This window comes from Gavia stellata, chromosome 6, assembly GCF_030936135.1.
Source record: "Gavia stellata isolate bGavSte3 chromosome 6, bGavSte3.hap2, whole genome shotgun sequence".
Lineage (NCBI taxonomy): Eukaryota > Metazoa > Chordata > Aves > Gaviiformes > Gaviidae > Gavia > Gavia stellata.
In genome coordinates this window covers 39,371,543-39,659,900 of record NC_082599.1, presented here as the reverse complement: position 1 = coordinate 39,659,900, position 288,358 = coordinate 39,371,543, and the positions used below count along the sequence as shown (strand labels likewise).

General features: G+C 40.0%; 5 protein-coding genes across 10 annotated transcripts; 3 read left to right on the top strand and 2 right to left on the bottom strand.

Annotated features, from left to right (window-relative positions):
* The first annotated feature begins 32,677 nt into the window (after positions 1–32,677).
* DAZL (deleted in azoospermia like) lies at positions 32,678–49,583 on the top strand. Its single transcript, XM_059818845.1, has 11 exons — positions 32,678–33,169; positions 37,169–37,303; positions 37,557–37,648; positions 39,026–39,077; positions 42,557–42,623; positions 42,946–43,079; positions 44,485–44,562; positions 45,437–45,487; positions 47,806–47,910; positions 48,660–48,758; positions 49,530–49,583. The coding sequence occupies exons 1-11, from the start codon at positions 32,678–32,680 to the stop codon at positions 49,581–49,583; spliced, it is 1,359 nt and encodes a 452-aa protein (XP_059674828.1).
* A 21,566-nt stretch (positions 49,584–71,149) lies between these two features.
* RFTN1 (raftlin, lipid raft linker 1) lies at positions 71,150–168,457 on the top strand. The gene is made up of 10 exons (XM_059818858.1): positions 71,150–71,204; positions 81,542–81,697; positions 110,336–110,522; positions 123,477–123,585; positions 137,538–137,961; positions 142,051–142,254; positions 150,705–150,820; positions 161,198–161,301; positions 162,726–162,807; positions 166,076–168,457. Exons 2-10 carry the CDS (start codon positions 81,553–81,555, stop codon positions 166,511–166,513), a joined length of 1,809 nt encoding a protein of 602 aa, XP_059674841.1. The 5' UTR covers positions 71,150–71,204; positions 81,542–81,552; the 3' UTR covers positions 166,514–168,457.
* OXNAD1 (oxidoreductase NAD binding domain containing 1) lies at positions 158,743–193,588 on the bottom strand. Of its 3 annotated transcripts, none has more exons than XM_059818860.1 (8): positions 192,742–192,809; positions 189,138–189,300; positions 188,808–188,871; positions 185,320–185,426; positions 181,037–181,178; positions 177,539–177,781; positions 175,190–175,298; positions 158,743–158,775 (listed from the first exon to the last, which is right to left on the bottom strand). In XM_059818860.1, the coding sequence occupies exons 2-8, from the start codon at positions 189,266–189,268 to the stop codon at positions 158,762–158,764; spliced, it is 810 nt and encodes a 269-aa protein (XP_059674843.1). In that variant the 5' UTR covers positions 189,269–189,300; positions 192,742–192,809; the 3' UTR covers positions 158,743–158,761. The 3 variants fall into 3 exon arrangements, with proteins under 3 accessions (XP_059674843.1, XP_059674844.1, XP_059674842.1); XM_059818861.1 differs by lacking the exons at positions 158,743–158,775; positions 192,742–192,809 and adding exons at positions 174,142–174,518; positions 193,570–193,588; XM_059818859.1 differs by lacking the exon at positions 158,743–158,775 and adding an exon at positions 174,142–174,518.
* A 74-nt stretch (positions 193,589–193,662) lies between these two features.
* Positions 193,663–196,032, top strand: DPH3 (diphthamide biosynthesis 3). 2 transcript variants are annotated; one of them, XM_059818916.1, is made up of 3 exons: positions 193,663–193,810; positions 193,926–194,000; positions 194,490–196,032. In XM_059818916.1, the coding sequence occupies exons 1-3, from the start codon at positions 193,703–193,705 to the stop codon at positions 194,553–194,555; spliced, it is 249 nt and encodes an 82-aa protein (XP_059674899.1). In that variant the 5' UTR covers positions 193,663–193,702; the 3' UTR covers positions 194,556–196,032. The 2 variants fall into 2 exon arrangements, with proteins under 2 accessions (XP_059674899.1, XP_059674901.1); XM_059818918.1 differs by lacking the exon at positions 193,926–194,000.
* Positions 196,033–210,420: 14,388 nt separating this feature from the next.
* GALNT15 (polypeptide N-acetylgalactosaminyltransferase 15) lies at positions 210,421–239,325 on the bottom strand. 3 transcript variants are annotated; one of them, XM_059818856.1, is made up of 11 exons: positions 238,306–239,325; positions 232,441–232,607; positions 231,526–231,730; positions 222,955–223,122; positions 222,235–222,352; positions 221,253–221,447; positions 217,416–217,547; positions 216,231–216,332; positions 215,797–215,799; positions 215,244–215,384; positions 210,421–214,298 (listed from the first exon to the last, which is right to left on the bottom strand). In XM_059818856.1, exons 1-11 carry the CDS (start codon positions 238,848–238,850, stop codon positions 214,149–214,151), a joined length of 1,926 nt encoding a protein of 641 aa, XP_059674839.1. In that variant the 5' UTR covers positions 238,851–239,325; the 3' UTR covers positions 210,421–214,148. The 3 variants fall into 3 exon arrangements, with proteins under 3 accessions (XP_059674839.1, XP_059674838.1, XP_059674837.1); XM_059818855.1 differs by lacking the exon at positions 215,797–215,799 and having other exon boundaries at positions 238,306–238,851; positions 239,056–239,325; XM_059818854.1 differs by lacking the exon at positions 215,797–215,799.
* Between the last annotated feature and the right edge of the window lie 49,033 nt (positions 239,326–288,358).

Genomic DNA, 288,358 nt, shown 5'->3' with positions numbered 1-288,358 from the left:
AGGAACCAGAGCAGAGATTCCCCTGCAGCCCGTGGTGAAGACCATGGTGAAGCAGGTTGTCCCCCTGCAGCCCATGGAGGTCCACGGTGGAGCAGATATCCACCTGCAGCCCGTGGAGGACCCCACGCTGGAGCAGGTGGATGCCTGAAGGAGGCTGTGATCCTGTGGGAAGCCCATGCTGGAGCAGGCTCCTGGCAGGACCTGTGGAGCTGTGGAGAGAGGAGCCCACGCTGGAGCAGGTTTGCTGGCAGGACTTGCGATCCCGCGGGGGACCCACGCTGGAGCAGTCTGTTCCTGAAGGACTGCACCCCGTGGAACGGACCCATGCTGGAGCAGTTCGTGAAGAACTGCAGCCCGTGGGAAGAACCCACGTTGGAGAAGTTCGTGGAGAACTGTCTCCTGTGGGAGGGACTCCACGCTGGAGCAGGGGAAGAGTGTGAGGAGGAAGGAGCGGCAGAAACAACGTGTGATGAACTGACCGCAACCCCCATTCCCCGTCCCCCTGCGCCGCTCGGTGGGGGAAGAGGTTCAGGAGTGAAGTTGAGCCCGGGAAGAAGGGAGGGGTGGGGGGAAGGTGTTGTTTTTTTAAGATTTGGTTTTACTTCTCATTAGCCTACTCTGATGTTGATTGGTAATAAATTAAACTAATTTCCCCAAGTCAAGTCTATTTTGCCCATGATGGTAGTTGGTGAGTGATCTCCCTATATCCTTATCTCGACCTACGAGCCTTTTCTTCATATTTTCTCTCTCCTGTCCAGCTGAGGAAGGGGAGTGAGTGAGCAGCTGTGTGGTGATTAGTCCGGCTGGGCTTAAACCACGACATGTGTCCAGGCGAGTTTTGAATATCTCCAGAGAAGGAGACTCCACAACCTCTCTGGGCAGCTTGTTCCAGTGCTCTGCCACCCTCAAAGTAAAGAAGTTCCTCCTCATGCTTAGATGGAACTTCCTATGACCAAGTTTGTGCCCGTTTCCTCTCGTCCTGTCACTGGGCACCACTGAAAAAAGACTGGCCCCATCCTCCTGGCACCCACCCCTTAAGAATTTAGAAGCATTAATAAGATCCCCCCTCAGTCTTCTCTTCTCCGGACTAAAAAGACACAAGTCCCTCAGCCTTTCCTCATAAGAAAGGTGTTCCAGTCCCCTAATCATCTTCGTAGCCCTTTGCTGTACCCTCTCCAGCAGTTCCCTGTCCTTCTTGAACCAGGCAGCCCAGAACTGGACACACTACTCCAGATGCGGCCTCACCAGGGCACAGTAGAGGGGGAGGATAACCTCCCTCGACCTGCTTGCCACACTCTTCTTGATGCACCCCAGGATGCCATTGGCCTTCTTGGCCACAAGGGCACATTGCTGGCTCATGGTCATCCTGTTGTGCACCAGGACCCCCAGGTCCCTTTCCACAGAGCTGCTCTCCAGCAGGTCAGCCCCTAACCTGTACTGATGCATGGGGTTATTCTGCCCCAGGTGCGGTACCCTACACTTGCCTTTGTTGAATTTCATAAGGTTCCTCTCTGCCCAACTCTCCAGCCTGTCCGGGTCACACAGCCTTTCGGTGTGTCCGCCACTCCTCCCAGTTTTGTGTGATCAGCAAACTTGCTGAGGGCACACTCTATCCCTTCATCCAGGTCATTGATGAATATATTGAACAGGACTGGACCCAGTACTGACCCCTGGGGAACACCACTTCTTACTGACCTCCAACTAGACTCTGTGCCGCTAAGCACAATCCTCTGAGCTCTATCTATCAGCCAGTTTTCAATCCACCCCACTGTCCGTTCATCTAACCCACACTTCCTAAGTTTGCCTATGAGGATGATGTGGGAGACAGTGTTGAAAGCCTTGCTGAAGTCAAGGTAGACAACATCTACTGCCCTCCCCTCACCTATCCCTCCAGTCATGCCATCGTAGAAGGCTATCAGATTGGTCTATGTCTTTCTTGTACTCGAGGCCCCAGCACTGGACACAGTACTCCAGATGTGGCCTCAGCAGTGCTGAGTAGATGGCAAGAATCACCTCTCTTGACCTGCTGGCAATACTCCTCCTAATGCAGTCGAGGATACTGTTGGCCTCCTTTGCCACAAGGGCACATTGCTGGCTCATGTTCAACTTGATCTCCACCAGGACCCCCAGGTCTTTTTCTGTCAAGTTGCTTTTCAGCCAGCCAGCCCCAGCACATATTGGGTGTGCCTGGGGTTGTTCCTCCCCAGGTGCAGCACTTTGCAGTTCCCCTTGTTGAACTTCATGAGGCTCCTGTCAGGCCATTTCTCCAGCCATATAAATCTCCAAATTATAATTCCTGGAATTGTGATAATTGTAACCTGCCAAACGCTGTTGAACAGCTGAGTGCATACCTAATCTTAATTATGAGTTTACTTCACTTTCTAATGGATTTGAAAGAATAAAGAATGGTTATAGAAAATGTAAAAAATGAGATCACTGTAGAAAAATGTTTAGAAAAATTCTTATTCAAATCCATACAAACAAGAATTAATCCTCAAAAAGTAGCTATGAATCATTGTTTCACAAAGGATGAAATTCAGAGCATAGAGAACATGGTCAGGACAAAAAGGCAACCATACTGAAGGTACAAACATAGAATCTGCTAAATTTCAACCCTATGTTTATTCATCTAGAGCCATTTATTCCTTCATGCTGCGAATAATCACTTTTATGCACAACTAATGTTTACTATAAACTTCAGAATAAAAATACAGTACAAAATAAAACTGAGAAGTAAATGTTACATTTTGATAAACATTTCAGGTCAAATCCTGGTCTCAGTGAAGTCAGTATTAAAACTCACACAGATTTCAACTAAATCAGGGTTCCATGTTTCAAACAGTTGCAATGGACAAACTAGCTTTTACAATCATGTAATCTTGGTGAAAACAGGAAAGTTACAAAAGTACAATATGCAAAGTACATTTGACAAACAGAAGATAAACTTTCAAAGATTATTTCACAGAAATGTAGGGCTAGATGAGGCCTTGGGAAACCATCCAGACTGAACCTATAATTTCTGTTGATCTCTTCTGCACCTCCTATAGTTTGTCTACACCTTTTTAGAGTGTGGTGCAAAAACCAGACACAGCATTCCAGCTGAGGTCTCACCAGTGCTGAGTATACCAGAATAATTTGCTTCATTATCTCATTCATGACCTTCCTGCAAACATCTCCCCAAAACTACATTATTTCACTCTTTTGTGACACTACTGTATCTTATACTTACCTTATCTCTTATATTTATCTTGCTATCCAGAATAAGCTCTGGATTCCTTCTGCTGTATAACCGACAGATGGTCATTCTTCATTTTGTTTCTGTGTATCTGATTTCTGCTTTGTAAGTGTTGATTTTCCAGATCTATTTAAGTGAATTTATCCTCCAAATTGTGGACCATGATTCCAATTTGTTAAGACAGTTCTGCCCTTCACAGTATTTGCCCTCTCCTCCAGCTTGCTCTTACTCATAAATTTTGTAAGCACATTCTCCTCTCCAAATGCTTAATTATAATATTAAATAGAAATGACCTTAGGACAGACTCTGCTGGAACCTAACTTAAAATTCCCTCTCAGTTTGAAGCAAAACACTGGGAACTCATCTTTGAGAGTGATTTTTCATTCTGCCTCTAGACTCTATTTTGTTGTTTGCTTGCAATATGGAACAATGTCAAATCCATTTCTAACAGCAAGATATATCATATCTCCCACAACCCCTTTGGCCATGAAGCCAATTAGTTCCTTACAGTGTAGCTGTTGATGCCTCTTTTATTCTCATCTCTTAATAAAAGAATATCCTGTAGGTTCACAGTCTGAGAACAGGAAGGCAGTGCTGTGCCTCTAACTCTTTTTCACCCATCACTAAGGCCCTCAGAACTGCTTTTCTCCTCAGACAGTAGTAAAGCATGCCCAGAGAGCAAGGAGGAGAAACCCTGCTATATAACCCTACCAGTTCTGCCTCTCCCTCATTCCCCATTGCCCAGATCTGCAGCACCTTGTGTCTAGAGAAGACAGAAGGCATTGCAGAGGGGAAGTTGCAAAAACTGCCTATAATGGTTGGGGGCTGTTGGTCTAGAGTAAATTTGATCATATTCTCCAAGTTTGAACATCTCTCGTTCTAAATACCCTTTAACCTGTTTTGCCTCTCTTCAGGTTAAATTTTAAAAAGCAGGTGGAAATGAAAGCAACTAGATCAGTTTTTTAAATCTGTTTTTAAAATCTAGACTTTCATATCAAAATGACATAGTTTAGTCCCTAAAATGCAATATAATTTGTTTACAAATAAATTAATAATGCATTGTGGGAAGATGTTAACAGTTTAGTATTAATCTCAATAGCAAGAGAAATCAAGTGACCCAGTGATATCTACCACCCATTTTTCTCCCTTTTAGATGAACACAAAGCAAGGAACAAGTAGCAGAGATGAGGAAAAGCAATAACCTACAGTATCAAGGTTTGATCAGTCACTTGCTTTTCAAGATATTAAAAGTCCTGTTTTAACTCTCCTTCTCCTTTACTTCCTTGCTGCTAAGTTATATGGTGGATTTTGAGCATATACAAAAGTTTGCTATTTAAAGGCATTCCAGAAAAAAAAAGTTTCGTTTTTCTGGATTGGAGCAGGTAAGAAGCCATGAGGTCACTGTGATAAAGTGCTAGAGGTAAAAGGGGGAGATCTGCATAACAACTGCTTATATCAATGCTGAGATCAGCTAGTGCTCTCAAATCTATAAGTGTTAAAAATAATTCGGGCCCATTGATGTGAACAGTACTTTTTAATCAAAGATTCTGATGTCTGAATCACTATATTAAAGGTGATGTGCAAGCAACACAAAAGTAGAGTTTCCTAAAAAACCCAAAGCCACACACTACACAACTATGAAACACATCTTTTAGGTGAATGGAATGTCCACTTTTAAAACCAGCCTTACCGTCTTAAAAAAATAACAAAAAAGAACAGAGAAAAGTCTATAATCTTTTCCTTCAGGAATTTCTTAGTCATTCTTTTACTCAGGGCCAGATGAAAAGTGTTCTGCATACTCCTACCTCCTATGAAAAAAGTATTTTCTGTAACTCCTAGGCTCCAAAGAATTTCTCAAAGATACAAGACAAAGAACATGCGTCTCACCCATATTTTCTTTCCAGTGTACAGAAGGAAATACTAAAATATTCAAACCCCTGAAACCCACCAATGCTGTTCTATGTATTGGTATGAGCATATTATATAGGTTAAAATCCCTTGTGAAACCACAGAATGACAGGGGTTGGAAGGGACCTCTGAAGACCATCTAGTCCAACCCCCCACCAGAGCAGGTTCACCTAGAGCAGATTGCACAGGAATGTGTCCAAGCAAGTTTTGAATATCTCCAGAGAAGGAGACTCCACAACCTCTCTGGGCAGCTTGTTCCAGTGCTCTGCCACCCTCAAAGTAAAGAAGTTCCTCCTCATGCTTAGATGGAACTTCCTATGATCAAGTTTGTGCCCGTTGCCTCTCGTCCTGTCACTGGGCACCACTGAAAAAAGACTGGCCCCATCCTCCTGGCACCCACCCCTTAAGAATTTAGAAGCATTAACAAGATTCCCCCTCAGTCTTCTCTTCTCCGGACTAAAAAGACACAAGTCCCTCAGCCTTTCCTCATAAGAAAGGTGTTCCAGTCCCCTAATCATCTTCGTAGCCCTTTGCTGTACCCTCTCCAGCAGTTCCCTGTCCTTCTTGAACCAGGCAGCCCAGAACTGGACGCACTACTCCAGATGCGGCCTCACCAGGGCAGAGTAGAGGGGGAGGATAACCTCCCTCGACCTGCTTGCCACACTCTTCTTGATGCACCCCAGGATGCCATTGGCCTTCTTGGCCACAAGGGCACATTGCTGGCTCATGGTCATCCTGTTGTGCACCAGGACCCCCAGGTCCCTTTCCACAGAGCTGCTCTCCAGCAGGTCAGCCCCTAACCTGTACTGATGCATGGGGTTATTCTGCCCCAGGTGCGGTACCCTACACTTGCCTTTGTTGAATTTCATAAGGTTCCTCTCTGCCCAACTCTCCAGCCTGTCCGGGTCACGCTGAATGGCAGCGCAGCCTTTCAGTGTGTCCGCCACTCCTCCCAGTTTTGTGTGATCAGCAAACTTGCTGACGGCACACTCTATCCCTTCATCCAGGTCATTGATGAATATATTGAACAGGACTGGACCCAGTACTGACCCCTGGGGAACACCACTTGTTACCGACCTCCAACTAGACTCTGCCACTAAGCACAATCCTCTGAGCTCTATCTATCAGCCAGTTTTCAATCCACCCCACTGTCCGTTCATCTAACCCACACTTCCTAAGCTTGCCTATGAGGATGATGTGGGAGACAGTGTTGAAAGCCTTGCTGAAGTCAAGGTAGACAACATCTACTGCCCTCCCCTCATCTATCCATCCAGTCATGCCATTGTAGAAGGCTCTCAGATTGGTCAGACATGACTTCCCCTTGGTGAATCCACGTTGACTACTTCTGAAATCAGTGAAATGAGTTGAAGTTTACCGTTACATATATGCATGTATATGGTATGAGCTTGTGTGAAATTTTCTTTTTTAAAGCGAACGTTTAAATATAACAGATGTTCACTTTGTTTGCCTTTATAGTGCTGGGTAAAAACACTAAAGTTGTTCCAATATATGGTCATAATATTTTCTCTTTTTTTTTGGCAGCCATCAGATTGCTTTAACTTCATTCAAACTCAAATCAGCAGTGATATAGTAGCAGTGAAAGTTTAATCTCATATTGTATCTGATGTGATGTAAATGTAGGTTTCTAGGACAGAAGTTGTCCTGTCTTGTGTTACCATTCTCTCCCCCAACCCTTGCTCTTAGCCTCGGGAAAGGATCTCCCACCATCCTGTCAGATTTAGTAATTAGGAGCACAAGAAATGCCCTTCTGGGTCCAGCCACTGGTTCGTGTTATCTCTGAACTCTGTCTCTGACAATTGCAGTAGCAGATTCTACAGAGGAAGAATAATCTCTGCTCAGTATAAATTTTGACAGAAATTTTAACAACAGAGAACAAGATCCAGGACAATGCCAGATACACATTGCTTTTGAAAATTATCAATTTTATGCTACTTTTTAGAAAAGAAAACTATTTGAATATTCTCTCAAAACAGACATATTCTATCAACTCTTAATAGGGACAAAGAGAAGATACCTCTCCTGTTTGCTCCACTGCTTTACATTACCTTTTTGCTTTTTAGTAACATGTCCCTGTTTTTGTGACCTTTCCTGTTGAAAATACTTGGACATACATTAACTATTATAACTCCATTCAGCTTCTCTAATTTGAAAGATGCAATTCCAGATGTGGCCCAGTGTTTACCTCCCGAGCACAGTCTCTTCATTTCCAGAATCTTGGTAGGCATCCTGTTATTTTTCATAGCTTGATCTTTTTTATTCATTGCATTCACTAAGACATAGCTCTCTTTCCTTCTCTCGGTAGCACCAATATAGGATATATGTGTGGATTTAACATTCATGGACTTGGCTTGCTGTTAAGACTTAGACATTGAGATATGTAGTCACTTACAAGAATTGCTGTATAGCATAATAATTATTTTGCAGAGATGGTATTTCCAGACTAAGGTCTTTCTTTAAAACTGATGTATTCAACTGTCTGCTATTACAACTGAAAAAACAAGAAATAGAATTAATGATTACAGCATCTCACTGGCATGGTAAATGTCACTTGTTTACTCTTCAACACTTCCTCTAAATATTTTCTTCTCTGTGTCATTTTTTCTTTATATGCTGCTACCTAAGATTGCATATACCTCGTCCTTAAGCCAACTTGAAAATTTCAAGAACGGTTACAGTTTATTACACTATTATGAAATCACAAAGCACCATTTATGTTTTTATTACTATTTTTGATCCTTTCCTTGTATTCTTGACAGCCATACAGCTGCATTCACTACCTCAATGACAACATCCCTGGCCCACCACAAAACTGAATCACCGACTAGACTTTGGAATAACTTTTTTACTTTTTTTCATCCCCCATCATAAAATAATCAAAGATTATTTGCTACTTCAGGCACAGTCATCCACACAGATTGCCAGTTTTCATTCATATGACTCCAGATTTGCTAAAGATTGTGTTTTTTAGAGCATTTGCTGCCAGCGTTTAAACCATAGGGCTGCTCAAAAACATTCTGTATCAGTGGAGTTTGAGTGGGTGGACTGCCTTCAAGTACTTTGTTATGGGCAAACAACACTAAATTTTGGCATCATTGGCACAGTCACAGCAATAAGAAATTAATTGTTCAGTTTCTGCAAGATTTTTCAACAATCAAAACAGGTGGATGGGTTATTACATTTAGTTCTATATCTATTACTTGCTCCATTTCTCAGATACTTGTCTAACTCTGTAAGCCCACAGATAGTTCAGCCGTTATGATTTGTCAACTATTGTGCATCATAGTAGTAAATTATTTGTCAGAGCTTTCAGATATACAAGGGACAACTGCAACTGCATCTTTTGCAAACGGTCTTGCAACACGATGATTACAGAGCGTGTAAATCATGAAGTCATTAAGCCATTAAGTCATTACTTTTGCGGATAGTAGTAGCATTTGCAAATATACATACACTTTTACACTGGAAAATGTAACACTGATCTCTGTGAATGAAGGTTGAGAAGGTTCTTCTTAAAAAGGCTGAGAGAAGTCCAGGAAATATGCTTTGATGTTGCCCACCTGACATTCTGAATGACTGAAATGTCATAGTTGTTCTGAAAATAAATGATAAGGCATCTCTGACTTGGACTATTGGAACAGTCTGGAAGAAACTTTAAAGAATTTATGCACATAACATTAGGTTTTAATCTCTTGGGGAGCTGAGGGGAAGTGAAATATAGTAAAATAAAATGAAATCTTGCAATGATTTGTCAGTATGTTCAGGATTACAAATTTGTGTCTGCTCTATACATTTTCACAGGCCTCAGGTTTGCAAAGATACCACCTTAAATATTGTAGCATTGAAAATACGCTACTTCATAGTTGGAAAATGTCTAAAACTACTGCATTTGATGAATATTTTAATATTTTCTACAATGACACTTTGATATTTACTTCATGTACTGGTTAGCTCTTGATTTGCAAGGCACTTTGAAAATATTTTTCTATGGTGACTTTTAAAAATCAGGTATGCCAAATGTTACAGTGAGGCAGCAGGAAGAAGAACCAGACTGACTGTTACAAGGATTGGGGTTAGTGAGGTAAACTATTAAATTCTTACTATTGTGATAAGTTCTTAACTGGGCCCCTACAGTCCCTATTTTTACCATGCAGGAATCATATTCAGGAAGATTGTTGACTCACATCCACTTAACATAACCATGTCAAGTTGGACCCGACAAAAGCAACCCAACTGTAGCTGTAAGCACACAAAGCTATTATTCGCAATTAAGACAAATGGAATTCAAAAATATTTATCAGTTGTGGTGTCTCCTGCAAGGTTAATCATTTGAGCATTCTCAATACTAGGCAGTTGTGCTGGTTTTGGCTGGGATAGAGTTAATTTTTTTCATAGTAGCTAGCATGGGGCTGTGTTTTGGATTTGTGCTGAAAACAGTGTTGATACACAGCAATGTTTTAGTTACTGCTGAGCAGTGCTTACACAGAGTCAAGGCTTTTTCTGCTTCTCACACCACCCCACCAGCGAGTAGGCTGGAGGTGCATAAGAAGCTGGCAGGGGACACAGCCGGGACAGCTGACCCCAACTGACCAAAGGGATATTCCATACCATATAATGTCATGCTCAGTATATAGACTAGGGGGAAAGCTGGCCGCTGCTTGGGCTGGACATCGGTTGGAGGGTGGTGAGCAATTGTTTTCATTTGCATCACTTGCCTATCTTGTTTGTTGTTGTTGCTGTTATTTTCGTTTTCATTACAATTTTTATTATTATTAGCATTATTATTTTATTTTCTTTAATTTCACTTATTAAACTGTTCTTATCTCAACCCACGAGCTTTCTCACTTTTACTTTTCCAATTCTCTACCCCATCCCGCTGGGACCGGGTGGGAGTGAGCGAGCAGCTGTGTGGTGCTTAGTTGCCAGCTGGGCTTAAACCATGACAGTCCTTTTTGGCGCCCAACGTGGGGCTTGAAGGGTTTGAGATAATGACAGATTCAACAGAGCATATTAGAAGGGATTTCTGTCTGTTAAAAGTTACAGGTCACAATATTGATTCATATGTTCTCGACATTAGTTTATTTGATCTGCACCATGCTCTTTTTTTTGCTGTACCTGTTAAAGATTGGTGTTGGCTTTTTCAGTTTGCTGTGCTCTGTAGTGATTAGTGATGTATTGCCTGGGAAATTCGTTTTTAAAACACTGACCTTGAGCTTAATCTGGTATTTGGTCTTTGTACTGAAGCCATTACTGTACTTTGGGTACCATCTCATGGAGGCAATTAACAATGATACTTCTTCCTCTGAGAGGTTTTTTTTGGAAGAAAACTTCTCACCTCCAATGGTCTGGAACTTCAGTCCTGAACAACTACAGGATCCTGATGAAGTTGTAGAATGTTTGAAAAAAAAAACGCCGTGGCTACTCCAAAGAGGCACAACTTACTGCACTGTGCTGGGCCCTGGCCAGTATCTACCAAACACTGCTCGATATCATGCAGCACCCTCAGGGAGAACAGAGGGAAAACAAACCAACAGACACTGTGGCTAAACCAGACACTGTATCAGTCACCCCTATAACTAAAAAGAAACAGTGGAAGCGGAAGTCAGCTCGTTTAGTAAGGGATGAAGCAGCTTCTCCTAAGAGGGAGCAGGAGAAAGAATCAGAAGAGGCAGTCTGTTCTGCGGCAGAGCAGTCACAAGAACAGGAAGAGGAAGAGACTGAGATAATCAATGAGACAGAAAACACCCGATTCTTATCCCTAAGTGAGCTGCAAGATATGCGAAAAGATGTTAGCTGTCAACCAGGTGAGCTAATTCTCAGCTGGCTACATCGATGCTGGGATATTGGGGCCAGTAGTCAGGAATTAGAGGGTAAGGAAGCCCAGCAGCTGGGGTCCCTTGCTAAGGATAAGGCCATTGATAAAGGGATTGGAAGAAAGGCAGGAGTCCTCAGTCTTTGGTGGCAACTCCTGTCAAGTCTGAAACACAGGTATCCCTTCAAGGAAGAACTTTGCAAATTCTCGAAGGAAATGGACCAACATTGAGGGGGGCATCCAGTATCTGAGGGAATTAGCGGTGTTGGAAGTGATCTATAATGACCAGGCATCCAAAGACCTGGATGAAATCCGATGCACATGGTACATGCGGTGAAAGTTTGTATGAAATGTAGTGATGTCATACACCCACACCCTGGCAATAATGAGCCGGACAGGCACTGAGGCACCAACTATAGATGAACTGGTCAGACAGCTCTGAGAATACAAAGATAATCTTTCTCCTTCCATGTATGCTTGTGTCTCAGCTGTGGACAGACACAGACTGACCGAAAAAATGCTCGAGCAAGCTGAGAAAGGTAGGTTTTCCTCATGCACTCCAACCAAGGCCTCAGCTATTAAGAGTCAGCCTTATCCTGTTCAAGGGAAAGGGTACCAGTGGCACACACCACGTGCAACCCTGTGGTTCTTCCTGCGTGACCAGGAGGAGGACATGAGGAAGTGGGGTGGTGAACCTACCTGGAGACTAGAAGCTCGGGTGCAGGAACTGCAAGGAAAAACAACAGCCAAAAAGCATCCATCCAGGAAAATTACTGCTCCAGTGTCTGTTGGGCAGAATAGAAGGGCTGACTGTACTTTTGATCTTGATGAAGGGACTTCTGTTTTGCACTTACAAAAATCAAGTAATGAAGACTCAGACCAGGCATAGAGGGGCCCTGCCTTCGGTCAGGTGGAGGAAAGGGACAATCGGGTTTAATGGACTGTGTGGCTTCAATGGCCTGGCACATCAGCCCCACGTTGGGCGCCAAAAAGGACTGTCGTGGTTTAAGCCCAGCTGGCAACTAAGCACCACACAGCTGCTCGCTCACTCCCACCCGGTCCCAGCAGGATGGGGTAGAGAATTGGAAAAGTAAAAGTGAGAAAGCTCGTGGGTTGAGATAAGAACAGTTTAATAAGTGAAATTAAAGAAAATAAAATAATAATAATAATAATGCTAATAATAATAAAAATTGTAATGAAAAGGAAAATAACAGCAACAACAACAAACAAGATAGGCAAGTGATGCAAATGAAAACAATTGCTCACCACCCTCCAACCAATGTCCAGCCCAAGCAGTGGTCCCCGGGCCAGCTTTCCCCCTAGTCTATATACTGAGCATGACATTATATGGTATGGAATATCCCTTTGGTCAGTTGGGGTCAGCTGTCCCGGCTGTGTCCCCTCCCAGCTTCTTATGCACCCCCAGCCTACTCGCTGGTGGGGTGGTGTGAGAAGCAGAAAAAGCCTTGACTCTGTGTAAGCACTGCTCAGCAGTAACTAAAACATTGCTGTGTATCAACACTGTTTTCAGCACAAATCCAAAACACAGCCCCATGCTAGCTACTATGAAAAAAATTAACTCTATCCCAGCCAAAACCAGCACAGCAGTCAACTGAAGACAAGATTGTAAGGCTGAGTGCTTATTTCAGGTCCATGATTTATTAATCCTTTGGAATTCAGATAAACTTTTTTCCCTGAGAAAAGCCCTTGGCTTTTAACAAGTTGTCATATGGAAAGTCTTACTGGTCTCCAAGTCATCCGCTAGCAGAAGTGATGGCTTATGATAAAGATGTGGGCAGCTCCTCAATAAGCAAGGAATCACAATTAGATGGTTCTTTTCCTTTTAAAAGCATTTCATACCCTTACTACTGGCCTGTCATAAGGTCCTGGCTGAGATCACAGCATAATGTCTCGGTTCAGAATTCCCTTGATGATCTCTAGCAAAAGCCTGAAAATACTATTGTTGAAATATTTCATCACCAGAACTTTCTGAATCTTTTCATAATTCCTGAGTGGGTAGGGTTATTGCAGTGTAAAGCCATTGGCATCAACACGAATAAAACTCTCCTGTGTAGGCAAGGTCCCACATAAAACTATCCAGTGACTTCGAGTCATTTGAATTTTATGAGACAGAACAAGGAAGATAAATTAGCTAAAGCACACTTTGATTCCAAATGAAAATACAACTTAACACTGTAACAGTTGAAAGAACATAAAAATTGTGTAAGTTGTGCAACGGATTAAAAGTCTTCATCTCTCCCATGAGGTATACATATGAGATAGAAAACTATAAATGTTTTAATAATTATACTGCATAATACTTCTCTACCCACCCCTTCATGTTCAAGTAATACATTAGAAAACTAAAGGAAGACAAAAAGGAGGATTTCTTATTCAACATTCTTTTGTTTTGATTCCTGTAGTATCACACGGTAGAAAACATGCAGATACTGACCCTTTTCTCAGCTACGCTATTACTGGCCAATGTAACATACTTTCACTGAAGTCAGTGAAACTGTAATGTTTTAAGTCTTGAATTACTGACAGATGGAGTAACTCCAGTATCCAGTTGTGTAACTTCTAACTCAGGGAACTCTCCCATTAAATTCAGTGAAAAAATAACCTGGCTAAAGCGTAGAAAATCAGGCTCATAATCATGACACCAGAGAAAAGGTGGAAGTTCAGATTTTGTGCTATCAAGCAATTTTACGTGAAGGATAAAGGCTTTAATACCACCATCAGAGATGTCTTTGGACAGCGCAGGGCTCTTGTGGGGGCGCTGCAACAATGCTGCCATTTCTCCCTCCCTGAGGATGTTGAAGAAATGAAGGGCAAGATCAGACTACACTGGTCTGTCCATTCCTTGGCACAGCTAAGAATGGGCACCAAGGCTGCTTTTGCTCCCTTTCCTGATTTTTGCTCTAGCACAGAAATACAACAGTAAAAATCTTGGCTGGAAGACTATAAAACATAGTGCTTGTGTAGTTTTTCTGTAGTTTTTTTGAGCAGTCTACTCTGCAAGCTAATTTAGCTGTAGACAGAGTTGTTCGTACTTTCACTCACACACACTCTCATTCCTGTGTTCTTAGCAGACACTACATGGTAAATAAACAAGCCCTGAGCTTGCCTTCCATATGCGAAATGGAACTACCTTAAAATTACACCTTGACAATCAATTTTCTTCTTCTTGAATAGTTTCAGAAAATAGTATTCTTCTGCTTCTGATTTGAGTACCACTCATTTGTCACTGATTTGATTTACAGAAGAGTTTATTTCACATAGTTATGAAAGTAGCTTATATACAGGGTTACAGCAGTGAATGGCTTTCAGTCAGCTGGAAATGTGTGGAAAGACAGGAAATGTGGGGAAAGACAGTTTCAATACTTTTGGAAAAGCTAACAAAGACTACAATTAAACAAATAAACCATGTCTGAAAACACTAAGATAAAACCACTGTCACTGATTTTTTTTTCCTCCTTAACTATGGATAATAAAAAACAGTCATGGCATCTGTGCAACAGGGGATTGTTGCGGTCCAACTCAGATTCTATATGTAACGTTCTAGTTTCACAGAACCCACCAGGGAAAATACCCAGCAAAGCTGAATATACAATTGAGACAAAAATCCATTTCCTCTTATTTGAGTAAGGATGTGATTACTCAGTAACCATAGTATCAGTGTAAGAACTATTAGTATCATGTATAGATTTTTAACAAGCCTCAATTTAAAGTAAAAAACACAAATGCTGGTTAAAGTCAACATGAAGTTTTGTAATTAGCACCATTTTTCTGCTGTTTTAATAGGTGTTGATTTAGGTAAACCATTTATGTTGCTGATTTGAATATTTCCGTTTCAAATAAAGTGGAATAATATGGGTTTAGGTGCAAATGGAAGGCTCACATGGCATCTGTCTTTTCCCCACATTCTTTAATTAATTTGGCTAAGAGCTAGCCTGTACTAGAAGAATCTTAACTGTCACACTAAGTTGGCACAGATGCACTCCTTGTGACAATGCAGGACACTACCACTTTCTGGACACAACCAGACCACGCACGTAAACAACACTAACAAAGTATCATCGGAGTTATTTTTTGTGCTGGCATAACTGTATATTTAGGGGTTACCAAAACATTATGCCAGTAAGCCTTAGTAGTATAGAACTGGCATGGTAGTTAAGATGAACTCAAGTTCTACTGAAGACACAAAATTCACTTTTCTCATATGAACTAGCAAAGCAGAGACTAGACTCCCTGATGGTTTTCAACTTGTTAGCCATGTAGACTGGAGTTCTGAAAAATAATTCATCCTCTAGATCACACAGGTTAAAAACATGCTTTTCAAGATAAACAAATTTACTCAGCTTTTAGGGTTTAAATACGAACGATTCTAGACAGGAAATTAATTCAAAGTGGAATAACCATTCTATCTACAGTTCATCGGTATTAGAGTATCTCAATGAAATCAAAGCACTTCTAGCATTGACACACTGGATTTGTACCACTGCAGTAAAACTGTCATTCCTGGAAGGAATGTAATAGTAAGAACACAGCTTTGACTAAATGAGACATAAATGTTACTAGAGAAACCTCGAGTGTAGACACCTCTTATAAAAATGAGGTGCTACAGATTAATCATTTTAAAAACAGTGGTGTGCTAGTTTTGGCTGGGATAGAATTAATTTTCTTCATAGTAGCTAGTATGAGGCTATGTTTTGGATTTGTGCTGAAAACAGTGTTGATAATACAGGGATGTTTTCGTTATTGCTGAGCAGTGCTCACAAAGAGTCAAGGCTTTTTCTGCTTCTCACACCACCCCACCAGTGAGCAGGCTGGGGGTGCACAAGAAGTTGGGAGGGGACACAGCCGGGACAGCTGACCCCAACTGACCAAAGGGATATTCCACACCATGTGACGTCATGCTCAGCATATAAAGCTGGGGGAAGAAGAAGGAAGGAGGGGACGTTCAGAGTGATGGCATTTGTCTTCCCAAGTAACCATTATGTGTGATGGAGCCCTGCTTTCCTGGAGATGGCTGAACACCTGCCTGCCCATGGGAAGTAGTGAATGAATTCCTTGTGTTGCTTTGCTTGTGTGCGCGGCTTTTGCTTTACCTATTAAACTGTCTTCATCTCAACCTGCGAGTTTTCTCACTTTTATCCTTCTGATTCTCTCCCCCATCCTGCCATGGGAGGAGTGAACGAGCGACTGTGTGGTGCTTAGTTGCTGGCTGGGGTTAAACCACGACAAGTGATAAAACACATCTAGTAGTTTAAAGTCAGCTCAGTATGTCTAAACAATAACAAGTAGGAACAAAAATTAATTCTGTTTAAGTAAATTGTAAATAGTGAGAAGTTCCTGACTACTGTAAATGAAATTCTGGTAGTTCTACTTGAATTAAGGCTGAAGAAACTTAATTTTTCAATGGACTACTTAGCATGGGTTATAAACAAACACTCCATAGTGTGTATAAATACTTGTAGTTTGTGAAGCAATGTAGTAGCATGACAATCCTGTTATTGAAACAGGCCATTCACTAATTTCTTATGTGATAAAAACATTTTTAGAAACAAACTTACAAAAAAACTTAAAAAGCACCTATCTCAATTCGAAATTCATAGGCCATTTATGGATGAGATTAAAAAAAAAGATGACAAACATAGAAGCCCTCCAGTTCTCTAAACAAACAAATTAAATAACACAGTTAAAATTTATTCCCATCTCTTCTATTCATCTTATGCAAATATATTCCAGGACTTGTACAGTGTATGTACTGCAGTGTTTACTGGAGGGAGGAATGGTTAACTTTGCACAGCTACTCTGGAGGGATTAAGTCTCATTAACTCAGAATGACTTTGCTTATGTCAGACTCTCCAACATTATTTTCTCATTATTGTTCAGTACAACAGTGTACGGGTTGTCTTTCAATTCAAAATCCAGTTTTGAACTCAAACTCGTATCTTTGCTACCCAAATCGAAGCAACTCTTTTGAGTGTCATTAAAAACAGACAAATCAGCCCTCCCCCACACATTTTCTAAATGCTGGAAACCGTACGGCTACTTTTTAACATGACAACTATAGAAGTTAAATACATGCATTTTAATGCTTTCTTCATGCCTTCAAATAATTTGCTCATTTGTTTTTTCCTAGGAACTCAACTAGCTGTGTCTAATATCATGGGAGACAGAGTATTTTTCATGAAGTGGCCCAAGTTATCAGCAGCAACATTTTGAATTAGATATTCATTAAAGCTCAACCATCAATTAGGCATGTGATTAAGACTGGCTTTTCACAGGGGTTGTCATACAAAATGTCCGGTCTTTAGAAGAGAACTGTGCTTTTTTCAATAATCTAGCTGCTAGCATTACAGAGCTCAAAATCAAGATGATACTTTTTGTCTTCAGTTGAAAACTGACCCACAGTTTATGGGGAAGGGATGCTTGTTGGTCTTCATACTGCAGTAGGGTCTGTGACCTCCTGTGTGTCATGTTTACTAGCTATAGTCTATACAAACAGAATTTTTTAAAAAGCAGATATGACCACAAAAAAAAGTACTGTAAATACCATCACTAGAAGGGCTTTAGCAGCTTCATTATGGACATTTGAAGAATTTTAAGTTGAACTGCAAGGTAAAAGTAACAAAAATGTAAATGTATAAGACTATCTTATTTACCCGTTACAATAAAGATTTGGTATTCAAAACTGCATCAGTTCTCCCTGGATGAAGAACATACTCCAAGACTTCTCTGTTTTCTCATTTTCTTGGGGTTTTTTTCCCCTCTTCAAAGCTGATGCAGAATGTTTCTTATTTACTGTCTTGCATTTTTTAACATTCTCCACAGCTGCTGGAGGCAACGTTGTTTGAATCCTTCACAATATTGGTATCAAAACATAAAATCACATTGCTAAGTATGATATTCAAATGTTTTAACAAGGACTAGATATAAGGGTCTCTCTCTCTCTCATTTGTTCCTCATCAATGTGATCTTGATGGAGTCAGGACCTGCCTGGGAGGGCAGGACCTGCCTGCCATCATCCTAGGATGGAGGCTGAAGCATGCTGGTGCTGGAATCCCACTGATGTCTTCCTTGACATGTTTTTTTTTTCAAAAGCACCACTTTATTTACCTACTTCCCTGCTGGCACCACAGCTCTTTCTTTGAAATTCATTTGTCTGACACAGATGTTCTGTCTACTATACAAAAGGAAAGCCCTATCAGTTGAGAAGCAAGGGGCAGCATAGCCCAACTTTTGTCTCTCCACCTTCTCACTGGCAGAGTGAAGAGGCCAGCCAGCTACCCGTCCTAATCTTTAGGAGGCAGACTTGGGAGGAAGATGGCAAAGACTGAGCCGCAACTGCCCAAACATGCTGTGCAGATCAGGGCATCCCTTTACAATCAGTGTCACATCATAGAACTACCACAGTACCAATGCTTACAATCTATTGCACTATAAATGGAGGAAGATTGAGATAATGTTATAGCTTTCCATTTCAAGTTTTTTTCAGACAAATGCATATTACTTTTTTTTTTTGTAAATAGAAATAAAGAATACATTAGGTAACAAGCTAGCTTTCTATTGTTTCCCTGCATAAGGACTGTAATTTAGAATACCTAATATGGAATATGAAACTTTTCCATAATCATGCTCCATTTGTAGTCCCACTCCACAACACTACAATGAAAGGGGTAAATGCCACGTGAAATGTGCAAACGGACCTGCTGTACTGCCTAAGAACTAACAAGCTGACACACCAAGAGCACTGCAAGAGACCATGTTTCAATGTGTGTCACATAAGCCTGCCTGAGACTCTAGTTACTCATATGGATACTTGAATCACACTACAATACCTTCAGAAAAACTTATTTTTTACTTAAGTACCCACTTTGACCTACAGAGAAATTTGGCAAGGGTCTTGGCAGAATTTAGATACAGAATTTGCCAGACACCCACCAAACTCCGTACGTATTTCAAACACTACGTTTTCACAAATCCATTTTTTGAAGACACCTGAATTTCTGTTTCCGCATGGTGACCTGAAACTTGTCAGTGCTAGGCATGTGGAGCTAAGGCCCACTGCAATGCAAGTACTCCCATACAAATAATGGAATTTTTATAATTAAGAAAATACAGGCTTATAATGAATGGGAAATGCAGAACAATAGTCATGTTAACTGAACCACTGAAGTAAATTATTTCTTTTTTTAGGCAAAAGTCCATCAGTAACTGCCTGAGTAGCATCACTTCCACTGGTGTTATTTCAACGTTATGGTCAAGGATCTCATCTCATTTTAGTGCTGGACTGCGAGTGTGGCAAGCTATCTATCTAAGGTCAGTGCCTAATGAAATTATTACAGAAATGTTAGCTCTCTCAGTGAATAGCTCATACCGACTTAGGGCTGAAAACACTCGAGAGCGGCTAGTTTTGAGATCATTTTCCAACACTGTTATGTGTGGACTACAGAAGGTCAAAGTAAAATGTCACATGGGTCAACAATATTTAGTACTGAGCATCTGCCAGCTCTTCCTTTGCTTTCTGGACATGAACATTAAATTCAAGTGTAACTGTTTATATCTTTATTTTAGGCACCTCTAGAACATTCATCATCATAGTAAGTATAATAGTTAGATGTAGCTAGATCTTAATTTCTGCAACAGAAATAGTATTTTAACATACATAAAGGACATCATTCACTTTGCAAACCTTATTTTTATTCTCTGAAACTAATTTCATCTCACTAGGGTTTCATATGGGCATTTTCACATCCCCTTGCTCTACTGCAAAGTTCATAAGCCAGATATTAAGTAGATGATCAAGACAATGAAGTAAAATAAGTAACAGATGCAGTTTTTATTACAAGTGTTACATTTATTGTTCTTCAAACTAAGAGAACCATATGAATGCTAAATTTCTCAATTAAAAAAACCCACACATCTTTCCAGTCTGATTATTAGCCATTTAGGCTCCAAAAATATAAAGTACATGCACAGCAAAAGCTTGACACCCACTCAGAAATCTATACCAAAGTATTTTCATAAAATTTCATACTTCTAAAATAAATTCTTTTTGGAGGCCTAATATATTATTTTGAACACTTGGTTCTGGCAGAAAACTTTTCTAATTTTTGGTTGCTAAAAGAAGGTTGAAAATGCAAATCCAAAGCACTGGAAGACAAGAAAGCAGACAAAAAGAACCAGAAAAGTGTGTCTTTCTCAAGCTTCTAATTTTTAAGCCACATAATGATTACTTGTGACCTAAATCATAATTTCTGAATGCTTTAGATGTCAATATTATAAAAACATGAGACAGGATTCCTAGTAAGATATCAAGATTTGCTTCCAAGGCCCAGTCATATGCAAGGATCAGAGTGACAGAACTATCCATATGACAAGAAGTCAGTATCCAGCACTAAATGTATGTGACATCTATCAGGATACTTACTGCAGATCCTATACTATGACAGAAGTGACCAAGCTAACTCTAAGCAGCTTGGCTTGGAGCTAGAGGCAGTTTAGCTACAGCAACAAGTAACTATTTATGTGTGTGGAAACAGTATGTATGGAGAAATGTTTACTGCGGCTGTCAGAGCAATAACTGCTGTGTAGGATGCACCGAATGTCAGAGTCCTCACTTCTACAGGCTCGTGTACAGCCTTGTAAGGCAGCGGGAAATACCAGAGGGCTTTTAATACTGCCAAATCACAAAACTGTATCCTCTTCTAAAAGAACTTGAGTTTTATAGGGTTCAGCCTTCTTTGAACAGTCTCCCTCCTACTGCAAATTGGAGTCCCTACTTCACCATTTGTGTCTTCCAGGTACAGCAGTAATTATTCAAAGCTCTGCACCAACTTGGTTAGATAATTTCTGCTCTTGCAAATTACATGATTTGAGCTAACTCAGCTATTTCTACACAACACTACACTGTGTCACATAGTCATGCAAAGTGAAACTAAGCTGGATCCAATATTCAAAGAACATTCAACAGAAGGGCCAGACACTGCCTTTAGGACTGTTACAAGTGCCATGGTTTAATCCCAGCTGGCAACTAAGCACCACACAGCTGCTCGCTCACTCTCCGCCAGTGGGATGGGGGAGAGAATCGGAAGAGTAAAAGTAAGAAAACTCATGGGTTGAGATAAAGACAGTTTAATAGGTAAAGCAAAAGCCATGCACGCAAGCAAAGCAAAATAAGGAATTCACTCACCACTTCCCATGGGCAGGCAGGCATTCAGCCATCTCCAGCAAAGCAAGGCTCCATCACACGTAACAGTTACTTGGTGTGAGAAGCAGAAAAGGCCTTGACTCTGTGTAAGCACTGCTCAACAATAACGAAAACATCCCTGTGTATCAACATTGTTTTCAGCACAAATCCAAAACACAGCCTCATACTAGCTACTATGAAGAAAATTAACTCTATCCCAGCCAAAACCAGCACAAGTTTCTACAAAAATAGCCGTAGAAGAGTAATTCAAAACTGACAGAACTAATATTCCAAAATGATTAAGTGAATGAAAAGGGGAAATATAAAGCAAACCTCTTGAAATCTTGTTTCCAAATTGAACCGTTACATATAACTTCCTTTCCTATCTTTCTTTAACCAAGACTGATAAACCACTTCATTCATAAGAAAGTTGAAACATGTCAGAATCTGTTTTCAAACAGATAAACAGAAAGTTTGGGAGGATGGACAACAGCATGTGTGGGCAATCGAGGGAAGATTCCAGTGATGTTAACAATAACACAGTACACAATTTATTTTCTCTCAGAGTAGATAATTTTCTCATTACTCTGCTGAAGAGTGAATCTGGAGTAATCTACATGCATAGCAGTAAATACCTGAAGCTAAGATTAAGATCTGTAAATAACTTTTTTCAGCAACTGCCATTGTAAGTCAATTCTGAAAGTCTACAATTCAGGTATGTAAAGAACTGGACTTTTCCAAAGGCTGATGAGGCGATTATATTGCCCAAATTCACATGCTTCTACCTATCAGCTCTACAGCATACAATGCTAAGTTAAATGCCAGTTAAAATTTCATTGTTTTCCTCCTTCCACAGGTAAGGAAGGCATACAGGTGACAACTCCACCTGTATTGAGTTCTTCTTTAAATCCCTCTCCCACCCCCCACCCCCTTTTTTTTTTTAAATTTCATGGTGAGTTTTAACACAGAGTATTTTCTTGACCAAATCATTATTCAGAAAAGTTTCTAAGACATCTCAGGGCTACATGATGTTTTGTAGATAGCCCTGAGTAAAATTCCAACATTCTTACTCGATTTAATGCCAAATCCCTGATTTGGTGGCTTTCCAGCACCTTTTGGGTTGGAATGTGCGTTATTCTCACAGCCTTGGACAGAGTTTCCAAAGTATGTTTTTGTAGCTCAATCTTCATTTTATGTGGGGCTCTAATGCTACAAGAAACTATTAACAAAAAGGTCTCAAACACAGTACATCCTGTTTAATTACACTGAATGAGTGGCATCAGGCCTAAACACTTGAGTTAGCTTAGCCTGGTACCACCATCCCAGTATGCAAGTCCACTGTCCAATGCCTTGTGATTTCTGAGCACCTCCGCCATCTGTGGCTATGCTCACCTCCACTTACTTTGTTCTGTATAACTCTTTTCCAGTCTATTGTGGCAACTGTGCAGGGTATCCACGTTCTGAAAAACTGTTGGCACAACAAAGTTATGAACACTCAGATTCTTACAAAAAGTTCCTAATTTCAAGCAGATACCTCACATAATTCTGATTAAAAAGTCAAGGAATGCCTGTGCAATGAAGGACACAAAAGAAACAGTGTAAACTTTAATTCAGACAATTCAGTGAAGCAAGGGTTTTCTGAGCAGGTAACTGATGCTTCCACTAAATAAGGAAATAAACAGTTCATTTTGGAAAAAAGACTTTGAGGGCTTTGCTTCTTTTTTCCCCTGACAAAAAGCATTTCTTAACTTTTCTTAAGTCAAGTGCCACACCAACAGGGGACACCAGTCATGTGGCTTGATATAAGTATCCTTGACATCAGTCCTATTCAGGAAGGAAAGAAAATATTAAAAGCAGAGAATAAAATGGAGACTTCTTTCTTCAGACAAAAATAATTAATGAAGTTGTGGATACATTTATATAAAAAAGCACTCAGAAGTACTGGAATCTGCTTTGTTCTCCAACACTCCATCCTCTCTTATTATATACAAGTCATCATAATAAATCAGAGCTCACTAGTGGTTTTCTAGACACCATTAAAAGAACTATGTTTCTAATGAGAAAATTATCTGTACATACAAAATGATGATTTTACTGAATACAAAGAAATGTCTATCAACACAAAACTAACACTAAAATCCAGCCAGACTGCGAAAAACAGGTTAATATCCAAGGAAAATAGAAAAAGAGAAAAGATTAATGGAAATTCTCAAAGATCTAGCTAAATTACTGCTAGTGAATACTCAAAAGAAACAATTAAAAGATAAAAAAATATTTTTTGCTCTTAAAAATCCTTCTTTATTCTGTAATTGGTATTGTTTCACTGGTAGAAGTAATGTTCACACCTACAACAGTGGGATTTGCTATGCAATTATATCAAAATGTATGGACTGTACTGTATTTCAAACTGAAGAGACTTTAATTACCAGTATAAACCAAAACATCAGAGTATGATGTAATCTTTTTGTCCTAAATCAAAGAGCTCAGGAAGGATACCAAATGTCTCTACCAACATAAACATCTATTAACACACCTATAAATTTACCTCAGTAAAGAAATTTCCAATCATTCTGGCAATGACAGTGTGAAAGTTTACTCCAAAACATTCAATATTACTTAGAGTAATTTTGGTAATTAAAGCATGTAAGAGGTTTGTGCTATTTATTTTTTGAGTAAAATCAAGAACCTAAACTTAAAAAAGGGAAAGTGCTATTCATGTAATGTAAAATCAGAAAGCATAACATACTGACTAAAAACTTAAAAAGATTCTTGTTGTAATTTTATTTTCCCACCAATATATAATAAGATTTTTGAAAGGAAAAAAAAAATTCATCATTAAGACTTCTGGCAAAAACTCTAAACCAAAGATTTAGTGCCCGATTTGCAAGTAGTTCAGTATCCTATATATATATCTCTCTAGATCCAAATATACATTCCAGCAAAGACACTGCAAATGAAACTCATTCAAAAGTTAATTAAGGCTTTTCTACACATGGAACTGTTCCTGATTAATTCCATATGGGGCCATTCTTATTACAGAAGTGCCTCATTCCATTTCATTTAAAACAAACTGGTTTGTTCAGGAATGAGAGTTGCCCGTACATGAAATTAATCAGAATCATTTGTAGACTATTTTAATTACTTATGACCAAATAGCATTTAAAAAAAAAAAAATCAGTAGGCTTTAATTCACAAGAAGTTTTGTGCTGGCCTAGAGGTCTATCTGTAGGGTTCTCCTTGTAAGAGCATCTTAAATTAAATATCTGATAAAAAATATTAATTAGTAATGAATAATATTTTGACCTTTTTCAATAGCTATAGGAAAAAAAAAAAGTAAATACACCGCAGTGAAAAGACACACAAGTCTTAAGTTTCTGAAGAATGGCTTTTAGGTTTCAGGCCTTGTAGTTTTTCTCTCTCCTCTCACTTCATAAACAATCTGATCTTATTTAAGGGTCAGGACTGTTTCATAGTGCACAATAACTGCATACATCAGAAGATGGTAGACAGGACTAGAACGTCTCTCTTTTCCTCTGTCTTGTGCAATAAAGGAGCTTGTATGCCAGAGCAACAGCCCCACCCGACTGTTTGTCATACATGTATATCACCTTGGCATTGTCCTGACACAAAGGATGGAATGAGGTGCCTCAGCACATTGATGTTGAAGTGGAAGGGGAAAGCAAGAAGATGAAAATGCCCATATAGAAATTTTCCAGGAAGGGTTTCAGAGAGGTCAGGCCACAAGACTAGTAGTGCAGATAACACGATAGCATCACCACCTAATATTTTTGGCATAACGTATGTCTAGACTGATAATACATTTCTAAGACTTGTACATAGCCTGTTCTCAGTACTTGCCATTCCTCTTTTTTGTTTCCTTTGATTCAAATGTTTTTGAATGCTTGAAAAGTAATGATCTTGGCTGCCTGTTGAGATGACCAATCACCAAATGATATTGTGATCCTGTGGAGAAAAAAAAAAGGAATTTAAAGTGCACTTTGGTTTTTATAACCCTACACACATCAGCTTTGTGAGAGATACACCACAATAATAATCCTTATGTAGTCAATACCTTATATATTTCTTATTCATGATCTGAATATATGATTTTCACCTGGTAGATAGAAGATTGTGAAGGATTTGGAAAATTGTATCTCTCTAAAATCAAGTGCACTTCACAGGCAGTTAATGACTTCTGGCTAAGTGAGTACCAACACTGCAACAGACAAAAAGTGGGATAATACCAGAAATTATGTAAACATATTGTTGGCTCCCTTTGGCAAAAGCATGTTTAGGAAGCTATTGTCCTTCCTAAAGAATTCTAGCTGCTTTAGCAAACAGGCTGAAGTATGAAGTTTGCAAAAGATTTTGTAGGATTTACTCACACACAAGAATTTTTGGCATAATACACTTGCTATACAGACTGAATGCAACTTTTTTTTTTTTTTTGGCAGTATATACATCTCAGCTATGAGTTCTACCGCAAATAGAGTTATACAAAACAAGTAACTTGGATAATACATGTTATTTCTCCTCTAGTGGAACACAGCCGAGTTCAGCAAATGGGCCTTTCTACCCATTTGTCATGTAGACATGAATTGTGTTTACACCAGTAGACTTCGTTGATATGAGCAGCAGAAGGGCAGCTTTACCAGCCAACCTGTCAATTGTAGACAGTCATATGCAAATAATCCTCAACTACTCAGTACTGCGTCTGTAAAAGGTCTGTAGTTAGTGGTCTAATAGCTGTTAAAGTGCTCACTCAATCTGCTATTAACTCTCAAATAACCAACGACAACTAAAATATCCTACTGTTGACTGTTAACTCTTTGCGTAAGAAAGGAGAACGCAAGTCAGAAATGTAGTGTTTACTGTAAATATTTCATTCTGATACTGAGCTCAGCAGGCGATAAATATCATTCATTGTCCTCTTCCTCCTCGCTTCAGTCAGGAAGATGTCAGCCTAACGGCATCCATAAATAAACTCAAGCAGCCTCATACCATACCAATGCTGCAGTTTGGTGACTAGGGAAAGGTTTGGGGTAACTCATTACGTGACAGGTGGGACATCTTCCTAAGTGAGAAAGAAGCTTTAAACCCTGTTCCAGCAGGGAATGTCCTGTAGCAAGCTGATGGGGCAGCAGAAAGAGTTCAAACCAGTGTTATAAGCCCTGTTACCGTAAGTACGGATGAGCTATTTTGCTTCCAAAAAACAGTGTCAGTTCTCACTTGCTGTCTGCAAATGTGGCAGTCAGCATTGATGTGAGGAACTCAGCGCTAAGTATTTGTATCAAGAAAGTAGCTTTCCTTACAGGAGGAAAAAAGGCAAAGATCCACTGCTGGTTTTCCATCTTCTTCGTAGTGTCAGCACATAGGATATAAACTTTTGGGGAAGGCAGAATGCAGTTTGCTTGAATTTAAGAGAATAATAAACTCAACAGGCAGAGTTCAGTGCAACAGGAAGTCAAAACCTTCAGCTAGAAATCAGGATCAAGAAATCTAAGAGAACACAAGATACAGAAGCCTCTGGACTTTAAGCCAGAGATGAAAACAGCCCAAAATCAGAAAGATTTGTCCAACATTCAAAATACAAGCAGACATCTGCAGACTCAATGTACTAAGTTTTCTTTTTAGGGTTCCCCAATTCTATACACTAGTGTACAAGGGTCTGGATAGGTATATAAGATTGCAGCCCACTACTTCTATTATGTCAAATGGCTATGTGATTTTTAATCTGTGGTCAGATATAATCTTAAGAAGCTCAGAGCATTTATAACATATACTGTAAATAGCATTTTGAAATAGGGTTTTGTGTAAGAGAAGGTTTAAAAGTACTGTTACCCCCTTTCAGTTCTATCCTTTTCAGTAGATAATCGTTATAAAAATGAAAAATCATAAAAAACTTGTTGTTGGGTTTATTTCATCAACTATAAAATGCAGACTGTGTGGAAGTCATTGCTTTGCTGCAGTCTTTCTTGGTTGAAATTTAAGCAGTAAAGAATAGGTCCAAATGGTATAAGCAAAAAGCTATCTTTGGACTCAGAGGCATAAGATGATAAACATTTTAGTTCTCAATATTACTGAACTGCAGGGGGATTTTTAGTGTTTCTCCACAAAGAACTATCCACAGTATGTACTGTACCATGTGAGCACCCATTAAACTCAGAAGCAGACGGAAATCTTTCAGAGGCCGACAGCTGGGCAAAAGATGTGTTATATTAGGGCCAAGGCAGACAGCTGAGAAGGTTCTCTGAGCAGTGGGGGTATGTCTTCATAAAGGCTGGCATCCCACTCTAGAGTATATAGAAAAGCATTAAAGGATGCTGCTTTTCCTCCTCCTCTTTCTTCTATAGCAGATGGAAGGGTGATGCTCTGCAAGGAAGTGACAAGATGACATTAGTAATGCCATCATACACTGAAACCTGTGTGACAGACAGTATTTGTTCTATTTGTTTGTTCTAGCTTCTACATTCTGTTCTTTTAACACAAGAGGCACTAATGTGAAACTCCCTGACAGAAGGGACACAGCTCCTGTCATTGCAAGCAACTCGCACTCCTTACCATGCTCAGGGAAGAAAAGTTTCCAGAGTCTGTAGGGTTACAGAAAAGGTAGAAGAACCTGCAGCACACCCAAGAAACTAATGAGAAAAGCAGACAGATATCCAAACTCCCCTTGCAATGAAAAAGCTTAGAAACTATAGGAGATGTGTACAATTTGTTACAATTCAGAGCAGCCCTGGCCTAGCCACTCAGTTTCAGTCAGCTCAGTGGTTTCTCACCTCTTAACAAAGTCCATTTATGGAAGGATAGGATGGCAAGGGGAGATTGTTTATAAACGATTTCTATTTCTATTCTGACTTATTTAGTGTTTTTTTCTTTCAGGGGGAAAAAAAAAAAAATCCCTTGTCCTTTTTAACTACCAGTTCAAATAAAGCCAGTCTTTCAGTGTTGAAGCCTTTTTCACCTTTGGGGAACTCATTTTAAAGAAAAGACCTAGAGATACCCACTTCCAAGCTCCAGCTGACTCAGTGGTCTCATCACACGTAGGCAACAGTATTCTGGATTTCTGTTTGGAGTGCAGCACACCACCTTGGGGCTGAAATGGCTGGGAAGCTCTGTGCTGACTGTGGCCTGCTGCAGCTGAGGCCTTGCTCTAGCACCTAAGTTAGCGACACACAGGGGGGCAAATCAGTTTAAAGAAATGTAGGAGCTGCGTGCCCGGTGAGAGGCTGAGCAAGCCAAGGCAGCTGGCCACTCACCCATTCTGAAAGCTATTGACCTGAGGAGGAAAGGGAAGAGGGAACACAGTTAAGACTCTTCAGTCTGAAAGCTAATACAACTGAAAGGTAGCTATGACAAAGGCCATGAAATAATGAATGGCATCAAAATGTGACAAAAGAACAACCGTTGCTGTTAAGAGATGAATGAGATGGCTCTAATTGCACTATCAGGAGAAAAGCTTAAGCAAACAAGTTCTTTTTCCAAACAATGCCTATTTGCCTCGCAGCACTCAGTGCCAAACTCTGTTGTGCAGGCCTAAGCGTAAATCGAATTCAAAAAGTGACCAGAGAAATTTACAGGAAAAATCATCAAGTATTATCAAACACCGTAATGAAGGGGCCTCAAGAAATGCTTTTGAGGTTGCAAGAACAAGGAGAAAATAGAAGCAAGAAAAAAATCACTCTACATCTGTCCCCTCTTCACATCCTTTCCCTAAGCATTCCTGCTGTCTATCATGAACAAAGACACTGAACTGAAGGGACTTTTGATCTGAACCATGCATAGCCATTTTTATATGTTCCCAAGTACTTATATAGTTCATTCTTGTAAAATGTTTGGATGAAGAATATTACATATCTGTACAATATATTAAAATTTTTCAGTCACGTCACATCACATGCCATAGTACACACTAAAGCATGTATCAGCTTTCCTATAGTGGTAAAGTTATTCAGGTTAAAATTTAATGAACTAGTCAGAATTTAAATGCCTAAAGGCTAATCACAATGAATTAGTAGCGTTAAATACTACCTTAACCACAGAAAAATCTCATACAATGATTTCAGCATTGTCCTGGCTTAGATAATGGGTATCTCAAGTATGTACGGTTTAGGTATTAAGTTTTCACTGAATTATTGCCTGTGTATTCTATTGAGTTAAATTTATTATCAGACTAATTAAAGTGTTCTAAAATAATGCAGCTTCTAGAAAAAAAAGCTCCCAAAGGAATTCCACTACTGAAAATTAAGTCAATTGATTAATGTTCAAAATAATATTCTGGTTTTCATCCAAGCCAAGGAAAAAAAAAGTAATTTTCTTGGAATTTTATACATGCAGAAATTCACTGTGTCTTTTTAAAATAAATTATTTGCGTTCCCTTGCTTCTTACGGAGTTAGAGGGGGGGGGGGGGGGGAAATCAGTCAGCAAACGATCCACTACATTTCAAAGGATTTTACCAGGCTGATAAGAACATAGACTCTGTTTTGCTTACTGAAGCCAATGGAAACTCTACTAGCAATTTCAATGCGAATTATAACAGCATGTAATTTTTTTTTTTTTAATACAGATATTCATTACAACATTATGGTATATTCCCTTAAATAGCTACCCCGATGCAAACAGCAGTAAAGGAAATGTCCAAAATTTAACTAGATACAGCATGATCCTTTAAAGCTGACTGCTGTGAAATGCATGTGGCATTCTCTCTTCACTACAAAATAGCAAACTCAGAAAACAGACATTCAAATCCTATTTGGTAACTTAGCATCTTTTCCTTAAGCAAGCTTGCCTAGCTATCTAAAAATCAGAACCTTATTTTATTGTTCTTAAGCTAATAGCTTGAATATCTCTTTTATGTCCTTCTTTTCATGTTCACATTATTTCCTAAGAGCAGTTAGTTGCTTTAGTTTTACAGAAAGACTTAACATGATTCTCAAGAAAAGGTCCCAAAATGGCAGAAGAGTTCCAAGAAATGCTATTAAAATTCAAATGGTGTATGATACTCTTGCTATCCAGTTTTAGTTCTACATCTAGGAAGACTAAATCTAACCTAATCTTTAACGCATCTACTTCTGACGATTAAATTGTAAGATGTAACCACTACCATCTGTAATCAGATTTATAATTTTTCATCAGATTTTTTTGTAGAATCCTCATCCTCTGCAGCCTATCGGATCCCAAACCAGAGACACTCCCTGAATTATTTCGATTTACCAGTAACTCTAATTTAAGGGGAAAAAAAAAAAGCAAACCACCTAAAGACAGAAAGCTTAGCCCCGATTCATCTTTATGGTAGCATTGAGACAATCATAATAACTGTTCATAGCTCCTAGATTACTTAAAATCATAAGATTCCAGGAGAACACAATTTGGCTAAGATACCCAGTTTTTTATTTTAAATGTGTATTAAAGTGAAAAGTACTGTATGGTATAGCAAAATATAAAATCTGTTTCTTCTGCTGCTACTTAGTGCATTTAACAAATAAAGCTGTTGAGCAATAACCCTTCTAGTAGCATTATTAATAAAACAAACCAAGACAATAATTTCCTACTCTACTCCCTACACCTCTTTTGAGGTTTGTGTTTTGGCAGCAGAAAATCAATGACTCTCTCCTTTGTTTTAAGCCACAGATGTTCTCCAATCTTAAAAGCTAATACTGAGTTAAGGAAAAACAGGACGCAATCTTGACCCAAACCCAGTTCACAGACGCTCAGCAGGATAGCCTTACAAAATTACAATCTATAATGCCTTGGTAAGGGTTGCTTTTTTAAGCAACTACACTACTCTACTTTTACATTGGAATCATACTGGTTTTGCTAGAAGAGGACAGTACTCACCATTTTCATGATAAAAGGTAAAGAACCCCACTAGCTTTAACAAAATCCCTCCTATTATAATATACATCTATAACATAAATACATCTTCTGTGATCAGGGTTTTGTTATTGCTATTACCTAAACCAACTCTGGGTCCAGGTATATCTAGTGCAGCAGTCTACTTTTGATTATTAATATCAGCATCTGAAAAAGGTGAACACTTGGTACATTGTTAAAAAAAAATCTATGCATTAGAAGAAATAAAATCTCATAGGGAAAACCAGCTTGTTATATATACTTGAGTTTATCAGTTTAGCTTTGTACTTCCATTTTTCATCCTAAACAAGTATCATTTTTATGACTTTGCTATTAAAAAAAACCCACATAAAACAAAAAACTTACTCAACTAGCCCAGTCAGGGGTTGGGTTTATTTTGGTGAGGTATTAAGTTTCCCCTCTCCCTGAAACTTTCTGAAACCTGTTATCTTTTCTGAATATGTGACGCCAGTGCCAAATAACTATTTAAAACTAATTTCCAAGAGCCAGCAGAAGCATCTTATTACTGTAGAACCAGAAGGACTTCCAGAGAGGTTTCCTTCTAGAAAGGTCTTGGGCAACTGGTGAACACACAGTGGGTTGGTTTTCAGTATAGGCAGTAAGATATGATGGGAACAGCTTGCTCTAGAACAGCTATGTAACATTGGTTCATGAAAACACTGATGAAGAAGCTTCAGCTTTTCTCTCAAAGTGAGTGCAAGCCTCTTCTACAATACACCACTCCCAAACCTCAACAAACCAAGCAAGTGCTAGCTCTTGTCACAGTGACAAGAGCGTGCTGCTACCTCATGCACTCAACAGCAACGTCCCGCTCAGCAACAAGGCCACAAGTAATAGTCCCACCTAATCTCCTAACAAAGAGAAAAGCTATGGTACCCTTCACCCTTTGTCTACAGACACTCTGCTAAAACACAGGCAACACAGGAGTTGACCCGTGGAAGGCGGGAGGGGGCGAGTGCCCAGCGAGCCCCTTAGACGCCACCGGTGCCGGCTGTGAGAGAGCGGCGAGGGCGGATGTGGTCTTTCCCCGCCCCTTCGCCCTTGGGGCTACTTAAGGAGAAGAGCGGTAACCAAGAGGAGCTGCCTTTCTCCACCTTTAAGGAAAAAAAAAAAAAAAAAAGAAAAAAAAAAAAGGACTGTCTGGTGTTTGTTTTCTCAGAAAAGTTCGTGTTGTTTTTGTTTTAAAGGCCTCGTTTATTTTTAAGTGTGTGGGCGCTACCTCAGCTTCGGTGGATGATGGTGAGTGGAGGGCGAGGAGGGAGGAAAGGGGAGCCCCGGTCGGCATGGTGGGAAGTGGGGTGAAGGGGGTGCGCTTGAACGCTGAGCCGTGGGGCGGCTGGTTGCTGGGGGCTGTAGCGGCTTGTTCAGGTCCTCCCGCGGGGAGTGGAGGTGGGAGTTGGGCGTTCAGGTTTTTTGCTTGCTCTTAAGGTGAGGAATGGGGATCCCCATAGCCGCGGTAGTGTCGCCTTGTAACGTAGTGAGGGGTGCGCAGCTGCCTGGGCTGAACCCTTGAGGGTTACTGTCATTTTTAATACCTTGAAGGTTTTAAAGTCTTAAGAGGACGTGAGGGATTAAGGTCAGGAACGGAGTACTGCAAGCAAAAAGCCCGGGGCTTGTGTAGGGGAAAGCGTCATGGCTCGCAGCCGTTGGCGCCATGCTCTGCTGAGAACTTCGCGACAAGAGGCGCTTCACACCATGAGCGGCCATTTTGTGGCGGCCCTCCTGCATGGCGCCGTGCGGGGTTACCGGGCTCTTACTGCTCTGCGCGTGGCCCGACCGAGCGCTCCTCCACCTGCCCCGCAGGCCGATGCAGGCGCCGCGGTTGGGCGCGGGCGGCGCCGGTCGGCTCCGTCTGCAACTTGCATACCTACCCGCCGCTTGTCGTTAGGGCCAGGCTGGACCCCTTGCCCCGGGCGTCGAGGGCTTTCAAACAGTTTCCATTGTCCTCAGAGGGGCGCCTCCCCTTTTGCCATCCCCTCGCCCCCAGATCTCTTGAGGAGAGTGACACCCTCTTCCCCAGCGCCTCGTCTGGTAATGACGTCACTGGGCAGGCGAGGTGCGAAGCCCGCGGGACGTGAGGCCGTTAAATGGCTGCGTAGCGGCGGCGGCGGCCCCGCCGGCTCCGTAACGCGCTGGCCTGAGGTTCCCTGTTATTTTTTTTTCTTTTACCTGCCAGAAAAAGAGGCTTCGCGTAGTGCGTTGTGTGGGCTCCATGTGGTCAGTGGGAGTTACTGCCGGCGCTCCTTCACCATGCAAGTTGCTGTTTCTTCTTCAGGAAATTTTATTTGAAAAATGGAATTTGCGACTGTAACCCAGAGACTTAAACAAGAACATAAAAATAGGATATTTTAAAAAAAACTTAAGCCTTATAAGTGGCAGGCGTTAGCGTGCGAGCGTATTACAGCACTTGGCTGATAGCTCCACCTGCTGCCTAGTGGGAAGACGGCGTTATCTCTGTAGCGGGAGCCATGTTCTTTCTCCAGGTAGGGTACTGTCATGGTAACCGATTCCTGTGCACAGAAAGTCTGCACAGCAGGACATGTATCAGGAGTTTTAGATGTTTAAATTAAAAAATTAAATGTTTAAACAAAGTATGTGTGAGGTCAAGGAAAGACAGGGAGAAGCCTGAGAAATCAGGGACTAGTACTTCTGTGGCCAAAAGAAAAGCGAAGGTTTTCCTCTCCCAGATGTGCTTAAGACTGAGTGATGTTTGTAATCCACTTGAGTTGCTAGGTATTGCCACCACCTGGCCCTAACGGTAGTCCTTTTCCACCTTTTTTTTTGCCAAAAGTCTAACTAGCCTCATGACTGACTACTGTAATCAAGAGGATAGTCCAGTTTCCTGGCATCAACTTAAACTTGATGCTTGCTGGAATATGCAAAGATCAAACTGATGAAATTTACATTGTGATGAGAGAAGGGAAAAAACCCTTTTAGTTTCAGTAAGCTGAAAAACTTTGAATAAGCCTTAAGTTTACTGACATCTAGAAATTTGATTTCAAAGGTACTACATGAGATGGATAGACAAATCAACCCCACTTTGGTATTTTCGAAGGGTTGGGTCACTTCAGCTGATGCTGTAATTTCAGGGTAGCCAATTCTTCAACTTCAGGATTTTCCAGATTTTGAAAACTTTAGATGGCTTAGGCTTTGGACACTGATTCAGCAGCAGCGCGAGTTCTTTGCCCATACTGTAGGCAGAAGTATGATCGTTTACATAATGCTACATTGGGTAGTAAAATAACAATTGCATATTGCGCTGGTAAAATAACTTGGTTTTAGATAGAGCAATACTTTGTTTGAATTGGCAAAAGTTTTGCATTGTTGTACTGAAGACTTGAAAAGTAACTTTGAAAGGAGGAGACTGTTTCCTGTCTTTGTAGTATAAGACTTTTCCACTGCATATTTCAATAACCACTCCTTTTCAAGTTATAAATACGTGTATTAACAGATCTTAAAGCTTGTTTTTGATGCTGACTAATTCGTCAGAATGCTCAAGTAGCCTGTTTACTCTTTCTTTTAGATATTTAATGTGTAGAAGCATTAAGTAAGTATTTTCATCGAAAATTGGGTTCTGCGTCATTAGCGTAAGAAAAAAATGCTGCACTTCCATGGCAGCCAAGGCCATCTATGGCTTCCATATCAGCAGTATCTGTATGCCTGCCCACTTTCTTGTGCTGGTTCTGGCACTTGCTGGGTGCCTCTGCTGTGAGCTGTTTCCTGTTTGAGGTTGCCAGAGAATTTGCACAGCAAAGTGAATACTTCTCCTTTTATCTTGGTTCACTGAAATAGATCCAGAAAGAAGTAGAAGCCAACAGTTAGGGCAGCTTAAGGTTGCTGTGGCATTGCAGTCTCAGATTTCAGTTCAAATGCCCTTTAGCTGGGGGTGCCGCCAAAAAAGTGGTCTCCTGCTTAACTCTTGCTTCATTTTTGCCCTTGTTATGTTCTTATGCTAGCACAAGTGTTTACATAGCTGCAGAATGAGTTTGGATCAGAAGTGGATGTGTCTGAAAAGTGCTACAACATTTTTCTCCTGTGAAAATGTTGGTTTGGTTGGATTGGTTTCTTTGTGCAGTGATGTCTTGGTACAGTAGAAGGGAAGGGGGAGAACTACCCTTTTTCTGTTTGCAGCAGAAATGTTCTATTACATGATCTTTACTGCTGTGGAACAGTGGAAGTTGCAGTCTCCAACTTCACTGGAGGGTAGAGGGAGTTCTTTGAGGATAAAGGGAAAGGAATGACTTGTAACTTCTATTGAGAATTTGCAACAGGAAGCATAGTTGGTGAGTAAATTGAGCATAGGCAACAGTATCTGGTGTGTTGGAACCAGATTCTGTCTAAGGTATAGCTTTGTGAAATGGTATTGAACTGAATTGATGACTTAGTGCTTCTCTGAAGAGGCTAAGCCTCCTCCATTTCCTTTTCTGCAACCACTGATCCTGAGGTGGATCTGGTGCTTGTCTGATAGCATATTAAGCTGATTCGGTTCTGTACAATAGCAGAATACTAATTAGGTGAAAAACTGCTCACTTTTATGTTAATCTTACTGCTAAATTGAGTTGAGCTAGCTTAATTTGAACTGACGAGGGTTAGAACTTACGCGGAGGAGGTGCCGGAAAAGAAATGAGGTAAACCCTCTCTGGCTTTTAGTAATGGTGTGTTGTTAATTTGGTTCAGTCACTGAAATTATATTTGGAGGGCTGAATTCTAGTTTTGGCTTTGTTTAATTGCTGACAAATCATGTGCCACATGTATAGTTTGGTTCTTGTAAATTTCTTACTGCCTTACTGGGTGTCCAGTTTGAATGAGTACACTCATCAGTCACAGCTGCAGTTTAAATGCGCATTGGAGATGAAAACGGTTACACTAAAAAATTGGATGCTACCTATTGCAAATTATTAAATTACAAAATACCAGATAACTTCGACTAAATCAAAGTTTGGAATATCTGAAGTAGGGATAATGCCACACCAGATGAATTGTAAGGAAAAGCTTATTAATGTTTTGAAGTGCATTAATATAGAGGGATGAATAACACTGAACTGGCTGGTAGGAACTACTTGGACCAGGCAAAGCATGGCACATAGCTAGAACCATTCATTCAGGAGAGTAGAAGGCCAGGAGGGCTAGAGTTTGTGATGTCCATGGTGTTTATATTGTGTTTTAATTCTTGTAAATACCTTTGTAAAATGCACTTCAAGCCTTACGCAGAGTACGGAACACCTCTTCGCTAGGATTAGTAACAAGAAATTGAATTGCATGTGGTATGTTCATCTGAACAAAATATTGAATTAGTTTGTTTAGGGAACATCCTGTCTTCATCTGCATTAAATGAATCTGTAACTTCTACGTTGTGACAGTCCTTTAGGACCAAAAGGGTTCATCTGAAGGCTGGATGTGCAAAGCACATCATGACTGTAGTTGCTCTATAATCTTAACAGTCTTTGCAGTTCTTCTGTACATGCAGTGCACGCTTAAGATCCTGCTTTGGTGCAGACAACTCAGAAACAAGTTTGTAGTCATTCATATTCCTGTTGTAGTTAAATTGACAAAATATTTTCTTAGAAAATGAATAGCATGAATATTCCATCAAGGTCTGATTTCCCTTCTTATAGCTAACTTGTAGTATAACCCTGTTACCTGTGCTCTAAGGCTGTTTGTAAGCTTACTTGCATCTCCAGTATTAAAAATTTTTGACCAGGAAGATGATGGAATTTGTTCTGTTGGATAATCAATTTACAGTAAATTGTATCTTTAAAGAATATAATTTCTTCTTAAATCTGAAAGGAATTTGCTAAAGTTTTGAAATTAATTATTTTGGCATTCTCACTGTGTGTCTGATAGTAGCAACAGTGGTCATGAAGCTTCATATAAACAGGGCTAGATTTAAAGTAGCCTAGGTTAGGTCTAGATTTAAATTTCTAAAGCTTCTTAGAATAATTACTTGAACTATTTTCCGGTGAATGGTCTATTTGCAGCAAGTACTTCCTTTAAGTAATTGGAAAGGTGCTATTGAAATTCATTGTCCCATGTGATACCTATAGGAAGATGCAGGCATTCTAGTATCTTAAAGTGTACTGTAATAATTTGACTGAAATATGTATTTCTGTTTAAATTTTTCAGTCTGCGAATGTGGAGGCCCAGTGTGCAGGTGTCTTGGAGGATAATACCCGTTTGTCAACAACCAGTCAAGGATATGTTTTACCAGAAGGAAAAATCATGCCAAACACAGTCTTTGTTGGTGGAATTGATATAAGGGTATTTTATATACTTTTAATTGTTTAAGATAAATATAGGGCACTTTAGTGGGAAGGAAATGGGAATTTAACTTCTGGGTTTTTAATGTGTGTTTCTTAAGGTATTGCAGTGTCATGAGAGAATTTTGGAACAGGAGAGTAACTTCAGTTCTTATGGTAGTAGAAGATGCATTTAAAAAACAGTGCTGACTGCTTTAAATCAGTTCTAAACAGTTGAGTGTGTTTGAAGAAGTTTAAGACTTTGTTTCTTTTAGATGAATGAAGCAGAAATTCGGAGTTTCTTTGAACGATATGGTACTGTGAAAGAGGTGAAAATAATCACTGACAGAACTGGCGTTTCCAAAGGGTGAGTAGAAAATGAATAGTTTTTGTAAGTTGCTGCTTACTGGATGTAATTCTGTCATAGATGATATGAGCAGCTACTTAGCAACACACTTCACATGCTTATGCCTTAACACTAGCTGCAGTGTTCTGTTGTGGTGAATTAACACTATGAAACCTGTAAATCTAGATTGCCCCTAAATCTGTATAATCTTATAAAGAATAGCCTGACTTTTCTGACTTCAGTCTATCTGTTCACGGAAAAGAGGGTTGTTGTCACTTAACCAGTGGAAAGAAAGCTTGAAAGTTGTGTGATGCTTATGCAGACAGTTATTTTGTAGGACTCTTCTGACAGCTAGAGTAGTTAACAACAATCTGGAGAGAGTTAGGGATGGTTAAGAGAAGGGGTAGATAGTTTATTCAGGGCAGTGGCACTGCACTCTTCGGACACTCAGGGATAAGTTATAGAGGAAAACAACCAAACTTCTTCGTGTGAAGAGTGAACCTAAGTAAGTGAACAAAGTTGAAGCAAGGGAAATTCCTGTTGGATGTATAGGAAAATTCTGAATTGTCTGTGCTGAAACACTTAAATAAGGATGTGTAGGACCCTAGATTGTTGAGTTCTGGGGAAGCTTTCCCAGTTTTGAAGTTATCCCTGCTTTGAGAAGGAGGCTTCGCCCTCTGGAGGTTCCTTCCAGCCCAGTTTTGTCTAAGATTCTATGACCAGATCCTCAAAAGTCACATTTTTTTCTTAGGCTATTGTAGTAATGCATGAGCTGGAAATCTGTTTTATTTCTTCATATCCCTTGCTAGTCTTCATGGTGAATTCTGATGTGCAATTAGCCAGTGTATGTTTGAGTATTGATAATGAATTGGCAAACTCCATTGATTGACACAACTGTTCTATAATGCTCTGAAATTATCTTCATTTTATAGACTAGGTGACTAGGGGGGGTGCTGAAATAAATTGAAAAAACCTCCTCAAGGATCACCTCCCCCACTGGTGTCACTGTTCCTGTAATCCTGCCTTTATCCAAACCTCTGTAGTAAATAAAAAAATTTGGTAACTCAGATCTTAAGGTTTTTTTTACTTTCTCAGGTAGTAATATCAACAGTAGTGCTCATCTTGAGTAGCTGAAATGAAAGAATAGCCCTTACATCTATTTCATACTATTTTAGAATCTAGCATTGAAATCCTTTCATCTGGTCCAGTAGTATATGCTGCTAGTTAGCAGTAAATACATTTTTCATGCTGAATTATGAAACTGCTGTCCTACTTTATAGTTTTGGAATGCAATATAACATACCTGGCATATATGCTGTTAACTGGTCTTGTTCAAAATAATTCAGCTAACAAACAAATCAAAATCTGGTTATTGAATAACCTGTTTTTTCTTTTCAGGTATGGATTTGTATCTTTCCTAGACAACGTGGATGTTCAAAAAATAGTAGAAGTAAGCTCTTTGTCTAAATTATCTGAAAAAGTTGATATATGAAGGCTGGAGACATGTTCAAGGGAAACCTAGTTGTGTACCCTGTAAAGTAAACTAGGACAAGGAAAGTCTAGAGCTGCCCAAAAGTAAACTTGGTAAAATCTCTACTGGTGGTAGAATTTTTGTATATTTACTTAGAGTAAGTAAGAAACAAAATTAGATTTAGCCTTGGTGTGCTTGAATGTCTCATGCCATTGTATTTCTGGTTGCTCTCACTCATTTATGTGCTTGAAAGCCTCACATATGTTTTTGGCTGCTTGCTTTCTGTATTGGATGATTGTCATAGAACCCTTGTGCTTATGGCATATACATAGACCTGACAGTATTATTGTTGGGAATAACAGTAGCATAAAAAACTAATGCCGTTAATGCCTCCTTGATTATAAGATGCAACTGTTCACATGTCATACCGTTTTCCTGTAGTTCACACAGGAGATAAAGGGGTATAGAACTGTTACAGCCCTTCTGCTCTTAGAGTTCAGTATCAGAGAAATTTTAAATCTCAACACTTATAGCCAAATTTGTTACTTGTTTTTGATAGACTTCAGCAGGTCACAAATCACCAACAATGCTTTTTGGTTTTTCTCCTTTCTCCCAAAACTGAGTGCAATAACTGTGAAAGTAATGTATATTGAAATATTTCCCTCGCTGAAGTCTTTGCCTCAGAAAACTCCTATGTCTCTGGAGGGTGAACAGTCTCTCATTTGTGTCTGAAGCTCTCAGATAGGGAAGTAGATCTGAAAGACAAATACAGATAAACGTGCCAGACACAAATTTAGTGTTCTGTGATATGTTAGATGTGTTTGGCTGTCCAGCTCCTTAAGGGGGATGAGAACATGCTTAAACAAAGTGGAGAGCAGTGAAACTCCAGCAGGAAATTCTTGATTCTCAGCAAAAGACTTCAAAAGCTTGCTGTTCTTTAACTCTTGTGGTCTGCTGACAAAAATACTGCTGTATTGAGCAGCAGACTTTATTTGAGAATGCTTTTTTCACCATGGGTTACATTTATTGTACTACATCAGTGTGGAATGCTTGCTCTGAGGCAACAGTCTCTGTAGAGACCTCTTGAGTAGCACTGTCATTTGAGCCATCTACATTGCTGATCTTCTATGCGCGTTTCTTCAAAACTGAAAGCCCTCAGTGTATCTCTATTAACATAGTACTCACTGATGTGACTTTGTATGCCAGAGGTCTTGGAAGACTCGGAGGTATACGGTGTGTTTTCTTTTCAGTGCAAATTTCAGGTGTACAGGCAGTACAAATTACTGCCTTGTCGGGAAGAATCATGTCCAGATAGAAATCATCTTACAAAGATGTTTGCTTCTGGAGGGGATGGAAAAAGGGAAAGAAAATATTTGCATTTTGGAGCTCAAGTAATAAGCAGAGATCACCTCACCTCAGTAAACCATTTCAGGCATTATCTGCACTCAGTGGTTACAGTGTTTTATGTAAATGAACAAGATAAAGGCTCTCCATGGTTAGAATCATGCTTGATGCCTGTGTTTATCAGCCTAGCTTTGTGCAGCCTGAAAATATTTTTCTTCTGATTTAGGTCTGATGCCATTTGTAACTGCACTCTAGTCTAGAGGGAACCTGTTTGCAGTTCAGAACAGAAAGCTGCCTTCTGCTTTGAAGGGGAAGCTTATCTTCCAAGAGCTCTCGTTGCTCAGGTGGAAAAGGTGGTTGCATATTTCTGGACACAACAGGATTGCAGGATCAATTAAAAAAAAACCACCTGTGAAATACCCTGACCAGTTTGACCTTTTTTCTACCCATGCTTTACTTTATTCTGTCTTTATCAGTATAAGATCATAAAATAAGACGTTTTTTATATCACTAGTCTGCTTATTTTGCTTATTTTTACAATCAACAATAAAGTTGCTGTTATCTGTTGAAAGCACTTTCTTTAGCAGAAATGGGAGGAAAAACTTAGCGAGGTGTCTTAAAATTGCAAACTACATATTTTTCTCCCGAAGTAGGGAAGTTCTTAGTGTTGCATGAGAGAGAGAATCTAGATCGACTATGCATCTGCATCTAATACTGATTTTAATACTTGGTCTTAAATTTGTGTTAATTGGGGTAAACCAAAAATCTTTCACTGCTGATGTGTAAAGCATTTGTAAACCTCAATGTAGCCCTCTGAACTGTAACAGAGTACCTATTTTAGGTAGTGTCATATGTGCTGTGCACACCTTCATAGGTAGGTAAATGTGTTTCTTGACACCATCTTGGCAGAGAATGTGAGATCAGACTTAAAGGTGAATTCTCTTTTGGGAGTTTTGTGTGGAGAAGTTTCTGAGTACCTCAATAAACATTAATCTGCTTAAATCCATGTATTAAAGCAACTTTATCTATACTCGAGACTTAAACTGCGGAGAACAACTTAAATCTTGTGGAGAACAAAATCTTACAGGCCCTTACAGGCCTTACAGACCATTAAGTATAAGGATGCTGTGGTGCCATTTCAGCCTACATTCCATCGGTGAATGTTCTAGTTTTCAAACTAAGCAGTAGTGCTGAAGAACACAGAATTCAACTTATGCAGGGAGGGGAGGTGCTTGAAGTTCTTCCTGTGCTTTTGTTATGGCCCTGGATACTGTGCTGGCAAAGCAGTACTCGGTCATTGAAAGTCTGAAATCCTGCCTTCTGTGTGAACTAGCATTTGGGCAGAACTTGCAGAATGAGAAGTTAGATGTCTTGGGCATTTGCTGATTACTGAGGAGTGTTTCCAGCCCTGTTTTACCAGTCTTTCAGATGCTCGTATTCCTGGGTTTGGGTATTTGAGGAACACGTGAACCATATCTCAGTTTCTCTCTTGATTAGCCTGTGTGCTGCATTGATGCTTTGGCCAAAAACAGTTGTGAAGTAACAGCATGTTTGTTGGATGTTCTGAAGGAACACATGTGGAAAGTTCTCTAGAGAGAACACAGTAACACGCAGGCAAATGGTAGTGCTTAGACAGCCTTCCATTTCCTTTAATATTAGGTGGACAGCTTCTAACATGTTACGTGAACCCTGTTAGGAAGTTTGTGGGAAGGAAGGTAAGTGGCAATGTAAATAGCGTTTCAAGGGAACCTAGATTATGGTCACTCTACATTAATATCCTTACTGATGCAAGAATAGTTTGAATCTGCGTGTATAAACTGAGAAGGCTGACAGTCACCGAGTATGTAGTTGCAAACTACTAGTAGTGCATTTTGCTATTGAGGCAAGTGATACAATAGGTTTGGAGAGTCAGTGTGTAGGCAAATGGATGTGCTGAGAGCATTGCAGGAAATAAAAAGTAAAAAGGCATAAGGAGGTGGGAAAGGAGAATGGAGGCTGTTGAGCCTGTATGCGAGTTCATGATGCTGTGGTGTAGAAGCAGAGTACAGTCTTTAAAATCAAACAAACCACTCACATTACTGCTTCCCCAGCTTACAGAATAACCTGTCTTTCAGTCACAAATCAACTTCCATGGCAAAAAGCTGAAACTGGGGCCAGCAATTAGAAAGCAACAAAACTTGTGTAAGTATATATAAAGAAATTTGTTCATATTACAAATTTGTTTTTGTCTTAATTATAGATTAACATCCTTGCAAATCTTTTTTTATCTGATGTAATATGTACATTACAGTTAAACTTCAGTTCTGAATTTTATGATCTTGCTACTTGTGTGATGTTGTACAGTTTTGATAATAAAATGCAGGTTGGTAGCACAATACAATACAGTTAATGTTAAATTTAAGAGTCAAAACACTTAAGGCTTTTTTGCAGCTTGAATTTGGATTACTAATTAAATGCATGTGAAAATGTCGTAATACTTGATTTTTCTTTGCTTTAAAACAAGGTTCTTATGTGCATCCTAGACCATTAGTCTTCAATCCTCCTGCACCGCAGTTCCATAGTGTATGGGGTAATCAAAATACAGAGACGTACATGCAGCCTCCAGCTGTAATGAGCCCAGTAACACAGTATGTTCAGGTAAGGATGCTCATGCCACTGATTTTGAATTGTAATTAAGTATTTTTGATAGTGCAGGCACATACAACTTAAGGAATATGTATTGAGATTCCTATCTTGCCTTACCCACTTGTTTTCATACTACCTTCCCCAATAAGAAGCACCCAACTTCAAACCACTTTAAAAGAATGCCAACAACCTTGAAAAATTTAATCAATGATGTGATCTCTTTATAAAACAAAAGACAGGGAGATCACTTTTTATTTTGAGAATGAAAAAACTGTTGGAAGATGGAGCTAAGATTTAATTATATAACCATTCTTAAGTGATCTTAATACTTTCACAGATGTATTTCACAAATCAAATGCATCTGGATATTTTATGTACTGCTGCCCTGCCTCAGAATAAACCATGACCTTTAAAATGTATTTATTTAAACAAGTGTGGAACCAGACATTGGCTGTGGTACTTCTGGGTTTTTTCCTCCTAGCCAAACAAATTCTTGTTTCTGAACCTCTGTTGTGTCTTTGTCAGAACACTGTGTTATTACATCTGCTGTTAACAGCTGTGACCAGTACAGTATGCCTACAGGACATCACTTGGTAATTCAGATAACTATTCTTGCTGAGGTGTAGGCAGACTACTTCTGGCCTTGTTATGAATCCTGTACTGTGAATAGAAGGATTTCCAGATTCTGGTCTCTTCCTGTATTAACCCTTTATGGTATGAGAGTACAACAGGGCAATATTAATTGCAAACTGATTCTGTTTTGTATATTTTCTTAAGCAAAAGAAGATGAGCAAACTGCAGTGACTCGCAGAAATATTTTTTCCTAAGGCAGAGTTTGATAGTAGTATTCTTGCTGATTCTCTTAAGTTTGTTGGGAGAGAAATAGTGTAGGAGGAACTAATCCTCTGAAATGCTGGAATGTGCCTTTAGCTATTTTCAGAAGAAGCTAAGAAGGTTCCAGGTTAACATTGTGTTAAAATACTAGCGGTGAAGAAATGCTGGGAAGCTGTCTGAATTGTAATGCTTAGCTTGTCTTTGGCTCCAAGAAACTGATCGTCAGGCTGTAGGCCATTATTTGATGGCGGTTGGTCTGTTGCAGGTCTACTTTAGAAAGTTTACGGGATGAGTTGTACTTCTGAAATGACTTGAAAGATCAGCTGCAAGCAGATGTGGTGTTTTTAGATACGTAATACACTTCAGAATCCCACTTCCTTGAGATTTTCAGTGCCTGAAGTGCTGAAGCCCCGTGGGACATCTGTAAGGGTTGCTTTTAAATAATGAAGTTAGTCTGAAACAGGAACTGAAGTATCAATATGACTACATATTTCTAAAAATGTGGTCCTTACTTTATAAATACCATTACAAATACACTTTTATCTAGCTTCAAACTTGTATTTTAAAAAGCTTTATTTTGCAGACATATCCATACAGTTCACCAGCTTTATTGATACAGCAGCAAGTTCCTGTAGGATATCAGCCAGCCTACAACTACCAGGTATGTAATTCTTCAGTAGCTGCAGAAAGGCTGTTTGATACCTGACAGAACTTGAATGGATTGAACAGTGTTAACTGCGAGTCTGATCTTTCTGTGTTTCTCTTTCTGTGAATTCTATTTCCCTTCAGCTCCTGCTTCACAGAAATAAAAAGTAAAAATAAATTTAGTGATACTTTAATACTAATGCAATGACAACTGTTGAATAACTTAGCATATTCTTTTAAGTTTTTTTTAAATATGCAATGATAAAACAACTTCCAAATTAGCAAAAAGTGCATGGATCAGTAGTACTTTTTTTTGTGGGAAGGAGCTTTGCATTTGTACACTGTATAGTGTGGGTAGTTCATGTTAGTTACTTAAAGCAGAATCACTGAGTCTTGACTATATAAATATGGGATGTATATAGAGAGGGGATGTGCTCTTCAGTTCTAAAAATGTCTTGGAAGGCACTTAGCTGATAGTGATCTTGGAAGTCATAAATGAAATGTGTAGGTAAGTCTTAGTTACTGAAGCTGTACTAGAAGTAGTTTAGTAACTGGAAATAAATAGAGGTTTAAGATATTTTCAGCGTGGCTGCTGTGATTCCTCTTATTTTCCTAATCTTTAGAAATCTTACTTTCCAAGTTTTAAAAAAATTTTTAATGAGAAGAGGAAGGAAGGAGGTAGTTGAATTTGTGGTAAGGATGACCTTGTGCTAAACGCTACATGAGGTACACGCGAAAAAGCTATCTTGCTGGACGGAAGACTGTAAAACTACTGTTTAATGAAAAATCCAGACATGAAATGTTATAAATGGTGGCTCTTAAAGAGCAGTTACTTGCCTGTGTTGGAAATGAATGAATAAAAGCTGGTTCTTGTCCAATTCTTGTTTAAGGTTCAACCACAATGGCTTGCTGGGGAGCAAAGAAATTATGTTATGCCTCCGGTAAGTCTACAAAGTTAAACTTCTGGAACTTTGTCTTCTCAAGCACACTGTTTTCACAGCATGATACTTTAAAAAAAAAAAAAGAGACACAGTTGTTTGTTGACTGGATCTGTATGTAATCTGGTCTATACAAATCTGTAGCTGCTGATAGTAGGGAACTGTTTAGGATTTCCTACTGACATGCAGTTTTTTTAGGAGCTGCCTGGTGGAACAGAACTACCTCTTTTATGGCATTTCTCCATATGTCTGGTCACAGAATTATGGAATTTTAACATGAACAGAATTGGTTTTTCACGAGAAGTTGATGGAAAAAATAAGTGGTGACCTAATGCACAATCCTGACTTACAAGATCTGTATAATATTACTGCTTATTGTTCCCAATTTTTTTAAAATGTAAAAAGCCTCAAAATATTCTGCTTTGCAAATACTGATATTTTTTTAGCTGCTTTCAACAGCTTTTTGAAATTACTTGCCAGGCTGCTACAGACTGTAGATGGTACTGATGGCTTCTATAGAAATTGCTTGCTTTCTGTGACTTTACACAAGTGACATCCACAAGCAAGGAAAAAACCCTGTGTATTTCTTTAACAGTGTTGGAACTTAAACTTGCATCTTAGGAGGCATTTTTGTGTTCTTTAGGTATAATCTTGGATTTATTGAGTACAGTTTCTATTAAGTGTTTAAAAGCTGTGATACTTGACTTCTTTCTGAACAGTATTCTTTTAAGCTAGTTCCCAACAGATGTCTGTAGAATGTGTGGAAGGTAAATGGAGGGGGAAATAAAGAAAATGGAACTTTGTGCATATATATTGCTGCCTACATGTGTTTGACAATTCTGTCTCTGATCATATTGGAAGAATACTTTATTCCTGCTCAGTTCCAATCATGTGTACTAAGCTTTACTTTCAGCTTCTCTGGAGAGAGGCAGCCTTTTTTTATGGAAAGTCAGTATTTCTGTTAGTGAGAATTACCCTTGCTTTAATGGGGGAAGAAACATACTCAAAAGAGTTCAGAAGTCACTGAAATACTGATGACCTTGTTGGCTTGAAATAACTTTCATTGAATAACATCCATGAACATGATACAGCCGCAGTATACCACTTTACAATTAAATGGTAGCCAAAGAGGTTTTTAGAGTGGGTGTGCATGGTGGTTTTCATTAGACATTTTAAGCTTGATTATATGAGCAGATGACTTTTCTATAACTGTATCGGTTAAGCAGCTTTAAGCATCATTCTTTAGACTCAAGAGGATGGTCGCATAAGGAGATAGGAAACTTCATCCTTCAGTCTACTGCTTTATACCTACGTATTTGGTGGATAATAACAATTTCCATTCATAAATGGAACACCCCAGTTGTGATGAGGTCAGATATGATACACCTTTTGATGGTTAGGTATGGTGCTCAGAAAGGAATAGTCTGCTAGCATTGTAGGCTTTTGTATCTCCCAATATCATCAGCTTGAAATTACAGTTACGGTGTTGAAGGGCTTTTGGGAGTGTCAAGTGGTACACCTTGTGGTTGCTGTGTATAATCACAAGTAACATCCTTAAGAATGATATTGCAAGAAACTGAAAAACTACTGTCAAGTCTGGGTAAATCTGAATGCTTTGGGGGGTGGGGGGAGGAAGCGTTTTGCCCTGAAAAGTGAGAACACTTAACCCTGTTATTGATATCCTTGTAAAATTGGCTTCTTTGGAAGCATCTGGAAGGATGTTTCCACGAAGAGTAACTGCTTTATCAGCCTCTTTGCTATTGTAATTAAACTCTGCAGTGGGTTGCCGGTTGCAACACTGCACTGTAAGTCGAGGGAGGTGGGGAGAGTTTTACAAAAGTTGTAAAATGGCTTCTGCTTTTCTAGACGTTTTTACATCTTAAAACTTAGTATATTAGCATGAAGGAAGCTTCAAACAAGAAAGGAACTGTATAGAGAAAAGCAACTTCTTGGAAGGGTGGTGGTAGTAGATGTTTTGCTTCCCCTATCATTTGATTTTAGTGCTTAATCTCTTGAAGTTATCTGCTGGTTGTCTCATTCTTAGTGAATGCCTTCATTGCTCAATACACTTGATGGCAAAACCCATACATGGAGGAAGTAGGCTGAGGAGCTAACTCAAGAGTGATCACAGTGGAAGGGAGTAGAACTGTCCTAATAAAACAGATGAGGATACAGTATTTTCCCCACTTGTGAAACGCTTATCAAAAGTGTGAAGATAAGTTGGGATAGCTAATGGATAAGTGAGGACCAATGACAACACAACTGCATGTTTTCCCAGTGTTACTGAAACACTGCAATATTTAAAAAAAAAAACTTTACAGGTTTATACTTCAGTAAGCTATCACTGCACTGAGGATCCAGAATTTATACAGACAGAATGTGCTGTTCCAGAGCCCACGCAGGCATCTACTAACAGTCCACAAAAGGTAAGTGCTTCCTCAAAACTTCAATGTTTTTTGTCATAAATCCCATTCCCAGAAATTTTCACAGGAGGATTATGTGGCCTGGTGAAGAGATTCTGACCAGTATCTTAGAAATTAATGTTACAATTGCCGCTTTAGCCAGTTCCTCAATCCACTGTGTCCGATTTCTGTGTACAACTTCAGAAGCCTCATATGTTTCCTTGAAACTACCAGTGCTTGTCTGTAGTACTGAGGGCTGTTTAAAATATGTGTTCTACTTCATAAAGTACAAGAGTGTTTCTAAGTGACAAGGCTTTACTTAATCTGCTGAGAATTACAAGGGAAATTGTAGGTACTAAAAAGCAGGTTATGTAGCACTGCCTGCTATCTTAACGCAGATTTATTTTAAGTTTCAAACATCTGAATTGGTAACGTTTTACTCCCTTCTTCACTTCCTTTTGTGGAAGGTGACCCCAGTTTGGCCAACAGTTGACTCTGAATTCAGTTTTCTGAAGGAATTTCAGTTGTCAGCCTATTCCACAACTGAACTAGCATGTCACTGGTCAGAACTGTTATGTTGTAACATCTAAGGGTGATAATGAGTTACCAAGATTTAAGATACATTAAAAAAAATAGGCAAAGAGCTCAGGAAATGTAAGGCAGTTGAGAGGAATCCTGAATACAAAGTAAACCCTGTGACACACTCATATTGCTAGTAGTGGGCTAACTAAGAAAATTAGTATTGTTATAGATGCACCTTAACTGTCTTTCAGAAGTCTGTGGACAGGAGCATACAAACAGTAGTATCCTGTCTGTTTAATCCTGAGAACCGTCTGAGGAACACCTTTGTATCACAAGAAGACTACTTTAAGGTATGTAGTGAAAGCAAAATTGAATCCTTAAAACACAGCTGACCTTCAATTTGTTCACTTACAGGATAGCGTAAAGATGAAGGGATTAATATCTGGAATGCCATTTGAATTTTTTTCTTGTACATGCTCTGAGATGTATGGGTTTGGTTCGCTCTCAGTTACTTAATGCTGGAAACAAGTGCTGAAATTGGATTCAGTGGATTTGATACAAGACTGCATAAAAAATTCTGTACAGTCAACTAACTCGTGGACATTTAGAGCCAAAGACTGGCTAATCATTTCTCAGTGACAAATTGCTGAAGGGGCAGTGGGTTACTCCCTAGTTTGGATAGAGGATGTTGACTTTGGTTCTTGATAGCCTTTATACCAGTTAAGAGCCACCATTCACAGTGGGTACTTGATACTTTGTGTAAAATGTCTATGCTTTAACCAGTAAACTGTAGTCCAAGTTGGTAGCTGGTCATCATATTTTGCTGTATGTGTTCAGTCTTTGTAGAGTTGCAGTTTCTGATTACATTCCAAGTGGTGGTTAATTTCTGTGGTTTATTAATCTTATATTTAAGACTGCTTCCTTTTTTTAAAAGGACAGACATGTGAACTAGGCACATGTACTCTGAAGTAAGAATAGAGAAGCTGTATTTATCACTTTTGGAGGGGGGTGGGTAGAGTACAGAATGTTTTGAGATACTTTTCATGAAACTTCAGTTTGCTTTATTCTGATTACTATATAGAAAATTTTTTTCTTCTCTTTTTTCTTCTATCCCATTTCAGGAGAGAAAGGCGCATCACTTCAGAAAAGGAAGAGCAGTACTCAAAAGTGTTTGATCAACAAAGACTTCAAAGTATCTAAATTCATTAACCTGATGTTACTACGGTTCAGTTTAGTGATATATGCAGTATAACCTTTTTCAAAAAGTTGCTTCAAGTTGAAGTTTGTGTTCCTGTTCTACCTGTTCCAATACAGTTGGTTTTGCTTGAGTAGTTTGAAGTTTAAAGTTGTAAGAGTTGACAAACTTCCAGGTTTTGTTAATTGTTTGCATGCTTCCCCTGATAACTAACTAGAATGTTAAAGAGTTTATATGGGAAAAACACTCTTGGTCTGTTTGGTGCATGTGGATTTTCTTCTGAGTTTTAAGGTACAGTTTGCATGTTACACTTAGTTTGTCTTAAACCACAATTCAAGTGACTAATACTGACCAGTTATCTCTTGCAGTTTAAAAATGGAAGCAGTTATTTGCCCAAGAGGTTGTATTTTAAAACTGAGCTCTTAATCAGTGGAACAGAAGATGTCAAGTTGTAACTCAGCTGAAGCCCTTTAAGTCCTGTTTGTCTTTAGACTATGTAATCAATGTGGTTATGTTCATTAATAACAGTTTATGTACCTGCAGTCTTGAGCATCACTATTGGTTTTGGGAAAGTAATGAAGAGAATCCTAAAATTCCTATCTGTAACTTAAGATGCAAGAATGTAATTAGCTGTATTGGCTACTCAGTAGAGTATGCTGTTTTACCTGAAAAAATTTTAGCAATACCTGTATGTTAAAATTGTGAGAAAACGCTGCATTTAAAATACGCCTTTGTTATGTGATGCAAACTATTAATCAAAGACTATCTGTAAGCCTATTTTAATAATTATGTAGATTTTAGTCGTGTGTTTTGAAACAATTAAAATAAATTTTTATTTTGCCTTGGCTTCCCAAACTTCTAGTGACATGCTAATATAATACTAGAATTAATTTTAAGCTACCTTGAGAAAGGCATACAGCATAATAAAGATGTGTTGAAGCTAGTGAAAATTTATTACCCAATATGAGAATTCCAGTTACTACAAATTTGTAGTAATGAACTTCATTTTGTTGTAGTTATTAGCTGCAGTTTTGAAAGAGTAGAACTGAGAACTGCATTCGGTCTTGTATATATGTTGGGTCCTAGTCTCCTTTTCTCCTCCTACTCCAACACCTCAATCTCTCCAGACTAACAAGGAAATTACACCTCTCTTGTTGAGGATGTATACATGAGTTTGACTAGGATCACATGTCCTGCTTTGAATTTCCAGAAGATTTAGAAGTAGTAATGGCTAGGAAAAGACTTCACCCAGAAGTAGATGTTAGTGAAATGTATAATGACAAGGGAACTGAGTTGCTACAGTCCTGGACATTTAAGGGAATATGGCTGCAGCATGAAAAATGTCCAAGAACTGCTTCTCAGGAGTGCTCTAGATGGAATTTTGTTAACTGGCAGGTGGGGGTGGGGAAATAGAAATTATTATAGGTTTTTGGAGCCACTTTATGCAGAATTGTACCAATGTTCTGATAGCATAAACTGACCTAAAAAAGCAAAGCTGTTAATCTCTTCTCTGCTCGGACTGTTCCGTGTCACTAAAGATACTGTGTTAACTGTTCCCATAATACAGTTTACCATGGTTTTTCTCAGACTACTGTTTTAAAGATAGTAGTTTGATTATACTTCAATTCTGTGTTACCAGCTTCTTTATAAGTTTTTTTTAATCTTATGCAGTTAAAACTCAATTATTTTTCTAAAAAAGAATAAATTTGGAGTTTTCTGAATATCAGTACCCTTTCCTTTGCAACTTTAAGTACCTAAACAGCCTACGGGGGTTGTTAAAGCTGTGATGTCAGTTTGCTGGTAAAGGTAATTGTTTCTTTGCAAATGCAGATTTCATTTTGGCTTAATGTTCTAGTTGGCTTGATTACCCTGGGATGTGTTTGAGGCTTTATGCTGTAGCTATAAGAAAACACAAAGTGCCTATGTGTAGCTGTCATTGAAGAGTCTCAACACCAAAAGAAGAGATAAACCAGAAGATACCTACATAGAGTGCATATTTTATGTTTATTTGACCAAGTGTTACCCATAGGACCATCTGGTGAGCAAGTTGATTTTTCAGTATGTTTGAAATAGTGGTGCTAGGTATGAACTATTCTTACAAGCATGCTGGGAAGGCTTTCACAGTGAAATGCACAGCCCAGGCCTTATGAGTGCCATTTATTTTCTCTTCCATTAGATCATGTTGTACTGGTTCTGTTAGCGATTTCTCACCCGTAGGAAACTAATTTTTTTATTCCCATCTGGGAATTGTACGTTTTGTGGCATATACCAGTAAAAGTAACAAGTTATAACTAAGAACATGCATTTTTAATGTTCTTTTGAAGTAGCCTATAAACATAACACAAAAACAGCAGGTAAATCTTGTGTTGCATTCACAAAGTTGAAACATCTGTTTAATATGGCTGTAGCTGAAGGCATTTCCAAAATAGGTGTACAATTGGAGCTTCTTGCAAATTTGTACCTCTTGTATTATCAAATCAAGTGGACTGTGTTAATTGTGAACTAGAAGGCAGATCCACAAAAATTCACTACTACCTATTCTTGCACATTCTGTGTGGGACCCAAAAGCATGCAAGTTTCCTTTTAAATAGTAAGACAGCTTTTTGTCAAAAGTAACAGTTGTTTAGACAAGATAGAAAAATACAATACTTGCATTTACTTGGTATTATAGAGCTATGACACTTGTTTTAGGGTTCTTGCCCGAAGTGCCCCAGGGAGCTGCTTGGATATGTGGCCTTTTCATACTTTTTACAAGCTTTGCCACCTGACAGAATTATTCTTGGAATGAGACAGCCAGATGGTATTGTAGGATCTCCATTAGAATGATCATCTGGCACAGACACTAATTCCCTGTCAAAATGGAAATATTTTTTTTTCCTTCTAGGTATTTGTGTGCTAAACCAGGATGCTAAATTCTGTCTTACAGGAAGGTGATCTGGTCCTTGAATGTGACAAAGAAACAAAAGGATTTACCCTTAATTGTATTTCACAGGGTTTTCTTTTGCATGCCTCAATGAAACAGATTTTTTTAAGTCCTCTAACAGGTATACAGTCTATATTCCTTGCAGCAATGACCTGGTAGACCAGTATTTTAGGATAGATATTGTATAATTTAAAAGCTTTAATGTCTGCCACTTTCAATGTAGCTGGGAAGGTTTTTTAAAAAAAAATATGATCCAGGCTATAAAGAGTAAGTATCACAGCTTCTTCAGATGAAATGTGCATCTCAAGAAAAAGCTTAAGTAGCTTTACAACCTAGATGGATTCTTCATACTTTTTTATTCCTACTCTAAAGCTTGGGGTGAACTTCACTTAAACTTTCTTGGGAGGGGGAAAACCACACTTTCACTGTAACTTCTCAGGATGAAGGCACCAGCTGAGTTTACAGAGGCCTTTCTATTGTACCAGTGACTGTTCTGGCTTTAGCTACTGTGAATAAATTCAATGTTTTTACATAGTGTGAACTTCTGTGTGCTTGGTGCTCAAGACAAACATGAAAAAGGGTTGGGAGGCCCTAGTGTAAGTATAGTAATGAGGAGGACAGGTTTTACATCTAAAAATATCTTACTGTAAACTATGATGTTAGAGCTGAAAATAAGGAAGTACCTTTATCCATACAGTAACTGTTCTAGGACTAGCAGCATAATTAAAATCACAAAAACTCTCAAAACCTCTGGATATGTAGTGCAGTGAAGATGCATGCTGTGATCAGTCAATGTATTTCTGATACAGTGGAATATTAGAGGTACTGCTTGTAAGACAGTACTCTACCTATAGGTCTGCAACAATCCTCTACTCTTGGGGTGTGTGTTTGTAATCATGCCCTTTAAGCTTCTAGCTGTTAACCTGTTCCTATTAGTACTTAAGTCAGGTGTTCAAATTTCAATTTATTGTTTGAACTGTCAAGCTGCTTTCATTTTTCCCTTCTGCCATTCAAGATACATCTGGCTTTATCCTCTGTCTTTAAATTTAGAGGAATAACATTTTGCCAAGTGGTGCCTCTTTTTGGCTAGAATAAACTTAACCAAATATTTTTCCCCTTTATTTGGTGCTGGTTACTTTAGTACACTATGGCTGAGTGTTCAAGGAATTTTTAAATGTCTTGTAGTCTTCCTTGAACAATTTAGGACTAGAAACACCAGTTAATAGAGGTAGTTCACTTGTTTCCCTGGGAAAAATTGGTGCTCAGAACTGTAAAATCATAGAATAGTTTGAGTTGGAAGGGACCTTTTAAAGGTCATCTAGTCCAACCCCCCTGCAATGAGCAGGGGCATCTTCAATTAGATGAGGTTGCTCAGAGCCCCGTCCAACCTGACCTTGAATGTTTCCAGGGATGAGGCATCTACTGCCATCACCACCCTCACTGTAAAAAAATTTCTTCCTTGTATCTAGTCTGAATCTACCCTCTTTTAGTTTAAAACCATTACCCTTTGTCCCATTGCTACAGGCCTTGCTAAAAAGTTTGTCCCCATCTTTCCTACAAGCCCCCTTTAAGTACTGAAAAGCCACAATAAGGTCTCCCCAGAGCCTTCTCTTCCCCAGGCTGAACAACCCCAACTCTCTCAGCCGTTCTTCATAGGAGAGGTGTTCCATCCCTCTGATCGTTTTTGTGGCCCTCCTCTGGACCTCCTACGCTCGAGCAGATCAACACTCCCACCTGACTTGGTGTCTGCAAACTTGCTGAGGGTGCACTTGATCCCCTTGTCCAGACCATTGATAAAGATGTTTGTTGTGGTTTAAGCCCAGCTGGCAACTAAGCACCACACAGCTGCTCACTTACTCCCCCCACCCCCACCCCCCCCCGGTGGGATGGGGGAGAGAATCGGAAAAGTAAAAGTGAGAAAACTCGCCGGCTGAGATAAAGACAGTTTAATAGGTAGAGCAAAAAAAAACGTGTGGAGAAGCAAAGCAAAAGAAGGAATTAATTCACCACTTCCCATCGGCAGGCAGGTGTTCAGCTATCTGCAGGGAAGCAGGGCTCTATCATGCGTAATGGTTGCTCGGGAAGACAAATGCCATTACTCCAAATGTCCCCCCCTTCCTTCTTCCTCCCCCAGCTTTATATACTGAGCATGATGTTATATGGTATGGAATATCCCTTTGGTCAGTTGGGGTCAGCTGTCCCGGCTGTGTCCCCTCCCAACTTCTTGTGCACCCCCAGCCTGCTCACTGGTGGGGTGGTGTGAGAAGCAGAAAAGGCCTTGACTCTGTGTGAGCACTGCTCAGCAGTAACTAAAACATCCCTGCTTTATCAACACTGTTTCCATCCCAAATCCAAAACACAGCCCCATACTAGCTGCTATGAAGAAAGTTTAACCCTATCCCAGCCAGAACCAGCACAATGTTAAACAGAACCGGCCCCAGTACTGAGCCCTGGGGAACACCACTTGTGATGGGCCACCAACTGGATTTAACTCCATTCACCACAACCCTTTGGGCCCGGCCATCCAGCCAGTTTTTTACCCAGTGAAGAGTGTGCCCGTCCAAGCCATGAGCAGCCAGTTTCTCCAGGAGAATGCTGTGGGAAACGGTGTCAAAGGCTTTACTAAAGTCCAGGTAGACAACATCCACAGCCTTTCCCTTGTCCACTAAGTGGGTCACCTGGTCATAGGAGGTGATCAGGTTATTCAGGCAGGACCTGCCTTTCATGAACCCGTGCTGAATGGGCCAGATCACCTGGTTGTTCTGTGTATGCTGCGTGATGGCACTCAAGATGACCTGCTCCATAATCTTCCCCAGCACCGAGGTCAGGCTGACAGACCTGTAGTTCCCCAGGTCCTCCTTCCGGCCCTTCTTGTAGACAGGCGTCCCATTTGCTAACCTCCAGTCAACTGGGACCTCCCCGGTTATCCAGGGCTGCTGGTAGATGATGGAAAGAGGCTTGGTGAGCACTTACGCCAGCTCCCTCAGTCCCCTTGGGTGGATCCCATCTGGCCCCATAGACTTGCGTGTGTCTACGTGGTGTAGCTGGTCGCTAACCATTTCCCCGTGGATTGTGGGGACTTCATTCTGTTCCCCATCCCTGTCTTCCAGCTCAGGGCTCTGGGTACCCAGAGAACAACTGGTCTTACTATTAAAGACTGAGGCAAAGAAGGCATTAAGTACCTCAGCTTTTTTCTCATCCCTTGTCACTATGTTTCGCCCCACGTCCAAGGGAGATTGTCCTTAGACCTCCTTTTGTTGTTAATGTATTTATAGAAACATTTTTTGATGCCTTTTTTGGCAGTAGCCAGATTAAGTTCTCATTGGGCTTTGGCCCTTCTAATTTTCTCCCTGCAAAGCTTTGCGACATACCCTTGAAGTATCTTCCTTTCTCTTACACACCTACTAGGGTGGAAATCTCTGAAAGTAGTAGCTTTAATTACTGGGAGGAAATCCTCTTCGGACTTGTCAGGATTCAGAGGACCATACCCCATGGCACTGAGCAGCTGCCCTGTGATTTGCAGGTAGGTTTCAAGTCTGCTGCAGATGATGTTTTCATTATAGCCATTAGAGGGCTCACATGTTCAGTACAACATAAAAAGATCATACTGCAGGAAAGAGATGTCAAACAGCAATTAAGCTGAAAACATCACTGGTGAAGGTATGTATACATAGCATATAGACAAAACCTTACATTGTGAATAAGATTTCCCTTACTGTCCCTTAAGACTGTTAATTACCTTTATTTTGAGCAAACATGCAGAATTGATTCACTTACAATAGCAGAGTAAAATTTTTTTTTAAAAAGGAAAAAACAGTAGGTCTTTTCCTTTTTTTAGATGTTTCACTTGTGCAGATAAAAGTTACCAATACAGCATTAAATGTTAGGAATGCTAATTGAGGTTGCTTTCTTAGTGCTCCTCATTCTACTTTCACTAGAATAGAGATCTTTATACACAGTTAAACAACTTATTTGTTGAATCTCTTCTAAGGAAAAAATGTTGCACCAACAGATCTTTACTGATAAGACACTTCCTGTAAATGCTGGACTTCATCTATTTTTGACAGGGAAATAAGTCTGTGTGGTCTTTCTATTTGAATGTTACAATAGCTTTCATAAAACTTAACTTGTCAGTTGTGCTTGTCTCTCTGTTGCAGTGGTTATTCCCTGACTTAGGAGACAGCCAGACACAGAAATATTTGTTTGCTTAGGTGGTCTGTGGTAGTTTCATTAATGAAAAGTGCAATTCTGTTTTAAAAATGGATTTTTCAAAGTAAGATAAAAAGGATCAATAGTAATGGAGTTTCAGAAATGGTATTTTAGTGCTGTGTTGCCCATTAGTAAATTGTGAAGTCTGGGCTGATTAGCTTTGTTTTGCCATGGTTTCTGGGGACTTGGTAAGGTGCACAGCACCTAAGAATGCTAGGCTACTAGAAGATGAGGACCTGCTGTGCTGTGTGACAGTTCACACCAAAGCATGCTTTCTAACACTGGGACAGTACTAAACATGTCTACAGCGGCGAATGAAGCCTTAATATGGATTTTTGACTTCTCTTGCTACATGTAACTTGATTATATTTGTTCAGCTTTTAATAACAGTCTTTTAGGCAGTTGATTGCATGTGGGAATATCTGCAAGAGATTAAGGAGGCTTGAGCTGGGCAGTCAGTGAATTGAAATAGAAGATAATCCTGGAGTTGGCACCTTGGCAAATCCTTGTATGTCCAGGGAATGAACATTTTCTAGGTTCCTGCGTAAATTCAGGGCCACTGCAGGAACGTTTCCTGTCTCGGCATATCTGAGCAAGTGTCTACTGACTCCGTTTCCCTGAGCTTAGAGGGATGGACATGTCAGGCAGGCACATCTGCTTCTGAAGAGTCCTTTATTCATGCTTTTTCAAACTATTAAGCACGTCCTAAACTCAGGACAGCACTAACTGCAAGCAGAGCTCCTTCGACCAAGTGAGGTTTGGTTACTAAGTGAGCAGTAGACTGTACTCATTCTTTAAAATAAGGTAAGGTTTAAAACTGTTATTTCAAATGCCATTCTCAAATAAATGAGATGACTGAAATATTTTTACACTAAAAGCCTTGACTTCTGTCTCTTCTCCTAGACACTTTGATCCATTTTTGAGAAACTGTACCTGAATATAACATAGCCCAGTATGGTGACTGAGCGAGGTGCAGCTGAAGGTGTAGGAATTCTTACAGACTAAAGATACATGAGGAGTTTGCTGGTTTTGTAGTATTTCTTACTCACATTATGCTTTGTAGTATTTCAGTGTGATCAATCTGGATGGATATTAAAAATCTTAGACTAACGTTTGTTTTATAACCACCTAGGTTCTATTTCTGTATGTTAATGTTCACACTGTGGTGGACCCAGCTGTGCAGTCCATCTTCTACATAGAATTGTACCAGTTGCCATGACAGCATATGGCTACCTACTGGTGACAATAATAGGCAAGTGACTTCCTTGGTAACTCTCACAATGTAATTTAGTCATCAGCCAGCAGGTGGGGCATTAAGCTAACAAAAACCTACCAAATACTGTAGTTCTCTTGTGGAACACTACCGTCTGTCCTTTTTACCGTAAAAGCTGTCCATCGCAGAATGTAGCAGTTCTTATTGTAGGCTAATTAATTTCTGCGTTAAAAAATAACAGCTGTAAGAAATGCAATGAAAACACTTTGTAGATTACCAAAGGTCATGTTACAATGCGTGATGGGTTTGGCAGAAAGGCAAGGTTTGTTAGCAGGTTTGACATTGGTTCTGAGTATACTGTCAGGACAGAGCTGGGCACTCCACAGGGAAGCAGGACAAGGAAGTTTAAACCACTGATGTATTCTGCAGCTGAAAAATTCCTGTCAGCTTATTCATAACTCTTTTCAGTTCCTCTCTTCATTTGTACAGTGCTTACAAACCAAATCCTTAAATGAACTTGACGGTATTTCAGATGGGTGTAAGTCAGAAAAGGCTTTGGTCCTCCTTTGTGCTTTCAGGTAAGTCTCATTTATTCTACAATCCCAAGAATTTGAGAAATACAAAATAGTAAAAAGAAAAGCCTATAGTAATACTTAAATCTCAGTATATTCTGAATGTACTCATTTAGTCGCCTTCTCTGTTCCCTTTCTTACAAAGGTAGGGTTGAAATGAGTAAGAACATGGACCACTTCTTTAAACTGGATACTCATTCTGGATCTCTCTGTTCTTGAAAATCGAACACAGTAATTGCCAATGGGTGGGAACTCAGGTCTGTGGTTTACCTTTGCTACCAATGCTTAGTGTCACCTGCTGTTTTCAATGTTTCCTAGCACCAGTGCCTTCTAGGTTGGTTGGAGGAGGGGAGGGGGTTATCTAGCAGAAATTGTGGATAACTTAATTTCAGTTGCTATATCTGCTTCCCCTAGGGAATTATGAGCTCTCTGAAATGTTTGCTTTCTTGGGTGACATTTTCCAATATAAATGACACTTTGTGACAGGATATGATGAAGCCAACAGTGAACAGACTAGGAAAAAAAGAGTTAGGGTTCACTTACATATTTGCTTATCTTTTTATTATAAAAGCACCGCTGAAGAAGCGAAAAATAATTAAGTATTACTTTGCTGAGTCCTATATTTGGTGGTGACCCTTAAACAATCTTAGTTAAGAACTACTATACTTGTCCAGATCGAGGTTTGTCTAGTTCAGTATTTTAGGTCATTATTGGAAACCTGTCTCTAAATGGAAAAGTAAAAAGGCAAGAAAGGAGATCCTGAAGAACATGCTTGTGCCTCAGGATTTCTGAGCTGGAGGTTATCTTTGATCCTTCCTTTTGGTATACATTGAACGGAGTAGCAAGGCAGGCTGTACTAGAGTATTTTGCTACAATATCATAGAATGCAGTTATAAATAAAAGGAATTATATTTGCTGTATGAGTCAAATATGTTTTCATCCTTGCCTTTGTGGACTTAGTAATGCTTTAACCTAAATAACAATCCATTAACTTGCAACACAGCTGTTATTTTAAAATAAAAAATCAAACCATGAAGCAAACTTCTTTCACAGACCATTAGGATTCTTTAACAGATTTTCTGCCATACTTGGTGTTCTGAAAAGAATTTAAATTCTGTATAAAAAAAACCCCAAACCTGTGACAGAACTGCCTAAAAAGAAGGCAGTAGCAGGTAATACTATGTATTTACACCTAGAGCTCTCCAGAAGTACTCAGTGTTTGTTGTGAAGATGGTCATTTCAAGTCCTGTATACATGCTGCCTAACCAGCCAAAAATATCCCGTATGCAGAATTAGAAGCAACTCCTGAGGCCACAGGTTGTCTCCAGACACGATAAATTAGGGAAGTTCTAGTGTATATGATAAAGTATTTTCTGAATAAGATTCTTGTAACAAATGTAGGGGACATACATAGCTAATGATGACTCTGTCTGTGTCCTGAAGCGTTGAGATCTTGGCGACAGATCCAGCTACTAAAGTGGTCTCTTAATCAAAGTGGCAGGGGTCTGTGTTTTGGCAGCAGGGGATGTATTATTACCTCAAACCAGCCTGTTTGGCTTGTAATGTGCAGCTTCAGAAACTGTAACATTCATGTTTCTGTGTCTGTTCTCTCACATATGTACAAGTTAAGGATGAAACTGAATTGCATTATAGTACTGTTAATTATTTTGGAAAGAATGCTTTTCAGCTTGGAAAGCAGAAATCTCAAACCTAATTGGAGACAGAATTCTGTCTTAGTTTAAGTATAGGAGTGGTTAAGAGGATTGTTGGCTGAAATGTCTCTGTTAAGTGCCCCTTGCAAGAGACACTGGGCTAGAATGTGGGAAACAGACATGATCTTTGTCTTGCCTTATTCAAAAGCCAAGCTCATTTTCCTTTGGTCTGAATTAAATAACATGGAAAGTTAAACTTCAACCTCTTTGACCTGTTAGGAAAGTTTGAAAACTTGATTTTTGTGATATTTTAATTTTAAGAATCTTATTACCTGCTCTTTCATCCTGTGTGCTGCACTTCATCCCTAGTGATACAGAGAAGGTGGAGCTAGCAGGCAAAATGGAGTTGCCGTGACTAGTCACAAATGCCACTAGTGTTTTCTTACTGTATTTGTTATCTATGACAACCAGAATATACTTTAAATATATAAACTTAACTGTAAGGTCAAGGATGAAACTTAATCGTTTTATTTTTCAAATACTGTTCCCCAAGTGTTCTGCATTGCATAGCAGAACAAGATTTCTAAAGGCTCACAGTAGTTTTTGTACCTTACTATCCCAGAAAACTAAAACAGTGCAGAAAATACCAGCTTTTGCTGTTACAGTAAGTTAGTCAACTAAAATCTTTGTTTACTAGTATAAGTGTACAGATAGCAGCAGACAAGCTTATGTTTTATTGTATCTGCATGGAAATGCTAATGAGTATAGAGTCCACATTTACCTTCTTCTCATGCTAGTCACTTTGTTAATTTGTCATGTGTTCAAGCAGCATCTCTTCAACACCGCTGGCTTTCTGTCTCTGGAGTCACAGATTATGAAGTCCTGCATGCTGAAATCACTTTCATAATGGAACTGCCTAGATCAGTATGCTTTTATAGTTTTAAAAATCTGAAACTAATGCGTAGCTCCTCCACTCACGCTTTTCACTGGATAACTGAGTCTCTTTGGAGAAGGCTAGTCCTCTCCTGAACTGATACTTCTAGTTAGATCTAGTATATAAAGTGCTTTTTGATACTCATTCTTTATGCTGCTTCTTAGGAGTCTGGGTTAGATCTTGTACTAGTATACTCACGAACCAGTGGTCCTTGTCTATATTCTGTCTTGACAAGCTTTATCTTACTCGCTATACCTGATCCAGTTACACAACGAAGATAGCTGAAAGGGGTCTTGCACATTTTACTGTGGAGGGTAAAGCACCGTTTGAAGACTTTTAGGTTTGGGTAGTTTAAAGATAAATTAGAGGTAGGTAGTTCAGGCCAAGGTGACACTTCTTGTTTATAAAAGCTATTAATGCACTCAGAATACACAGTTCACGTACAACTTCTGTGAGATCCTAAGTTTGGGAAAAGGATAAATTCATTACAACTTACTTTCTCATTCAGGAAGCATTGTGCTACTTCACTGATTTTTTTTTTGGTTTTTTATTGTTGTTGTTTTCAAACTAGCTTGGAGATGCATCTACTGTGTATGCATGAGTTTAGTTTGCCATATTCAGCAATGATTTCCTAGGTGTGGTAAGGGTAAGTTAGTTTTCACCTGCAGATCAGGAATCTGTACATATTATTTCTGCTGAGCAGGTGAATTTCTAATTATTGGAGGATTTAACTGTGGTGCAGCATGTGCAAAATTTTTCCTCATACTTGCTGATAAAGATCTTAACTTTGGAAACCCTCTTTTAAAGTCTCTATTTATCTTTAGGTTCTCTTTTGCCACAAATTGATAAATAGTTGCTTGACACTCTTCAGCCTTTCATCCTGACTGTATTACTTGTGCAGATACTTCCAAGCGAGCTGAATATTAGGATGTGTTCACAGACCACCTAGACTCAAGGCACTTTGCCCCAGTTATTATCACTCAGTGTGGCATTATGTACCTTGTACTGAATGCATTGGGTATCTGCAGCTGTACAACGTCTTTCCGAAGTTTGGGACTTCATCAAAACTGAGATACTAATTCTAGTGTAAACCAGACTCTACATACTGGAGTGTCTTATCATGTGGTGTTTTTCATTTTCTTGTAATACTGTTTCCTGGGGACTAGAGTTGGATCTCAGTCTGGTGCATCCATTGAAACTGCTACAGATCTGATCTATTTGTGACTAAGAAGCCTTAAGTGCCTTCAGTTAACTTGCAGAGAAGTCCCCGATACCAAACAAATGTGAAATTGCTTAGAATTTGATGTCATTCTCCTTTACCAGAGCTCAGACTGAGGCCTGAGGGCCATGTAAAGGATCACAGCTGCTATGGGATGTATGTTTTCAAGGGTCTTAACACTTTTTCCTGTTAAACTAGTAAAGTGACTTTTGAATTGGGAGACCTATTCCTTGACTAGAAATTCTTAGATTGTGATACTGCTTTTAACTTAATGAACTGGATCTACTTGGATGATAGAGATTCCACCGCAAGTTCCTATACTAAGCTGCTGTTGCTTCTCCCCTTCCACTACCCAGAAACATTTTTTTCTGGAGGTTGAGAAACTGTACTTACCAAATGTATTAATTTTCAGATCATTGCATTAAGTATTGAATTTCCTGGGATTGTATTTTTGTAGTGTTTATTCAGATGGAAATGAAGCAAACTCTTTCCACAAGTTATTACCAGTAGGGCTTAGAATCAAGTGCTCACAACCTTAGGATGCAGTGACTCATTCTAGGCTTTCTCCTGGTCTAGTCACAGTTTGTGCCATTGGAACAGCTGGGTTGCTGCAAATTTATGGATCAGTTTTTCTGGGGTGTAGCTTACTTATCTATCTGCTGAAAAGGTAATACTGTTTAATACTTACTTAAAATTTCATGAATCTTTCTGCATTATTTAAAGTGCCTGGTTGTCTAGTCCTTATTCATATTGGTGAAATTTATTCAAATGAGAATCTCAGTTGACCTCGTTAGTACAGTTGCACACCAAGTATCTGTTAGGTGGAAATCTGAAACATCAAAATTTCTGAGAATTACTTTCCCTTATATGTGAATTAGCTTAATGCAATGGAGAAATTGAAAAATGCATTGATTGGTTATAGTGCTCTATTAAACTACTGGAATTTTTAAGAAACAGAAATATTTATGAATAGATATCTAACTCCTTACTGATGGTACTGAGTAGTGTTTAGTCTGGATACCCAAAGAAAGGAAGAAGCAGACACTCAGCTCCCTCAGAAATTTAGTGTTTCTTGTTAAATTAAGTCTTACTCAACCTTCTGCACTGTCTTATTCCTAGCTGACCTTTTATACAGGGTTTTCACTTGCAGGTTGTGGAAGCACCTTACAGAAATTAATAACTATCAATTTTTTTTACTTCTGAGAACAGAGATGCAAGAGAAACAGCTTAGGGAATGCCATCTGAAACAGGCCATACCTTCTCTAATGCTTGGTTAGATTGGCCCTTCTGACAGGTGTATTGGGTTTGCGTGGCAGCGCTTTGGTAGCAGGGGGGGCTACAGGGGTGGCTTCTGCGAGAAGCTGCTAGAAGCTTCTCCTATGTCTGATAGAGCCAATGCCAGCCGACTTCAAGACGGATCTGCCACTGGCTAAGGCTGAGCTAATCAGCAACAGTGGTAGCGCCTCTGTGATAACATATTTAAGAAGGGGGGAAAAACTGGGAAGCGGCAGCCGGAGAAGAGAGGAGTGAGAATATGTGAGAGAAACAACTCTGCAGACACCAAGGTCAGTGAAGAAGGAGGGGGAGGAGAGGCTCCAGGCACCAGAGCAGAGATTCCCCTGCAGCCCGTGGTGAAGACCATGGTGAGGCAGGCTGTGCCCCTGCAGCCCATGGAGGTCCACGGTGGAGCAGATATCCACCTGCAGCCCGTGGAGGACCCCACGCTGGAGCAGGTGGATGCCTGAAGGAGGCTGTGATCCTGTGGGAAGCCCATGCTGGAGCAGGCTCCTGGCAGGACCTGTGGAGCCGTGGAGAGAGGAGCCCACGCTGGAGCAGGTTTGCTGGCAGGACTTGCAATCCCGTGGGGGACCCACGCTGGAGCAGTCTGTTCCTGAAGGACTGCACCCCGTGGAACGGACCCATGCTGGAGCAGTTCGTGAAGAACTGCAGCCCGTGGGAAGAACCCACGTTGGAGAAGTTCGTGGAGAACTGTCTCCTGTGGGAGGGACCCCACGCTGGAGCAGGGGAAGAGTGTGAGGAGGAAGGAGCGGCAGAAACAACGTGTGATGAACTGACCGCAACCCCCATTCCCCGTCCCCCTGCGCCGCTCGGGGGGGGGAAGAGGTTCAGGAGTGAAGTTGAGCCCGGGAAGAAGGGAGGGGTGGGGGGAAGGTGTTGTTTTTTTAAGATTTGGTTTTACTTCTCATTATCCTACTCTGATGTTGATTGGTAATAAATTAAACTAATTTCCCCAAGTCAAGTATATTTTGCCCATGATGGTAGTTGGTGAGTGATCTCCCTATGTTCTTATCTCGACCTACGAGCCTTTTCCTTATATTTTCTCTCTCCTGTCCAGCTGAGGAAGGGGAGTGAGTGAGCAGCTGTGTGGTGATTAGTCCGGCTGGGCTTAAACCACGACAACAGGGAAAATTTGGCCCCTGTTTTGATCACCTAGAGCAAGAGCTCCTTTAGTGCCAACTTGATGTAGCAATAAATTTCGCTCTCTGGCCAACCGTCTTTTATATGCAGCCATTTTGGGGCATATGTCTCCTGTTTCTGAAAGTTCTTCTACAGCTTGGATTTAACAGAAATTATGCCAATTTCACATTCTCATTTCATTAGTAATTTTGATCAAATGTGTACTGAAACATTCAAGAAAGGTAACATAAACAGGGATGAATTAAATAGATTGTCAGTAATTATGTAGCCACAGCTTTCCTCTTACTCCTACAGAGGCATATGATATCAGATACTGATCAAGTCAAAATTTACCTGCACATAATGTTATATAACTATGTGTAGTCTTGAGAAATCTATGGCCATAAGTGTATTTTAAGTTTCAAGATGATAGAAACCAGCTTTCGGAAAGAGCTTCCAAAATAGAAAATTGATCCTTGATTATACCTACCCTCTGCAGCTCCCTAGTAGGTGCCTACAGATGAGCAATAGAAGCACTTCTAAAATGCTGTAGTGGTAGGACTCGTGTTAAAGTTACTCTTCTTATCTTTAAAAATAGAGTATGAGCTAGTTTTCATAACTAATTGAGCTAAAATTGTGACCCATTCTGAGTACATAACTGCATTAGCTGCTGGCCCACTCTCCCTATTCTGGAATCCTGGAGAGGCAAAACCAGCTGCTGCTCTGAGCAACGGTCAGCTTATGCCCTGCTGCTGAGGCCAAAGGTGTTATACCACCACCATAACCAGCAATAGGGACTAGTACAATTCTCTCTCTAGCAGCAGTATAGACCTGGCTTCTCCATAGCTTTCTATTCTGTCTTGGTTCCTTCTGTGATTTGGAGGTAGTTTTCCTGCTATTTCTGAGAAGCTGTGGCTTCGTTCTCAGTAACACCAGCTGAAATGAGCAAAATACGCTAAATGACTTGTCTATCTCAGATGGAGTCTAGTTTTTCTCATTTTGGCATTTCTTTCATATTTTGTCATGCTAATAAAAATCTCATTAAATACTAAACATGCTGCTGTGCATGGTAGGTAAATAACAAAACTAATTTTCTTTACTGATATTTTTGTATCTATTTCTGATTAACTTAATTTTAATCAGAAGTAACAAGTTTTGCTGAGTCCTGTTTGATGTGATGTTGCAGGTGTCTGTTTTTCGACAAAAAGGAAACAAATTTTGTTCTAAATTAGCTTTAAATATTTTTTCATACTGTTATGAAAACTAGAAAAATAGGATGTGGTTAACTTGAATGCTGGAGTCGAACTTTGTAGTGAAAATAACAGTAACTGGCATTATACTGAGCTTCATACAAAAAAATAAATGGCTTACACTTACGTGGATCTTTCCAATTAGTTGTTCAAATAAGTCTTGGAATAACCAAGCAACGGGTCATCTAGTGGCATAACTAGAAACACCTTGCACGAGAGAGAAATGCTGTGCATGTGATTTCTTGCTGCTTTTCACAATGTGTGATCTTCTCTGCCTATGCCAAAATAAGTATGGATATTTGGCAAAGCAGAATTCTTCAATGCCTTACCAGTAGCAATTTACACCTCGCCGTACCCAGCTGCACCCAGCACTACAAAGTGCAAATGGAAAATGTGATCACTTCTGCTTGTGATACAGGAGGTCGTAGAGCTCTGCACTGCTAAATGTGTGGATTTACAAGAAAGACTACACTGGCTAGAGACAGAAATAAAATGTATCAAAGCACTTCTGAACTCCTAAGGTAAACTAATATTCCCTAATGGAGTGTCTAGGGGCAACACATTATTGTTGATTACAGCAGTAATGTCCTTCAGTTGTTTATAATTAAATAGTTGATAGAGTGTATTTTACTATTTCATTACAAAGTCACTTGTGTTTTGCAGTAGTTTATTGTTCTGAGGGGGGTGGTGTGTGTATACACACGCATTTTTAAATGTGTATATATATAAATAAAAAGAACAATTCTTGAAATGTCTAGGATAGTTGTTCAGGTTTTTTCAAGTTCATCAGATTTCTCATGGGAAGAATGTTGCCTCTTCTTAGACTACCCCATGAAATACCTGTTACAGTCAGAGTAAGTTCTAGATCATATCTTATCAAATCAAATCGGTACCAAAATGGTTCTGAAAGAGGCAAATAATATCAAAATATGGGAACAGTGCATTTTTTTAAGAGAATATATGAACACTAGCGAGCCAGAGCGGAATTCTGGAATTGTCACAGTGGTAGTCTAGAAACAATAGTTTAGATGTACAGTATCAATTTAGATTGTGTGCTGTGCTTCAGCATACATGCCTTGATACCAGGCACTTGAACCATCTTTGTTTTCTTGAATTTCAATGCAGACACACCTAAATAGGTGATAGTAGAAGTATCCTATCCTGGTAATTAACCTGCTGCTTCTGTAATATACTTTTGTAGTGAGAGAAAAACACCTTCATGTCAAAAATCCTACAGAACAAAATTTTAATTCAAATTTGTCTCTATTAAAAAGTGCAGAAATGTCTTAATGGGTTGTATATTTAACACTGGAGTAGACGAATTCCAGGTTGAAACTGGTGCGTCAAAACACCTCATATCTGATAGCTCTAAGTTTGCAGACATGTCTGATAGTTATTGACTGTGAAGTGGAAAGATGGTTTGTAGTTCCTGGGTCTGTGCTATGTGACCCACTGTAAACATCAATTTGAAACACTTTTCATCTGTACAGGACTGCTACTTCATAACAATCTATGGCCATCCAGGAATGTTGTTTTCTTAAGTGTTGATGTCCCTTTTTGTATCTGAGAAGACTTCGCACCAGCAAAAGTCTTTAATGTTGTCAGACATCCTTTCAGTTCAACCCCTGAGGTGTAGATCTGCAAATCCTATGGTGTCGGCAAGGTCTGGTGCCCAGGATGCTCCTGCTGGAGCCATCTATGACCTGATGTGTTCATAATACAGGGAAAGCTGCACTTGCACTTCTTCCCTACACGCTTAGCAATCCTTTCCCATATGCTTTAACAGTAGTATCAGAAAAACAGCTCAATTACATGGCACCCTGATGTGACTGCATGCTGCTTTCTCACACAGTCGGAAAGCCAGAGAAACTAATGAGTGGAGGAAAAATGATGAAGGACAAGGAAAGAGGAAAAACTGTGTAAATAATTAAAAGAAATGGAGAGGAAAAAACCAAAACACACAAAAGGAAATAGAAAAAGGAGATGGGTAAAGTCACCACACAAAATGCACTGCTGGTGTTTGCTTCATATTTCAGCACTGGTAAAGAAGTAACTTCATTTCCCCACCTCCAATGTTTTGATGTTGTGCTTTTGGCTACTGACTACTAGTTAATGCTGATAGTTGTGCTTTAAGAGGACTTGAATGTGGACAGAGGCCACTCTGGGGAAATTTTCTTGTTCCCTGATGACACTTGAGGGGAAAAGTGGAGGGATTACTTCAAATAGATTTTATCCATTGCAATGTCAGCCTTAAATACAGACATATTCTGCAGTAAGGAAGGAATTGAGGTGCTGATGTAGTGTTTGCTTATATATTTTAACATGATTAATTTCGTTTATGTACCTACACAGTAGGGAGAGATTCTTAAGTGGACAAAGTGTAGCAAATGTAGTTGTGTCTGCTGGGCACCAGGGCTTCAAGAAGTTTCAGTATTGAGGGTGTTTTAGGAGTTGCTGAACAGGCTTCTGGCCTTATAGGGGGAAGTACAATGAAGATGGCAAGCAAAGTTCCAGACTTGGTACGCAAGCATGACATTTGGGATGGATACACGCTTTTCTGGAGAGACAAGGAAGATGAGGGTGGAGGGTTGCCCCCTCTGTAAAAAGAGCAGCTGGAATGTATGGAGCTCTTGGATGGATGACAGGCTGCTTGAGAACAGTAAGGATCAAAGGAGAGGTTATTGAGGGTGACATGTTGGTGGACTGCAGACCAGCTACACATGATGAAAGTTGATTAAATCTTTAGCAACTCAATCACATCTATGGGTCACAGATCCTGATGCTGGGAGAGGAGTTAATCTCGCTGACAGCTTGGAAGGGTAACATGGTGGGATGCAAGCAATCCAGCAGATTTCAGAGAGCTTTCTTGGTAGAGATATTGAATGGGCCAACTAGGGGTGTTGCACAAATGGATGTCCACTAACAAGGAAGAATTGTTTAGGAATGTGATAATAGCAACCCTGGCTGTAGTCATGATCATACAGTGGAGCTCAAGATCCTGAAGGGAGTGAGGAAGGCAAGTCCTTGGACTTCAGAGAGCAGACTTTGGCTTAGTTGGGGAGCTGGTAAATGGGATGCCATGGGAGGCAGCTCTGAAAGGTGAAGGGAGCACAGGAAAGCTGGCAGGTTTTTAAGGGGAACCTTTTCCCTGTGCAAGACTGGCACATCCAAATAGGAAAACAAGTTGATGAATTGGGACACCAGCTAGGCTAAATGGGGAACACCTGACTGAACTTCCTTGCAAATCTATCATGGTGGAAGCAAGAAAAGGTTATCATGAAGGAGTTCTTAGAAATGTTGCCAAGGCACGTAGGGATGGTGTTGACACACACAAGGGCTTGTGGAATCTCATGTTGCTGTCAAAAACTATGCTAACAGGAAGAGGCTGAACAAGGAACGTGTAGGCCTGTTGTTGAATGTGAGCATAGGTAAGGCTGATGTACTCAGAGCTGCCTTTGCCTCAGTCTTCCTGACCCGTGTGCCTGGGGGCAAGGTTCAGGCAAGTGAAGAACTACCAGCAATGGCTGAGGATCAAGACAGGGATTCCTTCTGAGAACTTGACCTGTACAAATCTGAGACCAGCTGGTCTGTGTCTGAGGCTGCTGGGAAGAGCTGGCTGATGCCTTGAGAGCAGCTGCTCTCTGTACTTTTTAGAGGGGGGTGAGGAGACAGCTAAAGCAAGGCAAATGTTGCACTCATTTTCAGAAAAGGCCAGAAGGACTATTTGGGGAACCATGAGGAAATCGGTCCCCGGGAAAAGCATTAGGCCTCCTTGGAACAGACTTGCTTTTGTGTATTTCATGTGTCTGGAAAGGGTGCCATCATACCTCACCAACTGTTTGCCTTCTATGATAAAATGGCTGCATTTGTAGGCATGGGGATGGTGGTGGATGCCATGGCAACTTTAGTAAGGTGCTTGGCACTGGCTCCTGTGCTATTTTTGTATACGCTTAGGATTCTGTAGTCTGGGTGGGTGGACAGCTAGGTGGGTAAAAAGCTTGTTGCATGGTTGGGCTCAGGCAGTTGCAGTTTAATGGGTCGCTTTGCCTGGAGGGCAGTAGCAACTGGAGGCCTGTTGGGTTTAACACCTTTTTCAAGGACCTGGAGGAGATGACCGGATCCACTGTCGCCATGTTTGCACATGACCCCACACTGGGGGTGCAGTTGACAGGCTTCAGGGCTGGGTTGCTGTCCAGACAGACCTGGGCAGGCTCAAGGAACAAGACAGCACGAACTTTTTGAAATTTAAGAAGGACAAACATCCTGCCTCTGGGAAGGGAGGGCACCTTGCACAGATCCAGACTGGGGACTGCCTGTCGGGGTAGCAGCTCTGTTGCAAAGGCTGTGGGGGTGTTGGTAGGCAGCAAGCTGACCATAGCCTACAAAGACAACAACAGCATGCCAGTAGCTTGGAAAAAGTGATTATCCTCCCATTCGGCACTCATTAGGGCTCTTCTAGGCCACATACTGTGTCCAGGTGTATCATTCCCCCCTCACAATCCTGTGACGAGAAAGCTGTTGACAAGCTGGGACAACCTCAGTAGAGGGCCACCAAGGCCGGGCCTGGCGCACCTGCCCTGCAAGGAGAGGCTGAGGGAGCTGAACTTGTTTGACCTGAGAAGGGAGCACTTGCCACCACCTGAGGGAGGATGACAGAACCGGCATATTGAAAGGAGAGGTTCAGGCTCGCAGCCGGAGGTGTACGCGGGGCGGGGGCTGAGGCGGGCTGTGCGTGAGGGACTTCCAGCCCTGGCCTGCAGGCGGAGCAATCCCCTTTCGGGCCGTGTCGGTGGCGTAGGCGGGAGGCGCCGCTGCCCCTGTCCCTGCCTCGCCACGGCTCTCGCTGGGCGCGGGGCTCGGCCCCGCAGCTCGGAGGAAGAGGAAGTGGCCGCGGCCCGAGGCCGGCCGGGCTCGGCGCGGAGCGGAGCTGCCCGGCAGGGCCCCGCGGAGGCGCCTCCCCGCGCCGTGCCGCCGCCCCCGGGCGGCGCGGCACAAACTTTCTGCCGGGCAGCGGGGCCGTGTGGCGGCGCGGCGCTGCCCCGGCACCTCCCTGTCGCGGAGCCGAGGGGGGAGCGGCCCCGGAGCGCGGCGGGCGGGCACGGGCGGCAGCTGGAGGAGGAGGAGGAAGCACTGTCAGTGGGGCTGGCCGTCTCCGCCCGCCGGGCATCCTTCAGTACCGCCGGGCTGCGCTTCGCCCGCCGCCTGTCCCAGGTACTGCCGCGCACCCGCCCGGCCCGGCGGGCAGACTTGGCGAGGGGGCGGGAGGGAGGCCCGGGGCCGGTTGGGGGTCGCTGCCGGGCAGGGTCGGCGCGGCAGAGCGGGGAAGGCGGCTCCGGGGCTCTGACTCGCCTTGAGCCTCTGGCTCCTGAAGTTGGGAGCGGGGCCCGGGCTGGCCGGCGTGCCAGGCTTTGGAGGGGCTGCTCGAGGCTTTCACGGGGGCGGGGGGGGAGGCACTCCCTCCCGCCTTCTCCCCAAGCGGATTTCGGTTTGTGCAGCGCCGATAGACCGCTGCTCCGAAGGGGGCGGCGGTCCCGCCCGCTTCGGTCCTGCCGTTTGCCGAGGGGCCCGTGCGGAGCTCGCCGCGCTGGCCGTTAGGCCGGGGAAGGCGGCGGGGCCGGCGGGCGGCGGCGTCCTGTCAGGCGGTGAGGAGACCCCCCGGGCCCCGCCGGGGCGCTTGCGGGGACCGGAGGCGGCGTTGCTGAATATCGCTTCCAGCCAGCGCGGTTATTCGTGTCCAGCCAACGCCGCGGTGAGGCAGAGCGGGGCGGGAAAGGAGGAGAGCTCTGAGAGGAGCCGGGGCGGGTGCCTGCCTGCTGCCTGCCTGCTGCCTGCTGCCTGCCTGCGCCCCCAGCGCGGCGGCGCTTGTCACATGCCGGGCACCTGGAAGCGGCGGTACCGCGCCGTGCCATCGTGTGGCTAGCTGGGGTTTGTGATTTTAGACTTATTTTCAAAGGCTGGGCTGGATATTGCCTTTTTAAGTCCGCGACACCGTTTCAGCACGTTTTTACTACAAAATAAGGAGAGGTTGGCGCGACTATGGGACAGTAGTTGTGTATCTGAGTATGAAATACATCTCTCTCTTCTCTTTATCTAAATTCTTGTTAGAGCAACTACTTCTCATAGCCTGTGTATTTGTGGAAAAGGGGAATTTAGTTGGATAGACTTTTAGAGCTCTTCTGTGATACTTCCAACTTGGTCAAATAATTAATGGGAGACATTTGTTCTCCATTACGATTGAGCATGCTTCACTCCGGAGTGCTGCCGGCTCGGACCAGGGGAACAAGCTGAGCCAGAGGCTGCTGTGTGGCAGGACAGGGAGCATTGCTGGAGTCTTGTGGGCCTGGTAAGGGTGGCTCTTGTGCTAAAGTGATGGTTGGATGTAAAATAACAAAAACTTAACTATACCTGACAAAATGTTCTTTAATGTTTTCAGCCAAAGTTTTGAAGCTACGATATGATTGTATACTACGATATGATTGTATTTCTATTTTTATTTCTGTAAAAATTAATAGGAGGATAGCTAACATTGTCAAGACATAGCTGATCTCCAGTTTACAAGGGGAAATCTTTTTGTACATCTGCTCTGATGTTTTACTTTTAATGAATCCAATCCATTTCAGCTTCTGGTATTGAATAACAAGTTACTGGCAATAACCCTCCTTTTCACAATACTAGCATATTGTGTATTTAATTTGTGTTTTTTCTAAGAAAAAAAACAGTCTCAGAATGAAGGGTTATTTCAGGAATCTAACTTAACCTCAAGTTAGTTATATTAGACAAGGGGCTTTCCACTGCTTGAACACTGGCATTCCCCTGGTCTGAGGGCGAGAATGCAGCATGCTATGAGTATATACAGCTGTGATTAAATACCTAGGGGAGTTCTGAGCTGTGGTACTGGGAAACGTACATACCATATTGGGTATAAGGAAGTGGCCTTAGAATCTGTGGTGGAAAAGCTGATGCCACAGCCTTTCGAAGAATCAAAATAAATTAAATCTGTATTTTTTTTTTAAATAATTAAAAAAAAAAAATCACATTACCATTATTCCATCCCCCAACTTCATGTGAGATCCCACAGCTTCACAGCTGGCTCCAATGGTCCGCTTTAGCTCTTACCCCAAATTGGATGGCCAGGTTTTTTACTCCATGGCAAACTAGCAAAATACAGTAAGCATAGGACTGTCAGGTCTGTCTACCTTTGTGTTTTGCCATGGTTTTTAGTCACTGTTCTTGAAGCTGCTGGGCATACATTGCAATATGCATCTGTTTTTCATGTTGGTTTTCTGTGGTTTTTAGAGTGGTGTGAGATTAACTTTAAAGGAAAGTTAGATTTCTGTCTAATGTTCCTATGTATGCTTCTGTAGGGTCCATTCGGTCTTTAATTTACTAGACAATAAATGTTAGCTCCTATAGTTTCCCTTGAAGTTCTTGGGAGTAGTTCTCTAGTCCTTCTTAGCATCTCAGTAGTCTCCTGTCTTCACATGGAGGCATCTTGCTTGAACATTTGCAGCCATGGTATTTCAGAAGAAATTTTACCAGTACTTTGTCCAGTGATATTAACAGTTCTTTATGTTGACCAGAAATACCCTGCCTAAGAGTATCTTGTAGAAATGTGTGGTACCATCTGAATCTTTTGCTGTACTGAAAGACAGCATCATGGTATTACTAAGTGTTAAATCTTTTGGATGAGCGTTATAGGGTGATGTGGGTGGGGTGAGGAGCAAGGGTCTCTCAGCAACCTTGTGTTCCTCAGATTGCTCCCCAACACCAGCACAACACTTGCCTTACTCCTCCAGCAGTTCTCTCTGATCCTGTTTGCTTTTCTTTCGCCCATGTGCACACACAGGCCAACCAGCTTTGTTTCCCTAGAGAGGGTTAAGTGCAGCTGGTGGCAGCCCCTGGTTGTGGTCAGGGAGCCTGCAGAGGTAGCCCGCTGACCTGTAGGCCCAGGAACAGCACAGAGGAAAGTAAGTGTGTGTTATGCAGGGCAGCAGAGTTGAGCCCAAGACTAGTGTTGTGAACACCATAATCAAGACAATAGCATGTAATAATATTTTGTTGAAATCATGTTATGACTGTGGTGTGTTATTTGACGTGCTGCATACTAGGGCTGTGCTTTCTTTGTGACTTATGAATAAGACCTATCAGGGTAGTCTGTTCTAATTTTACTGAATCCATATAATACTTATCCAGGTATTATTTTATTTTCTTCCTAAAGCTTAGCAAACTCTTGAGGCTAGACTAGCAATTGTCTTAATTGGCGAAATTATGTTTTCCTCCTTTTTTCATGTAGGCAGTACATTTTCTTCTCTCCCAGGGACATGGTACCAAACCCAGTGCAATAGTTTGTTTTTTAATTCTAGTGATTGGATCTGCAGTTCATCATGACAGGTCTTCCAGAGTTCTTGGTATGAGTCCAAATTAGTCCTCGTGATTTGTATTCTGCTTCCGTTTAGTTATGGTATCTTTGGCCTCTCTAACTGGGCTTGACTTCTGGCACATTTCACTTTATGCTGGTGTTTCTTGATCCGAGACTGTAGTTTCCTCTGCTGAGCTTTTTTTCCTGTCCCTTGAAAGCTCTCTGCTTATTCTACCTTTCCTTCTTTATTAGGTAATTCATCTCGCAGGGTCTGGAAACCTTCTTATGAATTCTCTTGTCACTTCCTTGGGTTACAAATTCTGCAGATATTCATATTGTAGTTTAAACATGTTCCAGACCTCCCCTGTGCTCATGTTGTCCGACTTTTCATTCCTGTTCATCTCACTAACAAGTTCCCTTAGTTTTTGAGATTTGCCTTTTGAAATTGAAAACCTTAATTGCAGCTTTACTTGGGTTGCTCTACCGTTTAATTTAAATAAAATCAATCATAAAGAATAAATCTGGCATTATTCTTTCACCAACCTTTCTATATGCAGAGATTTAGTTATCAACTGCAAGTCTAAAATCCTGATAGTGCCAGTCAAATTGGTAAGTATACAGGGAGAAAATCAGTCAGTTGTGACATCCGGCAATAGGTCTGATTTATGGTTAATTGTTTTTTGTATTTTCAAAATAAGTCTTTCAGGATCTTTTGAATTTCTTAGTAAACATTAGTTACTTAAACAACTGATCCCTCACCGCAATAATTTATTTTTGTGGGATTTATTGAATATACGCTTACATAGTTACCTGTATGGTAATACTCTTGAAAAAAGACCAAGTAGGTATCTCCTGGTAAGGAATTTCCCTCTTAATGGTGTAATCTCACAAAAAGCCTATATAGTGGTAAGCCAGGGTGGGGAAAAATGGGGATATGTCAGGAGCATGGCTCTGTTCTGAGAACCTATAAAGGATCATCCTAGCATACTATTCTTCTTCCTTTGTTTACCTGTACAGCCAGTTTGTCAGGTCTGGTGTTTTTAATCCTCTGCTTCAGTTATGCTTCTCTGCCTGGTGTTTTTTTGTATTGTTATTCCTCTTCTGCTTTGTTGCTTTAACTGTGCTAGGAAAGGGACTTGGCCATAATTTGCAAGCTCTCTCAGGGTTTGTTTAGAGCTGGATGGGGGACTAAACACTGGTGTTTTGTAGACTGGGAAGGATGCAAGAATTAAGAGACCACATGCCAGCAAGTGAACTGAGCTGAGCATGAAGTGCTTATTATTTTGAAAATGGAAAGGTCAGGATTGCAGGAGTGAGGGTTTAGGAAAATAAGTGCCTCTCATTACTGCACAACAAATGTGAAGTCCTGTAACTATTTGTGAAAGCCTTCTAGCATCCCTGTGAGGTAGCTAAGGATTACCCATGGAAGGAAGAACCAGGATGAAAAGACTTAACCAAAATCAAGAGAGAAAACCTCTTAATACATTTCAGCTATTGTGTTTTGCTGCTGCACTCGCCAGTAAGAACACCCTATTCCGTAATTTTGTGAAAGGAACTTTAACAGCAACTTATGTATTTTAAAAAGCTTACAAAATGAGGTCACTAGTTCTGGATAATAAATTTAAATGTGTTAATGCAAGCAAGCTTGTTCTCACTAATTGCGCTTAAAAACAAGATGACAGTAGCGTAATCTGTCTGTACAGCACATTTTCTTTGGATGCCATTATAAATACTAAAATTACCTTGTTTCTATTTCAGGTGCTAGTGTATTGTACTTACATGTGTATTAGACGATACATGAATACTCAGTCTAATGCTATATGCTTAGCAGTTGACTCCAATACTATATGTATTTAAAAGAATTGTTTAGGAAGTCTTTTCAGATCATCCCTGTAAGTAGTCATTGACACAATGCTTTCCATAATATTGTTATAGTTGAAATAAACTGTTTAACCAATATATACTTAGTTGATAAACATCCCTTAAATTACTTAGTCTGGTAGTCTGTTCAAGCTTCCATTAGCCATGTGGTTCTGTTACGTTTCAGTGTAATTTTCATTATTATTCCTTGAAGATAAATTGTTATGGAGTTTCATGAAAGGAGGGGGTGATACATCAGAAAATGAGCTCCATTTGTTCCCAAAAAAGCCCCAAACAAAAAAATCAGATAGAAGGCAGGGTTTTTTTCTTCTCTTCTTTGTGCCCTTTTCCTGCTGAAAAGGAATCCTGGGGCCTGAGCCACTATTATCAAGAAAGTAAGTTGTTAGCTACATGATACTCTTTTATGCTAGTTGTTCTTCTTTGCTAATTCTGAACCTGTTGTATTTCACCTATGTTGAACACAAGCTGGTAAAGTGAGAAAGCAAACCCAAGCTGCAGAGAGTATTTTAACAGAGCTTAGGTTCAGAGATGATGAGTTGAAAACTTGGCAAATCTCTAAAAGAGCTATAAAAATTCCTTTATTTTATTCAAGATACACATGTTTTGATGGATCACGGAGGTGCTTAAAAATGAAATACTGTTTTGTTTTTTTTTTTCTCTTGCTGAGCACAATTTGTTGCAATTTTTTTTTTTTTTTTCATGGCAAAGGCTAGTACCAGTTCCAATAAAACTTGCATTGGAAGAAGTATTCAGGTCATTTGCCATGCTGGGGTGGGTTTCTCTCCTCTTCCTCCAGACACTCCCCAGAGTTCCTCTACTCTTAAAATGCATGACGAAGGACAGTACCAGGGAGGAGGAGGAGGCATTGTCGTCATCAAGAGGCTTAATCTGTGGCTTGCAAGTTGGGCGTTTGCTTGGGATGTACAAAATTTTTGAACTCAGTTTGGAGAAGAAAGCTGCTTGTTTTCTAACCAGTGGGGGCCTTTGCTGTCATTTACAAGATGAACTTAGGAATTAATTGACTGTAGGTTTTGCTGTTGTTCTGCAACTCATCACAGCTTCCATTTTTCATGTTTCACAAAATTAAAATGAGATACAGACTAAAAAAAAAAAAATCTGTTGTTAGATCTGGGTTTCAGTTCTAGTTTTATCATCACGTGGCTGAACACAAGAACTATTTTAGAGATTATCAAGATCATCGAGCACGCATAAGATTAATTCGCAATCTAAGTGAGTTTGTGGACAGAATTATTTTTTCCAGTGTGTGTAGCTGTAAGAGCCCATAGCTAAATCTTCATTTTAGTGGTTAATATTTTTCATTAGATGTTATTTTTGTCTCACTCAAGGTATTTCTTGTAAATATGGAACTAGTGAATTGATAATGAAATTTTACCTTAATGAAAAAGAAATGTTTGTCTTAGAACCTACTGCAGAGCAAAAAATACTTGAAAATTTTGCAGTGTTTTTTAAGAATTGTTTTTTAATTTACTCTACTAAAAAGTGAATATTAGTGATAATATTTTGTTTTAATACTGAATAAAAAAAGTAGATTTCATGTGTGGGTATAGAAAGCCAGAACAAATATATGTAGTACAGTAACCTTAAGCATCCCTTATAGCAAAACAATGTACCTGCTGAAAAAGGGGATTGAAGTGGGTTTAGATTACTTTGAATGCATCAGTGATGAACATTTCTTACAGCACTTTTTGGTAACTTCAATGTAGAGAATTAAGAAGGTGAATAATGTCCTGTTGACAACTAGATCTGTAACTGAAAAGCAAGGAGGTGTTTTCAGATGAGGATGGAAAGGCTCTGAACAGCACTAACTTTGCTGCAAAGGAAAGGAAGGAAGAGGGTAATAACTATTAAAAATCTTTGGAAAGTTATAAAGCAAGCTGTCCCAGTAGGAAGTTTGTGGGATAACATTGAGCAGAATTTGGTGATTCAGTGATTACTTGTCATACACACGTCATCAGTATCTATCATCAGTATTCATACATCTCTGGAATTTTTTTAATACTTAGACTCCTGCATTAAAGCAGAAACTTTTACTTCTTAAGATTTATTTTCTACTGCTGCAGCACTTGCATCCTAATTACTGTGGAAAAGATTGTGATGTTGTGAAACTTATTTTTTCTACTGATACCTCATTTTTATTCAAGTGAAAGCATCCTTTTCCATGTGTGTGCTTTAGTAACATAAATATAATTGTCCATACTTAACGAAATGTGGGGAAGTATTTATCCTCGAGGATACTAACTGAAGTTTTAGCCAAGCAGCAGGAAGGTGAAAATTGGTCTTCTGGTAAGCAGTCACTCAGTGAATTGATACAAAAAATGTACGTTCTCGGTCCCATGCCAGGTGGGCAGGTATCTTCATACTGAATGACTTGTGGGTTGGCACTGTTTACAGAGATCACTACTCGCATGGGCAATGAAGGTGGACTGGTTTTCTCAAAAGGGCCAAGGAAATGTTTGCTAGAGAAGCAGAGGAGAGTGTCTGTGGCTGCCGCTGGAAGAGCAGGCTTGTATTTTCTAGCACTTTCACCCCAATTTAGGAAAGAATGCAAAACTCTCCGTGATGTGAAATACTGAGTCCCTAAGGCCTCCTTCTGCAGCCACCACTGTCTGAAGAGTCCTGTGAATTTCAGAGTCTTTGTTTAACTAAGGGTTGCAGGCACTGCTGCTTAATGACCTCTGAAATGGAATTTTTTTCCCTTACGAAATGCCATACTGTATACTTAAGATGTGTAAGGATTACTGGGCTGTCACTGAAACGAGAAATTTGATACACTTGCTAACACTTATTGCTATCTTATTTCCTTACTGTACAGAGTGTTAAAGCACAAGTATACTGCTGGATGTGTTCCATTACAGACCATGGAAATACTCACAGTATCTTGTTAGGCACATTAATATACAATATACATTTATATATTAAAATAAGTAACATTTTAGACTTAAGCAAAAGAAAGAAGCTGCTGTATATATGAAAGAATAATCTTTTTTTACTTAATAGTATCAGTTGTCATTTAAAAAAAATAGTAGAAAGTATCATTTTGGGAACAGAAAAAAATCTTGAGGGTTTTTAACCTTAAATGTCCAAAAAAAAAAAAAAATCCTGAAACCTAGCTTTCATTTATAGAAACTGTTAAAATAATGTAGTTTTTACTTTTCTGCCAAAGTAAGCAGGGAAGGTTGTTATCTGTTGGATGACTCCCCAAATATTTAAAGTTCAGGAATGTGTATGACACTGTCTATTTTTCTTATTGCTGCAGATCTTCTCAGCAGATCTTTCTGCTTCCAGTTTCTGTGTGATCTAATATTTACTATAGTATTTTTTTAAAGTTTAATGTGTTGGTCAGTCCTATTTTGATATATTTACTAGTGACTTTATAATAAGATGTAGGTGTGCACTTAATGGACTTTGCAGATGGTGTGAAGGTGGATGGCATTGCTGAGCCTGGAAAGACTTCCAGCTCTTCCAGGGGTGCAGGAGAATGGGATGAGATGATTATTATTGAGTAGTAGAAATGCAAAGGAATAGAGCAAAATTATGGGGGATGAGTTGGAAACTCCTCAATTAGCTGGGTTGGATAAAAATAAAGAGAAATGGGTTCTTTGGCTACTGGGAAGCTGACAGTAAACTGTGAATGTGATTCAGATGTGACTGATGGTTTTAGGCACAGTAGGCATATTATTTGCAGTAGAGATAGGGAAGCATCAATCTTATTTTAATAGGCCTTGTTAAGATTTCATTTTGAGCATATGGTCACCTTTGTTCACGTAGAGAAATGAAAACAGGAGCAATGCAAATGAGAGTGAGTGGGGTGATGAAGGGAGCAGAGAACCTGTCTTGTACTTACAGGAAAGGACTTGAGTATGTTTATCCTAGCAAAATATGGGAAAGGATTTGGTAACTCTTCATAAAAATGATTTCACAAGGAAATATGAGGGAGGGCCAAAAATATAAAAGTTAGAGTACAATATAAGTATAAATAAATTTCTATGAGTAGATTCCAAATACACTGGGGCTGAAATTTGGACTGACTTTCTAACCATTTGGGGCATGGAGCTGTGGCATAAGCTTACAAGCACATCTTTGGAGACAAGGGAACCTGAACTAGTTTTTCATTCCCCACTTTAGGTTTATTAACTGTCAAGGTAAAGGCAGCCATAGACTGTGACTGAAGTTTTTCAGGTGCTCGTTGCTATCTGTCAGAGGTTGCAGGGAGGCTGAAACACCGATCTTTGTGATGCTTCAGGTAGCGTGTTTACACTGAATGGATCCCATGTCTCAAAGTGTCCAGGGTGGCCTGCAGGAGCCCCTCTTTGTCACTCAGTGTTTATTCTATTCTGCATGTCCCTCCTAGTCCCTGAAGTATGAGTTTCTCCATATAGGCAGAAGTAGGATGTTGGGTGGAAAAACCTCAGGTGCCTAGCTGGTGTGTCTCTTCTCGTACTCACTGCTGGCTGAAATAATTTGCCTCAGTCCGACCAGCATTGTTGAAGAGGAATGAGAGGATTTGAATCATCTTGAGTATTTTCATCAAGCAATTCTTCCATTCTTTCATACCCAGATGAGCCATAATGTGCAGGATATTGAGAAACATTTAATGCAAGCAGAAATGGTTGTCAGGAGTAATTCTTTAAAATGTTGTGGAGTGGCAGCTTATTAAAGAGAACCAGATTTATCTAGTCCAGTTCTGTAGTTACATGCCTCTTCTAGTTTGAAGATGGCTTCTATAAAGTGCCGTTATTTCCTGTGGCTTACCTGAAAAAATGAGGTGGATGGAAGTGAGGTAGTTCTCTTAATACTGGTATTTCTCTGCAAACCTGCTTTTTCCATTTAATTACAAGTCTAGATATTAATTTTAATGTTACAGAGATCTGTGTAAAAGATAATACTATCTGCTCTCATAGTAACTGCATATACAGAAATTATTGTTAAGTTGTCAACCCTTACATTAGCAAACTATTTTGCATTTCCAGACACTTTTTATATAGGAGTATGTGTCTTCCAAAGTATACTGCTGAATATGTTTGAAAGATGCAAAATACATGCATTAAACTGTCAATTTTCCAATGAAATAATAGCATGCCTGAGGGTTGATATGAGTGGTATATACTTCAGTTACTATCTGAGCATTTATTTAATTATACTATTTCATATAGTTTGTAGGTAGCCTGTATTTAAAAACTAAAAATCACTAATGTACTATTGTGGTGCGGAAACTGGAAAGAAAAAAACCAAAATGAATGGTGTTTATGCGTTTTCCCTTTTTCCTTTCCCTGCCTCTCTGTATCAGGAGTTGCTGAAATGGGTTGTGGATTGAACAAACTAGAGAAGCATGATGAAAAACGACCTGGTAATATCTACTCAACTTTGAAGAGGCCCCAGGTAGAAACCAAGATAGATGTTTGCTATGAGTATAGATTCCTGGACTTCACAACACTAGATGATGGTAAGTACACAGTATTTTTCTTTAGTTTATTTTCTATTCAATTTAACAAATTAATTGCTCCATAATGGTTTTAGAATAGTGCATGTAATAGTTAAATTTTTAAAATGTCTTTAGTTTCTTTAAGTAAATTACTTCCCTTCAGTCATAATGCTTACATGCAGAGATCTTACTGAGAATTTTCTGTAAATTTTTAACCTTAGATCTAGTTGTAGGTTCTCAGATTTTAGGTTCTTCTACCCAACTCCCCCTACCCCTTTTTTTTTTTGGTTATTCTAAATATGGATGTTTGTTTCCTTAATTTGCATTTTATCCAGGTTTTATATAGTAAAGCAATTCAGGTCTGCCAGGTATCTGGTCTTTTTTCTTCCTCCCCTTCTGCTCCCTGTGCTCCCTCAGGAGTATTTTGAGAGGTTAAAGTTAGTGTTTTCCGTTTTGCTAACTTACCTTAAATAACTCTTATGCGGTTACAAATACTTACAGTTGCACACAGGTAGGTCGAAACAGGATAGCGGGAGACACTGAAGATCTAAAACATCAAAGGGGTAAAGGTCCGGTCTTATGCAATTTTTACCTTTTTTTTTTTTCTGTCTGAAATAGTCTTGCTTTAATTCACACAACAATCCACAGATACTCCATTTCTTTCCTTCCTGATTGACATCAAGCATCTCTGACAGTATGGCTCACACCATTGCTTGTGCCCTCTTTCACTTCAAAATTAGCCTGTTCTACAAGCGATTACTCCTCACACCATTTGGAAATCTGAAGCTTGAGCAGAAGGCTGGGACTTGCTTCCTGCTATATATAAAACAACGCAGTACCAAAATCTGTTATAGATAGCTGGCAGGATGCCAGGTAGAGCCTCTATGCTCTTGCCCTGCAGTGCATTGCTACTTCTCTTGTTTTGCAAGTCAGGTCAAAGGAAAAGCCGAGGTGGTACGTCTCTCACTGTGTGAGACACAGAGCTGCTGGTATGTCGTTTGCTGTGATGCCTCTCCAGTTCAGTATGTTCAGCCCAGAGTAATGTGAATTTGTTGTTTTTTAAAACTTGCTGCGAGTGAAATTGAACCTGGAAAAAGGTGGAGGTTTGGAATAGGTGGTTGGACAGGAGTGCGCTTCTGTAGGCAATGTGGGAGCTGAGAAATGTTGTCTTGGCAGACTTATCTTAGTGCTTATCTCCCATACTCGTGGATTCTTACATTTTTTTTGTTACACTAATTGGGATGCACTGCAGTTATTGAAAGCAGCAAACAAATGGGAGAGGAATATTTTTCATGTTTATGTATTGCAGTTGTTTCTACATTTATGTATTTTTGTTTCAAAGTGAACAGTTTATGTCCGTTGATAGTTTGACAGCTTTTACTGAGTTGTACTGCACATTGTGTCATTAATGAAAATGAATTAATACTGAGAACACATTTCTATGGGCTTTTCTGGGATGCACATCACTGTTCTGTCTGATTGCCTCATAAGCTTTAGTGTGTGCATTCTGATACCTCATGAAGTCTCATCTTTGTCACTGTATGGGGGAAGAATCAGTACATGTGATAACAACGTCACTTGCCCCAGGCACAGAGGATGTCTGGCTTGGAGCAAAAAATTAAATCCAGACTTTACAAGTCTGTAAAAGCATACTTGTACGTTTTTCTTACTCATCATTGATTATTATGATTTTAGGAGGCATGGTTTTAAAGAGACTGTGAGTAGAAGTACTTTTATCAAGCTCTTTGGCTTGCCAAAGAGTGTAAGCTATCCAGCTCCCATTGAGTTCTGCTTTGGCATGTTGTATCCCCATCATGCTGGTCTCTGAAGATGCCAGTGGATAGGCAGATGAGGAGGGCATGGAGCTGTTCTTCCTGCTCTTTTTCCTTGGTACCACCTACGACTATGTGTGCTTAGGATTGGCAGGGCAACAGCTTGTGGTTATGCAGCTCCCTCTTTAATCATGTCATTGGCTATATGAAGGCTCATGACCCACTACGTAGTGTTACAACATTCCAGGTTTTTCTCAATGGTGACAGCATCACTGGTTCATTTATATTTTTGCTCAGAAATAACCTCTGCAGATAACCAGAGTTAATAATGAGTGTTTCACCTATGCCTGTGTAGATTCAGAGGCTTCTAAAAGTGAAATGCTCACAGCTGTGTAAAAAAGAATATTTGGATTGTGAAGTCTGTCTTCTGTGAATTTACTTTAGCCCTTTCAGTGTGTGTGTGTGTATATATATATATATATATCCTGACATCATTTTTTCCACAGGTTTTCTGCTTCATTAGGTTTTTAGAATAAGGCATGCTAAATTATGAGTGGCTGCAGGGTATTTTATTGTATTCTTATTCTAGGCCTTATTTACAACACTAGTGAGCCTGGCTCTGAAGACAGGTACTCATTTTTCTCTGGGGCTTTTCTGTAACGTTTACAGCTCTGATAACTGTATGTCTTGCAAGCATTTAATCTTAATGGTGAGAAGGATGGGATTATCTTCATGTTGCAAGTGGGAGCAAATACACAGATTACTGCCAGAAGTTTTCCAAGTCCTTAGGGTTTCTTCATGTGTTCTAAAAGCAGCTCTTGTTGACTTCAGACGTAAACGTGGATGCTGGTCACATTTGCAGTTTGGAACTGCGTGTATTCTCTGATCTGATATCCAGATAATCAGAGATCACTTCCAGAATGTGGTGTACGTTTTAGCTGCAGTTTCACAGGCAGCTAGGTGGACGTAAAGTTTTTTGCAGCTATATGTGGGAAGATACTGCTCCCGTCTCTCGCCTCCTATCAGCTCTGTGACTTGATTTAACTCGTGGGTCTGGCAGAAGGCTATGCAGTCTTCTTGTTTGGTTATTCTCTGCCAGATCACTGTCTTGTGGAAGGGTCTGAAGAATGCTGGAACTGGTAGAAATGATGGGAGTATGCAGTCAGGAAAAGAAAAAAGATCTTCTTTAAATCAGCTCACAGTTATGAACTCATTCCCTTAGCATCATTCTGTTGAAAACAGGGATAAGATACTGTCCTGCTGGTCATTTCTCTGCTATGTTAGCCAGAAACTTAACTTTTCATGCTTTCTGTCTTTGGTTGCTGTTTACCTTCTGACATACGCAGCTGAAGGAATGTAAGGAAATATGCTCCTTTATTATACATTTTTATTAATTTCCAAACTTGAGCCTTGCTCTGCACTGATGCAGATGTCCAATGGAAAATAGTGTTTGATCACTTAAGTACTGTATAAATAATGCGTAGATGCAAAAGACAGAATTAAGGTTGCAAGTTTAACCTTCATTCTGATGTTTCCCCACATTACAGAATTGACATGCTTGGAAGTAAAGCATCTAGAGAAAGATTTCCCGAGCTTTCAAGGAAAGCAGGCTATGAAGAACCCATCAGTTTCCATCGTGTGCCACAACACTGATAATGTGCATGGTTCTTCAGAATTAAAATGGTTAGACTTGTCAGTGTCCTTTACTTCTTGAGCAAGTGTGATAATTGATAGTAGCAAAGGGTTATCATCTAGTGTAGATTGGCACTTGAGGAATAAGGAGCACTTTGCTAAGGCATTTCAAAACCTTGAGGTGGGTATGCTCATTTTGAGTTGTTGGGTTTATAATGTCTGCTTATGAGCCTTACCTTTCTTGTTTCTGCTAACTTGGCCTCTTCCAAGAAATCACAATCTGTCTTCAGTGTTGTCCCTTGACAGTGTCATCCTGTGCTCTATTCTTTAGTCATCTGTACTGTCCAAAGCTTGTGGGCTGCTGTTCTCCCTCAGGTAAAATCACACCAGATTTCACCCAAATTAAATTGATAAAAGCATCATGTATTTTTACTTGTCAAGAAGACATGAATAGGTTTGTAAATCGGATGGCTCATTGCTGGATCAGCAAAATGCCAGAGGAGCTGCAGAGGAAGAGCAGCATCTTTCCCCTGTTGGCAGCAGTGAGCTGTTAGGTTGCCCTGACTGTAACATGTAACTTCATTCCTGATGTGCTCATCCAGCTCCTGAACTCTACCCACCTTGCTGTCAGCTCATTCCTTCACTGAGTCAGTCTCACTTGCCACTGTACAGTCCAGTCCTGCATCATCTCCATCTTCAACCAGTTTCTTCTGACAGGTTTCTACTTTCAGTTATTTCTTCTGCTGCTCCCCCTTTGTCGTTCTGTCTCAGAGTCCTGATGCTCCCAGTGGTGGCATGCAATGGGTGCAGGTAATGCCTCGGAGAGGGTGCACGCTTTTTTAACAACTTACTCTCAGTAGCTATATCTGCAGTTTGAATGGTCTTCTAGCTCTCTGCTGGCTAATCCTCACTTCAGAGTTGCTCAACTGGATGTCTTCCTACTGACTTTGAGACAATACTAATGCTTAGCAGCAATGATTGAATTTTATAACAATAAAAAATTGAGGACAGTAAAAGGGAGTAGCATTAGATTAATGTTGCAGCAAACCTTTAGCTGCAAAGCCAGAAGAGACAAATAAGGGTCAATGTGTATATACTTCAGGTCTTTACCTGAAAAAAACACGAAAAGATTATATCACCACCCCATCCCTCCCCCAAAAGTAAAAAGTTGTTTATTTTGCATCCCTCTGTGTATAAATAAAAGGAGGTCAATAATGGTCATCTTGTACCTCTCTTAGCTCCAAGTGTTACCAGAAGTAAGAGGTAAATGGTGAGTGAACCTGAGGAGGACATGTGTTGACAAATGGAATAGCCTTAATTTAGAGCAACCATGTTTTCAACGATGGCTCCACGGGGCAAGCTGTTTTGTTTTGGTATTTCATTTGAAAGAGAAATACTTCAATAATCTGCATTCCTTTCCTGCTCTTATCTGATCTACTTATTTTGGAAAACTTTACTTGCAATGATAGGTCGTACAGAAACGGAGCTCTCCTTCTTCATCCTTTATTTCTTTTCTTCCACCGCTTTTCAGTTATGATGATCTTCTGAAAGAAATGGGGAATCTGATAGTTACTTATCTCTTCCCTTCTCCTCAGAATACTGTAGAGTTTTTTCTGGTATTTTGGGGTTGGGTGTTTTTTTTGTTTTACTGACTTGATTGGATTTTTTTTGCTTTGCTTTACATTCCTGTAGTAATTCATTGGGCTGATGAGTTACGACAGGTTTTGGCCTTGAATAAAGTTGGCATGAAACATATGCTAGCCATGTGATGAGAATGAAATGGGGATATAAATTTTTTTAAACAGGGAAAGACTATACTCTGAACAAGCCGTTTGTGCTGTAAACCCACTAAAATCCAGATGTTTTGACAGACAGAATGAAAAATAACAATACTTCACATGTCCCAAAGAAGTTCTTAAGTTATAACGTGAATACAAGGGCGTATGGTTTTTATCCTTAGTGTCAAGAATTTGTCTCTTTAGTAAAAAAAATCAAAATTATGAAAATTATTTAAAAAGGAAGGTTATTACATTTCAACACTTCTACTATTTTTTTGCTTAAGTGTTGTAAGTGGTGTTGTCTAAGGATGTGCATTTTACCAGAACAATACTCCTAGTATAACAAATTCACTACACACATAAAACCTTCTGATCTGAGGCATTTTTTTGTGTGTGTGTGTGTATAGGTATTTATATGTATGTATGCATGCATATATAAAATTTGAAAGTGTATCTATCTTTTAAGTTCTGACAAGCTTCTGTATACTACACAATAATATTTTGGAACCAGTTACACTGCTCAAAAACAATTGTTAGTCTTATTACAACTGCTATGGCTGGGCTTTTGATTGATTTTTTTTTTTAAATTGCTTTTTTCCCTAATAAAGACACAAATAATGTGTTAATGAACCTTTATAAAATGCATTATTATTACAATCCATAGTTAAAGAAGCATTTCAATATGGACATATTCTTAATTTGGGATTAAATTTAAGTTGTGTGTAGGCTTAAATTAATAAAACCCCTCAGTTTCCCCTCAGAGGGAGGAAAGAAGAAGTCTAATTGGAACTTGGAAGTGTCATGCACTGAAAGTGCGAGCTGAGGATAGAGAAAGCATTTTTCCTATGGAGTATGTATGCATTTTTTATCAGGAAATTTTGTTTGCTACAGAAAGCAATATTTGTCTTTGACTTCAGTGCTTACCATCTCTTCCTATCGGTAATTTTTATATTACATTAAGCAGTTATTTGTGCCTGGCTTCTGCTTTCTGTTTCTCTTCACCCTTCACTTAAAAAAAACCAAAAAAACCCCAACCAGAAGCACGCATCAAAAACAAGCAAAAACCCCTGCTTCTCTGAGCAAGTGGCTGTACATCTGAAAAAAGAACAAACCTTGCAACCCTGCATTTGCAGGTGTTACTATTTGATTTAAGACTAGTAAAAGCGATTGTTTCCCCATTGGTGAAGTTATTTAATTTCCTGTTTTCATTTCTGTAAGCAAAAGAACATAAATGATATTAGCAATGGATTACTTCTGCATAGCCCAGACTCTGCTAATACTTCCCCTTCGTTTAAGCTTTGTCCATGTGCGTATCCTATTCAACTTAGTTGGATTATATGCACTTGAAAATATGCACATGATAAAAAGAATCAGCATAAGCCGTTTGCTGGATCTGGGCTTCAGTCCTCTCCATTAATGCAGACATGAAGAAACAAAATTTTTTTGGCTTCTCTTGGTATTTTGTTTCAAGTGAGTTACAGTCTGTAGTAATATGTAACCCTTCAGGACTTGCCACTGTAAGTCACAGCAAAATGAAATGTTCATGCTGTAGCAGTTTATAAAACTTATTTGTGTGTCTTGGGAAACTTGCAATTTGACATAAAAGGAGCATTCCATATGTCAGTAGTTTAATAAATGCAGTAAATTACATCATAAATGTAATTGGTTTAAAGAATTGTTAAGAATAATTTGAACTTCTTTACCATAGTTGGCTTTTTAATAAAGATGCATAACTCAAAATCTGTTAGGCATATTCTAGTTTCTAAATACAAGCTTTGCTTTCCATAATTATTGTATATAGATCCTTGTTATGGTAGACTGTATGCACACATTCTCTCTTCTATATATATAAGCATATCTGTATCTATACATCAATAATATTTGTGTATTACATATGTGCATTTATATTATTCAGAGGGGTAATTCATGAGGATATGAACATTCAATCTTTTATGTTTTGCTTTATGACTGCACTGTACAACTGAAAGTACAAAGAGCTTTATCTAAAGTCATATCATGACTGTGACAGAACTGGGAGTAGGTCCTGGGCAGTCAGATCATGGCCTTCAAAACACCTTTCTCACTGAATCTAAAGCAAGAAGCTGGTCAATGTTATGAATTAAATTTCCTAGCCCATGTCTTAACAGTTATATACCTGCAAAAAAGCTGTACCTTTCACATATTTTCAAATGGAAGAAAAAAAAATTTTCTGGTATTGCCTGTCTCCTAAAGATCCAACTGAACTGTGGCACTGCTATTTTGTGCTAGAATCATACATTATAGGCTAGTTGGAAGCTTAGAAACGATATGGTATGTGTATTAGAAGTCTCAAATACGTTAAAGAGCACTCATATTATGTAGTCTGGAATGGTATTTTCAACTTGTGATTGAAAACACAGTTTTCTTTTAGATGCTTTTGTGGGATCTCACCCCAAGTACATCTAGCAATGTAATAGCCACTTTTTCTACATGGATTTTGCATATGTAGTTGGGCAATGGGTGTGTGTAAGTGAAAAATGGACTAGGAAGAGAAGGAACATCTCCAGGATGTTTTTTATTTATGCGTGTTCCACATTGTGAAAAAAATACGGGTGCTGCAATAGTCATGTTTATACTAACTTTCCTAGTCTGTACCCATTCTTAGACTGAAGAATGGGTAACTGTAATACTCCATTCTTACCATGCAGTTATTGATTGTACCTGCTGTGTTAGCTGAAGCTTCTTCTTAAAGTAGTTATGCATACCGTACATCACACGTACATGAATGTTGTAATTTACTTGCATCATGGAAAAATAGTTACAGATCTGTCTAAAAGAGCTCTGAAATTCCAAGAGAATTCTTCTATCAGCAACTCAGGAATTGCACATGATCTTTCTGAGTGGCTCTGTCTTTTCTTTTGCCTCTGGCTTTGCACATTTTTCCAATCTTCATGTGGTTTTCATCCTCCTGATGCTGTTCAAGAGCCAAGGAGCCGGACTTGGCAGTCTGCAAGGCTGGTAGACAGACATTTCTGATGGAATGGTGAAATTCTTCAAGTCACAGAGGCTCTATCCTGTTTTCTCAGAAACAAAACTTTTCTTGTGTTTAACTGGAACAGGAGATCACACAGTGGCTTTCAACTTTGAATAATAAATGCCTCATGGTTTTATTATGGGAGAGAAGTGATTAGAAGTCATCTCTGTAGTAATCTACTTGGTCTTTTTATGACTTGTTACTACAAATTCCTTGATGTCAGCCAGATAAAAGATGATATACAAAATCGATGCAATATTTTAATTTTAATGGCGTTCTTAATCATTTACTGTGTAAATAAGTGTTGCTGTTTGGCTAAAATCTCATGCAAATGAAAGGTTTAGAATTGGTTAATCCTGAGTGGAGGATACCCTCTTTGAGAGAAAACAGGAATTGTTGGTGTTAGCTGCTCTTGACTGTGAGAAGTTGCTTTTCTTGATCATACTGAAAAGAAAACACTGAGTAGATGTACCTTGAGTGTGTGGGATTTTTTCTGTTCGCATTTATTTTTCTAATCTTCCTATATGAAGAATAAAGAATCTGTATTGTGATGGAAACAGTGTGGACACTTAGCTATTTCACATAACCTGTAACAGTGTCTTGGTGGGTCAGACCCAAGGGTCCACATAGCTCAGCACTGGCTGGAAGTATGGGGCTGTGCATAGCTTAAGCCAGTAGTGTGGTGCAAGAGGAGTAGACAGCCAGGTTGGGGCAGTTACTTCTGGGGAGTTTATACTGCACTAAATGCATTTTGAGGGGTTTACTTTGGACTAGAGTTAGTGTCGTCCTGTACACTGAACATCCCACTACATGTGGCCTGAAGGAAAGGTATCTGACAAATGTTTGCTCTATGGCTTGCAAGCCCTTCTGGGAGCCACTTTAGGAGCTGCCATTTTGTCCCAATGTCTGTCTCATGCAGATGAATGTAGCTTGTCATTGCCTCTGTCACGCTTGTAAAGAGGTTTAACATGCAGAAACAAGTCTAATTTCTGTTCCTACTTCTGTTCCTGGTTTGTTTTCTGTTCCTGCTTTTTCATACATGCTACCATTGCACCTGCTGCCTGACGACTTCTCTAGACTTTTTTGCCACTGGCCAAAGAAAGATGGAGTTGAGGATGGAATGATGAGCGTTCTCCTCTAGCTGTGGTGGCTACTGTGTGAGCACACCCCAGGTGAGCTCACTCTTTCCTGCTTCCTTCCTACTTTTGTCTGAGGAAGACATGGACTGTGCTTTCTTGAGTTTTCACTCTTCTGTGTGCTCTGCCCTAGATCACTGGAGTGTACTATGGGTGTGGGATACAAGGTTGGACTGGTAGGGCTAGTGGTTTCCTCCTTGCACTGAGGATAGTGTCGTGGGTCAGAACTTGCTGTTGTTACAAGCTACTGCCATGACTTTGCCATCACTGGATGAAATTTTGGGAGTCCAAACCTGCTGTCACAGGTGTGGCTGTCACCCTATGGAGTCCCATGATTGCAGTACCTATTGGTCAGTGGCTAACCAGTTTGGGGAAGGAGGGCAAAATTTGCAGTGGGCAAAGTCACGATCAAGGTCTGCAATGCCATCCTCCAAACACTGTTCCAAACACTGCCCTTGCAGAGAGGCACAGCAGAGCTGACTATCTAAAAGTGAGGAGGTTCGCTCTTCTCCTGGTGGTGCCTGACCATTTATCCCTTTTAGATAGGCATAGTTGCTTTGTCTCTCCCCTGACTCTCAAAGCCTGTTTTGACTTTTTCTTCATGTTGGCAGATGCCTTTGGCTGCTGGCTCAGTGGCCCTCAGGAAACCTAACAGACTTAGGACTGAGTTGTTCATTAAGGAAGAGCATAGCTGAAGAGTAGCAGCAGCACACCATGCAGGAAGAGGGAGATTGAGGATGAATCTTGTGCCCTCCTCTTCCGAGAAGTGACAAAGGAGGGAGAACTGACAAAGGGAAGAGTGCCTTCTGCTCCCCTGGCTTGGAGAGGAGAGACTTTTAAGGACAAGGAAGGGGAGTAGTACAGGCTGATTAAGTCCTGCAGTAGGGAGATTAGCTCTCCCCTATTCTGAACAAGGAAACATGTATCTCTTCCTGGGAAGCATCTGTTCCTTCCCTGCTTTCCTTTTAGCTTGCAGAAGAAATGGCCTGCCAGTCCTGTTCCTAGGCTTTTGGCTGAAGCACCCTGTTCGGAGCAGGACCATAACCTGTCAGCTGCTTGATAGGCTGTCAACACTCAGCTGACATGTCAGCTCATAAGAAGCTCCAAAGGGTCTTCATAGCCAGAATCCTTCAAGCCTAGAAACTGCCTCCACACTCTTTTCCACAAAGAATGCATCAATCAGGGTGTCTGTCAGCCTTGTGATGAGCTATAACATCCCTAGCCCAGGCTTTCTGCCATAGTTTTCCTGCTGCTGCACCTCAGAAAATGCGGGTGCGTTAGGCTTCTTGGCTGAAAAAGTGGAGTGGAAGGCACAGCTGCAGCTAAACAGCAATGGATCAGCAGAAGAGTTCAAGTAACACCTTTGCCAGCTTTATTCTCAGAGAAGACCACATGGCCCAAAAGTTATAAGGAAGTGAAATGCAAAGGAGGGAAAGTGGGGTCTGGAACTTCTGTGGGAGGGACAAAGATAGGGAAAAAGGGTGATGGGGTGCTGATATGTCCTACGCCAGAAACGTTCCCCGGTGGACCTGCACGTCCAGAGGATTAACTGGAGCAACAACTAAACAGCAGAGCCCAGCTTGGGCATCTGGCACCGCACCTACAGTCATGGGGAGAACATGAGAAGTATGCACCCTGTTTGCAGGCTGCATGCTGAAATCTGGAGAAAAAGCAAGTCTGTACCCAACATCCTTCCAGTGAACAACCCATCTCCCCTACAATGTGACTCCTCCATGCTGTGGGCTCTCTGCAGAGGATCACACACACACAGGTGAGAGGAGTTTCAGGAGTAGGACCATGTTGCTGCTGCTGCTCCCCTAAGGGGATATATGACCAGGTGACTTCTCGTGAGTGCAGAAGGAAAGGGAAGGGCACTGCCCTAACGACCTTTGCCACCTATTGCTATGTCTTCCTGGCCTGGCTGGACCCATGCTGTTGTAGGCCATGGGCATGGACGCCCCAAACATTATGCATAGTGCCATTGTTGTGATGTTGGCCACTGTTCGGACAGGGAAGGGGCTTCACAGCAGCATCTCTCTGTGTCTGGAAGCTTAAGAGGGTTGTGTTAGTGTGACACTTCATATGCTTCACTCAGTTCACTGCCAGGGTAGATGTGGGCACTTGTGTACAGTGGGAAGAGGAGACAAGTTCTTCAGAAAGGAGGGGGCATCAAGAGAAAGTAGAGCAGATAAAATAGGGAAAGAATATCATGGGACAGGAGAAGCTGAGCACAGAAACGGAAAACCCTTAAGGGTGATGGGTGACAGTAAAAGTGGAGGGACAGGTATCATTTGACTTGTTAAGTAGGAAGAGAAGGCATGGCATTGCATGAGTTTTCAGTGTTTTGGGAGCCTTCTATTGCCAGAGGTGTGCCTTTTTGTTGTGTTGGTATCAGTGAAGCCCAGCTGTGGCTGTCATTCTGACAAGATTTGCTATAGAGTTCTGCCTGAATAAAACCCATGGTATCATGCATGGGCAGGCATGTGGTCTTGTACTGAAGAAGACAACTTATATTTCTGGGTTCAGATCCCTTTTGTGTCTTTCATGACAAGTTGTTTTGATTTTTTGAATCTGAAAGTGACATGAAAAACCTCCCCTGAGTGTGTTAGACTTATTTCATTACTGAACAGGGAAATGTTACTTTAAAACTTAAAATGCTATAGTTTCTAGGAAAGATCAACATTTGATTTAAATTTTGTCTGAAGAATAACCTGAGAACATTCGGGTAGTTTATCATATCTACTGTGCATGGAAACTGCAGGATTTCTCATTTTCTGTGCCCAGTTCTGTAAATAGGTAGAATTGTTGCTTTAGCAACAAGCATAATTGTGACTGCAATTTAAATTAAGGTTATGAATATTGTACTCAGCAAAATAATGTAGTTTGCAAACCTTAACGATTGTGTCTCAAGTGTTAACTGTTCTTCAGGTTAGTATTCTTACAGCATTTGCGTGGATTTTGTGTGTGAGTGCCTGATGTGCATTTTCTTTACCTTGACTTCATACAAAGAGAGGCATTGATCCTATGTCTGTGATAGTGCATTATCTACATGAGACCTTTGTTTCTGTTTTGTTTTTCAGTGCCTGTATGTATGTGCAGAAGTGATAGGTAGCCTAATAAGTGTTCTGTCTGTACAAGATGTAAACGTACTGCCAAGCAAAATCTCAAACTGGGCCCGGTATAATGTGCCTTTTTGCATTAGGTCTCAGTTTAATGCTGCATTCCAGGTGCTTGTGACACCTGCTTGCTGGTTCATGGCCAGTCTGCAGCAATTTCAGAACTCTTCAATGTTATTTCTTGGTGAAATACTGTTCGAACATTACTGTCTTACAGCCATAACATATTACAAAGCTGATAATGATTGATCCAGGCTTCCAGATTGTGGCCTTCTCTTTGAGTGATGAGGCAGTCTGGAAAAATGTTCATGGCTCATGTGCAGGACAAGAACTTACTAGCATTTGCTGAGCACTGTGCTAGTCTTGCTTCCAGTTCCCAAGCTAGCTCCTTTGGCACTCGTTCAGTTATCTTGGCAAAACCCTGGCATGTGTTGTATATTTTTGCCCTGTATCTTAAACACAAGTCTCAGTGACTTGGTTTCATCTTATTGCAGTCATACAAATATGATATTGTGATATCCAGTGATATCATATATATATGATATCCATATCATATCCAATGATATCCTGGACTTAAGAGGAGTCCAGGTGACGTAATTACTGCATGAAATTGCAACTTGCTTTCTGTGATATATCTTGTACACCCAGCAAACTCTTGGTTTGTGTGCAGACATGCTGTTGCAAATGATTTCATACTTGTGACACACTGTGCTATATGATAAACTTAGGATCAGCAGCAGTGTGAGGGGTTTCCCAGATATGAGGTGTCATATGAGAAATTTCAGCTGAGTCTGATGTTTACTCAGCTGCTGTAGCTAACTGGCTTTTACTGGTAAATGGTAACCCATGCATTGTGATAAGGTCTTGTACAGGAACTGTAAGTTTAAGGCTTTCCAGCCAATTGGTTTTTGCAAAACCTGCTTATTTCATATAAATGGAGCTCTGTTTAGTTGAAATTGTAAAGAACTCTCAGCTTCCTTCCTTTCCTTCTCCCCCCAAATAATCATCCTCTCAACTTGAGACTTGCACTGATTAGCTACAGATTCTTCTTGAAAGAAACAGCCCTTTCAAGGGGAAGAGAATATCATTAAGCCTTTGCTGTGAGCTGCAGCTCTTGATCAACACATGAAAGACAAGCTTGACAGTCATCAGGTGAGTTAAGAACTGCAAAAATATTACCTGTCTCTGTTAAACAGTCATCAGTTGAAAGAGTTCATCTCAGTCTGATAATACAGAGGCTTTCGCGTACTATGTGGCATATAAAAAATTAAAGACATCAAGGATGTGAGAAGTCCTAAAGATGCCATGTGTTTCCAAATGAATTGATAAAAGGCCTTAAATCTGAAAGAGAATGAGGTATGAGGTATGAAGTTTACAAGTAAATAGATGGAATTTTGAGAAAGTTAGAGATAAGCCAAGACATGGTTACTGATGAAATATAAATAAACAGCAGCCTAGTGCTGTAGTTCCTTGGTTGCTAAGCCCTCTATTGGTGTTCTTTTATTTGAACAATTGTTTCCGGAATTTCTTAACAACTGATATAAGAATTGACAAATAGTGCTAAATTGCATGGGTTGATTCACTAGTAATTATTGTGCAGATTATTAGTAAGCAAAAAAAATTAGCATCTACTTTTATCTCAAATCACAAAACAAAAGAACGAAAAGAGAGTGGCAGAATAAATGGTCTTTTGTTAAGTTATTGTCTCATAAAGTTTGGAACTGTGTCAGAATCACTTTTTTGTTTTGTTTTGTTTTTGTTGTTTATTTACTAAGGAATGCTCAGCTCAGATGCAGCATCTGTCTTTCTCTGCAGTCCTTCTACCCAATTTTTCCAGCTGGGTTGAATGCCTTGATGAAGCCTTTCAAATGATCAAATAGATAAAATTGTACATATTCTGTGGGATTATTTTCATTGTTCTTCACCACATGTTCACTGAATAAAGTACTTTATAATTGTAAGACTTTGTTGTCAAGCTGTACTCTTGCACTACTTGTTGGCTTTCTTGTTTGTTTAGTTTTTTATTATAGTAAGTTTTGGGGAAAAATTGGTCTGCTTATCAACAGATACTTCCAGGGAACCCTTTCAGAACCATTGATGGAAACACAGACTGTTTTATCAGTCGTATTTCATTATTAACCAGTAGCAGGTCTGGCCCTTCTTGACCTAAAAGGACTTAGAGATGATTCTCTGTTTTGCAGAATACACTTGGGAATGGAGAGAAGCGAAAGTGTCTTCAACGTGGGCTGTTACATGATTAGAAGTTAGAGCCACGTGAGGCTGCTTGTGACCTCTCTTTGGGTTGCGTTACTGGGAACAGTGAGAAAACAGTATTAGCCAAGGCCTAGAGGCACTTGCTTTGCACGCTTTCACGGGTTTGCAGCGGCTAACAATGATGGTGAATGGTTCTGTTGTTGTATGCCGGCTGTGAATATGCATCATCATATACCACTGTGCCACCTATAAAGTTTTTCATATTCCTTGTAAAGGGAGCTAAGAAATTGACCTGTTTATTTGCTTCTGTATTTTATTTTTTAATCAGTAAGAATGTGCATTTATGAAATGATTTTTCTGATGTCACTAGCACGAAAGTGATCCTATCCAGGGGGTAAGGAAAGGCTTAGATCTTACAACTGTCTGCATAATGCTTTTTAATTACCACCTTCATACCATGAAAGAGTTCTGTCCCTGTTGGACAGGACATCTGTTACATCTTTATTGCGTATACTTACTACTTTGGGATTAGATCATAACTTCCTTAACTCATTCTTTGGTCGCTTTGAAGGTAAAGTGTCTCTGCTTCTTGCCTTTTCATTTCCAATAAATGTTTTAGATGCAGCACGTTTTCTGACAGAACTACACTGAGAAATAAAGGTAAAATGATGCCTTCTCATAAACATTTGGAGAAATACACTGCTACTGTTTGCAACTAAAATTGTGACAACAACCGTTTTATTGCAAAATCAAAAATTAAAAAAAATATTATAATTTTACTTTGGTTGTTCCATTCTAATGATGCTTGAATTTGTGGCCATTTTCCCATGACCCATATTAAACAATAGATCTGCACGCAATCATGTGGGAATTCTTCACTTGAAAACAGAAACTGGCCACATTTTTCTGAAATGAGGGAGTAGGAGTTCAAATTCTGGAGAGTGACAGGAAAACTTGCTCTAAGCAAAAAAAGCAGGGGTTTTTGCCAAGAAAAACTTTTTTCTTTAGTAAATCCATCACCCATGCTCTAGCAGACTTGCTTAAAAAACCATAACAGTACTTTTGGGAAGTGCTTTGTTAACTTTTAACAGCCTTTTCCACTACTCTTTGGCTTTCTATCAAACATTCTTGCCAAGTTGAAGTGATGTGGTGTGTTTGGCAGTGACATACTTCTTTTAGGTGCCAGTGGTGAACTATCGCTTGCTAGTTGTTTTCGATATTCTGTGAAAGCCTTATCGCTGTTAAATACAGCGTTAGAGGTGTTACAGAAGGCAATATCCCATAGTACCTTTTGCAGGATTTTCTTTTCAGGTCCTTTTGAAGGATTTTTTTTTCAGAGGGTTTGGAGGTGGTAGTGCGATGGGTTTTTCTGTTTTGTTTCTGAGCTGGTTTCCTAGGGAAACGAGAGTTAAAAAAGGCTCACAGTCTGTCTGTTTCATTCCTCCAAATAATTATAACCGGACGATTTCAAACCAATTTGCTAGAAATTTTCAAAGGCAATTAGGCTGCTCCTAATTTTGTGAAAGCTGGCAGTTGGGTAGAAGACAGAGACCTGTGTTGATCAGGGAAAGGTGAGGAGAACTAAGCCATGCACGCTTTCCTCGGTGACAGCTCACTGGCCAGCAAGCCAGTGCATTGCTCCAACATAGCCACAGAATCACTGTTTCTCATCAGTTTGAGGAATCCAAGGGATGGGAAGAAAAGAGAGGAAGGGAAATTTGAGGCTGTGGCAGCAGTGAGTTTTGAGAACAAAAGCCCCATCAGTGGGAGTTACTCTTCATTAGCTGCGCTAATGGCAAAAAACTTGAGTAGAAATTTGTATAATAGCACTATACATAGTGATACAGGTAGCAAAAAGTCAGCAAAAAGTGTTTTGTGTAGTACTGATTTTAATCAGATCTTTAACCACCTTTGTGTACCAATAGAGTTGGCAAATCCAGTAACGTATTGACTGTAAAGTAGGTCCTCTTAGGTATAGCTGTAACTCTCCCCTACCTCATTTCTAAAGGCCATAATTGCCTAATTCGTTGCAAAGTAACTGATCCATTTGGTGGTTCTAGCTTTATATCTTCTGGAATTTTAGTTCATGTGGTCATTCTAAAAACCATAGATGGGGTAATACATGGCTCTTCCACATGCCAAATTAATCAGGAAGCGTTTGGGAAATTGCTTGATAGAGATTACTGCCACCCTGTATTTTCATATATTCCCATGCAAATCTTCGCACGTTATGTATGTCATCAGAGAGAGGGTTTCCTGTGACAATTTTAAATTTAATTTGAATCACAAGATCTTCCTCTCCAGGCCTGTTTTGCTGCAAATATCAGAAAAGCTTTAGTTCCAACTGGATTGCTCCCTTCCATGTTATGGCGAAGCTCAGATCTCCAAGTACAGCTCAACGGTGGCATTGAGAGCAAGTCTTTTGAGGGTGGTACAAGGTCTGCTGCGACAGTACAATTTAAATCCTGCTTGTGTGCAGACACAGACTCTTCACATGAAATTCACATACCCTAACAGAGTTACTCTTACAATTTGCAATGTTGGGAATATATTCCTGTTATCAATACAGCTGAACAAAAAGTAGAAGTGTGGGGCAGGAGAGCTGAGAGGAATGGTAAATACTTTCTGGAGAATGTTTTGCATTGGGTTTTTCATTGCAGTTCCCCAAGCAGGCTTAACGATTGGAAACAAAGACAGATTTAATTTACTTTTTATTCCTTTTTAAAATTTAGAGTTTTCCTGGAAAGTTTGATGGAGTTAGATGGATCAGTTTTGTTTCTGTTCATAATCTAACAGCTGTTGTGTGTTCTGGGTCTTGTATAGGTGCCCATGGAAGTGTTTGTCTTAGGATCACTACAGGGTAATGTGTTTAAAAAAAAATCCAAATGCATTATATCTGCCTTTTCTCTGAATTTAATTTACCTGCCCCTGTATATCTCCTGTTTATATTGAATTTCATCATGTAGAATTCTCTTACCCAACTTTCTTTTTCAAACATAACCAAACCCGGGGCCAAAATGTAATTGAGCACATATCTTCAAGAAACACTGCTTGCTTAGTTATAGAACGCATGTTACATTTTTGGCTGCTTTAACATTTATTTAGTTTTGCCTGTAAAGCTGAAAACAATTTAACAGACATTTATGAAAAATTACAGGGTTCCCAAATAGGGGACTTTGATTTAAAGGAGCACCTAAAGAACACTGAAAAGTTACACTTATGTTGTCTTCCAAATGAAAAACATGCATAATTTGGAAATGTCTTCTCTTTGTCTAAAATATAAAATATTTCAAGCCAGGAAAAAGATAAAAAATGAAAGTCGCTATGATACTTCACTTATTTTAATTTTAAATATTAAGTGTTTAGTATGTACTGCTGCCTTTTGAAGAAAAGGAATGTTATTGGTTGATGCAGTCAAGAAATGAGAACATCTGAAATAGGGTAATATACGGACTTTAGTGACAGTATTGGAAAAAAATCTATTTCTAGCTTTGAAAAAATCAAACAAACTTGGCATGCAGTATCATCCTAAATAAGATTTTACAAGAAAGACTGAAAACACCTACTACAACAGAAAAGGAAAATGCATGTGAAATGCTGGAGATTTAAAGTGAAAAGAAACAGAAACCACCAGGTAACATTTGAATAAAGCCTTCAAGCATTTATAAAGCTATCTGTCCTTTTCTGTATACATACTGCAAAGTGCTATGTATAAAATATATACGGGCATGACCTGCCAAGAGGATTTTGGTTTCCCTGGAGACTATCAGTTCTCTGTTGCACAGGTTGTCTTGGGAAATAACAGCTATCTTGATAAATCCAAACCTTTCTTCCTGAGGTTATTGGATATGTCAGTGAATTTAGATCTTTGTGTGCTGAAGGCTGAATTTATAAAATGCAAAATTTTAAATGTTCTCTCTAATTTCCAGTTATTTCTCCTGGCATGTACTTATGATATACAGCAATTATCTTGTGAATTGGGAAAAAAAAATCCTTTATGGTAATACCTTGGCAGTTTTATCTTCTTGTTTGTCTGAGTTGTGCCAAGTCTTTTGATTTTAATCACAATTCTCAGTGTATCATGAAAAATGTGTATCAGATCGTAGTACATGTATTCAGCCACAGTTACTACTGTTGACTTCTTTCTCCTTCCTTTTCCTTAAATGTTTTGAAATCCTCTTGACATTTTTCAGTTTGGAAACTACGCTTCAATCAAATTTATACTTATTAACTATCTCGTGAATATGGAAAAAAATTTCTAATATAATGCATGCAACCTACTTTGTACATCTGTGCTTGATTAAGAATAAAAACAGTAATCTCAAGGTTGTTCTCAGTTGGTTTGGATGGAAATATGTAGATTGATATACAAACCTTTTTGCTTTTTAACTCCTTGAAGAGTCAGCACATGCAGCGTTTTATTGACAATACGATATACTGATTTGGAACGCTTAGAAATGCTACATATTCCATTTCAGATGAGATTTTTCTAATCTAGCAGAGTATATCATAAAATGAATAAATTCTGCATAATTTGGAACTTATTAAAGTAGACAGTTTTTTGTACTCTTCTGAGGATATTAGCTGTGCTTTTTACAGTTCTTTTACTGTGGTCCAAGTTTGCTTATTGTAACATTTGCAAAGAATGTTACTGCTTTGTTATATTCTGCTCTTCTAAAATCTGAAATGAAAATTTGCCAGAAATATGGAAAGAACATCAAGGTGAAGCATGAAACAGAGAGGAGCAGAGGAAAGGGAGGAGTGGGTTATGACAGGAAGGAAAGACTTATATGTGTTAAAAAGTATGCGAGGGAGAGAATGAGAAGATTCTGTAGGCTGCAGGGATAGCTGTGAAACTCATAGTGTTCATTAGTGTTGCTGCTAAGAAAAATGGAGAGCATATTAGCTGGAGGGGGGTCAAAGCAAAAAAGATGCATCAGCCCTCCAAATTTTATGATGCCACCAACTTCTAAGATATCAGACGATCTCTTAAGTAAGTTTTACTTTTTTTCTTCTTTGGGTAGCTCCTCCTTCCCTCTTTTTAAAGTATTTGATAACTGGCTATTTGCTGTGAGAGGATGTAACTTGCTGCACCACTGGTGGAAGTGATGAGAAGTCCTATTTCACTACTTCTTAAGCTGTTAAAATGGACGGCATTCAGTGTTTGACTTTGGCAGCTAAAGTATATCCTGCCAAATCAGGACATTAACTTGGTGTCTAAAGGCTTTAGGGCAGGGAACCAGTACTTTTTGGGGGTTTGGAAATAGATGTGAATTAACATGCTGGCCCTTCCTTTAGTTCAGAATTAACCCCTTCTCTCCTCTATAATTCAATGTAATGCCTGCCTTTTGGAGCTTGTACGGATTACAAGTCTGTATGAATAAAATACTGCAACTTTGAACACTTTCTCCTAGACATAATTCGAGTTTCCTTGAATTTGTGAAATGTAAATTATCTGTCTTTGTTGTCCCTGTGTTTCATCTGCATCAACTTAGGAAGCAGAACCAAGCAAGAGAGAGGGACAAATAAAAGTTTGTGATTTCAAAGAGCTGCTCAAGTAAAGAAGGGATAGGATTTGGTTCTTTTTTCTGTGCACAGTTTAAATAAGAAGTCTCTCTGGTTTTTCATCTTCTTTCATTTTGCTTTTTGCACAGTCATTAACCCTTCTTGTGTCTAGTAGGTGGTCTTAATTTTGCCCATTTTGCGTAATTCTGCCCACAAGCTAATATATGTAAGCTATGAGTCATTTAAGAAGTGCTTGTCAATTTATTTAGGTAACTAAACTTCTGTTTAGTGGTTGTTTTTTCACTTAGTGGACTTGATAGCCTAGTATTTCCTTTTTTCTGAAACACCAAAAATGAAACCATCCCATGTGTAATCATGTCATGTTTGTGGCAAATGTACCCAGTTCTTAAGATATTTATCTTAGGCTTGCAAGATACAGAAATGAAACTTTGACTGGACAATAAACAAGATAACTCAAAGATGCAATGAGATTAGACCACACAACTGATGAGACAAAGTTGTCTAATCTCATTTGACTTTCTTGGTTTGATTAATGCATATATCTACTATTTCATAAAGGAAAGGAAGGAATGTTGCTGTATGTCTGTGTGTGTGTATGTACACATATAAGCACAAATATGTGTATGCATACATACATACACACACATATATACACATATTCATATACGTACATACATACTTTCAAAGGGTGTATATGCAGTTTCACAGTCTTTCTGTTGTTTTTCCCCTCACTACTTTCTTAAGATATACAGTGCTTTGATTTTGAATACTTTAAAGTTCCGTGATCACATTTTCACAAAGAGTAAACACTAGGAGCTTATTGAACAGTCATCCTTTATTTAAAGTCCTGATTTCTCGTCCATATTCATTCTTACTTTCTTTGATGGGGACATTTATTGTATTTGCCTTGAAGATTGAAAGAAAACCCACTGAGAATGTAATTTAGCATAATTAAAAAAGCAACATGATATGTTAACATCCAGTGTCTTGCCTCTGCCAACGGCCTGAACAGTAATGCACCCAGACTGTCTTGTCTTCAAAATTAAGGAACCTCTACATACACCTCATGGAAGCTCAAGCTCTATTAAAAAGGAAAAGAGACTATAGTATGGCTTGTATAGTTGTTACTCCAAAAGCTTGAGCTTTTAACTCATTAAATTCTAGCATTAGTGTGTTTCAGGTAATTAAGGCTGTGGGATAGTGTCAGAAGCACCATATATTTTCTGCTAGGTTAGTCATACTGCTTTAGCATTTGTTTGGTAGGTTTTAGTTCAGAAACAATTACTTGGAATTTACAAAACTCACTAGAAATCTGTTTACTGCTTTGTGTTCTTTAAGTTACATTATTAGTGGGTTTGCCTTTATTTTCATTGGAAGTACTCTGATTCTCTGATAGGTTTTTGTTGTTGTCGTTGACAAACTATTTGTGGGTTGAATGAAGAAAGAATAGTTACAGTTAAGTGAGAGTAACATGACTGCATTGTTTTGCCATGCAAACAATTTGTGCTGCATAAAAGAGAGTTCCTTAGTGTTCGTAACAAAGAATGAAGATTTGCAATAGATGCCTTAATATTTTTTTGTTTGAGATTGACACTGATTGGAAATAACCGTGTTCTCCCAGGATCAGTCAATAAGTGTTTTGATAATATTCAAGTAACAGTTTACTTTCTGCTCTCCAGAGTAACAAATTGGCCTTACCAAGCCCTAATAGTTGGAAAGAATGATGATCTGGATTCCTTCAGCTGTTCCAAACCAACTTCTAAATAAGTCAGTGAAAAGTGCCTTAAAAACTTTGTTATTTATAGTACAGAGAGGGGTTCTTTTCCAGTCTGTATTGCATTGTTAGACAAAAGCCAACACTTCCCAACAGATACTTATCGTGCATCTTCTTCCAGGTGAATTCTGATGTTCACCTGCCTCTCTGCAAGGAGCTGCAGTACCATTCAGCTGTCAGGGCCTGCACAGATAAACCCAAGGATTTTGGAAGACCAAAAAGAGACCTGACAAGATGGTCCTTCAGTTAGCAGTCAGTGTTCAGCTTGCAGAAACGAGCTGCAGTGGTTTGTTTGTGTATCCTAATTGTTGTGAGTGTGCACCTTCTGTCACTGCGATTGTACCTTCCAACAAGAAATCACTGTTCCAGTAATACAGGTAATTCCAAAATTTTAAGTGAAGTGAAAATTCACAGAACCACTGAAAAAATGCTGCTTGTTTAACTACTTTGATCATGTAAAACATTAATGCATTGCTTTTATTTGAACTTCTTAACGTTATCCAAATGAAAAGCTTTGCTGCATTTGACATATTCCTATGATATGTTTTAATGTAGGTGAAACTGCATCTTCTGACAGTAAACTTTTTAGTTAAATTTTTTTGACTGGCCCTAATGCAAAGACAATGTTTTGCTCTACTAGAATGTAGTCTGCTGTAGATTTGAGTTCTTTAAATTGAATTAAAGTTGCTGGAAAGGAATTAATATTAAGTTAAGAAACAGCAATCCTCATACTAAATAAGAGGAAGTGTGCTTGCTTTGGTATTCTACAAAATGATCAGGGCTGTTATAAACATAAACATGCTTGGGAAGTGCCCATGTGAAAGCATGGGAAATTTTGTGGACTTGAGCCGGATTTATGCGTTTGCTCACACACATGCTTGGTGATATACTCTCTTCTGACATTATTGTCTCCATTTGTAGTTGCTATTTCGTTTCCTGCCAGCAGACATGCAATTATGACCACCTTGGTGGGATGTGTGAGGCACAACAGAGCGAGCTAATGCCATTTTCCATGAGGCGGTCACTAAAGGCAGGAGATAACTACCCAGATCTATTATAAAGCCCTGCAGGATGTCAGTGGATAGTGTTGGGGTAATAGCTGTATTACCATATGACCATAATTTTGCTTGTACCTTGTTTTCATCTTACATGCTCATTGCTAGATCTGTTAAGGACCATAGACACTAATGCCTGGCCACTATCCAGCTTTTTTTCAGGTGGTCTTCTATGTGCTCTGCAGAATGCAGGAGGGGGATTGGGGTGCTTTAGAAGGACTGCAGCAAGAAATTTATGCTGGGTAGGGAGCTGCGTGGAAGTAGCAAGTGGTAGAGACTAAGTGTGTAGCGTACCTGAATGTTTTCTCCTTTCTAGCTCACAGGCACAACCCTGCTTAGGGGCAACTACCTGCCTTTGGGCCCGCAGTGGGGAAAGGGAGAGCTGCGCTGCAGTTGCCCTTGCAGCCCTTCTGTTGGCTGCCTCCCTCTTCTGAGGGAATGGGAATGGCTCACAGGAACAACCACGGGCTTGGGAACGGCCTCATCCTGTGCCTTAAAATGCAGAGGAAAAAGGCTTACTTAATGTTTTGTAATCAATTGAGGAACATTACTTTGAAAATGCAGATGAACGTGAAAACTTTAAAAGGAAATGGAAACTAGTTAAAAGGAGTCCAATATTTTTGTGGAACATTTTCATGTGTAATGTGAACTGTCATTAAGGGCTCCATCAGTCTTCAACAGCTGTGACTGGAATAAGAGCATAAAAGCAGGAAAACATGTTAAAAAATGAAGACCAAAAAATACTAACATTTAATTTTTCTTGTTGGAGTAAGCAAACTAATTAAACACCTAATACAGGATAATAGAAATTTAGAGTAGAATTGTATGCTTGTCCTTTTAAATAAAGTATTAAGGATAAGCACTGAGAAACTGACCTAAATTTGACCCTGAATTTGACCATTTCAGTAAAGAGAAATTAAATAAATGCCATTTTGGCATTTAACATTTTATTTTTCCTGGAGCATTAGCTATCATTCAAGTAGAAAGAAATTAAAAACCAGTAACGTTTGTTTTAGCTTTGTCATAAATGTAACTAGCAGCAATGGAAAATTGCTGCTTATCAAATAGAATAGAGTTAAAAGCATCTGATTCTGTTGAGTGTCTATATATTATATAAAGATGTGCTGTAGTTGATGATTGTCTTTATTAAGCATGGGCTAATAGATGAATCCATGCTTTATTTTATAAGGCATAATATACCTTTCTTATTTAAAAGTGCTGGGTTTTAGCATTTCAAAGGTACCCAAATCTATTGTTTTAATATAGAAAAATTAGCCTACTTGTTGTAGACAGTTGCTATAACAGTCTTTTCTCTTAATATTTGATCAGGATACCTCTACCTCTTTAGTATGGACCATAGTGCAATTGTCAGAGGTCATATGAGATGCCTCAGTTTGAAGCTGGTTGGCGGCTGTTTGATCTCTGTGGTAGCAGCCCTGGATGATCTCCTGGGAGGGAAAGCAGAGCTCCTTAGCACAGGAGGAACCAGTTCTCCTCAATACCTGTCTCCCCAGCCATATTTCTCAGCCTGCTCTCAGTCCCTCAGGATCCCTGTGGCAGACTGCACCACCTTCCTCTGTTTCCCATGAATTGCTTGTTGGAGCTGCAGAGATGACTCCTTTCAAATATACATGACTCAACCTGTAGATTTTTATGCCAACTCAATCCTTTTATTGATTTCTGTGGCAAGATGGGGATAGTGTGAGTGTTTGGTCAGGTTTTTCCATTAGCAGCAAAGAATGCAGAAGTCCCTAGACCCAAGAAAGTCACCTTACAGATATCAGTTGAGTAATACAAACTTTCTTTTCTTTTTGAAGGGTCTCTAAGCTGTAGTTTTCTGTATGTGTCCGAGCATTGCTGGAAGTGTTTTCAGCTTCAATTTTCAGTCAGGAAACAAACTAATTTGCCTGGTAATCAGTTCCAAAGCAGCCAGCACTTCTATTTCCACTTTCAGCCTTAGCAAAATTGGAAAACACAGCATCTGTCATTTGCAAGTTTCCTACACATTTGTCTAGATGTAGACAGAATAAACAAAGGAATCTTTTGAGGTCAGGTTGTGAAGTGCAACAATAAATAAGGAAACATGGAGCAGAACATAAAACTTAGAGCTAACTGCATTTCAAGAGCAACATGGAGGCTGCTAAAAGAATTCAGCTTTATCTGTTGGCAAAGTAGAGGCTTATAATAAGCACTGGAGTTACACAAGATTTTATCTGGTTTTTCATTTGCTCTTTTACTTTACACAAGGCCCTATTGTACACAATTTTGATTTTCCTTTTTCCTTTGAAAGTGGCATGATTAGAATTCTCTTTAACAACTAAAACAAAAGTTTTAATGGATTTTATTGGAAGTTGTGTAAGGTTTTCTGAAAATTTTAGCATTTTTCTAAGGTAAAGAAAGGAAAGACTGGATCAACAACTGGTTTCATACATTAGAAATTTTCAGGTAGGTTGAACCTACAGGTATGCACCTTAGAGGAATTAGCTGAAGAAATAATTGAAATCTCATCATTTAAGTTTGAAGACTGTTGAGTGATGAATGCGGCTCTCCAGGAAGGTATGATGTCTTTTTTCAACCTACTTTTAAAGAGAACTGTATGATTGTTAGCCTAACTTAAAGCCCACAAAGATACTGGAACAAATAAGCTATAAAATACCCAAAGGATGATGAGTAGCAGGGATTTCTGGGGCGGAATTTGCATCACATGAACAAGTCTATCTGTGGGAGAGTAATAAGAAAGCACAGCACAGGTCTGTAGACCCAGGGAGCTCATGTGGACCTGGTGGGCATCAGTTGTGTAACAGGAACTGTCTTTTCTTTTTGAAAGAGCTTTAGTCCAAGGATATATTAGCAGTTCAGCATCAAACCGAAAAGATGTATTGACTCTAAGGCTTAAAATCGTTCTGTCCAGAGTCTGTTAAAATTCACCATTTTCATTAACTATTCCAGCAATAGACTGCTGAGTATGTTTATTGAGGTTTGCCAATCTGGGAAGTGCTGTTCGCAATATGGAGGTCAAAATCCAGAATGGCCCTTGAAAACTAAAAGAAAAAAAACACTAAAATTCACTAAGGGCAGGGCCATTTGGCCACTGTTAGTTGTGGGGAAAAGAATTTCATTTTTTTTCCCCAAATGATGTAAACTGACATGGGATGTATAATAAGCGTGAAGGACCTTTTCCGTTCTACAAAGCAGTGATAAGGCTTAGGTACAATACTTGAAGAAAGATGTGGACCAGTTGAAGAGAAGCAGGAAAGAACCATCAAAAATTATTTAGAAATGTAGAAAATATAATCATTAAATATTAATTAAATATAATCATTAAAAGGACTGAGTTTATACAATCTAAAGAAGGTAAGGTTAAGGTGTGATGGGTATGAGAAATTGTAAAATGCTGATGCGGAAAAGAAATACTCTAGTGAGCAAGTAGCAATCTTGAATTTTAGAGAGGGAAATTTAGGCCAGGTGCTAGGAAAAGGTTTTGAATAGTAAGAGTAGAGAAGTACTGAAACATGACTTATGGGGCTTGTGGAATCTCCATTACTAAACGCTTTTAAAAATAGATGAGAAAAACTGTGAGAAATAGCTAAACTAGAACTGATCCTGCCTCTAGGTAATAGGATGGAGTAGCTGGATGATCCCTCCCAGCTCTATTTTCTATTACTTTTCTTTTTTAATCACGAAATGTACATCCCAAGACTCCAATTACAAGCATTTTCACTCTTTCGCCTCGCGTTTAGCTTTTAGGAGGAAGCAATCACTCTCTTATGTTAATGACTAGACTTTCTATTAGTTTTACCAAGGCATCCTCAGAAGAATCCAGATACTAGGCTCATAAGCAAGACAAGCATCAGTTTTCATAGATGATGGTTAAAGATTGGAGCCCCATTACCAGAATTAACATTACTGAATAGTGTTTAGTTATTCCATTGTATTCAAGTAAAACCCTTTAAAAATTTAGAAGGGTATTCTGGCTTTCATATTCCTTTAATTAATTAAATGCTTTGCTGCATAGTCTAAAATTTTCGGAGTCTCTGGTCCACAATAGGGAAAAAGTAGTTCTAATATCTGGGTTACTTTCCCCATTTTGATCCCCAGTACGGTCCAGTAAGTAACAGTCGGTTTTATTATTTATTGTATTATTCATTACAGCATTTCTTTTTATGACTCTGAAGTGATTTGTATGCTGTTGTAGAAGGTAGAGCCCTATTGTCTGTCAGTGTACATGTTGCTTGGATTTCTCATTTAATTTGCAAAAATAATAAAAATACTGCATCTTGCAGTTCTTGGTCAAAAAGTTCCATTATCCTCTTCTGGAACATGATCTTATAGGAAGAAAAAGCATACCGAGCACAGCTATTCTATTCTTATTTAAATTATTCCTCTGTATTATTGGTTTTGAATATTTATTAGTTTTTTGATAACCTCTTTCATTATTCATAAAGGGTAGCCACACAGTTTGGTGAAAAAAGCAGTACAATGAAACCTTATTTTGCATAGCTGGTGTCTTTCATACGAACTGTTCTCCAGTGTTTTTTTTTTTAACGAAGGCCTGCAAAGTGCTGGGAACCTCTGTTGTGTGTCTTGCAACATCCCCTCCCTGTTGGTTTCAGTGGGAGGGAAAACAATCCAGCACCTCACCACCCTATATGCTGTAGTATGGTTGGGGATGAAATAATAAATATCGCCCAAGAGAGATGGAAATGAAGAGGCAAAGGTCAGGAAAGAAAGATGTCTTTTCACACAAGATGTGAAAAACATACGAAGAATTACTGACGTAGAGAGAAAGAGAATGGAAGGTTGTTTTAGGTGATTTATGGGATTTTCTTTTGAAGCCCACAAGACTCCAAGGAAATAAGGGCAATTGCTGTACTGACTACAGTATCTGTGCATATGTTGAGTGTCTGACCAGAGTCAGCATCAAGTGCTTTACAGGAAGGCATAAAAAGGCAGATTGAGGAAGGATTATTTTCATGCACTAGGTCTCTCTAGTATGTATAGGTTTGTTTAAACCCTGAGGTATAATGTTTAGTGTCTATTCTAAAAGGTTTCTCAACACTACAGGTATGCATTGCTCTTAGCGTTCCTTGTTATCTATGTACCTACAAAGTACTCTTTAGACATATTTGTAGATACTTGGTCTCAACAGCATTTTGCATCAGTGATCTCTTAGTCTGATAATACAGCTTTTGTGTAGATGGATGCTTCTGTTTATCGCTTTTGAATTTGACATGTTCTACCTTCATTGACTATCCCCTTTCTCTTGTTTTATATTTTTGACTCATGGCTTGCTCTCCTAAACTTGCATTACTATGATGACTACTAAAACTTAGAGTTATATTTTTTGACTGACTGCCTTGTTTTTATTAAATCCTCCACTTCATCTCTGCTGGACTATGTAGTGAATTTGGTATTTTAATGTATCTGACTTCTTGTTTAATTGCACCAGTCTCTTGTTTGATACAAGTCCTTTGCAAAGACAGCCTGCATAAAATCTGAAATACAAAATGGGCCTCAGGAAAGGACAATTTTTGTGTTAATATTGTAGATCAGTGTGAAACTTGCTTGACTCTGAAGAGCCTGGATGTTAAAAAACATGGTAGTCCAGTGTAGGATTATTGACCAATTTCTTTTTGTTTCCAGCTGAGCTGCCAGGATCATCTGCAATCAAGCTCTCCTCCTTGTGTGATCTTCCAGCTCAGCTGCAAGAATTGTACCAGCAGGGCTTCATCTTGGCTGCTGTCCACCCTTTCGTGCAACCAACTGATGAAAAAGTGAAAACTCCCCAGGAACAAATCTTCAGGGCTGTGCTTATCAAGAAAACACAAAGGTAAAGCACTTCCAGTGAACTGGGATAAAAATAGATAATGTGATTTCCTGCTGAGTTTTGACCTACATCAGGAAATTATAGCAGAGTTTACTGTGCAAGACTTGATTTTTTTTTTTTTTTTAATTTTTTTTTGTGGGCTTGAATAGGCTTAACATGTTCTTCATGTTTACAATTCATCTGCAGTTTGGCAGATGACTCGGAGAATAACAAGTTGAAATATGCTCTGTATTTTGGGATGTGTTGTCATGAGAGGCAAACAAACAAGCCCTATGCCTGACAATTTGTGAGGATGGTCCTGTTGGTACCCTTTAAGAATTTGTTAGATAGAATTAAGACAGAAGAAATGTTTGCTTAGAAAAGGCATATTTTGTGTTTAGATGGTTACGTTAATGCAATTAATTTGAGAACTGTAATACTAATGCATACTTCTTAAATCTATCTATAGACTTTACAACCTTCTTTCGTCTAAACAATGCAAGTTCTTTTAATTTTTCAATCAGTGTAAACTCTTTAAATAAGATGATGACTCTACTGCTTTGTTCAGTCTCTTAAAATGTATTAAGAATATTTTATATAATCAAAGGCTGAAGATGAATAAACAAACAGGAATACTGTTCTTTTAAGTTTTAATCTGATTTTAAAAAAATCAATAGAATGTGCTCTTAAGTAGTCCAGAAGGAAATTAAAATGTGAATATTTAAAACATATATTTATTATTTATAGTGATTTTAACGATTTAAAACATAATTTAACATTATCTGACCACCCACAACTGCAGCTACCTGTGTTGTTGCAGCCATTCTGTGCAGTTTTCCTAGGTTAGTTGCATTCCCTAGTTTGCGCCTTTTTACAGTGACCTGTACTGAAAGCTGGGGGATAATTAGACCTCCATTTGCTGATCTTAGTCCCTCTCTTTGTGCTGATACTTGAAGAAAGGGATGTAGCTGTTTTAGACACCTCTTTAAAACTGAAGTAAAACCACCATTCAATTTACTACAGACTCGTAATCAATCAGTAGCAATTATGGACAGGGTCTGTGACCTAAGGAAAAAGTTTTGCATTTCATTTATGTAGGCATTAGGTGTTGCAGGGAATTTTAGCTTCTAAAATAAATCTCAATCTACCTGGACTTGCTTTTAGTTTTATTAATACAGAACTTCGTGCTGGCTTGCCTGATATTGTTGTTTAAAGGGTTTCCAGTTTTATGGTCAAAACACAAAATGTTTGGCTGAACAGTGGACTTCTTGAGTAATATTGGGCAGACCTTGCCTGGTTTTGGGGCCTTGCTTTCCCTGCCTACAAAATACCCTGCTGCAAATAATGAAAGCATTTACATGAATGAGTTTCCAATGTTAAGTTTAAGCACTTCTGCTCGACTGGGGTCCAAGGGTTCAGCATCTTCCAGGACTGAGCTGTGAAGACACGTCAGGGAAAAGCAGCATACTTGTCGCCAGAGCGACATGGTCTTCAAGCCAAAGCACTCAGTGTGTTGCTGCTGTCTTGTACTGTATCCAGTAGTTTACATCTGTGCAGAATGATTGTGAAAGAGTACGAAATCTTAATTGCCTACTGACTCACTTGGGTGCCAGTGTTTCACACACTTTAGACAGCTGTAAATGACTGTACAAAATTGAAGACAGTAGAAGGGCTTGAACCAATTATATTTCTTTTTACATTCACACTCCATTTCTTTGCATTCCCTTATCTGTCATATCTGACTGCTTAGGGAAGCGGAAGAGACTTGGTGCAGCAGGAAAACACAGACAAGTACCAGAAAGGGAAATTACATCAGTTTGGTGTTTCATGTAGTTTAAATGTTTCCGAGTTCGGCTGGGATTGTGGGAGAAGCTGCTTCCATAGTATGTGGGTGCAAAAAATGTTTGTATTGCCAAGCGCAATGAAGAGGGATGGGTGTTGCACAGATTTCAGATAACCATGGCCTGCATAGAGACCAGCTGTATTTGAACTGTGAGTTTATCCTATTCTACTAATAGCTATGGAGAAGAAAAAAATGTGAACATAGGGGAAAAAAAAAGACATACTGTTACTGTTTTTAATTAACCTTTCTCGTTACACTGCTGATAAAGAATAGATTATACTTTTTTCACTGAGGACTGTCGGGTCTGGCATCTGGAGGCTGTCTCTGTGTAAAACAGTGGAACTCTTGGGTAGAAGTTAAGGTCCGCTTAGGATATTTGTTGATCAGATGAGCGTTTATTTCTGTCGTAAGATTTTAGGAGTATAAGTAGTCCAGCTACAGTTGTAGGATCAGTAGTAACGTCATTTATGCTCTGAAGTAGTGGTTCCCCGCTGTTTTCTCTAGCAGTGGTGGCATTCATGGGGAGCCAAGGAATCATAGAAAGCTCTGTACCTTGGTCTGAGGCTCACCCGCAGGCTTCCCGGGCACTTTCTGCAAAACACCTGAGGCTGTAGCTGCTTTCTTACTGCAGGTATTTCACCACGGATGGCACCAACACTATACGCTTCATCTGTCAGTTGTCCAGCAGATACCAGGTGCAGTTTTTCACCTTGCTATTTTTGTTGCCTGAATGGAACAGAAATGAAATTGTTGTGTTAGTGCCTTTTTGGTACAGTAATGTCAATTCTGTTTATACAGAGACAGAATTGAATTCTTTACTTAGTCTTTAATCAGTGTTGCATCTTGATATGTCAATTTTATGTTTTAAAATGAATACTGTTGACTCACGTTTTGAAGGCTTTGGCTTAGAGCATTGCCTCTCTAAAGGTAAGAGGCTATACTAGCTGCAGCAGATAATGTGCGTCAGGAGCTACATGCTGCTGCTGTCGTTGAGCTTGGTGGTGCCTTAATTTGTTCAAGAATAAAATGGAAAAAGTAGTATACATCAGAACTCATGGAAAAAATATCTATTAGGGTTATTCCTCCTATTTTGCCATTGTCCTGGAGTTTTAAAATACTTAGTGTGAATTTGCAATGCCATTGTACGTTTAAGGTGACTTTTAAAGTTGCGAGGAGAGTTTTGTGTTTAATCTGTACTGGTATCTCTGTAACTTGATTATCTTAGCTATCTAATCAGTTCTGGTAAATAAGGAAGTAGGAGTCATTCCAGCTGTAGGACATGTGAGGAAATGCATTCTTAACATATATGGAAGCCATAAATGTTGAAAAGCAAGGTTTGTCCCTTGGAAATGTTAGGGAAAATATGAAAGTAAAGGACAGATTTATTTTTTTTAAATCAACAATACCATTGTTTGCACTGCAAAAAGTGTTATGTTCAATTAAAATAAATGAATTAAATATAGGAGTGTTTAATTCTTCAGAGGCACTGAGCATGAAGGTAGTCTACCAAGTAGCTGAAGGACTCTGCCATTGCTCTCATTAAATTTAATATAATAAATATAAATATTTCTGTAGAAACTAATTGCATTGTGCGCACTAACCAGTTGATTAGAAGTGGTTTGGAAGTCAAATAGAATAGAGTCGGATAAAGGAATAATAACTTCAATACTCCTGTGAATACTTTCTCTGTAAACTTCAATAGACTTAATTAAAAAGCAATTGACTGTTTTACTGACTGTGCTGAGTTCTGAGATACTTGGGTTTCCTGAGGAAGGCATCTCATTAAAAAAAAAAAGCAAAGAAAAATCTTCAAGCCCAGATTTTTACAGGTTTGTTTGCTGAATGTAGGGAAGGCTCCAGGTGTGAAGTGTAGCCCCTGGCCTGCTGGTTTGCATTGATTCACGCATGAGAAAAGTTGATTCACACTGATTTAGGCTTGAAGACAAGAATCTCAGGAAAAGGGATATATAGTGGTACCCTGGAAGGCGCAAATGTGTGACATTGTTTCTCTCCTGGTGGAAGGCAGAGGGGAAGCTCCATGCATTTGGGAGGTTCTGGCTAACCAAGATAAGGAGCATTGCACGTAAGTGACATTTGTTCCCCCAAGGAACAGAGATTGTTGGTCCTTCATGTCTGTAATAACCTTTCTCTCTTTGCCCTTTTATTTCCATACTTGCTAGTTTATAATATCATCATCTCCGTTTAGGTGTCTTGTGCGTGTTACTGTTTCGGACAGCTTGTGGCTGCTGCAGATAACCTGTTCCCTGCAAAGAAATCACAAAGTCAGCCCCTGGTCAAAATTGTAACAAAACCACAGCACAAAGCTGCTTTAATTTATTCCCAGCTCCCTGTAGTGTGACACACCTGTCTGGTGTCTGAAAGTTTCAAAATTCCATGTCAATTAAAACATTTTAAATTTCCCTTTCCAAATACTGTGCACAAGAAAGCAAGCTCCATTTTCTTCCACTAGGAAAGACACATGCTCCAGGCTCATAAACTGTCTGCTTACAATAGCATTTACATGTTTGCAGATGCTCCATTTCACCACAGTAGAGTGAAGCAGGGGATATAAATTGAATTCCAGAGAGGTCTTTTTCTCTGTGGTTCCATCTGTGTTTTAGGACATACCCTTCTACAGGTTTTGCCTCCGATCAATAAAGCAATCAGCAGGGAAACATTGCCATGCAGAAGTAGACTAAGTAGTATAATTTAAGAATTATTTTTTTAGAGTAGACTTCTATGTTTACCTCAAACAACTTTGCAGCTGTTTTCCCTTTCTGTAAAATAATGAGGTGTCAGGTGTGCCAGTGTTATACTTGATGAGATGATTCTGATTCTATTTCTATAATTTCCCTATATCTATTAATCCTGGTGAAATGCAAACTTTCATCACTTGGCCAAAAATAATTCTATTTATCTGCAAAGGAATTTGACAGGCTGAGTTCAAAAGTTTAATAGTAAACAAGGATTTTTACAGTTTCTTTTATTTTCTTAGTGTGCAATATTAATTCCAAGTGACCTCTGTGTCAGTTAAAGTCTGGATTTACAGAAAATGTAGAAAATGGATTTATAGAAAGTCTGGATTTACGGAAAATGTAATGCAGCATGATGTAAATGCAGAAGATTGAAATTACTTAAAAATGCAACGTGAAATGACTTCAGCAAGTTGTGTTGTTTCTTTGATGCTATGTTTGCATTTCCAGTTGTCAGTGTCCACTTGGTATCTACTTAATTATGCTGACTGAAGGTTTCAGGCAGCTAAGTCAGGGGAAACCCTGATTTTTCACACCTGAAAGACCAACTCTTTCACTCTGTCTTTTTCCAGTCATACTAAACTCCTCTTTCAATAGTAGGGAACACCTCTTCCCATGAAAGGAAGGAAAACTGTATTCTACCAAGGAACTGATGAAGTATGAAAAGACATAATTACGTTGGGAAGAAGCAGCAGCCTGTGGAAGTGTTATGTTTTGTGAAGTCTTGATTTGGTCCTGTGGCATTTGGATTTGCACATTTGCCTTCGAAAAGTAAAGGCAAAATGTTTCTAAAAACATCCAGACAATTCATCAATTTCTGATTCTTAGCTGTTTGAGACACCTTCTAGCCCCAAAAAGCTTTTTTCCTCTTCAAGCTTTTTTGATAGGCACTTGATACAGGGAGTTCTTGCTCTGGCTTTGTGTAGAATTTGGTAGATAGAGCTTCAGCCATGACTAGTGCCTCTGCCTGGCAAGCCTGGCTTTGAGTTTCTGTGGATATTTGTTCATTTTCCATGTGAAAATTTTTCATGACCTTCAGTGTCACATCACTGTATAAAACATGTACAGTGGTCTTGAGCTTTCTTGGAGCATGCGCTCTGCCACATCAGCTACATCCACTGCTTCAATGTCATTTGCAAACTTGACAAGAGTACACCTTGTCCCCTCTTCCGTGTCATCGATGAAGATGTTAAACATGACAGGTATTAGGTTGCAGACCCCTGGGTGGGGACTCCACTTGTCACTGGCTTCCAGACAGGCATCACCATTAACCATGGAACTGGTTTTTACTCATCTGGTCTTCCAGACTGTAGTACCCTAACTTGCATACAAGAATAGCGTGGGAGCCAGTGCCAAACCTCTTGCTAAAATTGCCATTGATGACAGCCACTGCCCTCCCTCCGTTTTAACATCAAAGGCAATCGCGTTGGTCAAGTATGATTTACCCTTGCTGCATCCACGATAACTGTTCCCAGCGCCCTTCCTCTTCATGGGCACTGAAATGTGCTAGAGAAGATCTCTGCAGAAATACAGGAATTCCAGTTGTAGGCATTTTAAAACAATACATTCTGACAAAAAATATCAATGATCTCCTCCATTGCTCCTGTGCTTGCTTGAGTTGGTGAAAGTGGATACTTTGCATTGGTACAATGTATTTTTAATTTAAATGTAAATGCATGTGTGTATATATATGGTTTTCATGTAGAATTTGGGCTTCAAGATGGCAGATATCTGACTTTGCCTTCATGAGCACTAGGATCAAACATGTTTTGTGTACAAAAGCAGTGTGTGCTGTTGCTCTCAGCAGGCTGGTTTCAGCTTGCTGAAAAAATAATATTTATTCCATACCCAAGAGTCAACAGATATCTTCCTTTACTCAAGGGACAATGGCTTGAGTTTCTAAAGCTTGTTATTTGTTTCAAGTTCAAAGAAATACATATTTCCTCACAACAACTTTTAACATTGACCCAAAATAAATATTCTTTCATCAGTGTTCTCAAAATTATAAACACTGCACATTAAAGATGCCTATGTAGCCATACATGCCTGAACTTTTCTCAAGAAAGTCTATATGCTGTCATTAAAAAAAGTTTAGAAATTTTATTAACAAATAATATATATTCCAGTGATAAAGTTTCCTATATAAGAAAATTCCTAGTAAAGAAAATGCTTAGGTAATAAAAGTTAAAACAGTGTCATGTGGCTTAGAGTTGAGGTTGTTATGATACAATATACCTGCTTTTATTTTTATAAAAAATGGTATGTTTGTTGGGTGGGCATCATAAAACCTATGGGATTTTAATTGCTGCCTTCTTGTTTTTCAGATACTCTAGTTTTGCTAGATTTTTAACCTGGAATTATACAGATACCAACTGCTCACATTAATCCCCTTGATGTGGTTTTATTTTTTTGTAATGTAGATCAGTTTGTTATAAATGTACAGTTATATTTTGAACTGTAGAGCTATTCCTGTGTAGTGGAAAATCTCAAAACTGCACTTATATTCCTAGCATCATCTTAATCAAATAGTATTTTAGAGTGTCTGCACAGCTTAGAAGTGTGCTTCCGGCTTTCCAAATTCATGGGCATGGAGAACTTCAGGAACATTAGGACCAAATGTTGGCTCCCTCATTTCCTTCTTGTATCTGAAAAGGATTGGAAATCCGGTTTGTAACAGACACCAAGTTGTCAGCTTTAATAGTTACTGTGTAAGTTACTGGTACTCTACAGCTGGTTATGGTTTATCTACCATGAAATGGCGCTTAACTGCAAACAGCTGTACAGGAAATGACAGCCTACTGAAACAACCATCGTAAAATATTTTTGGCCAGTGAACTTCCAATTATAAGTGAAAATCTTATTTATTTTATGTATTTTCTTCCTCTTTAGTGGCACTAGAGGTCCTATTTAGGATTCAGGACGCCACTCTTTTTAAGACTATGGTCCTCAGCCTTTTACATATCAGTAACGCTTGAGGGTACCCTCTACCTCCGGCCCCAATGCCTGCAAATGCCATCCCTTTGCACAGCACCAGGTAGACTGAAACTGCCTCTCAGCTCCTTTCCACCCCCGGGTTAAGGTTGTCCATGGTGGTCACCTACAGTGACAGAAAAATCCTTCTTCAGGAAAATCGATAAAGATGAACAAACAATGAGATATATAACAAAGGAAAAAAAAACAAATGAAAGCCCAGGGTATATAAGATACAGTGAAATTTTCTGTCAGTCTCCACAATTAACTAGTGGTTATCCTCTCCTGGGGTCATGGGCAGGTGACTGCCCTTCCCCACTGCAGGCGAAGCGATGCTGTTGTTCACACTGTCCCTTCTGATCCCTCTCAGGTATCACAAAATGTGTTATAGTGAGTACAGGGCATTGTAATGAGTCAGGGTGTACCAGCTTCTCTGGTTCATCGTAGCTTCCAAGGGTACAGCCTTACCGTATCCAGGTCTGCTTCTTTTAGGGCTGGGCCATTTTTAATTAACCCAGGGATTTTTTATTAGAGGAACAAAGGTAATAAAAAAACCTCGAATGTTTGCAGACAACGAAGGGAGGAAGATTCAGTTTTCCAACCTAGGAAGAGAAGAGGAAGAAATTACTGACTGTATGTCCAGAAGAAAAGGACGATCTTTCAAACTGTTGGGGCATACTGATCTTACTGTTGACTAAACTGATCTCAGCATTTCTCTTTCACTTACTGTTGAGAAATATTTTATGATGGGAAAGTGGAAATTAACTTTACATAAAACCTGCTTTAATTTTAAAATATTTCATACATTGGACTCCCAGGAATTTCCTGTGCTATAAACCTGATAAGCCAGAGTATGGATTATTGCATTATTTCACAAGTGATTGACATCAGTCCTTCTTCAGAAGAGAACAGGGGAGTGCAAGTGCAGGGACAAGACTGAAGTCAGGACACCTGAGCTCTGCTTTTGACTTTTCTTTTGACTTCTGTGATCTTGATGGATGTGCGTATTTTGGGGGTCCTAATTCATAGTCTCTAATGAAAGTAGTCCTAAAAGTAGTCCCATTAAATGAATAAAACAAAAAATGTAATAATTTCTGTTCACTATAGAATTTACGCGTACCTATATTAAACTACTTCTCTATGGCTATACTAATAGTATTCAAAGTGTTTAATGACAGACTTTTATGATATTTATGAAATAACTTTGCGATTCATTTATGAAGTGCATTGTTTATTGTATAGAGGCTGGAAATAATTTCTTGCCCACCTGGATTTACTCAGAAAATTATTTTTGCGGTCTGTGAAATCCACAGCTATTTATTATTTTCATGTGAAAAGCTGTGGCATTTGTTCTGTTTGTTTGTTTTTGACAGAATAATAGGCTCTTAAATGTTTCCTAAAAAGGTGAAAACTACCAGTATAGACAAAGACTTGCCTTTAACATATATGGACATACTTTACTTGAAAGCATGGAAAAATACTTTTTGGTAATATTGAGTACTTCTGTTGTAAGATTTTAACTAAAGATTTTATGACCTTTAGTAGGATCTATTACGTGTGTTCTGTAAAATAATGTTCCTAACAGAGTGCAAAGATATTTGGTGCAATTTCTTTCATGAGCCCTAGTGCAGAGGTAGCTCTGAGACTCTTAGAGGAAGAACTCACTGTCTCCTGTTCATGTAAATGTTTACAAGCAACAAGTGTATTTCAAAGTAAGTGCTTGTTAAAGGAGGAAAAATAAACATGTCATTTCAAGCAGTTGCAGTACGAATCACTATATTTTTATGGATATAATCTGTATCTCAGATAACTCATACTCCTTTCAAAGAAGCTGGAAGTAGGTCCTCCAAAAACTGCACAAAATCAGAGTCCAGAGAGCAGTTGAGGGCGAGGAGAGGAATTAGGAGAGAGTGGTTCAAGGGTGAACTTCCCTCTTCCTTACACCTGTGTATAAACCTCACGAATATAGGTTGAAAAGAGTTTGTTTTTATGGATAGCCAGTGGGTTTAAACATGAAAATGCAGTATTTCTCATTCTTTTGGACCTAGCAAGGTTCTGTGTTTGTCACAGCAAATCTTTACAGCAGTGCCGTGGTTTGCGTGGAGACCCAAACACTATGTAAAGAACAGGCTTTGGTGAAAGAGTGGGCGCAGGAAAGATTGTGCCTCTGGGTTTGTCCCATTTTTTCCTGTTCCTGGGCCTCATGTTAAATCATAGAATAGTTTGGGTTGGAAGGGACCTTTTAAAGGTCATCTAGTCCAACCCCCCTGCAATGAGCAGGGGCATCTTCAATTAGATGAGGTTGCTCAGAGCCCCGTCCAACCTGACCTTGAATGTTTCCAGGGATGAGGCATCTACTGCCTTTCTGGGCAACCTGTTCCAGAGTTTCACCACCCTCACTGTAAAAAATTTCTTCCTTGTATCTAGTCTGAATCTACCCTCTTTTAGTTTAAAACCATTACCCCTTTGTCCCATTGCTACAGGCCTTGCTAAAAAGTTTGTCCCCATCTTTCCTACAAGCCCCCTTTAAGTATTGAAAAGCCACAATAAGGTTTCCCTAGAGCCTTCTCTTCTCCAGGCTGAACAACCCCAACTCTCTCAGCTGTTCTTCATAGGAGAGGTGTTCCATCCCTCTGATCGTTTTTGTGGCCCTCCTCTGGACCTCCTCCAACAGGTCCATGTCTTTCCTGTGCTGAGGACTCCAGAGCTGCACGCACTACTACAGGTGGGGTCTCACTAGAGCAGAGGGGCAAAATCACTTCCCTTGACCTGCTGGCCATGCTTCTTCTGATACATCCCAGGATATGGTTGGCTTTCCGTGCTGCAAGCGCCGATTGCCAGCTCATGTCCAGCTTTTCATTAACCAGTACCCCCAAGTCCTTCTCTGCAGGGCTGCTCTCAATCCCTTCATCCCTCAGCCTGTATTGGTACTGGAGATTGCCCTGACCCAGGTGCAGGACCTTGCACTTGGCCTTGTTGAACCTCATGAGATTCACATGGGCCCACTTCTCAAGCTTGTCCAGGTTCCTGTGCATGGCATCCTGTCCTTCAGGTGTGTCAGCTGCACCGCTCAGCTTGGTGATGTCTGCATGTAGCTAAGCATGGATAGTGGGGCATGTATTTAATTTTTTGGATTTGGTGTCTTAACTTTGAATTTGAGCTGTATTTTTTCAAAGTCTCCAGGCTGGGATTATGGCTTCCTCAGCCAGGCTGGAAGGTGGCTGTGGTGAGCATAGTGGGTTGCCTCGGCGAGGGAAGTGTTTGGTCCTCATGTTTGTAGAGGCTTGATGTTGTCCCCCAAAAAATGGGATTGGTTGTCTAAAAAGGGTTTGGTTCCTTTCTGCCTGTTCTTAGTAACCCACTTCTGGTTTGTTATTATACAACAACTGAAGCACTGGAGAGTTGTGTTTGCTCTGTTTGATGTTGTATGGACTTAACATTGCAATACCAAGTGGCAGTTTTGATGGTTTATTGATTGCTAGAGCATTAGAGAGCCCTAACTCATACTTACTTCTTTCTGAAACGTGGCTAGATAACATCAGGGTTGCATTTCCAGTTAGTCATATTGAGATTTTAGAAAAAAATGTAGGTATAACAGAAAGTACTCTAGCAGAGAGACTATCTTAAGTTTATTTTTATGTTCTTGAATTCATTGAGTTCATCTGTGGCGGAAAAATCTGCACAGAATAGATTATCTTATCTAGGACTTTATCTAGAAGAGCAAAAATAGTTGTCTGCAGTCCCTCACAAAATGATTTATTTTTCCTTGACAAACTTGTTCTTTGCTGCTTAAACTAATTTCTGTATGCCTGTTACAGAAGAGTAGTGGAGGAACACTTTTAGTCACCCAATAATGATTTCTGTAAATCTTCTAAAGATGTTTGGAGAGTTTCCATGGATACCAATGTTTTGTTAAAATTTTTGTTCAAAGTCAAGAACAGAATGAGACAACAAGTTATGAGAAGAACCTAGAAAGGAAGGGAAAAACAAGCAGGGGAAGGGCTTCAGTGTTCCCAAGCCATAGTCTGGTACCACCTGTCCCACGTGTTAGTGAGACAGGAGAAATGAAGTGAGAGTATAGCCTGTGTGAAAGTGGGAGGATCAACTACAAAACATAATGTCATGTGATGCTTCAGAAAACTTCTGCAGTATTGCCTAGGAAACACACTGCCAGTTTGCAGTCAGCAGCCTACGTATCTCATAGCTTCAAGTAACTGTTTGCATCTCGGGAAAGCCCCTGGGACCATCTGTAGCTGAAGCATGTTTTACGTGTCACACAATCTCAGTCCCCAGAACAGGGCTTTTACACAGACTTGCTTTTGCAAGCATGCCAAGTCTGCAAAGCCCTTTTTTTGTTGTTTCGCTGCTTCCTCAGCATTCTTGGTTCAAACTTCTGCACCTTTCTTCCTGTCCTGTAGGTGCCTAGTGCATCAAGCAACAGCTGGCCAGGGTTAGTTCTTTACTTCAAACTAGATCTTTTGATTCTCCATATGGGATGTTAAGAGAACCACTTTGTTACTAATCTCAAGAATTACAGGCTAGCTTTTATTTTTGTAAGTTCCTCCATGTGTTCTCCTAAAGAACTGATAAAACAGATGACTCTCTATTTCCTCTATTGATCAGGTGTATCAGTTTCCTTTCATGGGAGTCCGGAGGAGATGAAAACTGCCTTCAGTAGCACTGCTTTGCAGTGCATGCCTACAGACTGTTTCTCAAGATCATTCAGGATAACTTCCAAACTTTCCCTTGGCATATTTTGACCGATATCGTGTTTCCACAGTACTGATTTGTTCAGCAATGTATATGGCAGATGCCATACGCTTTCAATTATTTTAGGAGTTAGTGTCTTCTGAAAGAGAAGGGATTTCACATGTAGCTTTACATTTCTCAACAACAAAGCATAAGGTAAGACAGAAGGATAGATGACTTCAATTAGCCCCTGATTTTTAAATGTTGACTTAAAATGGTGGCAGATAAGAGAAGGGATTCCTTTAATTACTGTTCATGAAACACACCCTACATCAGGCTACCCTGTGGGGTCCAGAGCATCTGTCAGACCATTGCATTGGAACCTGCTTTCTGCATATTCTGAGTTACATCACCTGTCCATCTCCTTGGCGTTGGCTATAGAAGCCAGGCTGACAAAGTGTTTCTTGGACAGATAAAGAAATTTGGAAGTCCCCGAGACATTCCACCATCCACAGTCACTGGTGTGATTTCCTTCCCTAGCAAGTAGGTGAGATGCTGTAGCTGCCACTTGTCAGAACTGTATTGAGCTCCATGGAGTGAATGTGCTGGAACCGAAGTTTAGTCTGAAGGATAGCTCTCCATAGGAAATATCTATAAAGGGGATGTCTGGGTATCCAGTTTTAAGAACAGAAACTGATTCTTTTTTTCTGTCTGTCTCTTTAGGTCTCCAAAAGGTGATGTCCATAGTGAAGGATATGTCTTGGAGGTAGAGTGCTGCTCCTCTTTAAACCAACTTTCAGACAAAAAGGAGATACCTGATTTTATTAAGAAAGTGAGTAAAAAAAAAAAAGGCAAAAAACAAAACACAGTATGCTTTTATTTGCACTATAATTACTGCTTCTAGTTCTGTCAGTCTGACAATAGGAATATGTGTACATTTTGTGCAATTGAAACTCTGCACTAGAATTTGGTGTTTTGTCATTTTAAGTATCTGAAGGACAATTATACTTGTTGAGAGAAATGAGTTTGATCGTATTACTATGAGGAAATGATTTATAGTATCAGAGAAGAGTGACCTCTCACAGATGATATCAACTAAGTTACCAGTGTAGAAGACAGTCCTATAATGGTGTAAACGTTTTAGGTTGAAACAATATATGTAATTTCCATTTTAGTGTCAAAATATTCTGTTGGATAGTACTGTAGCTAAAAGGCCTATTAACTCCTGGAATCCCTCAGATTATTTAAGTTTTGTTTCAGTATCACATGATGTTAGCAGTTAGAGATAGTGCTGGTGACCTAAATACCTTTGTCATCCAGAATAGCATTGCTTTCAATAAACTTTTATATGTATTGGGGAATTTGAAAAGAACCCTGCAATTCTTTTTTTGTTGTCATCTTTTTAAAATTATTTTTGATGCTGTAATATTCTGCCAGAGTAGAAATTAGCGGGTTATGTCCATTTTAGTGAAGACAGATTCATTGTGCATGTTTCAAATTTTGCAGCATCTGTTGTGTCCTATGCATGTTATAAAAAGTAGCATTTAATACTATATTCACTTAGCCACATCATGTAAGAATAGTGTGAGTAGGCATACTCCCCTAGTTTTAATCCATCTTACAGTGACAATAGTTAGGAAAATTTTGTAGAACAAATTCCAGCACAGGCTATATGAGCTTGACAGGGACTCAGCTTGACAGACTGCACTGATGTTCAATCTTTCTTTTTTACTATGAATTTAAAAAAATGGATTAAAAATAATGCAGCTATCGTTATCTGATCATCATCATCATACTTAAAGGTACATAGATTTTGGTTTCAGAACAAGCTGAAGTTCTGTGAAGACTTACTAATATTCAAAAGTTTGAGTCTGAATTTCATTTCAGGGTTTATTGTGTTATTGCACTTTTATTCTGACACTATCTTAGATTATTTTAGTATATTCACACTTAGGCAAAAATGGTGTAGTTCTTGTGTATCAGTTTCAACATGTTTGATTTTGTTCTTGAGTTCTTTGACTTGGAGTAGAAATATAGGCTTACCTGTCACAACTGGTAGCAAAATTTTATATCATTGCAACAGGAAATTTCTTTGCATTTGTAACTTCAGAAGGAGTATGGCTAACATGAAAACAAAATGACAATCCAGGAGTCAGCTTATTTCCATAAATATCCAATTCTGAGACTCTGTAGAATGTTTTTCTAGTCATGGAAATGTTTCTGTTGTAGAAGCCATTTGATTATGGGGTTATGAAGATGCCTTTTTGAAATATAATAATTTAAATTTTAATAGCTAAAACGTATATTTACTGTTTCTCTGTAGGCTGAGTATGTTGCTCATCCTCAGATGTTATTTGATGTAGAGGAATTTGAAGTTCTTTGAAGCTGTTGCTGTCAAGTGTGTGCTGTGTCACTGTCTATATCTGATTAAACATATTGTGAAAGTCTCAACACTTTTGTGTAGATCTAACTCAGGAAACAGGACTTGTTTGGGAGTAGGAATTAATTGTCATATTAACTAATTTGTCTGAGCAAAAAAATGTCCATTGCTTTTAAGGGCATATAAACCAGATGTTTACGAAAAAAAAGAAAAATAAAGGACGTTCTTCAAAGAAAGTAGTAACAAAAAGCTGTTAGAGAGGGCAATTGCTTGCTTTCAAAAAAGAACAACCCTATAATTCTTCTCAAACTGTGGAATACAATTGAAGTTAATAGAGTGTTGTAATTGAATAGGCAAATCCTTGATCACAGAGATTTTCATAACAGAGGCTTTTAGCACAGGTTTACTATCTTACTGCACTGCAAATTACTACATTTAAAAAAAAAGATATCAAATAGAGAAGCCGTATTTTCAAAACAAAATAACAAGTCAAAATTTTCTCCAACTGTGAATTTCCTAGAAAAAATTCCTCTACCCTGAGAAAATTAATTTTATTAATTTTATTATGCACTGCTGAGCAAGTATTGTTTACGTGGAGTTTGAACAAGGATGCAATTTTAATAACTTCTCAATTGACTTTTTGCTGCATTGAAAATGTATGTCATATTGAATATTAACTGCTTGCTCCTGGCAAACACAAAACAATTTTGCAATGGCATACAGAATAGGTAATATCTTTTTTCCTTCTTCTGTAACTCTATAAGAATGTTTAAGAGTAATGAAGTAGAAACAAGGAAGTTATTTCACCTGGAGAATGCTTCTCGCTCACTGAAACTAAGTGCCTTAGTATAATGTTGGCTATAAAACATTTAAGAAATGCCCATGAAAACTCTCCAGTCAAACCTGTGTTCTGTTGCTGAGATCCTTCTGCACTTTGGGACTCTGTCCCAATTCTCTACTCTCTTCTGTACATTTTTGCCACCACTGTGGTTTCTGACTTTGGTAAGAGCCACAGAAGACAGGAGACAGTTAAGTATTGGGGACATAAGGTTGCATGGGATACACTCTTCCTGTACCTTAAAATCATGTTGACATCACCATGTTCTGTTTGTTCTTTCATATCAGTGTGGATCTAGTGCAGCTCAATAGGTCCTAAAGAGCTCAGACAGTCCCATGGTGCTTTAGTCGTTTAATTCCTGGGCAATGAAAGAAGTAACTTAACTGTTGTATATGTACTTTACTGCTATATTGCTATTAGCGCTCCTGTCTTTAGCTCTCAGGCAAAACAGATTAAAGATTTGCTCATCTGCTTTTTAATGAGCAAAGCTAACTTCTGATCACTGTGGCTCAGATCATTCTGAAGTTGTTGCAAGTCAGAGATGTTACTTCTAAGATACTGTATTTTGTAATACTTTGACTTGTGTCTCATGTAAAATAGGGTAGCCTTTAATTACTTCCTTAGTTGCTCTTTATTTCTGTGTATCCTGTTACCATTTTTTTTATCTGAGAGTGTTCTCCTGAATCTGCTGAGACAAGTAAGGGAAGGAGAAGCTAAGCTGACATCCCAAGAAAAGAGTTATTTTGGATACACAGTCATATATGAATGCCAAATGCGTTTCTCATGACCTTTGTTTTCCACATCAATCTGAGTTACATGCTCTAGAAGAACTGTAACAGGCAGAAGGTTTTACTCCTATGTTCACATCTTGGCAGTGTTGGTGAAAGGTTAGGAAATGGAGGGTAGTTTCTGTACCATTTCTTCCCAGTTCTGACTTTTTAAAATTTAGGAAGCTCATCTTTGTATCCTTGGTTGCCTGCTTAATAATGCTCTGTCAGAAGGAAATTCTTGTATGTTAACTTTTTTTCAGTTTGACCCTATTGCAGAGTTCATATTTCTTGTCCCTGTGTGCTCATTATCCTTCCCTAGGGAAGTATGATAACCACAGAAAAGCATGGTTTAAAATGCTGCAGCTTAACTGAAATCCAGATGAAGGCATCTTCCTTTTGTGTTTTTTTTACTAGACAAGGACCTCTCCCTGCTGGTCTGTCCTTACTTGACTCAGAAATGAGGCTAATTTCTTCCAACAAACCTAAGGCCGTAGAGATGAATAATTGGTTTTGTGTTTTCAGAAGTGGACCAATTCAGCTTGCAGCACGACTGCCATCTTGAAACACCTATGTAATGCTTATCTTGTGATGAAATCTGCCGTATGAGACAGCGTCAAATCTGCTTATTGCTGTTCCCTCTGTTCATAGTCTTGGTGAAGCTCAATGAGCATACAAATGCCATCACCAACACTAGGTCAAAAGCTGCCAGTAACATGTCACTCCCTTAAGTGGTCCTCTGAACAACTTCTGTAGTGCGAAGTACCCTAGAAATAATCTTGACTCCTGCAGATGTAGTGACTTTGCCTGTAAGTTTGTTGACATTTATTTTCTAGTAATAGCATTGCTGGGCCAAGGAAGTGATGGTACCTCTCAGAATTAAGCAAGTGGGACCCCAGGGAGGAATATGCCAACAAAACACATTGCAAGGGCACTGCCACCCATGTACTTGTTCTAGAGTTGGCATCTGAAACAGTGACCACCAGTCCTCCCTGGTACAAAGACAAGCGGCGTAGGGAATTGGACTATTTTGAAAGAAAATCCATACAATACTAACACTTGTATGAAGAACTTGCATCCTACATTGCTGAAAGGATCTACCATATTTGACCCTTCTTGCCAGTTTTATGGAATGTATGGTATCAACTGGTATTTACTGGAATTTTTCTAAATGTCTTTAAAAAAGAAAATGTTATCAGGAATAGAACTGGCATGAGGAATTAGTATGTTTCAAGTGTTAGCTTATGCACTGGAAATTCATACACATTACTACCAACAAGTTTAAACTGTAGTTGAACTTACTCAGCGTAGTCCTGAAAGGTGAGACATTTCTTGGAGGGGTTTGATCCTCCTGCCCGTTATCTGCCCTCACTCCTTTGGAGGGAGCAGCAGGCTGAGTGGTTGGGTAAGGAACTGCTATACACCCCAAACAACCACAGATCCGTCTCACTGCCTGTTTCTCTGTATCAGTGTTTTTATCAAACTACTGTGATACTTATTTTCCTGCTGTCTTGTTTTTTCCCTCCATTCATCTGTAGCTGTTTTGGTGTTACTAAGATAACTGCTATCTTAGTTCATGCACATCATTTTCTGGAGAGTCATCTGTGTTATGGCTGTAATTGGTGAAGAATTTTTGTATTAGTATTGCTGTTAAAAGACAGGTTAATTCTCCAGCTTCTTTTAAGTTGCTAGATAGAAGCAACGTTGGAGTATTTAGGAGGACTTCTGTCTCTCCTATAAAATAAAAAATGAATGCCTATATGAATTCTTAAGAGCTTTTCCATAGATGTTCCCAGTCAAGGGAGTGATTCAGCGCAGATTTGGCTCTTCACTTATTTCCTACATATTTACTCACATCAGAATGAGCTTTTGTCTTATATGATCAAAACAAGGGACTTCACATATCCGTATAGTGTGTGAAAGCAATATTAAATGATTATGAACTCTCAACTTCTGAGTTTTAAAACTCTTTTCAGCATCTAACTATAAACTAACATGTACTTTTATATATATAATTATTTGTGTTTGTAACAGTATGACAAGCAAATGAGAAGTCTGCAATTTCCTAGAAAAAATAAATGTGAAAATTACTAGTTTTGTAATTTTTTTAACTTTTATTTGTAATCACTAAGAAAAATACTGGTTTTTATATAACTGTTCCAGTATTTCTCACATTCTTGTCTCTTTTTTTTGTCATGGCTTCATCTTCATCTCTTAATCTTTGCATTGACACTTCTTTTTTAGAAGGAAAAAAGAGATGCAGCTTATGTGTTCTGAAAAGCACGAGACTGTTGGTGGATTTCTTGACTGTTGCTGTAGTCTTACAAGGATCTCTTCTGTGAAGTCTCTGATTGCTCTGTTGGTGCCAGGGTTTCTTAGACGGTTATTGTAATCCTAAGCATTATTCTTTACTTCAGATACATTTTAGCTGGTCTGTTCAGAAATTTCCTGCAGGGCATACAGTAAGAGCAGGTGGCAGTAAAAGACAGAAGAGGGGAAAAATTGAGTCTTTAATATTGCTCAGAGGATCATTCTTCAAATGAATAAGCAGTTCAAATTTACTTCTGTGGCTAGAAAATGACCCCTCTAGAGTACTGTTTATTACCTAAGATTACTTATCTAGATGTGACCTCAACCTCTTCTAAAATAACTTCCATCCTTAAAAGAAACCCAAAAAATCCCACCCCAAAACCTTCACTCTCCAGGGTATTTGCAAAAGAACAATACAACATTTATTCCTTTAGCACATTGTAATGAAAACCATTGCTGAGCACTTAGCTGACTGCTTTGTTTTCTGCATGTTTTCAGTGCAAACAGAGCCCTTATTTTATTTTTAAGTCTTTGGATCTCAGAAGTAGATATGGTCGTGAAGCAGAAGTTGAAACTCAACATCAATGGTTCAGCTGTTTGTGATCTGCTGTGATAATATTTATTAAAGTGCATTTTGTTAACATTTTGCAAGTGTATATATAACAAGAGATGGTAAAAAATAGCATATACTGTATTTTAAACAGCCTGGTGTGAAGGGAAACATCTGTTCCTGGTTAAGCTTCTTTCAACTTGTGTTCTTTCGACTAAGCCCTGTAAGAGTGGTGTTGATATATATCTTCCATGAACATTGCAAAACTATTTTCAGGACTCTCCCAGGAGCCTGGTTGTGCTTTTATAATCCTTCCCCCCCACCAGCTTTCAGAGTCATCCTCTTGACCAAGATAAAAATAGATGTTATAAAGTATGTAGTTGATTTTTTTTAATGATCCCACGTCTGTCTGGTGGGAAAAATAACTTTTTTTAAAAATAACAATACGTATGATAATATTTTATACTGTGTTAAAATAAAATACGGGTAAATTGTTCAAATTGTAATTCTGGCTACAAGTAACAGATGGCTTGATGAAACAACGTGATTTTAAAGAAATACTCTTTGGTTTATATAAAGACAAAAGAAAGTGTTCCCTGCAAATGAAATGTAAAGTCTGTAAGTTTGAGACTGAATTCTTAATTTTTAAAATATTCCTGTTGTCCTGAACCTTGTGGTTTTTTGTTTTCATTGCTTAGGACAGAGATGGACTAAACCAGTGTCCCAGTTTTCAATCACATTAGTGCTAGTTAATCACAAATAAGTGACTGTTTTCTCATGTTCTACAAAGAAAACTGAATTGTGTTCATCCAGCTAAAATGGTTGTTAGATACAACACTCAACCATCCATCTCTATAAATCTTTTTTTTCCCCTTGCTTATGTTCACCTATTAGTGTAGGAGTTTCTCTCAAAAGATTCATGCAGAAGACATGGTCTGCATTTTGAAAATGCCTGTTCTCTAGAGCAAGCCCTTGGGACAGAGTTTCTACCAACTTTTTTTTTGACAGTGTGTATCAGATATTTGGGTTGAGTGAGCATAGCTGGCTGCTCTGTAGCAGTTTATCTCAGGTCTAAAACAATTTTTAGGGAATAAATCTTAAATGATGTGCATAAATTCAGGATTTCTTTTCAGAGTTTAGGGTAAGGATGGGAGGACGCAGGTATGTTACATGGTTTTTGGGCAGGTACCGCAGTCATTGAACCTTTGTAGCCTGTGTCCAACAATGTTCGTCCTTTGCCAGCCTTGTGAAGGAACAGATGCTAAAATAAGATTATAATATGAGACGAATCATCTCACCCAAGACCACAGAGGATGAGACAGTGTGGTTTCAAGAGCTGTCATCTAGTGAGATACACTGAAAGGAACAAGTGTACTTGAACGACGCTGCACTACATGTTTAGTACAGTTATATTGTTCTCAGGAATGAATGTACAGCTAAGGCAAGCTGAAGAGGAATTTCAAGTTGTTACTTTTATCCTTGCCTTGGCTCCAGTAGCAGGAGACATACAGCTTGCTGTAACTTAATATCTCTTGGCAGCACAGTCTTAAGAGCCTATCTTCTGTTTTATTCAGCATAGCAGTAAGTTGCAGTAGCTACTTGCCTCACTACATTTCTCCCTTTTCTGTTTGTAGCTTTCAGTTCCCTTTGCAGAGGCTACAACCAAAGAGCATGTTGTAAAACTGCAAAGCTTGCTTTCTTTTCCCTGTTCAGTGCCTTGTTCTGGTCTACCATAAATGCAGCGAGAGCTTAAAGTGTCAAGTCAATGGTTCTGTTGAATGGGCTGTGTACTGCAAAGATGGAAAGGCAGCGTACATCTGTTTCTTCAAGAAACCAATTAGCTTTGGGGTTTGTTTTTGGACTCTATTATCTTCTCTTGGATCTGTCAACTTCATTCTAATAGTCTTATCTAAAGTTCCTGAACGGTAAAATTCTGGTCAACGTTTTCATTGGAAGTATCGATATAAACACTGTCAACAATACTTCTTAAAGGACGACTCTGTGGTGTGGGATCATGGTAACGTTTTTCAAGGCATCCCTCCAGTGTTTTATCCCTGATGGCCTATTTTGATGCAATTGACAGTGAAAATACGTGGTAATTGGAAAGCCTGAATGCAGACTGGGATTTGATTTTCTAAAAGCCACATTTCTATTTACTTGTATTTATATGAACATGAACTATCTATCTCGAATTCAGAACTGGTGAGTGTAAAATGGAAAAGGTTAAAAATGCATGGGAAGTACAGGCTTAAATGACAGAGCATCCTAGTCAGAAAGGTTGCATGGTTTGGAAATCTGCAAGTAGTGAAACAGAGTCTCAGAGTAACAGGACAGAGAAATGATTAGCAGTTGCTGCTTTGCTGTTTGATTAGTAGAATTATCTTTTTTTGTAATGTAGTATTAGAGATGCAAAAATGCCAAAGTTGCAAAAGTTTTGAGTCATTTAGAAAGAACTAAACTCCTCCTTCAGAACACTAGCTAAGCTTAGTTGGTTTTAAAGTAAGCAGTAGACTCTTGATGACTGTTGCTGTCTTCTCAAGAAGGAGCATGTGAGACCTACAGAAAATAGCAGAGGCAGACTAAAAGCCTGTCTTAATTTTAAACATCTGTTTTCAGAAATGATCAAACTAAGAGGATGTTCAGTATTTGTGATGAAACATGTACTACTAAATATTAATGAAGGAGGACACAGCTGGAAGACTGAAGTCTTGAACATCATTTTCCAGTTCCAACTCCTGGCATGCAGTACATAGTGTTCCCCTTAAACCACAAGATCATGTTCTTTGCATGAACATCCTGGGTGCTATGTCTGTGGTCAAAGGAGATTTGCTTGAATCCTAAAAAGAAAATAGAAAAATAAGTGATCTTGTTTCTGGTACACATTATGAGATCTAATGCCTCTAACATTGTTGTTTTAAAAACAACAACCAAATAAACAGGCAGACAAGAATTTATTTTATTGGCTAAGACAGCTTATGCTTGGCTTAAAAAAAGTTTTAGATAGCTCTGAGCAAAATTAACCCAGCTATTATTTCAAAGGCCATATGTTTTCCCATCAGTAGGACTAAGTAGCAGTCTTTCCCTTCGTTTGCTGCAGAGCTAACTAAATGCAGCTGACCATCAGAAAATCAGTTCATTGCACATAGAGAATGTTGTCCTTTTTCCAAGCACATTTTTGCTGTGTGTGCTCTTCGTAAATTGTTTCTGTTGCTTGTTTTTATATTAGCAGCAGTCCCTTTTACTGGGTTGCTACGGCGTTCTTTCGGTACCTTGTTATATCATGAACCACATAGCAAACCTAATAATGAAATGTTCAGTCCTAATGCCTAGGTTTTGAAGGTGTTTTTTTCCAGATCATCAGGAAGTGTAAGCCTTGAGACCATTTAGGACTGCTATAAATTGGAGTGCCCTGATGAAATTAGTAAAACTGCTTTTCCTCTGGATGCATCCCAAAAATGTCCTGCTCCTGGCATACAAGAGTTAAGAGAAATTCCTAACACTTGTCTTATTAAATCATTTGTTTTGAAAATCCTTATCCAAGAGACAGATCCTCGTTATGAAATTGCTGTGCATTATTACCCATGTTTATTGATGTGGGTGGAATACTATCCTGAGGTTGCAGGAAGTGTTTGATTTGCTGTGTGCCATCCCATGGAAGAAATGTACAGAATCTCCCTGTAAGCAGCTACCAAAGCTGACAAAAGTATATGAATCTGTTCAGCATGGGATCTATATCCTTGAGCTTCTGTATTTGTAAGTAGTACCATCATGCTTGCTATGAATAGGAGATTATTACAAAGCTGATAATGCAGAAAGAAATGCAGAATCACAAATATGTGGAGTGTGCAATGAACTTGCCAAGTGTCTTTATTCTAAATAGCTTTGAAAAGAAAACCTGTATGTGGCTGTTCAGAATGAGCTGTCAACCTGGAATCTCTGCACTTCTTTCATGGTTGTGAGGCCTATAGTTTAAAAACAAGTAGTTTTCAGAAAAGAGGATTTAATCTTTCAGCCATATTGTTGCCAGGTGTGGTTTTACAGATCTTTAAATTAGACTGTCAGCCATTTTCTAACTAGGTAGGGAGCCTTCAAGAGAACCAGAAGTATTTAAGAAGATGGGACATAAATTTGCTACATCAACATGTTTAGTGACGCTGCTTTGTGCTGCTGATAGTTCCTTTTTTTGAAATGCAGTATAAAAACAGCGGTCAGTCAGTTCTGAAATAAACAATAACACTGCACAAATGTTAAGAAATGTTAACACAAGTGCCCCAGCTAAAATTCAATTAAGGTAGACATCAGAGTTGGACACGGTGCTTGTTCCTATTCCTGCTAGAGTTAGTGAGAGATTTGATATTTATTTCACAGATAGCAAAGGCTAAATGTCATTTTTTTCCCCTTCAGGGAAAATGCCAGATTTCTAATCAAGCAAATTACAGGGGTGACATTAAATTCTTTAACTGCCTCAGCCCTCTGTACACATAAAATTTTACCCCTTCTTTAAGCAGGTTCTATTTTTAAGCTGTCATAAATTCAATTTGTTGCCAAGCCAGTTATAAACTGATTTGGATGTACCTACTTGAGGGTTTATCCAGATTGAAATAAATGAGTTAAGTTCTGCTTCTGTTGTTGAACAATAACATTGTCTGTGATGGAGACCTGTTCTTGTATTTGTCATTAATATCATCTAATCAGGACTTTGAGGCAATAAAAATGTTTCTGTTCCTATCTGGGGAAAGAACTGAACAATTTTTTTTTTATTTGAAATTTTGTTGGAATTTCCCTTTTAAAAATTCTCCAAGATGTAAAGAGCAAGTATATAGCATATTTAAAATACAAAAAAGGTCAGTAAAACAATTGAAATTAGCATGGATCACCTAATGTAAGGGCATTTTTAATCTAGCTTTTTTTCTGATGTGGTAAGTGGTAGAGATGCAGTTATCCTGCTTTTTATGCTTTTTTCCCCTCTCATTTAGTCATACAACGTAGTATGACAAGGACCTTTGTTATTACTCTTTGTGAGTACTGTAAACTGGAGCATAAAGACAAGTATTTATGCGATCTGGAATATGTTCTGGGTGACCCTGTCAGAGTAGCATCATGTTCTTCCCATTCAGTTCAGCTTTACCCCTGCTTTCTCCCATGCATTGCCCTCGTACTGATTCGCAACACCGCATCTGCTAAGATACTTTCCCAAAAGGCTGGAACAGACATATCTACCTGTTCTGTGTACCAGCACAGGATGCCTCAAAGGGTCCAAAACCCACAGGTGGCTGGTAGAAACAGCCCTTCTGCCCTGTGTAGCTCCTGGGCATGACCTGTCCAGGTGCTGAGGTTTGCGCTTGTTGTTTAAGTCTGGGGTTTTGGTTTTTATTATTCAAATATTAAATATTTCAGACACAGGAAACAGGAAATGTGAATGTATACTGTATGACATAATTCATTCTGGATGTGAAGGCAACTAAAATTCTGTACTATTTAAGCTCTCAACAGTATGCTGAAAAGTCAAATTGTCTTTGTAGTTTGGAAATGTTCAGGCTTTATACTTCATTTATGATGAGAGCTACCCTCTTCATGGTTTTGTGGAAAGTTGGAAGGAAAGGCTGTGTACGTCTACCGATACATGACTTTGCTGTTCTGAAGCTTACATTGCGCTGTTGATGTAACATTTCCTGCTAAATTTGCTTTATTGAAAATAATGAGATGCTTGGTTCTCCGTTATGTAATTGGGAAAATTTGAAATACAGGTTTAAATAAGATTTTGTATTCTGTATACTGCTGATTAACTTGTTGGGAAAGGGCCTTGAAGATACATTTTCTTTTTCCAATCTTTCTGCTAAACTATTAGGCTAATATGGCTTAGACTATCATTCAAGCCTTAGTTCCTCCTATTTCCATTCTGAGAACAAAAGCTTCAGAAGAAAAACCTCAGCATCAGGTGTTCCTTAGATCAAATACATTTTTTTGAGTGAGCCAAGACTCTAAAACATTGCTACAGTATCGGCGAAAGCTGTTCTCATCCAAATCACAGCGTGGGAGAGTCTGGTATAGATTGACAAGCAGTCTTTACTGACCAGGACCAATAAAATTACTACATATGTACTACCCTCAAACTCTTAACAGTTTCATACTAGTTAAATTTCTATAATTAACTGCCCTGCAACCTACTAAACAAATGTAGTGGTGTGTCTGTAGATTAGTGGTAAGAAATGAAATGAATTTGTAACTCTATCATTGACTGTATAAAAAGGTATTTGTAAAGTTACAACAGGGAGTGAGGACTGTTAAGCAGATTATGACTGCACCTATCATTGACATTCACGTAAACCTTTCTGAGCAAGCTAGTTACATGCTAACTTTCTTTGTAGACAGATATTTGTTTGATCAGGATACTGCTAGTATTATTTTTATTTGGAGGTTATTGTCCTCTTTAGCAATGAGCTTTAGTTCAGTCAGTGTCCCATGTTCACCAAGCTAAACACTTGTGAAGACTGTTTGCTTCTTTCCTGGAGAGCTCTGTTTCAGTTCCTGTGATCACGGAATCCGGAGTTAATTTAACATGGAAAATATAATAGTGGTTTGAAAGAGGAAGTTCTTGTTGTTGATCAGGTATCACCTGTAGGTTTGTGTGTTCAGAACAGTAACACATTTCCAGGAAGTAGATGATTCATTTAAAAAAAAATGAATTCTGGGTAGGGAAGATGCAGAAATGAGCTTCCTCTTAAATTTAAAAAAAAAAAAAAAAGGTACAAAATTCTTCCTATTTACTTGCTATTGAAAAAAAAGGCCTGAACTGTTTCACATAAGTTCATACTAAATTGAGCCTTGGAGAATAACTAAGACACTTTAACTTTCTGGAATTACATGGTATGCAGAGAAAGTGAAATTATTTCTCCATTCTCAAGGCATTTCTTTCTGAAATATTTATGTCTGTTTAGACTTTTCATTATATGAAGAGTTATACATTATATGGAAACCTTTCCTTTTCGGTGGGTGATTTTCATAAATGACTCAGCAGACACTAATGTTTTCACAGAAGTCTGGCTCTCACTGCAGCTTCTCCTGAGTTTGAAGGAGTGTGAGGCTGGTGTCTCGAATGGATGGTACATCCATAGTGCTGAGTCTGCCTAAAAGACATTTCTCTTTCTGCTTCGTCTCAAGACTTTCTTAGCTAATTCCAGTTTTATCGGATTGTCATTACTACTAGCGCAATGCTTTTTTCTTAGGATCTTTTGTGATTTGATTCCTTCATTTTCCTCCTTTACCTAAATGGTAAAGGATTAGTAATAGCATCCCTTAGTTTCTGTTATTCTTCTTTGCTTATCTCACAATGCCTTTTTCTATTCCGAGTTTTGTATCTTCCCAAAAGCGATTTATTAAAATAGCTTTGCTTTTATGTACTCATTATATGGAAGCTTGCCATTTGTGTCTCAATCCAAACTAGGAAAAACAACAACTGTTGTTATAACGTTGCATATAACAGAGAGAATGAATAACCATTGCCTTGCATAAATGTCATAATCGTGCACCTAATACAGCAAAAGATATAATATTAAGTCCCTGACTTCATAAGGTTGATACTAAAACTTTGTGTGCGTAATACCACTTCTGTAATTTGCATAAATAAACTTTTCAAACAGATACTTATCACTTGTGAAGAAATGTATAGGCATTTTCTCAGTTTTGTTTTTTGATTTTTTTTTAATCTTTTTTCTTTTTTTTCCCCTCACTTTCACATTATTTCAGACAGTTTAGGGAGCTTTTCATCCTGCTTCTCTAGAATGTAACTTTTTATGTAAATGTAACATGACAATTTCCTGTTACAGTGGACAGAAGTAGCAAAATGACATGCTAGCTGCCTTGAAGGGTGTTATTTTCTGTATTTCTGTTCAGCTAAGACAGCTTGACAGTTAAAAATCCAATCTTCTTTGACTTGTAGATTCAAGATGCTGCAAGTCAAGGCTTGAAATTTGTTGGAATTATACCTCAGTACCATTCCCAAAAGAACTGTCTTGTCAGCGCCTCCCTGACACCCGCCAGTAACAACTCTGTGCAATCAAGAGATAATAAAAATGTTTTAAATTACCCCGAGGATCATGCTTCACTGGATGGCGAGAAAAGAGATGGCATTAATGGATGCAGTACTCCAGCACCGAGTGAGGAAAGTGCTGACCAATGTGCAGCATCCAGGGAGGGCTGGAGATGTGAAGGACAGGCTACTGAAGAGCTGAATCAAAAGTCTGCAAAAGGAAACGACGAACAGTTTCAGCATGCAAACCCAAATGTAACAGAAGCAGCAGACAAGCCGAATGGACTTGGGGAGAATGAAACACCAGCACGATGCTTAAAACCACTTACTGGCAGTAAGTATTGTATTGACCTCTCATACATAAAAGCCAAGTTAAAATTGCTTCAATTACGTTCCCAGCTCCTTTGGGGGATGGGGATGTGGGTAGGACCTTACCACTGTAATAGCGAAGAAAAGATGCACCAAATGAGCCACTTAACCCGATTTCAGCATGGGTACACAGTTCACAACAACTGAGCTAAGTCAGATGGCAAATGAAGAGATGATACAAGCGGGTGCAACTTTGTCATGGCCCGTTTATATGCCTGAGTCTGAAGACTTACTTTTGTCTGCTGCTCAGCTGAATTGGTTCATTTCTGTATTTGTTGTGATACCCTGAGAGCTCTTGATCTGTGTATCCTTTTTGTCCATTTGAATGAAAAGCCCTGCTAATCTGCCTGACAAGGTTTTGCAGCAGTAAAAGGAATAAGTCACAAAGCCTTATCACAGTTAACCCCTTTGTAGCAGATGAACAGAGAGCTGAAATTAAACCACATCAAGAACAGCAGGAATATATGTAATCTGGACTCTGAAGTCTCCTAGTATCCTATAGTCAGGCTGGGGTCAGTGCTACAGTCACAATTGTAATTACTGGAAAGCTGCGGTTATTTTTGTTAATGGCTCATGTTTGCTAATTCGTAATAAAAGTTCTCTTGGTAATGGAGGTCCTCATAATTTGCCTTCCAATTCCCATTTTTTGTAAGATTATTCTTCATACACCAGTTTTCTTTCTTTTATTTCTTTGACATACTTCTCCCTCAGGTGTGCTTTCCACTTTTAAATGTCATTTTATGCCATCAAAAACCAGAAGTCTCAGCTGAGGTCTCAAAGTACCCTTCTTAAGTTGTTTGTGGCTCAGAGGTTACTTCAGTAGCAGGAATTGTAGTTCAAAATAGGTTGTAGACCAGAGTAATTTAGAAAATGAGAAGTCATCAGAAAAAAATATTCTTGCCCCGTTTCCAGTTTAAACCTCAAAATATTTTTCTTTCCTGTATTTGCTTAAATCCTAGAAAGCAGTGTGTACACTCATTTCTTTTACCGTTTTGCTTGCTTTCCTTACAAGCTACAAACCTATGTAAGGAAATTCCATCTATGTTCCTTTCAGCTGGTACTGTCCTTGACTTTAATTTATCCCTATTCTTTATGTCTTACATAGATTCAGTCAAACAATCCTACCCCTTTGGGGATTTTGTATGTACGACTGAGAATGACTTTGCATTGTACCCTCCTTGGACTCTTGTCTTGATTTCTGTTGTATTTTGGTGGAGTTAGCTTTTGGCCATCAAATTTGTATCACACTCTAGTAACCTTTCACCATACTTTTCTTCAATTTTTGGTGGGCAAGGGGGCAGTCAGATTTGATCAAAGCATAGCTATTATTTGAAAAAATTGTTCTGGTTTACACTAGAATCTTACACATTATAAAACCTCTATTAGTTTTATAGTTCTAAATCAGTTATCTCCAAGTCTGATCAGACCAGTTCTTTCTCTTTTTATATACACTGTCTTTGAGAGAGTTAACCTAGCAAGTTTAATCATCTTTTTGATGCTATTCTTCTCCATACTGAACAGTGGAAATCTTTTGCTGCAAGTAAGTATGTTCTTAATATTTCTGCATAACGTGAAGCTGATCACCTCCAATCTGTCCAACTTCTATCTGTCTGTAACGCCCCAGGATTTTGTTACAGCTGCTGATTTGCCAGATAAGAGGTTTTATTTTAAAAACACCTTTAGTTTCCTCATTTATCTTGCTTTCTCTAAGTGCTTTTTGGCTTTAATTCTCATACAGTTTTTTTAACTGGTGAATTATGCAAATACTTTCCAATACTGAAGGTCTGAGAAGGCAGTTTTATGTGACAGTTCACCTATAATAGGGTTTTTCTAAATCTATTGCCTGTACAACATTGATGATTTCTTTATTACTCTTGTATGAATTTTTGTTATTACAGCACTCCCATGGAAAATATATTTCAGTCTTTGGCACCAGTTCTCCATCCTTCCTTGAGAACATGAAGATAGAAAGCATCAGGTGGTTTTTTTTTTCCAGTTAGCCTGCTTATGCCATAGGAAGTTACTACTCTTGAACTCCTTCTTCCCTACATAAATCTTCAGAAAAAAATGTAATATATTTTACTATTTGTGGAATCTTATTTTTGTTCTTTATTTTAGGTTGTATACTATTCAAGTGTTATTTTTATGCTTCTTCATTTTTTTTCTGAATATTTTGTAGTGCTCATTCACTTTCCCTTTTATTAAAGGCCTCTTCTAAGCAGTGTTGAAAATGATTTGCCAGTGAACAAGGCATAGATAGTCCAATGGTATGTCCAAAGGTGCTGTGTTACCTGGAACCAAACTGAAGGTGTCTTTGTCCATGCTGGCGCAGTCAGGCTCGCTGGTGAAAACTGTTGTCAATAGTGACTTGAACAGTGGTTAGGACTGGTGTACTATACATTCAGCAACGGTGACAAACCAAGTCAACCACTGAAAGACTCCCACACATTTTAAATGCATGTTGTCAACAGGCCAGTGTCAAATCCAAATTATCATCTCCCTATGGTTTTCCAGTTCCGTGATTTGCTATTGTTAATATAATGTCTTCATATACACCAAAAAGATCTCAATTTCCAACATAAGCCTATTTTGGGGGTCAGAATCAAAACGATCATAGAAGTTTTCTGTGTATGCTCTTCTGAGTTAGGGTTATCATAATTTTGTTCTTTCTAAAGAAGTGGTAAACAGCAAGAGGATTCATGTTAACAATTTATTCCTTTCTACTCTTATTTGAATCATGGTTCATGCCTGAGATCTTTAGGTTTCTTTTTCGTGTTTGGTTATACTGTGAGCTTCCTGCTGTCTTCTTCAAGTGCTGCCAGCCTGTCTCTGAGCATCTCCCTTCTAATATCTTCTTCAATTTACACGCTACTTCTTGCTCAGTGATGTTTGTTAGAGAGCAATCTTAACATTTCTCTTGACATCTCTTTCTTTACTTTAATACTTGAGATTAAAATGTAATAACTTGGACACAAGAGGAGCTTATTGAATGAATTAATTTCATATAATGTCTTTACCTTTTATATTAATTTATTTGGGGAAAATTTTTGGCATTTGGCAATATTGGAAGTCAATAGAAATTTTACCATTGATTTCCATGTCCATTAATAAGTAAAATAATAATGTCCAAAAAATTTTTTATCGGTAATTTTATTGGTGGTTGCACCCTTCGGAGAATTTGGAAGGTGTATCTGCTCTTAAACTTGCTTCCAGTTTTAGGACTGTGAAAGCTCAGTTTTGCTGTCAACAATGACTTTTTTGTGATGGTAAGCCTATGTTAACTGCTCCTGGGATACACTAGAGGAGATATGGAGCAGAGTCTAGAAATTGTTCTCATTTGTAAGACCCTTCACAATTCCACTTTCAAAATTCATTTGCTGTTGTGTTAATGTCTCACCTTGGCTCCGACCCAGAGTAAATCAACGAACCAGCTAGCATAGTCTCTACGTTAATGGTTCATTGCATTTTCTTTAGATGAGACTACTACTTGCTGGTTCCATGCCATTGTATTATCAAAATGAAGTTATTTAATACTTTAGTTTAACGGCCATCATCTACAGAATGCAGTTCCTCCTAGGTTTGCAGTAAGATTTTGTATTTGAACTGTCCTCAGTGTCACAGCTCTTTTAACAATTCGTTCAGTAGAAACATAAAGGTACGCTGTGCCTTAATTTTAGTGTTTTTGTGACTGCTACAGTCTGCCACTTAAAACAGTTTGTGGAGTGTGTTTTCCTGTCTTGGTTTACACTGATTATCTCCAGTAGGGCAATTGTCCATTAGTACTCAGGTATTACTGTCTTTAAATAGTTTCTTATCAACAGTGAATCCATTATTAGTAACAAATATTGTAACAGCAATCAAAATACCATATTGGGTTTTGGGACCATACTGAGTTGGACACTGCAGAAATGTATTAAGAAGATAACCACATCCCAAAATATTTTTTGCAGTTGCACAGTGTAATCAGGCAAGGTTAAACAGTGGGTTACACATTGTTTTAGCTGAAATATTATGATACGGTTGTTGCATTACTTAATTTTTTACTTTTTGGTAGAAGCAGAGATCTTCGCTCTCTTCAACAAGCCAAAAACCCCACAAAGATGCAGCCAGTATTATACAGTGACTATCCCTATGAGGATCTCCAGGAATGGGCAGAATGTCAACAGCTTAGAAGCAAATTGGCTGGAGCACATGACAGATCACTTCAGGAAAGGAGGCTCATTGGTAAACGCCATCTTCAGCCTTGGAATGGTAAATGGTATGGAAATTACAGAAAGAATTATGCTGTGATTATTTTCCTTTCTCGTCTAATAGAGGTCATTATCTTTGAAGAGATGACATTTGGGAGGTGCTTTAATATAGGCTTGGGGCAGATTTGTTTTAGATCGGCCTATTTAAGTGAAATGGAATGAAAGCACAGGAAATATTTTGGCATTTGAATAAGGGAAACAGATCATGTATTGTATTTTATAAACATACTAGAGATGATCCTGTAATTGCAGAAATACACAGAGTTAATACGAAGTAAAATGAATTAAACTAATAACATTGTAAAGCAGATGACATAAATGGATGAGTGGCTTTCCTCTTAGCTGTCCAGCCACACGCTGCATTTGGGTTTGATTGCAGGTCAGTGTAAGGACCCTCCAGTTTCATCTGGCCAACATGTAGTCAGTTACTCCCAGTTTCTTGCAGAGACCCTTTCCACCTTGATGGCACAGTGTTTTACAAAATTGTCTTCTATGTTTGTTTCACCCTAGCTAGTGTGCTCATGTGAGTGATGCATAAATGTTGGTCTTAAATTAAGAAGAGAAGATTAAAAAACAGATTTTTCATCTTGTGAAAATGTGGCACTGAATCCAGTTTAATACTGTAGCCACTCTGTACTACACTCATGGCCACCATGGTGTCTCTGAAGACAAGTCTGCTGTACAAGGGAAGACTTTGGTGCATTGCAGGGATCTGAGAGACGTAACTGAGGGACCATGAGAACAAACCAAGGGAAGTACTTGAACATAAAAATGTTGAAGTTACAGCCAGATTAATTTTACTGGAAAATTATGTGACTAGTATACTTCATGGTTAAAGTGTTTATGGTTAAATCTTTGACCTAATTTTGGTTTGGTTCGCATTCTTCAAAAGGAATGTGGTAACCCATAGATTGGGCACTGCTAAGATTAGTGGGTTTGTGCCTCAAAATTATAGAGGAACTGCTTCCAGAGCATCATTTTCCCTTTTTGCTGCTGGTCAGAATTCCAGGACCCATGATAAAACACAGTAGTGAGAGTCAGTTCTGGTAAAAGTCAATCAGGAAGTTACAATCCTAATTTTGCAAGCAAGTAGCAAAAAAGGAAGGTCTAAAGTTCAGCTGATGGAATGCTTTCACACAGCTTCCTGGAAAGCCTTGTAATTGTTAGTTAACTTGCTTAAAAACAAATGGTCATTTACTTTATGTGTATAAATTGCAACTCATAGAGGCAAATCTAATTGGCTCTATCAGGCTTAGTGTTTTCTTTAATAAAAAGTGCTTATCAGTGCACTCTAAAATGCTTTAAACACAGTATTTTTCTGTTATTTAAACTTCTAAAGTTCATTTACATAACAGAGGCCTGGGGGAAGTTCATGTACTTGGATACCAGAGTGAGGAGTGCTGGATAACTGCCTGCAGACATAAAGTAGACTTGAACGATGACAGTAAAGTTTCTACGCAAACAGGACAATGAATTGCATAAAAGTGGACAGATTTGGGATTGTTAGATTAGAGATGAACAATTAATAATAATTTTTATTAACATTTTACAGTTACAGGAAGAACAGGTTTAGAAGTCAAAAAGCTCAGACTTCATGTTTCTAAAAGTGTATTAATTAGAACAGTTACATTAAAATGCTGTGAACATGCCCGTGCTATTAGAAGAACATTTGCTAAGAACATCTGTAAGTTGCTATCAATTGCAGTTAAATGTTTATGATTTAAATCTTAAAATTTTCCTATGCTGCAGAGAAATGGAACAGCTTTTTCACTCATACGCCAACCAGTATGAAACAACCCAGGGTAGGGAGGAGGGAAGAAAGAGGGGGGCTGAGGGCTTCTCAGCCTCTTACTTTTTTGTAGTCTTTTATGTCAGCCTATCCAGCTTTTCATAGCTGGTCCCCTTATTCACTGATTAATCCTCTTCCAAATTAAGGTAATACTAGCATACTTTCTTTAATTGGTTATATCACATTCCTTTGTTCTGGGGGCTGGTTTTCTCTTTGGCTTAAAGTACGAATTCATTATTTTGCTTATTAGACTTAAAAGCAGGGTTATTATCTTCTTCTTTTCCCCCTTGTCCTTGGAATGCCCAATGAAGTGAAGATTTCCAGATTGTCAGTAGTCATAAATCTGTTTCTTCCTTCTGACAACAGTTTAATAATTAGTCTTTAGAAGAGTTTTAAAATTCACTGATTACAATTTTTTCTTTTTGCTTATTGACCAGATAATTATAAACAGAAATATAACACAATTGCAAATCATAATGTGTAAACCACGGAGAGTTACACCATATGTTAAATGTATTCAGATTTTGCTAGTAGGTTAGTAGCAGCAGCTTGCTTGGTCCTTGAATGTTCTTATGTTGACAGATAACAGTTATTTAAATTTGGGGTTCAGTAACTTGCTGGTGTTTTTCATCCAACTCATGTCATTGCTAATTCTGCATGTAGTCCCAGGTGTAAACTGATCCCACCTAGTGATCTAAAGTGATGATAGGACTTCACCCTTGCCCTGTTCTAGTGAGAAGTGGAGACTGTAGCAGCAAGCTACAGATTAATACCACTGCAAATGGAGAGGGTGTAACAGGTGGTCTTCTCTATTGTAACAGCAAGTCTCCAATCAGCAGTGTGAGAAGGTGAGAGTAAGAAGGGAGGAAGAGTCAAAGCTAAGGTTATATTTTGATGGCTTAACAGAGTAATCACAAGCCTGCTCATCTTTAGTTGTTTTGAACTGCAGGTCTTTAAATGCTTGGCATTCTTGTATTTGTTTTACCATTCTGTCTGTGAATTTTCTGCCTTCAAACTTAGAAAAAGCCAGCCAACCAACCAGAAAACATTGACACTACTTAAAGACAAAGCTAATGAAACAAATTGTGAGTTCCTTGGAAGAGGAGAGTCAGCAGGTTTTTAGAGGGTCAGATTGATTGTCTCTGTTATATTCGCACTACCTCTGCCAGAGATGAAACAGTGATGCATTTGGCCAATTATAGTCACCTTATCCACTGAAGTGGCTGGGATTTTTATAATCCATATGGAATTATTTTTCTCTGTGTGTACTGAAGGTGAAAAGATTCAGGAGGAGGGAGGAATATAAATATGAAGCAAAGGCCAACATTCAGGTCACATGCCACATAAAGCCACAGATAGCTGGTTTTCCTCACTGAGTGCAACAGCAGCCTAAAGGTTAGTTTCCTAGATAAGAGGGATTTGTAGTTCAAAGACAACAAGGGGAAAATTGTTGCCCACTAGGACAGCTGTCATGGTAAAGTAAGAAATCTTTCCCCATATACTTCTTGTAAATCAGAAGCAAGAACATCAAAATAGCTTTTTGTCAACTGAGCTACATCAAATATTTATACAACCCAGTGAAAATAGCTTTTTGTGCACAGTAGGATACCTTAATAAAAAATGCAGTGGTAATGGAACATTTTCAGAGAAGAGCAGCGATTGTAACCTTTACATTCAGAACCTTTTCTGTAAGAAAGAGTGAAGTTATGTCAGTTCAAGAGTAGAGATTGGGAAATGATACCACAAACAGCCAAGTCAAAATGGTTTGTTTTATTGGCATTCCTTACTGCCCTATTGCAAATGAACTAACGTTTGAAATTACTAAAGACCTTTTTAATGCAGGCTAAGTTCCAGGAGCTAAATCTTGTTAAACAAGAGATTACCAAAAGAGAATACAGCTGCATCAGAATCAGGAAATACCTTGCATGAGAAACAGTGGAAGCTGGAAAGACTAACTCACCATCTAAAGCTTTAGATGGCTGATCTTTGTAGATAGGTTAGGTAAGATTCAGCTGAATAAATGTAGGCAGCTGCTCTGCAGGTATCTGCATATGAGTTGTCGCCCAAAAGTGCCATTGTAATCAATGGAGATCTAGGCCTAGACCAATATAGTCAGTAGGATTTCTGTTATGATCCACCTCATCCTACATCAGATATCTAAAAGAGATCAGAAAGATCAGAGTGGGTGATCTAGTGAAAGCAGAGCTAGATAAGACTGAGATACTCAGTGCATCCTTTGCCTTAGTCTTCACTGACACAGTCTTCCAGACCTCCGAGCTTAGAGGCAAGGTTCAAGGAGGTGCAGGAGTAGCAGCAGTGGGTGAAGATCAAAAGAGGGATTGCTTGAGTTCCTGAGACCAAATGGTCTGCATCCAAGCATGCTAGGAGAGCTGGCGTATGTCGTAAGAAGGCCACTCTTAGTCATCTTTGAAAGGTCTTGGAGATCAGGGGAGGTTTCCAACACTTAAGAAAGGCAAAAAAAGGCCAAAAGGACAATCCAGGGACCTGCAGGGTGGTCAGCCTCACATCATTCACAGGTGAATCACTGAGTGAGTCCTCTTGGAACACATTTCTAGACACATGAAGGAGAAGAAAGTGACTGGGAACAGTCAGCATGGATTTAACAAGAGTAAATCATACTTGATGAAACTGATTGTCTTCTGTGATAAAATCACTGGATTTGTGAATGAAGGGAAAGCAGTAGATGTCATTTTGGGTGAATTCATCAAGCAAGTTTGACAGTGGCTCCCACAATATTTTTGTATCCAAGTTAGGACCCTGCAGCCTAGATGGGAGGACAACTAGACAGGTAAAAAACTGGTTGCATGGCTAGGCTTAGAGGGTTGTGCTTAATAGGTCACACTACCTGGAGTAACAAGTGGAGTACCACAGAGATCTATCCTGGGACCTGCTGTGTTTAACAACCTTATCAATGGTGCAGAGGAGGCAATGGGGCTTGCTTTTCTCAAATTTGCAGATGATCCCATACTCAGGGGTGTGGTTGTTGTGCTTCAGAACTGGGCTGCTGTCCAGAGGGACCTGGGCAGGCTGGAAGAATGTGCCAGCAGGAGCTTTTTGAAATTCCATGAGGCTAAATGTCCTGCCTCTGGGAAGGGAGAGACCTTTTCACTAATCCAGGCTGGGGACTGCCTGGCTGGGTAGCAACTCTGTTGGAAAGGACCTGGGAGATGTTACTAGGCAGCAAAGCTGAAGATGAAGCAGCAGTATGCCCTGGCAGTAGAAAAGGCAACAGTGTCAGGTCGAGACTTGTGTTGAACCTGCTTTGAGCAGGAGATTGGACTGGAGACCTCCTGAGGTCCCCATCCATCTGAATTATTCTATGATTTTATGAAATTGGGTCCTGAATGAAATAATGCTTATTTCTCTCCATCAATTGTAAAGAGAGCCTTGGATGAGTAACTCAGCTGTAGACCTCTATATCATAAATATTTAATGTTAGGTTATGTGAATCTCACCTAGTGGGCCAGCTCTAGAACATATGACTGTAGATTTAAGTTGCTGCAGACTCTAGAGCATCTGTGTGATAAAGGTATTGCAGGTAGACTCAGTGCATCTGTCCATCTCCTTGCACTTCCACACCTCTGTGTAGGAGTTTCCCTGAAATTCCTGCTGATCCTGACACCATAGCATGGGTTATGTGTGCCTCTTCTCCAAAATATGATCCCGTTAGCTCTCTTTCTGCTGCTTTCTCCTTTCCCCCAATTATTCTCAGCATCCCAAATGCTTCACATGCGAAGCAATTAATGATCCAATTATTCTTTCCTTTACCTCCCCCTTTCTTCTGGAAGAGTAGTAGATGACATGTAAAAGGGAGGATGTACGGCCAAGGTGCAAGAATTGCCAGACACACATTTGTGGCATGGAAGTTTGAACATTGTAGCACAACAGGTAGAGAGGAGACTTGGTTATGGTTAAGGGGGAAAATCTTTGTAAGTGTCACCAACCAGTTTCTCTTACAGTTTTTTACCAGCATCACTCTGTTGAGCAGACAGCTGTATGCAGCAGCTGTCTCTTCTTCATTGTTTTCTCATTTTTCTCATCCCTTACAGTTTTCTTATTTTCTGTAGTTTTCTTTCCTGGCCAAAAAATTAATGGATCTTAAGACTGACTGGATGTAGCGTTCAACAGTAATCATGGTACATCCAACAAGGAAGTGTAGTCAAGTTTATCTGCTGCCTGTAGGGTCTCACGAGCTCAGCTATTAGTTTTTAAAACATTACATACGTGCCATAATGTTCACATATGTGGAAGCTGTGAACTGCACGAGTGGAATGCGCAGCAGAGTGAAACATAAAGGATGATTTACGAGTGAGTGTAAACACACGCATGCTGATTGTGTTTTGATCGCTTATTAATTAGCTGGCAAATGCATGGGGTGAGCTCAAGCTGCAGTTGTGCCAACAGTGCGACACTGAATTTCATTAAGAGAATTCATGATACAGGAGCAGTATATGACGCTGTATAAAGCTTCCTGGCAAGATGTGGGTGTCTGTGTCTAGCATGGATCTATGGGTTTCTGATTTCACCCTTAGGTGCTGTCCTGTCATCTCTGCTTTGGAAAAAAAGGGTTATGCATCCTAAAATAGATTTGGGTATGGGTGTGGGTGTTGGAAAGTGATACGTTACACAGAAGTTGAGTTGGTTCCCACTTTGAAATGTAGGGTCTGACAAAGTGCCATTTCTGAGTTAAATCAATAATTAACTTTTGTACCCATTTGTATGTGGCAACCTTGTTCTCCCTGTGTTTTCTAACCTTCAACACAGCTACTTAGTGATCTGTTACTTCACAACAAAAATATCTGTTCTTCTCACTTGGATGAAAAATTCATCTAGATGACAGGAGTTACTGCTTTGTTGTCCAGTTAGTCCTCCTTGGAGCAATGTGTAATACTGGCTCACTGTAGTGGTGAGGAGTCTTCATCCCTCTTTATTCTAAACGGAGTTACAGGAATCCTGTCTGGGGAGACAGTCGGCTTGAAATTACACACTGCTTCTTTGAGTGTCCCAACAGAATCCATGGAGGGTCCCTAGTAAGTGGTTTACAACTTTTTTCCTTCACAACCAAATGAAAAAAAAAATCCTGTTGCAGTTTAAATACGAGTATTTGCATCTGCCCACTTACAACTTTGACTTGATTGAAACTGCAGCAAGAGAGAGTAGTGGATGGTGCAAATAGAAGCAAAGGGGTGTGCAAATGCTTGACATCTGCAACAACAGTCTTGCTACAGTGTGTTTGTAGACATAAGCCTCCAACTGTAGGAGTCTGGTTTGTTGTGGGCTTTGCCCACAACAAATTTATTATTTCCAGATAATAAATTGAATTTAGATCATATAATGACATCAAGAAGATGTTGACTGAGTTTGTGTCCGCAAGAGGTAAGAAGCCTCTTAATCCTCTTCACTACCTCCTTTGTGAAAATTGGTTCTGAGTTTGATACGTGTTTTCCCTTGGAGGCAGTGATGCCTTCCTGCTGGCATTTCTTGACCTTGTAACATCCGCCAGGGAAAGCAGAAGGACCTGATGAAACAGCTAAGCAGACTTATCCAGAAGACTCTCCTGTCAGTTCGGGAATCTGTCGGTTTGGCATGTGTGGTTGCATTTCAAAAACATACATCATACCAATGCAAGGAACATAGTCTTCCTAAAAATTTGAAGAAGCTATCATGCAAAATACACTTGGGGAGGGGATGAGCAAGGTTTGTTTTAATCAGTCACACGGGGTAAATGTATTATTTAACCTAGAAAGGCTGAAAAACACACTTCGTGACAATGTGAGAGGAGTTTTCTGTGTTCATAAAGAGTACAGTACTGCTTATTTAGAATTTTTCTAAATATGAGTCTATTGCTTCATAGTTTAGCTTATTGTAGCAAAGAAAGATAAGTTGGTTTTTTTCAGTTATTCTGATTCTGTTCTGTCATGGAGCTGACAAAACTTGAGTTCTTGGGTATGGAAGTGATTGCTGATTACAGAGTATACAGCTAAGTTCGACGAGAAAGTGCTGCTCAAGTAACTTCAGTAGTATGTGTTGTCTGAAAAAAGGCTGAACATGCTGGGAATGCAAATGAGAATAGAGAGCCACTAAACCAGATGGTCAAAATGCCTTCATAAATTGATTAAATAGTTATGAACGTATCTTTTCTTTCACACTGTTCAGATATGCCAGATCATCCTTAGTCCATCTAGATCACCGTAACTGCAATGACTGATCCATATGTAGGGTTCTGACTTGTGTGAATGAATGCGTGTAGTCATTAATACCAGTGTACCTTCAAAAGCCCTTGAAAAGTTGGCATAATATATGGTCTTTAGTCCTGAAAGCGTGTGTCTAACTTCAAGTAGGTGAGCAGTACTGCTCAACTGAGAACTGAATTAATTTTGCCTGCTCAAAATGGGAGATCTGTGTTTTTGAGGACAAACTCTGGAATAACAGTGGACAGTGAGGTTTGCTCTTAAAAACTGCTAGAGATAGTAGTCCTATTCATTTAAAATAGCTATTAAGACTATTAATAAAGCTAGGACTAACAGAGGAAGGTCTATGCACTTTTTATTAACATTCTTGGAAGACTTTGTTACTAATAAATTCAAATGCTTCACTACACATGGGGTGCCTTCCATAAAGCTTACAGGTAACACTGTGTTTTCACAGATTCTTCACATGGGACAATGGATGGAGTATTTCTGTTTGAAGATGTTGCTGTGGAAGACAGTAAAACCATGCAGGGCTATGATGCAATTGTTGTAGAGCAGTGGACTGTCCTGAAGGTATGTGTGCAGTTTTTCTTCTTTGATTTTTTTTGTGAATCAAACCACTCCCAGACTGTGAGGCAGACTCTCATGTACTGATCTGTACTTCAGCAGTACCAGACAGGCAACTGAGGTGAAGGGAAGCAACGTAACAGTAACACCAGTTAACCACACTCTAGGTTTGTACAATGCGCTTTTGATTTTTATAATCTCTGTGCTTTATTGGGGGGGAGTAGGAAAGGTGAGGGGTGGTGAGCAATCAAACTCAGGGCTATCTGTCGCAAAAATACAGATGTCTGCTAGATTAACTGTAAAGAGGATCTCCATTGGTTGTCAGGGCAACATGATCACACAAGTCACTGTAGCATAGCAGTTCTAAAAGAGGTGGCCCTTTAAGTAGACTTAGCTGCAGTAGGAATGCAGATAACTGCATTTGCTTCTGTCTGACCTCCTTCATATGCTGAAAGAACTGTATATTCCGGATAGGTCCCTATAAACAAAGCACATGTGTCATAGATTGGCTTTTTACTGATCCAAGTACACACTCAGATCGGTAGTAACATTGTTTGGATCAGATCAGTCAGTACAGATCTTCCACAGCAAACTTCATACACAGATAGGTATTTGAAAAGCTGGGCTTAAAATTCTTTGTGACTTGAAGTAAAAAGATCATGGAGGGAAAGAAGATGCCGTTGCGTAACTCTTACAAGTTTTTTACAGACTTGACTGTAAGTTCTTGTTCATTTTTAGGGTCAAACTGTAGTGTTGCCACTCAGGAGCACGGTTTTGGGATAATGACAGATGGTTCCATGAGTGCATTAGGTCAGTGCTGATCAAGAAGGCAAATGTTAAGAAGCTTTAATGTTAGCCATATGTTGAAAACTGTTAGGAGAGGAATAGAGGGTGAAACAGCAAGCATATACTACTACGTACTACTGGATAAGCCATGGTTTGACAGCACCTTATTTCGGAAGGTTATGTTAGCACTGTAAATGTTCAGAGAAGAACAGTGAGGATGATCAATAATACAGACAGCTTCCATACTAGGAAGACTTTACATGATATATCTTTTCAGCCTGGAAAAGAGAAGAGTTGCAGGGAATGGAATAGGTAGAGGTCTCCTAAATCATGGGAGGCATGTAAATAAGGATTGACTGTTTGCCATCTCTTCCAATGTAAGAACTAAGGGTTGTCAAATGGCACTAGTCGGGGCCAGGTGCAAACAAACAAAAAGGAGATAATTCAGGTAATTATGCAGCAGCAGCAGATCTGTGGAACTCCTTTCTGGAGAATGCTGCGGGTTCAAGAAGTTTAGACGAGTTCAGGTGGAAGCGATGTTTTTTCCTCTACCTTATCTATCCCTGTGTTCATACAAGCATTTTAATTCAGATCAGGAGTGCGTTTTTGCACTGATCCTCCCCACTTAATATGCCTCATCTCACATCACATAATGATCTCATATTGCACAAACTGGATTCCTTTCAGTAGAAACTAAACCAGATGTGCTGAGAGGAAGTAAACAAAATATCTGGGGCAGGTATCCTACATGCTTGCCCTAATATATATTACTCTTCCTTAGCTGTCACTTATACCCATGTTGGAGACAGCTTTCTGAGTTAAATGGATTCTTGGTCTGAACCTGTTTGGCTCTTAGACAACCAGTGAAAGGTTCTCTGTCTCAGTAGGTTTTTGCAACAAAGTTATGCATAGTGGCCCCTACACACCTCTTAGTTTGCTCTGTGTGGACACAAGAAAGTTGGTCTCAAGCTACATGACAAGGACAGCATCTGATAATGGGGATCCTTTAATGGCAGAGTGGTGACCAGAACACTAGGACACAAGTATCTTCTAGCGGGGCCCCTTGAAGCATTAGACCCCCGGTACATGGAGTATCATTTGCCTTCAATTCTAGCAATTCCATGCTGGAGACACATCTGGTTAACAGATTAAGGAATCAACCTCTCGGTGCCATCTGGTGTGTCAAGAGATGCTGTACTGCTGCACACCATGTCTGTGTGAGGGCTAATGTGGAGAATCTCTTGTCCAGAGATAAGATTTGGTATATGCAGTTTCAGAAACTGACGGATAGCATATACACAGCTTGTCGGTATGATCAGATTATTCTCTGCTGTAATTTAAAATTTGGATGCTGGGTGTTCCCTGGCAATTCTGCTCTTCTGAGATCAAGTGCCCCTCTTTTGGAGACATTATGAACGTGTTACCCTCTAACCTGAAAGTGGAAGAATATGGAGAAGAAAAAGCCTGCTGAAGGAAGGAGGTTGAGGCATTGGGGAACCCTTGCAAAGGTCTTTACACATTTAGAGGAAGAGCAGAGCTGACCACCTCTGTTTTCTTCTCCTGACATTTAAATAACTGCCTGGATATATCATGCCTCATGCTTTCTGAGACATAATAGGCATAGGTAGGTAAAGTCATCAAATGAACGAAAGAAAGACTGGAAGGCAGGGGATCTGTAGGCACTTGCCCAGTGTCGTACCCAGAAGACCAAGTCGCCTCTCTGTTAAACCCTATCGGAATTCACCTTTATTTACCATAAACATGGAATAATGCAGTGGCAGAGGAAGGGACTGTAAAATGGGGGATGTAGAGGGAAGGAGACGGAGTTCAGTAGTGACAGAAGATGTCTGAAAGCCAGTAAAGGCTTTGTTTCTGTTATGCATACTTCAAAATATAATTATCACAGAGATCATTATGGAGCCGTGGAGTGACTCATTAATGTAGACTTCCTTATTTTTTTGATACAGGTTCAGCTCTGATCTATATTAACCTTTTCCATTTGTCATTTTTGTTTGTACCAAGGCAGTGGAAGAAGCACTGATGGGCAGCATGACATAAATGTGTATCATGGATCCTTATTTTAAATTTGTATCAGATTTGATTATCTGAATGAACTATGGACTTGTTCAGATGTAGTCTGAACTGAATGTAAATTTATTGCGCTGTATCCCAATTAAGAAGAAGAAACAAAAGAATCCCAGCCACAACAAAAGAAAGCTGTTTTTAAAAGGAAGACACGTAGCATGTATCGATGCCCTTAGTAATAAAAAGAGAACCTTTCTAAATGAAAAGGTAAAGTTCTGCTAACCATAAAGGCAAAAGAGAGGGGTTGGCACACCTCTTAGCAGAGAAAGTGCTGCCTTTTTAATTGCTAAGGCTAATAGAGAAAACAAGCTGAACGGTGTGATGCACTCGGTATGTGTGTAAAATGTCAGTTTGTGGAGGATGTAAAGCTCGCAGCTGTCACAGTATGTGGTCCCGCCAAGCAGCAGACAGGATGTAATAGCTCTGAGTAATTTAACTCTTTCTTCTCAAAGTAGAGCTGTGGCATCCTCTGCAAATGACCACGGGACTTGCAGTGACAAAATGCTGCTCTCATCCGTATCGCTTTAACTCTAAAAAATGTCAGGGCATATTATTTCCACTGCAGCCTCTGAGATCTAGCACTAAAACTTGTTTGATGGTTTAAATTCTGCTTGTGTAGGCAAATGTGGGTAGACAGTTCTGATTAATCAGAGCCTGCATGATTTCCCTCTCCCCAACTCTAATCTGTCATCTTTCCTTCCCCATTACCCAAGACAAAAAAGCTAATACTCTCTTTAAAATTGAGTGCTATTACATTTATTTTAGATTTCTGCATTGTTCTGCTTCTGAAGCCTTACTCATTTTGAAAATAGTGTCCTTAATTTACAGGTATTTTCTCATTGAAAATCTTCAGCTGGTGATCATCACTCTCATGCTATACCATATCTTTGGTGTACTGACATGAATTAAAATCTCAAATACATCATGGTGTTGCCATTTCCCTGGCAGAATTGAGTGGGGTCAGTGTCTGCTGTAGACATGGTAAACCTTTTAAAGTACAACATATCAAAAGATTTAAAAAATTATCTCTGCTGAGCCTAGGTTGCAAGTTGCCTTAATGTAAGCCTTGAAATAAATTCCCTGGAAATGAGGATTTGATTTGTCTGTAAATCTGATTTAGGTCATATGCCAGTTAAGCTACATTCTGCTGTCTCTAGCCACGGGAGAAAGGCATGACCAGGTCAGCAAAGGAGCTGATGGCAGTGGGCATGAAATGCAGTTCTGTGAGTGACCCTCTTTACCACCCAAAGGACATGTGTATTGTCTGGGCATAATATTTCAGCATTTTGCCTCTTGTTGCCTTTTAAGAAAAAAAAAAAAAGCCAAAAACCTTCAGGAGCCCCTTCAACAGATTTTTATAGGTTTTTTTCTTTCTTTTATGTAAGATATGAAGGCAGCATATATACATATATATTTGTCTGCTGAACTCAGTAGGCATGTGCTCTATATAGGATTAAAACGTGCAGGCTAATCTTTCTTTGGTTTTGTTGATAAATTTTGTAAAAAAAAAAAATTAGCAATACGAACTTCCAACTTTCCTGATACTTTTCTTGTGGCACTGGCAGTATTGAAAGTCTAACAAAGCAAACACTTCTTCCAGGTGAGTGAAGGACACTTGAACTAAACAGGCAGAAAAGCAGAGGATTTAAAACAGTCTGAATAAAAAAAATCACTTCCTATCTGTCATGGTTTGCTTAGGTTTGTGACAAGATCAGAGATGAGAATTAGTTCTCTGTTCCCTTGTAAAATCTTGCAGGAAAAAGTGAGCATACCAGATCTGAACTTTCCGCTTAGGAACAAGCTGAGAAAAAGTATTTCAGTCCTCTCTTACACTTTCTGAGAAACCACACAGGGCACAAGTCATGGTTCTTTTCCCCAGCAGGTCACCTTTAGCCAGGCAGTAGTGCCCTGGCTAATACACCTCTTTGACCCTATGCTGCTGCCAGGCAGGTTTGGGAGGGGCCTCAGCATTCTGAGGCACATGGGAAGGAGGTGCGGGGGCCCCGTAAATCACGACGCAGCCTGCACATAAGTTTGCTTTCCTGCTGCCTGAACCGATGGCAGTAGAGCGTCTGTGCTTCAGCTGCATTTCTCGCATAGAAATAGATTATTAGTTCCATAACAGTGGAGAGGTACGTAAAGCCTTTTTGCAAAGCCAAATTTTGTTTGAGAATAAATTATAACTGAAGAAAATTATGCTGGGGAAGCTGCATGGAGCAGATGAAGCTGTGTGTGGTAAGGCACTCTGGAGAATACAAGTTCTCAGGTAGTGTTTTTTCTATGTTGGGTTTTTTCCCAGAAACAGTTGATGGACAAACAGTAAAATCAGCCATCACCTTAAGGTGCAGTGCACAAGTGTTGCAGGAATTGTGAAACTAAAAATGCCAGTGATATTTAAGAAAAGGTACTAGATAACATTTGGACTAGATAACATTTATTTCTTGTTCCCTGTGGCCAACTATGTGGAGTTGTCTTATCACGTGTACGTTGCCTGTGCAATAGTAAGTTTAACACGTTTCGTAAGATGCTTCCATGCTTCCTTTGTGGAGAACCCTCCGTATCAACACGTTCACCTTGTGGAGCTTTTGCTACCTATCCTGTGCTGCCATAAATGCAAAATTGTGTTGCTATGCAAATGTGCTGCTGTGTTACAAGTGCAGGCAATATCAGGGGCACTCAAAACATTGTTCCTTCATACATGTGCTAGAAAGTACGATTTGCATCCACTGAAGTCACTGAGAGAAGTGGGCTTTGTGGGCACAGGAGAGTTTTTTGGTTATTTTGGTGCCCTAGACATGGGGACAGATGTGAGTGCTACTCAGCAGCCCTTGTGTGTATTGAAATTGTGACTGGATACATCTGAATCGCAGAAAAACTGTCCTAATGGGATGCTACCCCGTGTAGTGTTACAGCTTATTATATTCTCAAAAATATTTCACAGTGCATTAATTCACATATATTAAGTAATCATACATAAGTCTAAATTACATATGCCCAGAATAATGAGCAAAAAGCCTGTCTCTGGATTTTTCTATTACCTTTTTTCTATTAACTTCCCACTAAGGTCCCAATTTAGCAGCTAGCCTGTGTTAGTCGGTGACCCATGCTGCCAAAAGCCACTGGTGGGTTCTAAGGGTGCAGGAGCCATCCCACACCTTTGTGCTATGCAGCTAATGGCTGTGTGGCAAGTGTCTGCTAGCAAGGTGCTGTGGTGTATTACACACAGAACTTTAGGAGCAGCTCAATACTAGAGGAGCATAGTCCAACTTTTATTGCTGAAACACTTGTGAAACTTCTCTTTTGCTTCCAATAAGTGTTTTTAATGGATCAATAATGTTATAGTCTTAGCAGAAATTATCTTTTGGAAGAAGACTGAAAAGGAAAAGGCAAATCATTCACAAATTTAGAGCTTGGATTTAGTCTCCTTGTCGGCTGTGTTACTGCAAATGTAAAACATTTGCAGTAGTCTTTTACTGGGTCATTCTTGCACAGCCCATATATTCAATTTCTCTTTTTTTTTCCCCCCTCTTTTCCACTAAGGTGCAAGTCCTGCCTTCGCCACTTCTTTGTCCTGCCTTCAGTGCCCTAGGAGAAAGCTCTGGCTTTGGCAGTGGTGGGGACTGGTTACCAGCCCTGACTGGGGGTGCATGCTGCCACCTTCATGGCCTCTCCCCTCTATTTTTTGTAATGAGCTGGGTTTGAACACACTGCCCATTTTTCCCCACAACCAGTAGGTTACACTTTCAGAGTGACTCGTGTTTTTTACTTCCCATCCTTTTTGCCATCTGTCTGTAGATCTTAGTACGCAGTCTGTTAGGATTTGCTGATAAAGGTTTTGTTAAGATTTATTTAATGGGATTTTCAATCTTCCACTCTTTAATCCATGTTGAAAAAAATATTAAATAGTGACAATCTATAGCTGCCTTGTAACTAAATTACATTCAATTAACCCAGGAAAGAATGATTTCTAAAGAACTTCTTTCTATCTCACAAGAGCTTAGTAGTTGTCTTGTTTATTATCTTGCTGTGGTTAAAATTGCCGCAGTAGGGGGGAAAAAGAAAAGAAAAATTGTTAATGCAGTTGTTTGTGTGGCTTGCCCTAGATATTATCGTTATCATTTTTTAATCATCTTTTTTTTCTAATGAGCAGAAGCAACTGTGAAAGGAGAAAATGCTGAAAACCAACAGTACAACTATAAATAAAATGAATTCTTTTCATGTGATACAAGTCAAGGGAAAAACCTAGCTCAATATGCTCTGGCTTCTTGACAGTCAAGGTGTGATCAGAGATTACTTATCATCCACAGGAGAGTGGGAAGCAAGTTAATTAAAATTTTCCACCCTTTCACTGAATGAAATGTCTCCCAGTTTGAGACGCATTATTTGAACACTTCTTTTTCAGTAGAGCTCTGGCACATACTTTCTATTTCTGCTGGCGTTCAAATCCAATATTTGCTAGCTAGAAAGAGCATTGTAATTTCATCTTATGAAACTGTATGTTTGAAATTTTATTTCCATTGCCTCAATTAATAGTAGATTAAATAATTTTAATTATTGTATTAAATATAAAATCAATACAAGATTACGCTTTTCCTCTGCACCTGTCCCCCAGTGTATTGTTTGTTAAGAAGCATTTTTGCTTTGGAAAGCATTTAATATGACACCAATTAAAGGTCTGTATAACCATGACTCCTGCTGGCACACCAGTTCCAGTCGTGGGATAGGATTACAACCAATGATTCAGGAGAGGGAGGGAGAAGTCATTTCTTGTGGTCTTAAAGAAAGCTTCAATTATCTGTATTTGCAAGTAAGGAGCCAGAAGCCCATATGAATGACACCTGTTTATTCAGGAGTTACTCCTGTCTCTTGTCTATCATCTTCAAATGCAGGCAATTATTAGGAGTAGTTTATTCCCTCAGGGACCTGGGGACGAGGTGCGGTGTCTGACTCCAGCGAAGCGTCCTGCAGAGTTGGTGAGAGCTTGTTAAAGAGCATGTGGAGCTCGGAGGAGCTTTGCACCTCTGCATAATGTATATGCTTCCTTCCTCCAAACAGCCTAACACGCAGCTGGTGATGTCAGGTACCAGTGCCTACGAAAAATAAGAGGTCACCTTTTTGTAACAGTTGTACAGCAGTCTTTCAATAGTTTTTTTACATTTCCAGTTTTTTTTTTTATTTTTTCTTTAAGCTTAATTGACTTTAATCTTAACTTTCATTTCTGATAACTTTACACTTTTGAATGTGCTCTGCCTGCTCTTTTCCCTTCTGCCCATTGGGATTGTGAAATACAACATCATCTGCGGCAGATGATGCTTAATCCTGACAAGTCAGACAGGTCCAAAGCCAGCCGTGTCTCGCCAGTCAGAGCCTGCAGGGACAGTGGGCTGTGGCAGGAGTGACGGCGCGTCCCTGACACAATTTGGCTTCTGCAGCAGCCAAATGAGCTCTGCGTGGTATTGATGTCCTTCCTTGTTGCCGTAATCGCCCTCTGATTTTTGACATTCATTGCACATCCTGATGCAAGGAGAAGGTTCTCCTTGCTAATCACCAACCTTAGGCAATGAATTAAAAATAGAAATTCTCTTTGCAACATAAGACGTTGCTTGGGGCACAAACAAGGTCTGCTGTGCCAGTCTTTCCTGACCTGCTAGTCTTCCACCTCCTAAATGAGTGAGCTCCTTCTGTTTTTTCCTCTACAAACGCTGTTTGATGGAGGGAATATTTTGGTCAGATCCTTTTATGTCTCCTTGCAGGACCCATGTCGGCTTGCAATCACTGATGCTCTGACCTTATTCTCAATGCTCATGTTGCATATTTTCGTCTTTATTTTTGGAAGGTGTTGTTGACCAATCTCTTAAATCTCAGTGTGTTTTTAATCTGTTTTCCTGAGACATTAGCTCTTAAAGGCATCTAGATATGTCGTTGTGTTTGCATTACCCTTGGACACTATTTTAAAACTGGAAAGAGGGCGGAAATATCCATCTTACAGTGGGTATAAAAAGCGGGAAGGATAAGGAGGCAAATGAGAGTGAGGAGAGTCTAAATTTGCCATGGTCACAGGTGTATGAACACTTCAGAGGCCACACGGTATTGCTCCCCTCTTGCAGGGCATCTCCTTCTTCTCCTGGAATTAGCAATTCTGGTCTGTACATGGTGATGTTGTGAAGTAGCTGTATTTCTGTGAGTCCCTGAAAGCCCCTCTACAGAAATCAGAAGTTTCATTAGCAGAATGTTCTCTTGCATGCACTTTCTGGGGTAGAGTTTTCGTTCTCCTTTTTAAGCCGGAGTGATCCAGCTTCTTCAGCTATTTGCATTTGTAGGCATGATCAGGTTTTTAATAGGTATAGTCAGGCAGTCATTCAGTTATGAAGATATCAAGTGACCTAAATTACATTCGTTAGAAGAAAGGAATAGCGGAGATTGGAATTCACTAAAGTACCTTGAAATAACTACAGCAGGATTTGGATTAGTTCTGATCAAATTACTATTTTATTACTCTGGAATAAATGGATTTTTTTTGGAGCTGCAAAACTATTGTGCCTTACCCAATGTTGCGAATTGGCAGTTAAAACTCCTTGTGTGCACATGAAACCAGTGTAAGTGCCTGAGCTCTTTGGCAAATATAATTGTTATTCCAATGGAATATATTTATAATTGTAGAGACTAGTAGTTACCATTTGCCTGCTTTGTGTTTATTAAAATTAAAAACTAGTAAATATGCTCTAGCATCTATTTGTTAAACTACCGGAAGTCTTGGCAATTAGACGCCTCACTGGAGCAATCTTTGTTGAAACAACCCATGGTTCTTTCTGTGCGAATTACAGGGTCTGCCATTTAGTAGAAAGAGAATTAGAAAGGCTCTGCTGTGTAGATCTGTGGTTGGAGCCAGACTTCTGCACTGAAAGGCAATGCTTTTGGTCTCGCCCACAGATTTCCTGATTCAAAATAACAAGGAAGCGATGCATATTTGTGGGTGATAAAAGGAATAGACCTGTACTTACATTTTATTTTTGTTGTTGTTGGCTATTTTGCTCTTGAACAATCATGGCAGAGTAACCTGACTGATTTCAGTACAGATCTTGGGATTTACTTTAGCCTAGACAAGCGCAGAATCCGGGCAAAGCGATGTTGTCATTTTTTAACTGCTTGAGTATCTTTTTGCTTGGGAGGAGGTAATTGATAAAATACAATGAATTTGTCTTGTTCAGATCTGGAATCATCTAAAGCTAGATGGATGATGCAGGCAGTGTAAAAACAAGATCACAGATGTTTACCATTTTAAACAAACTCATTTAACAGTTTGGGATGTACGGGTGATTGGTCCTGTGTCTCATGTTTTCGAACGTTTTCCTTCCTGCCTAGCTGAACATACAAAATGACCCACTTCAGTACAAAAACCCTTTCTCCTTCCCAGAAAACCCACATGCGTAATTTTTCTTGGATTTTTTTTTTGTGTCGAACTGAACGTTGCGCTCCAAGTGATGATGCTAACTGTTGATTTTTCTTTCCTAGGGAGTTGAAGTGCAGACAGATTACGTTCCGCTGCTGAACTCCCTTGCCATGTATGGCTGGCAGCTGACGTGTGTGCTTCCTACACCAATTGTGAAGACAAACAGGTAGGGAGGGGATGCGCACTGCCTCTCAGCCAGGGAAATTGCTGTACGAGCACCACAGCTCATACAAGCAATTCTCTGTGCAGTTAGCATGGATTTCCTTGCAAGCACACAGTAGCTGCCCTTGCAAACCCTGCTGCAGCTGTTCTCTGGGTTTTCGGAGCATCACAAGCCACGTGGGGCAGGAAGCACGTGTCTGGTGGGCAAAATACTGCCAGGTGGCAGAGTGGTTTCTGCATGAATTTTCTGGGTATTGTCCCTGCCTCTCTGTAAACTCCTTGATTGTAAAATTCCTGCTGTGGCTCTCCCAGTAATTCCTCTTGGAGCAAAGACAAAATCTGTGATAACATTTGCAGTGAGATGTTGCCTGTCTGAAGAAAAGTAATTTTATTCTTAATCGATGTTTGTCTAATGCTGCTGGTATACACAGTCTAGCTGAGCAGAAGCATGTGAGATTGGTGTATCATTTGTGTAGTTGCCTTGTTCACATATATAATCATTCTGCAGTCTACTTTGCTATTATTAAAATTGTGAGTTTTTAAATATAAATGCAAGTAATTTAAAAATACTCTTCATAACTGTGTTGAAAAATAATCATCCCATTCGTTAATCATGCAGATGGCACATTCTGGATTTTCACTGATCAGGAATATATTTATATATACACCAATATAATCAATCATGACTTCTTATCTTAAAAGAGTAAAAATACGCCCAGTTCTTTATGAGAGCTAGATGAAAACTACTCCTACATGTAAAAGCCTAAAAAGTAAAGGCCATCTGTGCTGGGGAAAAAAAATGGCATTTAAGTTTTTCATATATGTTTAAATATAGGAATGAATGGAAAAATCATAATTACGATTTGTAAGTCCTGTCTCTTAAAGGTAAATATGGTTTTCTTTCTCTTCTAGCTTTTTGTATTCCATTTATAACTTCAGTAACACAGGTCAAGTTGACAGTGCAGAAGGGCACCCACCCAATCTAACCACTGATGGCATTTGTTTGTGCCTCCTGCTGTACTGCAGACCTGTACGGAGCACCCGGCCCCATTCTGGATCGGTGCCCCAGGACGGAGAGATGGAGCACTCCGGTGTCACTGAGATGCTGCTACACACAGGCACTGGGGCGCTCAAGTTTCTTGCCTTTTGTTCCAAACAATTTATTCTGTGTTTACACACTAATGCTAAAACATTCAGCAGAAGTATGTCACAGGCTGACAGGCTCTATCAGGCTGAACAGTTGCTCTTTTTCCACCCCCCCAGATTCCAGGCTGCTCAAAGACGCTGGGGACAGGCAATGTTTAGGTCATTCTTCATTTTGTTCTTCTTTGACCTGCAGAAATAAATGACTGAGATGGATTTTTGCTTTGAATGTTGCTGGATGTGAATTTAATTCATTCTCAGGAGTGTGCATTTGTTTCTTTTCAGGGAGGGGAATTTATCTACAAAGCAAATTGTATTTCTTCAGAGACCTTCTTTGCCCCAGAAAGCAAAGAAGAAAGAATCTAAGGTAAATAACCTTGAGTTCCTGGTTTCTTTTGTTTTTGTTTGCAGTATTTTAATATTTTAATTGATTTCCCATAGAAGTAAAAATGGCCTATTCAACGTTTCTGTGCTACAGTAGCAAGACACAAGGAATTAAACTGTTCAAATGAAAGAAACAAAAAATGCTCAAATGATGTGAAAGCTCTTATATTTCATTCTCTGTTGAACTCACGACAGCAGAAGAGACATAGATTTCTCTTTACAGCTCAGCCATAAACTTCCATACACGACCTAAAATTCTCTGCCCATATTCACTGCCTGCAAGGTGGAACAAATACTATTTTCTCTCACCCATTGCCTGTGTTTTCTATTTAAGTTGCTCTCTCTTTCTTGCTACGTGTTTTGGTAGAGCCTAGCACAATGTACGCCTGATCTTGGCTGGTGTTTCTCTATATTGTGTGAACGTTAATTAATTCTGCTAGAATTTAACCAAAAAAAGCCCCCTGAATCCAGTTTTTAACTGTGTAGCTGTGGGAATCCCTGCCCAAACCTGTCACACCGTACAGCTGAGAGGGAAATACAAGGACTGGAAGCTGGGAAAGTGCTGACTTTCCTATAGTACTTGAATTTGCCTTGCCCTTTCAGTATGCAGAGGGATCAGAAAAGCCAGGTGAGGTATGGAAAGGTCTGTGAAACCACATGATGAAAAGGTTGCTAATTAATACAGTCTCATTTTTATTCTAGCTCTGTGCACTTACGTGAGTGCTGGCTAGCCAAATTGTCATCTGAAGGAGCGGTGCGCTCGAGGCCCTGCAGAAGCTAAGCTAGAGTAGGAGATTGGAAATGCTAAGCAGAGCTGAGCGCTAGGAGCATTTTACTCAACATTTTGGATAACTACAAATAGTTCCCATCTATAAACCCCTCATTGGTTTGGAGCCAGGTTCTGTGAAAGTCGTCTTTTAGATACAGTGGAGACCAGGAGAATGTTTGAACTAACTGAAGTAGGAGTGAACTGCTGGGAGCATGACAGTGATTTAGGATTTACCCTCTCTCATTAGCAAAGCTGGAGCCCAGAGTAGTCTGTGAACATGTTACAAAGCCCAAGAAAGATTTTCTTGGTTTTTCTCTTTGTTTTCAGGTGATTAAAGGGATCTTGGGATGGCAGTTGGAGTGCCTGTATTTGGTCATTCTTTTCCTACCACTGTGTGTGGTTTTAATGGAAAGGGTGGGAACCTATAAGCAATTGTATGACTTCAAATAGAGAAATTAGTGTGATACTGATTTCTTGTATTATAATAACAAATGCATACCATCCAGATGATTCAAAACTTTGTTTGCATTTTTTCATTTGGGGATATAAAAACTTATTTAACAATGTCTGGTTGACAAAACAAAGGATTTACTAGTTGGCAGTATTAAATACAGCACATTTTCATACCAAAGGTCAAGGAAAAATGGGGTACATTGATTATAGTTATATAAAGAAACATTAGACCAGTTCAACATCCGTAAGTGGTTGTTGTGGGTCACTTCAAAGATGCCAAACCCAGCATTTGATTAAGTTGCTGAATATTCTGCACACACAATGTCACAGGCTCTCAGGGTTCTTTTAACTTGAGATATGGCATGTCTAAAATGTTTACAGATAACCCCTTGGCGGAGGGAAATAGGCTGTTAAGATTAAAAGGACATTGCAGTGTTGGAAACTGATCCATCCTATCTATGCACATCAACCAACTGCTGTTCAGCTTAGCCAGAGGAGCAGAAAAGGAACCATGCAAGGAGCAGTACAACTTACTTTTCTCTTCATTAAGACAGAACTACTCTTACTAGTGTGATACTCAGTCAGTGATGAGGTAATCGTGTTCATTCACTTCATACAAAAGTCATGCTTATTTAAGCAGAAACTGGCTGTATGCATTTTTGTGAAATATAAGTATCTGACTAAGTATACATACATCTGCACATACACACAGAGTCTCCTACAGTTTGATCTTTATCGCATTCAGGGCCCTGATCTGACCTTCCATCAAAGAGAGCTTTGAGTTAAAGGGGAGCTGTGGGTGCCCAGCACTTCTGCAAATCAAAGAGGAAAATATTCAGGTGTCTCTGAATTTTAAATAGTTGAGCTCTAGAACTGAGATATTATCTTTCACTTAAATGTCATTACAATTTAGAGAAAGAGGAAAGATAGCTTCCTCTACGTAAAACCAAGAAAAATCTTGTGAAAGCCAGTTTCTTTTTTTTTTCCTTTTTACATTAAGTTCTGGCTAGCAGAAGGAAAGAGCATTGCTCCATCTTTGTAATCTAATAATAGGTTTTTAATGGCTTTTTGATTTAAGGAATAAATAGCTAAATCAAAAATTCATGAACATGAGCCCTTTTCTTGACCAGCTTTGGCACAGACCTCGTTGCACGGGAAAAAATGGGGTTTGGACCACAGCTGAAAGTCCTGATGAGAGATTATTTATCACCTCCTAACCCATCGCTGAGTTTCCATCAGCATGGACACTGCTGATGAAATGGTTGTGCACATTCACATGTACTTAGCAAAGTTGTGTAGGGTGGCTCAGCAGAGGCTTGGAACATGGTCTGGCTTTCCTTGAGAAGGTCTATTTATTTTTTGACAAATGAAGCAGATATATTAGTGGCATATTTGTCAGCCTTCATATATGTTATACCAGTCGAGTCAGTATTTCAAGGTACTGCTAGTTCTCTCTTTTTTTTAATAGTAGTTAAAACAGTTCTTCTGAAATGGCTGCTGTGGTAAGCCCTGTGGCAAGTGCTGCAAGATGCAGCTTCATGCTTTCTCGTCAAAAAAATTCATACAAATGGTTCAGAATATTTTACTGTTTGGGTATAGTCTAGGATATGGTGTTAGTTCTGCTGCTAACCTGGTGAAAACATTGGAATAATGCCATAGGATTGCTTCTTCCGTCTGCACTCGTGCAGCTTTGCCTATTCTTGCTCTGCACACAGCGCAGGTTGTCTGCCAGGCTGCTGGAGGCCTCAACAGTGACACAGCGTGTGGAGAGAAACCCACTAGGCATGTGAAACAGCAGAAGCAGAATGCATCGCAGTCTCTTTTCTCTGTGTAATAGATATGTACACGTAGACACAAACGATCTTAAGCCATCTGATTTAGTCATGCAATTTTTTTTAATCTTAGGTCTTTTTGGTCAAACTAGTCTTTGAATTAAAACTAAATAATAAAAGCATTTCTACTCAGGAAAGCAAATGTCCATGTGAGATTGTTTCTAATGGTCTTTAACATTTGGATCTCTTACTTGTAGTTTCACTGGAGGTTTTCCAAAGAAGACATGCACAACAAACAAGTGAAGAAATCCGTGAAGGCTAAAGTAAGTACTAGGGAGAAGCAAATAGCAGAGGAGAAGCAGGAATTTGAAGTCACAGAGAACACAAGAAACTTAGAAGCACAAATCTCAACAGCAGCCAAGCCTGATCCAGAACAGCAGCTGAATGATGTCATAGACTTGGGAGATGAGGTAGCTGGGACCAACAACAGAGGTATGCATCACGACGGGGCATCGGAAGAAACATGTCCTGCCAGTTATGATACTGATGACAATGACGCACAGGTCTGCCTCAGCCAGAGTACATCTGGCTGCTGTGCAGATCAGGTAACAGAGGGAGGAGACTGTGCTCCAGTATCGGATGGCTGCAGTGGCAGCAGTGGGGCAGGGCTGGACATGGACTGCTCCTGTGAGTAAGACCTACGCTTCAAGAATCCTGTGAGTTGCTGATATGTTGCCAAGACAAAAGAACAGATTTTGCTAATCACAATTGCTAACTCTGTTGCTCAAGTCAGCATTTCTTTGGCATTGTACGTACTTTGTTCCTTAGCACACTGATATCTTGATGTTTTAAGTAACTACAGGGCCCGGGCTTTTTAACCCCCCAGAAATTAATTGCAAAATTCCATCCACTGTACAGAGTGGGAAATGCCCTATGCTATCTCCTAGAGCTACACTTTAAATTAAAAAGTAGGGACAGAAAACGTACTTGGGTTTTTGTGTGACCAACTTTAGCAAAGTAGGTTCGTATCTAGGTCTGGGCGAACGTTCCACTCAGTCAGATTTTACTCTGTAATACTTTCTTGTCCACATATCTTTGCTGGAGAAGTTATTGTGCCACATGCTATTTTGTCATTAAGCTTGTACTGTCATGAAAATGGTATTTGGGCTTAAACAGGCTGAAATTGGAAAGCTTAGATAAGATGGCTGTTACCTGTATTTATCTCAAATAGTATACTTACTGATGATACTCTCTTCTGAATTTTATTAACTCTTGCAGATCTTTAAGCAATAAGCAAATCGTGTGCCTATTTTAGGCACACTGGGTAAACAAACCCCATGGTAGATTTGTGTGAGGCAGATGATTCCAATATAAAATGCGATTTCCTATTCACTCAGGTTTATGTTCTCTTTGCCAATCAACAGTTCCTCAATAGTTGTGGGGGCTTCAGAAGATAGAAAAACAGAAAAAAAGCAGGTAAAATGTCCATCTTTCAGTGGCTATCTTCACTAAAACTGGAATTAGATGTTACCTCCTGACCCTTCCAGGTGATTTTGCACCGCTTCCTCACTGTTAAAAAATATGTTGTGAGAAAGAACTGAAATTGTAGACAAATAGCAGGGGTCGGTGGCCAACAAATGTCACTAAATAACCTTACAAAATGCAAACACCTTAATAGAGGGGCTTTTTTATACAAGTAACCATATTTTGGGACTGATACCTAATGGAATTCTGTAAAATTACCAACATTTTTATGTTTGGAGTTACATTAAAATATTTACAAGTGAATGTACATGTGTAATACAGTTTCTGTGCCAATGTTCTCCAAGTACTTCAGTGTTCTTAAAAATGTAGGAAGTAGTTGTTTCTCTCTTCTTAACCGCCTTCATCCCTGTTTAGAAGTGGTCAAGTAATCTGGTAACAAGGTGAGAAATACATTCTAAATTCCCCGATTTTTGTTTTTCTAAAGCAAGAGCTCTGTAAGTGATTTGCCTTTTTTTCCCGTGACTGATTTGTTTCTGCATATTCTCCTTAGTCTTCAAATCAAAATGCTGTACAAAGAACTATGTTCTGTATCAAATGCACATCTAGAGTTGTTCAAAAGCATCTTCCATGCCTAAAAATTATAGTTGGCAGAACATTGGAGAGAAGGGAAAAAAATCATAGCACTTTGAATATTCATCTAACTGGGACAACAGCACTCAAGTTTAAACCATTCGATTTCACACACACAAAGCACGGTGGTGTTTTTTTCACTGCTTAAAGAGTTTTTATTTTTAATTCAGTGGTTTAACCACAGGACTGTAACTAACTTCAATTTCTGGTGGTATTTTTCAATTATTTCATTCTGTTTCTTGAGATTAAACTGAAGTTCCAATAGCCTCAAAAATAGATTGTTTCAGTTGTTCTACTTAAATACAAGGTCTCTGCTCTGTACAGTTTTAAGTACCTGTTTGCAAATTTTATTAGCGTAAGATCCTTCTACTGATGGTTTCTGTGTCAAGGACTGGCTTTGTATTAATCTTGTTTAAAAATATACTGTATTTGATTAACATTTTACTAGTAGACAGTTTTGCAGTAGAAAGAACTCTCCAAATACTTCTGAATACAAAGCGTTTATTGGATTGCAATTTGACCTTGTTTAACTGGATCCCAACTGCTTACAAAACTAAAGAAAAATAAAGGTCATGAGGAGATTTCTTATTTGTGGTACTTGCACAACTGCCAACGATTTGTCCCCAAAAGGAGGAACTTGGGGTCTCTAAGTGGTGATGAGGGGAAGCTCCTTACTACTGAATTAGCAGTAGTTACTGCTAGAGAACTGGCTACTTGGTTTTCTGTCACGAGTCTGACAGAGCACATATGGGTCTGTGAGGAGGTGGCGCTTGTTTAAGTCGAAAACTTGATTTAAAGCTTTGTTCCTGTAAATGCCGAAGCAGCTTAGGGTTGCGAAGATTTGAAGAGAACATTAATGTTTTTTCAGTTTAAAAAGGGCACACGGTTTTGGTTTTATAGTCACATAATCAGTTCCAACTTGTGACTTTGAATTGCTCTAAGTTAGTTCAGCTGTCTGGAGCTGTGCACGTGCTTTCACCATGCCCCTGTCTCAACTGAGAGCTTAAATCACCTCGTAGATGGATGATACAGATGGGATGAGGGCTAAGGAAGGCAGGCTTGGGGTACAGCAGCAAGGCTCCGCAGCTGTTATGATGTGCATTGTGTATCTCAGCCGCCTTTGCCATTTTGGGCTTGAAAAAGCAAGACCACCAGAGTGGCCAAGGAAGTGAAAGAAAGCAGTCGTCACCTTACTTGAAGCCTGAATGGAGAAGAGAAACAGCTAGGCCAGAGCTTAACTCCCGAATCTGGAAACCTGACCGATGTGGGGAAATACGCCAGCCGTGGAGAGACTGTACGTGGGAGAAGCTGAAATGGAGTTTGGCTGCGGAGGTATGGCCTTGATCTTCAAACTGTGGGGAGAGGGCAGGATTCTGTATTGACTCCTCACCCAGAGAAGCCACAGCTCCTCTGAGCCCCCAGTTCCATAGCAGGGTTTGTCACCCCCAGCAGAAGGTGGAGAGAGAAGCCAGGCCCTTTCCTTTCCCATGGAGAGCTGTGTTTTTAAGCCCAGCCTCTTTCTTCCCCAAACTACGCAGAATCTCCCAGTAAGGACGCAAACTACTCTTACTATGCCTCTCTTGTAAGGCAAGGAGACACCAGTGAGTATTGCCTGTGCATCTAGGGAAGGAGCGAATGGGTTGTGCTACCACGTGTTACCGATGCGGGCTGGTGACAAGCACAAGAGCACATGCAAGTGGCACTTTGGTGTATTTTAACGTGTCCTTGTTAGACCAACAAAACTCACGTGTGTAAGGAAGCACTGGTGCCCTGAAATAAAAACCACACACTAGGCTCCTGCATGTTTTAACAGTGTAATGACAAAAAGATTCTGAGAAGCCTTTAAACGTTGTTTTCCTTATGACTTTTAAATCATTAAGTGGCTTATAAACTGGTTTGCCTTTTTTTTCCCTTAATGCACATGCTTTCTTCAGCCCAAATGACATCTTTTTCACAAACCACTCCTCAGACTTGCACCAAAACGTCCATTTAACAAAAGGCATTTCAAACCCCTTTGCTTACGTGTGTTCCCAAGAGTCTCCTTTCTTTGAGGGAGGAGCATGTGGGCTACTCTGTTGAGAGGAGTTATGCATGCTGGTGTTTAGAGCAAGTGGTCATCTGAACAAAACAATAATTGTTGAATGGGATGAGTTCAAAGGAGGAAATCCAGCTCGGACAAGTGAAGAAATGTCAAAGGCTGAATGAAGATGGCAAAGAGGAGTGGCTGAATTAAATGAAGGATGGAAAAGGGGGTTTATACTGAAACAGCGGGGGGCAAGGGTAGAGGGGTAGAACTAAGATGGGTAGGAAGTCCAAAATGTTGACGCATCATAATGAAAAAAGTTCACATAGAGTTTAGGAGCAGTTAAATGCACAAATGATTTGACTGGCACTTCATCTTGCATAATTTCTTTGATTATTGGATCTGTGCACTTGAAAACGGTATAATTGAAATAGTTCAAAGTAGCTTTAACATACGCATGGAAATGAAGCTAAGTACAAAACAATATACTTTTTCTTCCCTAATTTGGCTCCTCTATCAGCCTCAGTTTCTGAGGTGAGCAGAGGAAGGGCTCTGCATTTGGACACCCTGCTTTTTCTTTGTAGTTGCCATGACTCTGTACATTTGCCTCAGAGAGCCAGTTATAGGGCAGAAATAAAGCACGATCAGCTTTTCATGCAGGAATTTCATCCTCACAGAACTGAAGAGTATAAGAAGAGCAGATACTAATTTCTTGCTGATAAATGCGTCTCAAAAGTGTGAGGAATACTGGCTAACAATACCAACGCACCTATGAATTAAGAGTTGTAAATGCAATTCATATGTCTGCAAGGCTGTTAGCAGAGATGTGCAAAGGCTTTAAAAGGCGATCTGTGCAAAAGCCTCCATCAGCAGAAAGGTGCCTGTGGTGCTGAATGTGGCAGCTGACTCTAATCAGTACCTTACCGATACACTGAAGGGGGGAAAAAAGGCTTTTCAATTTAAGTGCTTTCTGTTATTCACTCTAAAAGCTAACTAAAATGATGTAATGATAACTGAATAGCCACTCTTTTCCAGTTAATTAATGCAAAGCCTATAAGAATACTTCATATTCATTCTACCAGATGAGCACACAGCAAATAAATAAATAAATGGTAAAATAAATGTCACAGGAAGAAGATTCAGTCTAATAAGGCTGTATCACCCGGTAACTCACAAACCATCTCACTATGTTTTAAGTATAAATGTATAGATGGACACATACCTCACTCCTCATATTTTGTTGCCAAAAAAAAAAAAAGTAACTACCAGTCTACTTTTTCTCCTTAAGCTGATGACATAAATATAAGAGGAATAACCATTTTCTAAGATTACATGTTATGATTCGACAATGTGATGAGAATGTTTCTTCAACTCAGTAGCTGCTGAACAGCAGGGGTTGCTCTCTGTTCCTGCCAGTGGAGGCTAGTATCACATTTATTTAATTATTTCTAGAGCATATGTTTATATAGGTTAATTTTCCTGGGTTTTTTTTTTCTCTTCACTTGTGGTGGAGTCAGATCCAATAATAGACTTTAAGGTGAAACTGATGTTTCACTACAAGACCACTAAACTCTAGAAAGAAGAGACTTCCAAGAATTCTTAAATGTCAACAGGGAAAGGCTATGGAGGAAGGTGATGTTAACAACTTTCCTGGCTTCTTGGCTCAGAGATGGCATTTATTACTATTACATGCATTATGGAAGGAAGATGCTCTGTGCCCTTTGGCAGGATAACTGTTCAAGGTAAGAACGAACTTATTGTTAACAGTAACAGAGGTGACATATTTGGGGGGGGCATTTGAAGTATTTTTTTTCCTCCATCTTTTGGTGCAGTCTGTGTGTACGTGTGTGTTTAATGCTGCTCTTTAGGTGGGTAAGCCCATACCATGAGAGAGATGTGTCCTTGCCCCATAGCGCTCAATCTGAGTATAACAGGGGATGACAGAAAGAGGTTAGAGGGAAAGAGGATGATTACGGAAGCAAAGGGGTTTGAAATGCCTTTTGTTAAATGGACGTTTTGGTGCAAGTCTGAGGAGTGGTTTGTGAAAAAGATGTCATTTGGGCTGAAGAAAGCATGCGCATTAAGGGAAAAAAAGGGCAAACCAGTTTATAAGCCACTTAATGATTTAAAAGTCATAAGGAAAACAACATTTAAAGGCTTCTCAGAATCATTTTGTCATTACACTGTTAAAACATGCAGGAGCCTAGTGTGTGGTTTTTATTTTAGGGCACCAGTGCTTCCTTACAGCAATTTATTGCACATTTCTAGAAAAAAAAAAACCCGCTTCCTTCAAGCATCAAGCTTTGACATGTCGACTGTGATCTTTGTGAACACAAAGCCCCCTTGGTTTTATTTTTTGTGACAAGCACACTGTCCTATTTACATTCTAGAGTGAACAAACAAGGAACCATTCCTTGAAATAGGGGTACTCGGAAAGAATCCTTCCCCTCGTCTGAGTAGGAGGGAATTTGATGAGACATCCCCTCTGGATCTGCAGTGACTGCTGAGGAAGCGAGTAATTTCAGCTGGCCGTGTGGTGCAGCATGGTGTAGAAGCACAAGCCTAAGGGGATGAGGCTGCAGGCACCAGATGAGAACTTATGGGCAAACCCTCATCATGGTACCGTCCCCAAAAGGCAGCTCTTCAAGGTCCATCATTCAGAGCTCACCTCTTCCTGATCCAAAATACAGCCTGTTTCCTTAAGTTCTGTTTGTTCTTAGCTGCATTAAGTATGGCTTTTTCTCCTCAAAGCTCAGTTTCCTGAAAAGCTCTAGGATTATTTCAGTTAGTTGTTCAATCAACTTCTGCAACAATTACAGCAGTAATCTTGTGCTGCTCTCAAAGCAAGGGTTTGGAGTTTCCTAGTTAGGCTGTCTCACTGCTTTTGGAAGATGAGGTGAATGTGGATGTGGCAGTAGGTATCCTACAAGCTGTAAAACATATCAGAGACTCTGATAAAAAGAGGTTAAGACTAGAGGCCAAACTCAGCATATGGAAGGTGAAATGATTTCTTGGGAGAGAACTGCAGCTGGGCTGGAGGCCTTTTTATCCAAGCACTGAGATGTAATCCTTGAAAAAGTGCTTGACACCAACAGTACTGTTGCTGGCTGGAAACGAGGTGATGGGATCGGTATCTTTGCAACCTCTGTTAAAGGCACGGCCGAGGGATGCTGATGGCAAGAAAGTTCCTGCATTACCTATTTGACTATTGTCTGAAATGTTTAACTCCAAGAAAAGAGCCACTAAGAAAGAGAAGGCCTTATCTGTTGAGTATTTTTAATAATTCAATACTAATATAGTATTTTCAATAATTTAAATGTTGCTTATTGAGGTCTTCAAATTTACAGTGGGAATCTCTACCACTTAAGGACTTGAATTGTCTATGCAAGTAATGAAGTAACTCACTATGGCTTTTTGTTATTCTCAACATTTCTATGATAAGTTTTTCTTCAAGTTGGGGGAAGAAGCTTTGTTCAAGACAGGCTTAGGTATCAGCCAGTACACCTAGACATACACTCACACCTTAAAAGAGCAAACTCTCCAGAGACTTTTTTCCAAACAGAATTGGTATGCATGTCCTGGAGCCTTTTAAAACTCCACACTAAAGCAGGATAATGGAGATTTCCTCTCTCGGCTGGTGCTGGCCATTGCTGTTTTTGATGACGTGGCACGTGCAAGCACAAGCTGGACAGGCTATCTCAGCACCAAGAAGGGATAAAGGTTCACGTGAACAACCCTGTACAGCTCTGTCAGAGGCTAACAGGTTTTTAACACATCAATACTTTTAACTCAGGTCTGAATATGATGATGAAAAAATGTCTTTTATTGTCAACTGTGTTGACGGTAAACAAACCACATAAAAGGTGGGTTTTTTTCTTTTAACAAGAAGTGGCAGGAGAAGGAAGTCACAACACAGCAACTCTACATCTATAAAAATAGTAATTTACTATCTAGAACTGGGGAGGGCATTGTGTCGACTCATTAGCACAACAATTTGGAGCAAATTCAGAAGTTGTGGCCTGAACTGTTATTTATTATAAATTGACCTGGCATTGCTGCACAACTGATTTTCCTGAACTGTTGAATCAGGCACTGAAAGTCTATTAAAAGCTGACTACAAAACAAGTGTATAAAGTGAAAATATGCTGCTACCCGTAAGAAGTAAGCAAACCATCATAAAACCAGAACAGTTAATGTCTTTAATATAAAATAATTCCCCCCCCCAAACCAGCAGCACTGTATTACAGCAGTTGTATTATAGTTACATTAAAGGAACACCATCATGATTGAGGACATCTTCATGTATGAAGTAAAATCTTCCAAATAATTCATAGTCCATTTCTGTACATTTTAGCTTATCAAAATACACTGGAAAAAAATAATACATTTTCTTTTCAGCAGGTGTCACTACCACCATTTCTCAAAGAAAACACAGTTTCTAGCAACACCCATGTTAGATAGTAGTTTGGATATAGATTCTATCATTGGAGGTGGACCACAGATGTACCATAAAGTATCCTTAGATACATGTTTTTCTAGATCCTTTTCAGATACTCTTCCCTCTGACAAAGAAAAAAGCAGGAAATGAGAACAGAAATATTAATCATGAAGTAATTTCAAAAAGAATGACTGGTTAGAGGTATTTTAAGCACGCATTTCTCAAAAATGCCAGGCCTGTTTAAGGATAATAGGTATCAAGATTTGAGGCTTCCAAAACCATTTGTTCTTCTGGGGATTTAGATCAGTAATTCCAGTTGGAATGCATGGGATGTTAGTCACTGAAATCATGGCTTACATATATACAATAAAAATCCCACATTCAGATGAAAAAAATAGGGAAGTATCTCAAATAAATACCACAGAAATGGAAACATGATCAAGTATCTCTTACAAGCAGTCAGCTTATACGTCATGAATCCTGCCTTAAGCAAAGTAAATACTTTGCTTAATAGTTTCTGCAATAAAGTTTGCAGTGGGAAATACCAGTAAAAAGTTTAGAATTAACAGAGGAGGTTTACTAGAAATGAAACCAAAAACTGCAAAGGGAAAGTATTTCTCCATAGCATAACATGTACAGTGAAATTATTTAGGTTTAATTCATATCTCATTTTGAATCTTTAAATGTAAAAGTACTAAAATTATGCATACACTAGAACTAATTACATTAAACTTCATCCTGTATCATGTAATCAAACAGACTTTAGAAATCATCTCTGTGCATTGCCATATTTACCTGTAACATGTGGCTGAAGTTCTTTACAGATCTGTGAACTCTGTTGGGTAACGTGGAAACGACATGTGATCTTTCCAGGAAATGCATTCATCAAACCAAGAATATTTTTCTGTAATGTTAAACACACTTACTTATACTACAGGCCATTAAATCAAAGCAGATGTATGCATACAGTCCCAGAACACCAGTGATTATTACCGAGTACCAAGACTCTTGCGTTTCAGCACTGAGAACCTGATGGGCTTGATTTCACAGGGCCAACCTGCACAAGTACACAGAATTTCCATACCTGGAATGTGAATATGCTACCAGCTATGTTGTTAGCACTCTTCTTTTTTGTACAATAGGTTGCAGTTTGTAAGATTTGGACCTAAGAACCAGTTATGTCCTTTCCCGGTTTCTTCCCTATATAAATTTTCGTATTTCCTCCTTCCACTTCCATATGAGTTTTCCATTTAAAAAAAACCAAAATGGTATTTACCATGTTAGGAACTTCATGAGTCTCATCTGCTTTATCTGGTAAGATTAATAGACCCTTTACTCTCCCTCTTGTTCTTCTTCAAGTAAAGCCAACTACAGTGTAATACTGCTGCTATTTTTACCAGAGTAGAAACTCTGTAATTTTCAGTTCCCTAAGTCACAACTTTACCAGCAAAAACCCAATGGCTTCCATTCAAATCATACTAAAAACATCTGACAGTCAGATGCTGCAGTTAGTTCTGAAACTAAGATTGATTTACTGTCTAGAGTCTGCACTATTTGGGAATTTCACGGCTGGAACGGACATTGTTAAAATATTTGGAAATAAAAATAATTTCTACTCTGTGAATAGGTAAATTAGCTCATTTTGTTTTGTGTTTGCTTACTAACTACTTACTACACTGAACAGTCTGCCACGGGTGGCTTAACAAAAAGAAACAACAAACCCCAGACAGATTCTACTTAACAGACAAGCCTGTTTCTGATTCTCTAAAAAGACTTGGAATGAAGAGCAGCACAACTAGACACTGCTGTATGCTGTTCCACTAGTACCTCTAATACAGGCCTGCTTTCACTGTTCTGGATGTGACTCTAAACTTCTGTCCCCTTCACATGGAACCACATACAATTTGATAGCACTTTTGAAACTAATCATGTCCCGTTGAGCTGAAGTCCTAGGACCAAGCCAGAAAGCATGCCTAAGGTAGGACCTAACCTGCTTAAACAATCCTGCAGTCATTCACAACACCTACTTGTAACCTATCACTCTGTAATTCAGTGACACGGACAGAAAGTGGGAGGTATCATCCATGTGACATGAACCACCACAGTACTATTTTCTAGTATCCTAGGGCAGGAGGCAGGCTCTCTTTAACTGTATGAAGGAGAATCTGAACAGCTCAGCAGGTTCTTTGCAGCCTAGTAAGTTTGCATACAAAATGAAGCAGACAGCTGAGCAATATAGACCTAAGGGAAAAGACCTATCCCCACTGTACCAGCCACAATAAGGAAATGAGGGCCACATTCAGTCCTTACGAAGTCAGGAAAACCCAGCTAACTGGCCTGCTCAAGTAGCAAAGTTAGTATGCTAGCCTTTGTAATTCTATTCTAATGCTGTATGTGGGTGACACTATACATGGCTGCTTCTTCAGGGAACAGGTCCTCCAAAACGTTAGCGACAACCTAGCAGTTCCTCATGGAGATTTGTACAGATGTACCTCACAACAACATAAAGACTCTAGTGATCCTATTTCCTCAATCCTCTGCACAGAAGTAAAGAATTTTTGTATATGTGTTCTGGATTTGAGGGACATGTGAAGAATGAAGGGAAGGATATATTGTAGGCACTGCAACATATCATTGTGTTCTCTTCTGTCCCAGCAGCTCTAATGCAAGAGTTCTGCTGTCATAACACTGCTCAAGTGAAGCTCAGGAAATACTAGCTCCTGCACTGGAAAGAATGTGTATGCTTACAACAGGCTGGGAGATTAGTAGCTGCCCAAATGGAAGAGTAGATAGGTTCCAGTTTATTATTCTGCTTCTAGCAACAAACAAATAACTTCAAAGAAAGCAAACACCTTCCTATCTAGAAATATGACAGAAGTACAGAAGAAAAACTAGTGATGTATCCTATACACAATTTCTGGAATCATAATAGATTTTCACCTTTGTCTTACAATCAAAAGCTTTCAATACTAAAAACCTAAATCATTAGGGATACTTCTTTACAGAAGCTGTGCTAATTTGACCCTAAAGTGTTATCAGTGACTGTTAATGGCTGAGAGAGACAACTGATCTTTAACTAAGTAAATGTTGATGAAGTTTTTATGAATGATGCTGATGAAAATGTTGATGAAACTTTTTATTTACCTTAAATAAGAGTTCGCTTGTATTTTTTGCACTGTAGTACAGCTTCACTGTTCCCATTTTGTATCCATTTCCTTTACTCTCTTGGTATCCATGAAGATCTGCTATATGCAGCAGTATAGAAAACAATGGGTTAATTCCCACACCCCCTGCTATCAGCACTAGCTTTACAGGGGAGTCACCAGGCTGAGGGTCAAAGAAGAAATCACCTCCCACTCGCAGAGCCACTTCTGAGTCAAGAGTACACTAGGATGGAAAAGAAGATACTTAATTTCAAAACTAAAAGCAAAGTTGAGACAATATTTTTCTTGCACCACCATCACAAGACTTGCTGGGCTGTGAGTTTTTATTTTTATTGACCAGCGAGGGAAAACTGACGTACTTTAAAAATAAATGCAGTTTCCAGCTATCTGAAGTAATCTCTTTCAGTGTCTCTAGGGATCTTGTTCTACTTTCAGAAGTTTCAGTCTTCTGGTAAGGCAGGATGGTGAATCCCCCTTCCCACCTCCATAAGAGCTGAAAGAGGAATTATTTCATGCAAGAGTTCCACAGCAGTACGTGGTTGTGAAAACCTGAGGTTAACATGTTAGATCACACTTTTACCCAAACCCAGTCTCCCGTCCAAAAAGGCCCTGCTATGAGGTCACAAAAGGAAGTCAGAATGAGTTGCACAGACGCAGAAGGTTTTTCCATCCCCATTCCTAAAAAATAAAAAAACACCCAGAAGTGAAGCAAGTATCCACAAGAATATTTCTTGCAGAACCACTTCTGCATTTGCAACTTTGGAGTTACAGAAGAAAAAACAGGGGAAAACCTTCCCTCTTCCTCTCCACTTGTACATAAGAAATTATTTTTTAGAGAAATCTGCCAGAGCATGGGGTTTTTTGATACATGGAAAACTAAAGCTACAATAACAACAAACATTTGGGTCAGTATCTTCTTGGTAAACCAGCACTGTATCTCTGTATGAAGGGTGAAACTGCAGTTGAGAGAAGTCAGGTGAATTCTCCCACATCACTGCAAGCTAAAAGAACAAATAGGAGCAGAAAAAAACTCATTTCAGGCCATATATAGGGTTTAAAAAATAAAATAAAGAGGATAGGGAAACCAAGGAAGGTGGGAAAGGAAGAGAGAAAAAAAGTAAAGCTACAAGAACTGCTGAAAAATTAGCTGTTAATCACTTACAGAATAAAAAAGCTTCCTCCAAAAAATCCTTTTGAGATCAGGAAACAGTAATTGAAATAAAAGGATTTCCATTAATGACAGCTGTACAGTAAGCAAAGGTCTAAACACGTAACAATTCCACCAGGAGGAAGAAGGAGGCCCTTTGACACAGACACTGCACAGAACACAGCAGTTCCTGAAGTAGTGAGCATGACCAGTAAAAGAAAACGTTTTTTGCCTTTCTTAATTATTGCATAAAGTATTATCTCTCAATTCTAGTGTAAGACAAGCAGCATTTATTATCTGAAACTAATTTCTCTCTCCCTTTTCAAGGTACACCGCCAGGCTTTCCCACCAGGTTTTACTTTGTTTTAGAGAAGTATGAATCCAGTCCAAATTCATGTGGTGGAAGGAGGACATAGAATATGGTATTCTTTATGGAAATAAGCATTTTTAGGGAGAAAAAATCTCATTCTTGTCTAATCTGCCTCCTTAACCAGCTATAGCTCATCAGGCTGGGACATAGGACACAGGAAGAATCTCTCTCAACCAGCAGTCTCCCAGATATTTCAGTGCGTTAGCCATGGCCATGAGAACAGTAAGTCAGTCTCCAAAAAAACCCAGTAAATTCTGGAGTAATACTGAAAGAATGTGTTGTCCTTTAGCCTAGATTGTAAATATAGCATTGAAATGGCTCAGACAGAGAAGTGAAGCAATCAATACATTACACATACATTTTTCTAAATAAAAGGCTATATTTTCCTAAGCTATAAAGTACACTGTGCTGAATTTTATTATTTTATATACAGTAATATTAAAGAATAAATATAAATATCTCTGAAAAAAACAGAGTGAGTAAATTAGTATTAACTATTCTCATAACATCTTTTACCCTGAGATACCAACTTCCTTTATAAATTTAAATAATTAAGTACCAGAGTTTTTTCACCATATATACAATCTTTTCAAATTCTAGGTTGCTATTTTTCTCTTCTTCTTTCCTAAGGAAAAGCACGCACTTTTGTTTAGCTAGCAGAGTCCATATATACTCTGGAGGTTTCTCCACAGCATCAGGTTTGACCTAGCTTACCCTCTAACTAAAGAGTTTCCTATAAATTCAACCAGAGAACTCAGCAACAGCAAACTCATTTACTACAATCAAAAATCCTTAAAAGAGCCTCCAGAGACTGGGAATTATGAAGTTAGGCCTTCATATTCTCTAAAGAGCAATACCAAACACCAGGCAATCCTCTTAGGTATTATGTGGTCTGCTGGCACGTGCGCTACAAGTTCTGCACAACATCTCAAAAAGGTTATTTTGTTTATGCTCCAATGGAGATGACTTGCTATAGCACCAATTAAAATACTGTAGATGGTCACATGCTAACTACTAGATTAGCACCACTTTGGATATTCTCAATTCTAGTAAATTTGCATCAATCTTTACTGTAACTCTGCTGGCCACTGAACAAAATTGCAATATTTATAAACCTGGAAGAATCTGTCAGTTTAAACCTTGCAGTCACAATAAGATACAGAAATGCCAGGCAGAGAACAGCAAATAGGACAGATCACAGGGGGTTGTGAAAAGAACAAAAGTTGATAGGACAGGTCATCTATGAAACACGATCAGCAGCAGAAATAGGACTCTTTTGACTATAACTAAATGGGGTAACTGGATGAAGAAAACACTGCAAGAGGCCAATGTGTCAGACTTTACTTTTAATATAGCAAAAATCAAGACTTGGGTTATGTCAATATTATGAAAATATTGCATATTTAAAAAGAATACTATAGAAATTCTGAAGTATTCTGTTGTTTTATCATTTCAGAAAAACTGATCTAAACAGCTCCTTTGCTCTTTGCTCCCTCTTAATAATCTATATTTATATTTATCTGACAATGATTCCCAGTTCATATTTGTAGAAATGGCCAGGAATGATGGCAAGTTATCATATGTAACTTTGTAATGTATAACACAGCCTGTTCTCAGGGACACAAGTTAGAACAGAGGTTTTTCAACATTTTTCAGTTCATGAATTCCAAAGGAGTGAGAACCCTTATACGCACTAACTACAATATCACTGTAAGTCAACCAAGCACAAGTGGAGTCAAAAGATCACAATAACCATATTACCACATAAACATCCAATTTCAGTCCCTTACTGAACCAAAGGTTTTAAGATTTATGCTGTATTAAAAACGGTTGAACAAGTCAACAGTTTTGCAGTCGATAGCAAAAAGCAGCCTGAAATCACACTCACCACCCCCTCAACCACCCCCGAAAAGAAAAAAAACAACAACCAAATCTCAGAATCAACAGTTAATCTCATTTACCTCAGTGTGAATCCAGTGAGCAGGAGGATGAACAGTGTTCTTTACTGCCAGTTCTAATATTCCTTCTCGTTCCAACAGGCCAGGGCTTGAACATATTGAGAATCCCCCAACTACAGATACTCCAGGAATAAAGAAATCAACCCTAAATATAGATCAGAAACAAAAGTTTAAAAAAAAATCCAACAACCCCAAACATGGAAAACAATAACCAAAACAAAATGGCTGCCTTTGTTTCAATTATCCTTCCTTTACAAAGACATCTTAATTTCCATAATATAGCTTTTCCAAAAAAGGACTTAATCTTGAGTAAAGCCGTTTCCTTAGAATTATTTTAATCTAGAAACATGTCATCACCTTTGTTAAACTAGCAGGTTTTTAAACCATTCTGCTTTAAGCATCAGATGCCACATCTTACAACAGACTAGAATTCAAAGTGTTTAAATAAATTATTTGCATATTAAAACAAAAATACAATATGGTCTGACAGAGTGGCTTAAATCTCACTCTTTTCAGTCCCTTTGATGGGCTCTTCAACTTCCAAACATAAGACTGGAAAAGTAATTTTAGGGAAATTACTTTTGATTAAACACTTTCTTTTCTTGGGAAGATGAAATATCTGAAGTAAAACCACAGTCTGTAAAAAATTTCTTATGAGAAAAATCAGTTGCTAGAAGCAGAATTGCTTTACCTATTGAACTGCAGTGTCCTCTGGTGGCAGATATCTTTTTCTAGTTGATAGGAAACTGAACTGGAATAAAGTACTAAAATTATTTTTAAATGTGCTGGTTTTGGCTGGGGTAGAGTTAACTTTCTTCATAGCAGCTAGTATGGGGCTGTGTTTTGGATTTGGGATGGAAACAGTGTTGATAAAGCAGCGATGTTTTAGTTACTGCTGAGCAGTGCTCACACAGAGTCAAGGCCTTTTCTGCTTCTTACAACCAGTGAGCAGGCTGGGGGTGCACAAGAAGTTGGGAGGGGACACAGCCGGGACAGCTGACCCCAACTGACCAAAGGGATATTCCACACCATATGACGTCATGCTCAGCATATAAAGCTGGGGGAAGAAGAAGGAAGGGGGGGACATTTGGAGTAATGGCGTTTGTCTTCCCAAGTAACCGTTACGCGTGATGGAGCCCTGCTTTCCTGGAGATGGCTGAACACCTGCCTGCCCATGGGAAGTGGTGAATGAATTCCTTGTTTTGCTTTGCTTGCCTGCACGGCTTTTGCTCTACCTATTAAACTGTCTTTATCTCAACCAGCGAGTTTTCTCACTTTTACACTTCTGATTCTCTCCCCCATCCCACCTGGGGGGAGTGAGCGAGCAGCTGTGTGGTGCTTAGTTGCCGGCTGGGACTAAACCACGACATTAAAGTAAACCACGCATGGGTTTCTACAGATTAGAAGGTAACATATGGCTAAGCTTTTGCAACACCAGCAATTAGAGAGTATGGAAGGCAAGCCATTACTACACATGAGCTATAATTCATAAAAGTAAGGCTTTGATATTCCAAATAGTATCAGGAAAAGTTTGAAGTTGATTTATGATCTAACATTTAAACTCCTCTGTGTTGCATAAATCTTTAAATACTTCCATTTTCTACAGCACATAACAAAACCCCTGTATTTCAAAAGAAAACTAATGTTTAAAAGTATTTGTGCTGCTCCACTTAGGAAACAACCACATTGGTAAGCAATGCCAAGTACTAGAGAATCATTATTCAATCCCACGCCTGAGTTAGGCTGGCTCAGTATTAGTTAAATAAGAATGCAACAAGAAATACAGACTGGCTTCCATTGCAAAGATACTTTCTTTAAACAGCTGTATTCTTCACGGAGATCACAAATTGTTGAGGAAAGAGAGAAGCACTTTGAATAGTTCACTACTTTTTAAAGAAAAAATCTTGCCTGCTTACTCCCCACAAAGCTTCACCCTTCGACAAAAAAGATCCTCTCTTTCTCTTGAAGAATGCACAAAGTGTGGTATATACAATACTATAGTGATATAATTTTTAACTTTATGCTAATAAACTTGATGGTGTATAAAGGTATCTGACTGCAAATGAAAGGTCAATAACCAAAAAAAGTTGAGAAGGCTTATTTTTGCTGTCCTCAGCTTCTGCAGCCCCACTGACCATGGGGCTCAGCTTTCCTTATAGTAAGAATCTAAGAGATTAGAAACGACAACTCTTGTATTGCAGCAGTTACTGTATCAAAGAACACGTCAAGATGCTACGGAAGCTCTCTACCACCCTCTGGTGGAAAATGATCTTACTACTTACTTTAACCAAAAAAAACCCCAAGAAATTACATTTATGCTGTAAAGTAACAATTTACATTCAAGTCAAAATGTTCTGCTTGACATTTAAGGGAAACATTATTCGTGCCTGGTGAGGAAACATACATACAAAACCAAACATTGCTGTAAAACCGAAATCAAACCTAGTTTTTACCCTTCTGAAGTACTAATATAGGTGTATGTTTCTTTCTATATTAGTATTTCCAAATTACATAATTATCAAAGATTTCAGTGCAAAGTATACTATATTATAGCAGACTAGCTTGTCTTTCTGATGGCTTGTCTCATCTTAGCTGTGTGTAGGAAGGACAAGAGGACTCCTAAGAAATGCTATCTGTGACATCTTAAGCGAAAAGAGTAGTCGTAGGGGAAAAAAAGAAAAAAAAAATCCTACATAGAAACCCACAACAAGGAGAGGCACAAAAAGATCTAAAACAGAGATCTTACGGTGGTTTTTCATTTCCCTCCTTTTAAAGGCTACCCAAGTCAAATCTTTAAGAAAAGAACAACCATTAGCAATTGCTGGAGGAAGAGATCAGAAACATTAAAACCATAAAGCTACTTCTTCAAAGTATTTATAACATACATATACCTCAATGCATGTTTTAGTAAATAAAAATGTGTAACAGCAACAAGTCTTTTCATTGCTACTTGAAGACAGATAAAGACCAGTAGCTACCAGCATGCCTGCAAAAATTTGCTTTTGCTTCTGAAAAACTTGATAATTAGAACACTTTCAAAAAATACATACATTTTAGTGACAGTCTTTGGCTCTAAGACCTTCCTATAGCAAATTCTAACAAGTTAGCCTTTCCTACTCAGGAAATTGTGGCCTGGTGTTTTGTACTGCTCATCAAAAAATGCAACTGCAGTTTATAGCTGCAAGTATAGAAAAGTTATTGTATCCCTTACAATAGCATTAGAATACTTTAAAGGAAGAAGAAGATGAAAAAGAGTAATTATAATTAAAGCTTTCAGTTTTCAGCATGATAATTTCTAAAACATTTTTGGAGGGTAAATGCCCTTTCCAAGTATTGGCAAGCAAGAATTTAATATGAGTCACTGCACATGTGCAAAAACTGCAGCAAATTACTCCACAAACAAATTATTGCAATCAACATCTTGTGTTCTGCTTCTAAATTTAAAAGCCAGCATATTAACACTACATGAGTAACACATGCTGTTAATACCCCAGCAGCTATACTTCGATGCCAGCAAAACCACTTTCAGATGGCCTAAGCCAATAAAATGTTTAAGAACATTTAAATGACCAATGCCAAAAGCAACTACTCATGGTTTTAAATTAATTTTTAAGAGGAAAAAAACTGATTGAGGAGGATTATTTTTAACAAGAAAGGAAGATAAACATGAAAATCCACTATTTCTCTGGGAAAAAAGCTGCAAGGTTGCTTAAACAAACAGCTAATTATTTCAAAGGCTTAATAATTCAAGTTTTTTTTATTTTCAAGTTTGCCTGTCTACAGTTATATATTAATCTGACCTAAAAGGCTTAATTTTCAGAGTGGAAACTTCTAGGGAAAGAAATAAAAGCTAACAGGTAATTCTGATTTAATGATAAACCAAAACTAAGAAACTTGCAAATCAGGAGCAGTCTCAGCTCCACTGTAAAACTAACCAGTCAATAAAGACAGTAAAGACAGCTTGCCGAATGAAGTGCAGTATACTTCAAAGTACTCTTGAAGAAACAATGTAATATACGTAAACCAGAGGAAAATACTGAAACAATCAAACTGAACATTTAAAGAATATCCATCTTTGCCCTTTTAAAATTAGTATTAGCATATTTAATAATGGCTATTTTAAAATTATGTCAAATACCAGCTATTTCACAGAGCACCCAATAATACAACATTGTATTGTATAAATTAACCATTTTTTCCAAGGCTGAAGTATCAGAGGCCTTTTAACATTTTGTTATAGTGGACTTCTGCTAGTAATTTTCCCCTCAAATATCGGAAGATCTTACCACTGTCCTGCTTTGAAAGTAAAATCTTTATTTGCGATAGCCAAACGAAGTCTTTTGACTGTCTCCGATTCACTGGTGATTCCACACACTTTTGCTTGTGAAATTACCTAACAAAAGGAAAATAAGCCACTGTGTTACATAGATATCATTTGCAGCAAAAGCACTCAGGAATCTGTATATGAAATATCTATCACTTTGCATGTTATTTGCAGCACTTCATTACCTAAAGCACCAATATTTTTTCACTTGGGTAGAGAAACAAAAATGGATTCACTTACATAATCACTAAATGGAGAAATGGTTTGCTACTTACAGTCCACCATGTCTGTCACTTTTGTCAGGTTTATTCCAAGATTACATACAAACTTATTTTATTGCAGTTGAAGAGAACATAACGATAAAGAGAAGCGATTGCTAGTTACCACTTTTCAGATTCTTTTGACATCTATACAAGGCAAACACTCTTGTATCTTTCCAGCAACAAAGTAAAAAGATGTCTTAAATAAAGACTGACAAAGGAAACTTGTAAAAGATTAGCTGCTACTAAAGTCCCAGAAAGAATTCTGGATCTGGTTTTATTGAAGTAATTAAATGCATTACTGAAAGATTATGCATTAATGCGTAATGCATTAATGAAAGAAAATGAACAAACTTGCATTACTGCTTTTAGACACATACACATTTGACCACATATGTGATCTATGAATATGGGGAAACTGCGGCACAAGCATTCATTGCTAGTTAACAGAAGAGTTTTTGTTTTGCAACCAGATGGGAGGGGATGCAAGAGCCATAGCTAATACCACTTTTAAAGACATTTAAAAAAAAAAAAAGGAAAATAATGCTTTTCCAAATGAAAAGCAGATTTTGCAACAGGAGCACTGGGGAGGGGCTTCCCACTTAAACTCTTTGATGCCGATCAGAAAAACATGGATTTTCATCCCCTCCCCTCCCTACCCTTCTTCTTCAGGTATTTTTGAGTTATAATTATTAACCTTTTTTCTCTACGAAGAAAATAATGCCCTAAATATTTTCTACACAGGCCAATATACAGATTTTACTCTGTTAAAAAATGCTGATGTCATTTACCACACCAGGAAATACTAATAATACCACCAAAACTGTACCATTTCTCATTTGTATAAGATCAAACAGTAAAAAAAAAAAATTAAACTTTAAGCCACTATGCTCTAATTTAAAACACATGGCAGGAAATTAATTTATTCATGAAGCAACATCTGAACACGTCCACTGTCCCATTAAACAGCAGGACATTTGCCAATTTAAAATTTCTTTTCTACTTTAGCAGACAGTATTAAATGGGGAATGCAATCACTCTAACTTAACAAGAGAAATGTCAGACATGTGATTTCAGTGGTTGTTCTGATGGAGAAACCTTAAGTGCAGGAAAGGGACATTAAGTTTTGATCTTCTTTATTCCCTTCTTTACTCTTCAGTACACTCCCTAATGTGTTCTTTGGCTGATACATCTGACAGAGAACTAGAAATTTAATTCTTAATCAGTATAAAGTTATTACAGAAACTGAATTTGAGTCAGGGTGACCAAAGGCATTCAGCCAGTATTTTGGACTGTCACAAGTGTATCCAACTGACCCAGAGCAAGGCTGCAGTGAAAGGGAGGAGGACACTGGACTCCAGACTTTGCCACTGTAGTTCAAGAAAGTGTTAGGCACTTTCTCTTGCTCTGGTCCTTCCCATTACCACTCTTCAGCAGGCAATAGTGTGTAGCATGCGAACTAATGCAACACAGACCTATGATTCTTTCATCTTTCTGCAGGACTGAAATGGCCAAATAAGGCAATACAGACTGAGGGAAGCCAACTGCTGATTATATGGAATTTAAAACCAAGCAGAGGATTTAAAATAAACTGATTTTAAAGTGGTCAGAAATGAAGTAACAAAGAATAAATCAAGCATTAAAAAAAGAAACAGCATAATCCTCTGATATGCAGAGAATTTGCAGTAGCAGAACTGAGCCCTGCTCTTTCACCTATTCCATATAGTGTACTTCTCTTCTTCAGACCTTACACAGTTCCCTGTACCACCTCAGAGCTTCCAACACCTCATAAGGATCCATTTTCCACATATTTTCCAGCTACCCAGTGTTTATGTTGAGCAATAAAAATAAGCAAGCCAAGCAATCTGAAATATCCAAAATAAAAAAACCATGGTTGCAAAAAATCAAAAGTGCAATCATTTTTTTCATATTAGAAGCAAAAAAAAAGGTGCATCTGCCTGTACCTGACTCTACACTCATTCTGTCTATGTATTGTGTTATTTTGGCATAAATCGGATCCACCTGAGAAGCTGTATGTCAACAAGCAATGCTAATTTGTAACCAAGTAAGCAGGACTGACAGCTCAGACAACAAGCCTGCATTTGTCTCATCTGTCCACAGTCTGCATCACAGATGCTAAATCTCCAGTTTTGGGGGTTACTTATATATCCACCCAGCTTCCTTCCGAGAAGAATTCACTTGTCCTGTGACTTATTCTCAATTATAGTCATAGTTAGGGAAAAATGTAGCAGAGAAGGACTTAATCATGTACACATATGCACACTAACAACTATATAGTGTGTTTGAAAACATAGAGTTTGTCCTGCTGTGTGACACATACAGGACTGGCTACTTATGACTGAGAGAAGCTAACTAAACAATAGAGAAAAACTGGGCACCGTTTCCCAACTCCCGGGAATTAAAGGTGGGATTTTTTCAGTCAAAAAAGTGCCCTACTTCTCCTGAAAAGTCTAAGAAAAACGCAGAATTGTTTCACTAGTGAAACATTTTTGAGAACTGAAGTCTTATTCTCCCAGTATTTAACAATTCCAAAACACCTACTTTAGCTAATTACAGAAAGGAAATACCTATATGAATGTATGTTGATCTCTGAACATTATGAAGAAGAATGCTTACTGCACAAAACTGAGATCCAGAGTAAGCATGTCTGGATTTTGATGGAGAACAATGCTCTATTTTCCTTGTACTTGTGAATTAAAACAGATACAAACTAGGATTCTTTTTACAACTGTCTATCATCTCTCCCTTCAAAATGACTACACTTTTTATCTTACCTCCTATGTTATAAAAGGACATTTTCCACTTTTTTTTTAAATCTCAAATTTGAACCGGAATTGTAGAAATCCATAAAGATCTGAGAGGCCTGTGTAGAGATGATGGGTATTGGTGTGCTTTCATTACTTATCATAATCCATACTTGACCAGAATTCTATTAAATTTCTTGTCCAACGTAAACAGCATCACACATCACCGACAATATTTTTAACTCATTACATTTCACCCATAAAATACACTTATTTTACAACAATATCGAACATGAAAAATGAGGAGAAGAAGAAGTAAAACAGACTCCAGTAGAAAACAAAATGAAGCCTAAGAATCAAATACAATTATCCAGTTTCTTCACACAAAAAAAAATTACTTAGATCCTGAAGAACACAACACTAACCTCCTGGCGAAAATTACTTGCTGTCCTCTCTAGATGATCCATTTTCTTTTTTGATTGTATTGTGCTGCAACAAAAAGCAAAGATAATTGTCATTTTGACAGCTGTGCTACTGTCCCTTACTGATACGAATTTCTATTAACATAACAATTTACCAGTGTAATCCAGACTACAGATGACATAAGTCTAAATAAGAATTAAATATAAATATATAACTGGGAGTTAAATAAGCATTTATAGCTCTGTAATAATTTGTCGGCTTTGTTTTGACAGTGTTACCATGACATTCTCTTTAAAAAAAAACAAAGAAATTTTTGTATGTGGATCACCTACCCGTTTACTGTGCAGTAACAAAAAGCAGAGCACCTCAACACCACCAATGCAGAATGAGTGGGAAAAATTCTGCTAGCACCTCTCAGTAAATGAGGAACAGTAAAACCCACATAAATAGTAGCATGAGCCATGATGACTGGGGTGTCTTCAAAATCACCGGCTCCTGAAAAATCCATATAAATATTTGTTAAATAAAATACCAGCTGTTTGACATGGCTTGTTTTCACCCTTTATTTCCATTAAATCAGAAAGGCCAAAGCTCAGCTAGAGCTAAAACTAGCAATAGACATACAGGGTAACAATAAGGAATTTTAAAAGTATGAAAGTATCATAAAGAAGTGAAAATGTGCATCCGTGTTCTGAAGGGGAAGACAACCTTGCCACAGATGATACGGAAAAGGCTGAAGCACTTAACACTTTTTCTGCTTCAGCCTTCATTGGCAAAGCCTGCATCCATACCTCTGCTTGTACAAGCAGTGTTTGGGAAGGAGAGGGCTAAGTAGGAGCGAGGCCAGCAACTGCTTAGAGAAGCTGGATGTAGTCAAACGCACAGAGCCAGATGGGATACATTCAAGGCTGCTAACAGACACAGCTGACATGCTTGTGAGGCAACTGTCTATCACCTACGAAAAACAAGTTATCAGAGCAAGTCCCCAGTTGACTGGAAAAAGACTAACGCGTAGCCATTTTTAAGACAGGCAAGAAGCAGTGCCTATGTCCAGTCAACACCACCTCAGTCTCTGGCAAAATGCTCAGAGCTTGTCCTCTTGGAATCTGTGTGAAAGCTAAGAAAGTAATCAGGGAGATTCAACACAGATTTACCAAGGGCAAATTATTGAACACCTACTGCGATGAAATGTCTGGTCACGCAACTAAGGGGACAGCAGTAGGTACAATATATCTTGACTTCCCTGTGGCTTTTGACACCATCTCCCATAGCACACACATTAGGAAGCTGAGGCCAGATGGACTGTTGGAGTGGCTGAAAACTGGCTGGGCTAGCAGACAGACTTGCAGGCTTGATGTTGCTGGCTAGTAACAGTAAGAGTACCCTGGGGTTGATATTAGGGCTGATATAGTTCAATAACTTTATCAATAACTTGGATGATGAGACAGAATGTACCATCAGCAAACTTGTGGATGATGCTAAATTAGAGGGATAGTTGATATGCTGAATGGTAGAGCTTCATTTCAAAGAGGCACTGAGAAACTGCAGGACTGAAAAGAAGAAATCTCATGAGCTTAAAATTAAGTTCAAAGGTCTGCACCTGGGACCAGCTTAATCCAGCACTGGCAACTCTCCTACTCCAAGCAGGAGCTTTGACTAGATGACCCTCTGAAGTCCCTTCCAGCCAACATACCTGTGATTCTAAATGATCAAACAATATTTATGTTTGAAAGAAAATCAGACAAACACTGAATTCCCTTTCTATTAGTAAAGAAAGGGTTCTGGTTGGAAAATTTTATAAACATTAAATAAAACTGTTTGTTTACAGGTTTATTTAAAAACATGTAAATTCCTCATACTTCCATATATCCTACATCTCTGAACAGTTAAGCAAGTAGCAGACACTTGCATGCACTACAGCGGAAACATGGTGTGAAGCTTCAAAACTGCATACTGAAATGGAGCTATGGCAGAGAAAGATAAACTGACATGTACAACATTGAAAGTAAGTAAGAAATATCCTTCACTTACAAAGTGTAGGAACAGGTTCATAGTAAGCCAAGAGATATTTCTCATTGCTTGTAAATCTGCCTTTGTTTTTCCTAAAATGGATTAGCATAATTCTCTACCATATTATCATCACCTATCAAATTACCATATTATTTCTATGATGCAGTCCATTGCTTCTCTAAAGCATTCTTAATCTTTTACCTCCATTTAAATCTCTTTTCCTGCATTCTTTTAAAGCATGTAATTTATTTTCAAAATGTTTTTGTTTTTCATTTTGAATCTTTTGAAATGGCAACGATCCAGCTTGTTTAACTAATCAGGCCTATACTCTCTAGGCTTTCACTAACAGCTGCATTGGCTGGTCACTTGGTAATTTGTCCTGTTTGTAATCTTGTACAAATGGGAGGCAGAGCTTTCATAAATTAGGCTGCTTAGAAATGGAATACATTTACTGTAACTACTCAAAATGCCCACTTTCAAGCTTAATACTTCCTGCAGCTTTCAACTGTCCATATTTTTTAATAGCTTTTTAGCATTTAATTCCACAGCAGCTTGCAACTTTTCAAAGTGAAATTAAACAAAATACTTCAGCACTTTCTACATGCAAATGTGTAGAAGCTATCGATAACGGAAGTATTAACATTCTTAAATTATTTTAGCACCACAAAGTACACATCTAATGAAGTCACATTCCTTTACATCCGCATGTTCAGTCTGTAAATGCTGAGTGCTCAAAAATCATTGAGTTACCCAAATTCATGATCTGGAATCTTTTAGATGGCAGATCTTGGTTATACCCATCTACATCTCCTTTTTTTTAGGCTTCCAAGTGCTTTTTGATTCACGTTTTCAAGCTTCTCACTCTACCACATTAACTAATTCAAAGTAAAGATGAAGGAAGTTTGAAAGTGGACAGTCTTATTTAAGCTGTTTATGCCAATAGCTGTGACTAATTAAATCACAACATCACAATGAACTGCATAAAGTCTGATGCTTTGCTTCAGAGGCCAAGTACTGAGAATAAAGATTTAACTATTCTTTTTTCATACTTGTTTTTTTAAAATCACCTCACATCCTTCAAAACCCTTTCTGCAATTAATTGCTACTAAACACAGCGACATCTGCTGGTAAAATAAGTGGCCTAACCTTAAAAGCCAATACAAAGATTCTGCATTGTTTATTTTGCATATTTTGTTTAACTTAATCATTCTACTGGTAAGGCTGAGAGTCACTTAAAGCTGGCCTCATTTTCACTGCCACCACTTTAGGAAGCACGTATGTTCAGTTCTACAAATGAAAATGTGGGGGGAAAAAAAAGGAGCTAAATATCAATACGTAATACTGAAAAAAAATAAAAATCATAGCAGCTACAATTTTGAAGTCAGGGCTGAAAGATCCTATTGATACAGACTATTTTAAGATTGAGACTCTACCGTAAAATAAAAATAACTCTTGAACAGGAGTTCAAGCTCTTTGTTCCATTTGCACTATCATCAATCACTTTCCAATGCTAAAAACACAATAAAAATAAATTGTAATTTTTACTCTGTAACTAATAAATTCCAAAATCTCTTTTAATGAGTTCTGGTTCTCCTCTACCATATACAAGTCTGAGTCATGCCTCTACAAAACGTGATCAGCCTCTCCCCCATCTGTCATCTCTGCAACTTTCTTGACTCATGCAGCTCCTCAGCAATTCCCTGCCCTCTAAGGAGCACAGCGCTTCAGCCTCCCAAGCTCTTGCCTGGTGGGATGTTCTGCCTTTGTTTTTTCCTCTCTTCTTACTCAAGCCCTTACAGAAATAGGGACTCCAAATACACCCTTTCTTCCTCTGCTCTGCGGACAGGAATGAGTGCTTCTTTTGTATATGTCTCCTTCCTCTCCTCACCTAAAATTAAAATCAAGCAATTTATTCATTCTCCTTACCCTCTGACCCGTTGGCCCCGGGTTAATATTGCTTGAGATCTATGACTGCATCTCTTCTTTTCCTCAATCCTACACCAGTATCTGAAGGCAGAGAGTTACTTTTAGTCAACCTGTACCACACTGAACAGGAATTTACTACGTAAGTTAATGCAAGAGAGTATTGAGGGGGAAACAAAGACACTTAAGCGAGCAGGATAGGAAATCTTTCACCAAAAGCAAGTGTATAGATCGCTAAGAGACACCCCTCCAGATAAACTGTCCCTCCTGCAAGTCATCACCCATCAAAGCTTTTCCCCTTGACCTAGCGTTAAGGAGCACGCGGGGGGCGGGAGGAAGCACGGAGACGCCCGCGCTTGGCTGACGCGGGGCAGCACTGAGGAGGCTGGACGGCTGCCGGCCCCGCCGCCCTCCCGCCTCGGCCCGGGAGGCGGGGAAGGACAAGGTCGCGGCTGTACCCTGCCGTCCCCCCTCAGCCACTAGGGATCACTGTTCCGCACCGCCTGCCGGGCAGGAAGGCGGTCAGGACGGGGAAGCGGCAGGGCTGAGGAGAGGAAGGCATCGGTGGGAGAGGGTGGCCGGGCCGTCGAACCGCTGAGCGGCCCAGCCACCGCTTCCAACCGACGTGCGGGGCTCCCGCCGTGAGGAGGCGGCAAGCCGGGGAGACCCCCGCGGCCCCGGCCCGGCCCGGCCCCGCACCGCCTCGCCTCGCCTCGCCTCACCTTGCCTCGCGCTATCGCGCGCTGGCTCCCCGCCGTCCCCAACGGACCCCCCGAGGCGCGCGCTCCGCTCCCCACCCGCCCACCTCGCGCAGCGCCGCTGCACCCCTACCCGGCGCCGCATCACGTGACGAGAGGCACTCTCGCCCCGCCCCCGTCTCGTCACGCGACGGGGGTGCGCGCGCGGCCACGGCGCGTGCGCCTCTGCTTCCCTTCCGCCTCGTCCCCCTTCTCCCCGCGGCGCCATGTCGGTCTTCCATGATGAGGTGGAGATCGAGGACTTCGAGTACGACGAGGAGACCGAGACCTACAGTTACCCGTGCCCCTGCGGAGACCGCTTTCTCATCACGCGGGTAACAGCGGCCGGGCAGGGACGGAGCGGTGGCGGGAGGGGGGGAACAGCCTTAGGCCCTGGTCCCGCCTCCGCCGGCTGCGGGTCGGTGACTGTTTTCCCGGGGACTGTTGCAGGAGGATCTGGAGAATGGTGAGGACGTGGCCACCTGTCCCAGCTGCTCCCTGATCCTGCGCGTCATTTACGACCAGGTGGGTGCGGGGAGAGGGCTGTCGGGCGCAGTGCCTCCTGCTTACCCCGGCGCCGGGTCGGCTAAGTCGAGTTTCGGTTCACCGTCCCTTGAGGAAGGCGCAGTGGCAGCTTTTAGAAGTCCCTCGTAAACATGGGGTAGGGCTAGTGGCCCTTTTGTTCGTGACTATGGCTTCTGTCTTATCTCTGCTTTTCTGGTCTCCTCCTGCCGTGTTTGGGCTCTAACACATGCCTGGTTGGGTGAGCGTGGGGTGGAACACAGAGAAAACAACCTTACTGACATTAAGATCTATCTATGACTCTAGCAGACTTGTCAGCTAGCCTAGCAGTTTTTCTTATCTAGTAGGCACATTATGGCTTTCATATTTTGGGAGTTAGATTCATAGCAGTTATACCCAGGCTAGAAAACTAAATGGTTATCTGGTGTTTTTTGAGGGAAAGGAGATCTAAAAATAATGAAAATCAACCAAAACTCTGCTTGCTGTCTTTAGGAGCAGTTCATGCGTGATGAAGTCATTGCAGAACCTTTGACAAACAAGGAATTGATTAAGTGCTGATGAACTGTTCCTGCTCTAGAGTAAGAAAGTATGGGGATGGCAACTGCGGAAAGAGACATGGTCCTCCTCGAAGTGCTTGCTGCTGTGAGACACAAGTGCAATAACTGGCTGTCTTCGTAATTTAAATGAGAATTTGCTGGGACGTCAACACATGAATGGGTTTTGTTCAAAAAGGTTATACATTTAAAAAAATATGTAAGTTGCCATATGTATTCCACAAGACTCAAGGTGTTTGATCGTAATTGACAGCAAGTCAATATGCAGAAGTGTGCGGAGTTGTGAAATTATAACGTTTATCTAGCAGTGGCTTCTTAGCCTGTGGAAAAGAGCAGTCTCCATGTGGGCGTATACCAGTGTGAAATGGAATAGAGAGCTGAAATGTTGGGAGACAGAATGCGGAAGTCCGTATGACATGGTGCCATACAGAATTATAGCTTTAACACAGTGTGGTATCACCTAGGATGTGGGCTCACGTACTTCCAGCCCATACTGAATGTGAGGAAAAATATGAGACCCAGAACCAATGTTGTTGGTATATTGTTTTTACTACTGTAAGCACAAAGAAGCTGCAGTTATATTTATGTTTGCAGTGTGGGTAACACCTGAGTTGGGGCAAATTAGTTTCTTAAATTGCAGTTGCTTTGAAACAGCTTTGGTAGGTGTTATCAAATGACTCTGACATAATAGTGATAGACTTTTGTGAGCATTGTCTGAAATGAAACAAAATGAGTCAAACGTTTTTTACCCCTGCAAAGCTAGTAATGAATGGACTTGAACTCGAAGCAGATTGTAATTTGCCCAGATTTTCTCAACAAGTTTATGATTTGACTGTTGCAACAAATATAAAATGGGCTGCAGTTCTTTGTGCCATTTGTAGGAGTACATTTGCTGAATTTCTCAGTCTTCCTTAGTTAGGTTCTGTCACTTCCTGGATAGGAGATGCACACATTTCACTTAATTAATAAATTTTTTAGGGTAGAAAAGAGTTGGAAGGATATACTCCAAAGTACATTGATTGCAAGACTACTTCTTGTATTACAAGCCACTGCATTTAAATATTTATTTTAAATTATGGTCATTCATGTGTTCTAGTAGGATTTGATGAAGTTAAACTTGTACAGCATTTATATAGTTACTTTGCGCCAGGCACTAAAGATAAGCAAGTCTTACTGAATTCTTGCATTTAACTACTTTTGTTCTTACAACGTTCTGTGAATGTTGAAGATGAACATTCTAATTATTTTATTAAAAAAAAGGAAAATAAAAGAAAAAAATGGCACCCTTCAGTTAGACGTTTTTAATGCAAGATGCACAACCCAGAGTGTTCTTGTGCCTAAACCAGAAGGTGGCACTCATGTTACTTTGCTATCTGCTTCAAAACAAAAAAAAAGTTGTGGTACTTTGGTTAGCTATATCTTATCAAATATTTATTTTGACTGTTTAAATAAAGATACTTAAAACTGCACCAGTGGTTATAATGGGCCGTTGCTTATTCTGTTTGTGCACCAGCCACAATGATTTCCAGAAGTGTTGAGTTTCTGCTGCTGTGGTAATGGTACTGGAATTTCTTCAGGTTAGCTAATAAAAAGTGTTTTCAGTCTATCAGTAGGTGCTATAAAGCAAATTTACAGGAACCCTATTTAAGCTCCTATTCAAATTTCTACTGCATAAATATCTTAAGGATTTTTCCACAAGTCTTCTATATAAAACTAAGTAGAGTTAAGTTTCAAATGGAACACCAGAGAATGTATACTCATAAGTAATTACATCAAATTATATTGCCTGGTGTAGCATCTCTAAAGGTGCATAGATATTACAGAATTTGACCATATTTCATTTTATAATGAAAATAAGGCCCTGTCATAAAGACTTACAAAACTGGCGTAGAAAATTATTTATACTCCATATGGTTGAATTCCTACATGGTTGTAAAAAGTGCTTCTCAGTTGAATTGTACTTGGAATGTGCTAATACAAGCTTTGAAGTGATTCTCTGTAGTGTTCCCTCATCTAAAGTCCAGGTGATGGCTTTTTTAGCAGTAATTTTAGCAAAATTAATTACTTTATTACATCAGTTGGGACTGTCAGTACTTAAGGTTTCACAATAAGCATATTCTTAACAAGTAGGAATAGGATTCAAGTTGTATAATGCAATTTATACACGTTAAAATTATTTGGTTATATAGTATATATCAAAGCTTTAATCAAATATGCCTTGTGTTTGCTTTTCTGGAGCTTTTTTACAGCATAACAACAGTAAAGTGTTGTGGCTGACTTTGTTAGAAAAGGATGTGTCCACATTTGCCCACATAAATTGTTTTCAATTCAGTCTCACTGCAATGTCTTGAGGATCTCAAGACAGTAGTTGCTGTCCCCAAAAAAAGGAGACAAAACAAGGATGGATGTCATGTATCTCTCTTGTTGCCTTTTGGCAATCAGAGAGAGGTGCTTAAAAACCATTGCTGGTTTGTTGCTTTCCCTTCTTCTGCTCTGCAGAGAGGAGTGGAGTTCTGTAGCAACAGTTCATCCTTCATGAAAGCTCAGTGATGCTAAAGCCAAACAGCTGCCCACTTCTGTGTTTTGTTAACTTGTAAGAAGCTTTTGACTCCAGTGATTGCAGACAGCTTTTTGACATTCTTCTGTATTGTGTAATTCCAAAAGACCAGTCAGGGCAATCTGAGTAACCCATCAGAAATGTTCCTCTTCAGGAATGCAGTCACAAGGTTTCTTCACAGCACCAGAGCCACGGGGTCTTGAGCAGCATGCAGGCCCCTTACGCATTACTTGTGTATTACATATTCGTAGAAATCAATGGTTCACTTGTCTTCTAAAAAGGCAATTGTGTAGGACACAAAGAAGTCTTTTGCTTGCTGTTTGTATCTGACCAGCAGATTGATTGATTATGTATTTGATTAGGTCCTTGACTCTGCGCAGAGGAGTCCAATGTGATGAAAAAAGCAGCATGTGAATGCTAATGGAGTAAGTCATATTTGCTAGAGATTAGAGAGGGTGGAACAACATCAACTTCAGATTTTCAAGCTCTGAAATTGCTAACGCTGTTAAACACCACTAAACTCCCATATAATGCTGAAAACAAGCAGTACGCTCTGTTGCCACAATTTTATGGGAAGAAATGGAAGATAATTTGATCTTCATTAAAGAGGCTCAGCTTCTCTGAGCAGTCAGGTTCTTGTTTGCATTTCAAAGAAACTTGCTGAGAAGGTCATGTACTTTTGGCTCATTGTGCCTGTATATCAGTGGCATACGTGATTAGTTTTGAACAGTTGCTCCAGAAGTCCATGACAGAGACCCTGGACCTCCAAGAGCTGAGGTCGTTAGGCCACCAATTTCAGCGTTGCACTTATGCCATTTGTCTGTATGTCAGGGAAGTCGTAATGTCATAAAGGACCATTATGTAAATACCTTGGCATTTGTTTCCTCCATCACAATTTTTAATTTAGATTCTCAGCATCAGTCAAAAAAAATGACCTCTGCAGAACATGAGTTTAATAAAGATCATTACCTAGATTACCAAGTCTATCTACCAAGAAGCAGATATTGTTTAATTTCAAATCTTCAAAATTTCGTTTAAGGAAGTGAGCTGACAATAATGTATTGTCACTGAGAAAAACAGTTTCCGCACATCCCGTTTCCATCTCTCCTCTATTCCAGTTTAATGTTCAGATCAGGCTAACTGTAGGGGTAGGTATTTGTTACGCTGAAAACTTCTTGAAATGTTTTTACAAATAGGATTTCTCAAGATATTTAGCGTAGTAATGAATGTTTGCCATGATTTTCTCCTAGCACGCTTCCTTGTGGATTGCTTGCGCTTTAGTTAGGACATAGCTTTGATTCTGATTCGTGGTAACTTAATATGCTGATTTCTTAATGTCTCTCCATAGTAGCCATGGCATGGAGGGGACAGGGAGGATCCAGAGAATCCTGTGTAACTGTGGAGATGCTGGGCTCATCAGCCTTGAAACTGGTCAAACCTTGTGACCAAAGCAACAAGTGACAGAAACTGTGCCAAGCTGGAAAACAGCTGTCACAATGTCACTGGCTGTTAGGGAGGAAGTGGGTCAAAAGGGACTAACCGAAAGGGCAAAAGCTTAAGCAACCTGCCATCACTCCTTCCCACCCCTTGCAGTCACTGTTTTGATCTGTTTGCATACCAGGTCACCTCTCCAAAATCCTTGGCAGCTCACCGGTCCAGCACAAGCATCCCGTCATGTTGTGGAAAACCATTGCTGTGCCGTTTACCCTGCCACTGAGCACAGCCAGCCAAGAGAAGCTCGCTCCGAAGGCTAGGCGGTGCACGAAAGTCAGCAGCAGAGCTGCCCCATCCGGCAGTGCCATCATCCAGCTGGGCAGGCAGTCACCGTAGCCACTGTAAGAATTACTTCTCTAACCCAACTGAACAACAAATTGATATTTTCTGTGTTAGGTTACATGTTGCAACACGCAAATCTAGCCCTTTAACCAGATCAAGCAGAAAGTGGGGGTCTCAGCGAGTTCTTTAGAGCTCTGCCTCTGTGGATTTTTTTTTTTTTTTGAGCCAAAGTCTTGATCACAGCATCCACCAATATGCTCTGAGGCCGGAATAGCCCTGTGAGCCCTCGTTCTTTGCTTTCAATGTCCACCCTCCTTCTTGGGGTTCTTTTTCTTTCCTCTGCATAGAGAAGGGAGGAGCTCTGCTGGTATATTATGATCTAAGAGAATAATTCAAAATATGTGTGGTATTGGTGTTGGCAGCTGTGTAATTGAGAAGGAAACTTTTAGGACCCCCAAATCACAGGTCATTGTGAAACTTTTCCAAAGAAAGCAACTAGACTAACTCATGAGTATTATGATCTTATGCCTGCTCTCTTCCTTCTAGTGGAAAAGTAATTTAATTTGCACTCATGGAGTAGTAATTAATTCATGAATATTTGCCCCATATATATATATATATTGTTAACTAAGCATCTTTTCTTTTTACTCTTTTCCACATTTTCAGTTGTTGTGTGGTTAATACAGTGTAACTTTTAGTGTCCCATTTTCTTCTCAGAGTCACTTCCCTGACAGATTTTCAGTCAGCTCATTGGTGTTGCTTTAACCAAGCTTTCAAAATTTATGAGTTGGGCCCCTGAAGATCCTAAGATTGTCTTAAAATTGTACTATTAAAAAAGTATTTAAAATTTATTCTCTCATACTGAAGCTTTTAGAGATCCTATTTTCATTTTGCTACCAAGATTTTCTTTTTTGTTGTGTGGTGGTAATTTTTTATTTTTAAGTCAAAGCTAAGACCCTTATCATGCTGTTTGAATGCTGAAGCTGTTGCTTTAGGGAAAGATCCAACTATCGCAAGACTCAGGGTAAAATCAACGAGAGCTGGCAATACACCAACCCATAAGTCCCTCCTTCAGTGCCCTCTTCAGGCTTTCTGCTCTATGGCAAACGTGTTTACTTCGGTCTCAGTTGTAATCCTTCTGGAAAAGGCAGAAAACAATTTTCTGACATGTTCCTTATTTCGAATAAGAATTCCAGTCCATCAGAACACTAAATAGCTGCAACATTTCTGAGCATGATCTTTTGTGTGTAGACCTACAGTTTTTACAGAAAATACAAGTTTCTGACATAATCTTAGGAAGAATAACTATTCCACACTCGCTAGGAAAAAAAAAAATTTTTTCAAGGAAGGTTTTTTGTTTTTGTTTTTTTTTAATGTATTGAAATAGATACCGCTTAACAGTTCTCATTTCTGGTCATAGGCCTGTTGCTGCTTCTTTCTGTGGAAATTGTGCACCTATGCAAAGCCAATGCAAACATCTTCTGGTATTTATTTTATCTTTCATTCAATAGTGAGACTGGTGAGCTCCAACTGAGTTAGGTGTACTGCACCATAAATTTCTAATTTTGTATTGCTCCATAACAGAGGTTAGAACTGATTTTGTAGCTTGTGACAGATTTTATGATTAACATTCCATTGAAATACAGAAAAAAGTAGATAATTTTATCTACTTATGAACCCTACATTATCCTACCTTTTCTCTCATTGTGGTAGAATAAATTTTACTTTTTATATTATGCAGAGGCTTCTGTGACCCCCAGTGCCCTGCACAGGTGTTACGACATTGGTGGATTCTGGTGTACATCCTTAGCTTGCTAAGGACAACGCGACTTTGAATTTAGATACGAAAACAGTCTAGAGACAGAGATAGAGACAAACCACCTGTCAGAGTGCCATTTCAGAGCCAGTAAAAAAAGCTTCTCTCCTAGAAGCTGAGATGAACTGTGGCAGCAAAACAGGTAGGTGCATCAGAGCAGAACTGGCTGTCCCAGGTTAGACCGAGGGTCTGCTTAGCCCAGCATCCCATCCCCAGCACTGCCCTGCAGCTAATGAAAAGTCTAATAATGACCCGGTCAAGCATCTGGGGATACTTCCCCAGAACACCCTACTGCACAATTTCTAAGTCATAGACTTCTTGAGGCTGATCTATTTGTGTTCAATAGCATAAATGAGTATATTTTTCCATTAAATTGTCTAATCACTTTCTGAATCCATGTCACAACTTAAAACCCACTGCATCCCATGGAAAAGAATTACACAATTTAAGGACACTTTGTGAAGAAAGACAATTCTTTTTGTTTGTTTTGAACCCATTGCTCTCTAGTTCATTTGAAGACACTTTCTGAATAGGAAGAGAGAGTTTTTTGCTATCTCCTCTCTGTCCTACTGATGACTGTAAAGATTTTTTTCTTATCTCTCCCCAGTTATTTCTTCTTCCAGCCTGTAAAGTCCTTGTCTAGTCAGCCGCTCTCCACACAGGAGCTGCTCCATACCTGTGGTTGTCTCTGTGCCCTTCTCTGAACCTTGGCCAGCTCTCCTGCACCATTTCGGAGAGGAAAGGAGACAAGAACTGTGCACAGTTACAGACACAGGTGCATCATGCATACATTGGCGTAATGATATTTGTTCTCTATTCTGCTCTCTTACTTTCCAAAAATTCTTAACATTCGATGTGCTTTTTTGACACTTGCTGAGCACTAGGCTGACATTATCTTGGAACTAACATTTAATCAAGGCAAAAACCTTTTACAATCTAAGCCTCAGGGTAACCATGTCTGTCTCCTTCTTACTCTTGCTCATGGCCTAGGTGTCTTCTAGAAGACAAGGTGATCTGAGTCAGGTATCATCAGCTGAGGTGGTCTTTCTGCTAGTCCCTCCCAGTAGCTGTTCTACCACAACCTTCTAATGGCAGCTGATGAAGGTGTGCCAGTCTCCATGCATTCTGGTAGGACTGTCCCAGACTGGTTAATGCTCCTCTCCTCCAATCATTTAGCTGGCTTTATTTGTTTAGTTTTGTAATTTGTTACTTCCCTTCCATGTACTTTTTAATTAGCCATATTGCACTTCTTACATGGCTTCATCTCTTTCTTCAAAGGCATGTCTGTGTGCCTCTTGTATTTCTTTGTCTTTGCTACAGTGGCTTTCCTGATGGCTATCTGAGTTTTCCAGGCAGTGAAGCCTTTGACTAGAGTTAGTGGTGTGTTTCAATCTGAGATTTCTTTTAAATTTGAATACAGTGTACTTACTTTTCTAAAAGGAGCATGGATACTGCCCAAGATGCACATATAAAATAGTGCCCTTTTTGAAAGGGCGAAGAATTTTTTTTTTTTTTTTCATTCAAATCTACTATTTCCTTGTAACTTTATTTTCTAATACTGGCCTGGAAAAAAAAAAGTCTTCTCCTTAATAAATCATGAGTGATGAGTGAGATAGTGAACAATTCTTGCTTTTCCTTTTGAAGAAGGGGTTAATTGTAACTCACAGACTCTCTCCTCTTTCAGAACTACTCAAGATAAAGCTATTTCTTGGAAGAATACCCTTAGGAAGTTAGTGACCTAGAATGAGCTTAGCATAGAATTGCCTTTTAGCCTTAACTGTGATATTCACTGCTGGGATCTCCATACACAAATGGTTTTTGACAAGCTTTGCAAACAGCTTGGGGTCAGAGCCTAGGAGCTTTCCTGTGGCAAGTACAAGCTGTGGAGTCAGGAACTTAATCCGTTTCCAGTTGAGACAAAGAGCAAAATTCCCAAACCCTGGGATGGTGCACAGTGGGACACTGACGGGCAAATGCAACCCCTTGTAGGACTGTGAAAAGGACATTGCAAGCTCCCTGCCGGGAATGGTTCACAAAGTTCAAGCACTGCTGTTAACTGGAACCAAGACTGTGTTTTTAATATCCTTTGACATAGGGCCCAACGGGGAGCAGGTGATGTCACACCAAGCTGGCATCCTGCCTTGGGCATCAAAGTATGTTTCTGTAGCCCCTCCACCTCCACTGCAAGCTGCTTAGCGATCTAGAGATGTGATTTTGTTGTGGAAGCGGGAGAGAGTGCTGATACCTAAGCCTTTCCTGTGTGGATTTCCTCTATATGCATGCTGAGAGCACATGGTAGCAGCGCAGTTTGGGGGGATGCAGTGATACAGGGCCCACCTCCTCCTGCTTATGAGAGGGAGGATTTTTTCCCTGCCCCAGCTGTTTGTTCCAGGCACCAATCTTAGAATTTGTTTCTTGCTTGGTAAACCTAGCAAGTAACCTAGCAGTTAGGGCTGCATGGTTATCTCCTGGGCATACAGCAAGTGAGTGATGATGTATAGAAGATACACACTGGAAGAATTTAATCTGGTCCCTACAAAACACTCTGATCCTTGCAAATCCTGTTTTTTTTCCCTTGATAGTTTTTTCACATCTGGGATTTTCATAACTGAGGGAGAATTCAAATAAATCAGCAACTGGAGAAAACGCCAAACAACCGCAGTCAAACTTTCTCAGTGTTTTAAACTAATAGACCCCTTCTCAAGATACTACGCCTAACAGGATTTGATTGCGCCTTCTCAGCCAGAGAATTTCTGTCAGTACCTCTGCCAAATGCACGGTCTCACGGAGGGAGGATTTGATAGCGATCCAGGTTAAGCCAGCGTCTTCATTCAGAGACAATGACTGCCAGCCCCACACAGACTGCAGCGAGGCCACCCAAATGTCGAGTTTCCATTGAGGAAGGCCAAGTTCCCTATACTCTTTTTATTTTTGCAACTGTAGCAGGGCCGTGTCCTTGGTTTCTTTCCATGCCAAATAAAGCGTCTGCACATTTTGTCTAGTTCGTTTTTGTATGGTTGAGGCGTTTATACCAGGAACACCTGCAAAAATAGAGGTCTGAAGAAAGAGATTAATTTCTGACAGGTTAATCAACCTGAGGAATAAGAAATTATCATGCTAGATCTGTAAACACATTTGCAGGTTGCCTTGCAAGGGCAGCTTGTGAAGATTAAACTGGCTGGGGATACTCTGAGCCCTAGGCACAGAGAGCCCTGTGAGACACAGCTAGTACAAAATGCTCCGAGGCAGATCCTGCCATCCAGCGCAACCACATAAATCTGGAGTAACTCAGGCTGCTTCAGGGATGTTACTTCAGATCCACTTCAACCCACAGAAGGGCAGAATTTAAATTAATTACTCATGAACAGAGAATAAAGGAATGTGCAGTAAATAATAAATTTCTGGGTTTTCTGCTCTTCATGACTATCTCTCAAATATTTCAGACTCAATTGCTGCTTCACTGTGTCAGCCAAAAGATCAGATTGGGCAAGTGCTCTTTGGTGTCATTCATGTCTGAGGCAATCACAGACAAACCCCTGATTTCTAAGATCATGACGCTGTCCTGACCAGTGCTGTATTTGAAGTGCCACAGGGCACATGCTGTGACTGCTCTTGATTAGCTCCAGCTCCCGTTTTGTTTTTTCTTTATCTCTTGCTGAACTGAAAAACAGGGAGGAGTGAGGTGGAGCAATTTTAAATACATAAAAATCAGTTTGGTCCAAAGTGTTAATTGAAACATTTCAGCATTTATGAAAGTAATTCATTTCATTCTGAAGAAGTCAATTTAAAATATCACAACCCCTCCATTCAGGCTGGCACTTGACATCAATCTGTGAGTAGTTTTGATTCCCCCAAAACTTAATTTTTCAGGGGACTTTACTCAGTGAGTAATGAGTGATTTCTCTTCTTTGTACATTACTGCTGGATTCTTTCTATTCACTTATTTTGTTCGACAGCTGTGCAATCTCTATTACAATACCCTCCAGATGTAAGGTATCTGAATAGAATCAGCCTCAATCGCCACAGCTTGCTTCATGAGGTCAGGCTGTTGGCCCCACTATCGGATGCACCCGAACACACCCCTACTGTGTTCCACACACTCTTGGTGCTCCTGACCGGTTGTGCAACACCAACTGAGGAGCAGAATGCCTTAGTGAGATTTGAAGAGCTACATCCATGCCTGGAGGCACAATGACTGTTAAGAAACATCCTTTTCAGAAAATCTGAAACTACTCAGTTTTAATATTCTACTTTCTTACTTAGTTGACTGTCATATTTTAAACCCGTCAAGTGTGTTTTATCAATGTGAAATACTGTTTACTTTTGCTTATTCTTGCACTATCCAGATCTTTACCATGCAGACTCTTTCCAGTATTTTCCCCCAGATGTAGCATATTGTATGTAATTCATCGCTCATGACTGCCAAGAAATGACAATTCCAAGACTGTCCATAGTTCACAATATAGTTATTTTGTTGGTGGAAATTCCATCTTTTTTTTTCATTATAGCCAGTCCTGCAGAAAGCAACCAGAAAGCTAAGCAAGACAAGCTCCTCAAATAGGGCAGGGAGGAAACGTCAAGTACAGATTTGTGCATATTTCTGACATGTCCAGCCAGAAAAGAGAAATCTTACTCTCAGTAGAACAAATGACCACCTGCACATTCTCACAGTGTGAGAAATAACCTCCTCCGTCCTGCCACTTCTCCTGCTGTTATTTGCTCTCCTGTGTTCTCCATTAGGATTGTCTTTCTACTGCCAAAAGCAAGAAAAAATGATATGGCTTGCCTATGTTCTTGCTGGATGTAGACTTTGTCCACATCTAGGGATTTTATTAATTTTACTATTTATTTTGCAGGTGAGTTTTAGACATTTTTAATAATATAATTGCACTGATGAGACCTAGTATAGGAGCAGGTATAAATTGCTCTTGCCCTTTTTGCAGCTTAATAGTCTCCTCAGTCCAGAGGGGGAAATGGCTGGCCTGGCAGAACTAGATCCACACAGGGTGGGGTGTTTTAATGGTACCAGCACAGCTGGAATGATCTGGCTAAGGGCTGCAGACAAAAAACAACAGTTTTTTGTTGTCAAGGGTCAAAATGAGGGTTAGCTGGACAGACAGAGTTTCACGGCTTGCTGTACATTTCCAATGTTCATCATGCCAAGAGTATTCCTATTGAGAAACAGAAAATTAGGGGTTAAATCTGTCATCTACAGAGTCACCTTGAAACCCCATAAGGAAATATCAATACTTGAGGATAGCTGTTTGCTCAAAAGATTACTGACAGGGATAAAATAATAATCACCGGTAGCTATAAATGTATTTTATGTCTTGGATATTTTCCTGGCAGACTTTAGTCTTTCATTGAGTTATACAGTAGCAGCCCTGGATTTGGACAACCTGTGCTCAGAAGAATAGTAGGATGTTTTTTGGGGTGCCGGAGGGGAGAAAGGATAGCTGTTTTTTAAATCGGTGTACCATAATTTTCCTTGGTTAGCACAAAAGCATACTTCCCTCCACAAATGGAGAGGTCCATTTCAGTATATTCTTTTGCAGTATTCTGTATAAGAAGGAAGAAGATGAGATAACTCTTCCTGGAGAAAATCCAGAATGTTAATCAAAGAAATGGCATTTTGACATTCATTCCTTACTGGCTGGAGTTCATGGCCATACTGGTATTTCATGTCTTGCTTTCATGTTAAGAGGTTTCCAAGATGATCTACACTACAAACACTTTTTTCTTCCACTAGAGGTCCTAAAAATAATAAGGAAAGGAGGCACAAAAAATAATAAGGAAAGGAGGCACAATGTACCCGTATATTTGACACTAGAGCATTCTCAGAAGGTGGACCTGAGTGTCAGGTCACCGAAACCCCCAGTGGGTCAGCTGACAGCACGGGTTAGCACTAGGCAGACTTGGAGCTACAGCATCTGACTGTTGGACACAAGAGATTAGCCTTGCCTCTGATCCAGAGTGATTTTCATGCCTTCCTGCCACATCCCAGAGGAGTGGGAGGTAGGCTTTTCTTATACTTGGGCGATGCTCAGGTAATTTGTCATGCCACCCAAGTGAGAGCAGGGAGGGTTGAGCTGCAGAGGAAGGCTCTGAGGCTGCTCCGATCTACCTGACAAGTGAAATGCTAGGGGGAAATGCCAAGATATTAAACAGCAGGGCAGCTACCACCAGCTGAAACAGCTTCGAGGACTTGATTCTGGGTCCTTAAATCCCCAGCCTCCTGCTTTGTCCTTTCCCCTCCAGAACTTGCTTTTGCAGGTAGGGAGAGATGAAAATCACCCCAGGTGCTGAGGAGAGCAAAGACAGAGCAAATGGCCCGAATGCATGAAAATGTAGAGAAAAGCTTTCCCTGCCAGGCATGCTATTAGGATTCAGTACTTGCAACATAAACCCGAGGCTGCTGTTATTGCTGTAGCCCTGTTGGGTTGTTCTATGGCGCTCCAGTGCTGTAAAAAGAAATGGATGGATGGATGGATGTGGGAATTGACATTAAATTCAGCTTTCCCATTTGCCACTTTTCTCTATGCTTTCTCTCTGTTAAAAATTGAATATTGATTTTCCTCATTTTGCTGAGTCTGTAGTGTTTGCTAGCATGTTAACTTTCACTAAACCTGGCAAAGAAAATTTCGGCAAAACAATTTTTTGTCAAAATTTGCCAGCTTGTTGAAAGCAAGACATCCCAGAGGAAAACGTTCTTTCTTATGATGGGGTGTCAAGGAAGTAGAACCCGGCACCTTGCCATCGGCAGCCTGGTCTGGGGACCTCTCTTGTTGTGCCTCCAGTGAGAATCACAGCTCTGTTTCAGAGAGTAAAGGAAATGCTGGGTCTTGTTCCGCACTGAAACCAAACCAAACTCAGAAACCATGGAAATTCTGTAAAATGGAATTACCACTCTCTGCCAAGCCTGAGCATCATGTTACAATGTCTAATGTTGAATTAAAATGTACAAAAGACTATATTTTTCAGAAAAGACGGACTGTTTCTTGTAATTAGCAAATTATGGTCTCATTGTACTTACGTTGCTTATCAAGTTATTTTTCAGTATCATATTTTGTTTCACCCTTCCCTGTCATCACAGATTTAAGAGTTGTTCTTGGCACTAAGAATGTTAAGAGTGCTGTCATGGGCTGCACGCAGGAGGTTGTTCCAACAGCGGGAACTGGAGCTGAAACCACTCGTTGTTTATGTAAAACTAAGAGTTATTTCTTCAGCATCAGCCCCAGGCTCTGTTCCTGAGGTTGTACGTGTGCGTATCTACGCAGACACCACAGACTGACCACGGTTTGTTACACTAGGAAATTAATGTTTCCTTTGCTTCTGCAAATAAAGGAATCAACGGCAAACTGCCCTGAAGAAGTGGCTCTTGCCACCGTCTGGGAGCTTGCTACAGCAGCTGGTGATCCATCAGCTGAACTGCATGAACTCAGGAAGCATTTGTTGCTCAGTCAGACTAACCAGTCTTCCAGGTGATGTGATTTGTTGACTGATTGGTAAGTTAAAACAGCTCTTGGCACCACAGATGATGAGTTTTCGATGGGTATGACACATACACAGATTAGATAAGAAGACAAAAAGCCAGTGTTTTAGATAGACAGCTTGGCCAATGAGAATCTTACTGCAAGGCTTATTTTTAATTGATGTGATGAGTTTTATGCATCTGCTCACTTGAAATACTCTGATTATGAAACTGTTCCTTTGTTCACTGCTTGGCTCTTGATTTCTAAGCGGGAAAAGCAGGCAGTGTGTGCTAACAAAAGGGACAGAAAAAAGAGGAAGATGCTAATGCAATGAGCGATCTTCTCCATAGGACTGTTTCGCATTAAAGATTTTGCTTTGGCTTTTGCTTACAGCTTTTTACCACTTTTAGTTTGTTCAGCAATCCCAAACCATATGTATAAAGAGTGATTGACAGAATACACTGCATTTGAAGCAGCCTCCCAATGGCCTGTACTCAGATATAAATATCTGATGTTCACAATCTTTAGAGATGAACTACTGATGCATTGAAGTACCAGTTGATTTTCTTTCATATCTGTAATCAAATTCTTCATGTAAATGTCACATTAAATGATGAAAAAGAGACTGTAAAAAAACCAGTTTTCACCTAATAGGATATTAAGTTAAGAAATTAAGAAAAAATACTGGGAAAAACATAATACCAAAGGATGTAATCCTTTAAAGCTCATTTATGCCTATAAGAATGTAAGTGACATTATTAGATTATTTTTTATCCGCCTGTAAGACTGAGAGACTAATAAATATATGACAAGGAATGGAGATTTGTGGTAGCAATCTTTTGAATAATTGCACAAAATAGTTTAGATTATGAAAATATTTTTAGTATTTTATATAATCCATATTTTAAAAAATGAATTATTTTTACCATCTTCTCAATTTGTAACGCAAAATTACCATTAGTGTAAATAAACATGATATTATTACCAAAGGTCATGGACTTTAACAAAGGTCATTGTGTAGCTACTTAGAAACTGAATAATGTATTCAGCCTTTAGTCTGGTCTGTATGTAACTTAGGTTCAAGCTAGAAAGAAGAACCTTGCTAGCAATCCTGACACCTGTATTTGTTCTGTATCAAAAAAATTCTGCCGTAAATTTCTAGCCTACTCAGCAGAAAGATAAAGAAGATTTATCATTAATGTTAGAGTTAACATCTTCAAAATACTAGAGACTTTTGTGAAAATTTAAGTTCTTATTCTCTTGGGACCGGATCATGCTGTAACACAGCATCCTACACAGTGGGATCTCTCAGTTTGTGAACAAAGAAGCTATCTGGGGAAAAAAAAAAAAGTACTGTTGGATGTAAGCTTATTTGAGGAAACTGCAGATGGTAGCAAGGGAGTTTGTTCTTGGCTGTCATCTCTATGCCTAAAGCCAGATCTGGGTGGAATTGGAAGAGCTAGGCACTGGGGTTGGGCTCCTGGAAGGGATTTTAGCCTGGGTACACTTCAGATTATGTTCCTTCCACCTAACTCCAGTTTAAAAGCTACACATGCCATCTAAATTAATCATTAAGATTCCCTCTTTAATCAGTAGAGAAAGAAAGCACTTCTAGATAGTGATTCACCCATCTTGTTTAAATACTTGTCTTTGAAAAGAAAGACGTTACCTCTGGAAGCATTCTCTGCTGACCAACAGAAGAAGCCAAGACAATTAGCTCAACTGTGACTACTGTTTATGTGGCTGCAGTTAACAGGTGAATCCCACCCCATGTGTCTAATGCAAAATAATCCCCAAGTGGGATAGCTGTTGTACAAAATACCACCATTTGCAGCTAGAAAGACATCAAAAGTGCTACACCTGCTATCCCAAGTCATGTAGCCAGGTTGTTTTTCTAGTACATCGTTCCAAGCCATCTGGTGAAGAAACAGCTGTGAGCTGTCTGAAGGGTGTGCCAAAGATCATGCTTTCCAGGGACTCTACTTCTGCAGTCCCTATTCAGACCTTTCTACTGAAACCGATAAAAATTATGGCAAAGGACTATAAATCAACCCCCCTCTAAGATGTTAGTGGTGGCAGAGTCCTCCTGTATATTTCTGTAAGATTGTTAGGTGACAGCTAAATAAAGGCATTGCCACTGGAGGCTTTTGATGGGGTTATCTACAGACGAGCTGTTCCGCAGCATGACGAAAAAGAGGTATTAGCCAATCATATCACAATGAAGAGGAATAAAAATACAACATTTCACTGTGCACTGACATACTTTATTCAGGGCAGAAGCGTGCAGTTGGTATAGCTTAAAAACATGAGCCAAGAAGTTACCAATATTTGCAGAACACTGATTTTTTACTCTCTTCCAATACGTTTGTAATTTGAATCAAACTGCTTGAGATAAAATGAAATATAAAGGCAGATCTGAAAGCTCTCACTCACATGTCATCTTCCAGCTGTTATGAAAATCAAGGCTGTTACTGTTCTTGTCTTGGTTGCCTCAGCATAGCCCCATTCCTTCCTGGGGAAATCTGTAATAAAAGCTATTGCATTTTAGTAAGCAGACAGTATTACAGCTCAGACAGCGTCTCTAAGGGAGGACCTGGAGGCACTTACACATGGACTGAGAGATGCCCTGAACATTTCTGTTCTACAGGATGTAGTGTAAAGGTTGCTCTAACCTTCCCCCTGTTCAAACTTCAGGTTATCTCACAGAGAAAAATGCTGCCATTCTGTTTCTCTGGGTTAGTGATGACACCTCACCTAACAGGACAAACCCCGAACTACGGCCAATACCGACTGCATCGACTGCGTCTAGGTTTACCAGTATGTTGAATAATTCTTCAAGCCTTTACGTTCTTCCATTTCCAGTTAGCTGGAAGAGGAATAAACACGACTATTTAGTAAGCGTTGTCAACTGAAAGGTGACCTGTTCTTGAATCTGTCCTTTTAGCTCAGCTTCATGGGTGGGTTTGGCTCAAAGCATTCATAATGAACTGGGTTGCCAAATTCAAAGAAACAGGTGGAGTTAGATAATAAGATGTTTACTCGTGTTATGCTGGAATTCCTTTGCTCTTGCCTGAGGCTCTACTTTGGAGGCCTTCAGAGTTAAAACTGCTACTCTGTTCTTGCCTGAAACATTTTGTTCTTACGTTTCTCTCCTGTCAATGGGAATTAGCAAACCTGAAATGCTGTCCCTGTCTAAAGACAGAGCTAAAAGTAATTCCATGTTTTGTGATGCTCAAAGCATCGCTGTCTGCCTGCGTTGTCTGAAAGATGGGCAAGAATGAGGAAAACACACTAGCACCTTTAGCAGAGACCCTTTGTTGAGCCCCCTGTACAACCTACATGAGGAGAAAGGTATAGTTGATGGACCACAGGGGCGAAGTGTAAATGGCCACGATGGGGAAACAGCATTGGTACAACCAACCAATATATTTAAAAGGCATACAGGAAGGAAACTAGGAAAAACGGGATAGATGGGATAGATGTTTTCCCTTTGTTTTTTTGTGTAATAACAAGTTATGTTTATATTAGAGGGGAATGTGCTCCATGGCATGGCTCACAATCTGTGTCCCCGGGCTGTCCCTGTACACAGACTTCCTAGACCAAACTGCAGCTCCATTCTGGCCTGTTACTAAAAGCAACAAGTATAATAACAATTATTTTATATGGTACTGAACCATATATTTAAATTTTGTTATTGGAAGAGGTATTACATAACATAGTTTTCTATTGTACATATATCTGCAGCAAACCTTATTTTCTAGGTTTTTATCATTATGTTAAAAAGCAGTATAAGATGAGGATGTCCATATCTCTTAAGTTTAATTCCAAACATTTGCTCTCTAAACCGAAAATATTTTCATTCTTCTTTGTGATAAATCCCACTTGTGATCAATTATCATATTTGTATACACATTTTTTTAACATTAAGCTAAATGCTGAAGGAATGATATTCCCAGTGTAGAGTCTAAAATATAATAAATAACACATAATTTAAAAATATGGCATACTTATAATTTAAAATAAAGGAAACACATGTCATTAAAACAGCATTTCACTCAGCTTTTATGCAATTTTAGAAATTCTCTTTTCTCACCCTAGATTTGGGCAATGATCAGGGATCACTTGGTGTTCTGGAAGAAGTTGCTACCATCCTTTCAGCTGAAAGTTGAAGCATTTTCAAGAATGTCACAGGAAATTTTAAATGACACAGCAGCAAATGGTATTAGATTCTGATGCTATCAAAGAGTAAGTGGTAATTAGGGTGATTGGAGTGATGCCTGAACATGGTGTGGAATCTGTAGCACGCAAAGCAAACAGAGACCCCACTGGGAAGTGTTTTGGACAACACAACACAGAATGCTGTTCATGTCTTCTGTTGTAACCGATTTTATATGCTTGAAACCAATTTATTATGATTTACCAAGAGCAGGTGACTGGAAAGCTCTGAGCAGAATATTCTGTTATTCCTTCCTTTCTCTAAAGTTCAAACAATGTGTTCAAACAACATTTAAAAAAAAAAAAATTCTGTCTATTGAAAAAAATCTCAAAAACAAATTAAGTTTCATTAATGATGCCCTTCCCCTTTAATAAATACATATGGTTATGACTGATTTATACTATAAATCAGGTGTGGTGCTGATGTGGGAAGACTCCCAAATCTTTGTTCTTCTGTCTTAGCAGGCTCTTGGAAAGTGTCATCATTATTGGTTTTAACTCCAAAATCGAATGTGCGCTAACAAAATACTGACAGAAGTTTGCTTTGTTAGTGCATACTATATGAGACCATTCTCATTACCTAACATCAACTCTCATTCACTTCTTTGAAAGACAGGAGGTCAGTAGGGATGCAGGCTCTGCAGAAGCAGCTTGTTTAGAAAATTTTGTACGCTACTGTCCTTTGAGGATCTGCTTGGAGACCCACGACAGCAAGAATCTAAAAGATCTTCTTAGCTAAAACTGACAGTGTGAAAAGACTTAACTCAGGCTGCAAGCAAGTGGAAGTAGGCATCAGTATTGCCTTCCTAGGTAGCCACTGTTGAAACCTGCTGTTTCCCTTCATTTGCTGTTTTCAGCCAGCAGTTTTGTTGCTGGAATAATAATAAGCTCATCCCATAGCTTTATAAGAGCAAATGGATGCCACCGATACTTTCCATTTCAAAATAAGCAGGGAAGTTGTTACCCTTCTTTCTAATCCATTTCAACCTTCTCTCATATTCCACAAAAGTCTCCTGAAAAGTTGTTCTTAAATTTCATTAAAACAAAAAAAAAAGTTGTTAATATTTCAGTCTTATTCTCCCATCCAAATTAGATTGTGGACTAAGGGTTTAAGGGTGTGCCAAACGCTGAGGACTGTTAGTATTCCACGTCAATTAGAGCAGTTAGCGTGTAATTAAGTGCTAATTTATGCTCTGTGCAATCTCATAGAGGGTAAAAATTTGGCTCAGGCGAGTTGGAAAACAAACTTTTAGCTATTACATGTGAAAACATCTACTACTTTTATGCATACAAAACCTACTTTGTTTTATAAGAGTCGAGTGCACTGTAAAACAAGGCTAAACTCTTATCCTGGTTTGGCTGGCTTCCTCTTACAGTTTCAGAAGTTTCACAAACATTCATTTTCCTGTATCCTCAGAAGTCACAGAATATGCTAAAGACAAGCTGTCTGGCAGCCAATTTTCCCTGTTGCCTTCAAAGGGCAAACTCAACTGTCTTCTGGATAGCAGAGTTGACAATCTATTCATGCTCACAGTATCTTTATTCCCTGCTTCACAGGATAAATAGAAATTTTAGCTAGAGCTGAATAAACCAGGAACTGGCAGCAACTGTGTGAGCCAGGCTTTCAAATGAGAGACCCTCCTAACTTCCCTGCATGCTACAGCAAACACAAACATCTTTCTTGTCCATGCAGGAAATGTATCTTAAATCCCAAACAGAAGCAATGTTAAATTTTGGCGACTTGACCTCCACAGAGACCTGTCAGTCATCTCTGATGTAGCCATGGGAACGTCCAAATTGCCACACTTGATTTGCATTCTTGTTACATACACACAAAACCAAGTCCTTCGCATCTTCGCTCTTCATTGCCTCTATGCATTTGCCAGAAAGGACATGGACAATCATTCCATTCTATAAAATGAGAGAAGAACGGAAGGAAAGAACAAATTAAAAAGAAGGGATTTCCAGTAAAAGTTAGGCCATGTTTCTGAAACTTCTTACATACAATAGATCACTAGTAATGACTGGTTGTTCAAAATTGCTCTAAACATAATGACTATGTTTAGCTTTGAGCCCAGGGCATGGTGAGTATGCATAATTCCTTTCGAAGCTGACAGGAGTGGTAGGTGCAGAATTCACTAAATCTCTTTTCCACCACTATTTGTTTCCTATGGGTACAGGTTGTCACCAGCATCAGCTTCAGTACTACAGGCCACAAAATTTCAAAAGGACCAGTGCTTCCCTTAGGAATCAAAACAAATGACAGTAGGAACTGTACCAGAGGATTGCATCATCCCTACAACTACGGTAACTCCTATTTTCCCAGGCTGTCCTAGAGCATGACATTTTTCAGTCTTGTGGAGGAGTTCCTGCTCTGCTGCATGAAGTCCACTGAATAATAACAAATTCCTCTAATAGGAAGTTTGCTCTTCTCTTACAATGTAGGGGGAATTTTAAAGTTCCCCCTACTCCCAAACAGCTCTCATTTGGAAGGGTTCAGGATTCCCAAACCCTTCCTCTATCCAAAAGAAGTGGGCAAGGATTTGCCCTGCTCTGATTTTTCACAATCACTGATTCTGATTCTACTCCTGTAAGGCCAGTAAGACGAATGGTTAAAACCAGGACATAAGAATTTAGGTAGGATTCCTGTAATTTGTATTTTTAAACCAAATTTATTTCACATAGACAGTGTAAATGGGCAAGAGGCATACTAAATTTCCTGGGTGAAAATGGTACAGAAGTGAAACTTGGCCTTCAAATACCTCAACCCTTCCCCACACACGAATCCTGTCAATCACCCAGTGATCCCACAGTCACCGTTAGCTGCCCTCCCCTCACGGCAGAGTCACTACTGACCTCCTGGACATCCCAGCGCTGGTGGCTGTTGTCTGTCTCCTTTGTACAGTTTTGAGGGATAACCTTCCCGTGTCTGACATCAAAGCAAAAGAGCGGAGCAGAACCAAGCCGGATTTCCTTCATGCTGTTATATTCAAAGTGCTGGAAAAGGGAGGATTTGTTTGAACAACTATGGAAGGACATCCCAGTTCATTTTTAAGTGCTAATTCACAAAATAATTTCCTATACATGTTTGTTAAGATGCAACGGAGACCCAACAGCCTTGACCCTGCAAAGCAATCCCCCTGCTAGCTAATTCTGGAATAACTGTTTACCTCAGGAAAGGCTTTGTGGACAGTAATTATGTATAAAGTAAACACATCCTAGAATAAACTTTTCTAGTTTAATAAATATTTGAACAGAAGGATGTTTCTGACAGTGTCCGCACACACTGCAGTTAGAAATGTGCCTGCAGCTCACCCTGAGCTCAGTGTGAGCAGCAAAACTTGCTTGGGACTTAGAGTAAGTATCTGCAGTCAGTCTGTATTGTTTTGGCTTCTCTTAATGCATGAACTTGCTAGTCTAACGTCAGGTTGGGAGTCTAGAAGAATTTCCCTCCTGTCTTTTTGACTGCTGTTCAGGCGTTAAACTGTGGTTTTAGGCACTAATGGGGAGACCCATCCCCATTATTCTAGAATTGTTACATGTTTTTTACTCACAGGCTTCCTGTTCTCCAGACACTACTAAATATACTAACAAATAGGCACTTAATGATGACTGCTGGAGCAAAGTGTGGGGATCTGGTCTCAGTGACACATGGAACACTGCCATTTTTCAAATGACACTCAGCTTCAGAACAGTGGGCATCATTGCCTTAGCACATGCCTAATTTTGAACGCATCAGTATTTCCACTAATGTCAACCCAGCCATTTACATGTTGGAGTGACTGTCTTCTGGATGGTTCCCTAGATCTGATACAGTGCCTATATACTTAAAGTATCCAGTACCTGGGTGAGACTGTCACTGCAAAGGGAGAGTTCGATAGAGCCTTCTGCAATGGCCCTTCCAGGTCTGTAATCTGCACAGAAGCCAACACCAGTATTGTAAAGCTGTAAGTAAAGGTTTATACTGAAATAAAGCACAATCAGATACAAAAAAAATGTCCTTCAGCTAACTTTTTTGTGACTGTATTCCTTTATGGTATATGTTTTTGCTTATAACTCAGGCAATATTTTTTTCTTTCAGACCAGATCTTGCATATTCATCTTGCAAACTGATCTGATATAAAAGACAGGGTCTCACCAAAGGTCAGTGTTACCCAGTGACTTTTGTTTAAGTTAGAGATATACCCACTTCTGGTTTTAACTATTATGACAGTTAAATCTGTCAAAACCTTTATGGTAATGCAAAATTGCACTTCAACTGGACACTGTATTCCCAAGACATTCCCAAAAACCCAAGACATTCCAGAAGAAAAAAAGTGACAATTCCTGTGATCCACACTCAGTTCTTACACTCTTCTCAAGCAAACTTTTATAATAAAGAACAGACAAAATAGTAAAAGGACAAAGTAAAATCTGGCTGCAGGTATCAGAGACTTAATTAGTGGACCTTGTTGCCTTGTTAGGGGAAAATCTCTTCCAGTAAGGCTGGATATTTTAATGCATGATAGTTATCAACTTATGTGTGTAAAAAAAAATATTGAGAATATCACCTCCTGTACACAGTCTGCCAAGGAACCGCTATTGCTACCACCTCTGCCCTTGGGGGAAGTGCAGGACTGAAGAAATACTTTTTTCTCTTCATGCATATGGGTCACCACAGATACCTCAGCTGCTGTTGCGGTTGCCATCTGCATGAGGCAACACAATTCTTTTCCTTGACTAATGGCTCCTAAAGAACCTAGGGTTAGGATCCTCTGAGCTGTGACACTGAACCGAGTCTGACAATCTGCGTTCCGCTCCTGGCTGGCTTTCAACATTTATGTGAGAATTTGGACCAGTTGTTTGTCTCCTCTGTCCTTTTGTTTCTCCTCCCATCATTGTTGCATTGTCTGTTTGGACAATAAACTTTTCAAAGCAGGAACAGCCTCTTACTGTATGCTCACTGAGTACCTAGTACATGGAAACGATACTGGGGTCTTTGAGCAATGCAAAAACACTAATCATTCTTTATAGTGTGCTTTCTCTCACCTTGCCAGAGAATCTTGGTGTGTCTTCAGATTGGGAGAGTTCAGGGTACACATTTGATATAAACCAATGGAAATTTCTACAGGCCAGTCTCTTCTGTAGCTGAAGGCGCTCACTGCAGTCTGGCTTTTCTGCCTTCATGGAGAAAGCATAGGGGGAACAAGGTTACTAGTGTATTTGTTTTGGAGATGCTGGAAATAAAAATGACTACATATTATTTCTACCATCTCTTCTATCCTGCATGTTATAGATATTGATGTGTGTCTCTCATGAGTACGTAAAGGAGGAGCTATAGCCTTCCTCCAACTTAGTGCTGAAACAGCATTCAGTCTGGCACTGTGACAGAAGTAAATGTTTCAAAAGTAGCATATACTGTGAAAATAAGTATTTCCTCTAAAAATGATTATTATCTTGCAAGATAAGTCAGTCTTTGTCATCTTTTTAATTAAAAAAGTCAGGGCCAAGTTTGATACTTGTTGCACTGAAATCAGTGGTGTTGTATTAGATTGTCATTCAGCATAGAACTTGCCCTACTGATTAAAATTCAATTTCCTGCCTGTAACAGCCCAAATTACTCAGTTATTGTTAGTCCTCCATGACCAGAGGATGTAAGTGATGACAGAATTTCGCCCAACATACAGCCTATCAGATTATTATCTGACAGTTACTAGGTCTAGTAAGGGAATGTGTTTTATGGCTATAAAGGCATAAAACCTTTCCTATGTTTTATGTGTTTTCTTGAATTATATACACAAAATCCCAACTCCCACTCTTCCTGGTAGCAACTCTGTTCTGAAAAAAGAGAAGTGCCTTCAACCCTTGGTGCAGCTATGGCTATCTATATTGCAAAGGACTGACAGTCTGAATATCTGAGGGTATTTAGCACCTGAAGCTGGTTGACAGAATTCTGAAAACCCATGAGCAGGTAAGTGTCTAATTCTTCTGTTTCAAAACTACACAAAACACTTTCCTAAATACCTCAGTGCCCAAACATTAAAAAACCTCCACCACCGTTAAGAGACTCTCTCCTTTTTTTTTGCCAGCAGTGGATCTCCCTCTTCATGTTTCTAGTTTTTTAAAATGCAGGTTTGGATTCTAGGACACTGTTCTGGATTCCTATGTCATAAATTAAAATTGGTAACATAAGCAAAGAATTGCCTGTAAATAACTTAAGAATTGCCTGTAAATAACTTTTTTCTCAATCCAATCATTTCTCTTCATTCAGAAGGAAAAAAAAAAAGGTCTTTGCCACGTGCCTGGAAAACATTGACAAATAAAGGGCCTTGGAGATCAAGGGAGAGGTATCAGTTTCTAAAGGTAAGAATCAATCATGCCATGTAAGCCCCTGTAAGCTCAACACTTGCAATACATTAAACAGAACATCATAGTTTAGCATCAGTCTTAGATTCAAAGCATAGCAACAAAGTTCAGCAATTCAGCACCACACAAACCTGGCCCTAAGAGGTTTTCTTGGAAAAGGGAAATACAGGAGTAAAATACTTTCCCTAAAAACAGGTGTTTCTCATGAGACTCTGCTTCGGCTGAAGACGGCAATGGCAGTAAATCTCATTTTGTCATGCTAGTCTGCATTTGATGCCGAATAAATGGTGTAAAAAATGTAAGGAAAGTCATTATCCCTGTAAACCAACCTGAAAGGAAACTGTGCTTGTAAATTAATAAACAAACCACACAAGAGATGGAGAAGAAGAGATAGTGGCTGAACTAGTAGAGAGCTGGGAAGAGCCTTATTCATCAGCATTAACGCTCACGCCACGGGCATCCTGTGCAGGATGCGATTCAGAGCACAAAATGGGAAGACTTATAAAGCAACCTAAACGGGGGGCACTAGCTCTTTTCTGCAGCGGGCAGCGCCGGCGGCCGGGGCTGACGGAGATGTCTGTAGTGGCCAATAGGTGGCTCCGCTCACCCTCTCGGTGCAATAAATCCCCGCAGGGCCCATCTGCAGCGGAGCGGCAATAGTGCCATCGCTTGCTCGCGTCTTTTGGGTAACACCCCGCTGCACTGACATACGGAAAACACTGGCTGTGAAAGAAGGGAACAGAGAAGAGGGCCTTTTATGTTATGGTATGCTGGGCACAGAGGTCATAAAATTGATCATTTGAAGGATCATCATACTTAGGAGTACTAAAAGTATTCTGGCTAGAATAAACTCCCAGGAAAAGGTCATGGTGCTTACAGCTAGAAAACTCTATCGATGGTGGATGTAGTTTTTAGTACAGAAGATTGCTTCTGGGTTGACAAGAAAGGCCTTCAGAAAATTATTATTTAAGGACCTAACTGCCCATCTTAAAAGACTTGGCCTAGAATTCTCCTTGCAATTACATGGCTGTAACCCTTGTAAGTCAATTGATGAAATTCTGGCCAGCAGAGTTCAAACCTACAACACAGACAAGGAGGGGTAAGCTTTTCAAAAAAGTCAAAATAGAATTAAAAAAAGGAACGTGATAGCCTCAGGCTCTAGGATTAGCATAGCAGGCTGACTGGAGAGGCAGATCCACTGGTGGAGTGTTAAGGAGGTCAGACTAGGTTACGGGAGAGAAGCCACACCGATGCACAGCCCTTTTCTTTTCCTCTCCCCACTACAATGCAGCTCCTGCTGGATCTGGCTTTCTTAGATGATGGCCAGCACTGCAATGATTGAGGCATGCAGGACTGAAAGGCACGAGCAAAACCAAACGGCAAACTTTTGCACAGCACCTACCCATGCTCTGCCTCACTGTTTTCAGTGACTCTTTCTCATCTTAAAAGTATGGCATTGTTACATGAACAAGAAGATGAATGACACATTTTCATTCACAATGGCTCACAAGTTTGTCCACTGCCTTGTAGGAGAGGATGTCGTTACAAGAAAAGGTATTGGAGCCAGAGAACTCCTGACAACTGCAGCAACATTAACGACTTCACATTATTAACAACTTCACATTAACAACATTAACCACAGCTGTATGACTCCCAATAAACAAACATCCACTGGTTTGTAATACATGGGATATACAGTCCCTTGACTGATCCTGATCTGCAATGGATTATACAGTGGCTTAAAAACAAGTGTGGCCATTCTGAAGTTGTTGGATGGTGTGTAGCCTGCAGATGGTTCAAGTGTGGCTGCATGCCAGGGCTACGCCAAACACCTGGCTGCAATCCTGTCTTAGCATACAGGCTGCTGGGAGTCCAAATCTCTGGAGGTCAGACTGCTGCCAGCGCAATGCTTCTAATGAAAAAGTACCTTGTAAATAGTGGCTATGTTGAGATCTGACTTTCTCAGTTACAGACAGTTGCTTCTGGATGTCTGTCAGTTCAGGAAAAAACACACCTTTTTTGTCACTAGACCACTCAGATATGTTCCCTTCCAGTAGAAGAGACAACACAATTTGCCACATGCCCGTGAATATTATTGAGTAGTCTCATGAATCACGTGAGGAAGACCTTCAGTAAGGAAGAATGAATCCCTCAGAGGAGGGCCCTCTGAGCACACAGTGCTAGTAGCTTCCACTTCAAATGCACTGCAACCCTCCATGTACTATCGGTGGAAAATAAAAAGACAGCTTGTTAGGAAAGCTGAGGAAGGAGTCATTTGGAGAAGGAGTCATACTCTGAGATTTGATAACTTCAGCAAACAACACCTAGGCACAAGTTTCTCTCTTTCCTTCCTGATCTGACAGCTCTTCCACTGGAAGGTTTCAGAAAAAAGACTATTCCCAGCACCATGCATGTCGAATGTTTGACTGCACATAGACATCCCCACCCCTATTCCACCCCCTTCACCTACCTCAACACACGCTCCTTCCCTCAGAAACAAACCACTACAGATGTATTTACCTTGCTGATTAAGAAAGCCATTGTGTCGTGCTTGTAGAAGTTCTCTTTAAAAGAGCCCAGCCAGGTCTCTGCTATTCGGATTTTGTTCCTCACAAGGGCCTCTTCATAGGAGAATGCACGGGGAAAGTGATTTCGATAGACATGCCCAACTCGGGAGCATGGAATAATTTCTACAGAGCCACCACAGAGCCAGGTCTGAAACACAGGTGAAGGCACAAAAAGAGATTACCTTATTTACATTACCTTTGTCTAAAAAGGAGAAGCTTCTTTACTATAGAATCTGCCTCAGGAAATGCTAATCTGCACATTGCTAGAAACAGCAAAAGCACTATTATATGCTTCTTCAGACACTGTTCCCCACAGATACAGAGACACAGAGACGATACCAGGCAAGAGAGACCTTTGATTTGACCCAGTGTGGCTATTTATAGGCTTTCATTTTTTCTGTGCGTAAACAGTGCAGTGTAGTGAAGAGGCCTGGGGGCACACCTTCTTTTGTCTGGGACATTAAAGACTCTATAACCTTTATGTCTGCAATTTTCATTGCTTTTTAATATCAGTTACTCTTTGTATTCAGCAAAAATCAATGCAAACAATTTAATATAAACAGTTTGGTATTAAAACTACAGGTTGGCAAAGAAATAAAGCTACTCTCCCTTTGGTGCATGTTACATGCCAAAAAAGAAGAGGTAGCTTTCAGAAGGTGCCAAAACCAGTCCCTCTGTCCTCAGGCAGATAGTGATAGCCAGTGAAACTTCCTTCTCCTGACATAATGCTCCTAACTCACAGCAGCTGCATGTTCTTGTATAGTCCTGACAGATCACAGAGCATGGGGATAGATTTCTGTGAGGAAAGTGATATTCTCCATACCCCAAGACATTCTGAACTTAACCGCTTTTATAAATTGCTTCTTGCCTTTTCATTCAGGTTCCTTAAAAGCCCAATAGTTACCAGAGCTTGATGTTTTAATTAAGGTTCTTACCCTTAGAGATAGCTCCAGATTTTCTGCTCCCCACATGGTCATGTCAGAATCATAAGCTCCAGTGTTTTGGAAGTAATGTCGATCCATGGCCACCACTGCACCAGCTACCACAGGACTCCTGTGTAGAAAACAGTTTGGAAGTGAACACCTTCACTTTTGGATAGGGGATTATGTGAAGGATGAAAATCCTGCCATTTCCATAGAGATAGTATTGCAAAATGATTGAATACTGCTCCATATAATCTTGAATGAATTGGTTATCTAACCAAAAGAAAGAACTGGAACTGAATTCTAGGATTTGCTTGGGGAAGGGAGCCAACAGCTAACTTACTAAATAAAGCTCAGAACAGTGCAAAATGTTACATACATGTACACCCAAAACAATAGACAAACAGATCGTGATTAAGACATCTCTTTTAACTCTGCATGATCCATCTTTTGCTTTCCCTACAAACCTCCACACCTTGTCTGGTCAGGTTGTATACTAGTTGTCTCAATGTGTGAGAAGTATTTGTCATGTTGAAAGTATGACTGCAGTCTAGTTAGAATGATTACTAAAGGCCAAACAAATTCAGTGTAAACCAGAAACCTATCCCTTCAAAAAACATTAACTAAGCATATGCAAGTAATCACATCTCTCTTCTGTTAGCTGGAAGATGACCCAAATTATACAGTTTTGCTGCTGAGCTGAGAGGAGGATATTGGCTGATGGACTGTTACCTGATAGGGCTGATGGGAGACTGTCGTACCTTCTCTTCATGCTCTGGCACTGGTTCCCAATGAAAATCTAGTTTCCAATCAAAAACACCTCGATGCAGGCCCACAGAGTGATAGTACTGAAAAGTCTTCCAGTCTATAACATCTATGACAGGGGAGACGACACTGTTTCTGAAAAAGACAATATCATTTTTTTCAAAGCCAAAGCACAAATTAAGTTCACTACTCTTAGTAAACAGTGGTTCTCCTTTTTGACACTGTCAAGCACAAACTCTCCTCTAGATGTTGAGTGCCCTTATTTTCCCTGCTGATAGAAGCTCAGGTGCTCAGGGCATAGGAATACTGAGCCTGCAGTGAGGAATCTAAAGATCAATAATTTATTGATAGCCTGTACCTTGCATTGTCATTTAAAGCTGTTCAGGATTTTGCTACAAGTTAATCATCAGAATTCTTATAAAGCTATTTCACACAGAGGCCTCAATCTGTGATGTTACAGGCTCTGCATGGATGCAAAGTTTACAGCAAAAGATGATTTTGGCCTCACACACTTTACCATCCTTTGATTTTCTTGTAGATCTTCCACACACTTCATGAGTTTGTCACTTCAGGCCAACGAAGAGTGCACTTATCCTTATTTTGTTCTGCTGGTTGTTTTGTAAAAAAACATTTATCACTGAGTTCATAAGCCAGTTTCTGTTTGCATTTTATCACAAACTTAAAATGCTCTTGCAAATGCACTGTCAGAGTGTGGAATCTACTTTTAAGAGCCAGAACAGAGCCATTGCACTGTAAGCAGCAATCCTCCAATTCATTTCTAACTTGAGTTAAATTTGGATTCGTCTGAGAAGAGGTATTAGACACTTCCCCATGGCAAACATGTCACAGTATTTCACAGTGCACTTGTACATCATCTTGGAATTAACTGGTAGTTCAGAAGAACCATCAGCATTCTTTGTTCCCAGGTCAATGATGTATCACATTTGGAAATTTTCGGAGTATAAATGCAATGGCATTAGGAACTGCAGGAAAAAAAGTGTTGAAAAAAAACATTATACATTTCTTCTCTGTTATGCAAAAAGGATAGCTTCTGGTCTCAGTGTAAGGGCTTGCCTATAGACAGAAGTTCCTCTGGAGAACATTTACTAGGGATTAAAGTACACTGGAAAAAAATACTCTTGTTACAGAGTAAGAGTATCCATATAGGAAATTATTCTGAGGTAGCTCTTTTCCTAGAAAATAACTCCCTGTTAAAACTGAGAGAGAGAAATGAAATGGTCAATTTTGGGGCAAAAAGTAGAAGATTTGATTCGTATGTTGGTCAGAGAACACTCTTGAGAGTAATATGCTTAAAACATAATACTATCAATGAAGAAAGGACATCTCAGAAGTCTCCAACGTAGTGAGTCCTTTGCACTTTTTCATGGCAGAGACCAGAACCAGCTGAGGAAGATGGTAGCTCTGGGTGATGTTAATGTAATCTTGACATTTCTTCTTTGCCTTTATAAACACTGCTTTTTCAGTATCAGGGTGGGGGGAAACTCCAAACTTTATCACAGTTGCCATCTCCTGTAGAGAATTTTAGAAGCCCCTTGAGAAAGAGAGACTACTGATCATCAGTGAATTGTATGAAGATGAACTATGCCGAGAATAATGTTAAAACGACTCAGTTATTCCATTGTTTCCTGTTAGGAGCAGACTGCCCTATGATGAGCAGAAAGATTTAAAATACAGAAGTGATTATATTTCTTCATTCAGGTGTAAAAACAGCCTTTGTAATATGTAATAATAGGCACTCTTAGAAACAAGCATTGCGTTTATAAATAGATGAGAAAATTTTGTGGTCACCTGCAACATTTGTAGGCGTATACATGAAGGCAGTGATTTGCTGTCATTCTCCCACAGGACTCAAGAAGAAATGAAAAGAAATGATACTAAAAATAATAAAGCTTACATCCTCCCCTGATTCTTTTGATGATACCCCTGTGATATAGTTTTGTATCCAGGACAGGAGCAACCATCTCAAACTCAAGCCAGCAGGAGCCTTTCTGCTGAAAGCTGTATTTAATCTTTGCTCACCGACAGCATGAAAAGGAAACTAACTGCTTCTGGAAGTTACTAAAAGGTAGTGTCCTGATGGACTCACACAAACAGTTGTTTTTTCTCTGATATGCTGAGAAAAATCCATCTAACAACTTAAATGGATTTTATATGACTAAACTTCAAAAAATGAAAAGTCACTGTAATTGTAATTTTTACAGCCTGCTGCATTCTCCAGTGTACGAGTATCTCTGTCAACTGTCTGGTTAGGAGTGTAGTTGGAGTTGTATACTTCCCACCTCAGTTTGTTCCTGCTTGCTGAAATACATGCTATCTATTACTACTTATTAATCCATTCTCATCGAGACGGGACTGAGGAACTAATGACCTCACTGTAGTTTATTTTACAATTTCAGAGTCAAGAAGGAAATATCAGGAGGGCATATTTGAGTGGAAGCCAGAGGAGGCAATGTAGACTAAACCATTCAAAAAACCTTGACCATGAAGACTAGACCAAATGTGCATATCCGAGACAGTTCAGACAGAGACAATGCGGATACTCAGTTATGCTCAGATATATTCTGGATCAGATGATCCAAACATTTCAGACTATCCTACATTTTCATATAATTTCAGCCATTTAAAACCTGTCCTTCTTTTTGGATCCACCTTAAATTTGTTGCCACTATAAAACTCCAAACTCCAATGATGCTTCTAGCAACAGTGCAAGTGCTCATAAGAGTAAGCACCACAGCAGCAGTTCTTGTTGAAATAATCCTTTATTTTTAATGCATGCTTTTGCTTTGCTTGTTATTGCGCATTGATTCTTCAATGACATTCAAGAAAAATACCTGCAGTGATGTAATGGATTCTGATGGTCTGGAGATGAAGCAATTATCCAAACTATCTGCAAATTATGACATGGAAAATTACAGTGTTTAAGACAGCTGAAAATAACTCACCGGATAAGTCACATTCTACCGTGGCTAAATTCAACCATAAACTAGAACAAAATAAAATCTAATCTCCCTTTTCACAAAATTATATCGTACAAACTGGTAACTGTGTTTTAGAGCTATTACTCTAGTAGCTCTTTCAGAATGCCAAGATTAACAGTTTTCAAGAGTATGTTTGTAAGTGTAATGCTAGATCTTCACCTAGTATAAACTGCTGTAGCTCTGCTGAAACCAATAGAAACATACCTTCTTAAAACTTCAAATATTGGGAGTGTCTTTCTGTTCTGAAATAGAGGAATCCAGTAACTTTATCTTGTATGAAAACTGGTCAACATCCAAATTTAATCTTAATCAAGCAGTGCTTTACCTATCTTTTGGTATTTTTGCTTTTTAAATTAAAGATCTGTTTTCTGCATATTCAGTGATGGTTTGATGTTTGTGTAGTTCTAAATGCAAATTTGCAGCAGAAGGTAATTGAAAGTTGGATGATGTTCTTAGCTATTCTTCTTGTTTTTAACTGGGTAACTGGCAGACAGTCAGCAGCTTCTCGGCACTTTGAAATGAAACACACACTGGCAAACTACTGCTAATTTTACTCTGTGGAATCCAAGGAAAGGAAAAAACAGGAAATTCAAATACAACTAGCAGCAAGGCTTTGAACTGTTCGACTAATTTGTGAATATTTCAAATGCTTGGAACACACATGAACTACAAAAGGTCACAATTCCATGAAAAAGAGCAACCCAAACAAGAACAATTTCCTGGTTTGGGATTTCTCAACCAAATACAACTGTGAACGAAATGTCTTCCCATGACCCTTTACAGTCACCATGGACATTATGTTCTTTTCTATTTTTAGAATAAGTAAGATGAGGAGAGGAAGATTTAATTAACACATCTGGTTTGAAGTTTTAGATACACTGCTTTTTGAAAGTGCTTTTTATTGATTTATACTTTCTTTTGCTGGGAAAGGAACAGATTTTAATCTGTTTAAATCTCCCTTTAAATAAGGAGGAACAAAAAAAAAACCAAACATGAAAATTATGTATTTTCCTCAACCAGTTTCAGAGTGGATCATTCCCTGCAGAAATCAGATAGCTAGGAAATCCAGGCAGTCCAAGTTCTCTGGCTCTGCATGTAGTCAAACTTCAGTATGTAACTGAGAATCCAAGCTGGTTCTACAGCATGCTGCATTTTCACTGAAAGCACCTTGCTGGCTGGCTGAAGTCTTTAGGGAAATAGTAATACAAAACATTTGAAATTAGATGGGGTTAATAAAAAGATAAAATGCGGTGATCAGGAACGGTAAAGCTATGGTATAAAGGACTACTTAAATACTGCCTTACAGACAACTCCCGATTAATTTAGGGCATATGAACAGTCTCCTTGAATTGATGGACTACTCATATGCTAAGCACTAAACATATACTTCAAATCTCTGTTAGGTAAAGTGCTAAGGGAATGTTTTATTTAAAAAAAAAAATCATTTGAACCTGTCTTTTCTGTTAAAATATTCAAATTTGTATGTGGGGTACGAAAATCTGTAGGAGCGACCAATACCTTTTTACACTGGACAGGCAGGGCACTGTGCCATGAATCATGCCTAAATCCTCATTGCTCCTACTTTTGTCAGTAATATTTGCTTTTGGCTTTAGATTCTCATCTTCAGTTTCTTTACCTCACCTTCTTTAAAATAGGTCACCTACTGATCCAGATCAACTGTGAAAGATTCTAAAGAGATAGCGTATCTTCACATAACATACCATGTAAATGCAGAACATAAATTTACTGAATTTGAAATGAGTGTTATTGACAAATGGGGCATATAAAAGGATCAGGCAAAGAGAGAAGTCCCAGGAAGCAGGCTGTTATATGTGAAGTATATGGAAGGTTTTCAAAACAGGAAGGGTAGCATGGAAATGCGTGCTCAGATGCTGGGGTTGTGTGGGCTCTGGGTGGATAACATTATGCTTTCCTGAGCCTGCGAGAAGGTAGAAAACAGATGGCTTATGTATTTGGTAGCTCGAAAAGCTGGGGTACGGGCCACCAAGAAGATGCTGTTCAACTTTAGTGTAAAGTATTTCCCTTCCCTCTAGTGTATTACCATAAAACTAGAACCACACAAAAAATTTCTGAACAGCAGAACTCTGTTTCTATTCCTATATCTACAAGCAGAGGCTGCCATTCACTCCTGAATGGGAGCAAACAACAGATGAGATACCTTGCCACTGCTATGTTCATTTCTTACTCTGTTTAACAGCATTTTCATTAAAGATTAGTGATCTAGAATCACGGTGCTAAGTAGAGGCACTTTGAATTTTAGAAACTAGATGGGCTTCTTTTAATAATATCACAGGCTTCTGTTTGCTAACATTATATTTGTTGTATAGGCAGTGCACCAGCACAGAGGGAAACAGCCCTTGCAACGAGGAGCAGGGGAAAGGTCCTATGGGCAAGCTACCCCTTTGCAAGCCACCCCTCTGCCACAGTTATGGTGCCAATGCCTTTTTTAGAGGTGGAATTCCTTGTCAAGGATATAATCAAGGCTCATTTTGCTTTCATGCAGTATTCTCAGGAACCACACTTTGGATCTTTTTTTAAAAAATCATCCTGCTTCAGCATGATGATCACTGGTTTTATGTTAAAGCAACAACCTTTTCAAGGCTTCATGGCACAGTTCATTATATGCCCCCTCTGCCTTTCACTGCCCTTGGACCCAATACAAAATAGCAGCTGTCTCCTGCAGTCTCCTGGAAAAGGCAAACCCTTCAAAAGACGACTGTAGTAATTGCACAGCTGTATTACTATGCGCCGTGTTACTCACCTGGAATTAGCCTGGAACACAACAGTTGTCAAATGAAATGATCTATGGGGCATCTCATCTAGCTTTCTCATGTTGTCCAGGTGCCTATGGTATTCATCCTTGAATAATCGAAATGTCAAGGAATGCTTTAAAAGCCATTGAACCATTCTCTAGGCAATATACTAAGCTGACGCACAGCTTCCCAGTCAATTTGTTAGGCACGGTTCAAAGAACTAGTCCCAATCAAGGTGTCCATAAATGCATGTGTAATGATTTTAGAAAGACTTAACACTTTTTGGGAAAATAATTTTGATTGGGTTAGTGAATAAAACCATCACGTAGGGAGATGAAATGTCGTCACCCAGAGCAAGTCAAATATCTGACAAATATTTCCATACCTATAAAATTGGGATAATTTTTCTCACGTTTTTCATGTCTGTCATTACCGCAGGCTACTCAGAACTGGGGATATCTCCCTTTTTGTGAGTATGTTCAACTCAGAGTGAGGTCTTATTTTGGGCAAGGTTCTCCCGGCATCGGTCTAAGACAGGTCACAATAATAGTGGTAGATCTGATCAGGAGTCTAGAAAATTAGGCTTAATCACAATTACCAAAGTTAAAATCTCCCTCCAGCTCTATTAAGCTCCTGCAAAGTTTTAAGCTTTAGAAAGGCTGCATTTTTCCTTGCCAGCAAACAACTCACTCACTCACTCTAGGTGATTAAGTGTTTACCCATCCTGTCTCTCCAGCAAAAGTGCATGAGTTGCAGCTTGATCAGTACATTAAGAAGAGGAATGATGGGTATTTCACCAGTCACTGTAAGCTTTTTTTCACTGTACTTTTCTCATTTGGGTAGTCTTAGAGAGTGCACATGATTCAATTTAACAGCTCCTTGACTGCTAAATGAAGCCAAGTTGACTATGCTAATGCTTTACATTTCCATAGTGATCTCCACACAAGCATTGCAAGCAATTTAGGAAAAATCATGAATTAACTTCCTTATCAGGTCAGTGTTATTATCACCATTTTTCAGCTGAGGAAAGAGGGACAGTGAGGGAAAGTGATTGCCAGATGCCTTAGAGCATGTCTTCCCTGTGCATGGGAGAATGGCACAGGTTCTCCACGCTAGCAGGGACAAAGCTCCCAGGGTCAGACACAGTGACTGACACAGCATACAGAAAGGGATGGCTTAGCCCATAATATAATCCAAATGCCCTTCCACCTTTGCTCCATTAGTCCAATTAGCTATTAGCTAACTCAGTGCTAAATTCTGCCCTCCTGCAGGAATGAATGAGTACATGGGCCCTATAAAGGAAGAGAATCCCTTTCCCATCCCCTGGTGACGGTACTACAGAAATCTCAGAGCTATAGTAGGCTCGGTGGCTTTGCATTCCCTCAGCAGGGACAATTTTTGACAGTGCATCACTACACTTGTGGTGGGGTCCTAACTTCTCTCTTGCCATTGTTATTCCCCCTTCACTATATCTCTCCTCTGAGATTTTTGTAACTCTTTCAACTTCAGCAATACAACCTTGAATAAGGAAGGACTGGCCAATTGATAGAGATAGGAGTTTTGCATGAACATCAACAATAGACTATAGCTCAAAGCAGAAGAATCATGAAGCATATTCACAATAAACCATCTAATAAGTCAGCAGACAAAAAATAATCTTCTTTTCCAAGGAGGAAATTTTAGAAAAGAATATTCCTAACATCCTAGGGTAGCATTACTCTTGCTTTTAGTATTCTTAATGTTTTCATCTGAATGATGTAATCATTTCTAAAAACTGACATTAATTCTCTTATAAGCAAACAAAATCAGCCATAAAAGCTGCTTGTTCCAGTGCTTGGGAACAGCCTTTGAAGGTCTACACTATGACTGCTTAATGGTCTGGTAAGAGTTTTAAAGATTTGGTTTTTTTCTTTTACCCCCTCAAGTAATTATTCATTTTTTCCCAAGTAGCTTATGAGTAATGACAGACAAGATAATATACACATTTAATAAATATACAAATAAATATATATACAAATACAAATAAATATACAAATTTAATAAAGGATTTAATAAAGGATCCTTTAATAAAGTATTTACTGCCATGTAATTCTTGAAACCTTTTCAGTGATTTAATCTCTTTGAAGGACTTGGGGACTGCATTGATGAACTCAGCTGTACATTAGAGAGCAGGCCCAAGCACCAAACTAAACATGAAAGATTTGGAAAATACAAATCTGTATCTTCCTCTGTCAGTTTGGTGTCAGTGAAAGTACCTGTGATTAGCCAGAACTGTCTAGGCTGCCCAGAAAGTAAATTTTTTCTGGGGTATAGAGATGGTGCAGGTGACATTGGTATGTAGCCAAACTGGCTCAGGAGGACAAAGCATTTTATCCTTGGCTTCATGACTGAGACAGCTAAAAAGTAAAAACAATGGAGTCTTGTAGTAGTTTCTCTGGTGGATGTTTGCCAATTTGCAAACAGCTTGAGACTGCAACCTTTTTAATTCAGACCACCAGGAAGCCTTCCTACAGCTCTAACTGGATACAGACTCTGACAGTTCAGTGATACTGGGTGTGAAATTAGGGTTATCAGCTGTGTGATCTATCCTGCTTCTCCACATTTCAGTGATGCATGTGGTGATAAGGTAGAAAATAAAAGCAATGTGACCAGAAAGAAGAAGGTAACCAAGAGAGGATTAAAAAAATACCCAAATCTTTCCAAGTACATCTCCTTCAGCAGAAATCAGCATATGCAGGGAGCTCAGAGGTCATGGAGATATTTACCGGTTGCTGGACAGCCTGGCTAGGAGGGGTTCCAGCCAGCCCTTCTGACACTCGCAGTGTGAATCCATGAAGACGAGCACGTCCCCAGTTGCCCGTGCAGCTCCTAGCATCCGACCTCGGATGACACCAAGCCTTTTGTTGCTCCGGATGAGTTTCACACCTTCCAGCTTAGAGATGTATTCACTCAGAGCTGACTTCAGGTGCCCTGTCAGAAACAGAATGGTCACTGAATTGTTTTAGCTTTGATTCAAGCTGTTACAGAAAAGCAACAGGTAGTAGAAGATGCTACTTCTTGCTAGTAAAATGTTTTGGGGGCATTTGTTTTACATGGCCAAGTAGGCAGTATTCCAAATATTCCCACAGCAGCATAATGTCAAAGAGAAGTAGAGACTAATGAAAACTGAGATTCACTAGGTGCGAAGCTATTCCTGTGGGAAACTTAATAGCCTTCTCTCCTGTTTTCAGCAAAAGGTGGATGCTCTCATCATCTCATAAAAGGCGCTGATCAGAGTGAGATACTACAGGTGTTTGGCTTTCCCAAGCGCTCTGGATTACTTTAGCAATGTGGAGTTTTCCACTCTACACTTCAGCCAAAGTCCAAGTCTGGAAATTATTACATCAGATCTGATCCAGTGGGAAGGCTAAGATTTGCATACTGTGATCTTATTTTAAAGTAAGAAAGTTCAGAGTGATTGGAAATGATGGGGAAAAAAGAAACATATTTCAAAGTTGAAAGGCTAAGCTGAATTCTAGGGATGGAAGAGTGAAACCTGGCAGCCAGCTCAGGGTTCTGCTTAGCTTTCTTCCTGAGGGTCCTCTTTGCCTTCTACTCTCCTCACGCACTTCTTGGAGGAGGACAGTTTCTTCCCTGAAGCTTTACAAGAAAGAGCTCACATACAGAGAAATGGGGACTACCTTGCTGGCTGAGATCGTCGACTAGGATGATATCCTTGAGGGAGGCCTTTGGGGCTGTGTCCATAATGCTGTGCACGGTTCTCAGCAGAGTAGACCAGGCTTCGTCATGGAAACAGATGATGACACTAGCAGTAGGCAGACTGGAGTCATATTCTTGCTGTAGGCACCTGCATGGGATCAAATGAGGGAGACACTAGAAACACTGGTACAACTGGCTACTTGTCTCTCAGAGCAAAGTTGTAAGCTACACCTAAACCTTCAGAGATGGAAAGCAGTTTAAGATATCGGCTCGCTTCTAATGAAGCAAAGTATTAAAGTGTCCAAGACTGAAATACAAAGTGAAAATATAGGAATGTCATTATAAAAATTAAAATGCAAAAATAGGAATGTTTCGCTGTATTCTGGGACAATTCCTTCTGCTCTGGCTGCCTGAAAACACACAGCTCGCCAGAAATGGTCCAGAAGGCAAAGAAAGAGAAACTGAAGACAATTAGAAACAGCAAAGCAGAGAGGGGGATAAAGCAGGTCAGTCAGCCTCCACCAATTTCCGCATTTTCTCAAGTAACACAGAAAAGAGTAAACTGAAATGCAGTACCCTTAAGACTAACAAGTAAAATAACTCAACTGAACAACAGATTGGTATACCTGTGGACTGCCCGCCCAGTGAATGAAGCCAACATCTCAGTCCTGTATAGAAAAGAAATGGATCCTTACATGGGCAATGAAAATAAATGTAAATACATTTAAGAAAGTAAATGTATTTTCCCTATAAAGTTTTTACATGTTGCTTTTTTTGATAAAAATGATTCACTGATGAATGAGGCTCCCAGCTGGGTAGATTATCTTTATGCCATTTTCTGCTATTTACTTTACAACTCCAGGTACTGACAAAATCTCTTGCAAGACACCTGGCTGCATGGGTCACTTTGTGACATTTCTAGAGATGCTCCAGAGTGCCAGCTGGGGCCCATGGCTCCTCATTTTTCCACGGAGCCAAGATTTCACGTATGACACTGAAAAAAGTTCCATCAAAATTACTGTGAATTAGATGTTGCTTTGACAATGAAAGCATTTAAGAATGAAAAACACTTCCTGTTCATCCTCACAGAAACTGTATATGAAAAGTATAGACCCTCATCAAACAATGGCTGTTTCATAAATGTAGGTAAAGGATCTACAAATCGCATTCACGACAAAAAGTGTTTTCTGATGCACCAGTCTTGGTTCAGAGAGACAGGACACACTACACTGGCATGAGAATGCACATTTTACAGAAAACACCTTCAAATGCCCATTGTAGAGATGCAAAGACTGTGCTTATATATCTGCTTTGCTTACATTAGAAAACACATTTTAAAATCTTTTCATTTCCTGAGAAGCAGTCATTCCGTTTCCTAACTCATTTAATCTCTAGCAGCAAGAACTTCTTCAAGTAATTACAGAATTGGCTGAATGTGGCCCATTGGTATTTCAGCATTTTTGTTTTGCCAAGCAAATCATCATACAGATTTTACAGTGGTTGTTAAACAATTAGGTACTCAGCAGATGCTCATGTAAGGGATATCATTTTAATATTGCTATGTTTATTACCATTTTACTTAGTGCTTCTATTCATGGACTGAGGCCCTATGATGCTAGACACTACGCAGACACAAAGCTGCTTATCATTTAAGAGAATCCATAGTCTGAATGATTTAATAAAAAATACAAATACAAATAAATGAATACTATAGATACAATTCTGGGAATATAAATTTAAAATGAGCACAATTATAATAATTTATTATACTTTATAATATTTCACATTACTCTCTTTTTGTATAGAGAGGAAAATTTTCTTGACGATTTTTACATTGTAATGAATCTATGTTGTCCTTAGTTTACCAATTTTCTATAATCAACAATGCTGTTATTTCACAATTTCATATGGAATAATTGTTTCCATTTTCAGCAGGATGGAGAAAAGGATACTCTTATGACCTGGCAGTGTTTGTATTTTCAGGCAGAAGAATCTAGAGGTAATTAAGAAAAGTGAAGATCTGATGCAGTCCTTTTACTACCAGGCAGCTTCCAACCAGGAACTTTCAGTATATCTATAAGCACCTATATTTTGCACTATAATACTACAATGCTAGTATTGTTGCTAGTATTGAGGTTATAGCAAGAAAATAAGGCTGTTGTAGAATCTTAATTGGAAAAGAATTGAAAATAACTGTACTTGAATACATAGCATAGGTGGAGAGTGTTTGGTTGCCACGGAGATTGGCAAAGACTTGCAATACAGATATCTCATCTTCAGAAAAATGTGAAAGGGTACTGGTATGCAGAAATACCTTCCCTGTAATTTGGAGCAGTTTCGTAGACTGTCCATCGTAAATCAGCATTTCAAAAAGTCAGGGCTGTGACTGATATGAGACATAGTGATTTAATCCAATTTGTGAAAAATAAGGAATCGTCACACGCAGCAATGAACAGGAGAGCAATTCTGACACGGCAAAGGCATTGCCGACAGGGTCTCCCACCCACCTTCAGGAAAATGTCTCATTGAGATTCAGCTCCCAACAGCACTCAAGTGGAAGCTATGCTTTTGCAATGAAACTTTAAACCTTTTTAGAGAGCTTGTGAGTTTCTGTTTGCCTGGATACGTTTGACACTCAAGCCCAAGAGAGGAAAACAGACCTTTTTTCAGGCAGAACCCCATCACAAAAGTCACAATGGCAGGCTTGATTCGGGTCCACTGTCCCAGGAGGGTGTCAATGGCAGCTGGACCAACTGATGGCAGCAAACAGCCCTCAGAGGGACAAAGGTAGTTCAGAGGATGAGTCTTGATGTGGAAGAACAACTTTCTAGTACAACTGGACAAGTCATCAGGCCTTTTCACCCAGACACCCTGGCTGTTTCAAAATTGATATTCAAAGAAAAAGGGGCAAAACAAGGTACCTGATTCATCCGTCGGGGTATGTTTTACTGTGGGATGAGTAGGAGTGCTGGAAGAGACACAGTTTTATGCATCTACTTTCTGAAAAGTAGCATAAAACATTCACCTGGAAAGGTGTGCAAAAAGATGTGGGTTATGTTAGAAGCTGGGGTCTGGTGAGAGAGGTCTAAAGTATCGCTTTGCCAGGTAAGGAAGTTGGATCTGGGGCTGTCAAGGCACAGCACAGCCCACAGGCTCTGGTTTATTTCCAGCAGAGGTCTGTACTCTTCATATAAAATGAAACTGTAGTTATGCTGCTCATTGCTCCAATGCAAAGCACAACAGACCTCTTCATGTGAATTTCTAAGGAACAGCAGCTAAGTATATCTTATGGCATTTACTTACAACCTACAAGGTTTAAGAATAAAACTGAAGTATGTAAGTGTGAAGTTTGGCCAGCCTTATTTTACAGTATATGAAATTGCTTCACAATTAGTAGGCATAGCTTCTGTTACCAAGAATTTGCCATCTAATTTCAAGTGAAATGAGAGACGCTGAGTCCATGGAGCTAACTCACTGAAATGCCTCTAATTGGTTGGGTTCTCACTAACTAAATAACAGACATTATTAGGAACAACATGATTCAAACAGAACAGAGTAACAGACAACCTGATTCATTACTGGTTCACTCTCATTTTACACTGATATAAAACCAGACTGACATAGTTGTGAGCTAGGCCCCCAGAGTAAATTACGCCTAAAAAATATCATTGTGGTTTGTGTGTTGTGCCGTAAAGGACAGAACTGGCTTAGAGGTAGACCTCTGCTGCAGGTTTATGATCTGGATTTAGATCTGAACAACTGTGAAGCCTCAGATGTTCAGGTGTGTGGTTTTAATCTAGGCTCTATAAGCTGTGGTGCTGGTAACTCTTTAGGCTGTAACTAGTCAGACAGGAAAACCCATCCCAGAGCTCTGAGACCATTTACTGAGATTAGTATTAACTAAACCTGTCTCTTGTTGGATGTCCCTTCAGCTGCCAAAGTAAAACTGTTTTTTGGCTGACATGACAGGCAGTAAACCAGGGTCATCATTCCTCCTTTGAACACTACATAGTTCAAAGAGCTGCCAGTGAAGCATGGTGAAAAATAACTGCAATAATATTAGCATTACATTATTCAATAGAACTACCCAAATTAACACTGAACCTAGTCAGCAAGTGTAGAAAACACTCCATTTCATTTCTCTTTTGTTAAGATTGTCCCATTAAATTAGAGCCACCAGCTGTCTTTAAACATGTGAAAATGGCCACTAGAAAAATTATTATATATATTCTCTGTCTTACTTGAAATGTTTTCTGGCACATCTTTCCACTGTGTCCTGGGGGAAAGCTACAATAGCTTTCATTACAGTAGGCAAGAAAAAAAGATATACACTCACATCCCTTTCCCTCTCCCCTGGGCAGGGGAGTGGAGGTACACCTCAGCCCCTTTTTAAGAAGTGGGATAAACTGCCCTTCCTGGGCTGGTGGAGTAACTGGATCTCAAGCCTCCAGGCTTCAAGTGCAACTCGTGGGGCTTCAAACACAGTACGTGGGGCTTCAAACACAGTACGTGGGGCTTCAAACATAACGTGGGGCTCCAAACGCAACACTTTTTTGATGTGGCCTTACAGCCTGGCTGCTGCCAGCTACGGTGGTGTTGGCAGATCTGATGAGACACACCGATCTCCACCTCCGAGGAGTTTCCTTTCAAGGTTTGTCGGGTCACTTGTTACACTAAAAAAGTGGAAAGCCCCAACTTAGTGGGGCTTCCAACCTTAGTGATTCTCTGATTCTGTGAACTTCTGACTTCTTTATCACCCCGTAAGCCCAGCGACCCCACAGCCCTGGCAGAGGCCCACCATGAGGTGGTCGCTGGGGCCTTAGAGCGAGTCGTAGCGCCCGGAAGCGGAGGGACGGCCGCTCGCTCCGCTCTGCCCCGACCCGCCCTCAAGCAGCTGCTCGTCGCAGAGCCGGGCCGGGGCAGCCGCAGTCGGCGGGTGAGCTGGGGCCGGGGCCAGGGCCGGGGCCGGGGCCGGGGCCCAGCCGAGCGGGGCTGCCGCCTTTTCCGCTCAACCCCGCACGGCCCCGGCACACAGCGCGGACCGTGGCGCCGTTCGCCGTGCAGAGTCCCTTCCCAGCCCCAGCAGACAGACAGACAACCGGGGGAGGCCGCGGGGGCCGGGGCACACGCTGCGCTCCCCTGCCGCCGCCTGGCACCTGCTGGGGCGGGGGGCGCCCCGCCCGCGGCCGCCGGCAGGGGGCGCTGCTGCCCGCCCGCCCGCAGGCGCCGCGTTGCTGTGGTGACGGGCCGGGCCGGGCCGCGTCGCGGTGGCCCGGCCGCCCTGTCGCCGCGGGGAGGCGGGCGGGGGGACGCGGCGAGGGGGTGCGGGAGGCGCAGGTAACAGCATACATCGGCCGCCAGCTGGGTCGCGGTGCGCTCCTTCGTCCTCCCGTTTCTGACCCGGCGCCCCCCGAAGCTGTAGCTGCTCCCCCCTCCCCCGCACCCTCCACGTTTGCCGCCTGTCGGCTCCTGAGGGCTTGAAACACCTCCGGTGTTTCGTGCAGCCTCTGCCGGCTCCGGCAGCACCTGCCGCGGTCTCGGGGTGCGCGGGGCTGTGGCCCAGGGCGGGGGCGGCCGTGGCTGGGCAGCCGCGGGGTGCCCGTGGGACCCGGCTGGGGCGGCTCGGGCTCCCGCCGGCTGCGGGAGCGTACCTGGCTCTGAGGGACAGGGGTGTGTTCCTCACACAGCGTGGGGAAAAACGTTATCCCGAAGCGGAGGGGAGAGTTTGATAGGAAAGACGCGTGGTTTAAAGGAGGAGAGGTTCACGGGGGGGGGGGGGGGGACGGGGACGGCGACGGGAAAGAGACAAGTTTTCCCCCGGAGATTAAATAGGCTGTTTTACTTACAACGGGTGTCGTACCTCAGGCAGCTCCCTGCGCAGAGAGATCCGCTCACTGAGCGCTTCGTTAAAGCCATGGGTTTCCAGGCCGAGCGGCCGCTCCCCCGCAGCAGCCCCTTCCCCAGCCTGCAGAGGAAGGGACAGGAGCTGGGACTCCGGGTCCCCCTCTGCCCTCCCCTCCGGCCGCCTGCTCTGCTGCTTCACCATGCGATAGCCCTTCCTGGCCTTGCTGTGGTTCCTTTTGCCGGAGGGCGACACAACGGCCACGATCAACTCATCCTCCCGCAGGGAGATGAATGGCGATAGCCCATCCAAAGGGTAATACTGCTGGCTCTCCTCCTGGGTCTCCAGCATCTCTTGGGTCTCCGCAAAGTCCATCTGATACCCTTCCCGGGGGTTGAGCTCCACTGGCTGGAAAGTCCCTTCCTTGCTCTGGTTGCTGGGTGGTGGATTCAGCGTTGTAACCATCAGTAGCAAAAAGCCCAGCATCAGCAACAGCAAGAGAAACTGCAGCTTGCGTGATCCATATCTGCACTTCTTCCTCAAGAACATACTGTTGGTGACAAAACGATACAGATGGTCATGTTAAATATCACTTGGATCTTTCTCAGACTCCAGTCCTCGGGTTGCAGCAAAGCCCTGGTTTTCACTATATCTGCCAAGAAGATTTTTTTTTTCTCCCCTCACACTTCACTGATGCCGTTTCATGTCTCTATTTACAGACAAAATATAACATTCCTATTAATATTGCACTTACTGTAGTAAAAGGTAGCATGGATCCAGTGAGATAAAGTAGATCCTTTTTTATACAGAGTCCCAGCTTAGTTAGGAAAGCGTATGTTTAGCTGATGAAAAGAGCAGCTAAAGTTTTGATTTTTTCCTTTTTAAATTCTAGGTAAAAAGAAATTCTGTTTCTTAGAGTTTCCTTCCAGAGTAGATCCTGCTTCTTCAAAGTTTCCTGTTGCTGCCTGGTTTGAAGCGCCTTATCTCTGAAAGCAGATCAGACAGCTCTCCCCCGTTCAGAGGCTTCAAGTTAACTGTGATCAACAGATGAGAACTAGTCGGTCCCTGACTTTGTTTCACACATAACTACAGCACTCAGTCAGGAAGCACTTTGCCAGACATAATACAGAGCAATGTGTGCGTCTTTCTCTTGGTCCTAATGCCCTCACTGTTCTTGTCCTATCAAATCAAAACTTTGCAAAAGCTGTAAGTAGTGAAATATAAGAAGCAAAACGTTACATTATAAAAGAAATCAAGGCACACCATGAATCGCTCTACTTGTGAATAGCCATATTAAGCTAAGAATGCTCAGAGCAAGAAGCAAGAATTTTATAAACTGAATAAAAGATGGAGTGCACATGATTTATTTAAGGTTATATTTATTCATATGGTAATGTGTTAGCTGGAGTATATGAGTATATTTCATTTTCAATAAATATTTACAGTTGTAGGGATTTTAACAGTGATAGAAGGATGCCAAATTACCACATGGCAGACTGAAGTTGTCTCCTTATCCATAAATTTGGTATTGCAGGGAAAGCAGCACTTCAAGTTTTCAATAGTCCAGGAATAACATGTAGTAAGCCTGGGCTGGAACAACAACTACTGACACTGAAAGAAAACGACCACTTCTCTGATTAGAAGGGGAGCTCAGTCTCTGAAGTCGGTTTGCTAATATTTCTGGCAGAGGTGCTAGTGGGCATGGACTGTGGCATTTTTTGCTGCGAGATGGATGCTTGTCCAATGGGAAGAGGGGTGAGACAGTCCACATCCTTCCATGTCACACACCTCTTGGTCTGGCAGAGATCAGGTATGGATGTAACTCAGGTGTTGCCAACCCTTTTGGTGCTGGGGGCATGAGGTGTGGTTTTTGGCATATCTTTTAACATTTGATGAGCAGAAAGCTCCAGCTCCAGCTCCAGGAGGCATGTGATTACTGGAGAACTTCCATGTTCCCCTTTTGTTAAAAAAGTACATTTCTAGAAATTATAGGTAAAAGAAAAGCCTGAAGACATGAATGCAGTATACTCTAAAGGGAACCAAGGATTTGTTCTTTTTTTCCTTCTTCCTCATTACTTCCCTGTAAGATGTTCTGTGAGTTCAGCCTATGGTTCCTGGTAAACAGTTTCCAAAAAATTAAAAATGCGAGGACACCTACTTTCAAATTAAAATGAGTCATGGCCTTCAAAAGGAAGGATGGGATAGAGCACCTTGAAATTGCTGGAGGCATGTAATGTCTCACTTCTGTGTGTACTCCCCTAACCGTCTTATACAGAATGCCTGGAGGTAGTGTGACCAGTCTGCTGTGTCTGCTGTGTCTTGGCACCTTCCCTACCTCAGCTGTTCTTTAAAAGATATAATACTGCTTTAATCATATCTTGGGTAGAAGGAAGATTTAGCCAATATTTTGATACTTCACCATTGTGTGTGTCTTTCTTTTTTAACTTAAATTCAGAGAAAAGTAACATCCTAACCCACCTTCAGCCCTGAGAATGTTGCTCTTTCTCCTATTTTTCATAGGGAAAAAAAGGGTTGATGTTTTCAATTCAATAGGGAAGCAGCACACATTTGCATTTAAAAAATCTGAGTTCAAAAGCATTCATTTAAATAACAATATGTGTCAGCCATAGAAAGACAAAATGAAATGGAAATGAAGAGACCTGTCCCAGGCACTCCGCAAAAAACTGGCACCAGCAACTTGCAAAAGGTTCAGTTCCACAGAGTCCCATTATCAGGCATGTGGAATAAAAGAAAATAAAAGAAAATAAAAGAAAATAAAAGAAAAGGAGAAACATAAGAGTGTGTGGAATAAATGCGAGAAAGTATTACTGGCTTTTTTTACTTTCCTGATCTACCCAAGTACTGTGATTTGATGTAATTTAATTAGTATTTTTGCCCTGGCTAAAATATTATAACAGGATGCTGTAACAACTCTGATCAAGATAATTCTAGCCTGCAGTGGTAACTACTGTATAAATTCTGTCCTGGTATGTTCTGTGCTGCTGAACAAATCCACCTGGGTCTTTTGTGCAGCTGTGTTTCAGCTACAAATGAAAAGAGACCCAATTAACAAATGTACAGCAACCTTTGCTACTTCTGGGACAGAACTGATAGGTAACATTATCACTGAAACCTATGTATATGGAATCTGGCCTTTGAATATATCCTGACCATTTTAACAAACAAGAAATGAACAATTACAGAAGATGTTTGGAGGTCAGTCTAGTCAATTAAATGTGCAAGCACAAAACACTGCGTGGCACACTTCCAGCAGCCTCCATTGCCTGTCCAGCATGGACCTCTCTGTTGAAGCTTTCTCACAACCATCCTCAGTTCTGCAGGAGTCTTCATGAACCATCATGTGTCAACCAGTCTGTTTTCCAACCTCATCTCTTGAAAACGAGCCAGGAAGGTTTTCCACTGCCAGCGTACAAAGGAGAGATCATCTTTCCAGTGGATGAGCCCTTCAGTGTCTGAGAGGACATGTCTTGTTTCCAAAATGCACTTGAAGAACAGCATCACTTTCTTATCACCTCCCCACCTGGAAGTCAAGAAGACCATATCCATGGTATTTTGTTTCTACCTGTGGTTACTAAAAAGCATGCTACAAAGTAGGCTTTTCACTGGGACACAGAATGGGTTGCTCCCTCCTGCTTAGCTGTGGAGGAGTCCCTCTCCCCAAGCATCCTAGGACACATTCCTGTGCATCCTTTGGTGGAAGAGGAAGGAGCACTCTGTGTCCCAGGCTCTACCCTCAGGCCTAGAGCCATCGCTGCCTTCCTGGCTTCCAGTCTCTTAAGCGCTGTTTCATGCACGTAGCCCACAAAGAGGCTGCCCACAAAAGGCATTGTTGCCCTTGGACTGCTGTTCATACAGCAGACGCTAGAGCTCCTCGGTCAGTGGGAGAGGAACATGTTACAAGCTGTGCCAAACATCAGCAATTGCTCCAGAAAGGGCCAACCTCCGGTGCCAGTATTGACCAGTGCCAATATTGTGTTGTCTTTCCTGCTGGTCAACCCATGAAAGTGCTGAAAGACTTGGGCTCCTACCAGTCCTGCTCAGGTAGACCCAGTTGCAGAAGGTACACATACCTTCAGTGAATACAAAGTCAAGCCGTATTGACTACTACATTCTTTAATACTTGCTCATGCCTCTGATTGATGAAGAAGAAAATATTCACTGTCCTTCACTGTTGCAAATTTTGCTCACTAATTGCCAAATGCTAGAACATGAAATCAGATCTAGGTCTTATTATTAATTTGAAAAGTATTAGGAAACATAGTTGCCTTACCCAGAGTAATAAACCTTTCAGTTGCTGTGGTGTAGCTGTTTGTACTTACCCTTTCCTCCCCACTTCATTTTGGCTTGCGTTTTTGTCCAAACCATTCCCCATCACATACTTGTTAAATATTATGTGACATGTAATGTTATCCGTACGTGAAGAAACAACACATACTTTCAATGTGCAGAGCCCATATTTAACTGCCAGGAAAATAACAAAGCAAGAACAAAAACAAGGCTGGATGGAAGAACGAGCGTGTGGACAGGTTGTTACTTACTCTTTAATAAACATCTTGGATTGATTTACACTCCTATGCCAAAAGCAGACATGCCACCTTCCATTTAAAGACTCAACACGTAGCAGTACTCATGGCTTCATAGCTGCACGTATTATATGCCACAGCTCTTTGTGCGTTGTAACAATGGCTTTATTTGCACAGATGTGAAGAAAGTCAGTGCATAAAATGAGACTGATTACATGGTGCACAGGATTTGTGGTGGTTTTATAATCAAGTTTCTTTGCCCATTCTTCCCAGGATACAATAAGAAATATGTATTTTTAGATTATCACAAAATATAATTTATTTTCAGGTGTTGCAGATGTTTTGTGTGCTTGGCATTGTACCAAATATTGTTCGTTCAATGACAAGAAGGAAGCCCCCACAGTCCAAGGGGAAATGGTTAGCAACCTGCTACACCACGTAGACACACACAAGTCTATGGGGCCAGATGGGATCCACCCAAGCGGACTGAGGGAGCTGGCATAAGTGCTCACCAAGCCTCTTTCCATCATCTACCAGCAGCCCTGGATAACCGGGGAGGTCCCAGTTGACTGGAGGTTAGCAAATGTGACGTCTGTCTACAAGAAGGGCTGGAAGGAGGACCTGGGGAACTACAGGTCTGTCAGCCTGACCTCGGTGCCAGGGAAGATTATGGACCAGATCACCTTGAGTGCCATCGCGCGGCATACACAGAACAACCAGGTGATCAGGCCCAGTCAGCACGGGTTTATGAAAGGCAGGTCCTGCTTGACTAACCTGATCTCCTCCTATGACCAGGTGACCCGCTTAGTGGACAAGGGAAAAGCTGTGGATGTTGTCTACCTGGACTTTAGTAAAGCCTTTGACACCGTTTCCCACAGCATTCTCCTGGAGAAACTGGCTGCTCATGGCTTGGACGGGCACACTCTTCACTGGGTAAAAAACTGGCTGGATGGCCGGGCCCAAAGGGTTGTGGTGAATGGAGTTAAATCCAGTTGGTGGCCCATCACAAGTGGTGTTCCCCAGGGCTCAGTACTGGGGCCAGTTCTGTTTAATATCTTTATCAATGATCTGGACGAGGGGATCAAGTGCACCCTCAGTAAGTTTGCAAATGACACCAAGTTGGGTGGGAGTGTTGATCTGCTCGAGGGTAGGAAGGCTCTGCAGAGGGATCTGGACAGGCTGGATCGATGGGCCCAGGCCAATTGTATGAGGTTCAACAAGGCCGAGTGCCAGGCTCTACACTTGGGTCACAACACCATGCGACACTACAGGCTTGGGGACAAGTGGCTGGAAAGCTGCCCGGTGGGGAAGGATCTGGTGACCACTGGCAGGGGTTTTGGCACTAGCATTGTGATTTGTAAGATGTTTACCAACCTGTCAGTGAAGGAAATGTATCTGAAATTCCATTTTTACAAGATTTCTGCTCATAAATCACATGACCAATGTAAAACAGAGCATGGAAGTCATGGACATTTGGGGGCATGAAGGTCAGCAGCACTTGATGGAAAGTAGAGGGATCATATCACAGGAGTGACAGCTTCTGGATTTACTGCACCACAGCCCAGCACCACACCCCCAGTACCCCAACCTGAGGTAACCCGAATCCAGCTCTAAACTTGTTGGGACTATTTTAGTGTGAACATTCTTCACTAGAAAATCATCCCACGTGGACCATAAAAGCTAACCCACCATTAGAGACAGTGGGGTAGGTTCTTAGCTGGGTCTAAATTGCTGTAGCTGTGCAGGTGGAAATGGAAATAAGGTGGTTTACTTCTTTGGAGTGGCTGGCCTGGCCTCTTTGGCTTTAAAAATGAAACAAATGAGGCAAGGGAAATTGATCCCTCATGTAATATTAACAACATCAGTAGAGTTACTTCAGGGATAAATTCAGCCCTATGTGTACAGGGTCACAAGAAGGAAATCTCCACCACAGGTTACCACTGGGGAACTCTGCCTGCAGAGTTTCATCTGTGCTCGGAAATCTACTTTACTTCTACAGAACAGGCCATGAAACCATTTGCAAACAGAGCATCTCTAGAAATCTGAGTGATACTAAAGATACCCATAGCAAAGCCTTTTTTCCCTACCAGGTACTCTTTCCCTGGTGGGCAGCTCTAACTTCACATCTACTCTATTTCTTCCTGCATATACAGGAGATACATAAACAGCGTATGCTTCCCAGAAAATTTAAATACAGACAGAATTTAAAAGTCACAATATTCATATGGGGAGGCTGTCCCCATAATAGGTATTTTTAGTTAAAATGGTGTTTATGTTCCGTGAAAAGAAAAAGCTTTAAATGGTTTTTGAATTTCTTAACACACTAAGGTATTGAGTGACACGCAGTTACACAATTGATTGCACCTGTTTCAATGCAATGGTCATCCACATCACCTGAGCTGGAAATTACCTTTTTTTTTCTAAATAGTTACATATTTCTGTGTATTTGGTATAGTAAATAGCTGCTCTTCAGATACCTGCTGAATATTAGGGGTTTGATTTATCAGGGAACTTGGCAGAGAGTATCATGGTGGTGAAGACGCTGATGAGAAGAAGGTATTTAATAACAGTGTGCAGAGCAAATGATTTCACTGTTGCTGTGGTGGATTAAGAGCTGAGTAAAGCCTAAGTTAAGTCACTGCAGGTGTGCAGCTTAATGAGCTGCAGTTAGGGAGCAGGTGAGCATAAACTGAGAGCACAGAGGGTGTATTTGGGAATGCTGTTATGATGGGAGAGCTGGAGTAAATATGGATGGATGTTTGAGGTAAGGCTACAGTAAATATTATTTTTCTGTGATTTCATTTTTAATATGAAGAAAATACAGAGAAAATGAATGTAAGCTATGTTAATATCACAGGCGTGTGAGTTGGACCTATGACTTCTCTCCATATCCCCCAAACAAGACTTATAGTCTTCAACTGTTTGGTAAGAGGAACGTGGAAAATACTAATTTTTGCAAGCCTGTTGCCTTTATCAGTTTTTTCTTTTTAAAATATTTTCTTTTTAAAAATACATTATGTTCACAAGAATTAACACTGGTATTATGATGCAGGTCAGCTCTGTGTATGTAAAAGTTAACTTTCAAGAATAAAGGCCTAGATTCCCTCTCCCCCTCCCTGCCCTGTTGAAGTGCAGCTCATGATGGGATGGATATTCTATAAAACATGAAACATTGTATGCCGCTGTAGATCTTGGAAATGTTTGTTTAAGAATCCGAAACAAACCCTGTGCTTTTCTTTACATTTGTTTAGGGTCATCGATGTTCATGTAGAGTGAATAAAAGTTAAATGTAAAGTAGTATTAAAAAGTGAAGCTGGGCTTCATGCCTAAGACGTTCTAGGTAAACTAGGCTTAGCCCAAAGATGCACATATGCACTGTCACTGATATCTGTGGGAGCTGTGTGTGTGGCCTATGTATTTAAGAGCAGGATTCAATTTAAGGTGAAAGACAGAAAGGAAATGTGTGTGTATGTATGTGTAGAGAACTTCAGTCTGTGTATATGCTATATATATGTGTGTGTATATATGACAGTATAAATATATAAAGTAAAACCAAGCTGGCCTACTCTCATGGCTTGTGCATCCATTCCCACATGGATTATCATACCATCCTGTCCTATGTGCTCCGTTTGGTTTGTGGCAGGATGGCTAAAGAAAGGAGTAAACCGACTGCTGAAGATACTTCCTTTCTTGCCTTTTTTTTTTTTGACTGCAATAGATAAAAACTCCACCCTCTAGCAGTATAGAACTGAATTCTGTACAGCTGAATTAAGTATATGGTTTTAATTTGTTAATATACTTTTAAAACTTGCTATCTATATACATTTTTGGTTAATATTGATGCTCTGGGAAGTTGCTCAGTAATGGCTGAAACTTAGAGAACAACTTAAAGCAAATCCTCTAGCAGAAGCAGACTTGCTTCCGTGTTGTGACAATAACTGTGAATCCTGGTTTGTTTTGGATTAATTTTTTTTTAAATTTTTTTTCTATTTAGGAAAACATGCTCTCTAGGCATAGATGGGATGCTTGGTTTGTGAAGGTGGTTAGCAGATGTAGTCCGAGAAACCAGATGGCTGGTTAACGCTCACAGAAATTGAAACAAATGATAGAGCTGTTAAATGGGGAGAAAAGGAAAGTTCGGGAGGCAGGCTTGCTGTTAGTAATTTGAACAAAGGCTTTGTTCAAGGTTCTTGAGTGCTCCTCAGGAATCATACCCTTGGCATCCATACAACAGAGCTTGAAAGTGCTAAGCAGACAATTTTGGCAGGAAGACAGGTGCATATCTGGAGATGGCATCCTTTTTTGAAGAGCCTGGTGATTATAGATTTTTATTGTGGTATGGGTACTGGGAACCTAGGCTGCTCCTTTGCTAGCACTAACATTTCTGTCAACTGAAGCCTCAAAAGAATAAGCTCATGTGAGTTTTGGGACTTCACAGGGTTATTCAGGGATTCTGCACCAAAAGGGAAGGAGAGGGAAGAAATTTTTTTTAGTAGAAGTTTAAAAAATGGTCCTGCAGGCTTCTCAGAATTTTCTCCTGTGTAAAGAAAGTAATTGTGCAGGGTAAGAAATCATTGTTAGAATTGTCATGGAAGATTTCTCATTGGGGTCAAAGATGGTGAGAATTTGACACCACCACATCTGAGCCCAAACATACCAGACCATGGTTTGGACAAAAGTCAAGATCATCATCTGACTCTGAACCTGGTCTCCTGGATATCTCTATCTATTAAAATGCTGTATCACTTCTACCTTACAGTAAAGCTGTGTGGAAACACAGCTGTCTGGGTTAGAGAAAGGCTGATTATAGTCCTGAAGCATCAAGAAGCCGTACACCAAAGGCTGGAAAAGTGGCCTACAATTTTAAGAAGAATTCTCCAAGCCAGAAAGTAAAGTGAGTGTGCATGTTCAGGGGGTGCCGTTAGACTTCTGGAAACCATCACTCAGCAGGTATATGAGCAAAAATAACAAGACTTTATAGTGTTTTTAATAAAGTGCATGTTATAGCACCTTTCATCTTCAAAGAATGAACCAAATTTATTGTTCATATAACCCCACTGGGACCAATGAAGTTGAAGAGGGGGTGCGGCTACCCCTTTACTAATCAGGGTCATGATTTCACAGGACTATTATTTTGTACCTTGTCAGTAACTATTACAAAATCTGAGAGGCTGCAGTACAAATTTAGCAGCAAAAGGCAAACTGAATCTTGTGACTGCAGACTTAATGGCCATCATTAAGTATAATATATATGCATAGCTGCATTACACTTCTTTTGCCAAGTTTCTGGAAAGATCAGTTAAGCAACTGACTACAGGAGTGTAAAATTTATACTTCATCTCACTAATGACTACTTTTATTCCTACTGCATGCAGTATGACTGTCTGTAGATCATATTACATACAAACCTGCACCTTATTCTCTCTCACACCTTCTTGCACAGCATCACTTTCAGTGTGTTCCTTGATGGTATGGAAGCTGTCAAACTTCAGGTTATGGAAGGCGGAACACTGGACATCATACAGGCACCCAAAAAGAAGTAATGCATTTATGCCTGTTAGTAAAGCAAAGGCCTTTGGAAATGAGGATACAAGCAAGTTGGCCTGTACAATTCAACAGGGTACGGAGAACGTTTCTTCCATGTTGCCTCAGTCATTTTATGGTGTGGAAAGGGCACAGGGCCAATAAGTGAGGTTCACACTCTGTTTGTTTTCCCCTTGGCCCTACATACTGGAGTGCAAGCTAATGCATTTTGCTTGGCTCCTGCAAATGAGTTCAAGGATCCCCTTCTTTATCTGAGCAAACTTTGGCAAAATCTCTCTATGTTTTGCTTTCTTAGTGGGAGCTTTACACAGAACTCCATTCAGATTGCTAATAACTGGCAAACTAATGTGCTGGAATTTCTCAGATGTGACTAATCTGTGTTACGCCTCTCATGTTATATTGGGGGGCGGGGGGAGGGCAGGGAAAGCAACACTAGCAAAGCAAAGGAATAAATTTACATTGCCTGCTCAAGTTAGATGTGAAACTGTCTCATTACTACCAGTATTTCAATACTTTGTGGATGGGATTCTTTAAGAAAAGTATTGGTCTTGTTTCATTTGACTTGCATGAATTCTTGGTGGAACAACTATTGTCCACGTAAAAGTAGCTGGTTAGCGTGGGACTTCTTGCAAATACTTTGCAGAGCTCTATCTTAATTACAGAATTGTGCAGCAAGGACAGATTCCAGGCTTATCTTTCAAATTACCTTCTTAGAGTTTAATTTTAAAAAAGAATGGGTGGACATTGTCCAACATGGAAAAAAAACTATATTCCTACAAATAAATATCAGCTTGGATATATTTCTTAAATGCTTAAAATGCTTTCCGAATTTAACCTACTCTGTAAGTGTAATGCACCAAGTTTTTTATTATACTGTAATTTGCCTCTGCACTGGGTTAAGCTCTTTGATTTCTATGAAATGATCATCTGTTCTTGGCATATAAACATTGCAAAGAGAAGTAACCAGGAAACACATATTGGTACTATGATAACCGCAGAGTGAGTGACCAGAGGTTCCTTTGGAAGCTGTACAGACTAGTCTGTTACTTGTTGCTCTGTCAACAACACCAGAGCACATGCCTTGTGGTACTACCTATGCATGGAGGAAGGTAGAGGGAATTAGCAAACTCCTTGAAAGTTGTTTCAGAAAGATGTAGCTAATGGTGATAGTGCCCTGGAAACTGCATAAAAGCATGATATGAGGAGATGTGGATTCTCCCCCTGTTTAGCCATTGCTGGTGGATTGCTTACCTTTGTTTATTTCCTACATTTATGTCTGTTTAGATTTCCACCTTCTCCAGATGGGACCTGTGTTATGTCAACTGTTCATACAGCATCTCTGGGATGTCAGCCTAACCTTAATGGTAGTTGTGTAAAGGCTGGAGTTACTGTGGACAGCAAATTGAGGAAACACTTAAGTTCAGGGGAAGCTGCTCTTAGCTTGGATCAGGATATCGTAGCTTGAGTCCCCACTCACAGTAGTGTAGCATCAGACATATTAATAGCCATAATGAGGCTCTTTTACAAAGCTGTAAAAGAAAGTAACCTAACAGCTAGATGTAGGTGAAAGTGACTGGTGCAAACACCTGTAGCTCTGAATGACAGATCCCTCATAAAAGAAAATTTACTGGTGGAATGGGATTGCAGCCAGAACATCCTTTGTGTTATCCATGGTCGCTCCATCCATGCAGGTGCCTGGGCGGTAGCGTGGCAGTGTAAGCAGTAGCTGGCATGTATCGTGGTGGCGTTGGCTTATCAGTTAGACAACCGGGGAGATGATTCCTGCCTGCCCCACGATGGGGCATGGCTGGATGTAGCTGGAATCTGAAAGCTGGAGAGTTGAGTGTTGCCTGAACATCCCCAGCCACGTGCAAAGCCAGGCTGCTCTCTTCTTCCTTGCTTGGTAAACATGGAAAGGGGGTGTTGAAGCTGATGGAGTGGCCTCTCCTAGTGCTGTCATCAGTGTGGCTTGTTGTGCTAGGCAGCAACAGTGTTTGGTTTTGTTTTTTTTTCTCTGACCCTTCAGTGGCCTGCTTTCTTGTGTTTAATGCAAGTGCATGCATTAGTGGTTGCAGCAGTGGGGAAGGAGGCTGGCCTGTAAAGGGTGGCTTCTCCAAAATCTGGGTGGAGCTGTGTTACTGTCAGATGTGGACCTCTGCAAATGCTAATGTATAGGTCAGAGATGGTAAGCTGGCAGTTTGGAGGGTGCTTCTATCTGGCCCTTATGTTGTGCTGAAGGGTTTCTGTTGCGGGTATGGTGCATAGACTATGTCTCCAGACAGCTGTTTAGTACATCAGTGTTGATGGAGAGTCTTGGACTGAGTGCTTCATTTAACATAAGTCTAACAACCTTTCATATCTCTCTGCCCAAACAGACCATGTTGTAACAATATCATAGTTATGTATGAGTAGGATTTATCTCTTGCAAGTTGTTAATGTATTAATTTCATGTGATCAGTTTAGTCAAACATATTTTAAAGTTTTCCTGCTTGACAAAGAGGTCTTGCATGTCACCCTGCATCATTCTTTAGCTTGAATTCTAACCTCTTCTTCCCAGCAGGTAATTTTTACATAGGTACAATTTTGTTGCATTGAACCCAGTAGCTATCTGACCCTACTTTATCTGGATAGTGCTGACAGCTGATAACCATTCAGCTTCTTGTCAAAGCTTTTCTGGGACTTGTCATATTTAAATGGTAACTTCCTAATGGACCAAATTTATTGCTTTTGATTGTAAAGCAAATCTAGGAGCTGCCACTAATCTCTTTGGACTGTATCCAACCTACAAACATAATTAGAAGTCCAGATTTGTTCAGGAAAATGCTGTTTGAAATTGTACTTACTACAAACAGTGCAACTCTGTAAAGTCACTAATTTTAAAAAGAGAAAAGGGTGGTGAGGGGAACAGTTTTGAAGCTTTCTCTGATCTAGCAATGAGCAACTAGCTAGAGGAACATGTGTTTCATGGTACATGTTCTGTTCACCCAGAGATGTATTAAAGTGCTTTTAAAGTTAATCTAATGGCAAATTAAGTCAAAATAAAATTATAGTGGTGAAGGAAAATGTTTTCCTGTGACAGGAGTTCCTCCTTTTATGGAACTTTCCCTGGAAATGCTTGTTTCAAACAGATATTAAATTCCCTGAAAACAATCACCCAACTGGTTCCCCACTTGTGTTGTTTAAGGATTCAGTCCACATCTCACCTAGATTAGTCTCTAGAAGTCTTTCCATTCATTTCAGTGGATGTGAGATCAGGTTTCTAACTGGGAACTCCAAGGTTCCAGCCAAATCATGTTCTGTGCATCATCATGGGCTTGTCTGCACTTATGCCAGGCAAAAACGCACATTTCTTTCTTCTGCTTGTGCCAAGCTCATATCAGTCTTACAGTGGGGTTGGTTTTTGTTTGTTTTTGGGTTTTTTTTTTTCTGGAATATAAGTCTCTATTGTCCTGATGCTCTTCCTAGAGCAGGATACTATCAACACATCTCTGAGATACTTTTTGACTGCTCTGAGAATGGATTTATCTTAACAACAAAGCAACTGGCCCTGCATGTTCCGCTCTAGTTGCGGTTGTGCAGAATTTGTTAGAAACTAATACTGGAAAATATCCCTGTGTAGTTTGCCCTGTGGAAATGGACAGGGATATTTGTCTCCCATCACCTGCTGCCCAGCAGGGCTCTCCTTCAGGGGAGACCTGGGGCTCTTGTGCAGCTTGAAAAATCACTCCTGCAGTGGGGCTGCAGCCTTTGTCGCTGTCCCAGCTAATGAATGTTGCCTAACGGGGGATCTGTTCCTGCCAGGTCTTCCTCTTCAGACTGAAAATGTACTTACTTGTATGGTGCTTCTTGAGACTAAATGACAGTACTTTAAAATCCACATTGATGTGATGCAGAATTCTAGATGCGTTGGAACAACCTAAGGGCCTGTTATGCTCAATTAGTCTCTGGGGTGTGCTCTGCTATTTATTATATGATCTCCTGGACTCCCCAGGAACATTGTCCGTGTTGCTGCTGGATAAAGTAAGTCCATTCATGCCCTGTCATGACAAGGTGGCTGGCTGCCATGCCCTGCTGCCTTATTGCCCATCTTGCAGAATGAATAGCCTCATGCCTGATTATCTCACACCTTTTCTGGAACAAGGAAAAAACCTCTTAATTTTTCCACACACCAAACTCACTGCAGTGGTGATTTTTGTATAACCACTCTGTTGTATCTTGTGAAAAAACAGACACTTGGGTCTTATCATTGATGATATGTACAGAATCATTCCCAGGACACTGAGAGGTCTTGGGGTTCCTAATCAGATGCACAGGGCTTCATTTTGCCTGTTTATATCTCTCTAAATGCTCAGCAGCTCTAACATGAATTTGTAACAGTGCAGATATTCTTGTTTTCAACCTTCTAGCAAAAAAAGTGTCATCAGGCAACCATCCATTCTCCACAGGTGTATTTTAATTTGAGTATTAAATATGGATCACAGTCTCATTGTATAGCTTTTACAGTAGGCATTTTATTTTGACACTGTTTTCTACCAACCCTTTAATTGGGGCTGATGGGAATTTCTTGTTAAATTTCTAAATTCAAACTTTATTGCAAATGATTTAAACTCACACTTGCTAAGCTGTAGCCTACTGTCAGACATAGTCTCAGTTATGCTATTTCTAATGCAAATGTTTTTTATGCTCTCTGCTGTAGTGTCGTCGTTTTGTTAATGTTTTGCACAAAGGTATAAAACAAGTGCATTTTTTTTTCCGTTGCTAATATAAAAAAAAGAAAAAAAATCTTTGCTCACGTTGGTCTTGAAGCAAAGATGGGCTCATTTACCTAAGCTGGTCTCTGTTTTTTTGGAAGAAGTCTTGCCAGGTTTCCTCTGTTTCTGTAAGTCCAAAAGAAGTCTGCTTCATTTGTGGTCTGGGCTCTGGCTGATTACCTCTCTCTGTAATGAGAGAGTGGGTACAGTGCATCAACTGGTTCTTAACAGTATGACCTTCTACATTTGCTTGCTAGTGACTCACCCAGGCTTAGGGATATCCATACTATTTCTAGTCTTTCAGATCAACAAATTTGCCATGTTCCTAACCACATTTAAAAGATATGCTTGCCTTTTTGGGTATGGAGTTCTTAGCCTTGTTTCTTCTGCAAGGTTCAGGAGGGGAGCTGAGAAAAATCAAATCTGGCTCCTCTGCACTCCTGTGTGTCGTGTCAGGGAGCTTGCTAGCCTCTTAGGTAGAGTTCCATGATTCAAGCTGGGGGTTCTGAAGACCCCTCTGCCAAGTATGGAGTGAGGGAGGATTAGAAAGAGCGACTATAGTTCAGGCTAAAGTCTTTCTTATGTCATGTTCTCTGTATGTTCAAGACAAATATTCTGTACAAAATTGTAATTAGAGCACCCATCTTCTATCATCCCATGAGGCTGCAGATCACATCCATGGGACCTCATTTGTTGTCTCCCACTTTCCTGTGGAAGTGACCATCCTTGCAGTCTGCTCAAGGGGTCATCCCGGCAGCTGCTCTCTCTTCTCAGATAGTTAGTTGTTCCTCCTGGAAGATGATGGTAGCTTTCTCTAGCCAAAGGTGCTATGCTTTGAATGCAAGCAACTACCTCTGGCCATTGTATTGTCTGTTCCTTAGAGACATTCATGAAGAAACTCTTTCACTTAGCAATCAAAGCCCCAAATTCAGGAGCACAGACAATCTTGGGATGTTCATGTCAGTGTTTTTATGCAGGGCTACTACTTAACCAGTTTTGCATATTGACATTCAGTCTTAGTGGGGTTTTTGTTTGTTTTTTAATCTTGGCAAAATCTTCCTTATGTTTTGCTGCCTTGGGGAATGTGACGGTGCCACTTGTTTTAGGTGCACGTCTTAAACACATGGTTTTGACCTGTAGGAGACAATCGGTGAAAATAACCCTGCAGTAGCTCTTTAGACCTGAGTAAAAAGCAGCATAGGAAAATGTTTCCCCTGTCTGGAGGTTTCCCTATTACATCATAGGGGTGACGGATTGTCTAGAAGAGGAAAGGCTGTTGAAATGCTGGGATATAACCTGCTTTATTCTGTTTATATGAAACATGATCACTAGCTGCATCTAATCTTTGTTGCTGCTGCTCTAAATGGCTAAATGCTTCATCCCACTATGAAAGTCTGCTTTTGCTCAAACGTAGTGTGCCAACATCTTCTTTATTTCAAGGGCAATTTTGCATGAGTTGGGAGTGCAGTATCTCAGCCTGCTTGGATCTGTTCAATTTTTTTTAAATCATTCAAGAGTTCAGAATGCCTCAGTAACACTGTAAGGTCGTGGGACCCAATTCCATCCTTTTATATGCAGTTGCTGTAGCCAAAGAGGCAAGTTTTGGCTTCTCCTGCAGAACCAATATGGCTTTAAATTATGACTTTCCTCCATTTTAATGTAGCCACTCTGCCATTTAGCAGATCTGACTCCTCTGCAGATACAGCCATATCTGGTTTTGATACTTAATTTTACTAACCATTTCTTCCTAGATGAATTGATGCTACTTGGAGACATTCAACTTCATATTTATCTTGTCTGCTGAGTTGCTTAAGTTGCAGATGTTTAAGTTGTGTAAACCCACTGCAGTTTGTACAGCTATCAGAAGGCACAATATGAGATGCCAGGGTCTGTACAGCTGCAGTATAGCTGTTGTGATGCTCGAGAAAAAATACAAGCGATGATAAATTAAGTTTATTTTCACATTTCAAAGTGTGTTTACAGGGACTGTAATCTAAAAAAGAAAGGCTTAAAGAGTTAATGGTTGGCATAGAAATAACAAAAAGAAACGGAACTTTGCAGTGCTACATTAACAAAGTTAAAGTAGAGTTGGCAATCACATTTCATACAGAAAATTGTATTTCAGACTTTGATCTACCATATGAATCAAGAATAGGAAAATAACACTTTTGCATGATGATACAGGATGCTTAGTAGGAGAGCCAGCTCAGGCAGTGCAGTATGGCTTGCCTGCTGCTTTAGTCTTTGTTTAAATTGCCTGCCTGTGCTTGTTGTTAACATTCAGAGTAGCTATTTACTGAACTCTTAAAAGATATTGGATATCTCTGTTATTTGACAACTGAGAGTTACTTAGCATATCTGCTGACACTTTTTATCTGTGCTTTTATTAATATGTATTTATCTCTTTTTGTTCCATTTAGGATGGGATTATTCATCCAAATATATCAGAAATAGTGTTATTATAGCCACAATCATGGAGGCTATAAGAGAAACAAGCCTCACCTCCTCCTATAAATTGGAGCTTTCTTATACAATTGTTAAGTGGTTTGATTTGCTCCCATCAGATTTTTGATTATTTTGACAGCTGAAGTAGTCTGAGATTGTATTTTTCTGTATAATGTATCTCTGATTATTTTAAGAGGGTGGGGTTTTTCCACATAAATGAAATACCATCACAGCAGCTGTAGTTCTCCTTAAAATGCTAGCTACATAGCAACATGTTCAATGTTTAATTAGCCTTGCCATGTTATTAACATCTCTTTAATATTCACTCAGAAATACTTGGCTGTTAAAATGTAGAAAAGCTAATGTATACATATAGCTTATTTATATGCATAAATTAGTATAAACATGAAAATTACGAATGAAAAATATAGGCTAAATGCCCAGATAATCTTCTTTGACAGCCAGCTTAGCTAGACTGTGGAATCAAGCCTCTTTGCAGGCAGCCTTAAACACCAGAAGATACCCTGTGGTGCATAAGGGGCAGAGATCTGGGTTTGCCAAGGTCTGGACTAGATGATCTGACACTATTTGATTGCCACTGTAGTGGCCTCCCTGCTGATGGCAGTGCTCAGGCGCTTGCTTGAAAGGGTCGAGGCTTGCTGCCTCCAGGTAACAGGGTGATTTATGCTTTGCCTGACAGCCTCTGTCTTATGAGCTCATGGTTGAGAAAAGTATCTGATGAGGGACATGTAGCAGTCACCAGGGGTAGAAAGGGGCAAACTTTCTGGTATCTGTGCTAGTGAGCAAAAGTGGAAGCAGCGACTGTGGGAGGTTCTGCTGCTGTCCCATGTGTGCTACAGGGCATAGCACACTACTTGGTGTGGTGGTACAAGACGTCGTGCCAGGTGTGTTGCCTTGGGTGTACTTGTGTTCTCTGGATCTCCAGACCAGGTGCTGCTCTGAAAAAAAAAAAAACAACCTCACCCCAAAGCATCCTTCTGGAACAGAAGGACTCATGGCTTCTTCTCATTATCGGACAGACCATTTGTAAGATACAACCTCCAATTCATACCAGAAGTGGTGGTTTGTAATGAGAAGTAGTTCTACTGACTTACAGCTGTGACTTTTCCACCTAAGTTTGTTTTTGAAATCTGTGGACCACGGAAGGCAACTAAAAAAAAAAGTAATTATTGCCTGTTGGTTTAAGTTTACTATAAAGGGTCTGTATCTCCCCTGGATTTTTTTAAGGGTCTAGGGGAAAAGGGGGTAAAAAAACCCCCATACTCCCATACAACAAGCATTTCAACTGCCAGCGTTATCATGCCAAGAATGTCATGGAGCGCATTTTTCATGGCTCCTTTGAGGATTCTTTATGCTGCGTCACTCACTAATAGGCCTTGCTCTCTGAGAACAGTTCTCAGTTGCTGTATATTTGGTGGTATTCCTATGCAGATGTTTACAGGTATGTCTAGACTAGTAAATCTCATAAGCCAGCCTCTGTAGGGGAGACAGCAGTACGGCCCAGCTTCTAGCTGCATGGCTACCAGGTATAGTGCACCTCTGGCCTCCTTCTCTAAAAGGACCATTCCCCGGCCTATGCTGTCTGAGCATAGTTTGAATTATGGTTCAGAAAAGCCAGAACCATGCCAGGCACTATGCTAGCCAGTTAAATGCTACAGGATGATCTTGTGCCAGTAGTTAAGACTTATGTCCTGGCCATGTCTTGTTTTTTACTACAGATGAAGTTACTGTAAAGGCTTCTAGATGTTTCAAAATTCATTTTCGTGTTTTCTTGTGAATGTCCTGGCAGAGAATCTTTATACAAAATTCTTGCCCTACCAGACTCATGTTCAACTTGAGTTTGCCAAAGCTCTTGTCACTCAGTGAAAAACTGTTATTTGAAACGGGCCTTTATCTCATTTGCTTTCCTTGGATCAATTAGGGAACAAAAGAAAGGAGAGTGACTAATGCTAGTGGTGAATGAATTGCAAGAGTGGTATTTAGATGTGGACACCTCTGGAGAACCAATGGAGAAAAACACTTCCCCCAAAGCTTAATGTAGAGTGAATTGGCGATAACACTCCCTGTAAGCAGTGAAGTGAGAGAAGGAAATGGTTGAGCTCTACATCACCACTTCCAATTCACTGAGAGAGGAAACCTTTCTGACCTTTCAGACACTGTCAGGTTTCCTGCTTCAGCTGCTCATGATATACCTCTTACTGCCTTCAGCCAGTCACCGTCTCCTCTCCCATGGAGTGCTTGAGACTGGAGGAGGGAAGTGAAATGGAAATAGTTATCCTTCTTTCTTGGCATTTTAAAGGCATGAGTACATGCTTGGGACATTCATGGTTTTTTTTTTTTTCTTCCTTCTGCTGTTCTTCTCATATTTTCCTTCCTCCCTCTAATAGGAGCTGCAGGGGAAGAAGACTGAAATTCACTGAATTTCTTTCCAAAGCAAAAATTAAAAGACATAGGAACTGAACCCACCCACCACCACCACCTTTGTTTCTCACTGTGTAAATAGACAAAACATGGCGGCAGTCATAATGGCAGCTAAGGTACTTGCAGGCAGTTGACTGTAAAGCTATCTGATTTATAAGGCAGCTTGACATAAAGGTAAATTATGCACCATTCATATTGGGCAGGGGCTAATTGAATCCATATATCTATTAAATCATATTCCGAGAAGAAAGCTTCATCCATTTGGATTCTGGCAAGTTGGCAAGTTCACTGCCTTAATTTTGTAACTTTAGCTTTATCCGTGTTCATATCTGCTTAACTATAACAGAAGATAAAATGTCAGTGTTGGGTCTTTACCTTTTACTCAGCTGCCATGACTCATATGAGGCACATTACAATATGTTGAGGAGTTGTATTACTGAACACAAGAAGCATATTCAAAGATCCTATTTTGAGCAGAATGGGAAGGTTTTGTCAGCAAAGTGCAAGACTAATTGGTGTCCATTTAGAGAAAGAACAACAATCAATACTATTATTACATGAGTTTATTAGTGTAACTCTGGAATGCCTCTGACAATTGCATGCAATTATTTGTTTCCTTCACTCTGAAGGCAAAATTCTGCAAACATTCCCACACTGGCATTTGACAAGGCATAAATGTGGTACCCACAAGGCAGAGATACGAACTGTTATCTTTGCAGGCTCAAGTTGTACTAAAGCCAAGGCTTGCTGCCATCTCACTGATACATTAAATGCCAAACAGTTGAGAAGAAGAAACTGTTACTTCATCCATCTTCATGACTGAATGCCCTTGCTTCCCTTACATCTTGTTTATTCAGGAGTATTTGGAGACATTCCTCAGTGTGGGCTGTGTAGCTGCAATTTTGTCTCCTTGCAGTTTGCCTCCTGTCCACTTACTTTGTTAAATGTTGTCTTTGCATTTAAGGCAATGCTGCTTGCTACTTTGTTCATGCCAGCCTGTTTTAGGGAAAATTTTAGGAACTATAATTAGAAGAAGCAGCACAAAGAGATGGGTGTGCAAGAGGCAAGGGGGAAAAGGATGGCAAGAGCATCCATTGACATAGGCTAAAAGAACTGGGAAGGGAAAAGGAGGGACAAATATTGCTGGAAAGGGGGGCGGGGGAAAAAGCCAAAACTGACCTCCTAAAATAGGAGGCTAGAGATGATGGTAAAATATTAATTCATTTATTAGTATGTAACACATTTATTGGGCAGTTTCATTCTTGGGTGGTGACACACAGCTGATTACCAGTTAGAGAGAATGAAAGGGGGAATGGGCTGTAATGGCTGAAGTTGAGTAGTAAAGGAGTTTGGCTCCCTTTCTGGTTAGCCCTGTGATACCATCAGGAGCTCTCTGGTTTTCCATCCCTGCCTGTTCCCCAATATAATCAGACTGACCCCAGCTGATCAAGCATGGAGAGGACTAACAAGATTTGTTTCACTTCAAACTATTGTGATTCCCTCTAGAATTGTTAGCAGATCTTGTAGTCCATGAGCCTGGATGTTAATTAATTATCTTTCATCTAAGATTAATTTACTACTTATTTCCAGCTGTTCTGGGAAACCTAAATACACTTAAATAGATAAAATATTCAAAATGCCACACATAATTTCCAGGTTAGTTGGGGGAGGCCTAAGGGCTCAGAATTGAAAAACTACAGGAGCGGTCCAAGAGTGTCAGGCAGAGGAAGAATTAAAATACTCAGATTTAATGCAAATCTAAGTTACTTGCCTCTGAAGTTTAAAATCGGCTTACAAACAATGTAGAAGTATCTGGCGCCCATCTCTGATACAAAATACTGAGATGAGTTGGCCTCCTGGCTGAAGTGAAGGATAGCAATTGTCCTGCTGTTTCTCTGGTGCTCTATGAGCATGCCACAAGTATTTAAAGAGAATATTATGTTTAAAAAAATGCAGAATAAATTGTACCCATTGCAAGGCAGAGCTGTCTGCTCCCCTTATCTGCCTCAGCATACAGAGCGCTGAGGCATGGTTGTGCTGCAGTGGGGAAGCAGCACTCCTGGAAGACAGAAAGTATTAGTCCCAGACCAGGTGACAAGCTGGCCCCCCTCAAGCATGAACAAAGGCAGGCAGTGAACTGTGTTTCAAGAGTAACCTCAAACTATGCAGTGGGGCGAGGAAAGACATGGATACCTGTAGCATGTCTTCATGGTATGGTGAGGAGCAGATACCTGCAGCTTTTGAATCACAGAATCGCTAAGGTTAGAAAAGACCTGTAAGATCATCGAGTCCAACCATCATCTAACACCACCATGCCCATTAAACCAGGTCCCACAATGCCTCGTCCACATGTTCCTGGAACACCTAAATGATTTGTGCCAGAGCTGGAAATGCAAGTGCTGGTATATCCCATAAAGTTAGTGCCAGGTGATTACAGGAAGTGGAATAGAACTCTTGGGTAATATGGAAATGAAAGGATGGAAAAAATCAGTGAAACAATTCCAGTTCTCATTGCCCTGTGCAAACTAACAGATACTTCGTAATGTGAGTGTAGGCTGGACTGTTTCCTGGAAGGACACCATCCTTTGGTGTCTTTATTGCTGTCACTTTTCACACTTGCCCACGTGATGGTGAGTAGCAGGATTTGTCACAGCGGGGCAAGAAACGGCCTTGAGCTTTCTAAGGTTGGGCATTGCCCTGGTCTGTGTGTTGGCGCTTGAGCAGAGCAAGGTGGAGGGCCTCTGTCCCACCTCACCTATATGGGCTGCTGTAAGCAATGTACCTCTGCCTGGAATGGATGTGGAAGAGGCTTTTAGGAAAACTGATCTGTCAGTCCTTGTCCCTGCATGGATGTCCCAGGCTGTGCCCCAGTGAAGGCATTCAGCCTTGTTGGACGAGCCTAGCCACGTATGGAGGCTGACCTTCTAACCATGCACTTTGTGTGACATATCTCTTTACTTACTTGCAGGTTCTGTCCCACCATATTTAGCATGTTAGTATGTTATAATGATGCTGTCCTTGGCACATCGAATGCTATCGTGGTATTTTTATGTTCCTTTCCTGAATTAACTGTCTGGGCTGGATTCTGATTGTGGTTACAAGGAGCTGTTCTGGATTTACGTGGTGTATATTGCAAGTGAAATCCAGCTGAGAGGCAGGATTAATATCATGCTTAGCTGAAAAGCATACGCTTAACTGTACCCATGGAGAAGCCACAACTTGTCAGCTCTGGAATTACGATAAATTGGGCTGATTAGTGCTGGGAAAACAGTATTTTTGTTATTGTTGTTACCAAAAATGTGAAAACAAAACTTGCCACAAAAATAGCAACCACTGTTATTCTGATGCAGACAAAAGCAATGCCAAATCAACATCAGCAAGTAGAACAAAGATAATGAAATGCATGTTCAGAAAACAGATTAATAAAAATGAAAGTTTATGCAACCAATAAAAAGTGTGACTCATCTGTACTTCTTCCACCCCAACTGCAGACTGATGTTCCAGAAGTCTTTCCCAGAATTAGTATGTGGAGAGTGTTTATAAGTTGAAGTCTGTTTATAAGTTTAAAATTCAAGAGCAGGCAGCTAGCACACAGAGGGCTTTTGTCTTTCATTCTACTCGATGTGTTATCCATAAAAAGGATGACCACTCAGATCAAATGGTCTATAAATGGTCCATGAAGATTTCTGGCCTGTAACCTGACTGAAGTCATTCTCTCTTTTCTAATGGCATTGGATTCATTGGTGTGTATGGAAAGTAATGGCTGTGCAGCATATTTGCAGGCTGATTGCACCCTATGGCCCTGCCCACCACCAGAATAAACCACGTAGTCTGCCAGGCTAGAGAGGGTTGTGCATTGCTGGGTGACAACTTGCTCAGCAGCATTTCTGTTGTTTTCCTTCTGTTGTCTGTAGAGTCAGTGTATTTGTGGCTCTGTACAGCCTTTTGTTTCTGTTATCCTTCCATCTCATAAGACAAACAGCTAGTGTGAGCTTACTCCCTCAGCTCCTCATAAATTGCAGGTCGCTCATTAACAGCCTTTCAGGGTCTATTCCAAAAAACATGGTTAGAAAACTTTATTTTTATTTAGTATTATTTAGCATCATTATGCAATTATTATGTTAGTCATGGAATACCATTTTTTTGAACAGCTAAACCATCAAGTGTTACAGTGAAAAAGATAATGATTGCACACTTAACACCATGCTTCTAGGACACTTCTGTTGTTGTTCTAATGCATTGATGAATATAAGAGTTTTCTTTGTTGGAAACAAATGTGAAATATCAGAGGTTAAAAGATGTTCACTTCACTGGATTCAGATAATAAAAAAAGGTTACCAAAGATATTGATCCTAACAGATCAGTTCATCAAGAACTACTGATAAGCCCTTGGCTAATGGAAGTTCTTCATTCTAATACAAAGTGGACAAACCAAATGATCATTTCTTTATGAGTAAAACTGTTTTGAATTGGTGAAGCTTCTAGTTTTTCTAGAAGGAGCAAAAGCAATGCCTCAGCGTAATGGAATGATAGCTGCACAGTTGTTCCCCTTTGGGAGCAGTGATATGCAGAAATGAAACTTGGGTCTGGCAAAACTCACTCATTTATGTCATTGTCTCATGGTATCCTTATACACGCACCCAATGACATAGTTTGTTTATTTAATATTGGCCTTTTTACAAAAAGAAGACATCAAATTATTTAATTTTGGGTCCATTTTAAGTGCTGTTCTGTTTCTTTCAGTGCAAGCAAGAAGAAAACATTTCTTCTTTTCTTTTTTGATATGCGTTCTTTACTGTCTGAGTAATCTCCTCCAAAACCATTAGTACAATGGGTTAGGCATACTCATGCCATCTGGCTCTGGTCAGATCAGGATTTGTGATCTATGGATATCTGGAGGGGTAAAATCAGTAAAAGTGAAAGCTTTGAACAGAGTTTGTTGACATTAGTTTCTTAACTTCCCTGGTTAGAAGATTATGTGGCTTGAAAGAGTGGGAAAGGTTGGGAAACTTTATGAAAACAGAGCCAAAATAAATAAATCCAGTCCAACTGAGGTAAGACTTGGTAGGTAATGCATCCACACAGCAGGTGTATTTTATCTAAACTTCATAAATATTTTATATGATCCTTTGTAGAATTACTGCATACTCTTAAAAAAAATAACCCTCATGAATCATTTATATAAAATAGATAATACAGAATGGGGAAAGAACTGGCTTAACAATTTCACATGCAGAACGCAGCAGGCCAACTACTGATTTATTGAAGAGTGACTTTTCCTGCTGGTGTAGAATACTTCCTCCTTCCATAAACACAAGATTCAACCAGTGCTCAGCAAGCACCAAAAAGGCAGCACCAGGAGGGGTTGAAATGGGAGTTGAAGTGCAGCCGAAGGGGCTATACCAAGTGTCACCTCTCAAGATTTGGAGAAATCTCTCTCTGTCTCTCTTTTTTTTTTTTTAAAATATGTGATTGAACTGATATCTCGGCATCAGGCCCACTACAGCTGTGTGTAAGAGAGTAACTCTGTGAAGAAGCTAAGTAAACAGTCCTCTTCTGACTGCAGTGGCTTGAAATTTCCTGGCAAACATGTTCTGGTAAATAGGCCAACAGCAAACTGATCAAATCATGGTGGTTTTGTTTTTGTTTTTTTTAAATATGTGAATTTTCCAACCTAAGTGACTTCATTTTCTAATTGTGTTCATTCCAGGTGGTGGAATTTCATGAAATAAGTATTGAATTTCTAGCTTTTTGTACCAAATTCTTATGTGGGTTTTGGCATTGGTTAGTCCTGATGAGACTGTGATCCTGAATTTTAACCTGACATTATGCTAGATTTGCTGTATCTTTAAAACCTTTCTAATAATTGAGTGGATGGGCTACTGTGGAACGCTCTCTGAAGAGACCTCTGCATGATATAGAGAGCATCTACTCTCCTTCCACCCCGAACAAGAAAATCCTAGGCATGAACATGTGTGATGTGTAGTATTGGGAAATGTTTTATGTTGAGTCACCATAGCAACTAATTATCTTAATATTTTGCTTCTGAGTTTGTCTTAACGTGATATTTCAGTTATGATTTGCACCAAAATGAACTTAACTGATGGCATAGCGGAACAGGTTGATCTATCCCAATGGTTGATTCATCCAATTGGATGGATCCCAATCCATCCCTGAGGTTGCATTTAATTGGTCCTAAGTGCAGTATATGAAAGAAATTCTCAAACTGTGATATAATACTACTGTTGTAATGCAGTGCAATGCATCTGGGCCATCAAAACAATGATGCTTCCTGTAATGGTTAGAAACTGGATAGATATCTCAAAATATCTTAGGAATCCACTAACGGACCTCCTTGCTTCTCCTTGAAGAAGCTGTCTCAGAGAGACACTATATACAGGTAGCCAGGACCTCCCCTTGGGATATCAAAGTTGCCCAGGGCAGGGGGAAAAAAAAAAAAAAGCCATAATCCTACTTTGTTTGCTTGGGACCCCTCAAAGGCCAGGGTGCTTGTGCTGAGGGAAGGACAATAGGGTATCTGAGGTGTTACTCAGAGTTACGGACCACCAACTTTCCCCTTCTATCCTTAGAACAGCAGATAGCCCAATTGCAAAGGTTCACAGGTCTTTTTCTCTGGCTCTACATCCCACCTGTCCCCCCTTTTTCTTTTGTCCTTCCTGTGGTAGGAACAGCTCAACCTCCGGTTCAAGTTCCTTATTCCAGGAGGCAAAATCCAGTTTTGTCTACCTTGCTGAGAAGTCCTGAGATAGCCCTATTTATAGTCATGATTCTATTGAGCTAGAGAGCATCTTATGGACCTTGCTGTGTCTCTATGGGTTCTCCATGTTTCTGATGCTAATTTGACAACAAAAGCTTGATGTTTCCTCTTAGCTAAAGTCTGGAGCTTGCCCCTGAATATTTTTACAGGCATTGCTAATCATCTCCCAACACTTTTCCTCATAGGGATTCCTTTGGAGCTATTTCTTGCGTATAAATGATCAAGTTTGTAGCAGACCTTATAACTGAAAAGGAAGTGAACAGAATCAGACTCTATAAAATCTGATTCTTTTCTAAAAAGACCTGAAAAGAACGGAGTTTTGAGACTGCAAGTGAGAAGGGTAGTCAATTATTTGAAATCTTACTCCTGGGGAGAAAAAGTAGTAAACACTGTTAGACAAATGGGTGTAGGAATATAAGCAGTGACTGCACTGTTACTGCCTGGAGTTGTTTTTAACTTGTATTTTTATTGAGGCAATAGTGTTCTAACTTTTAGTGCTGCCTGTTCAGGGAAGTGTTACCTTATAGCATCTGGTCCTTTGCTGCGTACAGTCAGTGATTGCTTTACACCCGTTATTTCCTTGAACAAATATTCAGCTGCGGACCACAGATTATTTAAAAACAAACCAAAATAATGGAGGCCTTTCCCATAATCACAGTAGCATTACAACTGACTTTTGTTTAGCCTGTTATACCAGAGCGTCTACTGCATACGCGTGGCAATCTCATTTCATGTTCCTGATGATAAGTTTTTGTTTAGCTAGGAGGGGGGAAAAAATAATCTGAGCTTCTGGGGAAAGTGAGATGCTCTCATAGGGAAACAAATAGCAACCCTGAAACTGTGGCATGAGCAGGGGATTGTAACCAAGACATTTTCTGTGGATTTTTCTTCTCCTACCTTGTTGCTCTGGAGCAGAGCATAGGGCTTGTGCTCAAAGACAGAACTGTCGCTAACCTGCTTTAGCTTTCTTTGCCCTGTTTTTCTTTCTTCCCTTCCTCTCTTATTTATTTGGATTGGAACTTGTTTGAGCCAAGGACTGTGTTGATGCAAAATCTAGCCCACGGGTCTCAAACTTTACAGGAGACTCTAGTGGCTGGCTGTGGTGATAATTCTCATTTTCTACATAATTCCATTTCCTTTAGATTTTTCTCACTTTCATTTGCAAAGTCCTTGGAGAAGTAAAACCAGAAAGCTGAACCCTAACTTTTTTCTTTCTGGACTTTGCTCTGGCTGAATTTGTTCTGGCTCTGCTCCCGTGTAGACTACTGGTAGGCTCTTAACCACTTTGGTAACCCCAAAACAGTTTAAACCCATTTGAGTTGGAAAATAGACCTTCTCAGAAGGGAAAGCAGCCAGTGACAGCACACAGCGCAAGAGTCCTTGTAGGAATCAGATGCCAGGCGGGACCCTGAGCAGCACCGAGCATCTCTGTGGGCAGCGCAGAGACTGGTGCTGCACCCACTGGAGAGCCCTATGGATGTTAAGGACATAGGCTATAATGGTATAGGATATAACGCAACATTGCAGACTTGCACAGGTGCAGACAGTCCTGGTGCTCGGCAGGTGCCTACCTGGGAACATCAGCGTTAGCTGAGATGTTATTCTGTTGAGCAGAAACATTTTGGGAAGGCTTACAAAATTAACAAGAACTTAAAAAAATTGGTTTGAATGGATTTTGGTTAGGCTTAGGTCTGATACAATTCCCTTCTTCCAGTCCCACCAGGGAGGCATAGAGACCTGACCCTGCGTGATCTGAATGTGAGGCCCGAGGACAGTGTTTGTACATTGTCATGGCTCCACGTGCCAGGAGAGCTCTGGCTGTCTGCAGTCTGTCTGCTCCATGTTTCCCTGATCACCTCGGCGCTGCCAGCCCTTGTCAAGGCTTTGAAGTAGGGTAAGCCCTTGGCTATTCTCTGCTCTTCAGCTTAGGCTGGCGAGCCCAGTATACTTATTAGCTTCATTAAACAATATTAATTGGAGACGAGGGTTTAACCCTTCATAACAAACCTCAGTCCTGTGGCACAAAAAGCAGCCAGACAAGTGAGCTTTTCAACAGTAAACAAGATTATCCTCATCTCTGCAGGACAGGGTACGCAGCAGGAGAGCCATAATTCAGTTAGCAAAAGTCTGGCTCAGACTTGCACTGCATCTCAGTTCCTGAGCTGGTTTTCGAAGGTGCAACGCCTCTGGCATCTGCAGTTTTCAGATTCCGTAAGAAACTCCCTGGTTCCTTAGACTTGCTGCCAACCTTTTTTTAAGAACCTGGAGTCTTTCAGGTTCCCTGCAGGAGCCTTCCTGAGAAGGTATACATTGCTGGGGGAGCTCCCCCTTGTTTCAGCCTCAGTCCCAAGATTCTGGAAATAGGCCACTACTTTTTAGCAATACTTCTTGCCAGTTTTCGTTGTTGTCAGGTCCATGAAGGAAGTAACCTAATTCAGTCTCCTTTAGGTTGTACCAGTCATTTCAAGCATTTTTGATCAGTAGAAATGGGGATGACCACCTAGCAGAATTAAACCCAGAAAAGATACCCTTACTTTTATTCATTACTTTAAACAGACCTCTTAGAAGCAGTCTGCAAGTCTCCAGAGTCCACTGAACTCAGGTTGAAAACAACTGTTTATCACTATACACACAATTATGGGAACTGTAGCAAATACATTATAATATATTTTCATATTTCCTATATAGCTATTAAAATCCCTTTCTCTAGTTGAGATCAGCATGCCCATAAATTTAAGTCAGAAGGCTTTTTCGAATGTAGAGGTATTAGTGCTCAGTGGTGCTGTAAAGCCTGTGCAAGGTGCTGCATATTCTACTTCTGTCAATTGTCAGCCTTATCAGACCTGTATTGATTTAAATCTATAGTTCATGACCTGGGGACCTATTTTCTACTGAATGAAGCACATTTAAAAGATATATAAAAGATCCTCAGTTTCTTTGATATTGTGAACTCTGAAAATAGAAGTTCACTTTTGAACTCCAACTGGAACCCTGAGTGATGCTCCACATTAAATTCCCATTCAGAAAAATACTAATGGAGGCTCCAATGAACATAAATTTACATGCAGGTTCTATTTCCTTGGATTTGAAGCAAATAATGTTGTTTTGGTTCATATTAAAGGAATTCTTTTGTTGACACTCATACAACATATTTTGTGGTGAGCTGGAAATATGAGCAAACAACAAAGACTGCAGGGTGGACAAAATAAATGATAGAAAAAGCTGAATAGGAAAAGGTTGTGCCATTGAAAAACAGTAAGTTTGAGATGTTTATTAACATCTGGATGCTATTTGTGAAGAGATGGAATAATGGCTGATGGGAGTTTGGAGGGGAAAGAAACTAGGAAGGCATTGAATTTCTCATGCCTGTTTTCACGCAGACTGAAGCAGCACTGGACTGAACTGGTGCATTTTACAATATCTGAAGCAGCAATAGAACAACTGTAAAAATGCGTAGTGATGAAAAACGGTGAGGTGGTTTTATGCTGCTTCTCTCTTAAAGTGAGATGGAATGTGTTACTTAGCAAAAGAATGTGCTAACGATTATGCAGTCTGTCTTATGGGAGGAAAACACCCATCCCTTTCAAAGATTTCTTTGAACTTAGGGATCTATTTTAGCCTGTGAGTCAATATTTTGTTTTGCTTCTTACTTGCTGGAAAAAAGCAGTTTAAAAAAAAAAAAAGTAAGAAGTGAAGTCACTACAAGCAGAACTACTGCCGATATTCCTTCTAGCCAAAGCTCAGAGGCAAGGTGAGATACCAGTAAAGATGCATGGACATCACTACTTGAGTGCAAGATATGGAGGAGGAGAGGGCTTGGCAAGATTAAATCCTTAGGGGGTATTTCACGTCTGTTACTGTCTGCTTCTCTACAAAGTCAAGTCAGAAAACATTTGATGTCTCTAGAGTTGTTGGACATTTTGCTAACCAGGGACACATTAAAAACATTACAGGAGAATAAGAGATCACAAAGGGCTGGCTCTCAGCACATCTAATTCTGCACAGTTACAGAAGGAGAGTTCATAAAGCTTGACTTTGGAAATGCATTTAATGTGCCTTCACTGCAAGCCCCTCAAACAGCAAAACTATATGAACATAAAATTCTTCTGTCTAAGCACCGTTTGACATTAAGTAGTATGTTTTTACACTGGCTGCCTCATCTTACCATTTAGAAATGCCTTCATTTGATGGCTGAATTCCTGTCCCTATTGAACACAATGGTAGACTCCTGTGCATTTCGGAAGGGACAGGATTTCACTCCATATACTTTTGCAATGGAGATTAGGCTGTGATGCTACCCATATAATAGATTTGTTGTTCCTTGAATCAGCCATAATTGGTTTTTTTGCCTATGAATCATCACCAGATCAAAATAAAAATGCAGTATGCATAAAGCAAATAGTGGGGAAAAACATGATCTTTAAAAGCAAAATCCAAAAGGTTTCTATATGCTAATTATCTACAAGGGTTGTCTTCTCTTTATTTATGACTGTAGTTTAGATCAGTGGTTTTTAACTGTTTCCTTTCCCAGACTACTACTACTAGCTGTACTGATGGAGTAGGCTCCTTTTTGTACCTAACACAGTGAACAGGATATAATAGCAGTTACCTTGACATCAGTGTACAATACCAAGGTTGCAAAGCTCTGTTGCCCTGTTTTGACAGACAAAACCCAGAAGAAAGGGAGAGTATTTTTCCAGCTCGGAACACGATGTCTTTCTTCTATGTAGCATGATGCTTTGGTTCTGTTTTCCAAAAATGCAGTTTTGTGCCAAAAATGACAATTTAAAGGGCAACACTGAAAGGAGTCACCATTTTCTAGATAGATACGTGCCTATGAGCAAAGACTTTGTTTACAAAAGATGGTTGCAGACTTCGCTTTCCATTATGAGCAGTTCTAGATATCACTGGTATATTGCTGAGAAAGAAGCATTTCATCCAGCAGACTTTCACTTGATAAACTGCACAGCATTGTATAGAGGAGGGAGGAAAGAGGATGTTCCTTCTGAAAGAGAGATGCTTTAACTCTGAAGGTTTGTTTTGCTTTAAGTGAAGCCATCCTTTCCCCTTTTCTGTATTTCCTCTTCCCAGACTTAAGTAGACCGTACTGATCTCTGTCTGCCCTTGTCATTCATAGTTTTCCTTCTCTTTGTAGCCAACAGTCCTTACAGGATAGGAATAAAATGCATAAGAGGCAGAAGGAGTTGCCACAGAGGCAAAAATAGCGATCTCATTGCTCAAGATGTGATACACAATTATTTGGCTATTGCCCACCTTCTACCATTTCTGTCTCCTTTTGGATTTAAGATATGTAGCTGTTCTGCAGATAGCTTGTATTGAACATTTCACTGTGCAGTGCGTGCAGCTTGTTTGGTTTTATTCAGAGCATGATTCATTTGGTGCTTTATGAGGTTTTGGTGCATGCCTTGTGCATGCAGCCCAATGAATTTTGTCCCTGTAGGAATGTTGTCTATTATTAGCTCTGCAGAGTAGACACTGTGACTCTCTGGGAGGCTGCTGTGATAAAAAGCCTTATCACAGAAAGGTCATGTGCTATTTCTATTAATTCTGTTGATGCAATTGAGAAAAGGTTAGAGCCTAATAAACGGAGGATGAAGCTGGAGCTGGGACTTCTTAATCCTGTCCCTGAGAGTAATGCCTCCAACAGCCTTGCAAAGATACACAGAGCCAGATCCTGTAAAGTGTTTCGGTGCCTAAATCCCACCAAACTCGGACTAAATGAAATCAGGAAGCATGTGGGTACCTGGATCCTTTTGTGTATCTGGTCTTCTGAGCCTGTATCTACTTATTGAGTGGGATGTGTAATACTCATAGTAGTATTTTTGGAAGCAATCTATAAATAGGGGTTTTGGTTTTTTTTTTTTAAGATATCTTAAAGAGAAAGTTGCTTTCAGTACTAGACGTTGGTGTTAAGATTTAATTTCCTTGTCATATTTACTGAAATTTCCTAAAATTCTACCTAAAAAAAAAAAAAAGATTTCATCTGTTAGGAGATAGTGAAGTGCAAGCATAAATAATCCAGAAATACACAGAAAATGGTGGGCCTCTGGACTGCACGTTGATTTCTCTGACTCGGGCAGATGTATGCCAAGTTTACTTTAGATCTTCTATTTAAACATCTATCTCTTTCCACAGTTATAAGGAGCTCTGGTTGTCAGTTTAGAAACTCTGCAATTGAATGTTATAGAATACACATCACTTTCACAGCAGTTTGTGGCAGGAATCCCTTGAGAAACGGCTGAGAGAGCATAAGTTTGTTGCCAAATAATAATATTTAGTGACTCAGAAACTGCCATCAGTTATATAGACTCCTAACTCAAGCTCTGCATATTGAAATAGGCCCTGAAACATCTGCAGGTTTGCTCTTGATGTTTGGGCTAAAGCATCTACCTAGCTGGAATCTCCCACCCTGCTCTTCAACCCTTCCCTCAGAGATGCTTACTTATCACGGCTGTTTGGGTTTTTTAACCTATCACAGCACACTGTCAACCATATCCACTCTCAAAAACATCTCTGATTTCATGCTCTTAAACCAATGCTTTGTTCCAGCCACTATAGCTCAATATTTCTATGGTGTTCCCAAGGTGAAAATTACACTCTTGAAGACTTTTGAAATCTTGAGGGGGGGATGAGAGTTGTACCATCTGTGTGGGTAATACCTGAAGCACCATATGCTGCTGTCCAAATTGAAATATTTGTCAAGTGAGCCAGTTCCCTGTTGGGCATCAGTGGCCTTGTGCGCATCCTGAGCTGCTGTGCACTGGAGAACCAGCTGTGCAGCCCTCTACGGAGCTGCTGTCTATTCATTTGATGTCAGCCACCTGCTCTATGCCTTGCTCTCTGGATGCACCTTTGAAGATTGTGTGTACCCCTGAAAATGTGCTGCAGGAGCAGAGTAAGGCACAAAGGGTCTTGTAAACTTGCTGCTCTTCATCAACCTGACTCCGAAGTCTTCCCACGCTTTGTAGTCAAAATTTGGTCTGGTCTCTCTTTATTTTCCCACCCTCCCTGCTGCTTTGCCACTTTGCATAGCACACAAGTAACCCTAATCCCAGCATTTGAGAAATTCTGAAGGAGCAAAGTAGGCCATTGCATTAAATGGTATGGTGTTTTGATAGCACTCTCTCTCTCTCACACTGTTGTGATCTGGTGTGAAGTATCCAGAACCAGTCCTTGTGCACAGGGATCTTCTAGGCAGAGGTGAGCCACAGGAGCCTACTGAGTAATCAGCATGACTTGACTTTCATCTTAGACTTTCCTTCTTTTGGGGAAGGTGGAGAAGGAAGAAGGCAAGGGACGAAGGCTGGTGGCTGAAAATAGCATTAGACCTGATGGAGATCTGTGCAACGTAGCTATGAAATACAGATGTGAATGGAGGATGTATTGATGCATGGATGTTTGTGAAGGCACCTTACACACTGTATTCCTTTCAGGTAAGTAGCCATAGATGAATATTAGAGGAAGTGACAGTTGTATAATTTTTGTGCTTGGGCTTATTTTTATACACTGAAAACAAAGCTCAAAGAATTGAGAGAGAACTCCACATCACAGGTTAGCCACAGGGAATACCTTTTGATTTGTTTATTCTGTAGTTGTTCCATACGGATAAAGACACTGTAGTCCAGGAAAATGTCCTAATGCATTTATGTGATACGATACTGGCTAAGGATAGGAATAATCTACAGCAACACATTAGTTTTAGCCAGAAACTGACCTCGTCTAAATTTTACCACAGGATTCAAGTATCTTACCAGAAGAGTGGCTATGAATAAGTCACTTCAGAAGCACAGGATAGAGATATTTTGCATCTAATGTTACAGAGAAATAAGATCCCTATAAAGGAGTAAATTCCATCTGGAGATAGATTCCCTTGTGGACAAGAGCAATGATTCCTCTAAAACAGCTTTATATGACAGTATACTCACTTAGATACAATTTATTCTTTTTACTACTCATTACACAAAAGGAGACATTGTTTAATTAATTCAAACAGTTATTCACACTTTGAATTCACAGGAAGGTTTGAATTCTTAATGATGGTGATGACTCATGGATTAAACATCCCTGAGAAGCTTTCACCTCCGTTTCACCAGTGAAAATCCAGATACATGATCCATATACCCCACTATCTTTCCCTGATTTGCTGGTGGCATGTGTCCAGTGTGGGCACAGTGGGAGACAGATCCTTAAGCAGCTAGGGCTGGTTTCCTTTGAAAGCACAGGTAGAGAGGAAGATGACAAACTGGGGGCAAGGCCACAGAGCTGTGGAGAGCTGAGATCTTGCTGTGGCCCTTGGGGCAGCCATTGGAAAGTACTAAGACATAGGCCCAGCCTATACTTTAAAAGTTTTGCTGGCATAGAAATGTCAGTGAGGCGTGAGAGCCTTTTGCTGATGTGGCAATAGCAGTATAGCCCCAGTGCAAATGCTGGCCAAAAAATCCATTTGCTACTGTAGCATGTTCTGCTTAAGGACTAGATACAAACCACATGGACAGAAGAGCTTTTTTTGCCCAACTCTAATTGTGCTTACCCTGGGAGGAGTTGCTGGTATGGCTATAGCTTTTAAACACAAAAAGGCCATAGACCAAGAATTAGATGCACATTCTCTCTCATTTTTGTCAAGGGCTGCTCATGGCGTGTGGATTAAAGATTAATTCATGGATTAATTTATGCTGAGCCAGTACTCAGATTTAGTTCAATGTCTTTGCATCAACATTTAGCGTGGAGAAGTAGAACGGTTTCAGTCTATAATATAGCACCTAAAACTGCCTTGGTACCAGATGATTAAAAAGCAGCAAATGTAACTTCAATACATAAAACATATTTTCAGGATGGTCTGGGAATTAGCAACCAATAAGTCTAATGTCTGTAGCAGGAAAACTGTGGGAAGTGTAGTAGAAAGTAGATACATAAGGAGACACATAAACAAGTAAGATATGATAGGACAGAGTTGTTATTGCTTTTCTAGAAGTATCTCATCCCTTGTAAATTTATTAGAGGTTTTTCTAGAGTAGTTACTAGCATGTGTGAAAAGTTGATACGGTAGGTCTGAATTTCCAAAACAGCTTTTGCCAAACACTAGAAAAGGAGCAAAACTACTAAGCAATGCTATTGTCCTTATATCGGTCTGCAACTCATTAAGAAACAAAGAGTTGAATTCAGTGGCCTAAAACCAGGCACTTTGTGCCACCTGGGATGCTCTGCAATATCCAAGACATCCACATGAAGCTGACAGATGTGACCTGGGATTTAAGGGAAATACGTGCTTGTCAGCACCATACAGGCTATGCCGCACACAAAATTGCATGAGATGTTTTTCTTTATATACTGAATCTCACTCAACTGTAGGAATCAATAATGAGTTTTTACAGGGAAGGAGATCACTGGAGTCTCTTGGAGATCAATACTAGAGCCAGCGCTGCCCAAATTCTTCATGGGTGATCTGGCAAAGTGGGATAGAGAACGATGAAAGGAAGTTTCAGAGGAGAAACAGCTTGCTTCAGAATGATGTAGAAAGATTGCATTTCATAACTAGGTGATAAAATGCCATCTGACACTTACTGTTGATAAAAGCAAAGTAGTGCGCTTTGGAGAACAGCCTTAATTTCACATATACAGTAATAGGCTGTGAAGTAGCTATTAGTAATCACAAATGATCTTGGAGTAATTTTGGACAGTTCTGTGAAAATGTCAGTTGAGTGCTCAGTGTGAGGGTCAAAGGGGCAAAAAGAGTATTGGGTGGTGTTAGGAAAGGAACAGAGTAGAAAAACAGGAGAGACAGTTGTGCTGCTCTAAGAGCCAATGGTGTGCCCACCTCATGAATCCTCCATTCTCAGAAAGGATGAGTAAAGAGAAAGCATATAAAGAAGGAAGGTAGCAATGATCACGGACACAGAATGGCTTCCTTTTGAGGCATGACTAAACAGAATACAGCTTTTCAGCATAAAAAAGAAATTACTAGGAGGGAGGAATATGATAGAGAGCTATCAAATAAAGAGTAGCAGAGAAAGTAAACAGGGAAGAGTCACCCACTATTTTCTCTACTTCTTCTGTTACATGATGCCAAGTGAAATAACAGGTTCAAAAGTTCAGAATAGACAGAGGAATTTTCTTCCATGATCCATAGTTAAGCTCTGGCAGCTTTTGCCGCAGAGCGCTGTGGGGACCAAAACTCTACCCAGGTTCAAAAAGCAACCAAACAAGCTCATAGAAGAAAATTGCATTAGCAGCTAGGATACTTGAGCATATGCTTCTGGTTTGAGAAGTCCTAAAGCTGTTGATTTCTGGGAGAGCGTTCTGGCAAAGCATCGCTGTGTGTTTAGCCTGTTCTTATAGACTGACTTCAGCACCTCTTACTGGTCCCTGTCCAAGAAAAGATACTGAGTTGGAGGATACAGCACTCTAGCCTAATACAGCTATTCTTACCTTTCTAACCCACGTTTTTTTCCCTGTGAGGAAAGTGCCTATTTGGTTCAACAGCTCCCCTGAGACACAGGTGATAAAAACAATAACTTGCTGCATCTGAATGTGAATTAAGCTTAAATCAGCAGTGTCCCAGTTTCCCATTATGCAAACCTGGTCATATTGTAAAGTGCTGTAAGACTGCGAGTGAGTTAAAATCCAGATTAAAGCAGGTGTCACATGGGCCACCAATAAGTACAAAGTCAAGTTAAAATACTTTGGGGGGTGTTTCCACACTTCCACAATATTTTTCCTGATCCTGGACAGTGATGGTGGAAGGCTGATGTGGCAGAGATTTAATGGTGGAGTGAAGTCAGTGATCCTCACTTATCTGAATTCAGAGCCCTGCAGACGTAACAGACGCATTGATTCCCTGGGACCATGAGGGCCAGAGCCTGTTATTGTGGGTTTGTATTATCCATATGTTTTAGAGGAACCTTCTGCCTTTCTCCTGTTCCTATTAATGCACTTAAAGGAGAAGAGACAGGAACTCTCACAGGATTGGTTTCTTTGAAAAGCAGCAATCTTCTTGTGTTTAGTCACTGCTTAAGGATATTCAGTATTTTGGGGAAAACCAAACAAACCTACCTCAAAACTATGAATTTATTTGGAAGAAAAGAAACCATTGAGTAGGAGTAGTCACTCTTAAGTCAGTCATCTCAAGAAGAACAACTGAGGATTTGGGGCCTAAATTGCATTATTGTTACCACAAACTCATACAGGGCACAATAAATAGAATTGTTCATTTGATGCTTTTTCTCCCTCACTTCCCAGAGTAACAGAGAAAGTTTTTTGAGAATCTAGATAATAGGCTTTGAAACAAGGTGGCCTCAGGAAAGGTATGAGTTAAGTGTCCTCTTTTATGTCTGTTATGGATGGGAGAAGAGTAGTTGGAAAATCTAATGGAAATAAAATATATGCTCTGCTGAAGATGGGATATATAAGTATGGACAATCAAAGTGTTATTTGCTACTTGACTGCTGTGGTTAGATGGGACTGCTTGCTAGGGAAGGTATACATTGAATAGTTTCACAGTAGCAAGAGGGCTAATTATGTGGAAAGCGTCTTGGAGCAGAGCAAAATGCTGCAAACACCCTTGCTGTTCCATTACCCTCACCAAAGATAAAACCACAAATCCTGCCTGTTTCTCAGTGTTTTTTCCTCTTCTTGATTAAAAGTTGCTTTCATTTCCAAATGTGGGGTGAAAAACAAAGCAGCAATCAGCGTGATGAAATAACACCCGCGGGCGCTGCTTGGCATTGTGGCCTTGTGTTCAAGGCAAGGGTTGGGACTGTCATGGCCCTCGTGGCACTAGCAGGGCATCATTGGCCATGACCAGCGCCCCCCCAAAGGGCCTCCTCATGCCCTGCCTGGTTTTATTCTGATTCATTAACTTTTCTTTGAGAGAGGAATGGTAATTTGGCGGAGAGGAAGGGTTTTGGCTTGCATGCTGGGAGAAGAACCCCAGTGGTTAAAGACTTGGGGAGCAGCCCTGAGCTGGTCCTGTGCCACCCCCACCACATTGCTGCCACCCCAAAGGATGTTCCTACGCGGTGATGGCAGCTGCGGGCCCTGTGGGATTGGGAGGCCCCGGGTCCCGCCGGAGCGTGTACCAAGGGACTCGGGCCAGCAGACTGGGTGCTACAATGGCAAGAAGATCTAGGTGGATCTTCTAGACCAAGGCTGGATGGGGATGAAAGCAAACACAGAGTCTGAACCATTCTGTCGTAGCTGTGTCCCATTGTAGCTACATCTGCTTCTAACAAAAACATTACATTTTCTCCCCCCCTTTCTTTTGTTCTGTACTTGCCCAGGGCAAGGGGCATCTCTACCCTCCTTCTCTTGCAATTGTGGTGGAAACAGCATGCCAGACACCCTGGGCCTCTTCCTCAGCATTAGTCCCAGCCCACATTTGTCCTTTCCTCTGGCTCAGGACATTCAGCCCTGGGATGCTCTGGCCTTTCCTTGGGCAGGTAGAAGTCAGTCCAGGTGGTCTTAGTTAGACTGTATTTCAGGTTCTTTTCTCTTCAAAGTGCTTTAGAAACAACAGTTGATGCATCTTCTCTGACCTTTGCTTTAGTACTGACAAGTTAAAATTCCCGTAGGAGGAAACTTGGGTAACAAGTCCCCAGAGTCATCCCTGGTATCTCCATGGCACATCTAATAAGGTCCTAGTATGTTAGGATGTACTGTATTTCAGCCTGAATGTGGATAAAATGGCCTCAATAAAGGAAGTCTAAGTACTTGTTGACGGTAGCCAGCAAATTGACAGATCATACTGTGCTGGTACAGCCATCAGTAAATCTCTATATTGAGGCTGGGTATGGCAGTTTTTCATTAACTTTTTTATTTCCCAGAAAGTTCACACAGGAGGGCTCAAACCTATTTTCCTTCTCTCCCAAAGGCTCTCAATAGCTTATGGCTCTGGCCTTAATCTTGCATTTTTCTCCTGTTTACCCCTCCACCAGTTTGGACAGTGAAAGTTATTGGTTTACAGTGCCTTTATAGCCCAATGCTATTTTTGTGATTCTATAGCAACTAAAATTCTTGAAGAGGATGTGGGAATTTTCTGTCCAATTTTTTTGACAAATATCTGTCACTTGGTTTGCCTACTCATTCCCTTGTTACTGCCTACGTAGCCTTCAGTTCTGCCCTGGAAAGAAATGGAAAACTCGGAGAGGCAGGAGAAAACCTACTCATTAGTGCTGACATTTAGAAGCTGGGGGAGTATTACACAATTCGGCAGCTTTGTGGGGAGCAGCTTATGACATTTCTGCTTCCCCCTGCCCCTCGCTCCTGTTCCTGCCCTGTGCTTCATCGTTGCTCCTCAGTTTTACTGGTAAGATTGTTAAAAAAAAATAACTTTTTCTTGATGTTTTACTTCTGAAAGAGATGGCAGATAGACAGTAGCTTATATCTGCCAGGCCAAACAAGCTCAAGCATATGGATCCAGTGGTGCAATGCGAAATAGCAAACTGCTTTGTCTGCTCCAGGCTGGATTAGCGCCCTCAAACTATTGAGGGCACATCATGCCAAGCCCTGTCTGTACACACACATCCTTGGTGATCCCTGACCAAAATGCCTGCAGTAACTGCACATAACCAGAGACAACCTACTACCAGATGAGAAGGTGATAGGTGAAATGGCCAGTTAGGCTCGTTGGACAGTCGCTGCGTACTGATTGCACGTCACCCAGTAGCTAGATGTCCCACTGCCCATGCAATGATGTTGACTGTGTTGTTCTATAGGTAAGCACTAGCTGAAGCCAGAAAAGATATCAGTGATATTGCTAGGGTGTCGAAAGGGAGCAACGTATGGTGAGGACGATATCTGTTACTTCAGGCGCGGGTATGTGGGTGTTATTCTGTACCCACGTTCTCAGGCTGAGGATGTTATTGGTAATTGTATGGCACCAGTGACAGAGGTACTTGGTTTTTCCTACATCTGAGTAAGTCTTTCTGGTTAAGACCTCTCTGTGGTGACATATGGTGTCGTTACTTGGCAGATGGCAGAGCTCACCACTTTGGGGCAGAGAAACATAAAATCTGCTTGTAAGTGAAGCTAGTGCAGACTGTGTTGGGTTGCTTGGATAGCCTTACATGAAAAAAATGTCATTTCATGTCTGTGAGGCTACCTCCTTATGTGCTCACAGGTGAGGTTGGGTGTGTTGCTTTTAGTAGACCTGCTTTACCTTCAGGTGGGTGTCAGGCAGCCATCAGCTGCGACTACCGCCTCAGCAGCTTTCTGCTCTGCCTGTGGCTGTGCTCCCTGACCCAGAACCAGAAGGTGTCTCTAGACTTCTTTCTTATTTCTGTGAGAGGCTGGGTAGCTCTTGTTCACAGTTCTCCACTTAATTTTGGTGTTAGTTATACCAACTGCATGACAGAGGATGAATATGATCACGGTAGGGCACAGGATAGCTACATGACTTCCTTTGGGTTGAATTGAAGGTGGAATTCATGGAGATGGCTTGAGCAATTAGTGCCCCTAAGTCATGCCACAAACCTTTTTGCAAAGGTCTTTATCAGTGCCGGAGGCACAGCCAAGCAGGAATAAACATGACCATGAGCTGCAGCTTGTAATGAATGCATAAATTTGAAGCCAGTCATTTTATTTCATGCTAGTATGTCAGGCTGTAAACTGCAGCAGGTAGATACTCCACCTGGCAAGCTTTTCTGTATGGGTGGCAACATTTGGAGCAGGGTCAAGAGGATATCTGAAGGTCAGCAAAATCTACTTCATGTTATGAATCGGAAGCTTTTGTTCTGCAGAGAGGTAGATGAAAAGGTCTTGATTGTGGCTCCAGTTTTAAGCTCACATAATAGGGGTCCTCTTTTTCCAGAGAAGTTGACATTGAACTTGATGTAATCTTCTGATAAAATACTGAAAACTAAGCCTTTGACCTGGCAAACTGACTGCCTGTAGGAGTATTTCATGGGAGCCAGAGTTCAAGCAAACAGGGCTTGCAAGATCAGGCAATGGTTGTGAATTTCAGTACATTTGATGAGACTGTGTTTAAGCTACTTACTGTTTATGAGTAACTCCAGTCCTGGGCTAAGTTATGCAGCCTCATATCCTTTTATCTGCTGGCATTATAAGAGTGCCCTGTACTTGGTGATGGGTTACATTCAGAATCACAGAATCACTAAGGTTGGAAAAGACCTGTAAGATCATCAAGTCCAACCTTAAAAAAAAAAAAAAAAAACACAAAAAAAAACCACACACAAAAAAACCCACAAAAACCAAACCACAACACACCAAAAAACAACCCACCCAACACCACACAGCACCATGCCCATCAAGCCACATCCACAGGCTCCTTGAATACCTCCAGGGAGGGTGACTCTACCACCTCCCTGGACAGCTCAGGACTCTTATCAAGATGGTGCTGCCTCAGGCTATAGACATCAAAGCAGGAGCTCTCTGTACACGCATTTGGCACAATTCGGTTGGCTATAGGAAGGTTAGACACTCGCATATGAGGCTCTTCCAGGCTCTGTTGGAAAAGTCTTCACACAATATTTCCAGCCAGGTTTTCCTTTGAAAGCTGCTGCAGAGGACTGGCTTTCACAGGTTTATACTGCTTTGAGTCATTTGCCCGTTTAAATATCGCATCCAGTGCAATGCTGTAAACAAGTGAGCAAGCAGCCACATAACTATGGTTCCCAGGAGAGAATGATCTGTTGGAAAGGAAAAGTACTTGTTTGGTCACAGCTGAATTACTAATATTTCCTATAAATTGCTTCTTTAGGGTTGTGTAACATGTTTGGGAATGTGGCAATAAGAGATGTTGAAATGGGGAACAGACTTAGAGGAGTAGAAATGGAAGGAAGCCAAGCCAAAATACACAGTGAGCCTTTTCCAGAGACAGGTCAGCAATGATCCAAGTGTATTCCCACAAAATGGAAGTTCAGAAGGGAACCGTAAGCAGTGGAAAATATTACATACCCAACTTTTGTTACGAACCTCAGTCACTCCGAGTTCACTGCGGAAAAAATGTTCCTAGAGTTTAAAGCCCCTTCTTATTCTTTTCCCTTTTTCTTCTCCTATGTTTAAATATTTTTGGGTTGGGTAGGCTAAAACTAGGAGAAAAAAATTAACCGTTTTTCTAATGTAGGAAACTCTAACAATAAAAATACTTCAGAGCTTTTCATTTATAGTGTTTGTCAGGATAAAACATTCATTTCTCCTTAGGAGGAAGGGCAGCTCAAAGGAGAAAAGTTTTGTGGAGTATGTTTCCACTTGGCTTTTATCTTTGTTTTAGGCTTGAAAATTACTTGCTGCCTTGCTGCTTTCTACCATCTTTGCTGATATAGACACCGTCCCCCTCTAAAAACAGCTGCCCAGGCAGGGGCAGGCAGCACCTCTGTGAGTGGTGGTGGGGGAACCACCTGGCCTGAATTCACTATTTGTTCACAGCTGAACACTCACATGTTCATGCATCATGCAAACAGTAAGACAATCTAGATTTAGCTGTTACACTCACAACTCGGACTGGCTGTTCCCACATATTCTTGGCCTGGTAGTTGCTGTTTCTATTTCAGACCTGGAGAAGGGCAAACGTACCCCAAAAGCTCAACCACTGCATCAGATGTGCATGCTGGTCTAATAAAAACTATTACAGCCTTGCCTCTTCTTATTACATCTTGCTTGTTTGAGATGGGCTACCTCTTGTCAGTCAGCCAACCATCTGGCGATAGTCTTTCAGCAGAAGGTGGGATGTTTTTGTTTGCTTTATTTGAGTGTGTGTGTATATAGCCTGTCTGTTATCTTTATTTTCAGTTCTTTAGTGTCCTAGTGGCTACACATTACTCCAGCTAGGGGATAGTATCAGTGATGACTTACGGTGATCCCCTGTGCTTGCACAGTCCTGTAAGCTGTTCTCTGCGAGTAGGTCCCTATGAAGAAGACTTTGTGATGTTTATTAATATTTAGCTTGTCTTTCATTGTAAAACTATTGTTTGCACTATTATTTGCTATGTGCATATCTGGTACCAGTGTGTTGGTATCTAATCACAAACTAGATGCAAACTGTGCTTTTCTTTTGTTCGGAAGCAGATAGAAACCATTAGGAAAGATCAGAGAACAGCCTGCTCTACAGCTCTGACACTACAAAGAGAAAAGACAACCTGGTAGTACTAAGAGCACCAGACTTCTGGCACTGATTATGCTCCAAAGTCGGGAACTAGACTTTTTAACATTATTAATGAAGAGATACAGAGATGTTTCCTCTATTGAGAAGGGAATTTATAGCAGGAGTGTAATTTAAATAAACTGGCTGATCCTACGGATATGCATCTGTCTCTCCCTCTCACTATTACCTACGAAGAACCTGAAAGACTTACAATAGGTATCAGCAATTAGGTCATGAATATCCACCTCTGCCTCATTTTCTCAGTTAGAAAGGAAATTCTGTATCACGCTTGTTTGTGGGGTTTTATTACTACTCTTCAGAAAGCAGACTAGATATCTTTGTGGGTTGTCCCTGCTCATGATCTCCCAGAAGGAAATAGGCCAGAAAGTCTTCTCCCCTTTCTGCCATCTGTGGCTGGTCAGGTTGCCCATCTCTGTTCACTTATCCCAGCGATCAACTATTCTGTTGGCTCAGAGAGACGATTGCATGTTGTACGCTTGTTAAAGTGCTTCCAGGCTGGAAGCTTCTTCTCTTGCTTTATATTGAAATGGAAGTAAAAGAGGGGAAGAAACATCTTCCTAAGGCTGATCTGAACGATCTGGAAATTCGCTGATTTGAAACCTGAGAGAGGGAAATCCCCTTTGCAGGCCAGTCATGTTGAGATGGTCAGCCGTGTTAGTGCTCTGGTCCCTATTCTGCTACCGTGGGAGATCTGAGATCGCACTCGGTCCCTGGTTCATAAAGGCCTAAACAACTGGGGATTTAACAACTGCCATATTCATCCTGCCAGAGAGTTAACCGAGCCATTTCCCACCCTGCCCTTTAGTGGTTATTGTACAATTCCTCTCTGCGGGCTTTTTCCTCGTGGAATTAGGTGTGTGACGCCCCATTGCTCAGATGGCTGCTCAGCCATGCTGAAGACATGGGGACCGTGACTCCTTGCAGTGTCATTTCTTCCCAGCTGCAGCCACAGGGAGCTTGGTTTTAACCTTGGTAGAAAGCTCCCCTTCTCCCAGCTGTGGGATTCAACTTTTTACTGGTGTAGCTGGTTTACAGTTACTGCTTTCCATACTTCTTGGCTATGCTTTTTTTCATTGCTCCTTAAAATTTGATCTGTTCCTGCTTTGAAATGACATGTTGGAGTGTTCAGTGTGTGATGTGACCATAGGGATCAGAGGTGTGTTTTCCTGAAAGACATACTAAGAAGAGATTGTTATTTGCCTATTCGAATTACACATACTGGGGTCTCCAGCTGCTCTGGAGAGCAGCTTCCCAGCTGCATGCCGAGTCCATCACCCTACCACCTCTTCCAAGGAAAAAGAGATGAGCTGCCCCTATTAGAGCTCATCGAGAAGTGAACTCTCTGTTTGTTGGAGAGCCCAGATTATTTCAAAAGCAAGTATGTCCAGTTAGGGTGAAAAGTCTGAAATTCTATTTCACAGAATGGCAAATGAAGAAAAGCATTAATTCAGATTAATTTTTATGGTGCTGATCAAAATATTTTGGAATAGTATGTTGTACAGAGTAGGAATACTTTGTTCTACCTCAGGTCAAAACGAGCTTATGTCCCCTCTGCTGTTGCAGTGCCTCATGAAATTTTGTTTGACAGTCTCATGCTTCAATTCTGTATAAGCATTGCTCTCCAGTGGACCTGCATTTCTTGTGCTAACCTGTGATCAAAATTCCCATGAAACGCAGCATTGATCTGACCGCAGTTTCTTGGTAAAATGCATTGGAGTAAAATGGGATCTAATGCCTCAAACTGCAGCTCCCCGAGACTCAAAAAAACAGACAGACCAAACAGTTCAATTCAAAAACTCAGAGATGTATGATTTAAGTCAGCTTACCTGTTAGATTTTTTTCAGTTTTCCCATAGATAAAAGAAAAAAAGAAAGAGGAAGGTATCTTTCATATGGTGGGAATTATTTTAGCTGAAAAACTGTTGGTGAAATCATCTTTTTCCAGCTATACAACCACCCATTAAGCATCTTGTGTCTAAAATGCCTTCAGTTTGCAATTCAGACTTGCTTCCAGCTTACAGGTATTTTCTTTTCAGACAGTCTAGAGCCTTGCTAACATCCTTCTTGTTATGGAGGATCTCAAAATGGCTGTTTGCGGCAGAACAGGCTGCCACAAGAGATCACCACAGCTGACTTCTTTTTTTTTTCTTCCCCCCGTTTTTGTGAGTTGGGGACGAACTTCAAAAAGTAACAGCTTCCTGAAGTCTTTCTCATAGACCTTAAAACAAAAATAACAAAACAGCTCTTAAGAGTAAAAAAAAAAAAGTCTCCCACAGATGTGCATGAGTGTGTGTATAATATGGAAAAAGAATTAAGTATGCTCTCCAAGGTCATGTTAAAAGCAGAAGTGAGTAAAAACTATTTAACGTGTGGATTCACCTTTGCTTTTTTTGTCTGCGGATCCCACCCCTGGTAACACATACAGCTCATGGAGTACAAATTATATGTACTGGGTGTTCATGTGGAAAATCTGTATGGCCAGAGCATCCCGACAAGCCACAGTTCCTGCTGGGTGAGTTAAGAGTCTGTCTTGAGGGAATGAGGGATTCAAAACTCCCCATGCAGGTGAGTGTAAATCTCTTCCTCCTTTCATGGTTTTAGCTTTGCTGGTGGTTTTAATTTCCATTTACAACCATTCATTGAAATGAAATGAGAGTCTCGAGGTGCTGCTGCACGGTTCGTTAACCCCGGGGTTTTTGATGGGTTCTTTCCTTGCTGTGGTTTCTCTGGCTAGCTCTGATCACTGGAGTGATCCTGAACCTGCTGCAAGTCTCGCCTGCATCCACTGTGTAAAGGGAAAGTGCAGTAGGTGTCAATTTGCATTGGGAGCAATATTTCACGGCTTCTGAGTCATGCTCTAAAGCCCAAAGGAGATTTTCTTGCACCATTTCCCCCTGTACCAAGCCCTTTCCCAAAGCAAGAACTCTGGGCACGTTAAACTTGAGTTTTTAATTTACTTTTTCGTAATAGTAATGAGTTGAAAGTGTTTCTTCATTGTGTAATCATATAATTCTGGGTTTTTGTGGTTTGTTTTTGTGTTGTTTTTTTTTAAAAAGCCTAGAAACTAAAACCCTGAGTGCTGTGGTGAATTTATCCCTTGAAAATTAGTACAGCCCATAAGGAGATGGGATGATGATTGGTTAAAATTAGTCTCCTCCTGAGCTTCTGGCAGAGGATTGCAAAGTGTAATTTATGCAGCAGGCTTTCTAATCCACCAGGCTTCAGTAATGTAGTAAAAAATATATTAGTAGTGTAGATACATGTGGCTGAGGTTAACTGCCTCTGTTGAATTTTTCCAAAGGGAAAAAATCCCTTTTGCTTCAGCAAGCTATGCAGATCATCTTAAGGATGATGTCCAAAAGAGGTATTTCAGCTTGACCAACTGATCCTTTGGGTAAAAGCTTTTGTCTTCAAGAGCCAACAGAAAACTGCCACAAGCACCTTGAATGTCTATTGAAGACAAAATCCAAATCTGGTCTGAGATGCTGGAGTATCGTTGCCTGCAGTCAGTGGGCCTCATGTCTTTGTTATTGTAGGCTGTAAAACACAAACACTTGGCCTGCATAGGTAGACATGGAACAGCACTGGTGCCAGGACTGCTCTACGGTTTGTGGGACTGTGCCTGACCTAGCGAGGAGATATATTACCTCACTGTGCTGGGCAGCCAGGTACAGTCAAAAATTACAAAGTTCAACCCCTATAAGTCTTTTAACAATTCACAAAAATGGCTTTGTCTCTCGCCCAGAATGGCTGAAATTGTTTCAGTGCACTTTAACTCTTACAAGGCATAAATTCCACAGCAGTCGGTGCTGGTTTGCACTGCCAGGTCCCATGGATGGTAGAGGAAGGGACCCCCCTCTGGGGTCCCCTGAGCTGCTCCTTGGTTTGCTCACCTGCGGTGAGTCCACATGGCTGCCCAGAGCCCATCTGCCTGATCATACAGCAGCCACTGCCAGGGCAGTTTGCCCGGATTACTGCAGGCTTGGGGCTATCTGAGGATCGACAGTGTAACCCTGCAGAAAGCCCTTCCTGTGGGATGCCATACGTGGTTGCTAGCAACCATTTCACATGCCAAATAAAATTCCTCAGCAGCAGAAAACAGAAAGCTATCACAGCAGGCCAGCTATATATCCAGATATACAGGAATATGTACTTTGTCAGCCTCATGTAGGGCTTGAGGAGTGAAGTTTTGGAGTTGTGAGGTGTTCCTGTTAGCCGAAACATGAGGCAAACTTGTATTCTGTGCAAGGCTTCTATTTTTGAAGGGCAATCATTCATTTTGTTTTAGGAAAATATTTTGCTTAGCCCCATGTTTTGCTTTCTGGAAATAGCTCAGCAATCTGAGCATTATCCATGCAAACCTCCACAGAAGTAAAACTTGCTAACTATGAAGGCTCAAGGCTTTGCTCTGCGCAGAGTAAGTTGTCTTTGTGCTACTGAAGTCCGTAACACTATACACTTGCACATCTGCTGAGCATCTTATCCATGAGTATTTGCAATAAGCTGGCAGTGATATTTATTTCATAGAACAAGATCTTTTTTTTTAAGATATAGACTTCAAGAACTTCTTCCCATCCTCTGGTCGGGGTCTGTGCTCACGTGAGAGCTGCCCATGAATGTGACCAGAGAATTGGGCTTCTGGCCAATAAAGCTAATATTTTAGAAAGGACATATCAGGCAATGTAAACTGCCCTCACAAGGGAAGTTTACATGTCTAAAATGTCTAATGCTTTTTAATCTTCTGCCTCCCCATGCACTGCCAACTTTCTCCAAGAGAATCACTCTTCCTAAGCCATCCTTTCCGACTGTATATTATTCTTACGTGTCTAGCCAGGAGACAGACTATGTAGTTGCTGGCCTGTCTCAAGTGGATATATCAGGTAATTATTAGTCTCAGTAAACAATTCACAATCAGCTAAAAGATTTTTGTTTTAATTGTGTGTGCATGACAAATGAATACATTAAACTTTATTTCTAGCGGTTTCATAAGCAGCAGAGGAGCTAACATTAAATACATTATGAATTATTCTAAATCCTCTAATCCTGGAATTTGTGAAGAACTCCGTTCTCCTTTACTTCCCACATCCTGCTCTTTCTAGACCTGAACAAAACATCACACACCAAGGTGATCGTGATTGCACTCCGTTGGGAAGCAATACTAGAAGAGTGTGCTAGATTTTCTTGGTTCCACCTACATTCGCTACCATTCCCAGATATATTTTTTTTTTTTCTCCTCCTTTGGCTCACACTGCCTCTCTGCTGGGGTTTATGGAGTTCCTTTAGAAATTAGCCCATGCTGCAGTTGCCAGAGAAATGCTCTTTCTCTCTAGATTCATGGTTTGGTAGGTTTTTTTTTTTTTAGCATGTGATAATATGTGCATGCCTGGGGACTCACAAAAACCTGAGGCCTTTCATTACATGCTCCTCTGCTCCTGTCACTGATGCACAGAATTTAAATGCTGGCTATATGTTTTTTACAGTCATGAAACCTTCAGTGCCACACTGACTTTCACCTCAGTCTCATCTGTCTTAAGTGGGGGGTTTTCTGCAACATGTCTGTGGCTCAAGTCCTTGTTTAGTTTGCTCTGAAAAGCTGCTCCAGTTCCCACAGTACCTTTTGGAAGCTAAAACCCAGTGCTATGCAGGAGTTAAAATACAGAGTTCCCTGTTGTATTCAGGACCATAGCAATCAACTCACAGAAGCAGCTTCATTAGTCCTCGTCCCAGAATCATCGGTCTCTGTTTTTGATGCTATATATGTGCACAGGCCTATGCCTGTAACACTTTTCTTTGTCTCACCTTCTCGTTCTATTTGCAAGAACTTACAATACTCTTATTTTTAGCGTTAGTGGCCTATTTCCAAAACTTTTTTATTACACGGAATTTCAACAGGTGATATTCCCATGTGTGTTGCCCTGCAGGTTAGTACTCCCTACATATGCAAACTTAAGTTATCATGTTTTTTTTTTAAATGTAATTTTAACAATATTGACACTGTTTTCCATAAGGCAGCTTAGTTGTAATTCACTGGTTATGAAGTAATGTCATTCAAATCACAGCTGTCACAAAACATAATAATCAAATTGTGATCCAATGTCTGCTGTTACCCTCAGCTAGTTTGCCATAGGTATTAAATATAGAGGTTATACATAAGATCATTGTAATATATTCTTTAAGGAGATCTGGATAGTGACAAGAGTAATACAGAACCACTACCCAGAGACAACATCAACAAATACTCCCAGGCCAAACTTGTACCATGGATCTAACGTTTGCTTGCACGTATTTGTGCGTGCAATTTCAGACTGTTTTCACTCTGCCTTTTCTGTCATAAGTTTTAAACAATGCAGGGTTTTTTTAGAAGTTTTCTAATATTAAAAACAGACAGCAATGGAGTGTCTATGATGTTTCTTTATT

Bases quoted from the DNA above. Each gene is read 5' to 3' on its own strand.
- DAZL (XM_059818845.1), top strand. From the start codon at position 32,678: ATGGCTCGCAGCCGTTGGCGCCATGCTCTGCTGAGAACTTCGCGACAA. The intron at 42,624-42,945 runs GTAAGTATATAT...CTTTAAAACAAG, and splicing joins TAGAAAGCAACAAAACTTGT to GTTCTTATGTGCATCCTAGA. The intron at 44,563-45,436 runs GTATGTAATTCT...TTCTTGTTTAAG, and splicing joins AGCCAGCCTACAACTACCAG to GTTCAACCACAATGGCTTGC.
- DPH3 (XM_059818916.1), top strand. From the start codon at position 193,703: ATGTCGGTCTTCCATGATGAGGTGGAGATCGAGGACTTCGAGTACGAC. The intron at 193,811-193,925 runs GTAACAGCGGCC...GGACTGTTGCAG, and splicing joins ACCGCTTTCTCATCACGCGG to GAGGATCTGGAGAATGGTGA. The intron at 194,001-194,489 runs GTGGGTGCGGGG...TGCTGTCTTTAG, and splicing joins TGCGCGTCATTTACGACCAG to GAGCAGTTCATGCGTGATGA.
- RFTN1 (XM_059818858.1), top strand. From the start codon at position 81,553: ATGGGTTGTGGATTGAACAAACTAGAGAAGCATGATGAAAAACGACCT. The intron at 81,698-110,335 runs GTAAGTACACAG...TTTTGTTTCCAG, and splicing joins CTTCACAACACTAGATGATG to CTGAGCTGCCAGGATCATCT. The intron at 110,523-123,476 runs GTAAAGCACTTC...CTGTCTCTTTAG, and splicing joins CTTATCAAGAAAACACAAAG to GTCTCCAAAAGGTGATGTCC.
- GALNT15 (XM_059818856.1), bottom strand. From the start codon at position 238,850: ATGTTCTTGAGGAAGAAGTGCAGATATGGATCACGCAAGCTGCAGTTT. The intron at 221,448-222,234 runs GTAAGAACCTTA...CCTGTGTTTCAG, and splicing joins ATCTGGAGCTATCTCTAAGG to ACCTGGCTCTGTGGTGGCTC. The intron at 214,299-215,243 runs GTCAGTAGTGAC...CTCATTTTATAG, and splicing joins AGCGCTGGGATGTCCAGGAG to AATGGAATGATTGTCCATGT.
- OXNAD1 (XM_059818861.1), bottom strand. From the start codon at position 189,268: ATGGCTCATGCTACTATTTATGTGGGTTTTACTGTTCCTCATTTACTG. The intron at 185,427-188,807 runs GTTAGTGTTGTG...TCCTTTTGTTAG, and splicing joins CAAGTAATTTTCGCCAGGAG to GTAATTTCACAAGCAAAAGT. The intron at 175,299-177,538 runs GTAAATAAAAAG...TTAACATTACAG, and splicing joins CAAGCGAACTCTTATTTAAG to AAAAATATTCTTGGTTTGAT.